This window comes from Strongylocentrotus purpuratus, unplaced genomic scaffold (assembly GCF_000002235.5).
Source record: "Strongylocentrotus purpuratus isolate Spur 01 unplaced genomic scaffold, Spur_5.0 spur5_scaffold_13, whole genome shotgun sequence".
NCBI classification, from domain to species: Eukaryota; Metazoa; Echinodermata; class Echinoidea; order Camarodonta; family Strongylocentrotidae; genus Strongylocentrotus; species Strongylocentrotus purpuratus.
The window spans coordinates 15,586,719-15,871,027 of NW_022145598.1; the positions used below are offsets into that span (position 1 = coordinate 15,586,719).

The window sequence follows — 284,309 nt, forward strand, 5'->3', positions numbered from 1 at the left end:
AAATGCAAGTTTCAATCGAATTTATTGATAGACATCTAAACATACAAGATAGTTCTCCTTTATTTCTATCTACATTGGGGTAGCATGGTGTGGCCTTGAGGAAGGGGGGGGGGGGGAGGGGTTGAAAATATTTTGTTACGGTATAACTAAATAAATTGAATTAAATCTATTTAATTCAAACCATTGAAACCTTTGAAAGAAAATATATATATAATTGCACAACGACAATGTCAATGTAACATGAATATAAACATGATATAAATTAAAATACATGTTCTACAGCAATATAAATGATTACAAAAACAAAGTTATAAGTAAATTTTGCGTCAAGATTAAAACAATAAATGACTATTTACAATGAGTTTGTGATCGTTGGTCAAAAAGAGTCAGAAATAGCACATGTGCTAGTCGAGACTGACTCTCGTTATCTAAAGCCTAAAATAAAGTGAAATGAGATTTGTGTATAATATTACAATCCAAACAACCAGACTTGTTGCTTTATACAACTATGTAATTACAAAGTTATAATTCGTGGTGTTCAGCTAAGAGTAATTTTTGTGAGCTTTTTACGAAAGGAAGTTCTTGATCTCACCATTCGTAGATTAATAGGAAGCATATTCCAAAAATTACTTCCAACAAAAGAAACAGAAAACTTTCCTTGGTATGTTTTGAATAACGAGACGTAATTGTTTACCCGATTTTTGTTTAGTGGAATATTCATGTTGTATACTATTACAATAATGTTTTCAGGAATGAGGTACTACGTATTGAATAATTTATCAAACGTAATCGTTCATTTATCAAATCAAACACGTAAGTACAAATAGATAATACATGCAATTGTAAAACATTCAGAAATTGGAGGTCATGAAAAAGTGTATTAGTGTGGGTACGATGGATTTTGAAAGTTATACCACGTACATCCATCTTTTGAGTATAAAATATATAATTCAAGTGTGATTTAAAAATACTACCCCAAACCTCGATGCCATATATAACATTTGGCTGTATTATAGCTTTATACAACAGTGTCAATATATATTTAGGGACAAAGTGCCATATTTTAAAGAGGATATCGACTTTTCTCCACATATACAGTCATTAACAGATTTGATATGTGAATTCCATGTTAAATGTCTGCCAGTGGTATTGCCAAGAAATGTCGCTTCCTCCACTTTTCTTAATTCTGCCCCAGATATTTTCAATATCCCTCTAAGCACGGCCTTTCTTCTACGACTACTAAATAACATGATATTGTTTTTGTTGACGCATTGATAGTAAGCTTTCTTGTATCGATTTAAATTTGCATTTACTTCACACTCATCTATATCCAGTAAATGATAGAGCCAACAATAAGGCGAAGGGCACAGGAGAAAGAACAATTATATTTACCCCCCCCCCCCCTCAATTCCCCCCTCTATATATTTCCTATTCTTGATTTCTCTCACTTTTTTGTATCCAATCAGAAGGGAACGTTTCCAAAGCGACGGCGCTGGTCATTTCACATTTATACATTCATCCTATCCCCTCAATTTCCTTTTCATCACCCTTTTTTAAATTTCCTTTCCTATATTTTCTAAAACTGTTTTCCTATTTCCCCACTTTTGTTTCTCCAAATAGAGGGGCACGTGTTCCCCATCCCCATAGCTTCGCTGCTGGTCATTACATATTTAGACATATACATCATTATTAGATTCAAATGGAGTACTGAAAAGTTGTTTGTTTAATCCTATTGTTCAACCAGAAGCACGATATGAAATTGCATACAACATAAATGTATATATTATCTTTTGTACATTCTGATTTGAGATAAGAAAAGGCAAATTGCATAGCCTATTTACAAAAATGAAATATGCATCGTCTCCAGCGTGAAGACAAAGCTAAGCAATTATTTACTGCTTTATTTTTAATTTTATTCATAAAAGTCAAATTTTAATTAGCTTCTAAGAGATTTAAAAGGGAAAAGTATATTCAAGAAATGGTAGATATAATTGAAAAATGAAGCTAATTTTCAAAATGATAGACGGCACTTCGTTAATTTTCACCACTTTCAGGTTAACACTCTGGAATATGCGATCTCTTCAAAGTACAACTAACCCGTCTAAAACATATTTGAGACAAGCACAATGATATATACAAAATATAATTAACGGATACCCCCATTAATATCCTGCTTATAAGCAGGCCAAAGTCGTATGGAAACATTAAATAACTTGTTGAACTACACGGTACAAATCGAATTTCACTAGTGATAATAGAAATACTAACTATAATAAATGATAATTATAATGTTGATTATAATAATAATGATAAGAAGAAGAATAGAAGAAATAATAATAACCAGGGTATGGTCATCATTATGTTCTCTCATCAACAACAATAACAGCAATGATGGTGATGATGCTGCTGAAAATAATAATGAAAATAATGATAATAATAAAAGTAATAACAATTTTAAATAACATCTCCTATTTACTCAGGGACTGTTCCCCCTTAGGAGCTGGCAATTATATGTATGTAGTATGTTCGGCTACGGATAGCATATCAAATGGTAGTATAATTTATGAAGCAAGACATTTTTTTAACTAAAAACGCATAAAGCATCGTCCGCTTTGTCTTGGAATAAACTGTTCCAGTCTGAGCGGGCGTCATCACGAAGCAACACCGAATTTCAATTGAACGTGTCCAAAAACGCGCTTGCCAGATTATCGTGGGTCGTTATCGATCGGTTTAATACCATATCTATTAAATCGTATGCATTATTGTTAAACAAAGTGTTGTTTTCACAACCTGAAATCTTGTCTGAGGCTTGCTCAACATAGCAACAGTGCAGACTGAATTCCACGAATGTTGGTTCATTCATTAATAAAAGGATAATGAGTAAAAAAAAAAAAGAAAGAAAAAAAAAGAGACATACATACATTTGGAATTGTTATTTAACCGGTCTATGACATGCGTTACTCAAAATCCCATGCTGCATATCAATATTATACAGCTACCCAACCCTTGGTAACAGGAGGAACAGTAGTCTCTGTGTCTCATTCGCCAAATCTATGCTTGGCACTTCGTCAAAGCTCCACCTCTTATTGCTCCCGCGTAAAACACACGAGTACAACGCTAGGAACACTGACGAATTTGTGAACCTGTCGTATGGGACTGAAAGACACAGAGATAGTCATATTTCCTTACTCGCCTGTTGTGAACTAAACTTAAATCTGAAAGTCAAACGGGATATTGGACAGTAGGTCGATACATCTGGCAATTGTTTTTATTTCCTTCTTTTTATGAATCTTAACTATTTCAATAACTATGTATTTACCCGTCCTCTATACATTGAATCAATATTACCCCAGAAACAGCATAAGATAAAATAAAAAAACAGTTCCGAAAAATTATTCGTTTTCATTTCGTATGCTATGTATACATACTTGCGGTTCCAAAATCAATATATCATATATTTTCATATGATGTCTTCTATTCAAATTATATTCATTATACTCCCCCTCCTTTTCCAAAATACAAAATTCAATCAATCAATCAATCAATCAATCAATTAATTACGTGTAATTATGTTAAATAGGAAAGTTTCCATGTATTTACTATATAGACCGATGAGGGTTTCTTGCCTCGTCTCTGAACCTTGGGAGACATCCAATAGCATATCACGAGACGGTTTAATGTCCTATGTAATCAGACGGGTGCACGGCCGTCACTGAACTAAAGCAGGAATGTTGTACCAATTATTTAGTATTCTAGATGGCCCCCAGTAATGGCGGCCGACATGTCCATGTTGAGCTCTCTGAATACACCAGTTTACGGTTTTATTAGTGCGCATGCGCAGACAGTTGACCTCGGGTCATTGGCTTTGAAACAGAGCCAATGACCGGAGGTCAGTGGTATTTATGCGTAAATTAAGATTGCGCTCATGCAAATGATGTGCGCGCACAACGCAGCGCGTAGGCAGTGATATCATCATAATTTGCATGGGCGCAATCTTAATTTACGCATAAATACATGACCTCTAGGTCATTGGCTTTGTTTAATCGCCAATTAAAATGGCGCCCCTAACCGTAAACTGGTGTATTAGTTGTATACGAAGAGGGTCCCTCAAATCAGTTCTCCACCCCGAGTATCTCTAATCGCAGTCCACCACCTCGAATCCGATACATGGGATGCACTCGGATGTAACGTGCTCTTACTGGTTTAGGAAAAAGTGTCGTCAATAAAGAAGTCTTATCGAAGTTCCCTGGATATGTCTGCAAACAAGTCAAAACGAGGACACATTCCTTTAAATAGCAACTAAAGGTGAACTCCAAAGAGTCCAGGTGACTAGCAGGTATTTCATAGCTACTGTTCATACCAGAAACATATTTTTTGAAATGTTTTGAAAGAAGAGAATAGAATTAAACATGTTCATGTCAAAAATCGCCGTAGAACAGGGAATATCAGGTGCCGGAATATCATGTTTTTTCTTTAGAAAAACTATTTTTCTGGAGAATATTTCGTATGAGTTTGAAATCATTACAAATACAGTCATACACAAAATCGGAAAACAGAATACAGGCAAATATTTGGAAAATAGGGGAAAACGCACATTAAATATAGTGCCCTCGTCGTTTATTACGAAGCACGTTGCACAGAAGCCATGAGGAAAATATGTCAACATCAACCTGTTGTTGATAACAATTTTGAATAAATATATGGATATACTTGTTTCATACGTCTGCCATTTGGAAGGTTCCTAACATGACTAACCCTTCATGGGAGTTGAACCACAGCAATATTTTACAAAAATCTATATCGTCAATATGTTGAATTGACTGTAAAAGATTTCCCCCATGCACGCTGCCTCGCATCAAACTTGTGAGGGTGCTATTTTTACTGAACGTAATTAGCTGTTTTCCAAGTACATGTAATTTGCCTGTATTCGCTTTTCGGAATTTGTGTCTGACTGGTATAACTCGCGCTGTAGCCATAAATGCCACCATACTCGGGTATCAATTTACTCCTCCGTTTCGGAACTATATAGGTTTTTAGAACAAGTGCAAACTTTGATTTTCTACACTCAGATTGAAGAAAAAGAATAGAGAGACGCACTCCTTTCTCCTTCTTCTGCTGCTTCTTCTTTTCACGGGGTGTTTTTGCAAAAAAAAAAGAAAAATGGAATGTAGTGGATTTGGAAATGGTATATTCTTATTTTATCTTCTTCTTCTAGACAGGTCAATATACGATAAAAAACACCCCAACCCCAAAAAATTGCAACAAAAGGTTTTTTAACGGTTTCTACTTTCTAGTAGAATCCGACCTCAGGAATAACATACTAAAAGTATACCCAAATCGGAGGTTGAGAAAGCTGTCATTTTCAAGATGGCGTCCAAGATGGCCTCCGATACCTAGAAATGGCCATAAATCATTTATTATCCATCGTAGAGACATAATTTTTGGTGTCTATCCCATGGTTCCGGGGGTCAGAGAATCCATTGAGAAAGGTAAGAATGGTTTGTGATGGTCTAGGAAACCCCAATATCCAAGATGGCGTCCAAAATGGCCGCAATCACATGAAAATGGCCATAAGTCACATATTACCAATCCGAGGGACATAATTGGGGTGTCTATGCTATGGATTTCGGGGTCATAGAATCCATTAGGATAAGTTAGAACGTTAAGCAGTGGTTCAGAAAACGAGGAAATCCAATATGGCGTCCATAGGGCCACAAAACCACTAAGATTTCTCAATAGAGGGCGCACTTTATAAACAGGAAATGAACTTATAATGTTTCTCTCTCACCCTTATGGTGTCGTCAATTCAACTATTGACAGGTCATTGTTAACACTGAGGGAGTGGCCGAGGGGGGGGGGGGGTGACAAAGACAAAGTAACAACTTAATAATAATATCTAGACACACATTCATAATACCTACCATACAATTAAAATTGTTGAAAACCTTGTGTTGTTCACGTCATCTTACAGCGAATACATATGCAGATCTTCGTGTTCCTTCATTTTGATGAGTAATGTACTTTAGTTAGGAAAAATCATCTTCTGCTTGACTATCAAGTGACTCGTTATATGGATTGTGGCATACATCAAGTTGGCAAGGTCGACACACACACTGTTACATGGTAGTCCGTAACATCTGCAGGTATAGCGAGGTGTGCTACAAGCAGTACAGAAGTCGCAATGAATCATCTTAAGAAGAATACTAGGTACAGCCTCCGTATTTGATATTAGTAGAACAAGATGATTATCCTCTAATTTCCAGCCCCAGTATGCGACGTCCATGCCTTTTCACTCTTCACCCATGCCATGACTTGGTAGCCCGGGAGGGGGGGGGGGTACTCACAAATTAAGACATACAGGCGTGTGCCGCTCTAATGAGTCGCTCTTTCACCAAGAACCCTAAACATGGGTCCCATTTTTAACAAAAATATCGCTAAAGATGGGTTCGTGTTTTCAAAATTTTCCAAAAATGGGGATTTACTTCGAGAAAAATGACCCTTAAAAATAGATTGGGGTTTCTAATCTAATCCCCCTCCCCCCACCGGGCTTGTTAGTATGTTCTGAGGGAGTGCATTTGGTGGAGGCTGACGAAGGAGGGAGTTGCATTGGCAATTTTCTTGACGAACAAGTTGTATCGTAATGATGCAACTGAGTCATTAAAGGTAATACAAAGTTTTGGGAAATTTTGAAAATTCGGTGGACAGCCATTTTTTTTACAAGTTTGATATAATAAGATGCCCATGTGGATGTATTATAAGCACTAGTAAATTCGGTCCCTAAGACACTTCTGCTTTCGAGAAAAATTGAATATAATAATTTACCGGTGCTCCCGGAAAATTCTGATAAATTTCAAATAGCGCCTACGTCCGTACAATGGTAGCTTCGACCCTGAAAATCTCAGAATATGTAGTAGTGGTATATAATTTCCAAACGGAAATAGCTAATCGGTCGATTTTAGTCAAGAAACATTGTTTTATAGCTTAATTAATATCTTGACCTTGAGAGAGAGAGCTATACAACATGAAGAGGTTATTAGTTACAATTTCATAACTTTAGACTAGATTTCAACCACGACAACGATCACTGAATATTGTAGGATCGCATATGCTTCCAGCCTTCCAATTATGTTCAGTTGAACCAAATTCATGATCCCATACCAAAACTTTGTATTACCTTTAAGCGGCCACCAAACATGACAGACATTGCTTTGATACTAAGTTCCTCTAAGTTTTGGCTGACTCGGTAGAAGGAAAGTACTAGCACAGGATTCCAAAGTGAGATTGCATTTTACAAGCTTCTGGAAGACTGCTTTCTTTCCTATTCCGAATATCCGAGAAGTCAAATCGCAATCGGTGTAGGCATCCAGAAAAAGTAGTTTTGAGCACAGATCCCGTACCCAGGTCCACTTTCAACTGCTTACAGTTGTACACCTTCGGAGCCTTGTAAGAGTGGAAGTATAGTTCCCTGCTATCTGTTCTAAGGATTTCGCGAAGTCCAGTTCCTTTCATCAGGGTACCGATTGCTTCCAGCAAAATCTTGAAGATCCGGAAGCAACCTTATTGCAAGTCAATTCCTTTCAGTGGGCTATTCTGGGGTACATCGATGATTATAGCTCAGCGGCCTTCCAATATGCTGTTTTAATAGTCTCATTTAAAAGATGAGACAAAGCTACGACTCTGGGAGAGATTTCAAAAGTACAAATTGTACCTGAACAAACCAAAAATGCTGTTTTGCTTTGCTGTTTAAACAGTTCCTGGTAGTTTAAAAAAACAGGGGAACTTGAGGTAGCAGAGGTGATGAGATTTAAGCTCAGTCCGTTCCTACCTGCACTTTTCGAGGGTAGGAATGTCTTTCGGAAGGCTGAGAAGCCTCAGCTAGCTCATGTTATAACCGATCATGCAAGTAAAGTGTCGGGTGAAGCCATGAAAGAACACAGACCAGTATGTCCTTGATGGTAGTTCCTTGGTGCAACGGATACCATGGAAGACAGGAGACAGCTTTGGCAGAATAACACGATCATATCCTGATTTCACAACCCCCCCCCCCCCCTCCCCCACTATATGGTTCTGCAAATGTAGTTTTTGATAGCTATGGTGGAGGGCCGTCAATATGCACACCAGCGATATAGGCAGAATGCCCATCCAGTTGTCAGATTCAAAGCAGACATAGTATTCTCAGGCAAGAAGGATGAGTTTTTATCAAGAGACTGCAATAAGCAGGGACTCATGAATCTCATTAGTGAGGAACGGAGGAAGAGTAGTTGCACCGTCATCAATGTATCCGGGGATGCAGATGTACATATTGCTAAAGCTGCAGTGAATTCTTCTCGTCGTCAGTCTACTACTCTGATTTGAGAAGGCACTGACCTATTGGTGTTACTCTTGCATTACGCGGATGAAGATAGCAGGGAACTAAAATTCCACTCTTACAATGCAGCCAAGGCTCCGAAGGTGTATTGGACCTGGGTAAAGATCTATGCTCACAACTACTTTTCCGACATGCCTACACTAGTTGCGGTTCGACTTCCAGGATAGTTGGAATCGGAAAAAGAGCAGTCTTCCAAAAACTTTTAAAATGCAGCCCCACTTAAGGATCCAGTGCTAGTACTTTCCTTCCTTCCTCAGAACATACTACCAATTAAGTCATAGCATGGATGGAGAGTAAATTATAAGACATGGACGTCACAGACTGGGGCTGGAAATTAGAGGACAATGATGTTGAATACGGAGGCTGTACCTAGTAATCTTCTTAATATTATTTATTGCAACTGCTGTACTGCTTGCAGCACACCTTACTGTACCTGCAGATGTTACAGACTACCATGTAACAGTGTGTGTGTGCACCTTGTCAACTTCATGTATGCCACAATCCATAGAACGAGTCACTTGATAGTGAAGCAGGTAGACGATTTTTCCTTACTAAAGTACATTCCTCATCAAAATGAAGGAACATGCAGATCTGCATGTGTATTTGCTATATGATGACATGAACAACGCGAGGTTTTAAACAGTTCTAATTGTATGGTAGGTACTATGAATGTGTGTCTATATATTATTATTAAGTTGTTACTATGTCTTTGTCACTCCCCCCTCCCCCTCGGCCACTCCCTCAGTGTTAACAATGACCTGTCAATAGTTGAATTGACTCTTTTTCTGGGGGGGGGGGGGGGGGTCGGTGACACCATGAGGGTGAGAGAGAAACATAATTTCATCTCCTGTTTATAAAGTGCGCCCTCTATTGAGAAATCTTAGTGGTTTTGTGGCCCTTTGGACGCCATATTGGATTTCCTCGTTTTCTGAACCACTGCTTAACGTTCTAACTTATCCTAAGGGATTCTATGACCCCGAAAACCATAGCATAAACACCTCAATTATGTCTCTCGGATTGATAATATGTGACTTATGGCCATTTTTATGTTATGGCGGCCATTTTGGACGCCATCTTGGATTTTGGGGTTTCCTAGACCATCACAAACCATTCTTACCTGTCACAATGGATTCTCTGACCCCTGAAACCATGGGATAGACACCAAAATTATGTCTCTATGATGGATAATAAGTGATTTATGGCCATTTCTAGGTATCGGCGGCCATCTTGGACGCCATCTTGAAAAAAACAGCTTTCTGAACATTCGATTTTGGTATACTTTTAGTATGTTATATCTGAGGTCAAATACTACTAAAAACCGTTGAAAAACCTTTTGTTGCAATTTTCTTGGGGTCAAACCATATCTTGACCTGACTATTTTTCTTCTTCAGCTATGCGATGCAAATAATTTATTTTTAAAATTCAATGCATATTAACTCATTTCTATGAGCATAGATGGATTCACATATCAGACAAAAACTAATAGCGACCGCCCCACCCTGTACTGCTATAACAAAAAAATAACCTGCTAATTTTCTGAAAGTCTGCATTCACCAAATCAATCATTTAAAAACATCATTACCGTGGTTATGAATACTTACTCTGCGCGATCCACATTCTCTTTCCAATGCAAAGGTCCATACATTGTTGTCTAATGAATAGGAAATCAGGAAAGTCGTATACCGTCGGTGGCTGTTAGGACTGGCTTGAGTTATGACACCGGTAACATTGGAATCCTTTCCTAAGTCGACCTGGGATAATAAACAGAGTAGACTTTGACTAAATTTGACTAATCCCATAAACAATTTTGGAAAAGATCGACAATCTCACTATTGTACGCAAATGTTAATGAAGTGTCACTGTATACATGTACATTATGTATATTTATTTATATATATATATATATATATATATATATATATATATATATTGCATGAAAGTACAACGTACAATCGATCAAACATTTTTCAGTCAAGTTCTTAAACTGTTGTCAAATGTCTCTCCAGTGAAAACTTTCTCTAAAGCCCATTATTTTACGTTCAAGATCACTTGCGTATTGGATTTTAACACACTTTGACCATGTTGAAGGGGGGAGGGGTGGGTAAGAGCACCTTTTTTTTTTTGGGGGGGGGGGGGTTCCAGTTTTGAGATTTTTTTTTTGCAACGACTCACCTAGCCGCTGAAAAGGCGGGGGGGGGGGTTAAGAGCACCTTTTTTTTGCCCCGGAAATTTGAAAATTACGTCGTCAAATATTTCGTTCAGTGCCTTGGGTGGGGAAGGGGGGGGCGGAGGTGAGAGAAGAACACTTTTTTTACAATTAAAAACAAATTGAGGGGGGTTAACCCCCAAACTCCCCTCCCTTCGTCTGCGTACGTGCTTGACTACTAATACCGCTCTCCTACTGGATCTCTGATTTGCCCAGCTTCAGCCGATGATATAAATGCAATTATTGTTAATTGTACAAATGGTACAAATTAAAATAAATGTATGGAAACTGATATATTTATTCGAAATAACACGAAATAGAGTTCTTATTTTAGGATTGAGATGCACTTTAATTTGTACTTTCTTGGTTAACCAATGTCATCTTGTTTTGGGTAAATACGACCTAACCATTCTCCAGGATTTGGCATAGTCTTCATCCATACCAATTCAGATCAAGCATTGAGCGTGTTTTACAACAGACTCCTCGGTTTCGTGTGGTTTCAAACATGTTTGAGGCCGCAGCTACTTTCGTGCAGTTTTTTTTTTTTTAATCCTGATTTTGGTAAAACCGTCAAACATTATATTACCCGTGAGCCTGATGTCTAATCGACGGAGATTTCAAACATTTCCAACAGATACATACCCCAGTTACCATGGTTAGGCAAGCCTGTTTCAAAGCTGAGACTGCAAACTGAAAAACTATGGAGAGTCAAAGCCGTTGACTTAGGCCGGGCGCTAACAACAAGATCTGACTAACATCCGATTTTGGAAGAGTTTCCAATACCATCTGATGTGATCATTCAAACGTTTACATTCTTACAGGGATAGTTGAGTTCTGTTGCAGAGGGCGCTACACAAAACAATTTGTTTGTGAGATAATGAAAAACTGAGTGTCAAATTTGAAAGAACATACAATTTAAATGACAAACTCATCTTTTGTAATCAAAATCGGTTCAGAGACGGCTGAAATATCTATAAATATAACGATTTCTAATACTTGTGTACTACCACAAATATTAGATAATTTGAAAAAAGCCGTTGAAAAAAACGAAATAGCGCCTTTTATGATTGGGGCTCTCAATAGTCACATGATTAATACAGATTCTAACTTTCAATCAACTTCAAGTTTTCTTCGAGGAAGAAAAGCTAAATCGGTTCAAAATCGTATTGACGTCAGATCAGAAGTGCGATCGTTTACGATTTCATGCCGGCTCGGCTTTTACTCTGAATAAAACGCTAACATTAATTCCGGTTGTTGGTATCCTTATCATTGTTTGGAACATAAATAAGGAAAAAGATTCACATTGTAAACATTTCCATATCTAATATAATCAAGATTTCTTCCCAAAGTTTATGGCAGGAGGATGTGGGCATAATACTGTAGTATAGGATTTCCCGGCGAAATTCGCTAGTTTGTCATTTAAATTCATTTACTTTGCATTTAAGTTAGCGCAGATCGGCTTTGCCATGCAAATTATCATTCAATTTTCCCGTTTTGGTATTCAATCTAGAATTTTGGTCGAAAGGTTTCATAGATCTGTCATTTGATTTAGAAACTGCTCAACTAGCATTCAAATTAATCGTCACTTGTCGATTTGGAGGCGTCATTTTTATCATTCAAATTAACACCTGTCATTCGTATTCGAATTATGTTTATTCAAGTTAGGAATGTTAGGGGGAAGAAATACAACCCACGTTTACAGTTTAAAAATGCAATTAAATGCATGATTTGCCTTTAGGGTCTTTTCTGTTATTCCATTTATTAATTTTGAGGAAAATGCATATGGGTGTAGTCAGACATTAGGTAAAGAAGGGGCGAAATCAAGGGATATGGCAGTTCTGCACGGACATGTTCATATACCCCGGAAAAGTGTGGACACAAAAATACCTACCCCAGTCACAATAATGTACCATTCCTCCATAATGAAATTATGATGAATTTATGATGAAACACAAGACAAACAACTTTCTTACATGAACATTTACAAAATATTGAGACCATCAAGTCCCTAGATGTAAGTCGTTTTTTTTCCTCTTAACAATCAAACTTAAAGGATGATGAATATCAGATAAATCTGAAAGTATATAAAGTGTATAAATGCAAGAAAATTAAATATGGTGAAATACACATGAAAAAAACAATCTTGAAAGAAAAAGAATAAACGATAACAAGTGTGTAAAACGAGAAATGTATATTGACCATCAATTTAAGTGCACAAAGTGCTAATTTGAATGCTACAAATGAATTCGAATGCTAAAAGTACACCTTCGCGATGTCAGAAATCGTGTTGCGCCAAATCGAATGACCAATATTAATAGCGAAAGAAGCACATTATTCATTAATTTGAATGAAACATACATGAATTCTAACGAAAACTTCATAGATTTGAAAACTAATGATTCCGGAAATCACCTTAATAACAATGATTATACCAAATTCTTGCTGCAGAAATGTTCTAAATCATTGTTTTTTAAACCTGTTACTGAAAATGAAATAATTGAAGTTACTAAAAAAATCAAATGTAGCAGTAGTTGTGGTATTGACAATTTGAGTCCGGTAGTTATTAAGAAAATAATAGTACTTATTTTGCAACCATTATGCCATATTTTAAACTTATCCTTGTCTTCTGGTATTGTTCCTTCTAAGCTTAAAATTTCTAAAGTGATCCCTATATACAAAAAAGATAACCTACATAATGTTTCTAACTATCGCCCCATTTCACTACTCCCATTCTTTTCAAAGATCTTAGAAAGAATTGTGTATAATCGATTATACGATTTCCTTTTTAGTAATCATCTTTTAAATGATTATCAGTTTGGCTTTTTAAAAAATGTATCTACCGAAATGGCTTTGATTAACCTGCATGATTATATAATTAATGCATTGAATAAGAAACTTCATACTGTTGGAATATTTTTAGACTTAAGTAAGGCGTTTGATTGCATCGACTATACCATATTATTACATAAACTGCAATTTTATGGAATAAGGGGTCTTCCTCTACTCTGGTTTAAAAACTACTTATCTAGCCGTGTGCAATATGTTTCTTACAATAATGTTTTATCCGAGCCTTTAAATGTTATATGCGGTGTGCCCCAGGGATCTATACTTGGCCCACTTTTATTCTTGATATTTGTTAATGATCTTCCAAACTGTTCAAATAAGTTGAGATTTGTACTCTTTGCGGATGACACCAACATTTTAGTTTCTCATGATTCTTTACAATCTTTGAATAATATTCTCAACTTTGAATTGCAGAAGGTATCTGAATGGTTTTATTATAACAAATTATCCTTAAATACGGACAAATCAAATTATATATATTTTTATGTTAAAAATACTAAAAAAAATAACATAGAATTATTGGATATAAAAATGAATAATCAAGTTATAAAGCGTGTAAGTCACACAAAATTCTTAGGCGTCTTGATTGATGAAAAACTTACATGGAATAACCATATAACAGATGTAACAAAGTATCCAGAAATGTTGGTGTCATCCGCAAACTTAGCAATTTCTTCCCTCAACGTATTCTTTTAACTTTGTATAATACCTTAGTCTTGCCTTATTTATCTTATTGTAATGTAGTGTGGGTGAACACATATCCAACAAAATTACAACCATTGTATTTATTACAGAAAAGAGCTCTTCGTATATGTTCATTTTCTTGGAGACAAGCCCATACTAAAGAATTATTTGTTAAATTTAATGTTCTCACTGTGTTTCAACTCAACTCTTACTACTGTTCAATATTACTTTTTAAACATAAGCAGAATATGCTCCATAAATCATTATCATCAATGCTCACTTCTAATACAACTGTTCATGACCATAATACAAGAAGCAGAAATAAATATCATCTATGGACTGTTAATAAAAATTACTCACTATTCTCTTTTAGACATCATGCTCCTGTTATCTGGAATAATCTACCACTTGAAATAAAATCACTTAACTCAATGAATACCTTTAAAAGAAAACTCAAATCGTACTTAATCACAAGTGTGTGAAATTTTAAAGCCTTGTATTGTCCTGTGGTGGGTTTGTGCGGTTATGTATTTTTTAAATAAATTTTGTCATATTTTCATAATTGTTTATTCCTTTATAGTACTTTATTATCTTTTATTTTTTTAAATATTATATTGAATGTTCAATGAAACGTATTTTACCTTCATCAAGGGTGGTCGTCTCGACAAATCCACATGGTTTTTTATGGCCACCCAATTCCAATAATCTTATGTTGTTATCTGATGTATCACTTTATAGTTTTATAATTTTACCGTATTTTGTATTATTGATCGACTTATACTCTTATTCTGTCATGATTGTATTCTGTTTTGTATATTTTATTGGAATTGAATAAACTGAACTTGAACTTGAACTTGAAGATATATCTGACAGCACTAAAACCGTCGAATTTGAACGCAAGACAAATTAATTTAAATGACAAACTCGCGAATTTGGCCGGAAAATCCTATACATTAATTTTATTATCACAAAGCGGTACATCACCTTAACCCATTTATTTGGATCACTTGTGATCGCATACCACACGCCACCGGTAACACCATCTAGTCCGAGGGCATTCAGCCTCCCGCCATACGGATTGGATGAATAGGTGAGACTACTGTCTGGTATTCTACCATCTTCGACCCCAAGCCCCTCTCCGAAGACAGGAGGGGTGCAGCCCAGCTGAACATCGTGGTTCATAGATGCTGTCAATACAAAATATATGATAAAATAATTATAAAAATAATAATTATCATTATTACTATTATTACTATAATGACTGATGCTACTACTACTGGGCCTACCTCCTCTTCTTCTTCTTCTTCTTCTAGTGCTACTACTACTACTGCTACTACTACTACTATTACTACAAACTACTACATGTACTACTACCATTATTGTTATTGGATGTTCTGCTGCGAAGCATGGCAGACCATCTAATGATTTCGTCAGATTCTTTCTTTTCTCCTATTCCTTCTGTATAAATGGCCAAGCGCATGACGAAAGTCATGAAAATGTCAGACGCCGATCTGATTCCTTCTACCATCCCCGGCATCAGTGCCTTAAAAGGACGTCACACGTAGCAGGCCACTATGTCGACGTGCACGTCTAAAAGTCCCTAGTATCCCACTTCAGAGGACCAGGAACAAAACAGTTTCAGATTCAGATTCAATGGCGCATTGTAAATCACTTGAAACATCAACACTTTTTTAAACTTACCTATGATTTCATTGAGAGGTCCGTACCCGTAGAGCTCCAGCCGAAGAGCGATCCCTACGTAGCTGTATGGTGTGATCCGAACTGAGCTTGCCAACATTGGTACCACGAAGGCATTGGTCACTGCGGTTTCTTGATCATGACTTCCTGGAAACATCTATTGATATTTTATTTATCTCACGTATCAAGTGTCTACATTATACATAAGCCTTTAATTGATTTGATTTAATAATAATAATAATAATACTAATGATGATAGTAATGATAATGACAATTACAATGAAGAATAAAATTGATGATAATATTGATAGTAATAACAATAGAAACAAAATGAAGAAGAATTTCGATTTTCCAAGGAAAGCTCCATAAAACACCAACGCTGTTCCTTCTTAGGACCCCGCATTTGATTTGATTTATTCCGGTATGATTATAGGCCTAATCACAATTTAGTGACATATTCATTCCATAATTAACATGCAACAAGAAAGTAATATGTTCGTTGTCACACGAAAATAAGATAACTGAGGAAAATAACGAATCATTGTTAACCAAAATGTATAAATTGAAACGGAGGGGCGTGATGTAACAAGACAAATGCGACTGCGTCTCCTATATTTCTCCGCCCTTTGAAATATAAGGAATTATTCTTGACATATCATGATGAAAACAAAACAATTATAATAAAATGTCAATCGACGGCTATATGATCTTGACCTATTAGCCCCAAAATGTATTTGGATCATCTTTTCTATATAGTAATACAGTCACCATGTTTAGATTTTGCGATACCAAGGCTAAAAAAAAGTAATTTCAGAAATGTACCTATGTGACCTTTGACCTATTTACCTTAAATCTTATGTTTGAGGCTAATATCACTAACGGTTTTTAAGATATCGCGATAACAAGGATACAACCTGTAATCTATATGACCTTTGAACATTGACCTACCTACTGGTTTTAGCCGACCAACAAATGAGCATTCAAGGAATTGCTTCCGACCGGGTAACCATTTACTGCACCTGGGTTGAGAGCGGCAAATGTAGATTGATATCTTGCCAGAGGATATAAGTGCCGCAGAGGGACTCGAACCGCAAACCAAGTGATTCACAGTCCAGCGACGTACCAACTAGACCATGAGACCTCTGCCAAATCTGTTTTGTGATTGTTTGTATCCCCTCTCTGTACGACATATTCATGTATGAGTAGTTGGAATGTATAATAAATGCAAATTAAATAAGAAAACAAAAGACTTTGTATAACCGATTCAAATTCATTTCATTAAAGTCTGATCAATGTAATTGAAACATGCATTAATTCAAACGGGTTGGTTGTTCTATACTTATTTTTCAACAAGAGATTGTTTACAAGAAGACAATCGAAGATGTAGCCTACCTTGATTTCTCGGGAATACACGTCGACATAGTCATACCGATCCCCACTGCTTGTGCCAAATGAAATAGTGTATGACGTAGTCCAAAAATAAGGCGATGGGCCCCCTTGGGTGGCGATGCCCGTTACTACACAGCTTGATTCAAACTGGACGTCGACCCACTTCGGGTTTGCCGCATTCGGGACCCAAGCAGACGGGCCGTTAAGACGGGCATGCTGAGTGCAATAAGATGTCGAATTAATACAACCAGAAGAGGTAATAGCAGCGTCAGGAATAGTGCCTCTTTCAAGTCCAAGTGGATCACCGAGTGGATTACACATGAGTTCTGAACGTAAAATATAAAGGACAATAACATCGAGTTTAAAGCCCCAGTCCCATATAAAGCCGGACCAGCACGGACGAGCACGGACCACTCCGGACCATCCCGGACCATGGTCTGGGGTGATCCGGGATGGTCCGGGATGTTTTGTTCAAAAAATCGCAACCGCCGACCGTCTCCCCGGACCCAACACGGTACCACTACGGACCGCTCCGGACCGTCCGGGCATAGCCCCGGCAGCAGTACAGATCATTCCAGACCCAGCACGGAGCCGCCACGGACCGTCCCGGACCACCCCGGTGCCAACACGGTGCCAACACGGATGACACCGGACCATCCCGGTGCCAACACGGATCATCCCGGAACGCCCCGGTGCTGGTCCAGGGTGATCCGTGTCGCCACCGTGCTGGGTCCGGGATCATCCGTAGGGGCGCCGGGGTGATCCGGGGTCAATAACTCACTCCCGGACTGCCACGGATCAACACGGACCGCCCCGGCGCCACTACGGATGACCCCGGACCCAGCACGGTGGCTACACGGATCACCCCGGATCAAACTATTGTCCCGGACCGTCCCGGACCACCCCGGCAGTTTTTGACCGTCAAAAACATCCGGGGTCGACTCCCGGACCACCCAGGACCATCCAGGACCATCCAGGACCATCCAGGACCACCCCGGTTCCAACACGGTGTCAACACGGACCGAATCCCGGATCACCCCGGATGGGGTCCGGGATGGTCCGGGACGGTCCGGGACGTATATGGGACTGTAGCTTTAGCCTCGAAGGATGGGTATTATTACAGATATCGTTACCACTTTTTTTTTTTGAAGTTGTTTTTTCTTTATTCAGATTCTTATGTACAAAATGATAAAGAGGTACATAATTGTTCTTACAGTATAAACATAGTACATTTTCACATACATTATAAACACAGACATATTTTCAAAATATTTTTCATGAGTTTCCAAACTAATGTTGTACATATTCAATAAAGTATACAAATTGTAATACAATACATCACTGCTGTGATGTATTTTTCAATCGCGTCATCTTTCGGTGACGGCGTATACAGGGCTACATAATCATGGAGCGATTTCTTCTTCCTGTACCCAAGCATCATCACGCGCCCGTCACGCAGTTGGTGAAGCATTGTGGGACATGGCTGTCGACACATGGGGATATTGTGAGCAGCAGATGGCAGTATACGTAAATCTGAAGCACTGTCAGCAAAATATATCATTATTGTCCCGGTCATCGGATTCATGTTTGCACTCCCACAATGTATGCATAATACCCACTCCCTAGGGATTATTCCAACAAGGCAGCATGTTAAAGACGCTTTAACGATGTTCAGCAAACTACAATGACTTTCGTATCCTATCCTACCTGGTACAAATTTAACACTAGAGTGGCGAGAAGCAATGTAGATTTTTTAAATTCTTGCTTTAGGACTTCAGGACCGCCATGCCGGGGATCGAACCCGCGGCCATGCATTTCCAGTCAAGTGTTTAAACCACTCGACCACTATGAGGCTTACTCACCCGGACAGCAGACGACTGCTATGTTCTCCTCATTCACAGTCTCCATCGTCTCATTGTGCCAGCAGTTGGTAATATTTGTGGTATTCGGTGGACATATCACTGCTGCAGCTTCGACATTGGCGTCTATGGACGAGGCATTGTATTGCACTCCGCTTACAGTGGCAAACACGCCTTATGAAACCAAGTATAAAATAGAAATTCATAAATATACATCGCTGAATTGTCATATATGGTTTAACTTTTCATCCAAAATAATGCGATAGATATCATTATGGCCACGTATCCGCAATAACTTGTCATTACTTAGCACAGCAACTTAGTTCAAGGCATTGAGCCAAGAGATACCTTCAATAAAAAATTATTAAACGATATTCTGCGGGTTATCATCAAGTTTTAAAAACCTACAACATACACAAGAGAGGAAGAAAAGAGCCGTTATGTTCAGTTAAACATGCCACCCAGAAAATACTGTGCCAGATTGTATTTACCATGGGATAGATCAGACTGTCCGTAGTGCAACATTAATCTGTACCAGTGTTAAAATAGTTTTCATTGAGCTACTGACGACTTGAAAATTCATAATTTTGCAAAGCCATACTAATGTTCCACAAAGCAATCATTATGGCAAAGGGTGCATTAGTGTGGCAAATGGGAGATCGTGCATTGAGGTTAACAAAGAAATCGAAGTTGTCTCTGAATGTAGAGCAATCCAGCCGTATCTCGAAAGTATTGGTTTATGTTTTTTAATGGTTATGTCTATGGTTATTCATCCAAACAAGCAAATTGTACAATTCGCCATTTGCTGTGATTTTTTTCTAACAGGCATACCTTCGAACCCGAGATATCGACAGATCAGGTCAGATGAGTTTTTGTTCCAGTGCTCTTGGTGAATCCGCATGAACTTGGTAGGATTGGAGCGAGTTGTGAAAACGATTCGTCCTTCGTTTTGGTTTCCTCCAACGAGTTTTAAGGTGTGGATGAATGCATCTGGAAAGGCAATTACATTTTTGTGTTAATCAATCTAAGACAATCTCAATAGCATATGCGATCCTACAATATTCAGTGATCGTTGTCGCGGTTGAAATCGAGTATAAAGTTATGAAATTGTAAATAATAAACTCTTTATCTTGTATAGGTCCCTCTCAAGTTCTAATTAAGCTATAAAACAATGTAGTCTTGACTAAAATCGACCGATTAGCTATTCCCGTTGGGAAATTCTATATCACAAATGCATATTCTGAGACTTTCATCGTCGCAGCTACCATTGTACGGCTCTAAGTGCTATTTGAAATGTACCAAAATTTAACGGGAGCACCGGTACATTTTTATATTCAATTTTTTTGAAAGCAAAAGTGTTTTAGGGGCTAAATTTTCTACTGCTTATAATAAATCCACAGGGGCATCCAAATATATCAAAATTGTAAAGAATCACCATCCACCAAATTTTCAAAATTTACCAAAATTTAGTATTACCTTTATTACTACAATGGCGTATTCCACTAATGATGTCTGTGAGATATACGAAAAATGTTTGGAAAAATGTCCTTGCTTTGATTTATCTAAAGTCTTTGCGATCGTGTCAGAAAAACAAAAGTTACACATTAAAGAAGAACCAGACAAATGGGTTCTGGGGGGTGTTTCACAAAGATCCTTAGTAGAACTTAAATCTAAGTTGGACTTAAAAATTATGGACAGTCATTGGAGTCTTAAAATGAAATATATTCAAAAGCAGAAATTCAAGTATTTTCGACTTTTTATAAATTCCACATCAAGAACATGAAATCTCCTTGATGATAGAAAATATGAATGGTTTGAATAAACAATTAATACCTTCCAAAATAACTTTTACAAAATATTTTCAAAGATGCTAATGGCTTTTCCATAATTTTGAAGTCCAACTTAGAGATAAGTTTAACTTAGGATCTTTGTGAAACACTCCCCAGGAATGTCACAAAACGAAAAATTCTTTCTCCAAAAGTTGAAAACGAGGCGTCATTTATGACTGACGTAGGACTGAGTCAGCGACTGATGTGATCTTTGACGGACCCCGTCAAGAAGGAAGGAACTTGCTAACTGCAAGATCAATATTTAGACTTCAGACCTTAGAAATAATCAGAATAGAATCACTACCAAAAGAGCGTCAAGGGATATAACATTTTTGTAGAAAGGAACCGTTTTCCTTAGCATATTTTTTTAAATTTCCCCTTGTTGTTCTTTTATTTTATCCCAATTTTTCATTGTGAAACAATGGGGGCGGCATCCCCAGAACCCCCCCCCCCCCCCTCCGCGAAGATTACACTTACCATACTCGCACCTGTCACCACGGTAGCCATCTAAGCAGGAGGTGCAGTTAAATCCTGTATCGGTCTCCTCACAAGTTCCTCCGTGAAGACAAGGACCAGAGAGACAAGCTCAAATCGAAATGAATGCGAGAAGGGAACAAAAGTTAATCGGCTAGGAAGGGCCCCTGTTTCATATTAATTTAATCTATAATAAGTGTCACATTTCTATAACAAATTACCCCACAGCCAATCAGGTGCATTGATTTCAGTAGCGTATAACAGTCACCAGGGGCGGCGATTTCTTTTCATGACCGGGGGACGAAATGCGAGGAACGGGGGAGCAGTGGCGTAAAATGGGGGGGGGGGGGAGAAAAAGCACTCCTTTGTTTTCATAGATCGTTAATGGATGAGGGTGTTTTTGCTGCATTAAAGTTAATACAAAGTTTGGGGAATATTTCAACAGGATCGGATCGTGAAATTAAAATTTGCATTACCATTGTGAAACCTAGTGTAAGAACACTCAACTCTAAACAAAAAATGTGCTCTAAACCGCTTTGGATTTGGAAAAATAAAATAGAAATAGAAATTTGAATTTACCGGTGCTCCCGGTTAATTTGATTTCGCTCCCTCTCAGTTCAAAAATGTTGTCCATATTTACTTGAATCTCTCTCTCTCTCTAACAATTTGTGTATAAGGGAGTTTACAGATAGCACATGGTACAAATGACCCCAAATATCCACAGATCTTTTACACATGGAGAAGTTCCACTTTGAGCATATTAGAATAATAATTGCCGAAGTCCTAGATGTGCTTCATGAATACCTTTTGTTTGCCCTCTTGAAAAGAATACTTCCACCTGCGTATCATAGAATGTCCCGTTGGTGCATAAATGAATAATGTTACATAACTTTCATGAGCGCATAACCAGTATTAATCTCTCTGGGTTTTACCTTTTTGGTACAAATGACCTTTATCTGCCCATGCGCAGATTTTATCTGTAAACTCCCTTATTGGATAAAATATAGCTCATGAACCCATTCAGGAATGCTCTTTCCTATCGTTCTCTAATAAAATCTAGATTGTGATTATGTTACACCTTACTATAGCGAGCGAGCATGCAGCATGGTCGAGTGGATACGTCAATATTCAATATACTTGGTCATAACTGTTACTAATTGTGGAAATCTGGAAGGGATATAGTCAAATACTTCAAATCCCCTTCCTCACGTTGATTCGCCTGTGTCTGCCATTTGAGGATCTGGCCATTTGAGGAAACATTTATCTACATTTGCCACACTCTATCCTTGTGAAAGAAATATGAACCTGTCGTAGGATAAATTCCTTAGAATGCCAGCCGCGGTAATTCCAGCTCCAGTAGCGTATATTAAAGCTGTTGCAGTTAAAAAGCTCGTAGTTGGATCTTGGGCCCAGGCCTGCGGTCCGCCGTGAGGCGTGTACTGCAGTCCTGGCCTTCCTCTCATGGCAGTGGTGCTAAAGTAACGTGTCAGACATGAACGCTATACAAGACCCCACTGTTATTATTATTATAAATATTATAATCATTATATATATATATATATATATATATATATATATATATATATAGGTTCTTGTTCATTCTCGCCCTCTGTCTCTCTCTCTCTTGTCAATCTTTCCCCATTCTCTCTCTTTCTCACTTTCTTGCTCTCTGTCTCTCTCCAATTCCTCTCACTCAACTTTTCAACCCTTTTTTCTCTTACCAGCCCCCCCCCCCTAAATGTTACCTCGCGTTAGCTCGTGTTCGTGCTTTGTTCCGCGGGCGTTTAGATCTACATGTACAGTGAACACAGGACGACACGAGGTAACCTCCGAATGTTACCTCGCGTTTTTCATAGATCTAAACGTGGTATTATTTAACATTTGAATTACCCGATTTAAAAATTTATTGCACGGATAGTGAATTTGAATGAACGGATTTTTAATTTTGAAAGCTGATTCAACACTACGAGTGCAACTTGCACGAATTTGAATGCTCGATATATGAAGTTGAATTGAAAAAAATTGTGAAATCGGCCGCAAAACCTTTATTATTGTTATTATCATTTTTATTTTTATTATCATTATCATTATTTGCTGTTTGGCAATTCTCTTGTAGATGAGTAATACAAAGAAACTATAAAGAATCATAGCACAAATTAAACAATAGTCGTCGGTTATACGTGAATATTGACACTATTTAAAACGGAAGATAGCATAAAAAGTATCTTACAGCAATAACCTATCGGCGAACATTTGATTAGAAAATAGCCTGCATGCATGGCAGCATTCGCACTTCTTATATCCCTCTCTTAAAGAGATTCAATTTGGGTAACTTTGCATCAGATTCTTTAAAAAAAATCCTTGATTTAGCCCATGCTGCAATCTTAAGTATAAACCTTTAGGTCATACACGAATCCCATGATTTTTACAAGCCGATCGCCTGTATGATTATCAAGATATCTATGATTGGAATTGAAATTGAAAGAATCGTTTTCCTAACGGTTTTTATGACACTACAGTCTATTGGGAAAATGAGTATGGTAAAACCGGTCACTCAAAGAATGTTTTACTCTTTTGGGGCACTTTATGATCATTTTGAAGCGCAATTTTATTAGGGCTTCAATATAACACCATATCACAAACTGATAACACGTAGGGCCATGCACCTCAGATTTAACATTGTTAAACGATGCCTTCAAATAATACACCCCCTCCATTTTTTTTCTGTTATCCAAGTAATTATTTATTCGTCATGTTTGTTTTCATCTTATTATGTTGTTATGATCATTTTTGTGATTTCTTTTGTATAAAATTGTCGTTTACTTGTTGAGTTCAATTTTTGTTCACGACCTTGCTAAAAAGCAGCTTCTAGCTGATAGCAGGCTTTTTAACCGTGGTTACATGTACATAAATAAAATGCAAAAATACACACAAAGTCGTTCCTCATAGCGTAGCTGTATTCAGAACAATAATAATTTATCCTTATCCTTTATTAATTGAAAATAAAGCACGCATCGCCAAACATTTTCATCAATTCTGTTAGCTTACTGAAGCAATTCTCTATGTGAAGTTGAGATGACAATCCGCCCAACCCCGACCTTTCATAGTGATAAGCTTAAAAAGCCGCTGGCAGGTAATTAATCACGATATTGTTAAGGTATACTCAACAAATTACTTTGAAAATTAAAATGCAGTTTCTTTTGTCATGTGCACACAAAAGATAACGATTTTCTATTATGTCTTTTTAAATTCGATTACTTCGATTATCCTGATGCATGTTTTGATAAATTGTCTGCTACATGGTTATCTTCTCGTTGATATTTACTTTTAATTTAAAGAGAAGGTCGAGTTCTGGGAAGAGATAAACGATAGTTTGTGCGCATTATCATTGTTATTATGCAAGTGTGGAAGAACACCAGAAATAAAATTTTCCCTGAAAAGCATGGCTCTTCAATCGCCTTTAATATTCTAAATATGGCATGTAACAGTATACAAATCGGGACGGATTTTCATGCCACATGTTCGTCTAGTCCCATAAACATCTTTCTGTGTACAGCGCTTGTAACTTTACCAAGACTGTGCCAAATTTTCTTATCATTTTGATGACTCCATAATCTTGCAGTACACACCAATACTTATATGCTAGATGATCAACCTTTTCTGATCGATCCCACACGGTTTCTTACACAATGCAATCGCATGACCAGAACTCAACTTTATCTTTAAAGAAAGAGTTTTTTTGGGGGAAATGTGAACAATTCAGCTGTGAGTTTTGTTATCCTTTTCATGTTGGTGTGGACGAGTATCCAAGAACAAACATGACAAAAGTCTCTTGAAAATGCTATCATATTAAAAATACGATTATTAACAGCTGAAGGCTGTTGACCATACTTTTTCATGTCACATGTTTATGTTGCCCCATACATTCATTTATGTGAACAGTGCATGTAAGGTTTAGCAAGACTGAGCCAATTTCTTATAATTTTGATGGTTCCAAAACCACACAGTATACACCAATACTTATGTGCCACAAGATTAGCCTTTCCCAATCGCTTCCACATAGTTTCTTTCAAAATGAAATCGCATGGCCAGAACTCAACTTTATTTTTAAGATGCAGCGGTCTATCTAAAATAATCTTCATTAATTAACTACGGGGCACTACACTTTCAATATCATTTTCTGATTGGAAGCTTCCCAATAATCTCCGGGTTCAATACATTCTATATTAAAGGCAATATTAAAGCGAAATCCAACCACATGGACAACTTCTCTCAAAATCAGAGAAACAGACTGATGAGAGTTTTAATTAAATCTAACTAAATATGAAAAAAGTTATGAATTGTTGTAATCACTATACGTACGGGCACTTCAAATTGGCTGAAGCGGTAATGTCAATGTAATGTAGTGCCGGACTATCTTCCCTCTGTTCCAACATATACAATGACTACAATTTAAATTTCTCAACAAAAATCATCGCTCAGGAGGGTCTATTCTTTTTAGAAGACCTATAATAATGTGATATCTATAATATATTTTGAGTAGAGCCCCAAGGGAGAAGGAACTTAAGAGAAAAACATAAATTAGTGATATTTTCGTACACGGCAAATGGGAGAGCTATCCACGTCCAACGTCACAGTCCACTAACCAATCTACATGTACCAATTTGAGATTCGCAAAGACCTTATAGTGATCTCATATTTCAAACATTTATAACATCCTTACCTTCAGTCCGATTAATTTCAAACGTTTTCCATTCTGTTTCCGTTATTGTTCTGCTTTCACACAAATCAACGTATTACGAGAGTTAGATTACCCTTAAATCCGGACTAAAATAGACTGGAAAGGAGTTAGAGTATTTGCATCAGTAGCACCTTCATTGTGGTGTAAGTTAACCTTTTCTCTGCGAACAATCAATACACCTTGACTTTCCGTCATCTGTTTTTTTCTTCAGGGCTGTCAATTTTGGGGAACTGCTTCGAGGGAGATCGTATGCAATTTTGTTTTGGCTCAACAGGGAAGGGGGGTGGGTGTTGACTGTTGAGTAAGAAAAATAATCGAAGTGCTCACTACCCCACTTGACAACCCTGGTTTCTTGTCATAATATTGTTCTTGATAATATTTTTCCCTCTCTTTTCATAGTCATGTTAATGATGTTACTTATGTATCATTATTTCTTTTATATAGTTTTGTATTCATGTATGTTCATGTTTGAACTTCTTTTCACGTCTTTACTTAAAAGCAGCATCTAGCTGAAATCAGGTTTTACCTTGAATAAATGTGATACAATACAATTATATTATAGAATAATAACAATATTGAACATAATAGGAAGCGCACAAATCTATCTCTATAGATGCTGAAGGCAAAATAATTCCAATTCACAAGCTCCAAGTGAAATCAATACAACTATATGAAGTCCATTAACAATAAGTTGAACTTTGAGAAGGAGAAATATTTGTTACCAGCAAACATAAGGGGTGTCTTAAGTAAGGCTTAGAAAGCTAGGAAGGTATTGATAGAGAGAAGGGTATTTTATACCACTTTAGAGGTGCTAGTGAACGAATGCTCTACCCCCTCCCCCTCCTTTCCAGTCTATTTAGTCCGGATTTCCTTAAGCCTATTATTACTTCATAGACGTAAACCAGAACGATCGCATCCGGACACCTACCCCCTGAACACACACACCCCCGGATAAACACCCCCAGTCAACTACCCCCCCCCCCCTCCCGGGGACAACTACCCCCGTTGACAACTACCCCCGTTGACAACTACCCCCCAACCCCCCCCCCCCCGGGCACATACACCTGTATCCCCAGACAACTACCCCCTATGACAACTACCCCCTAAGACAACTCCCCCCGGACAACTACATGTACCCCCAGTAATAGTCTGTCCGGGGGGTAGTTGTCCTATAAGATTTCTGCAGGTCTGTGGTATTCTTCCAATCTCACATACAAATAATGGTAAACTTTAACCTGAGCTCCATTTCATTTTTTAAAGGTAAAGACCAGTTTTTGAAACGCCCCCCTCTCAAAAATGAAATGGAAGCTCTTATTACCAATCGTGTGAAAGAATATGCTTTGAGTGAAACGTGATTTTTGCCGGGAAACCGCCTACTAATTGATATATTTGGGAAATGATTATATCTATTCCTTCACGATCTTTACTTTACCAAGACTAGGCCAAATTTCTTATCATTTTGATGATTCCAAAACCTTGCAGTACACACCAATACTAATATATGCTAGATAATCAACCTTTTCTGATCGATTTCACAACGTTTCTTTCACAATGCAATCGCATGACCAGAACTGGTCTTTCCCTTTAAGTTGTCAAGTATAACATGAAGTAAATCATGAAGGATGTAACGCTAACGGTAATCAATCGTCAACCCTTCATATCTATATGACACACTGTATTACTAAATTGAGATTATTTATTTTCACGGAAACATTGATCAATTTGGTAGTGTCCTCGGCGTCATTCTTACCTGGCTTGGCACAATAGAAATGTGTAAGGCCTTCAACAGCATCGGTACCTGGTAGATGGTTCGACAACCAAGTAAGATCCGGTGGTACAAGTTTGGGAAGGTACTGTACTACCTCACCGTCATCTAATGTGACCGTTGGGCACGAATTAATAGTCGTGTGCGGACAATGGTTGTTAATTTCCAACGATGCGACAATAGCTGGGAAAATGAAGGGGAAGAGTGAGAAATGTTGTATTTCATCAGCTCGACGTTACCAAAATACAAACCTTAACTGACACAACAGGTTAGATAACTAGTACACCGCGTATAGGTTAGATATTGCTTCGTCTTGGATCGTCTGTTTTTAGTATGTATCAATTTACTTTTTCATCCATCCGCTATGGGAACAATTGAATCAAAGTAAATATATAGCGCATCTTCTTTATGAATATGCTCTTCTGCGCTGTGATGAAGACAAAACTCCCAACAATGTTACTTTACCGACACACATTTATAAAAAAAAAAGCTATTCAAAAGCTCCTGAAACAAATCCGTTTTGACAAAACTTTGAAGACAGCAACAAATGAGGCTTTACTGATGTCTGTCTAGTAGTAGGTTATTCTAGAGCTTCGGAGCGGCACAGCCGAAAGCACAATCTCCAAGAGTTACTTTTGTTTTTGCGTCAGTAAAGTAACTTTTGAAGCATCTTGTCTTGTGTACTTCGCAAGTTACGTGCATATTAATGAGATTCGAAAGATGATGTTCCATACAAATAATTTGGGGCTTGACCATTCAACACTTTGTAAACAACTAAAAGTAGTTTGAATGCTTTTCTTTGCCTTATTGGCAACCAATATAACTTGATTAAAACACGTGTAATATGGGAACATTTTGAGGAATTAAACCCAAGTCTTTCACATTAATCACTCTGCAACTTGATTATTTGTGAATCTGCCAAGCCATAAATATACAAATTGATTTGATATAGAGTCATAAATATGATCAAAAGGAAATATATTTTTCTGAAGAAATATTATAAAGAACGAAGGTGTGAGAAGTATCAATAGGCTGGCTAACTTTATTCCATCGGGTCTTCGCGTCGGGTCGGGTTGTCGTTTCGGGTTTACACGAACTTTTGTCAATATCCACGCCCTACTTGCCGGACAGAAGTAACCCACTAAACTAATGAACCTAGAATTATCTCAAATTTTACCTGATGTTTGCAGTAGAAGGGAAAGAAAAAAGAGATTCCATCGTCCGCGGTAAGACTGTTGAAAAGGAAAATTATGCAAATGAATACTTTATTGTAAATGATATTGTAAATATACAGTAGGCTTGCGGGTGCACCATGTGAGAGAGAGGGAGGATTAAGGAGTCCTGAAAAGGACTCTTGCCAAGATATTGAAAATATTTCCAAAGTTTGTTGGTTCATATGATTATTCTTACGTTACACTCGTGCAATGTTCATTAATAATAATGTTCGAATATCATTTACTTAATTCATCACGTTATAATTCATGAGTTAATTTGTGCAGGGCCATAGAGGATAACAGTGTCAATGTCACTGGCAAGGCTACGCGGGGTAAACAAAAGTAAAAACAAAAGCATACAAAAGTGGAGAGGGGCAAATATAAAAGTTAAGAGATGAATAATTCGATCAATCAAATACTTGATAACTTCTCAATAAGCACTGTGGCAAAGAATACACGTACATACATACACAACACATGTCCAATCATTTCAGTTGTCTGTACCTTAATACTTTCCTTCTTTTTACCCAAAATACAGCTATGAAGTTCCGGATTATATCACATTAAATTTTTCAAATGTTTATACAGGGGGCCGATAATGCCCTAACCTTCTAAAGACTTGTTATTGCATTACTAAAATTGTAATAAATTGCCCTTAAATCCCTACGAATAGGAATTTTGAAATCAGGGCCCCGTTTCATTAAGTTATTATCAATAACACGTGCTAAATTTCTATGACACATTTGCTCTCAGCCTATTAAATGCCACGATGTCAGTAGCTTATATCAGTTATTGTTACTTATTATTGATAACAAATTCATATAACCGGGCCAAGATATTATTCTTACTAACATCAGTGGTATAATAAAACCAGTGGTCTCGTAACCGGGAGTTCCCGGATTCGAAACCATAGCCAATGCGCCCGTGCCTTTCGGTAAAGCATCAACCCTCATTACAGATTCCCTGAAGGGAGTTCAAGTCGTCGGTCCCCTTTTTTGCTCACCTACAAGCATGAACATGCCTTTTTAGAGGCCAGTTAAAACTTTCATCTAACATTGAGAGTAATATCGTATTACGAAAAAGGTAGACAATAACTTTGACACTAGATAAAAATCTAAAAATCATGAATTTCGTTCGTGATTCTTACCTTTGCATTCATCTGACGACATGTAGATAGAGCGGACATTGTGAAAGTCGATAAACGAGAAATATGACTTCGACTTCGACCTCGAACTGCAATAGCTTCCTGTGCGACAGAGAATAAGTTTTGTCAGTCAACAAGTCTTTTAACCATCGACGTCCAGAGTTAAACCCTTGCCTGGTTCGTTGTCCTCAGGTCCCTCGTACACGCTTATATCTTTGTCTGTTTCACTTTATACTTAACGTCTCTCTCTCTCTCTCTGTCCACCAAAACAGAAATAAACAAAAAATGCAAGAGAAACGTCTTTCACACCGGTTGCAGCAAAGTTGTGGAACGACCTAGCTAATAACGTAAAAACAACTTCGTCTGTTGGCCGTCTGTTGGCAAGATCAAGAAAATTCCGAAGTCAACTTCTTTTTGCCTCAAAGCAATGGACTGCAAAAACTCAACTGGTGCTGGTTTTGAAAAAGTTATTTTGATGTGACGCGACGTGAAGCAAAAAGGAGTAACGGTGGATGTAGTACTTTGTCATTGCATCATGGAGGCACTGCATCAAATGCATATTGCATTAGATTTGATTGGATGTTGAGTTGGCCAATGCTACATGTACGTAACAATGAGTTATGACTGCGCAGATAGCGTGTGCGCAAAGCATTATGTGAGCGCGTAAGAGCGAGCTCTCGTTGGGGTGCAGGGTCATAGCACCCGATACCAATACAGTTACAGTAAAGTATCGAAGCAGATTACCCAAAGTTGCTCAGTAATATCAGAGCAGAATATGTAATCTGAAACCCAGGTGACAAAGTTGCTCTGGTAATGAACTGGAACTATTGTCACCTAGGTTAGATTTATAGAACAGTAGTGAACTGTAGGATTGAGTAATTTGTGCGCCCTGATAGTACACTGGTCTGATGAGTTTTCTTTACTCCAGACTTGACCTATTTTTAATCGCATGGGCAATGAAAATATAAATGATATAAAATAAAACGCGTGCATGCTCCTCTGTGTAAGTTGTTCATGTTGTTTAATGTTCACTTATTGATTTAGATTTTGTTGGCACTGACATAACTTTTTTTAATTCACTTTTTTAAATATTTTTAGGGGGGTAGGGGCAATGCTTCATGCATGGATAAACAACGAATTAAGCAAGATCATAGCTTTAAAAGAACCTAGCGGTAAAGAGTACCAATTGATCACCAAAACAAAGGTTGTAGTGAAGTTAGGAGTTTCATTTGTTCATAGGCCGATTGTATAACATTTTAAAAGAGCTATACATTGATATTACCCCTATTTATAAACCCTCGATTAACATAAAATCGTCTTGTGAGTAGACTATTACCTCTTACTTAAATGTTATCCAGATTACGGTAGCCACAGTAACGCACTGTTCCTCTTTATCACCTGTGAGTATTATAGTGTCTCTCCTTCTTTCCTCGTCCCCTTCTATTCTCTCGATCCCTCATCCCCATTCTCCTTTGATTTTCCCCTGCCCCCCCCCCCCCACCCCCCATGCACCCCTTCAGCCATTTCCCTCTCTTCGCCGTAAACCCAATCATCTTTCCCCCATCCTCTCTAAACTCGGTCTTCCGCCGGTTTGCTTGCTCATCCCTCCCCTCCTCCCCTTGCCTTACCGCTTCCCTTCTCTAGCTCTCTGTTTACCACTCTCTCCTTCTTTCTTCTCTCCCCTTTCATTCTCTCCTTCCTCATTCTCCTCCAACTTTCGTCTTCTACCTTTAATTCGCTCTTATCCGTTAATCCCAGTTTATCCAATCCTTTCCCCTAGTTCCTTCACTCCCTTTTCCCAAACCTTCATCAACTCATTCTCCAGTCGGCCTGCTTATTCCGCCACCCGCCCCCCCCCACTCCTCAATCTTCCTTCCCTCCACCCCGCACGCGCTCCTTCTCCCTCTCTCTTTCCCTTCACTATCCTGCGCTAGCTCTTCTTATTTCCCCTCATTTCCTAAACGCTCCACGGAGTATACGCCCTTATTCCCTTACCCGGCCGGCCGCCCTCTTAAATCCAAAAGAATGCCCCCTTTCGCCTTCTCCCCACCTCCGCTCCCTTTTCTCCGCGTCTTATTAATGTTGGTCCCTCTCTCGATCCCCCTTTCTCCCTGCTTCCCCTCTCAAGGCGCGGATCCAGGATTTCTTAGGGGTGGGGGCCCATTTTTTTTTCTTTTTGCTCCCGGAAATTTGAAAATCGCGCCAGCCGAAAATGCGCTCAGTGGGGGGTTGGGGGGGGGGGGGGGTGGCGGGTAGTAGTGAGCACATTTTTTTGAGGGGAAGCCCTCTAAAATTTGCATCCCCCCCCCTCCCCCTTGAGCGCCAGGGGGGGGGGAATCTCCCCAAAAAGGTAAAATTAACGTGTTTTTACACGTTTTATTTTTGAAGGGGGGGGGGACGGCCCCCCCCCCCCCGATCCGCCACTGCCCCTCTCTTACATCGCTCTCTCAGCTCCACCGTTCCTCTCTGTTTCCTCTACTTTTTGTTCCCCCTTTAACCTCCCCTTAGTGGGGTAGTGAGCACATTTTTTGGGGGGGGAGGGCCCTCTAAATTTTGCCCCCCCCCTTGAGCGGCAGGGGGGGGGGGGGCGTGGGGGGGGGGTAGGGTAAAATTAACGTGTTTTTACATTTTTATTTTCGAAGGGGGCCCCCCCCCACCCAGATCCGCCACTGCCCCTCTCTTACCTCGCTCTCTCAGCTCCACCGTTCCTCTCGCTTTCCTCTACTTATTGTTCCCCCTTTAACCTCCCCTTAGTGGGGTAGTGAGCACATTTTTTTTTTTGGGGGGGGCCCTCTAAATTTCCCCCCCCCCTTGAGCGGCAGGGGGGGGGGGGGTAGGGTAAAATTAACGTGTTTTTACATTTTTATTTTCGAAGGGGGCCCCCCCCCCCCCACCCCCCCACCCAGATCCGCCACTGCCCCTCTCTTACCTCGCTCTCTCAGCTCCACCGTTCCTCTCGCTTTCCTCTATTTTTTGTTTCCCCTTTAACCTCCCCTTAGTGGGGTAGTGAGCACATTTTTTTTTTTGGGGGGGGGGGCCCTCTTAATTCCGCCCCCCCCCCCCTTGGTGCTCAAGGGGGGGGGGCGGGGCATCTCCCCCAAAAGGTTAAATCGACGTGTTTTTACACGTTTTATTTTTGAAGGGACGGCCCCCCCCCCCCCTCCTCCCCGGATCCGCCACTGCCCCTCTCTCACCTCGCTCTCTCAGCTCCACCATTCCTCTCTGTAGAGGAAAGCGAGAGGAACGGTGGAGCTGAGAGAGCGAGTTAAGAGAGGGGCAGTGGCGGATCTGGGTGGGGGGGGGGCCCCTTCGAAAATAAAAATGTAAAACACGTTAATTTTACCCCACCCCCCCACGCCCCCCCCCCCTGCCGCTCAAGGGGGGGGGGGCAAAATTTAGAGGGCCCCCTCCCAAAAAAAAAATGTGCTCACTACCCCACTAAGGGGAGGTTAAAGGGGGAACAATAAGTAGAGGAAAGCGAGAGGAACGGTGGAGCTGAGAGAGCGAGGTAAGAGAGGGGCAGTGGCGGATCGGGGGGGGGGGGCCGTCCCCCCCCCCCCCACCTTCAAAAATAAAACGTGTAAAAACACGTTAATTTTACCTTTTTGCGCTCAGTGGGGGGTTGGGGGGGGGGGTGGCGGGTAGTAGTGAGCACATTTTTTTGAGGGAAGCCCTCTAAAATTTGCATCCCCCCCCCTCCCCCTTGAGCTCAAGGGGGGGGGGGGGCGGGGCATCTCCCCCAAAAGGTTAAATCGACGTGTTTTTACACGTTTTATTTTTGAAGGGACGGCCCCCCCCCCCCCTCCTCCCCGGATCCGCCACTGCCCCTCTCTCACCTCGCTCTCTCAGCTTCACCATTCCTCTCAGTTTCCTCTACTTTCTGTTCTCCCTTTAACCCCCCCCCCCCCCATTAATTCCTCTTTTTCCCCCTGCTTTCAGAGTCTCCTCATTGTATATTATATCAACTCCCATTTCTTGGCCTTCCTCCTCTTTCAGCCTAACATCATATATCGGGCATATATCATTATTATTGTCCCACTCATTTCTAGCCCTTCCTCCATTTTCTTCCCCATTTCATCCTCTTTTTCCTCACTCAATCCATCTCCTCCCTTCTTCCCTATTCTACTCTATATACCTCTCTCTTCTACCTCCTGCTCCCGCCCTCCTTTACCCCTCCAATTCTGTTTTCCACACTCAGTCTCCTTCTCACCTCGTCCCCTTCTATTCTCTCGATCCTCCTTCCCCACCCTCTCTAAACTCATTCTATCGCCTCATTCGCCGTCTTGCTCATCGTGTTGATATAGGTGATATATTACTATATTATCCTTGTCTCCTTATGTAGAAAACAAAACCTGTTACAATACAAAATATGGGGCACCTATCCCTCTTCACCAACCTCTCCCCGAATCAAAGAATATGTACAACTCATGGTTGGGAGGAACAAAAATTTAAAGGAATCAATGTTACTGATCATGCTGAGCTTATAATGCAGTCGCTTGTCTTCACACATTCTTTATATATGAAACAGCCCGGCAACTGAGTGGCCGGTGGCCGCCTATCACACTGCCCAAATCGCGTTCCAGAGAAGAACAAAGTCCACACAAAGAAATAAAATTCTCGACAAGAGTCAAGTGTTGAAGTGGATAGTAACTTTATTACAATTTATTACATATAATCATGAAAAGTCACATCTATGGGCTGGAAGCCCCCAACTCTGCTAAAACTTTAGCACCTCATGGCGGCAAAGGAAATGAGGTATGAAACAAAATGAGGAAGTCATCCGAAAAGTAAAAGCTCGTGCCAAAACCCATTTTATACCTTCTGACACGTGTGTCGCCCCTTAATAGGGCGTGTCACTACGAGGCATTGCGTCAAATTAATCCCTGGAACCATATACACCCATATTAAAAGGAAATTTAATAATTTTGCGAACTTAACCTCCAGAGTTGAGCTCACCGGACCCACCATTACTCCTCTACAATCCATTGATGTGTATTGCATGTAGTCCACAGTCAGGAGGGTCACAAACCCCTCTACATGTACATCCACTGTCACATCTTGATTCTTGAGATGAACTCGGTAGAAGTATCCACATTGTTTTGGAGTTGCATGCTCCTTCTGGTGACTGTTCCCCCCTTCAGCTACTAGTACAGAAAAGTCCAATGGCATCCTTGTACGCAATTCCGACAAGCCGGCTGTTCATGAATAAAATATAAACTATTTTCAAATAGTATACAACTTTAGGAAGTCAAGCTGACATCATCAGTGTATTTCTTCTTCTTTTTCTTCTTGTTCTACTTCTTCTAGTAAGTAATCTTCAAAGAGTTATTCGTTTTATAAAAACATATTGTTCGTTCGACAGGAGTACATTCCTTATTTTCCATGCTTATCAGCCCAACGACAGATCCCAGATAATTATAATAATACATGGTCTTCATGGTCTGAAATGAAATTACTGTATTACCAAACATGCCTTTCATTACTAATATACTACGTTTGCGTAAAAGATCTAATTAAACATTCAGACCATTGTTTTTATGTTTAAAATCACCAATCCAAACGTTGAACTTGGGTTACTGTTGTTAAGAAAATATATTGTGAAAGTGGGATGGGTTGCATGTGGTAAGGATGTGTTGCATGTTAACAATTGCAACAGAAAGTTCTCGCTCTTCTATGGGGCGACTTACTTCAGACACTGTCATCTGGCCTCCGAGCTTTAGACAGCAAGGTCCTTGTCTACCATATCATTGTGAGCTTCTCATTCTACCCTTCATTTGCGTGAAATACATTACATGTACAGGCACCTGTTTGTATAGAGACATAAAATAAATTCACTTTTACGGCATGTTCATGAAAGCAATGTGAAGTACTAATTATAAAGTGAACAGCAGGGTAGGGTTCTTGCAGAATTTCTAGAACTCGCAGTAAGGGTGTAATAAATATAAACTTTGAACAATACTGGTATGTAGAAAGGGATTTAGGGTAGCCCGAAATTGGGTCTGGCAATGTTTAATACATTTAGGGTTGACATTATGTTTAGCAATGGATCCAGGATTAAAGTTAAGAATTCATTTTGTGTTACAACATAACCAGTACATAAATGCCAATAGAGCACGTTGTAAAAATCGCTGAATTCTTTTAATTGGTAATACAGTGCTACATGTTTCACAAACTGCAGGCCAGTGTGTTTTTACTTTATAAAATCTATTTTAAATGATACTGTGTTACATACTTTTTTTTCTTCCACTCTACATCATGTTTCTGCTTTCACAATACAGAGGAAGATTTTAAAACTACCATTGATGAGTAAAAGATACATGCTGCTCCACCAGCACCTGGAAAATCAAGTTGTACAACACCTTCTCCTGAGACAATTGCTTCACATAATTTTTCTACACTATTAAACTTCATCCCTAGGCCTAACCCTAAACCTAAACCACCTTAATCACAATTCCAACCCTCAGTCTAACCCTACACCTTTGACAAAATAAAGCCTAGAGTAGTCGTTGCAGGAGCAAATGTTGAGTTACTAAGAATGCCATGACAGACTCATATGCTATGAATTTATCTCTGTTTCTTTCCCTGATTTGTTAAAAAAACATTGTAATATGCATTATGAATTACCAGTCCATTGTGCTTCGCTCATATATTGCCAGGCACAAGAGGCCATCGCTTAGAGGTAAGGGGCAGAACATCAAGACTGGAAGTGGAACCTCAAGGCACCCCATGATCTCTCAACAGCAAGCCCTTCCTCTCCATCTCTGGAACAGAATTATAAAAATATTCAATAAATATTAACCAAATATGTAAGAATACACAAAAATTGCATTATTTTTTTCTTCTTCAATTGTCTTCAATGTTTACTTTCTTTTTCAGCAAAATATGAAGGTCAATTATTTTCTTTTTGCTTGTCATTCTGTTTCGTGTATAGGACTCCCCCCCCCCCCCCCCTCCCCCATCCCTTCTTCAAGGCCTTCAAATGTTAATTATAAAAAAAATATATATTGGAAGTTAAAATACACTATAAATAAACACTACAGCAACTTGTTAGTAGACATCTTGTTGCACACATACCATGTAGCCACCCCTGAATCGATACTTCTCATACCAGCCCTTTGCATACCCCTCCAACTTGGCCTTATTTAATGCCCTCACCCATTTAAAAATTTCCTTTTACTTGACTAACTAAACAGGTGAAGTTTTAAAAAGTCCAAGTTAAAAAAAAAATTAAAAAAAATTACCTTTTCTTGTTGTGGTCCGTTTTCTCCAGGACATTCTTGTTTCAGGCACATACTCAAAGAAGCAAGCATATGGTAATACACTCTGTATATTTCCTGTAAAAGAGAGGGGGAAAATTTATTCTTAAAATAGCTAGGTTCACATTCAGACTCAGTGACTGAAAACAACAGTCACTGCTACAATGTTTGCAGTCTAAAGACTGAGAGTAGAGACAGAGTCTTGACGTAAACTAAGAGACATAGAGTCAAGACTGCGCCAAAAAAAGATCAATACTCTAGAGTAAATTTAGAAACCACTAGCATGGCTAGGCACTAGACTACACTACACTGCAGAGTGCAGTATACTTCTTCTCCTTCTTGAAGATAATCTGCCTCCTATCCTTCAATACCGGTACTGAAGATTCTTGCAGATATTCATGTATATATATATATATATATATATATTCCGCCTGAGTGGGGTGTGCAGGTAGACCACTACATCAGGTTTTTCCCCTATTCTTATACGAATAGTGCCGTGGGTTCTTAACGTGCAAGGGTAGTGATTATCCTGTACACGGGGTCTCCTTTTAACATCCTATCCGAGACGGATTGTTTTCCATGTAACATAGCCTGCGTCTATGAAACAACAAGGGGAGGGGCACGTTAACACACAACGCTTGCTTCAGTCATCCGCTTGGGTGCGATTCGAACCCAAGATCTTTGGGCCGACAGGCAGACGCTTTACCGACTGAGCCAATTTGCCTCCTAGTCCTCCTACTGTCTACCGACTAGACTCTAGATTATTTACATTTCTATTTTAATTCTAACTTAACTAAAGTCTAGTGAAATCTTTACTCCAGGGAGCTCCGTCACCGAAGCCCTTCGGAGGCCGTAGGCGGAGTTCTCTGAAGCATGTACATGTATAGCATGGAGTTAGTGAAATCTAAACACTGTTTGGGGGTTTGCAGTTTATTGCAGGAGTTGTTGTTTTGGCTGCTTACAGCTTAGCCTGCCCTTGAAATAAAAATGGAATTTTCAATTCTAAATTTATTAAATCCGACAGCCAAGTCCGGATAACAGCAATGGATGACAGTAGATCTACTACTACAGTATACCACTCCAGCAAAGTATAGACTGATATAGACCGAAAGCTTCAGTCTCTGATATCGACGGTTGTTCTGCTGAAATTGCATCTGGCTCATCTGACCGCCTCTATACATAGACTGAAGTACGTCCTATGGTGACTGAGTGGAACAAATGGTTTGGTTCGGCAGGACCGCGATGAATGAGATATGCAACAAGATTTTACTCTTTACATCCTCATATATTCACTTTGGCTGTAAAATTACATTTGACTATATTAACAAATAAAAAATAACAAAGAAATATCTACTTTGACTTACGATAGCTTGCTCATTTAGATCCTACATTAACAAGTCAACGCAAAGCGTAGCATCCCCTCGCAGGGTACAAATGGCCTATATACATGTACATCAGAACAAGTTAACTCCATTGGACTATACTATTATATTACTAGGCAAGGAAGTTAACCACATTTTCACATATATGACCTTTCACCTTTCACCTACATACTCGGAAATTAAACTTAGCCTGTATTTTGATATCATGTACCTTCATATCAAATTTCATTAAAATCCGTCAAACATTACCGAAGTTATTGATCGGAATCCAAAATTGTTACGGACGCACGCACGGACGCACGGAAGGGCGGACGGCAGTGTTTCTATATCCCCTCCGACTTCGTTGCTAGGGGATAATGATTAATCCGAGAAAGTCTTGTAGTCAACATGATTCGTTGTCAGCCACCTGGTTTTTAGATGATGAATATTCATTTTTTCTAGACTAGTACTAGCCTAGATCTAGTAGTAGTAGTAGACCTCTAGGTGTCATCAATTGTCACTAGATCTAAGTAAAGTACACATTTTGAGTGAAATCAGCTGAGTTTTGTACAGTGCTGTGTGAAATGTTGAGAATCAATAGCACAGCTTTTAATACACAGCCAGGACGCAGGAGGCGAGTTTGCTCAGTTAGTAAAGCGTCTGCCTGTCGAAGCAAACATGGAGATATAGATCTAGGTCACGTCTACTAGAATAGCGCTTAATACACATGTCTCTCAGCGCCTTTACTTTAGGCCTAAGCGCTTTACAACAAGTATATAGACCCTAAATATTATTAGATCAATATAATAATATTATTATGATGAGATCTACTATCCTTCTTCTTCAAGATAATCTGCCTCCGGCCTCCTTCAATACTGAAGATTCTTCAAGATGCCTGCCCTAGAATCTATACCATTGCCATATACTTTAGTAGTACTACTAGGCCTGATTGGGGTGTGCATGTGGACCATTACACTAGGGTCTAGATTTCACTACTTACTAGACCTCTAGCTATAATTTATAGCTACGAATAGTGCAATGAAATGGTTCTTTGCAAGGGTGACTCTCCTGTACACGGGGCCTCCATTTAACGTCCTAGTCAGTAGTCTATCCTGTTTTCCACTTGACATAACCTGCGCCTATGAACAAGGGAAGGGGAACGTTAACACACTTCAGTCATCCGCCTGGGTTCGGGTCAAACCCGGGATCTCCCTTCTTAGATCTAGACTAGACCTATATAAAAATTAAATATTATTTATTATTATTATTATGCAGCTAGGCTATGTATGTTCAGTAGACAGTAGGCCGTAGGGTCTGTTGCGAAAATGCCCGGGAGTTCTAGGGCGGGCACTACATGCAGCTTCCGCTCTCAGGTCGCGCCTGAAATTGGGCAATTTAATTAGATCCGTCTAACTTAGGCCTACCCATGCACTCGCCCCGGCACACGAGCTCTAACTCTCAGGATCAATCTTTGTTTAACCTCCGGAAAGTATTCAAATATCAAAAAACACATAAATATCACCTTATGAATACGAAATTACGGAATAAATATGACATGTACTTACAGGATTTCTACAGAAAACCGTGTCCAGCACCGAAGTTGCCTAGCTGTTACTGTTGTCACAGATAAGGTCGTTGTTTTAGTAGTTGGATATAGGCGCGCGCTAGATCTTTAGAGCGAGCGCGACAGTGCAATTAGACTCGTTCGCGAACTATCAATACATATTATTGACTATATAAACTTGTTATTTGTTTTATGAAACGGATTTTTACTTCTATCGCAGATTGAATTCTTAATTAGATGTGTTATAAATAACAAATTTGTTATATTTATTCGATTCTGAGTTCAATGCTGCGGATATATTCGAGTCTCTTAAGACTTCTGGTGCATTTGAGTCTTGAACAAGACTATTCAGTCGCTACCCTTGGTAGGCTGTTCTTAAAGAAAAGATCCGCAATTGTCAATGACTGCTAATTTGTGTCGATCACGTTGTCATTTAAGTTGTAGGCAGTTTTGTTTGTTAAAGTTCTGTTTCAAAGGGAAACAATTATCTTCATAAGCCAATTAAGTCGAATTCAGAAGAATGTTAGATGGTGCAGAGGTACAGCTCAATTAGACTATACTGTGAAGTGTGAAACTAAGGTCAGTATAGCTAGAGAAACACTGATAATGAATATATGATGATGACGATAATAATAATAATAGTAATAATAATGATAATAATAACAACAATAAAAACTTACAATAATGATAATAAACCATATGTTTGAGGCTTGGAGCTTTTATGTCACTGAGTCAATTCAGTTCGCACCATTTGACAGTTTTGGTTAAATTATGCTCTCGCCAGATCAGACATTGAATATATATTTTTCAAATTAAAACTTTGTATGTATTTAAAAACAAAATTGAATAGCGGAACTACAATTCATCGCCCCAGATTTAATACCGCTTGAACACTCATGCTGAGGATCAATTTACAAGAAACATAATAGCATATATACCTCAAAGTTAATTGTGCTGAAAATAAAGTTTATTGAGGGGGTGCATTAAAAGAAAACATATGGAGATAATGAATAATAACATATGCAAGGTAAACCAAAAAAGCCCAAATCTATACCATATAGATGAATACCAAGGTTTGATTGTTCTAAAACGACTGCAGGATTAAATAAATTCCTATTATGCGAATGATTTATTTAACATGAAATGGGTATACATAAACATTGTTAATATCGTGATATCCAATAATCATACAACTTAAATAGTTTCATACACACTAAGCAGTGGCAAACCCTACACACACAACAGCTCTTACATCTATTTGTCACATATTGCAGCTATAATCTTCTATAGATTTCTTGTGTTAGAATATTCACCACATAATGTGTATAATTTTGTTAGTTTTACACTAAGTATTATGGAAAGACATAAGAACGTATTAGGTTCAACTTTGCATATGAACTGCATAATAAATAAATGGCAGGAAAAAAAAAATCTGAATTCGTCTAATTGCTACGCAAATTCTACCTTTAATTAAACGTAATTAAACGGCGTGATACACCCTTTCCTGCATGTAAAATACACGACGTGTAAATCGATTTCCACACAATCTGTCACGAATGGGATCCATCCTGAATGGAAAAATGTGTATGTACGAAGGTTTACAGTTCGAGATGGTGTTATTGTCCTGTTTAGGTACTTTGTTCAACTTTTTGTCTTGCGCTTTAAATTGATGATTCAAACTTTGTAGAGTGATAGTTCATGCCATTACATATTTTTAGAATCAATTTTTGAAACACGGTTACATTAAAAACATATTTTAAAAATTAATTAACCTAATCTATTTTGAAGAGCGCCCTCGCTTTTATCCTCGTATCGACGTACCTAATAATATTGCACTTTACTTTTATGTCAGCTTTTTTTCTGGTCAATATAGAGGTTTCTTTCAGCTAGATTCCTTTCGTGTGCATTCAACCTTCTTTCAAATTGGTCTTACAACTGATTGGATTCAAATGTTTGTCCCTAAACGGAAAATGTGCTTAAATAGCGCATTGTTCTTAATATGTGTGCCATGTTTTGTCAATGGAGGCTTCTAATTGTAGCCACTGCCCCCTTTTAAATATAAGACGGATTATCTACAAACTATATTAAAACCGTGTAACAATTTAGGAAATTTATCAAGGAGAATTACAAAAAATGATTATAGATTATTGAAAATAAAATTTAGCCATGCCCATACATTCAGTAGAATTGCCTTAGTAAGATATATTGAATGTCTTAAATCATAGATGTAATTTTAATTTTAACGGGGCATTGCAGGAAAATGTGAAAAATAGTATTTGACAAAATATTGTGCATCAGTTTATAAAATGTACATTGTATGAGTGATGAGGGGCAGCATTGTAATGAAAAGCTTGACAATTTTGGCCCTAGAATATAGTTTTTTGATTTTGTTGTTACATAAGAGGGTTTTCATGACATGCAGTGAAATCACAGGGTTATATCAATGCCCTTCTAGTTCCCAATTTGCGACATAGAGTAGAGAACACCGATGTGTTTTGAACAGCTATCATGTTTCTGTGGAGATCCAGAATATAATCTAGCTCTGAGCAGATGTTTTACTTTTCTCGGAATCTCACAGCCCTTAGTCCAAATATTTTTACTTTACTTTAGCGGCGTCCTACCGGTTTCTCGTAATATGATGGACCAGGACTCCCCTCTCCAAATCTCAACAACCCATTTCACATCAAGTCTCTCTTAATCACACCAAGGCACAGCTGGCAGCCATTATACTTAAAGTATGTGGCGTCTACACTCAGGGGCGGATCCAGCCGGCGAAAAGAGGGGGGGGGGGCAAATCTTGAGAAAACAATTTAGCGCCGACTAAGCCGGCCGGTGAAAAATGAAAAAACGCGGGGGGGGGGGGGGGGGCTGGGTGTAGAAGCACATTTTTTTTGGGGGGTACAGTTTTAGAGGAAAAATTTAGCGCCGACTCAGCCGGCTGTGAATAAGCCGGGGGGGGGGGGGGGGTAAGAGCACATATATATTTTTTTAATATATTGGGCCCACTTCGTGAGAAAATATTTAGCAGCGATTCATCCAGTCGGTGAATACGCAGGGGGGGGGGGGTGTAATATTTTGTTTTGGTGTGGGCGAAATTTTTTAAACAAATTTTGGGCGCCGCTTTTGTTTTTGTTTAAAAAAAGGTTAAATTTACGTTATTATCCTATTTTTTTAAACATTTTTTTTTAGACTCGAGGGTGGGGGGGAGCAGGGCCGGAAAAATCGCCACGTGGATCCGCGTCTGTCTACACTGACTTAATGGCACAAACGAACAATTCAAAGACATGAAATTGCAAAAGAATAAATCTCATCCAGTTTGAAGTACATGTAGTACAATACTGATAAAATCGTTTATTAAAGATATAATTCTTCTGTCAATATTGTTAGAAGAAACACATTCTTGGTAATAATATAACGTCGGGTATTTAGGGTAGCTGAACAACAACAAATGTAAAAACACATAGATGTTTATACAGGCAAATAAAGTACAAATTGCATTCAGAGAAAGGATCCATCACCAAAGAAAAAAACAAATTATAATAGAACCTACAAATGTACTCGTTATTACACATCTCATGATTGCAATTAATATAAAGATGTCAATACAAGTTGATACTATGAAAGAGAGAAAAGACTAATGCACATGCCTCTCAAAAAAGACATACAAAAGACATAACCTCGCACTCATCAGAGCGAAACTGGAGAACATAGAGCCAAAATAACTACACTACTTTAAGATCCTTTCCTATCCAATCCAACAAGTCTGAAAATTTGAGACAAAAGGCATCATTATGTAATTGCTGAACTAACCCAATTACACATTCCTCTATCGATTGATTTGCTTGAGAGGAATACCTATATGGGGGGGGGGGAGGGGTATCTGAAATGATATGTGACATCCCATCAAGGAGTGAAAAGAAAAGTAAAGGAATGCAACATGATCGACCCCTCCCACATATGCTCCAACTTGAGATTCCAGTTATCTGTCTAAACAATTAATTCAATTAATAAGAGCAGCAGCCCCCCCCCCCCCATGACATCAGTGCCCTCTCAGTAACTCAACCCATGCTAAACTATTAACACTACCGATTAATTATCAAAAACCAAGATCATGACAAGATATCAGTTGAAAAGTCTTAAACTGCCTATAACAGGAATATCAATTATTTAAGTTAAACTTACACTGTACATGCACTATGTATTTTCTGAGAAGACTGTAGGTATTTGTTTAACCTTTTCCCTCATAAAAGATAGAGAGATTATATAAAACTTGCACACCAGAGAATTCGAAAATTTACCAGCAATTACCCTTAGCTTAATTACCTAATGTGATGGGTGTATTTTTGCTACCAAAGAATACATGCCAAAATAAAATCAATATGATTTTAAAGAATTGTATACATTTGAATGTGGGCAATTCAACTAAAATTGACCATGAGCCGAACTCATGAAAATTGGCAATGACTTCAAAAATATATATTTCCTGTAATGACAAATTTAGTACCAAACACAGGAAAAAAGGTATACAAATAGGAAAAAAATCACCCCGTTCTTTTCTTTGAGTAGAATAATAATATTGAAAATTGTTTACGCATGGCTTAATTGGGTTAACATCTAGCAAGAACTTTAGTACCCAAAAAATGCTCCAAAAAGAAATTGTATAGCAATTGTAAATAGTATAACCTTATATTTAAACAATTATGTTCAGAGTATAAGCTTTTGTTGATACCTAAATAAGACTTATTACTTATTGAGCTCTAAAACTCATACAGTTTTGAATTAAACCGACAATGGGTAATGAAAGAAATGAAATCCCATCGCAAACACAAATAAAAGCAGTCACAAAAAGTCAACACCACCCTCTCCTCAGAAAATACATGCCTATAATTGTGATTTCAAAATTCTGTAATAACCGATACATTGGTTAATTGGTGTGAAAAACCTAAATACAAGCTAAACATAATGAATAAAAAGATTGATTAAAAAGATACTTCATTCTGAGATGACTCTTTTGTAATTAATCAAAATTGTAATAATAATCATAAATATGCATGTAAGTACTTTAATTGCTGATTTAGAGAGAAGGAGAAAAAGTACATGAGAGGGGAGGATAAAAGAATGAAGAATGGAAAAGAGAAGAATGAAAAACAATAATATGGTAAGCAAAAATAAATAAATACAAACATGACAAAGATAATTAAAATCACAGTTGGTTGTTAAGGAGTTGTACGATATAGGGAATAATTGAAGTGCGGTGTCTCTCAGTTCTACAATAGGGTATAGTTATGTGTAGAGAGTTTCATAGTTCATGGCAAGAGGTTTGGCGACGAGTTGGCGATAGAACATAATTCGATCTCGTGATGACTTAAACAGTTTGAGAGAAAAGGATTCAAGAAGGACAAGACGGCAAGAAGTTAGACTCTGGAGAGAAACGAGTGGTTTCATACAACTGTTCTTATCCAAGGATAATACAGCAGACACGTTTCTGCACTTTCTTCAGACTGCAAGATAACTGTTCGGGAAATTGATGTGGACCAAACTGGAGAAGCGTATTCTAGCGAAGATCGGATATATGTCGAGAAGATGTCTGCTAGATCTTCACATGATACTCTGAGATGTCGTAAATGTATAGTCGCTTGCCGGCACTTGATATCATATCAAACACTTGGAAATTCCATTTGAGATCTGACTGTAACTCCCAGAATTGTCGGAGTGGTGCAGTTTTGGATGGCCTTGTGGTCTAGGTGCAGCATTTGAAGGGCTGGTTGGATACACTTGAGGAAAACTTACTTGGATTTGGTTTTGAACTGCTCACGTGAGTAAAATTCCTTGTCCATTACTAGCTAGTACTTCTGTACTTGTCATGTCTAGTATAGTTACATAGAGTCCAGTTTCTCTGCAACTATTCAGTTACATACTGTGCAATGCAGTGAATGCTCCTGATGGTAAAATGTATCTAAATCACTGACTGTTCTTGCCCCTTTTAATTCTCCCGCAAGATGTCTGAAATGACCATGGTTATTTCAAAATCGCATGTCTTTTCAACTGGAGTTCACCATTCTTTGGGATGTGCTGTTTTGTTTTGGGGAAACCAGGTGAATATTGCTCCACTGATAACTTTGGTCGAGCCATTTGATGCAGTGTTGAAGTTGTTCCTTTGCTAGTAGCTCTATCAAATAAAAGAAACAAAAGAGAAAAGAAAAAATTCATTAAATTTTGATAAAAAGTGAAGGAATAATGTAATAACGGATGCTGAGCTTGAGCAAAGCTGCAAAGGAGATAAAAAAAGGGACACCAATCAGACTACTGTAAGATAATTTTTCATTTCAACACTTCGACACAAATTTCCTTACGTGCTTGAGGCTCTATTTTGTTTCCTTTGCAGGACTTTATCTGTTTCAAAGTATTGCAGACTGCTGGCCTCAACTTATCTTCACATTACTGATTTTTTTTAAAATAAATAGTGTATAATATAGGCTTAAACACTATCATTTTAATCTTGAATAAATACCCTTTTTACTTTGTACAGATTAATGTGGCACATTTAAACATTAATATGAATATCATAAGTAGGTGTTTCTTCTAAATGATCCAACAGATGCAATACTAATTGGTAAAGATCGAAAATTACATATCTTGAAAACAGTCCAACATGAAGAAAACTGCACGTTCTCGCAAAACAGTTTATGTTATGCCTCAACAATAACGTTTGCTGTAAAAAGTGTGTGACTATTTCAACACTCTATGCTAGTGGGAGGCGGGTCCGCCAAAACATATATCTTGAGATCAAAGTATCATTAGATTAAATTTTCATTCCTGGATTTTGTACAGTTTGGGGTTTCAGAGATTAAAAAATAAAAAATAAAATCCCTCCATTGTGTAAATTCTATAACGTTATCTGTATTAAACAATGTGAGAGTTTTTTTCTATTGGCATAAAGAGAAATCCTTATGTGACCTTTGACCTACTTACCCCAAAATATAATCAGATTGTCTTCCTAAAGTGATACATACATGTACTATTAGCAGGTTTGAAGTTCATACCTCAAATGATTACTAAGATATCGCAATTACAAGGCTTAAAACGCATTCATTAAAAAAAAAGTGGCAACAACCAAAGGAAATTGGAAATGCCCTTTAGGCTCCCTGCACCAAAAGCAGGCATGGTGTTAGGACTTGTATGTGACAGAAGTAATTGTGAGGCAAAAGAAGCTGTGAAGGTGGAAGGATAGTGAGGATATCGTACATGATCAAGAATGTCAAATGCAATCAGATCTATAAACGAAACTTAAAACAGAATTGGGTGTACAGAATCATGCTACTTGTATGACATCAAAGTATGCCCCCCCCCCATGCCCCATGCTAAAACAAAATTCACTCAAATGTGAAGATGCAAGGAAATTTATAAAATTGACTTAATCTCTGGGACAATCACAAATGATGGGAACACTGGATGTAGCATTAGGTGTATAGGATCATGCTACTTGTATAGCATCAACGTATGACCCCCGCCCATGATGATTATACGACTGAGAGTACGTCAACCATGATCACTGCTGTTAGTGAGACAGCCCCACATCCATTGCTGCTTCGATGTACTTACCACAATATGTAATTTCTTTCATAGCAGGTAATTAACAGGCAAGTGGTTGTGTCTAAGGGTTGAATAACAGCTTCAATTGAGGCAAAGTGTCCCCAGTGCTGTCAGCTGCACCATAATCAGGCACGGTGTTTGATAGGGCTTGTGACAGAGGTAATTGTGAGGCAAAAGAAGCTGCGAAGGTGGATGGATAGCGAGGATCTTCTACATCTTCAAGCATGTTAGGTTTTCTGTTTGTATTAAAAAGATGCAATATGAAAATAAAATTAAAAAATTGCTCAAACGGCATTCGATCACTCCAATTTGAAGATGCAAGCAAATTTATAAAATTGACTTAAATAATGTTTGGAAAAATCACAAATGATAGGAACCACTGGATGCTGAATTGGGTGTATAGGACCACCCTACTTGTATGGTGCAAAGTATAACCCCCCCCCCTATGGCTTATATTCATGACTGAGAGGTCAACCTTGATCACTGCTGTCAGTGTAAGGGTTGAATAACAGCTTCAATTGAGGCTTAGGGGGGGGGGGGGCTAAGTTTTCAGAGGGGGGGGGGGGGTAAAATGTCCTTTTGCGGTAATTGTCAGGGGTGATTGTCCAGGGGGGGGGGGGTAATAGTCTATAGAACCCTATAACAACACGTACTACACCGATGCAGAATTAGGTGCATAGGATCATTACCCCCCCCCCCCTCCCTCCACTATAAATAGCTTTCCCTGAATTGTTCAAGTCAGTGCTTATTGTGTACTACTGTATATGCCCTTTGCTTGTTCGTATACAACAGTAATTACCAAAACAATAACATTTTTTTCTTCAAAAATAGAGTTGGGCCAGTGTATGATCCTAAGAAACAATTTTACCCCAAAAAAATTACATTGATAACTCATTTCAATGAAAACATATAAAATCTGATTGATTAAAATATAATGAAATTATAACATAAAGAACAATTAATATACTCCATCTACAAAATATTCAGTGAAAAATCCTGGTTATTATGTGTTAATGGCCAATAACATGCTGTCTGCTCCATAATGCATCATCATTCCATTTTGCCATTTAATGGTCCCAAATACAAAAATAGATAGTTTTTTTTTTTTTTTTTCAAATCTTGTGATGTGTATTTCTAACAATGAGTTATTCCTATCATTCTCTATCTTTATGAAAAAGAAAAATAATAATTGCAAATTACAATTATGGATGTGGCTCTTTTACTTGTCCTTGCATGGCCCTAGCTTGACTTCCTGCAGGGTACTTTGTGCCAAGTTATTTCTCTAAGAGTGGAATTGATGTGAGGAATATTGCCATTTTCAGTAGGGGCACTGGTCTGAGAATGAAGATTGTCCGCATAAACAAGAATATCCTGGTAAACGCGGACAAGTCTCGACCTAAAAAAATAAGGATAGTCTGCAATTTTCACAGACGTTTTTTCTTCTTCGGTGCTCTGCGGGTACAGGGTTCCTGATCCGCGTGCTGGCAATTAATGCGAAAAAACGGATTCCGCGTAATAAAATACCCCCAGTTCACCGTCTACTTTCTATGGGTTGTCCGTCTTCCCTAGGATTTATTGTTCATAAAAGTGAAAGTCTCTGCGTAAGTGTAAAATGCATTATGGAGCATCATCGCGGAATTCGTTTTTCGCATCACCAACGCGCGGATCAGGAATCCGGATCCTTCACAAAAATGTGGATGATCCTTATTTTTCTGGATGCGAATGGTCTTCGTTTACGAGGGTATTGTCGTTTATGCGGACGATGCTTATTCACGTACCAGCACCCCTACTGATTTTGTGAATAAACCATTGTTGTTGTTTTTTATCGTGTAGGCCTATATAATCTACAGACATGTGCAAGCATTGCGCACAATGAACCGTTAGGCTATACTGTGCAGAGTCCTTGAATGAGTGGTGGAATATTTCACAAGCATGTCAAGAATTTGTAGACAATATGGTCATCTTGACTATAAAATAATTATTTAAAATGAAATACCTACATAGTACATTGGCTATATAGCGCCAAACATGCCAAATGAGGAGAGTGAGCAGCACAAATAGCCGCAGTATTATCAGGGTTTGCCCAAAATTTCATTGAATTATCTGTTGATCTAGACAGAGTCTATCATAAAGTCTATCGATGCGCAAACGCTAGTGAAACAAAGTGCAATGGAATAAAATCAAGCTTTCAAGGGGCATTTTTTGCAGTTTTTCAACGCGATTTTGAGCTGTGACTGTGAGTGTGAATCAGATGAAATTAAATAAGAGAACTGATTTTTTAAGGTTATTTAAACTGCAGTATGATTTTGAAGCATCATAATGATTTAGATCTATATTCAATATTCAATTGAACAATAATCTACATTTTCTCCTATTTATAATTTAGTAGGCCTAGACACCTAACGTTAGATCTAGATCTAGGCTACCGGTATTTGTTTTGTAGACCTAGAAATCTACATGCATGTGTGGAAAAGTACTAATAGGAAATGAGTTTTATGACGTCGATACCGGTTAATTAATGGCTAGACCTTATGCATTGAAATTATAGGAGTGTGAAGTGGAATTTGGTATGCTCAAGTTGGATGAATTTTGATTGTACAACACTTTTTCGTAGAAAAATTGCCAACACACACACACAAATAACGATAGAATCACACACAGAAAAGTTTATATTTGGGACTAGATCTAGATAGGTCTCATGAAATACAAAGGCAAATGGTTTTCAAACAATATTAGTCCTTATAATTAGACTCTATCGATTATTCCTCTGACTTAGATGAATATCTAGATCTATATATTTAAAACTTACGGTATACATTGTAGATATTTTTGGAGTGAAGACAAGGAACCACCAGCAGGGCAAGGCTAGCTGCGCCGACCAGCTGAAACTGTATCTGATGCTAGCTAGCCGCAGGTATGCGAGCTCTGCGGGTCTAGTCTAGCGGGGACGCCGGCGGTCGACGCCAGTCCTGGGCGTACTACAGAGAGCTAGCCTTGCCGGGTCGCGCTAGCTAGCCCTGCCAGCTAGGCCGGACCCATGGGGAGCGTCGGGGATTTAATGCCCCCTTTTCCTTCCAAAAAAAGCCAAGAATTTTCAAATAAATGTTCAGTTTACGCATTCAGAAATGCCTCAGAATGTACCATAAAGCATCTTATAGTTCAATTTTTTTTCCGGGGCCCTTTGGTCCCGGACCCCACGCCGATTTAACACTTCACGCCCCTCCTTTAAAAAAAAACTCTTGGATCCGCCGCTACAGCGGGCGGTCGAGCATGATGTATTTCGCATAGGCTGCACTCCCTGATAATACGCACGCGTATTCCGCACAAGCATTCCCAGCAACTTACTGTTACAGAATATAATCTAAAGGCGACGATCTACAGAAGCTGAGTAGCGCGCGCGCGCTGGAAGACTTGTTTCCTCAGTATCTTACTGGGTCATCACTATACTCTAGGAGACAATATAGTTCCGGTACCTTACTATTGCAACTATATCACCTAGGTTATCAGATTATATTCTGCTCTGATATTAACCGACCACATTGGGTAATCCACTACGGTACTTTGCTGACTCGATTATTGGTATCAGGTGGTCATAGCCACTGAGTGATTTCAAGTTGGGTGTTTAAGGCTGGTGTTAGTGTTTAATAAACACTAACACCAGCCTAAACACCGAAATGGAAATCAGCTGGTGTTAAGGCTTTGACCTCTGAATACCGTCAACTTCCGGTAGCTAGTGTTATCGATTTTGCAAAATTGTCGTCTGCTGAACTGACCTTTGTGGCTGGTGTTAATATTTTACATACAAATGTCCTATTCACTAACACTAGCCCCTAGGGATTAAGCAAATGTTGATTTCCAGTTCGGTGTTAGTGTTGTACCCGCGCACATTCAACGCACGAACGACGCCAATTTATTGTCTGACGACCAAATAAAAATATGTGAAACACGTAATCCTATATTCTTTCGTGTAAAATTAGTTATTTTCTAAGACCAGAGAAATAGGTGTAAATTTATTCTGTACTTTTCATGATATCTTTAGTTTTGATGTACTATTTTTAAATCATCGTCGTAAAATCAAGTATGTGGTGACGTCACGGCTGGTGTTAAGCTATCGATTTTGATATCGGTATCGGGCTCTTAATTTCATCAGCAAATTCTCCGCTCGATTTAAGAGCTCTTGACTGCTCTAAACACTAACACTAACACTAACACCAAACTTGAAATCACTCACTGGCGTACCTATGGGGGGGGGCAGGGGGGGGCAGAGTGCCCCCCTGACGGGCTCCAGGGGAAAAAAAGAAAAAGGGGAAAGAAAAGAAAAGAAAGGAAAGGAAAGAAAAAGAAAAAAGGAAAAGGAAAGAAAAAAGGAAGAAGAGAAAAGGAAGAAAAAGGGAAAAGAAAAGGAAAGGAAAACAAATGGGGAAATTAAAAAAAAAAGACCATGGCCGTACGCACCAGGCGGGGGGGGGGGGGCAGTTGACCCCAGATATTTTGAAAACGTACAGTTTTTTTCCTGAAAATGTAGTGTAGGCCTATACCAAATCCTTCTATTCTACTTTTGAAAATGCAAAAGTACCCTCATGACTAGTTCGGTCGCTCGAACTCCCTTCACTCCTTTTGCTTTTGAGATTCTTCGAAAACTTTTAACGCATCTTTCCCCCTCCCCCACCAGAAAAATATTCCGCATACGGCCCTGAAAAATTAAGACAAATGAAAATAGGAAAATAAAAGTGATATAACAAATTCAAAACTCTTCGCTGGCGCGAACTGCTTGCTAGCCTATTTTGTATTAAATGTTTTCACTTGCTCTTCCCCCTGAAAAAAGAAAAGGATTAGCATTGTCTAGAATACAATTGTGCCTGCCCCGACGGGCCCCGACCTGCAACCATGGCAACAATAACACACAATGTATGTACCAAATGTTACTAAAAGAGACTAATTCATTTTTCTCGCTCGCTACACTCGCTCGCGAATAAAATGAATAGACATTGCTTTTGAAACAATTGTGCCCACCCTTGACCTGCAACAATATAGTCAAAAATGGAAGAGTTTTTTCGCCCTCTCGCCAAAAAGGAATACACCAGTTTACAGTTGTATCAGTGCGCATGCGCAGACATGGGCGCCATTTTAAATGGTGAGTAAACAAAGCCAATGACCTAGAGGTCATGTATTTATGCGTAAGTTAAGATTGCGCCCATGCAAATGATGATGATATCACTGACTGCGCGCTGCGTTGTGCGCGCATATCATCATTTGCATGGGCGCAATCTTAATTTACGCATAAATACCACTGACCTCTGGGTCATTGGCTTTGTTTACTCACCATTTAAAATGGCGCACACAACTGTAAACTGGTGTATTGAATCGCGTTGAACGCGATTGCGTCCATCCTGACCTGCACCAATAAAAACAAGTTTATTTATTAATTTCTATTAAAAGAGATTTTTTTTTTTTGCTTGCTCGCTATGCTCGCTCGCCAAAATGGAATTGACACCGCTAACGTGCCCGCCCCAACCTGCAACAACCAGTTAATAATTATGTACCAAACGTTATTCAAAGAAGTTTTGGTGTGCTCGTGCTCGCCAAAACGGAATTAACATCACCTTAGACATGATTGTGTAAGCCCTGCCCTGCAACAAAAAAATCTGAAATTTATGAACCAACTATCATTACAAAAATTTTGCTCGCTCGCTACGCTAGCTCGCCAAATAGAAATAACACCGCTTTTAATAATCACGTCCCTGACATGGAACAATGAACCCAAGTTTATGTACTACATTTTCCCTATAAAAGAGAAGTGATTTTTTTTTTCGCTCGCTCGCTACGCTCGCTCGCCAAAATAGAAATAACACCGCTTTTAATAATCACGTCCCTGGCATGGAACAATGAACCCAAGTTTTATGTACCATATGTTCCCTACAAAAGAGAAGTGATTTTTTCGCTCGCTCGCTACGCTCGCTAGCTCGTGGAATTATGTGCCCACCACTAACCTGCTACAATATCATTAAAAAGAGAAATGTAGGGGGTTGCCTGCCCGCCAAAATGGGATTGACATTGCCTTAAACACGATTGTGCCCGCCCCCGACCTGCAACAATGAAACAAATTTTATATAGCAATTCATTGAGAGAAAGATGTATTTTCGCTCGCCAGCTAAAATGGGTATAAAATTAGCCTAAACACAATATTGTTCCCGCGCCCTGCATGGGACAATTGAACCAAGTTTACTCTCTTAATTTCTAGGACTTATTTTAAATCCAAGGGGACTTGATTTAGAATAAATTCTTTGGACTTTAAAATAAGTCCTAGAAATAAAGAGAGTTAAGTGGCAATTATTAAAAAAGAAGTGATTTTTTTTCTTGCTCGCTACGCTCGTTTGCAAAAAAATGAAATTAACGTCGCTAACAAGTGAATGTTCCCACCCCCAACTTGCAACAATACCAGTTTATATACCAAACGTTACTTAAAGATTTTTTTTGCTCGCTCGCTCGCCAGAAGTGAAAATTAGCATCGCTTTTTTTTGGTTTTGTTTCGGTCGCTTGCCCCCCCCCCCCCCCCCCCCCCTGACGGAGTACCCCAGGTACGCCACTGGTCATAGCCCCTGTCGGGGGCCTGGCTGGGCTAGACGCTCTTGAATGTTAGAACTTCAGCATTGTCAGAACCATCGAAAAGCCGTCTTGATCGATAGAAACACACTCTTCTAAGGACAATTTTATACACAAATTTGTTGTCTTGCTATCTATTTCTGTTTTTACGGATGGGGTCCAGGGAGTCCCAAGGAACGATGGGTATAATATGCAGGTCATGGCTACCATACAAACGAATTACTTTAGCTTGAAGTTATGTGATTGTAAAGATCCTATTGAAGGGCAGATTACTTGACAAATTAATGTGAAGGAGTCCTAACTGTTTAATAATATGGCGCAGTTTTTCTTACCGAAATAGAAACAAAATTAGATGTAATCTTCTCCCAAAATGGTCAATTTTTCTCGTGCAACAAAGCACAAACGCAAAAGACTGACTAAGACTAATGGACTATAGAAAATAGCCCTAATTAGTGAATCTACACTGCTAACACTACTATTTTGCAAGGTTTTCAAGAGTTTTGTTCAAATAAATAAAATGGTTGCCTGATCCGTACATGCATATCAAGGAAGCTTCTAATTCAGGGTACAGTCGAATAAGGATGTCTAATTTAGGGCAGCTTTACACATGAAAGGCAGTTCCCTTCCATAGTGAAGGTCGTTCCAAGGCTGGAGGATATCATCTCCTGCGTTCCTACGCCGGAAAGGGGCGCAGTCCTCGTTTTTACCGGGGTTGTCCGGCTGAAACGTCAGCCAGGCATCGCTCAAAGTTTAGACTGGATCCATCATACCAAATGAAAGGTCCGGTTGAGCCTGGTGTTGTCTGGTAGGCACCATTCCAAGCCTCATAGACTGGCGGCCCACCCTCTCGAGGACACTTATAAAGAAATCAGTTTGTTTTTTAATCAATAAAATCAGATCGGAAGAAAAGTGAATTAATCATTGTTTATGAACTGCATGTATATGTTCCTATTAGTGCCAACATCGAATTCTGTAGAACTTATTTGCAGGAATTATGAATATGTCATGTATGTCATATCTGTGTAATTTTAACATTAGCAGTGTCCTAGTATTAAAATTATGCAAGGAAACCCGTTTACCTTCTAGACTTCACTGTCAGACACTATTAAGTGACTGACTGACTGACATCTTTTTATCTTTGGTAATAACATACTTAAAATGAGCTGTAACAGGTACATGAGCATTTTGTCTACATCAATAACCCACTACTTGTAATGGCCAAAATTAAACTGATTGAATCTTAATGCAGAACAAGAAGTACGACCACTCGGCAAAAGGGTCTTAAAATCAGACTATTACTTAGGTGATTGAAATCATTCAAATCGATTCGAGAACTGATAGTCTTTATTTTCTCACTAAAAGCCATTTTCAAGCCCTTTCGTTTTGAGGGAAGTTCCAAATTAGTACTGTTTTTCAATGCCGTTGGAATTTAACCTTTTCAATTTTTTGACCCGCAAAGTACGTTTATTTAAGCGCTCGTATCCGTAACGCTGTGATGCTCATGGCACTTGATTATACATTAGCTGGGCAGCCAACGTAACCTTGACTCACTACCATTAATAATTTGATGGAGAGTGGCAAATATAGATAAATATCTTGTCAAAGGACATTAATGCAGGGCTGGCTTCCGAACCCCGTCCTCGTAATCCACAAAATAATCCGTGGTAGAAAAAAAAAAATACCTTTGACAGTTCACATGAATAGAAAAATATGCCGTTGCATTTTCACGAATTTTCACAAATCCTAAGGGCAATTTAAAATCGTTATTTCATCCTGCCATCTACTCTCCCATCCATATACAACCTGTTTTCTCTCTTCCTCTTTTCTTCCCTCCCCCCCCCCCTCCTCGGATCTCTCTCTCTCTCTCTCTCTCTTCATTTCTTTCTCTTTTTCTCTCTCCTGCTCTCTTTCTCCCTCCTCGGGTAACTTCTCTTTCTTTCTCCCCTCATTTCTTTCTCTTTCGCTCTCTCCCACTCTCTTCACCCCTCACTCTCTCTTTCTCTCTCCCTCTCACACTTATACCATGGAGTTGTAATGCACCGTTAATATACTCTGTATCTCTCTTTCTTCTACGGTAATGAATCTAATATATTTTTTCCACTTAGTGCATAATACATCTCCACTATTATGTATAAATTTAATTTGTCCTTAAGTTATTGCTCGGAGCCGTGTAAACAATGATTGCGTATTGTTGGACCACGGCGAATATTGTTTTTAGAGTGTCTCCAACTGAAGCGGAGTTGCCTAATCTACGTGCATGATTAATTGGCTTGATCAATCTAAAGGGCCCCTGCCAGCCAAATGCAAGCTTATCATGTTGGTGTGTGTAGTCCTGCATACATCTCTTAATTTTATATGTAAACTTCTGAATGTGTTTCATAGATTTTTATCTTATTTTATTTTCAAACTAGCTATTAAAGCTCCACCATAAAATATCCTCTAGATTTTATTCTCCTTGTGACATCATCTGTCAGTCATCAATGAGCTAACTTGAAAAAGAGGTATGTAACTTTGCCAAAGTTGACCACCTGCTACAACACGTAATACAAATTAGCAACATAAAAGTTGCTACGTCAGACAAGTTGAAGCATCAACAAGATGTCAAAGACAATGATGATGTATTTTACATGTATGAAAGCATTCAATTCTATTATGATCGTGTGTTGAGCTGGGGGACATTAGTACATACAATTGTATATTTTAGATTATACAACACCTACGTGGATCCCTGTCATTTGATTGGAGGATTGTTGGTCACATGATATTCAATAGATGGTATATTGCACGGTCGTGCATTTTTGGTTATATGCAGACTGCGTACCTCTCTGCCGTGCGCGCGCGTACCCCTGCGTGTATCTGACGCGAAGGCAATCTGAATGTAATCGAGAAGGCTTGAATTCAACTTGAATTTATCTTTAATATAAGGAGTAAAGCATAATTTGTTGATTAACGTTCTATTAGATCTTCTTCGATGTTGTATGAAACAAATAATGAATGTTTTTCATTCGTTCAATGGTGCGAATATTTTCATGAGTTGAAAGATTAACATTAATTCTATTCAACTCGGCTGACGCCTCGTTGAATAGAATGTTAATCTTTCAACTCATGAAAATATTCGCACTATTGAACTCATAACCATTCATTTTGTATAATATTAGTTTAGCCAACTGTTTAGTCTGAATTGTCTGACATAAGTCTTGTTCAGACGGAGGCAAGTTACCCTGGGGTAAAGGTCTTGTTAAGAGCTAGTCGGGGGCAAATATGGTGAGGTCAGTGTAAAGGTCAGTGTAAAGTAGTGACCGTCTGAACGATGATTGTGTTCGCTACGCCTACCTTTACCCCGACCTATTTACTCCTGGAAAAATCCAGGAGTAACTCGCTATTATAAACACGACTAGAGGGTAGCGTAAGTTGACCGTGTGGATGCTCTCACTTATACCCGGGAGTATCTGTGACCTTTCACTAGCCATCTATTCACAGAGTTTGGCCAACATGGTTTCACTGGGTCAAAACATGGTGTATATTCTTTTGTTATATTGTGTCCAACTCGAACCGGGTCGGCCAAACTCTGTGTATAGATGGCATAGATGGCTCTGCGTAAGTTACGCTGGTCGGTGGAAGGTCATGTTAACAGTGCAAGTTGGTCCGAGTAAGAGCGTGTGGACAACTAATGGTGTAAGTGAAGTATACACGAGGTATTTACTGCTGCAGGGATTAACTTACGCCGACTAGCAAAACCCCGTCTGAACAAGACTAGTATAGCAACTTATATGTTGCGATTGTTTGTTGTATTGTAGTAGGAGGTAAAATTTAGCAAAGTTACATACCACTATCCCAAGTTAGCTCATTGATGAATGACAGATAATGTCACAGGGGGAGTGAGGTCGGAAGATTTTTAGGGTGGAGCTTAGCAAGTTTGAAACAAATATTTCAAAGAATATAAAAATCTATGATATAGATTCAGCATATGAGATGTATGCAGGATTACACACCAACATAAATAAACATATGTGGATGGCAGGGGCCCTTTAAGATCTATGACTAACTGAAGACAGATACGAGCAGAAAATCTTTCTTTACTCTTCTCAAAACTCTTTTCAAACTGTTCTTAGTTTGCAGGTACAGATTATTATTTGACACTATACCACGATTCCTAATGCCTTGTGTAGAGCCTAGATCTGCCAGTCCCTGGCTGTGTTAGCGGTTAAAGGTACTATGTCCCATTTGCAGGCCAAAAAAATGAAAAAGTTAAATTCCAACTGCATTTGAAAGATAATACTAATTTAGAACTTCCCTAAAAAAGTTGGGGTTTGAAAATGTCTTCAAGTGGGAAAATAACGACTATTAGTTGTCAAATCGACTTAGGGGCTATAGAACCAATAAGTAATAGTCTTGATTTTCAGACAATTGTACCGAATGGTCATACGTCTTATGCTGCGCAAAAATTCAATCAGTTTAATTTTGGACATCACAAGAAGTGGGTTATTGATGTAGACAAATGCTCATATAGCCTTTACAACTCTTTTCATGTATGTTATACCAAAGAAGAAAAAAAGCCAGTCAGTCACTCAATAGTGTCTGACAGTGAAGTCTAGTAAGTAAACGGGTTTCCTTGCATAATTTGAATATAAGGACACTGCTAACGTTTAAATTTCATAGATAGGACATACATGACATATTCATAATTCCGGCAAAGTTCTACAGAATGTGAGGTTGGCTGAAAAAGGGACATAGTATCTTTAAAGTACAGAGGCAATGCAGTGCGGCATCTGCATAGTTTATGAGATAAGGTGAGTGCAGACATTGTTACGCACAGTGACTGACAAGGGTTTGTTCGTGCAACATAGTACGTCTTTTAAAGCCCCACTGTCCTACTTGTAGCTACTTGCTCCCTCTATATAGAAAACTTCCCAAATCGGTGCTCCCCCCCCCCCCCCCCGCTTATTCAGCGCCTGGCTGAGTCGTTGCGATTTTGGGGGACCAAAACAAAAAAATGTCTTCTTACCACCCCCCCCCCCCCCCCTCCCCCCGCTTATTCAGCGGTTGGCTGAGTTGTTGCGAAATATTGGGACCAAATTTCAAAATGTTAAAACCCCCCCTTGAAAAAATCCTGCGTACGCCACTGATGTCGCATATTGCGTTGGTGTGGTGGAGATCAAAATCAAATAGCCAGATTCTGGACTAGTTTAGTTATAACAGTGTACTTTTAGGCAATAGTATTTCGGATTTAGATTTCTGTTGATGTTATTAGATCTCAGTTGCAGTGAAAGTTGATTGATAGTAATTACTCTGGTCGCCCAAGTCGTGAAATACCAGTTAGAATAAACAAAAGATATTTTTACCCTTCGAAGTCCAAGGGAAAGACTGTTGCACTGGAGGTTTCACGAATGCAACGTTGTATCTACCTAAATTGGATAGCGCCATCTCGTCGTCAAATCATGTTATGATTTTAAAAAGCAAGATGAAAACTACCGGATAAATGGAGCATTTAGTCAGTATTAGCTTCATATTTCTATTTAAAAAAATAGCCACTAGCGTAATGTAGTTAGTGTAGCTAGTTTTCATCCGATGCTTTGCATACACTACCATGTGCATCAAGTAGGGTTAGCGTTAGGGTTGTGGCTATTCGTTTAGAAATATGCCTCCACTACTGATAAAGTGATGCCTACCGAATGAAATACCGTCACTGAATGATGCAATATTAGTCAGGAATCTGATCGTTTTAATATTAAATAATCTCAACCACCACAAGCCCGATCTCACCGTACTTGATGCAAGCATTAAGATTGCTTCCCCACCCCAAAAAATGAAGAAAAAAATGAAGAAAAAAAATTAAAAAAAAAAAAAAAAAAAAAAAAGGGCGTCCCGAAAATGACGAGCGGGCGGTCGAGGACAACCAAATGATTTTTTTTTTTTTTTTTTTTTTTTTTTGGGGGGGGGGGCCTCAGCCTATGAAAGTTCTTGAGTGTCAGCATTTCGGCATTATCAGAACTTTCAAGAAACAGTCTTGATCAATAAAACACACACACACACACACACACACGCACTCTCACTATTTTCTCTCTCTTTCTCCTAAAGATAACGTTAGACAACAAATTGTTGTATTGGGATCCACTTCTGTCCTCACGGCTGGGGTCCAGGGCAGAGCCCTGCCGGGGGGTACCAGGGAACGATGGGTTTAATATGCAGGTCATGGCTCCCATAACAACAAATCATTTTCGCTTGAAGTACTTATTTGTTTGGTTTGTTTTATTTCCACTTTTTCATATCAATACAAAGAAACATACAAATAAATAAAATGAATAACATGTAAGATTGACAAAATTTGTTTCTACTTAAAATAAAAGTTTCATACAAAAGGAAAGAGCAGGAGACCACATGTCGTAAGCGTAATGATAGTCAATATCTAGTTTAAAGAAGGTCTTTAGTCCTAAACGCATGAAATCAAGTCCGAAATAAGTGAATCATGCAGGGAAAATCAACCCATAGATTACTGGACAAATGGTCTCATACATAGACGAAATAAATGTATCCGATCCACTTTAGTATATCGCTCTCTTCATACTCAGTCCTCATCACTATCCTCACTCATAAATAACCTTGAACGCAATCGTAAATAAAAACAACCAAGCAAACAAACAAGAAATGTTGTTATGTATGGACAGTAATTAATTTACTCCAGCTATAAGACAAATAAAATAATGTTGGCGAACAGTAGATAGGAAATTTGTTGCAGTAAGTGCGATAAGAAAAAGAATGCAAACACTAACAAACAAAGAAAAGATAATGAAACATATATTCAGTGGTACGTTACAATAATTCACTTTTTCATTAAATATTTCTTTAATGTCAAGAAGCATAATCTATCCCATCACATTTTCTTGATTTCCATGGTAAATATATTTTTTTAAAACTGTGAGCTTAAATTTCACTCTTATCTACAGACCATATGAGGAACGATAGGTATAACTTGTAGGTCATGGCTTCCATAACGAATTGATTAAGCTTGAAGTTCCAAGATTGCCAAGATCATATTCAAGGGCAGTATTTAGTCCTATGCGCATGGTATGTAGTCCCAAAAAAGGTTCATACAGGGAACATCGAACTTATTATGACCCATAGATTAATTGACAAATGCTCTCATACACAAGAGAAATACATGTATCCAATCCACTTTTTACATCCCTGTCTTTATACTTAGTCCTCATGGCTAGCCTCACTCATGTTAAACTTGCACATAATCTCAAATTAAAACAAACAAGCAAACACACAAAAACACCCAAACAAATATTGTGAGATATGGCATGTAATTCATTCACTCCAGCTATAAAAGCATAAAATAAAGTTGGCTTAGTCGAACTGTAGAAAGGATTTATGTAGCAGGAAATGTGATAAGGAAAAAGGAAGGAAACACTAAAAAAAACATAGAAAGAGATGATGAAATATATGTTGAGTGGTATTTTACAGTAATTCGACTTTTCAAGTAACAGATCCTCAAATTCAAGGAGCAAAATTGATCTGATCATATTATGTAGATTTCCACAGCAAATATATTTCAATTTAAAAAACGGCGAGTCTAAATTTCACTCTTATCTCCATACGCTAAGGTAAATGTCAAAACATGACAAAAGTCTAAAACCAATAAAAGTATCCTTCTTAAAATTGACACTCACTCGTGGCGAGAAGGCTGAGAGCTGGTACAGGGATGAGAATTTTGTGTTTTTCTCTTTCTTTTAAATGTGTTACTTTTTGTTTAGTTTGAATAATATTACGGCAAAAATGTCCTCTGAAATGAATTGCTCTGCAATTGCCTTCAAATCTGAAATAAAACGAGCAATAGCTAAAAGTGTTGGAATAAACTGTCAAGCCACATGTGTGTGTTCCATATACTCAATACTGTAATCCCTGAACGTGACTAAAATTGAATATCTTTTCCCCTCATTTTGATGATTCTATAACCTCAGCGTATACAGCGATTCTCAAAAACTTTGTAATAAACCTTTCCTATACACCCCCCCCCCCCACAAAAAAAAAAAAACGGTTGGTTAATATAGCGGGATCTGTGAAGGAGCCTTTAAACCGTTAAACAATATGACGGATTTTGTATACTAAACTAGAAAGAAAACTAAATGTAAAATTCTCCCAAACTGTCAATTTGTCTCTTGCAATAAAACAAAAACACAAAAGACTGACTAATGGACTGTGGAAAATAGAATTGGTCATGCATGTCACACCCTCTGAACGTTATAATAGCCCCACTTAGTCAAGCTATGATACTAGCACTACTAGTTTCCAAGGTTTTCAAAAAAGAATTCAAAGAATTCAAATTGTAGGCTTAACCATACAGATATATCAAGGAAGCTTCGAATTCAGGGTACAGCCGAATTAGGAATTCTAATTTGGCACCACCTTACAAATGAAAGGCGCGTCCCTTTCACAGACATTGTCGTTCCAACCCTGGAGGATATCATCTCCTGCGTTCCTACGCCACAAATGGACGCATCCCTCGTTGTTACCGGCGTTGGACGGCTCACCAGTCAACCATTGCTCGAAGTCTAGACCGGATCCATCAGTCCAAATGAAAGGTGCGGTTGAGCCTGATGTTGTCTGGTAGGCACCGATCCAAGCCCCATAGAATGTCGGCCCAGCCTGTCCAAGAAACAGCAAAGAAATCCGTAAAACAAAATCAGCCAAATCAGATCAGAAGAAAAGTGAATTCATCATTGTTTACTTAGATAGTGCTCATATCAGTGACGCCGTGATACCCAATATAGATCTTGCATTATGGCTCACGGCATGGGCACACAGAAGATTTTATTAGGTTGGGGACCTTGGGGGGGGGGGGGGAGGGGAATTCAATGAATTATTTAAAATTTATTGCATTTTTTAATTATGTTTTATTTGTGAGAACTTCTCCCTACCCTAGCCCCCGCTGCGTTCAGTCATGGTTCAGTGGCAAAGCAATGGCCTCGCAACTGTGAGGCCCCAGGATTAAAAACGTGTCGATGTGCTATATTAGTGCCCTTTTGTGGGGCATTAATCCTCATCACTGTCATTTATGACTTAAGGGCGTAGGTTCCTAGTTGTAGCATAGTAGCATACACATGCTTTAGCAGTCACGCAAAACAAACACTGGCAAATTATTATTCAATAAAATCTGAGAATGTATACTATTATCTAGATCTATTAGGAATAAATCATTATCAAAATAATTCCATAAATTGAGGTTAAAAAAATATTCCAACTATATGAGCGACAGTGTACGTAACTTTAGCCAAGGAAGGGGAGGGGTGGGGGAGCAGGAGAGTCAGAGAAACTATATTGCTCCGATTGTCTCATTTTCGCTCGCTCGATCACTGCAGCACAAACATAGCTCGTTCGACGTCACTACCAAACTAGCCAATCAGCTGTCAATGACGTCATATTGAATGCGGCGGCAAATATATTTTGTGAAATTATCGAGAAATTGACTATTTCTAATTGCAAACTAGTTTTATTTTTGGATGGAAAAGCAGCCATTGTTATCTTGACATTCATTGAAGTAATCAGAATAGGGTAAGTTACTTCTCAGATGATTCGAATTCAAGAGGTCCATTTTGTAGATAATGTTTTAATTTCTTAGAATGTTCCACTGTGTTGCAGGGTACCGGGTGTATGCCATTGGGTGTGATGTGTTCGCGCGCTATGAGTACAGGCCTCCGAGCAGTCGGGTGTATTCTCGTACTGATGTAAGTGCAAAGCTGGAATGGCTACCACGCCCACTTCCCTCTCTATGCCTTTCTGAACATTCCTTTCCTTCTCAATACAATAACTTTCACCTGCCTAAGTTATTCAAACCATACCGCCTCGCCACTTCCATTACGTAATCATTAAAAGGATCCGCATATACAACATTTTCCTGCTATACGTTGTACTGCAGGAAAATACAAATCTCCCTGGTATACCTTAAGGCCCGGTCACACAGAGAGGACGCATGGGGAACGCACGGCCAGCGCATGGGAAATTTGCAATTTTGGCCAGTGCGTTGTCGTGCGCCCAACTTTTGTCGAAGCCACAGCGAGCTGTAACCAAATGCATAGCGTGTTGCTAGCGCGCTGAGCGCATACAGGGCGCATACAGTGCGCATACAGACCGTACACAGAGCGCACATGATAACAACTTACACGAATGCACAGCGTGTTGCTAGCGCGCTGGACGAATGGTCCACGCATACACCGCGTTCTTCAACGCACGGCCCGCGCATTGGAAATCGGAAAAGGCCGTGTGCCTAACTTTTGTCATGATTTTGGAAAAGCTAGCGAGCTGACAAAAAAGTGCACAGCGTGTAGCTAGCGCGCTGTGCGTATACAGGGCGTGTGCTCCGCGTATGTCTGGCGCTGGTCTAGCGCGCTCCACGCATGTCTGGCGTGCCTTTGGCGTGTACATTAGTGCGTCGAGCTCCGCGCACACTTTTGAACATGCTCAAAAAAAACCCAACGCACACAGCGAATAACGACGAATGCATAGCGCTGGTCCAGCGTTGGTCCAGCGCGCTCGACGAACAAGTAACGAATGATGGCGCACGCCTAGCGAACGACAACGCACTGGCCCAAATTGCAAATTTCCAATGCGCTGGCCGTGCGTTCCCCATGCGTCCCCTCTGTGTGACCGGGCCTTTACAGTCCAAACGATGAATATGTGCCTTTAACGAAGCAGGCGACAATCGGCGTAGCAGACGACACTTGATAGTAATTTTGTATGTGAGATTGCTTTGCTAAATATAAATTACTTTGTTAATAAATATCAACTAAAATTTTCTTTTACATTTCTTTAAACCATCATTGATATTTAATAATTCATGAGTGAGTAAAAGAAACATACCAAACTATATAATTATATGAAATACTTGGTGGCAATTAGGGGAGTTTGACGTGATGACCGATTGCACCCCTCTGTTAATAACCGAATAGTCCATGGTGTGTCATGAATATTCATGTTTTTGCTTACCTCGGCTAAATGTTTGCTTTTACTAAATTGAAAAATTACGGTTGGGGGTTGGATGAAATGGACATAATGAAATAGGCAGAAGTGATCTATGATAATTCATGCTTTTTATGTTTCGTGTGCTCGACCTATAATCTTCAAATCGCTTTGCAAACTGAGTCCAAAGTTTCACATGTGTATTATAGGCAATGACGAGCTTGCAACCTATTTTGAAAAATTACGGTGGGTGATCTTTCAAAAGTCAATGAGACATGAGGGCTCCAATGAAAGAGCTATTGATAACGTACGTCGGGGTGGATGTGCTTTTCGTTTATTAATTGGACCAATATAACTAAAGTTATGATTGTTTTGAAATGAGGTCGCTATATACACCTATGCGGATCTGAAATTGGGAATTTTTTCAGTGGATTGTGACGTATGACCGATAACTCTCTCATTTGTCCTGTACTAAAACATCACTAATTTATGTTGCCCTCACCCTTGGGGCACTTCTCACATATGTTATGGAGAGTGCATTATCTACAGGTCCTATACAAAGAAAATACCATGCCAATTGACATTTTAGTCCAAAAAAGAAATTTAAACAAACGATAAAGCTGTCCGCCACTAAATCGCGAAGACGTAGCGGATTCAACCAACTTGAAGAACGCATACCAAGACTGTTGCTCTCAAAAATTCATAATTTTCGTAATTTCTGTCCGATTTTATGCTTTTCTGATTTTGCTGCTTCCTTGTATAGTAGTTTGCTATTTTGGCAGGATTTCCCTTTAATTAACAGTCTTAGCTAAGGCACACATATTTACCGCCTCTGATGTGATGCTGGCAGAAGAGCGGAAAAGGTCGTAAGCGAAGGCGTTTTCCTGTTCCGTGTGAATGGATACTAAATCAGCCCGTCCGTTGAGGGAGTAGTGATCCCTGCAGCGACCCCGAGCCGCTTCCCAAGTGACCCGCTCCCCGAAGTAACGGTAGCAGTTCCCGTTGAATAAATGCCAGAACTGGGGGCATGGATGACACGCATTGATTTCTAAGCCGTAAACTGCCACGGCTAGAACGGCCATTGATACGAGTAGAAGCTTCATGCTGACTACTGGAGTGTCAAAGAAGAACAATGGGAAACTATTTCAAAATAACGACTTCAATTTACAACCAAGAGTTAGCAATCATATATGTACGATCAATCTAGAGAACCTTTATATTTAACTTAAAGGACACTACCCCCTCATCGCCATGAATTTTGTACCCAGACTTCAATGGACCTAGCAATGCAAAAGCCAATCATTTTATGTATGGAGACGCATACTGCAAAGGAGTAAGAGCGCTGTTTTATTGTCGAAAATGTTTAATTCTAAATCTTTATAAAGAAATGCTTCTTTTCTTATGTTCGTAAGAGATTTGAGGAGTTCTTCCCCGGCAAGAAAATTCCCAGACAGTTCTAGACAAGTTAAGATTCTGTGCAAGAAAATAGAATGCCACAATAGTGTAACCCAGGTCATGACCAATGATGATCAAACGTAGAGATCTTGTTCAGATTAGCTTGTCATGAATTTGTATATTTTCTTAAAATGTTAGTGCTGTGAAATTGTCTGAGCTTGATTTGTTAAAACCCTCTACGATCTTGTTATTAAATGTAATGATACTCTCGATTACATGTACCTTTACAGGGGCGGATCCAGGAATTTCTTCCCGGGGGGGGGGGGGGGGCACACGGGGGATAAGAGGGCATATATATATATATATATATATTTTTGTTGTTGTTGGTCCCCCCCCCCCCCAAAACCGCAACGACTCAGCCAGCCGCTGAATAAAGCGCGGGGGGGGGGGGGGGGGGGGGGGGGGGGGGGGTTAGAGCACATATTTAAAAAAAAAAATTTTGCTCCCGAATTTTTAAAAATCGTGCCGGCCGCAAATTCGCTCAGTTGAGGGGGGGAGGGGGGTAGTGCGCACCAATTTTATTTTTTTTTGACCGGGGGGGGGGGGGGGTTACGTCCCTGTGTTTCAGTACATTTTGGGAGAATTTAGGGCTGATTCTTTAAGGGGTCCCAACAAAATCCCAACGACTCAGCCAGCCGCAAAATAAGCGGGGGGGGGGGGGGCATGTGTTATGGCTCAAGGCATGGGCACAGAGAGGATATTTGTATGTTGGGAACCGGGGTAAAATGCAATTAATTATTGGAAAATTATTGTATTTTCTGTTTTTTATTTTATTTATGGAAACTGTCCCCTACCCTTGCCCCCGCTGCGTACAGTCATGGTTCAGTGACAAAGCAATGGCCTCGTAACTGTGAGGCTCCAGGATCAAACCGTGTCGATGTGCTATATAAGTGCCCTTTTGTGGGGCATTAATCCTCTTTACTGTCATTTATGACTTTAGGGCGTAGGTCCCCTTTTTGATAAGCATAGAAGCATACACATGCTTTAGCAGTCACGCAAGACACACGTTTGCAAATTATTATTCAATACAATCTGAGAATGTATACTTTTATCTAGATCTATTATTTTTAAATTATTTTTGAAATAATTTCATGAATTGAGGTAAAACAAAAATATTCCACCTATATGAGCGACAGTGTATGTTAAATTGCTTGATTGATCAGAAATACATGTATACACACGAGGGGGAACAGAGAGCAAAACAAATAGAGATATAAAGCAGAGGGGAGAGAAAGAGGGGATCTACTACACACTTAGCTTTAAAGGCTCATTTCATATAGGACAATATAGAACTAAAATATACCGCTTTATTCCGCTTCATACATCATGAAATTGATTACCAGTCTCTTAATCATGTTAAAGGCTGTATCATGTTATGTGTGGTTTTGAATTGAAAACATGAATGTTTGAATTAATGCATGAATGAATATCACATTCTTTTCTCCTGTGATTGTTAGTATAACACCTCATCTCACAAACTTAGAAATGCACCCCAAACTACATAGTCTACCAACACTTACTCGTTTCTTCTATTTTACATGTTTATCTCACTTCCGTGTTTAACATCACAAATTGTTCACACTCCAACAAAGCAATACACAATACAATCTCACCCAATCTAAACGTCAGGTGCTATTCTTATCTCTGTAATATAATTTCCAAAGGAACGATGACAACGTAGAGACTCCTTCGATAATGAAAACTTTGTCGGAGGAAGATCATATCATCAATATCTAATTTGAGCTTCAGACGATCAAGATTTCGCCGAGTCGCATATCGTCCAACGTTGAACTAATGCGCATTTGGCAGTGTTATGCATGCACAGCAGGCGCAGATTCAGGCGGGGGCACAGCCGTCCCGTGCCCCCTTTTCTTGGCGGCAAAAAAAAAGAGAAATAAAGAAAAGGAAAGAAGAAGGGTAAAAAAATTATCATGCAAATGGCACATGCCATGAAAATGTCCTTGACATTGTCATAAACCATGTCATTTATGAGATATGAAGCGAACAAAATCCATACAGAAATAAATGGAACTAAATAAATGGAAATAAAATGCTGTGCGAGTGGTTCAGATGCAACAAGCTATTATTGAATTTTAAGAAACAAATTAGGTATTATGCCATTCTAAAACGAAAAAGATTCCATCAAACACTGACCCGATAATTTATTGAAAATACTGTTATTGAGAGAACCTAGTCATTAATTTTCTTTGGAATTCTCATTCATGAATAACTTGACAGGAAGTATCACATAGCTAATATACACTGTCGCTCATATAGTTGGAATATTTTTTTTAACCTCAATTTATGGAATTATTTTGATAATGATTAATTCCTAATAGATCTAAATAATAGTATACATTCTCAGATTTAATTGAATAATAATTTGCCAGTGTTTGTTTTGCATGACTGCTAAAGCATGTGTATGCTACTATGCTTATCAACTATGGGACCTACGCCCTTAAGTCATAAATGACAATAATGAGGATTAATGCCCCCAAAAAGGGCACTAATATAGCACTCTAACACGGTTTTGATCCTGGGGGCCTCGCATCTACGAGGACATTGCTTTGCTACTGAACCATGACTGTACGCCGCGGGGGCTAGGGTAGGGGGCAGTTCCCACATATGTAAAAAAAAAAAAAAAAAAAAAAAAAAAAGAAGAAAATGCAATAAATTATCAACAATTCATTGAATTTCCCCCCGGTCCCCAACTCAAAAAAAAAAATTCTATGTGGCCATGCCTTAATGCATGGCCGTACAGAGGATTTTGTTATGTTAGGGGGAATTCAATGAATTATTGAACATTTATTGAATTTTTTTTTAATGTGTGGGAACTGCTCCCTACCCTAGCCCCCGCTGCGTACAGTCATGGTTCAGTGGCCAAGCAATGGGCTCGTAATATGAGGCCCCGGATCCAAACCGTGTCGATGTGCCATGTTAGTGTCCTTTTGTGGGGTATTAATTCTCATTACTGTCATTTTATGACTTAATTTGATACGCCTAGTTGATAAGCATAGTAGGAAACACATGCTTTAGCAGTTTCGCAAAACGAACACTGGCAAATTAATTTTTGATAAAATCTGAGAATATATACTATTATCTAGATCTATTAGGAATAAATCATTGTCAAAATAATTCCATGAATTGGGGTAAAAAAATATATTCCAATTATATGAGCGACGTGTATATTCTAAGATTTCAGGAAGCATAGGTGTTTCATCCAAACTCCGAAACATTTTACAGACCAGTCAATATTGATAAACTATATATTTTACAAAAACGTGCAATGCCACTGATAAAAAAGAGTGACTTTCGCAATCCCAGTCTACCACTATTTGTTAAATAAATAATTTTTCAAGAGTTTGAACTATCAGAACTATTGTTTAAGTGTCACAAAGGGATTTTCCCAGTATTTTTCCATAATATGGTTAGAACAAATTCTTCATTCAATCTTATCACACTCGTATCCTAGAAAATATCTGTGTTTGTATTGCTTATGTGTGTTTACGTGTGCTTTGTAAAGTCTGTTGATCCGTAGGTCATCTGAGGTGACATCTGCTTCCGGAAGAGGAAAGAAAAGATCATGAGAGTTCAAAGTAACAGAAAAAAGCACACATCGCGTAGCCCTACTTTGTGACAGTATGTGGCAAGTCCCCAAACATGATCTCGAAAACTAATCATACTATCTTTGCTTCAGGCTTTATGATTTGTGGTAAAGTTTCAAATCGGAGTCTGTTCGAGCAGACAGGTTTCAGACACAGGAGTGCATATTGATCCGGTTGTCTCATGTTCGCTCGCTGGACATATGTAGCAGACGGCAATCGGCGGAGTAGACGACACTTGGTAGTGAATTTGTATGTGAGATTGGTTTGCTAAATATAAAATACAAGAACATTTTCCATATCTTTAAACTATCATTGATATCTGATAATTAAACAGTGAAATAAACCTACCAAACTACATAATACAATGGAATACTTTACTTAAAGTAGGGGAGTTTGATGTGGAGCACAATTGCACCCCTCTGTAATTAATCGAATAGTCCATGGTGATCATGAATATTCAGGTTTTTGCTTGCCTCGGCAAAATGCTTACCAAAACTAAATGGAAAAATTACGGTGGGGGTTGGCTAAAATGGACATAATGAACCGATCCGAACTGATCAATGATAATTCATGATTGTTATGCTTCGTGTGCTTGAGCTTTAACCTTACAATCCCGTGGCAAATTGCGTCCAAAGTTCGACTTGTTTCACATGTGTTATATAGGCAAAGGCGAGCTAGCGACCTATTTTGACCAAATTACGGTGGGTGAACTTTCAAAAGTCAATGGGACATGAGGGTTCCAATGAAAGAGCTAGTGTCAACGTACGTCGGGGTGGATGTGCTTTTCGCTTAAACAAAAAATGAATTGTTAACGATTTTTATTTATTTTTATTATTATTATTTTTTTTTTTTTATTTATTTATTTATTTATTTATTTATTTATTTATTTTTTTTTTTTTTGGGGGGGGGGGGGCAAAAATCAATAGGGGGCGATGTCAAATGAGACTAAACGGAGCTATATGGGATTCATTGACCATGACGGGAGTAAGAAGGGTATTAATACTCCGTTTTAGTAGGCCTGTGTATAACAAAATTCCTCTGGTTCAATTTTTATTTTAATATCCACATCGTCATGAATAACGATAGATCCATGTTTTTAAGCAATTTACCTTCTCCTTTTTTTTATTCTTTTTTCCTGTGCCAAGAGACTGTGGCTCGCAGTCGTGTAGTGACCAAAGTAACAGCCGGGGTCTTACAAAGTTCTATCGTCCCCCTTTTTCCCGTGGGCCTGCGAGCCTGAGGTGAAGGTGTTTTTTTTAAGGTGCTACACAGCAACCCCACCCCCCAACAAAAACCAAAAAAAATCCAACACTGGGTAAATCGTGCGAAATCTTGAATGTACCCAACAGTTGGTCGGACACATAATCTCCCTCATGTTTGGGAAAATTGGGCAATTTTTGGCCCAATATTTTTAAGAATGTTCCACTACTGATTAAATAATGCTTACCAAAGAAGTATTGTCACTAATGCCATATTAGTCAAGAATCTAGCCGATTCAGTATTCAATAATCTCTGCTACCCCGATCTCCCCTTTCTTGCTTTTAATTATAAGTACCGGCTAGTTTCTGGACTAATGCCTATATAATCGATAAACGCTTGCAAATGTTTTTAAAACGTTTTGCTTGCATGTTCAGATATTCCAATCAAGTAATTGGTCGCAGGAAGGAGCAAAAACTTGCTTTCTTGCTAGCAGTCGCTCAAGAAGACTAGGAATAGTTTATTATTCCAAAAGAATATTATCCAAAATAAAAAGGAAAAACGCTTGCCAGATTGGTAAATGGTCATTTGTTAAAAGGATGAATTTTCCTTCCTTCTTTTTTTTTTGGTAAGTGCAATTTCCTGTTTTACTAACTTATGTAATGGTCAAAATTTAATGGCTATTCACCTCTGCAGTGCCGGATCCAGGATTTCCAAAAAGGGGTGGGGAGGGCACGAAGCAAACGTATACGGAAAGCGCACTTTGACTGCGTATTAAAGAGAGAGCCCTTTTCCTTAGGGTGCAGGGACAGAGCCCCTTGCCTTGGACCTGATAGCTCTCGAGTTTTAGCATTTCGGAATTATCAGAACCTTCAAGAAGCCGGCCTCATCGATATAAACACCAAACTCACTCTCTCTCTCTCTCTCTCTCTCTCTCTCTTTTCTCTTTCTCTTAAGGATAATGTTATACATCAAATTTGTGTCTTGGGATCCACATGGGTATAATATACAGATCATGGCTTCCGTAACTTAAAATTACTTTCGCATGAAGTTCTAAAGATTGTCAAGATCATATTTAATGGAAGCCTTTAGTCCTAAATGCATGAAATCAAGTCCGAAATGAATGATTTGTGCAGGAAACATCGAATTTAAGTTGACCCATAGATAACTTGACTTGTCGTCGTACCCAGACGAAATACATGTATCCAATCCACCTTATACATCCCTCTCTTTATACTCAGTCCTCATGGCTAGACTAACTCATGTTAACCTTCAACATAGTCGAAAATAAAAATAAACAAACAATCAAACAAATATTATTAGATATGGCATCAGTGGTTTTCATTTACTCCAGCTATAAAAGCATGAAGTAAAGTTGACAAGTCGAACAGTATAGAAGGAAATATGCTGCAGTAAATGCTACAAGAAAAAGAAAGAAAACACACACACACACAAAGATAGAGATGATGAAAAATATATTCAGTGGCATATTACTGTATTTCGCCATTTCAAATAACATATCTTTAATTTCAAGGAGCATAATATATCTGATCATATTTTGTAGATTTCAAAAGCAAAGATATTTTATTTGAAAAAACGGCGGGTTTAAATTTCAGTCTTATCTCCATACGCTGAAGTAAATATCAGAACATGACAACATTCTAAAACCAATTAAAAGTATCCTTCTAAATTATATGTCAAATCACATTATACAGATCTAACATCTTATTAACATTGCACTCACTCGTGGAGGGAAGGCTGAGAGCTGGTACAGGGATGCGATGAGAATTTTAAGTTTTTCTCTTTCTTTTGAATATGTTACTTTTTTTTAGTTTGAAAAATATTACGGCAAAGATATCCTCTGAAATGATTTGCTCTGCAATTGCCTTCAAATCTGAAATAAAACAAGAAATAGCTAAAAGTGTTGGAATAAACTTTCAAGCCACACGTGTGTGTTCCATATACTCAATACTGTAATCACTGAACGTGACTAAAATTGAATATCCTTTTCCATCATTTTGATGATTCTATAACATCAGCGTATACAGCAATTCTCAAATACTTTGTAATCAACCTTTCCCGATTGCCTCCAGAAATGTACTTTCAACATGTATTTTAAAGGGCCTGAAGAGCCTTTATACCCCCCTCCCCCCCCAAAAAAAAAAAAATATATATATATATAATAATAATTATAATAATAATAATAATAACACAGCTTGTCTCTTGCAATAAAGCGAAAACACAAAAGACTGACTAACGGACTGTGGACAAAAGAATTGGTCATGCATGCCACACCTTCTGAACGTTATGATAGCCCCACTTAGTCAATATATGATACTAGCACTACTAGTTTCCAAGGTTTTCAAAAAAAAAATTCAAAGAATTCAAATTGTAGGCTTAACCATACAGATATATCAAGGAAGCTTCAAATTCAGAGTACAACCAAATAAGGATTTCTAGTTTGGGGCCACCTTACAAATGAAAGGCAGGTCCCTTTCACAGGAAAGGTCGTTCCAAGACTGGAGGATATCATCTCCTGCGTTCCTACGCCACAAATGGACGCAGTCCTCGTTGTTACCACCGTTGGACGGCTGACCAGACACCCATCGCACGAAGTTTAGACCGGATCCATCTGACCAAATGAAAGGTCCGCTTGAGCCTAGTGTTGTCTGGTAGGCACCAATCCAAACCGCATACTCACCCTGTCCAAGACAACAACAAAGAAATCGGTAAAAAAGAAAATCAGTAAAATCAGATCAGAAGAAAAGTGAATATATCATTGCTTATCAACTGAATGTAATATGGCTTCTTATATAGGGCTCATATCCGTGACGCTGTGATGCTCATGCAGGCGCGGATCCAGGATTTCTAAGGGGGGGGGGGGAGGGGCCCAATTATTTTAATTTTTGCTTCTGAAAATTAGAAAATCGGGCCGGCCAAAAGTTCGCTCAGTGTATTTACCCCATTTAACCGAAACAAATATGTATGTGTTTATATGTTGCCAGAGAACCCTCGTACCAAAATATGATGTATTTCAACATATGGAAACGTTGTATCATCCGCTCAATCTGACTTGCGTGCATAGAACAAATAAGCATTTTTCGATGAAAAAGTGAAGTTTTCTAAAAATGTGCGTTTCTTTCCAGCATCGGGGCGCCCGGAAGTCACTCGGGTAACATTTCATAAATTATAATATAAAAAGACCATATGCAAATTGTCTGTACTTTTGTGGTAAAAAAAACATTTATCAAGCACAATGTCGTCTCTTTTTGCGTTGGAGAAGAGCAAATAGCGAGTTTCAATCACACTTTGGCCGCTCTTGCAAGCTCTCACTCGTTTCACTGTGGTCAAGAGACTTTTGGGCAAGCGGTTAATGAAAATACTAATCGTTAGCTTTCTTCTGGTATCAAACTTGTTTTGATTGATTGTATAATTTTGTCGAAATAAAGGAAACATAAAGGCTCGACCAATAACTTATCAGCGTCTGAATTGACCTTTTGACCTTAAATTCCCTTGTACTTCATTCCAAACTGACATAAAAAAAAGTTCACAAATCTTACACCGTAACCGGACCTAAACCATGCCAAGGAAACTTTTCTTAAAGGGCAAAAAAGAGCAATCCAAACTTTTTAATACGTTCATTTGAATGAAAGCAGAAAAGCCAGAGCAGCAGAATGGTGAAAGTTCGAAACATATCGGTCCAATGATAAAAATAAAAATTTATAAATGACACCTATGCGAATCTCAAATTGTCAACTTTGTCAGTAGAGTGTAATGTAGTGACGGATAAGTCATTTCTGTTTTTATCCCAAGTGCCTTCACCCTTTGGGCACTACTCAAAATATATTTATGGAGAGTATATTATTTACAGGTCCTCAAAAAATAAAAGACCATCCAAAGTCATACATTTTTCGAAAATTAAAATTTCAGTCATTTGTTGTGTTGGCACAAGCAGGAAAGTTGTCCGCTTCTACGTCACATAGACACTATATATCGTTTCAGCCAACTTGAAGAACCCATACCGATAAAGATTGTAGCTTACAAAAATTCATAACTTTCTCAATTTTAGTCCGATTTCTTTAACACTGTCACTAGTGTCCTTCTCTATTTTTCCTGATTTCTTCTAGAGTTGTTTGCTATCAAGGTCGGATTTCCTTTTCACTTACAGTGATGCTTGCAGAAGAGCGGGAAAGGTCGTAAGCGAAGGCGTTCTCCTGTTCCGTGTGGATGGATACTAAATCAGCCCGTCCATTCAAGGAATAGTGATCCCTGCAGCGATTCCGAGCCTCTAGCCAAGTGGCCGGCCCCCCGAAGTAACGGTAGCAGTTCCCGCTAAATAAAAGCCACAACGGGGGGCATGGATGACACGCATGTGCATCTAAGCCGTAAGCTGCCACGGCTAGAACGGCCATTGATGCGAGCAGAAGCTTCATGTTGATTACTAGAGTGTCAAAGAAGAAAAGTTAAAAAAAACTATTACAAATTAACGACTTAAATGTACACCCACAAATTACCAATCATATATGTTTAATCTAGCGTACCATAATTTTATTTAAAGGACGTTGCCCAAACCTCCTCGCTAGGAATTTTTGACCCAAACATCAAAGCATCTAGCAATGTAATAGCCAATCGTTTAATGTCTGCAGACATCATACTGAAAAGGAGTAAGGGTGTCGGTTTACTTCAGAAACAACAACAAATCTTAATTAACAAAGGCATCTTTTCTTCTGTTCGTAAGAGATTTGAGGACTTCTTCCTCGTCCCTGGCAATAAAATTCTCTAACATCCGCTGAATATTCTAGACAAGTTAAGATTCTTTGCATGAGATAGAAATGCCACAGTAGTGTAAACCAGGTCATGACCAATGATAATCAAGCGTAGAAATCTTGTTCAGATTAGCTTGTCATGAGGTGCAATTTGTTGGTACCACCTCCTCGCCAGGAATGTTGAACCCAGACATCAAAGTACCTAGCAATGTAATAGCAAATCCTTTAACGTCTGCAGACGTATACTGAGAAGGGGAAAGCTTCATTGTGCCGTATCACTCCCCCCACCCAAGGTAAAGTTTGTATTGGTTTCCCTTTGCCAACCAGAGCAGTATTTTATTAATCAGAGGTTTATTAGTTGAAACTGTGTGATTCTGGCCGCATTATGTACAGCCGCTAAAGGCAGAGCAGAGGGGAGGGAGCCGGGTGCTCCATGCCCGCCAAGCCGGCGGTGAGGAAGCTCATTACGACGATAAGTCAATAGTCAGCTAGTAGCTGATGTCGGGCCGATGTCGGCAGTCATCAGCCAATATCGCTGTCGCCAAACTGACGTCGAGCCGACATCGGACGAATTTTAGAAAACGGCTCGCCAGGGGCTCTAAAGTACTAGGCCCCTGGATGCTCATCTGTCCTTAATCAAATGCCTAAACCCCCTGATTATAGACCTGCCAGTGTCACAAATAAGGTATCTAAATACGCTTAACTGACCATAACTAAATGCCTAAAACACTTGAGCTTCCGGGGGCTGCGCCCCTTGAGCCCCGCCGAGGCAAAGCCCCTGGACCCCATGCCAATCTACGCTCCACTCCCTTGGCTCGCTACGCTCTACCTGATCCACTTTGCAAAACGTTCCGCGGGGCCTGCATGTAACATATAAAGGCGGTGGCGACGCAGATGTTTCTTCTGCAACACCTCCCCAAACAACAAAACAAGTGTTTTGCTCGTTACGTCACTGCCCCCTAAAAAATGAACCCCCTGGAATATTTGCCCGCAAATCCTAAACTGCTTTCGGTACGCCTGGGCACCTGCACGTGCATGTCTCTATTATGTTTATATCGTTTGTCGAATTTATTTCCCCCTTTATTGTATTTCTAACATTAAGTTTATCAAGGGTATCAATGTTGTAATGAAGCTTGTAAAAAGTAACTTTCAAGTATAACAAATATAATTTGAGATGTGTTTAATTCCAAATTAGGACATATTATGCACACAGTTTGATGAATATTTGAATACCTTTGAGTTTTCATTCTCTAGCTTTCTATCGAACATGGATACATGAAAATACTTCATTATTGTTAGAGAAACAAGGTTACACTTTTATCTAATCCGAACGTACCGGTGGAAGGGATGGTGGTGATGCTATGTTAATTTAGGATTATCTTGACATTACTGTTAGAGATGACACCAGGACTCATTCAGATGATCTTGAATCTTTTTTCACTGAAATAATTGATAAAATTGACAAACCGATGGTAGTTAAAATGATATAAAAAAAAAAGAATCAAACATTTAAATGTTTACTTTAATATCGACTAGATTAATATGATTGGTTTTAACATTGACCATGTGAAGATTATGCAAAATAATGGTAATGATTTTGTTAGTATGATTTATTCACATTTTGTTCTGCCTCGTACCATGATAACTAAGAAGTCTGCATCTCTGATTGACAAAGGTTTTTCCTATAAATATAATGTGTGTGCCAGTTTAACTCCTAGTATTCTGTATTGTGATGCAACTGATCATTAATATATAAAACCTATTGAAATCGAGATGATCAGAAATTCATGAATACACACGAGGGGGAACAAAGCAAAGAGCAAAACAAAGAGAGATATAAAGCAGAGGGGAAGAGAAAGAGGGGATCTACTACATACATATCTTTAAAGCCTCAGCTAATATATAGAAGAAAATAGAAGTAAAATATACTGCTTCATTTCGCTTCAGTCACGTCATGAAATTAAATCACCTTCTTTTCTCCTCCTGTTTGCCTCAAACACTTCTCTCACAAAATACACTTCAAACTACATAGTCTACCCACATACACTCGTTTCTTCTATGTTACATTTTTATCTCACTTCCGTGTTTAAAATCCCAAATTGCTCATACTACATCAAAGCGATACACAATACAATCTCACCCAATCTAGATGTCAGCTGCTATTCTTACCTTCGTAATATAAATTCAAAAAGAACGTTGACAACGTACAGGCTCCTCCGATGATGAAAACTTTGTCGAAAGAAGATTAATTCAGCTATATCTACTCCTAATTAGAATTTCAGACGGGTCAAGAAGGCGCTGAGTCGCATAACATCCAACTTGAAACTACTGCGCATTTGGCGATGATATAAATGTACAGCAGGCGCGGATTTGGGCGCCTGCATAGCCGGACACCCCCCCCCCCTTTTGAAGCTTAAAAAACGTGAGAAAGAAAGAAAAAAGAAAGAGAAAAGGGTAATAATAATCATGCATATGGCACATGCCATGAAAATGTCATTGACATTGTCATTAACCATGTCATTAATGAGATATGAAGCGAACAAAAGCCATACATAAAAAAGGGGAACAAAAATTTAGATTCTGACGAAATTAATAGGTGCTCTGCTACGCTATGCGGCAGATAACATAATTCAAAATGTTATGCGACTGGTTCAGATGTCACAAGCTATTATTTAATTTGAGGAAAACAATGTATTTATTATTCCATTCTAAAAGGGAAAAAATATCCATCAAACACTGACCCGATAAGAATTGAAAATACTGTTATCGAGAGACCTGAGTCATTAATTTGTTTTGGAATTCTCATTCATAAATAACTTGACAGGAAGTTTCACATGGTTAATATACACTGTCGCTCATATAGCTGGAATATTTTTTTGATTTATTCCTAATAGATCTAGTTAATAGTAAACATTCTCAGATTTTATTATATAATGTGTCAGTGTTTGTTTTGCGTGACTGCTAAAGCATGTGTATGCTTCTATGCTTATCAACTATTGGACCTACGCCCTTAAGTCATAAATGACAGTGATGAGGATTAGTACCCCACAAAAGGGCACTAATATAGCACATCGACACGGTTTTGATCCTGGGGCCTCACAGCTACGAGGCCATTGCTTTGCCACTGAACCATGACTGTACGCATTGGGGGCTAGGGTAGGGGGCAGTTTCCACAAATAAAAAACAACAAAGAAAATGCAATTAATTATCAATAATTCATTGAATTCCCCCCCCCGGTCCCCTACAGAAAAAAAACTTCTATGTGCCTATGCCGTGGGCTATAATGCATGGCCGTACAGAGGATTTTTTGTTGTGTTAGTGATCGGAGGGGGGGGGGGGAGCGGGGGAATCAACGAATTATTGAAAATTTATTGCAATTTTGTATTTTTTGTATTTTTTGGAACTGCCCCCTACCCTAGCCCCCGCTGCTTACAGTCATGGTTCAGTGTCCAAGCTATGGCCTCGTAACTGTGAGGCCCCAAGGATCAAAACCGCGTCGATGTGCCATATTAGTGTCCTTACGTGGGGCATTAGTCCTTATTTCTGTAAATTATGGCTTAAGGGCGTAGGTTCCCTAGTTGATAAGCGTAGTAGCATACACATGCTTTAGCAGTTTCGCATAACAAACACTGGCAAATTATTATTTAATAAAATCTGAGAATGTATATTATTATCTATAAATTCCATGAATTGGGGTAAAACAAAAATATTCCAACTATATGAGCGACAGTGTATATTCTAAGATTTCAGGAAGCATAGGTGTTTCATCCAAACTCCGAAATTTGTTACCTTCCAATCTATATTGATAAACTATATATTTTTCAAAAACGTGCAATGTGACCGATAAAACATAGTGACTTTCGCAATCCCAGTCTACCACTATTTGTTAAATAAAGAATTCTTCCAGAGTTTGAACTATCAGTTTTAATGTTTAAGTATCACAAAGGAATTTTCCCAGTATTTTTAATAATATGTTTAGATCTAATTCTTCATTCAATCTTAGCCCACTCGTATTCGGGAAAACTCTGTGTTTGTAATGCTTATATGTGTGTTTGCGTGTGCTTTGTAAAGTCTGTTGATCCGTAGTTCATCTGAGGTGACATCTGCTTCCGGAAGAGGAAAGAAAGGATCATGAGAGTTCAAAGTAACAGGAAATAACACACATCGCTTAGTCATACTTTGTGACAATATGTGGAAAGTCCCAAAACATGATCTCGAAAACTTTGCTTCAGGCCTTGTCAGTTTACTAGGCAGATATCCTGATAGTTTGCAGACACAAAGCCTAGCCAGTCGCTGTGCGTAACAGTGTCTGTACAGTGAGTTTCAAATCAAAGTCTGTTCGAGCAGACAGGTTTCAGACACAGGAGTGGATTCATTGACCATGACGAGAGTAAGAAGGGTATTAATATTCCGTTCTAGTAGGCCTATGAATAACAAAATCCCTCTGGTTCAAGCTTTATTTTAATATCCATATCGTCAGGAAAAACGATAGATCCATGTTTTTAAGCAATTTACCTTCTCTTTTTTTCCCTTCTTTTTTCTTGTGCCAAAAGACTGTGGCTCGCAGTCGTGTAGTGACCAAGATAACAGCTGGGGTCTCACAAAGTCCTATCTTCCCCCTTCTTCTCGTGGGCCTACGAGCCTGAGGTGAAGGTGTATTTTTTAAAGGTGCTACACAGCGATCCCCCTCCCCCAAAAAAACAAAACAACAACAACAACAAACAAACAAACAATAAAAGTGATATTTAATTGTGTTTTGGTTACATTTTTGTGTTCTAATTTATTTTAATTTTCACATTTTGTTTGGTTAATTTGGGTTTTGGTTGTTCTGTTTTCGCTTGACCAGGATTCTTTGGACGTCAGTTGTGCTCCTCAGGTTATTACCGAATACCCTCAACTCCACTAGTGACCCAACAAAATCATTCCAACAGGGCCCTGCCCTTCCCCTCTTTCTGTTACTGGTTAGATAATATTTACTAGAGAATATGAACAAGTAAACCCTTTCCTTTTCACGTGATAATGTACGTACTTGTTCCGATACACATTTCTTTTTATTAATTCCTTGTTGTTTTAGGTGAAAATCATCAGAAGGTTTCTGGAGCCAGGATATCGCATGTTTTCTTTTTATCTTATGAAGCATCGCAGAGCAACGTCAGCATAGTCTTACAGTGCAGACATTTTTACGCACAGTGACTGATAAGAGTATCTTCGTGCAAACTAAACTCTTCTTTGCTTGTGCGTGTTTTAAGTTTAGTGCCAGTTTAGTTGTAGCAGTGTACTTTTACTAAATAGTATTTCGAGCTTAGATTTCTGTTCGTTTTATTATACCTTGACTGTAGTCAAATGTGATTGATAACAAATATTTGTGAAATACTCATCAGGTTAAATACACGAAATATTTGCCCTTCGAAAAACTGTTTCACTGGAGATTTCACGAATGCAACCTTGTATCTCCCTAAATTTGATAGTGTTGTAAAAAAAAATCAAATTAAGGATCTTGCTTCCTTTTTTTAATCGTAAACTGCCAAGATTGAAACCGCCGGATAAATAGTTCATTCAGTCGATATTAGCTGCATGTTTCTACTTTCTTTGAATAGCCTTAAGCGTAATTTAAATTAGTAGCTATTTGTAACTCCATGCTTTGCATACACTACTATGTGCATCAAGCAGGATTATCGTTAGGGCTGTGGCTATTTTTAGAAACTTGCCTTCACTGTAAAAAATCAAAAAATTGGGAAGACGTTACTGGGTAAATCGAATTTTTGCAAATTGTGTCCAATATTTGGGTTATTTTTCCCCAAGCATTTACTATATGAAGTTACCTAATGAAAGGTATAAATAGGTTGGGTAGGTGTTACTCGGCAAATCGATGTTTGGCAAATGTTGTCCAATAGTTGGGTCATTTTCTACCAACCATGAATTTACCGATGAAATAATTGGGTAATGTTATTGGCCAAATTAAAGTTGGGCCATTTTGTCCGCCATTTGGGTGATTTTCTCCAAACCATTTACTACATGTATAGTTACCCAATTAAATGTTCAAAAGTAGATGTGCAGATGTTACCGGGCAAACGTAAGTCGGGCAACAATTATGCAACAAATAGGGTTCTGTTCATACACTGTCGCTCATATAGTTGGAATATTTTTGTTTTACCCCAATTTATGGAATTATTAAAATAAAAAAAATCCTAATATATCTAGATAATGGTATACATTCTCAGATGTATTGAATAATACTTTGCCAATGTGTGTTTTGCGTGCATGCTAAAGCATGTGTATGCTACTATGCTTATCATCTAGGGGACCTACGCCCTTAAGTCATAAATGACAGTAAAGAAGATTAATGCCCCAAAAAAGGGCACTAATATAGCACGTCGACGCAGTTTTGATCCTTGGACCTCACAGTTACGAGGCCATTGCTTTGTCACTGAACCATGACTGTACGCAGCGGGGACTAGGGTAAGGGCAGCTTCCATAAATAAAAAACAAAAAAGAAAATGCAATAAATTTTCAATAATTAATTGTATTTTACCCCGGTACCCAACATAAAAAATCCTCTGGACGGCCATGCATTATGGCTCAAGGCATGGGCACACAGAGGATTTTGTTTATGTTGGAGACCTGGGTAAAATGCAATAAATTATTGAAAATGTATTGCATTTTCTGTGTTTTTTTAATATTTACGGAAACTGCCCCCTACCCTAGTCGCCGCTACGTACAGTCATGGTTCAGTGACAAAGCAATAGCCTCGTAACTGTGAGGCCCCTGGGTCAAAACCGTGTCGATGTGCTACATGTATATTAGTGCCCTTTTGTGGGGCATTATTCCTCATTACTGTCATTTATGACTTAAGGGCGTAGGTCCCCTATTTGATAAGCATAGTAGCAGACACATGCTTTAGCTGTCACGCAAAACAAACATTGGCAAATTATTATTCAATAAAATCTGAGAATGTATACTATCATCTAGATTCTTTTTAAAATAATTCCATAAATTGGGGTGAAACAAAAATATTCCAACTATATGAGCAACAGTGTATGTTAGAGGTGTTGTGGTCGAGTGGATATGTCACAGGACTATGAATCAAGGTCCGCCGTTCGAGTCCCGCCGCGGCACTATTGTCCTTTTATATATAATATGTTATCCAACCTATTTGCCCAACTAGTGTCTAATATGCTACACATTATGGTGAGAATTGGGTGAATTTTCGATTGGGTACTCTGATTGGGTAATCTTTTGTTGATTGAAAGTTGGGTATTTTCTTTTTATCTAACACTGGGTAAATCATGCGAAATCTTTAATTTACCCAACAGTTGGTCGGACACATAATCTCCCTCATGTTGGGGAAAAATTGGGCAATTTTTGGCCCAATATTTTTGAGAATGTTCCACTACTGATAAAATAATGCCTACCAAAGAAATATCGTCACTAATGCCATATTACTTAAAGATCTGGCCGATTCAATATTCAATAATCTCCACTACCCCAATCTCCCATTTCCTGCTTATATTTATATGTACAGGCTAGTTTCTGGACTAATGCCTATATAATCGATAAACGCTTGCAAAGGTAAAACGTTTTGCTCGCATGTTCAAATATTCCAACCAAGTAATTGCTCGCAAGAAGACTAGGAATAGCTTGTATTCCTTTTAAATTTTACCCAAAATCAAAGATAAAAGTGTCGTTATTGTTCACAAAAGCTTACCAGATTGTTAAACGCTTATTTTTAAAAGATATCTTGTGATCCACTTCTTTCGTTACGGATAGGGTCCAGGGGTAGTCCATGATAGGATCCAAAGGTACGATGGGTATAATGTGCAGGCAGGGGCAGCGATTTTTTTTTCATGACCAGGGGGGACGACTTCGAGGGACGAGGTAGCAGTGGCGTACTGAGCAAAACAAAATCCGCATCACCACCACTCTTACATGTTACGCAGGCCCTGGCAACGTTTTTCAAAATGGGGAGGTGGGGCTAAATTATTTACGATCAGGTAGAGCAAAGCGAGCGAAGCAAGTGGAGCGTAAATTGGTGGGGTCCAGGGGCAGAGCCCCATGAGACTCAAGGGGTTTAGGCATTTAATTAAGTCAGATGAGCATATTTTGATACCTTATTTACATGCATGTCACTTATTTGAGTGGGGTCCAGGGGTCGGAGCCCCCAGAAGCTCAGAGGTTTTAGGCATTACATTACGATTAAATGAGCATCGAGTTGCCCAATATGCAATACTAGCAATATACTTTTTTCACACTTCACTTCTCTCAGTATTTACTTGTACATTTTGAAGGAAATTATGCGAGGGAGCGTAGCTTCCGAGTGAGAAGATTTTAGCATTTTCATTCGTCTAAACGCTGCACTCTTGGGCCCTTCAGAGTCTAAAAGTATGTTGCAGACTTTAGTCAGTATTTGCTGTACATTTTTGTGCACTTTTTCAAATTTTGAGGGGGGACGATCCCCCCTAAAAAAATTGAGGGGGACGTGTCCCCCCGTCCCCCCCCCCCGGGATCGCCGCCCCTGTATGCAGGCCATGGCTCCTATAGCAACGAATTATTTTCGCTTCAATTTCTCATGATTGTCAAGATCATATTTAAAGGCAGTTTTATTCTTAAGCTCATGATATCAAGTCCAAAATAAATGAATCATGCAGGGAACATCGAACTTATGATGACCCATATATTACTTGACAAATGCTCTCGTACACAGACGAAATACATGTATCCAATCCACCTTATACATCACTCTCTTTATACTCAGTTCTTATGACTAGCCTCAATCATGTTAACCTTGAACATAATCGTAAATAAAAACAAGCGAGCAAACACACAAACAAACTTACATATATTGTTAGATATGACCTGTAATTCATTTTCTCCAAATATAAAAGCTTAAAATACAGTAAAAAGGAAATATGTTGCAGTAAATGTGATTAGAAAAAAAAAGAAACACTATAAAACTAAGGAAGACATTATGAAACATATTATGTTCAGTGGAATGTTACAAACTTACAATAATTCGTCTTTTCAAATAACATATCTTTAATTTCAAGAAGCATAATTTATCTGATGATATTTGGTTGATTTTCATAGCAAAGATTTTTTTTTAAAGTTTGAAGTTTTATTTATTCCACATTTTACTTAAAAAAACAGTTTATATTCTGTATTTGATTTTTTTTTTTTTTTACAGGCGTATATCATTATAAAAGTAGATTTCACACAAGAAAAAAAATGAAGATTTCAAATCAAATATAATGCATGGAAAAGAAGTACGAAATTTCGAAATATGTAGATATAATAGGCAAGACAGAATAATGTAAAATGTGGGGAACCTAAGTAAAAAGCATAGCTTGCATGTGAATGGGCTCCCGTGTATTTAAAATTTAGAATAGAAAGTCTGAGGGCTGGTACAGGTATTGAGTTTTTCTTATTCCTTTTAATGTCTTACTGATTTTTTGTTTGAAGAATATCATGGCAAAATTGTCCTCTAGAATGAACTGCTCTGCAAATGCCTTCAAATCTAAACAAATCACGAGGGAATGCTGAAAATATTGAACCTAACATTCAAGTCACGGGTGTGTAAGCACTCAACGTGACGAAAATCGAGTCTCCTTTTCCATCATTTTGATGATTCCATAACCTCAGCGTATACTTCAATTCTCAAATACTTTGCAATCACCCTTTCCTGATTGCCTCCAGACGTCTTCTTTAAAAATGTTTTTTAAAGGGCTTGAAGTACCTATACACAAAAAAATACGATTGGATTTATACGGCGGGATCTGTGAAGGAGCCTTAACCGTTATTTGTGTGGCCAATTTTGTATACCAAACTAGAAAAAAAATCTAAATGTAAACTTTTCCAATACTGTCAATTTGTCTCTTGCAATAGGGACTTTTAGATTGAGTGGACGAGAACACGACGAACGCCGACTGATCATGCGTGTCAACGTACTTAACTGCCCATGTTGACTACATGATTAGAAATCTTTTGGATTACACTCGAAGATGTACATGCATGCAGGAAGTAACACTATGAACATCACGGACAAAGAAAGAGGACAAAATATACAGTCCTTCATTCTACCCTCAACAAAATAACACCTGTTATACACATTCTTACATAATAGCAGGAAAGGGATGTTCCTTTGTCTACCTGCGGAACTGTATATTTTATGCGCACGCGGCATACTAGTACCTTGAGCATGTAAAGGCGCTATATAAATATCAATATTTATGTATGTATGTACTGGATTTAGGAAAATCAAGGTTGATGCATTCTCGATCGCCGACTGAGACGACGTAACGCATGCGCAGTGCCTTAAAATGACGTCACACGTTGCAGTCGAAGCTGTCGACGTGCAAATCTAAAAGTCCCTATTAAAGCGAAAAAACACACGACTGACTAGGACTGTGGACAACAGAGTCGGTCATGCATGCAACACCCTCTGAACGTTATAATAGTCCTAATTATTCAATCTATATTGCTAGAAGTAACGATCTCTAAGGTTCTCAAGATTTGTTCAAAGGATTCTAATTATAGCCTTTAATATCAATACAGATGTATATCAAGAAAGCATCAATTCAGGCTACATTTCTAATTTGGTGCCACCTTACAAATGAAAGGCAGGTCCCTTTCACAGAAAAGGTCGTTCCAAGATTGGAGGATATCATCTTCTGCGTTCTTACGCCACAAATGGACGCAGTCCTCATTTCCTTCCCAATTGGACGGCTGACCCTCAAACCATTGCTCGAAGTTTAGACCGGATCCATCAGACCAAATGAAAGGTCCGGTTGAGCCTGGGGTTGTCTTGTAGGCACCAATCCAAGCTCCATAGTATGGCGGCCCAGCCTGTCCAGGACAACAACAAACAAATCAGTAAAAAAATAAATCAGTAAAATCAAATTAGAAAAATGTAGAGTAATCGTTGTTTATGAACTGCATGTATTAATGGCTTATGATACACTGCTAATATCCCTGACGCTGTGTTGCTCGTGGCACTTATACATTATTACCCTGGTTTTAGCCAAGCCGCCAACGTAACCAGGGCTCACTACCCATTAATAACTGAATGGAGAGTGGCAAATATAGATTAATGTCTTGTCAAAGAACATTAGTGCAGGGCTGGCTTCCGAACCCCGTTCCTTACAATCCACACAATTTGAAAGTTCACATGAATAGAAAAATATGCCGTTGCATTTTCACGAATTGTCATAAATCCTAACGAAAATTTATAATCGCTATTTCACCCTTCCATCTACTTTCCCTCCTCAAAAACCCTTTTCTCTCTTTCTCTTTCTTTCTTTCTTTCTCTTTCCTCAAACCGAACCCCCCTCCCACGTCTTTTTCTCCGTCTTCCTCTTTCTTTCTTTCTCTCCCCTTCCCCCTCTCCCTCTATCCCCTCCCTTTGCTCATTTCTTTTGTTTCCCCTATTTCCGCCACTCAATAAGGGGATAACGTGCCCCTGAGCTACGCCATTGCCATGTGTTGTCATAATTATTGTACTTTTAGTGTTACACTTGTAGTTACCGTTAAAATCATATTTAAAAACACATAAAAGTATTTTCTGCTTTGTCGCCAAAGAGCCTTTAACTAGAGAGCTTTTATTTTACTTTGACCCATTTTATTTATGTCATATATATATATATACACTGTTGGTCATAATGGTGGAATAATTATTTTTACCCAAGTTTATTGAATGATTTTGACAATGATTTATTCCTAATAGATCTATATAATAGTATACATTCTCAGATTTTATTGAATGACAATTGGGGAGTGTTTGTTTTGTGTGACTGCTAAAGCATGTGTTTGCTACTATGCTAATCAACTACGGGACCTACGTCCTTAAGTCATAACTGACAGTAATGGGGATTAATGCCTCATAAAAGGGCACTAATATAGCAAATCGACACCGGTTTTGATCCTGGGGGCTCACAGTAACGAGGCCATTTCTTAGCCAATAAATCATGACTGTACGCAGCGGGCGCTAGCCCCCACAAAAAAAAACTAAGACGATGCAATACATTTTCAATAATTCATTGCATTCTCCCCCAGTCCCCAACAGGAAAAAAAATACTCTGTAAGGCCATGCATTATGGTTCAAGGCATGCCCACATAGAAGATTGTTTTATGTGTGGGGTCGGGGCAAAATGTAATGAATTATTGAACATTTATTGCATTTCGACGTAACCTGGCGCCCGCTGCGTACAGTCATGATTCATTGGCTAAGCAATGGCCTCGTTACTGTAAGCCCCCAGGATCAAAACCGGGTACTTCACAAAATATGTTATGTAGAGTATATTATTTTTAAAAGAAGAAGCATTCCCAAGTCATATATTTTTCGAAAAATGAAACTCTGTCATTTTGTGTTTTGGTAAAAGTGGGAAAGTTGTCTGCCTCTACATCAAAGAAAACTAACGATAGGGACTATTTGAAAAACCCATACCTATAGTGATTGTAGCCTCTCAGAATTTCTTAAATTTCTCAATTTTTGTCTGAAAATATTCAAACTTTCACCAGTATGCTTCTCTGATTATCCCGCTTCTTCTAGAGTACTTTGCTATCAAGACAGGATTTCTCTTTAATTGAGAGTCTAAGCTTGGTTATCCATACTTACCGTGACATGATCCGGTGTGATGCCTGCAGGAGAGCGAAAAAGGTTGTAAGCGAAAGCGTTCTCCTTTTCCGTGTGGATGGATACTAAATCAGCCCGTCCATTCAAGGAATAGTGATCCCTGCACTGATCCCGAGCCTCTCCCCAAGTGACCCGCTCCCCGAAGTAACGGTAGCAGCTCCCGTTAAATGGAAGCCAGAATTGGGGGCACGGATGACACACATTGGCATCCAAGCCGTAAACTGTCACGGCTAGAACGGCCATTGATGCGAGCAGAAGCTTCATGTTGATTACTGCAGAGTCAAAAAAGAAGAGGGAGAAGAAAATAAACTATTACAGATTAACGACTTCAATTCACACCAAAGAATTACTTATCATGTATTTTCCAATCTGGCGTACGATAAGTGCAGTAATGATATGTTTCGCCCCCCCCCCCCCCACAAAAAGTGTAAATTATTTTTGTACCATCTCCTCGCCAGGAATTGTGGGCCCAGAACTCAAAGCACCTAGCATTGTGATAGCCAATCCTTAAATGTAATGTCTGCAAACTCATACTGAAAAGGAGAAAGGGTTTCCGTTTTACTTTACCCCCCCCCCCCAAAAAAAAGTGTTAAGTCATACCATGAAAATCAACCAGCCCTTTAAACACAATAATATCATTTTCGTAATCACGCTGACTTAGCCTTTTGTTGTTTGATACTTTTGCTACTTGATTATGTTTCCAGTCATACCATGAGAATTCTTATGCACTCGTTACCATTATACTTGTTGCAGTACGTTTTTAACAACTTTACTCGTACTCCCTATATCTCTTATATTCTTTTCATTAATTCTTCTATTCTTCTTTTTGTTCTTATATATTTACATTGCATTGAGTGTATCTAGCCTATCAATAGAAGTTGTATGCTTTTAGAAAGTACGCCGTTTTCCCTGTAATTATTTGTTTTCTATGTTAAATTGCTTGATTGAAGAGAAACACATGTATACACACGAGGGAAAAGAGAGAGAGCGAAAAAAGAGGGAAAAAAGCAGAGGTGGAAGAGAAAAAGGGGATGTACATATTTAGCTTTAAAGCCTCAGTTTATATTGAAGAAAATAGAGGTAAAATACACTGCTTCATTCCGCTTTACCTGCATCCTAACATTATAACCTTCGTTTCTCCTCCTGATTGCCTCTAACACTTCTTTTCACAAACTTAGAAATGCACCCCAAACTACATAGTCTACCCACATACACTCGTTTCTTCTATTTTACATTTTTATCTCACTTCCGTGTTTAAAATCCCAAATTGCTCATACTACATCAAAGCGATACACAATACAATCTCACCCAATCTAGACGTCAGGTGCTATTCAAATCTATGTAATTTCCAAAAGAACGTTGATAATGTAGAGACTCCTTCGATAATGAAAACTTTGTCGGAGGAAGATTATATCATTAATATCTAATTTGAGCTTCAGACAAGTCAAGATGGCGCAGAGTCGCATATCGTCCAACGTTAACTACTGCGCATTTTGCAGTGATATGCATGCACAGCAGGCGCAGATTCAAGCGGGGGCATAGCCGTCCCGTACCCCCTTGTTTTGGCGGTTAAAAAAAGAGAAAGAAAGGAAAAGAAAGAAGATGGGTAAAACAAAATTCATGCCCCCTAGGAGGTGGGTGCAGGGAGGGGGGAAACTTTGAATGAAGCGCGGAAGCTTTGAAAGAAGACGATTCGTTGAACCTTTCTCGACTCATAATCCTTGTCTGATTTCAGTCCGCCCCTCCTTCGCGAAGCGCGGGAAGTTTTGACGTATTCTTAGACAAAGAAGACGATTCGATGTACCATTCTCGACTCTTAATCCTTATCTAATTCAGTTATTTCCCTTCCGAGCAAAGCGCGGAGATTTTGAAGTTTCATTAAATTATTAGAGAAAGAAGACGACTCAAAGTACCGTTCTCGACTCTTAATCCTTGTCTGAACCCCCCCCCCCTTTCGCGAGGATAGGAGTTATGTATGCTGAAGAAGACTATTGGTTGTACCTTTCTCGACTCGAATCTTTCTTTGAATTCAGTTCCCTCCCCCTCCTCCTGCGTGAAGCTTTGACGTATTATTAGACAAAGAAGACAATTCGTTGTACCTTTCCCGACTCTTAATCCTTATCTGTATTCAGTTTCCCCCTTTCCGCGCAAAGCGCGGAAGCTTTGACGTTTCATTAAATTATAAGGGAGAAAGAAGACGATTCGTTGTACTGTTCTCGAATTCTTTTCTCTTTTTCTTCCTATACGTCCTTTTACTTCTTTCCATCTCTTTCTCTCTTTCTTTCTTTTTTTTGGCCGCGGTTTTTTTTTTTTTTTTTTTGGGGGGGGGCGACCCAAGACTCGTTTAACTATAAGAACCATTCTATCCGTTTTACAGGAGAACATGAATGAAATTCAATTTGTAGTCCAGCTCCACACTTTCTCATTTTAAAACTCTATTTAAACGTTACATTTTTAAACAATGTCTTCCTTGATTGAGTAGACCCTTTCTAATCTTTCTGAATCTCACCTCTTCCCTTTTTTCTATTTCTCATTTTGAACTTTTGAACTTTTTTGCTCCTGTATGTTTGCGTGTGATTGTTGGTGTGTATATACATGGATGATACCTAGCTAGTAGTTAATGGACAGTCCTGTTTTCTCTTTCTTCTTCTGAATGTACGTATATATTTTAAGTTTTATTTACTTCGCTATTTAATTTAATATTGTGTTTACCATGATGTACAAGTACAAGTTCCTTTCAATAGACCCCGGCCTATCATTTATTCGGTATTTATGATTTTTATTGTTTGTTATGATGCCAAATAAAACTGAATTATAATAACATTTAATTTAGAGGAATACGCCCGATATTAATTTGTTCTGACTACGTAGACTTTATCGCGGGTGATTTCTCTCTACCCCCCCCCCCCCACCTCACTCTCTCTCTCTTTTTCTCCCTCTCTCTCCCTCTCAGTCTCTCCTTATCCCTCTCCCCTCTCTCCCCATTCTCTCTCCTCTCTTTCTCTCTCTCTCATTCTCTCTCTCCCTCCTCCTCCCCTTCTCAATCTCTCTCTTTCTCTCTTGTTTTATATTTACATTTATTGATAGTTCTCTAGGATTTGTGTTAAGTCTGTTGATCCGTAGATCATCTGAGGTGGCATCTGCTTCCGGATGAGGAAAGAAAAGATCATGAGAGTTGAAAATAACAGGAAATAACACACATCGCATAGCACTACTTTGTGAAAATATGTTCATATAGCTCCGTTCAGTCTCATTTGGAACGCCCCCTATCGGCAGAGTGCAACTGCCTAACATAAACGTTAGCCTATGGATTTTTACACAAAAAAAATCGTTAAAAATTCATTATTTTTTTTGTTTAAACGAAAAGCACATCCATCCCGACGTACGTTATCACTAGCTCTTTCATTGGAACCCTCATGTCCCATTGACTTTTGAAAGTTCACCCACCGTAATTTGATCAAAATAGGTTGCAAGCTCGCCATTGCCTATATAACATATGTACAACAAGTCGAACTTTGGAGTCAATTTACCACGCGATTGTAAGGTTATAAGTCAAGCACACGAAGGATAAGAAGCATGAATTATCATAGATCAGTTCTGATTTGTTCATTATGTCCATTTTATCCACCCCCACCGTAATTTGTCCATTTAGTATAGGCAAGCATTTTGCCGAGGTGAGCAAAACATGAATATTCATGAAAAACATGGACTATTCGATTATTAATAGAGGGAGGCAATTGTGCACCACATCAAACTCCCCTACTTTCAGTCAAGTATTTCATTGAATTATGTAGTTTGGTAGGTTTATTTTACTAACTGTTTAATTATCAGATATCACTGATAGTTTAAAGATATGGAAAAGATTACTGTATTTTATATTAAGCAAAGCAATCTCACATACAAAATCACTATCAAGTGTCGTCTGATCCGCCGATTTCCGTCTGCTATATACGCGAACTAGCATACGTTTGTTCTGGCGAAAATGAGACAACCGGAGCAATATGGAAAGTCTCCAAACATGATCTCGAATACAAAGTATACTATCTTTGCTTCAGGCCTACTTTTACTAGGCAGATGTCCTGATAGTTTGCAGACACAAAGCCTAGCAAGTCGCTGTGAGTAACAGTGTATGCATAGTGAAACTAGACTGAGGGCATACTACAGAGGCTCTACTTAGCTGATTTGATGTAGCCAGAGGCTGGCAGAGCTAGACTCTTATCTATGCTTTATGATTTGTGATAAGTGTCAAGTCGGAGTCTGTTCAAGTAGACAGCTTTCCTTGAGTAGATTCTTTGACCATGACGATAGTTAGAAGTGCATTAATATCCGTTTTAGTAGGCCTATAAAAACCGAAATCCCTCTGGTCCCAGTTTTATTTTAATATACATATCGTTAGGAATTACGATATATTAGTGTTTCTAAGCGATTTACCTTCTTTTTTTTTTCCTGTGCAAAATGACTGTGGCTCGTAGTCTTGTAGTAACAAAGATAACAGCTTTGGTCTCACAGAGTTCTATATTCCTCCTTCTTCTCGTGGGCCTGCTAGCCAGAGGGAAAGGTTCGTTGTTTTCAAGGTGCCACACAGGCCATCCGCCCTCTAAGATCAAGGTGATATTTCAGTGTGTGTTTGTTTATTTTGTTTTGTTTCGTTAACTTTTGTTTGGGTTTGTTCTGTTTTCGCTTGACCTGGAATTTGTGGACGTCATTTGTGCTAATCAGGTCATTACCGAATACCCTCAGCTCCATTAAGAACCCAAGAAATAATTCCCACTGGGCCCTACACTTCCCCTCCTCCTGTCACTGGTAAGATGCTATTTACTACGGAATATGAACGATTTAAACCCTTTCTATTTCACGTAAGAATGTACTTACTTGTTTCGTTACACAATTCTTTTTTTAAATTAATTCCTTGTTGCTTTGAAGACCGTCAATACTACTGGGCCAGAAGGGACTAGACCACACACCGAGGTCACTGACAGGTTGCTATCTCATTAGCTCAGCTCTCAACTAACATAAGACAAAGAGGATCATGGGGGACCAACAGGCACCGATTGGGGAAGTTTTCTATATAGAGGGAGCAAGTAGCTACAAGAAGGACAGTGGGGCTTAAACAAAAATCATCAGGAGGTTTGTGGAGCCAGGATATTGCATGATTTCCTCTTATATTATGACTTAGGAGGTCATAACCTATTCTGTAGCGAATCTGTGTTTATTTTTTTTTTAAATCTATTATATTCCGCTTATGGGAATGAAAAAATAAACATTACGATAGTTCACCGGAAACTTTGGGTGCAAAATAAAGTGAATCCCTCAATGTGATCTTACTGAGCGTTTAAATTAATTTAAAATGAACAAAAGAGAAAGGAAAGGAAAAAAGAAAGGACAAATTATGAAAATAGGCAAGAAAGATAGAAAAAGAAAATGAAAACTGTTATATTATTAGAAAGGACAAAAGAAATAAACAAGGAAAGAATTGAAATTAAAAGAAGAACAAAAATTAACTTAATAATAAAGAAAGAGAGAAAAAAATAGGGATTCGCTTTTTTCACGTGCCCCAAAAATACCCAGAAGGGAAAAATGATCCATTTTCTTCCTAATAAGTGCCTCTTTCTCTTTATACCCTTTCCCCCAGTCCCTTTTCACCTCTCAGTGATAAGTGTCCCTATCCAAATCTGAAGGTGCCTTTGTACTTTGACAAGTGTCCCTTTTCCTTTGTAGTAAGGTGCCCGTTTTCATCTCTGATGATAGCCCATGTTTTGGTATGATAAGTGCCCATTTCCTTTCAAATAAGTGATTTTTGCCTTCTGAATAGTGCCCCTTTTTTCTTTATAATAATTGCCCCTTTACCTTCCTAAGAGTACCCCATTTTAATATACCCATACAGGTTTAAAGACGAGATTTTGTTGCCCTTCAAATTATCTCCCAAATTGAGTTGTAAAATCAATTTACGACAAAAAAAAAAGCACGAGTGAAACCACCGGATAAATCAGATCATTCAGCAGTGCATGTTTCTCTTTTTTTAAAGCCTGTAGCGTAATGGTACATGTAGATATTTGTCACCTCATGCTTTGCCTACACTACCATGTGCATCAAGTAGGGTTAGTGTTAGGGTTGTGGCTATTTTTAGAAACATGCCTCCACTACTAATCAAATCATGCCTACCGAAATAATTACCGTCACATATAAGACAAGAATCTGGCCAATTTAATATTGAATAATCTCTACCACTCCGATCTCCTCGTACTAGCTGCAAGCAGAAGATGACGTGACGCGGGCGTACGAATTCGTTGATGTTGAAGGAAGTGTAGATAATGTCACAGAGATAAAATATAAAATCTGGCTAGTTCCTGGACTAATGCCATATTAACCCATTATCTGGGGCAATTGATAAACGCGAGCAAAAGTTTAGTTTTAACGTTTTAAACGCCTATTTTTTTTTTAAATGAGGAATTTCCCTTGCTTCTTTTCCTTGGTATGTTGCAAGTTCCTCTCCTACTAACTTATGCCATAGTCACAAGTTACTGGCTATTCACCTCTGCATTGCCGGATCCGGAATTTTCCAAAAAAAAGGGGGGGCGAAGCAAACGTGAGAGATTCCTTCTTGGGGATGTGGTGACTCGTGAGCTTGTGAAAGCTCTCGAATTAGAGCACTTCGGCATTGTCAGAAATTTCAAGATAGCCGTCTTGATCGATAGAAACACACACACGCACTCTTTCTCTCATAAGGATAACTTTGTACATCAAATTGTTGTCATGGGGATTCACTTCTGTCCTTACGACTGAGGTCCAGGGCAGAGCCCTGCCGGGGGTACCAGGGAACGATGGGTATAATATGCAGGACATGGCTCCCATAAAATATAATTCTTTTCTCTTGAAGTTCTTATGATAGTGAAGATCTAGTTTAAAGAAAGTCTTTAGTCCTAAACGCGTGAAATCAAGTCCAAAATAAGTGTATCATCAGGGAACATCGAACTAACGATGACCCATGATTACTTGACAAGTTCTCTCGTACACAAACGAAATACATTTATCTAATCCACTTTTTATATCCCTCTCTTCATACTCGGTCCTCATGACTAGACTAACTCATGTTAACCTTGAACATAGTTGAACATAAGAACAAATAAACAATCAAAATTGTTAGATATGACCTGTAATTCATTTATTCCAGCTATAAAAGCATGGAATAAAGTTGGCTTAGTCGAACAGTAGAAAGGAAACATGTTGCAATAAATGCGAAAAAAAGAAAGGAAGCACTACAAAACAAAAAAAGAGATGATGAAACATATATTCAGTGGTACGTTACAATAATTCACCTTTTCAAATAACATTTCTTTAATTTCAAGAAGCATAATCTATCCGATCACATTTTGTAGATTTCGATGGCAAAGATATTTTTTAAAAACTGTGAGTTTAAATTTCACTCTTATCTTCAGACGCTAAGCTAAATTACTAGATTTCCAGAACAACAGTTACACAATGACAGAAGTCTATAACCAATTAAAAGTATCCTTCTTAATTATATGTCAAATTACTTTATACAGATCTAACATCTTATTAACATTGCACTCACTCGTGAAGAGAAGGCTGAGAGCTGGTACAGGGATAAGAATTTTGGTTTTTTTTTTCTCTTTCTTTTGAATTTCTTACTTTTTTTTAGTTTGAATAATATTACGGCAAAAATGTCCTCTGAAATGAAGTGCTCTTGAATTGCCTTCAAATCTGAAATAAAACGAGAAATAGCTTAAAGTGTTGGAATAAACTTTTAAGCCACACGTGTGTGTTCCATATACTCGATACTGTAATCACTGAACGTGACTAAAATTGAATATCCTTTTCCCTCATGTTGATGATTCTATAACCTCAGCGTATACAGCAATTCTCAAATACTTTGTTATCAACCTTTCCCAATTGCCTCCAGAAATGTACTTTAAACATGTATTTTAAAGGGCTTGAAGAGCCTATACACCCCACCCCCCCCCCCACACACACAAAAAAAAAAGGTTGGTTAATACAGCGTGATCTGTAAAGGAGCCTTTAAACCGTTTAACAATGTGACGGATTTTGTATACTAAACTAAAAAGAAAAATAAATGTAAACTTCTCCCAAACTGTCAATTTGTCTCTTGCAATATAAAAGCAAAAACACAAGAGACTGACTAATGGACTGTAGAAAATAGAATCGATAAAGCATGCATCACCCCCTGAACGTTATGATAGCCCTACTTAGTCAATCTATGCTGCTAGCGCTACTAGTTTACAAGGTTTTTAAGAATGTTGTCAAAGAATTCAAATTGTAGTCTTAACCATACAGATATATCAAGGAAGCTTCGAATTTAGGGTACAGCCGAATTGGGAATTCTAATTTGGCACCACCTTACAAATGAAAGGCGTGTCAAATCCACAAGAACGGTCGTTCCAAGGCTGGAGGATATCATCCCCTGCGTTCCCACGATGCAAATGGACGCAGTCCTCAATGTTACCACTGTTGGACGGCTCACCCGGCAACCACCGCTCGAAGTTTAGATCAGATCCATCAGACCAAATGAAGGGTCCGCCTTGTATTGTCTGGTAGGCACCAATCCAAGCACTCTGTCCAGGACAACAGCACCAAAATCAGTAATAAAACAAATCATTACAATCAGATTAGAAGAAAGGTTTAGATCAGAAGAAAAGTGAATGTATCATTGTTTATGAACCGCATGTAATAGTGGCTTATTATACAGTGCGACCCAGAAAAAACGAAACCGAGAATTATCGATGTTTTATCATAACTTAATCACAATTATAATTAATAAATGACACATATGTATAAAGCTTAGATCCTCTTCTTTCATTTAATGCAACTCATATGATGCATATTTCACGCATGAGTGATTAAAAACAATTTGAAGGAAGGGAACCAAGAAATCATTTGGCGGGCTGTATCTGAATTTCGAAGAAAAATTCACACTTCTAGAAAGTTCATTTTCTGCTCTATATAACACCTCAATCAGGAAAAAATGAGCCAGGAATAACAAAGTTCTGTTTGTTTAAAGTGATCCTTGCATTTTCATAATTTGATTAAACGAATTCGTTTTCACTGGCTGCCGGCCGTAGCAACAAACAAAATTGACAAAAGACTTAAAGGTGAAATTCAAAGAACATCACAAATATGTCAACTAATGTATCACTAGAAACTGGTAAGCTAACAAATGGCCATCGTACAAGTTTTAGGTCAACTACATAACGGGTGATTTATAAAAATACAAATACAACCACCTCCATAGCAGTTGGGATATACGAGAGATTCGCCAGAAAAATAACGATGTGTTAATGACGTCACAATATGGACCAATACTGCCCAAGCAGACGACATCCCATAAAGAATGAACGTAATTGCTAAGCTATTATTTGTCAAATTATGATGAGTTTAGTGCATATAAATGAAATGGCATGTCAAACCATTCAAAAAGGGATGTGACCCGATTCCGATAACTAAAATCTTTTGCTTGTAAATAAGCAGGATAGGGGTTAATTAACAATCAAAGAAACCAGACTTTCAAATTGAAAAAAACCCGGAATGATATTAAGGACGGCATTTGTTCTCTCTTGAAACGACGAATATACAATGGCTTCTTATTTTGTTTACAAGCGATAGATTCCTTTTTTTTTCGTATCGCTGCATTTTTCATCAAAATAAAACCATGCGCGGGGTTTAGAGTGAGGCAATAGATTATACATTTAGCCTGACGGTAGAGAAGTAAGAGAAAGAACTCGAGAGAAGATGAAAACACAGGCACTGAAAATGTGTGAGATGTCATGGGACATCGTCTGCTTGTGCAAATCATGTCCATACTGTGATCTCATACATCTCAGCAGCGTTCGGAGAGCTCTTCATGTGCTATGCCGGGGCTGTATTTATTAACGTTTTGTAATTTATAATAATCATTACATAATGTTTCCAAGCATTGAATTTTGATAACCTTGTCGAATCAAAGTTTCAACTTTGCAATAATGAAAATAAACATAGTTTTTAAAATCAATGAATATCTACTTTAACTCCGTCTCGTTGACGATGAGACATAGAGGAAAGGCTTCATGCATGTCTGATTGTCAATGAAACGGGGTTAAGTCTGTTGTCAATTCTGCTTGTTGCTACGGCAGGCAGCCAATGAAAACGAACTTGTTAAATCAAATTATGGAAATTCAAGCATTACTTTAAACAAACAGAACTTTGTTATTCCTTGCTCATTTTTCCCAATTCAGGTTTCATATGAAAGGGAAGAAACTGAACTTTCTAGAAATGTGAATTTTTCTTCGAAATTCAGATACCGGTCGCCGAATGACTTTTTTGTTTCCTTCCTTCAAATTGCTTTTAATCACTCATGCGTGAAATATGCATCATATGAATTGCATTAAATGAAAGAAGAGGATCTAAGCTTTATAAATATGTGTCATTTTTGTATTATAATTTTGATTAAGTTATGATAAAACATCGATAATTCTCGGTTTTGTTTTTAGGGGGTCGCACTGTATAACGCTCATATCCGTGGCGCCTTGTTATTTGTGACACTTATACATTATTACCCTGGTTATAGCCCAGCCGCCAACGTAACCAGGGCTTACTACCCATTAATAACTGAATGGAGAGAGGCAAATATACACTGTCGCTCATAAAGGTGGAATATTTTTTTGTTATCCCAATATATGGAATTATTTTTTAAATAATTTAAAAATAATAGATCTAGATAATAGTATACATTCTCAGATTTTATTGAACAATAATTTGCCAATGTGTGCTTTGCGTGACTTCCAAAGCATATGTATGCTACTATGCTTATCAACTAGGGGACCTATGCCCTTAAGTCATAAATGATAGTAATGAGGATTAATGCCCCACAAAAGGGCACTCATATAGCACATCGACACGGTTTTGATCCTGGGGCCTCTCAGTTACGAGGCCATTGTTTTGTCACTGAACCATGACTGTACGCAACGGGGGCTAGGGTAGGGGGCAGTTTCCATAAATTTAAAAAAAACACACAGAAAATGCAATAAATTTTCAATAATTTATTGCATTTTACCCCGGTTCCCAAAATAAAAAAATCTTCTGTGTGCCCATGCCTTGAGCCATAATACATGGCCGTCCAGAGAATTTGTTTATGTCAGGGACCGGGGTAAAATGCAATAAATTATTGAAAATTTATTGCATTTTCTGTTTTTTTTTTAATTTATGGAAACTGCCCCCTACCCTAGCCCCCGCTGCGTACAGTCATGGTTCAGTGACAAAACAATGGCCTCGTAACTGTGAGGCCCCAGGATCAAAACCGTATCGATGTGCTATATGAGTGCCCTTTTGTGGGGCATTAATCCTCATTACTGTCATTTATTACTTGAGGGAGTAAGTCCCCTAGTTTATAAGCATAGTAGCATACACATGCATTAGCAGTCCCGCAAAACACACATTAGCAAATTATTATTCAATAAAATCTGAGAATGTATACTGTTATCTAGATCTATTATTTTTAAACAATTTTTTTTAATAATTCCATACATTGGGGTAAAACTAAAATATTCCACCTTTATGAGCGACAGTGTAGATTAATGTCTTGTCAAAGAACATTAGCGCAGGGCTAGCTTCGGAATGCCGTTCCCCGTAATCTATAACATTAGCATGGTGGGACATTGGAAAAGAAAACAATACTCTTGACTGTTCAAATGAATAGAACAATATGCCGTTGTATTGTCACGAATTTTAATAAATCCTGAGGAAGATTTATATTCGCCATTTCACCCTTTCATCTACCCTCCCTTCCCTGCAACCTGTTTCTCTCTTTACCTCTTTCTTTCTTTCTCTCTCTCTTCCTCTTTCTCTCTTTCTCTCCCCCTCCCCCTATCCCCTTCCACCTCTCTCTATTTACTCTTTCTTTCTTTTTTCCCCCTAATTCGATAAGGGGGGGGTACGTGCCCCCTTTCCTTCTTACGTTTCATGTGTTCAAATACTACTTGCAAGTTCTTTTTCACTGGAATTATCCGTCATTATTAAGTAATCATATTAAAAGGCACATCAAAGTGTTTTCTGCTCTGTCGAAATAAAAGAGCCTTTACTTGAAGTGATTTTATGTTATTTATCCCATTACAAAAAAAAATTACATAATACAGTGTGTATGTAATATATTGCCAGAGAACCCTCGTACTAAAAACTTATATATTCTACATGTACTAAGTCAGCCCATATCTGTTTTTCTCACTCCCCTCTTTCTCTCTGCATTTGTTTCTCTTTCTTTCTCTCTCATTATCTCTCTATACCGCTCTCTTTACACCCTCTCCCCTCTATCTCTCTCTCTCTCTCTCTTACTTAAACTCTGTATCACTATATAGCTAATAAACCTAATGTATGTTTCCCCTTTACATGTTACATCGCTACTATATTTGTTTGCATTCATCAGAGGGCGTCCTTGTAAGTTATTGCTCGGAGCCGTGTAAACAAAGATTCTGTATTGTTTTGTTGGGAAAACACAAAGAATGTGCATTAGAGTATCTCCAACTGAAGCCGAACGGCCAATTTGTGTGCTGTACTATCAGGGGACATTTGTACTTGCGCAAGCCGACGTCCTCTTCAAAAGTTAGGCATAGGTTAGGCATACGTTACACATGAGCTAGACCATAGTATTACGTCTATGGCTAGACACACCTTAAAGATAAAGGTGAGTTCCGGTAATGCGATTGCATTGTGAAAGAAAGGTGTGGAATGGATCAGAAAAAAAATGATCATATAGCATGTAAGTATTGGTATGTACTGCAAGGTTCTGGAGTCATCAAAATCATCATAGATTTGGCCCAGTCTTGGTTAAATAACAATCACTATACACAGAAAGATGTATATGGGACAACACAAATGGTGTCGGGGCTAGTACTACCTTGATTTCCTTATATTTCTATGCCCATCACTCAGCCAGTATACATTTTCTTCCAAAATTGTTTGGCACATGACATTTATTTGTAATCTTGAACATTCAGTGTAAGTTTCGTTAGATTCTGTGAGAATTCATTTTCTTCTTTTTTTTCCAGAGCTGAAGTTTATCTTTAAACGGAACTAGCCCTTCTATCTAAGCCATGCCCAGGAAACTTTTTTTTTTGTTAAAGGCAATCCAACCCTTGTAATACGTTCATTTGAATGAAAGCAGAAAAGCCAGAGAAGCAGAATGGCGAAAGTTGGAAATATATCGGTCCAATAATAACAAAGTTATGAATATATGAACATATGAGATCACTACAGCTTTCCGAATCTCAATTGTCAATTGTGTCAATGGATTGTGATATACCGTATGAGTCAATACACAAATTTACACCTAGAAAATTGCTAATTATTTTAAAATCATCTATGAACAGTATATTACTAAAGTATATTACTATACATCCTATGAAAGAGCGTTCTATCCCAAATCATTTGGTATCATTTTTTGTGTGGTATGTGTTCACGCTTGGATAAACAGAAGGCATTGTTTGCAAGAGCAACTTTGGCGCAAGTCGATTTTCGCACTCTCGCAAACAATGTCTCCTGTTCATCCAAGCGTGAACACATACCACACAAAAATGATACCAAAATGATTCGGGATAAAACACTCTTTCATTAGGTGAATAATAATTTACTGTTCATAGATAATTTTTTTAATAATTAGCAATTTTATAGGTGTAGGCCTAGACTTTTTTTTACTCAGACGCTAGTGACGGATAAGTCTTTCATTTGTTGTGTACAAACGTATCACTGATTTCTGTTTTTCACCCATGTGCCTTCACCCTTTGGGCACTAGTCAAAATATATTATGGAGAGTACACTATTTAAAGGTCCTCTAAAAAGAAAAGATCATCCCAAGTCATACATTTTTCAGAAATTGAAATTTCAGTCATTTTGTATGTTGGCACAAGAGGGAAAGTTGTCCGCTACTACATCACATAGACACTCAATACCGATTCAGCCAATTTGTATAACCCATACCGATAGTGATTGCAAATTTTAAATTCATAACTGTCTCAATTTTTGTCCAATTTCTTTCAAACTTCCACCAGTGTGCTTCTCTGATTATCGTGATTTCTTCTAGACCAGTTTGCTACCAAGGTTTGATTTCCTTTTAATTAACAGTCTAAGCTAAAGTAGGTCATCCATATTTACAGTATCCGTTGTAAAGTCTGCAGAAGAGCGGAGAAGTTCGTAAGCGAAGGCATTCTCCTGTTCCGTGTGGATGGATACTAAGTCAGCCCGTCCGTTGAAGGAGTAGTGATCCCTGCAGCGATCCCGAGCCTCTCCCCAAGGGACCCGCTCCCCGAAGTAACGGTAGCAGTTCCCGTTAAATGAAAGCCAGAACTGAGGGCATGGACGATACACTTGTTCACTGAAGCCGCGAAATGCCACGGCTAGAAGGACCATTGATGCAAGCTTCATGTTGATTACTGGAGAGTCAAAGAAGAAGAGTGAGAAACTATTCCAAATTAGCGACTCTAATTTTCACCCAAAAACCACTAAATCATGTATGTTCTATCTGGCGTACAATAAGTGTACTTATAGTACGTTAGCCCCCTCCCACCCCCCCCCCCCCCCCAGAAAAAAAGGGTTTAATTTGTTTGGTACCACCTCTTCGTAAGGAATTTTGGACCCAAACCTTTAAGCTCTTAGTAATGTAATAGCAAATCCTTCAATGTCCGCAGACTCATAATGAGAAGGAGAAAGCTTAAGGGTGCCGTATCACCTTACAACCCCCCCCCCCCCCGAAAAAAGGGTTAGTCACACCAATACAATCAACCACCCCAATCAACACGCTGTTATCGTTTTTAGTAACCCACTGACTGGGACTTAGCCTTGTGCTCTTTGATACTTTTGCTAGTTGATTATATTTCCAGTATTATCATGGGAATACTTATACGCTCGCCACAGGCGCGTACACAAGGGGGGGGGGGGTTAAACCCCCCTTTGGTATTTTGTATGTGTGTAACCCCCCCCCCCCCCCTTTGGATTTTTTTTTAATTATTATTTAAAAAAAAAATATTCCCATGGCTGACCTAAAAAAGGATACCTTAACAACCACCCCCCCCCCTCAACGGAGCAAAATGTCAATTTTTCAAATTTCGAGACCCCCCCCCCCCCCCAAAGAAAAAAAAAAAGAAAAAAAAAGGGTCCTCTTACGTTATCGAATAGAGGGGGGGCCGGGCCGGCCGCATAAAATATTGAGCCGCGGATTCAAAGTTAAACGTTAAGAACAGCCCCTGCGGTAATCACTCTTTAGTGAGAAATTTGAAAAGGGCACAATATTTTGGATGTCTTTTAAATAGAAGTTATATACTCAACCGTCAAATTTTTAATTAACGGTAGAGCCGCTTCACAACTCTTATTTTGCCCTTCATTTAGATTCAGCTCATACCAACTGGCTTGTGCTTGTATTTGAACTCATGTTGGTAGTAATCATGGCGGCAATCCTGGGCCCGATAGAGGGACACGTCCCCCAGGAAATTTAGAAAAATAGCTAGAAAGAAATATAGCGGAAAGAACGTACATATTGGGCTTAGGGATTTTCTAGAATGCATAATTTCAGCATTCAACATTGCAAAATCTCGCTTGGTCGCTACGCCTCGGCCCTCGCCCGATAACACAAAACTATGACGCTCCCGGCCGTTATTTTTCTATGGTTGGTGTAATAGATCTTTTTTCCCTTTTATTTCAACTAACCTAATTTGTGTGCTATCACAATCATGATTGTTTTATTTTCCTTTAAAGCAGGCGCGTAGCCAGGGGCGGTAGGGGCAGTAAGAGGACATTGGACAAAAAGGAGCAGACAAAGAAATATTTTTGAAAATTCTGACAAGTCGAGAACGGTACAACGAATCGTCTTCTTTCTCTAATAATTTAATGAAACGTCATAGCTTCCGCGCAAAGCGCAGGAGGGGAAACTGAATTCAGAGAAGGATTAAGAGTCGAGAATGGAACAACGAATCATCTTCTTTCTCTAATAATTTCATTAAACTATGAAAGCTTCGCGCGGGCGAGGGGGGGGGGGCTGAATTCAGTCAAGTCATAAGAGTCGAGAATGGTACAACAAATCTTCTTTCTCTAATAATTAATGAAAGGGCAAAGCTTCCGCGCTTCGCGAGGGCGGGAGGAAACTGAATTCAGACAAGGGTTAAGAGTCGAAAATGGTACAACGAATCGTCTTCTTTCTCTAATTATTTAAGAAAACGTCAAGCTTCCGCGCTTCGCGCGTGATGAGGGGGGGGGGGACAGTTTTTGATATCTTTTCTCGTGTATTTTGGTGATAATTATTAACACTTTCACAAAATACATACTTGCTCAAATTGTGGCTCGCTCGTTTCGCTCACTAGCCGAATTGTGAAACCAGAAAAAAAAAATCGGGCTAGAGGCTATAGCCCCCCCCCCCCCCGATGAAAATGTCAAAAATTGCACAGCAAAGATATTTCATTTAAAAAACGGCGAATTTAAATTTCACTCTTATCTACAGACGCTAAAATAAATGACTAGAATTTCAGAACAACAGTTAAACACCACGATTAAAGTCTTAAACCAATTAAAAGTAGCCTTCTTAATTATATCTGAATGTACTTGTTACGGATCTAGCATCTTTAATTGACAGTTTTGAGTTTGTCTCATTCTTTTTAATGTGTTACTTTTGTTTAAATAATATCATGGCAAAATGTTCATCTGATATGAGTTGCTCTGCAAATGCCTTTAGATCTGAAATATTACGAGAAATAGCTAAAATATTGAACCAAACTTACAGGCACATGTATATGTCCCATATCCCCATTTATGTGAGCACTGAACGTGACTAAAATCGAATCTCTTTTTCCATCATTTTGATGATTCTATAACCTCAGTGTATACATCAATTAACAAATACTTTGTAATTAACCTTTCCCAATAGCCTCCCGACATTTTCTTTAAACATGTATTTTAAAGGGCTTGACGTGCTTATACACCCCCCCCCCCCTCAAACCAAAATACGGCGGGATCTATGACGGAGCCTTCACCGTTTAAAAATGGGACGGATTTCGTATACTAAACTAGAAAGAAAATCTGAATGTGAACTTCTCCCAGACTGTCAATTTGTCTCTTGTAATGAAGCAAAAACACAAAACACTGACAAATGGACTGTGGAAAATAGAATCGGTCAACCATGCATCACCCCCATGCACGTTATGATAGCCCTACTTAGTCAATCTATGCTGCTAGCGCTACTAGTTTACAAGGCTTTCAGAATGTTGTCAAAGAATTCAAATTGTAGTCTTAACCATACAGATATATCAAGGAACCATCGAATTCAGGGTACAGCCGTATTGGAAATTCTAATTTGGCACCACCTTACAAGGGAAAGCAAACAATCTTGAAGAACAAGGCTCATTTATACGTAAAACCATTGACATCGAGATGATCAGAAATACATGTATACACACGAGGGGGGAGAGAGAGAGAGAGAGAGAGAGAGAGAGAGAGAGAAGCAAAGATAGATATCAAGCAAAGGGAGGAGAGAACAGGGGACCTGCTACAAACTTAGCTTTAAAGCCTCAGATTATATAGACAAAATAGAACTAAAATATACTGCTTCATTCCGTTTCATCCACACCATAAACTAATATTACCTACTTGTGTCCATCTGTTTGCCTCTAACACGTTTTCACACAAACTTGGAAAAATACACTTCCAAACTACATAGTCTACCCACATACATTCGTTTTTTCTCTTTTACATTTTTATCTCACTTCCGTGTTTAAAATCCCAAATTTGTCATACTCTATCAAAGCGATACACAATACAATCTCACCCTATCTAGGCCTCATCTGCTATTCTTACCTTCGTAATAATTGTATTGCATTCCAAGAGAACGTTGACAATGTAGAAACTCCTTCGATAATGAAAACCTTGTCGGAAGAAAATTAATTCATCAATATCTACAGCTAATTTGAGCTTCAGACGAGTCAAGATGGCGACGAGTCGCATTAGGTCCAACTTCAAATGACTGCGCATTTGGCAGTGGTATGCATGAACAGTTTCAATTGTAACTCACATTATGCAGGCACACATGTGCAACAGAATGGCAAGCAAGATGAAAAGAATTATGGCAATCGATAGGCCCTGTTGCACTTTGTAAATAAAATGATTTGAATTTGGTCCCTGTTCCATCAAAAGTATTATCAATATGTGACAAAACAGAATATCTGATAATAGTATATGCTACTGAAATCCTTGCATTTGTCAATTGGATCCGAACATTTTGTTACAGCATTGTGGCACTTGTGATTGATAAAAGGATGAAGATGCTCAACCACCCCTGAGACAAATTTCTTTTTACCAGTGTTTCCATTTTATATATCTTTCGGAAAATTTCTGTATTGATAAAAAAATGATAATAACCATCCATTTTTCACAGTTCTCACGCTTGCTGGGTTACGCCCTTCGAAAAAGGTAATACGGTCACGTGGTCTTGATGACGCATTCGACGTTATTGCGGGCATATCCGAGTGGTCCTACAACTAAGGATCTTACAATCTCATTGTAATCCATAAATGAAACGTACTGGGATTATCAAGTGCATATAATGTTTGGGATAAATGTCTTGTTTTTCCCAATTAATATCATAGTTTGCCTTTTTAAAGACCTTTAATATCTAAGTCACCGGCCCTCCTTTTCACCGGAGAGACTACTGCAGTGAGGTTATAAACAGTTGCACAGTACAGCTCCGAAACTGGGCTTTTTTTCTGAGCGTTCTGAGCCGACATTTTTAAGGCTAGAATCCAGAATTATTGATGATTTCTAAGAAAAATTATTGTCATGTCCGGAATCTCCGTCAAAAATTATTCTACATGTCTTTTATTTTCTTCATTTTTTAGCCGTTCCGGTTAGAGTGGCCCTTTAAATTCCTGTACACAGAACAGGGGCGGTGGATGGCTTTTTCAAAGTGGGGGGATGAACTAAAAGGTCACTTTCTGGAAGAAAAAAAGGGGTAGGCCTACCTACGAATGAAAATCTCAAAGCAAAAATAGACGAGTCACTTTCTGGAAGAAAAAAAAGGGGTAGGCCTACCTACAAAGGAAATTATTAAACGCTCACCAGCCCTATTTTTTTTTTCGCTGGGAGTCCTAATTTAATGATCACTCATCCTTCGGCTAACAGCAACCCAATAAACAAAATCACGTGAAAATCACGTCAATATCAAGGTATCGACTTGAGGAGAGTTACGTTCTTCAAACACCGGACATTTACGTAAATGTGTTAATACGTTTATTGCACTAGGTCACTAAAACACACGTACACTAAATCACGCAATTGTCACTGCAATATCACCATTATAATAACGTGATTATCCCTTCCTTGGAGACCATGGTTTGTAAACCTAATACTCCCGTGTTTGTTTGGTTATGAAATTACATTTTCATAAACGAAATTATCGCGTCACAGAAACACGTGAAGCGTTAGTGATAGTTTTAGTCAAAATATCTGCGTGAAATTCACGTGAATATTACGAGGCTGACTTGAGATGAATCATGTTCTTCATTCACGTGAAATTTACGTCGAAGAGGAAATATGTTACTGTAACCCGCGTTCTACCCAATAATTACGCAAATGTTACACAATAAATGAACTAAAATAATGACCTTCTCATCCCGTTTCTAAACATCGTGTTTTGGATCTTCCATGCGCCGGAAGCAGTTTGGGATTAGAGGGGGTGGGGGTGGGGTGGGTGCAAACATCCCAGAAGAGAAAGCTAGTTGCAACTGGTCCAGTTGATGAACCAGTTAATGCCAAATGGTAACACCGGAAATTTAAATGGGCTAAATGGTCCAGTTGATCCAGGCCAATTAGAATTCAATTGGTCTAGCTGAGCCATTAGAACCATATGGTAAAACTTCCAACCAGTTGAACGGCAACAACACTTCAATATTGGTAGGCCTACGTCTGTATTTCCAATGTAAAGGCATTGGTAATAAGTAGACTTACATAATTTAATTAATCTAATTTTGTTCATATACTTGTATTTTATTGAAATTATTTTAGTTCACAGTTAATGTTTGCCTTATTCACGTTTAATTAAATGTAATTTATACGAAGTAGCCAAATGTCCTAATAACTGGTAATTTATATTTGTAGTATTTTCGAAATGAATTGCATAAAACTAAATCATCAGTAATTAAGAAATATGCTGTAAATTCAGATAAATTGTTTAAAAAACATAGATCTGCACGCACCCCATATTCAATATGCAAATTAATTGGTGTCAACTGGAAATATGCCAACAGTCAGTCATCAACGGGTGCAACCGGAAATATGCACACAAACCAGTTATCAACTGGCGCAATGAAAATGTGCTGACAGTCAGTTATCAACTGGTGAAAATAGAAATATGCCAACAGTCACGGGATTATCACCACGGAACTTAAATGGTAACTGTGAAACCATCAAGACACCCAAATATAACTCATTTTCACACCTAGAAATCACGGAATACCCAGCTTATATTAATAATCCGTTTGAGTCACGAGAACATCACCGCGGAACTGCTGGCAACTTTGACTACCATTTAAATAGGTGTTTTAAGACACCTAATAATGACTAATTTTTCACACCTAAAAATCACCGATGCCCAGCTTAGATTAATAATCCGTTTGAGTCACGAGATCATCACCGCGGAACTGCTGGCAACTTTGAATACCATTCAAATAGGTGTTTTAAGACACCTAATAATTACTTATTTTTCACACCTAAATATCACGGATTCAAAGCTTAGATTAGTAATCAGATTTAGCTACGTGATTATCACCAAGAAAGTTATGGTAACTTTGAAACCATTTAAATAGGTGTTTTAAGACACCTAATAATTACTTATTTTTCACACCTTAATATCACGGTTCACAGCTTAGATTAGTAATCAGTTTTAGCTACGTGATCATCACCAAGAAAGTTATGGTAACTTTGAAACCATTTAAAAAGGTGTTTTAAGACACCTAATAATTACTAATTTTTCACACCTAAAAGTCACGTATGCCCAGCTTAGATTAATAATCCGTTTGAGTCACGAGATCATCACCGCGGAACTGCTGGCAACTTTGACTACCATTTAAATAGGTATTTTAAGACACCTAATAATTACTAATTTTTCACACCTAAATATCACGGATTCACAGCTTAGATTAGTAATCAGTTTTAGCTACGTGATCATAACCAAGAAAGTTATAGTAACTTTGAAACCATTTAAAGAGGTGTGTAAGACACCTCAGAATTACTAATTTAATATAACCAGAGGATCACGGACAGAACAATAAGACGATTAGCCGGTGTAAGTAACGTGATTATTACCATCAACCTTGGATAACCTGTGAAACCATCGATAAAGGTGCTTACAAGACCAAATAATTACTTATTTATCACCACCATCGGTTAACGGACAAAAAACTCGTTGCTTGGTCAAGTGGTTATTTGGTCATAAACACTTGATTTACAGAGGTAAGTGGAATCACGTTACTCCAGTCGCGTGATAAATTGGTGGTTTTTAGGTTAGATGAAAACGTGAACAGGAGTACCTTTTTTGTTTAAATGAAGGCACGTGTCGATAACGTTTAAATCTAGTTCAAAAGGCACCATACTTTAAAATCACTTAAAATACACATCCAAAAGAGGTTACTTTTTAGTGTTTTGCTTATTGGGAAGTATGTAGGCGGATGTCGCATAATGCGTTGGTGTGGTGGAGATCAAAATTAAATATGCCAGGTTCTGGACTAGTTTAGTTATAGCAGTGTATTTTAGGCAATATAATTTAGAATTAAGTTTTTTTTATTGATGTTATTATACCTTAGTTGTAGTGAAAGTTGATTGATAATAGTTAGTCTGGTCGCCCAAGTCGTGAAATGCCCATTAGGTAAAAAAAAAAGACAAGATTTATTTGCCCTTCAAAGTCCAAGAAAAGACTGTTTCACGGGAGGTTTTACAACTGCAACATTGAAGCTCCCTAAATTGGATAGCGCCTTCCTATTGTAAATTCAATGCTTGACTTATGAATGGAAGATAGAGACTGCTGGATAGATAGATTATTCAGTCAGTATTAGCTGCATGTTTCTACTTTTAAAAAGATATCCACTGTCTAGCGTAATGTAGTTAGGGTAGCAATTTTACATCAAATGCTTTGCATTCACTACCACGTGCAACAAGTAGGGTTAGCATTAGGGTTGTGGCTATTTTTAGAAATATGCCTCCACTACTGATAAAGTGATGCCTACCGAAAGAAAAACCGTCACTGTTGCAATATTAGTAAAGAATCTGGCCGATTCGATATTAAATAATCTCCACCAACCCAACCCCGATCTCACCGTACTTACTGCAGGCAGAACATGACGTGATCTCCGAATTTCTACGCCCGGCGTAAAGGACTAAGGTCGTTGATAGTGCCATCTGCGGCGGCTTGAAGGAAGTGTAGGAAATATCGCAGATATCAAATATAAGAACCGGCTAGTTTCTGGACTAATGCCATATAAACCCATAATCTGGAACTATCGCTAAACCAGGTAATTACTAGCAGAAAGAAGCAACAACTTGTTTTCTTGCTAACAGTTGCTCAAACCAGACTAGGAATAGCTTTTTATTCAAAAGGGATATTTTCATTATTGTTCACAAACGCTTGCCAGATTGATAAACGCTCATTTTTTAAAAGGAGGACTTTTCCTTGCTTTTTTTCTTTCGTATGTTACAAGTTCCTGTCCTACTTACTAATGCCATGGCACAAGTTTATGGCCATTCATCTCTGCAGTGCCGGATCCAGGATTTTCAAGGGGGTGACGAAGCAAAATTTAACGCAAAGCGCATTGCAGGCGTAGAGTGAGCCCTTCCCATTGTGCAGTGACAGAGTCCCCACGTGGACCTGGTAGGAGGAGGGGTGGTTAGTCTCTGAAAGCTCTCGAGTTGTAGCACTTCGGCATTATCAGAACCTTCAAGAAGCCGTCTTGATTAATAAAACACGAACACGCACTCTCTCTCTCTCTCTCTCTCTCTCTCTCTCCTAAAGATAACTTTATACATCATTTGTTTATCTTGTGATCTACTTCTGTTTTTACGGATGGGGTCCAGGGGCAGAGCCCTGCCGGGGGGTACTAGGGAACGATGGGTATAATATGCAGGTCATGGCTCCCATAAAAAAAAAAGTTCGCTTGAAGTTTTTATGATAGTGAAGATCTAGTTTAAAGTAAGTCTTTAGTCCTAAACGCATGAAATCAAGTCCGAAATAAGTGAATCATGCAGGGAACATCGACCCATAGATTACTGGACAAATGCTCTCATACATAGACGAAATAAATGTATCCGATCCACTTTATACATCCCTCTCTTTTTACTCAGTCCTCATTACTCACCTCACTCATAACTAACCTTGAACGCAATCGTAAATAAAAACAAACAAGCATACAAACAAGAAATGTTGTTAGTTATGACCTGTAATTCGTTTACTCCAGCTATAAAAGCATGAAATAAAGTTGGCTTAGTCGAACAGTAGAAAGGAAACATGTTGCAGTAAATGCGAAAAAAAGAAAGGAAACACTAACAAACACAAAAAAGATAATTAAACATATATTCAGTGGTACGTTACAATAATTCACTTTTTCATAAAACATGTTTTTAATGTCAAGAAGCATAATCTATCCGATCACATTTTCTTGAATTCCATGGCAAAGATATTTTTTAAAAACTGTGAGTTTAAATTTCACTCTTATCTACAGACCATATGAGGAACGATAGGTATAACTTGTAGGTCACTGCTTCCATCACGAATTGATTAAGCTTGAAGTTCCAAGATTGCCAAAATCATATTCAAGGGCAGTATTTAGTCCTATGCGCATGGTATGTAGTCCAAAAAAGGTTCATACAGGGAACATCGAACTTATTATGACCCATAGATTAATTGACAAATGCTCTCATACACAAGAGAAATACAAGTATCCAATCCACTTTTTACATCCCTGTCTTTATACTTAGTCCTCATGGCTAGCCTCACTCATGTTAAACTTGCACATAATCTCAAATTAAAATAAACAAGCAAACACACAACTACCCAAACAAATATTGTGAGATATGGCATGTAATTCATTCACTCCAGCTGTAAAAGCATAAAATAAAGTTGGCTCAGTCGAACTGTAGAAAGGATATATGTAGCAGGAAATGTGATAAGGAAAAAGGAAGGAAACACTAAAAAAAACATAGAAAGAGATGATGAAATATATGTTGAGTGGTATTTTACAGTAATTCGACTTTTCAAGTAACAGATCCTCAAATTCAAGAAGCAAAATTGATCTGATCATATTATGTAGATTTCCACAGCAAAGTTATTTCATTTAAAAAACGGCGAGTTAAAAAAAAATTTCACTCTTATCTACAGACGCTAAGGTAAATGATTAGAATTTCAGAACAACAGTTAAACACCATGATAAAAGTCTAAGACCAATTTAAAGTAGCCTTCTTAATTATAACTGAAGGTACTCATTACGGATCTAGCATCTTTAATTGACATTTTTGAGTTTGTCTCATTCTTTTTAATGTGTTAATTTTGTTTAAACAATATCATGTCAACATTTTCATCTGATATGAGTCGCTCTGCAAATGCCTTTAAATCTGAAATATTACAAGAAATAGCTGAAATATTGAACCAAACTTGCTGGCACATGTGTATGTCCCATACCCCCATTTATGTGAGCACTGAACGTGACTAAAATCGAATCTCTTTTCCCATCATTTTGATGATTCTATAACCTCAGCGTATAACAAATACTTTGTAAGTAACCTTTTCCAATTACCTCCCGACATTTTCTTTAAACATGTATTTTAAAGGGCGTGAAGTGCCTATACACACATTTATGTGAGCACTAACGTGACTAAAATCGAATATCTTATTCCATCATGTTAATGATTCTATAACCTCAGCGTATACAGCAATTAACAAAACTTTGTACATAATCTATCCCAATTGCCTCCCGACATTTTCTTTAAACATGTATTTTAAGGGCTTTACGTGCCTATACACTTCTCCCCAACAAAAAAACGGTTGGCTATTTAAAATACGGCGGGATCTATGACGGAGGCCTAACCGTTTAAAAATGGGACGGATTTCGTATACTAAACTAGAAAGAAAATCTGAATGTAAAGTTCTCCCAGACTGTCAATTTGTCTCTTGTAATGAAGCAAAAACACAAAATACTGACTAATGGACTGTGGAAAATAGAATCGATCAAGCATGCATCACCCCCTGAACGTTATGATAGCCCTACTAGTTTCCAAGGTTTTCAGAATGTTGTCAAAGAATTCAAATTGTAGTCTTAACCATACAAATATATCAAGGAAGCTTCGAATTCAGGGTACAGCCAACTGGGAATTCTAATTTGACACCACCTTACAAATGAAAGGCGTGTCCCTTTCACAGGGACGGTCGTTCCAAGGCCGGAGGATTTCATCCCCTGCGTTCCTACGCCACAAATGGACGCAATCCTCAATGTTACCACCGTTGGACGGCTCACCCGGCAACCACCGCTCGAAGTTTAGACCAGATCCATCAGACCAAATGAAAGGTCCGTCTTGTATTGTCTGGTAGGCACCAATCCAAGCACTCTGTCCAGGACAACAACACCAAAATCAGTAATAAAAAAAATCATTACCATCAGATCAGAAGAAAGGTTTAGATCAGAAGAAGAGTGAATGTACTATTTTTTATGAACTGCAAGTAATAATGGCTTCTTATACAGTGCGACCCAGCAAAAACGAAACCGAGAATTATCGATGTTTTATCATAACCTAATCACAATTATAATTAATAAATGACACATATTTCTAAAGCTTAGATCCTCTTCTTTCATTTTATGCAACTCGTATGATGCATATTTCATGCATGAGTGATTAAAAGCAATTTGAAGGAAGGAAACCAACAAATCAATTGGCGGGCTGTATCTGAATTTCGAAGAAAAATTCACATTTCTAGAAAGTTCATTTTCTGCTCTGTCATATGACACCTCAATCAGAAAAAAATAAGCCAGGAATAACAAAGTTCTGTTTGTTTAAAGTGATGCTTGCATTTCCATAATTTGATCAAACGAATTCGTTTTCACTGGCTGCCGGCCGTAGCAACAAACAAAATTGACAAAAGACTTAAAGGTGAAATTCAAAGAAAATCACAAATATATCAACTAATGTATCACTAGAAACTGGTAAGCTAACAGTTGGCCATCGTACAAGTTTTAGGTCAACTACATAACGGATGGTTTTTTAAAACTACAAATACAACCACCCCCATAGCAGCTGTGATATACGAGAGATTCGCCAGAAAAATAACGATGTGTTAATGACGTTACAATATGGATCAATACTGCCCAAGCAGACGACATCCCATAAAGAATGAACATAATTGCTAAGCTATTATTTGTCAAAGTATGATGAGTTTAGTGCATATAAATGAAATGGCATGTCAAACCATTCAAAAAGGGATATGACCCCATTCCGATAACTAAAATCTTTTGCTTGTAAATACACAGGATAGGGGTTAATTAACAATCGAAGAAACCAGACTTTCAAATTTAAAAAAAACCCGTAATGATATTAAGGACGGCATTTGTTCCCTCTTGACGAACATACCGCGGTGTGTGCAGTTGAATATACAATGGCTTGTTATTTTGTTTACGAGCGATATATTCCTTTATTTTTGTATAGCTGCATTTGTCATCAAAATAAAACCATGCGCGGGGTTTAGAGTGAGGCAATATATTATATATTTAGCCTGACGGTAGTGAAGTAAGAGAAAGAACTCAAGAGAAGATGAAAACACAGGCACTGAAAATGTGTGAGATGTCATGGGACATCGTCTGCTTGTGCAAATCATGTCCATACTGTGATCTCACACATCTCAGCAGCGTTCGGAGAGCTCTTCATGTGCTATGCCGGGGTTGTATTTAAGCGTTTTGTAATTTATAATAATCATTAATTACAGAATGTTTCCAAGCATTGAATTTTGATAACCTTGTCGAATCAAAGTTTCAACTTGGCAATAATGAAAATAAAGTTAGTTTTTAAAATCAATGAATACCTACTAACTCCGTCTCGTTGTCGATGAGACATAGACGAAAGGCTTCATGCATGGCTGATTGTCAATGAAACAGGGTTAAGTCTTTTGTCGATTCTCCTTGTTGCTACGGCAGGCAGCCAGTGAAAACGAACTTGTTAAATCAAATAATGGAAATGCAAGCATCACTTTAAACAAACAGAACTTTGACATTCCTGGCTATTTTTTTCCTGATTGAGGTGTCATATGAAAGAGCAGAAAATGAACTTTCTGGAAATGTGAATTTTTCTTCGAAATTCAGATACCGCCCGCTAGATGACTGTTTGGTTTCCTTCCTTCAAATTGCTTTTAAAGGCAGGCTTTACTACTTCAGCCAGAAGAGATTAGGCCGCCCAGCGAGCCAGCGAGGTCACTGTGACAGGTGGCTATCTCATTAACTCAGCTCTCATTTAACATAAGAAAAAGAGGATCACGGGGGGCCAACAGGCACCGATTGGGGAAGTTTTCTATATAGAGGGAGCAAGAAGCTACAAGTATGGCAGTGTGCCTTTAATCACTCATGCGTGAAATATGCATCATATGAGTTGCATTAAATGAAAGAAGAGGATCTAAGCTTTATAAATATGTGTCATTTTTTAAATTATAATTGTGAGTAAGTTATGAAAAAACAGATAATTCTCGGTTTCGTTTTTTCTGGGTCGCACTGTATAGCGCTCATATCCGTGGCGCCTTGTTACTCGTGGCACTTATACATTATTACCCTAGTTATAGCCAGGGCTTCCTACCCATTGATTACTGGGTGAAGATTGGCAACTATAGATTAATGTCTTGCCAAAGAACATTAGTGCAGGGCTGGATTCCGAACGAACGCCATTCCCCGTAATCTATAACATTAGCATGGTGGGACATTGGAAAAGAAAACAATACTCTTGACGGTTCAAATGAATAGAACAATATGCCGTTGTAGTGTCACGAATTTTAATAAATTCTGAGGACGATTTATATTCGCCATTTCACCCTTTCATCTACTCTCCCTTCCCTGCAACCTGTTTCTCTCTTTACCTCTTTCTTTCTCTCTCTTCCTCTTTCTCTCTTTCTCCCCCCTCCCCTATCCCCTTCCCCCTCTCTCTATTTGCTCTTTCTTTCTTCCCCCCTAATTCATTGGGGGGGGGGGGGTTATGTGCCCCCTTTCCTTCTTACGTTTCATGTGTTCAAATACTACTTGCAAGTTATTTTTCACTGGAATTATCCGTCATTATTAATTAATCATATTAAAAGGCACATCAAAGTGTTTACTGCTTTGTCACTATAAAAGAGCCTTTACTTAAAGTGATTTTATGTTATTTATCCCATTAAAAAAAATCACACATATACAGTGTGTGTAATTATGTATATATATTGCCAGAGAACCCTCGTACTAAAATCTTAAATATTCTACATGTACTAAGTCAGCCCCTATCTGTTTTTCTCTCTCCCCTCTTTCTCTCTGCATTTGTTTCTCTTTCTTTCTCTCTCATTATCTCTCTATACCGCTCTCTTTACACCATGTCCCCTCTATCCCTCTCTATCTCACTCTCTCTCTCTCTCTTACTTAAACTGTGTATCACTATATAGCTAATAAACCTAATGTATTTTTACCCTTTACATGTTACATCGCTACTATAGGATTTCCTGGTCAAATTCGCGAGTTTGTCATTCAAATGAATTTGTCTTGCGTTCAAATTCGACGGTATCAGTGCAGTCAGGTATATCTCGGGTTTATATTCCCTTTTCTAGTTTTCAAATCTATGGATTTTTCGTTAGAATCTACGTATGTTTCATTCAAGTTAATGAACAAGGTGCTTCTTTCGCTATTTGGTCATTCGATTTAGCGCAACACGATTTTCTGACAACGCGACGGTGTACTTTTAGCATTCTAATTCATTTGTAGCATTCAAATAAGCACTTTGTGCACTTAAATTGATGGTCAATATACATTTCTCGTTTATTACACACTTTTTATAGCTCATTCTTTTTCTTTCAAGATTGTTTTTTCATGTGTATTTTATCATATTTCATTTTCTTGCATTTATACACTTATATTTATTAGATTTATCTGATATCCATCAGCATTTAAGTTTGATTGTTAAGAAGAAAAAAATGACTTGCATCTACGGACCTGATGGTCTCAGTATATTTGTAAATGTTCATGTAAGGAAGTTGTTTGTCTTACTGATGTTTTATCATAAATTTATCATAATTTCATCATAATTTCATTATGGAAGAAGGGTACAATATTTTGACTGGGGTAGGGACTAGAGTTAACAATTTGAACATGATTCATTATTTAGCCATGTCGTTAGCCATCGATCTGCTGGCGGGCAAGTAAACTATGAAACTCTCTAAGAAAAATAGAGGGGTGTGCTGGGTATAAGAGACGATGTGAATTACTTTTGTAAAATTCCGAGTCTGTAGTAAAAAAAAAAAAAAAAGAAGGTGATTGAGGGTACCCCCACCTTTCCCGGGTATATGAACATGTCCGTGCAGAAATGCCATATCCCTTCTTTACCTTATGTCTGACTTCACCCATCTGCATTGTCCTGAAAATATATAAATGGAACAACAGCTTAGACCCCAATGGTAAATCATGCATTTTAACTGTATTATTTAAAAACTGTAACAATTTGTTGCAATTCTTCCCCCTAACATTCCTTACTTTAATAAAAATCTTACGAATATGAATGACAGGTGTTAATTTGAATGATAAAACTTACGCTTCGACAAGTGAATATTAATTTGAATGCTAGTTGAGCAGTTTCTAAATTGAATGACAGATCTATGAAACCCTTCGACCAAAATCCTAAATTAAATACAAAAACTGGAAAATTGAATGATAATTGGCATGGCAAAGCCGATCTGCGCTAACTTAAATGCAAAGTAAAGGAATTCGAATGACAAACACGCGAATTTGGCCGGAAATCCCAGATTATGTTTTTTTTTTTTTTTTTTTTTTTGCATTCATCAAAGGGCGTCCTTGTAAGTTATTGCTCGGAGCCGTGTAAACAAAGATTCTGTATTGTTTTGTTGGGAAAACACAAAGAATGTGCATTAGAGTATCTCCAACTGAAGCCGAGTTGGCCAATTTGTGTGCTGTACTATCAGAGGACATTCGTACTTGCGCATGCCGACGTCCTCTTCATAAGTTAGGCATACGTTACACATAAGCTAGACACACCTTAAAGATAAAGGTGAGTTCCGGTAATGCGATGGCATTGTGAAAGAAAAGGTGTGGAATGGATCAGAAAAAATTGATCATATAGCATGTAAGTATTGGTGTGTACTGCAAGGTTCTGGAGTCATCAAAATCATCATAAATTTGGCCCAGTCTTGGTAACGTAACAATCACTATACACAGAAAGATGTATATGGGAAAACACAAATGGTGTCGGGGCTAGTACTACCTTGATTTCCTTATCTTTCTCATCACTCAGCCAGTATACATTTTCTTCCAAAAATTTTTGGCACTTGACATTTATTTGTAATCTTGAACATTCAGTGTAAGTTTCGTTAGATTCTGTGAGAATTCATTTTTTTAAACCAGAACTCAAGTTTATCTTTAAACGGAACTAACCCTTCTAACTAAGCCATGCCCAGGAAACTTTTTTTGTTAAAGGCAATCCAACCATTGTAATACGTTCATTTGAATGAAAGCAGAAAAGCCAGATAAGCAGAATGGCGAAAGTTGGAAATACATCGGTCCAATAATAACAAAGTTATGAATATATGAAAATATGAGATCACTACACCTATCCGAATCTCAAATTGTCAATTTTGTCAGTGGATTGTGATGTACCGTGTGAGTCAATACACAAATTTACATCTAGAAAATTGTTTATTATTTTAAAAATCATCTATGAACAGTATATTGTTATACATGTTATGAAAGAGCGTTCTATCCGAAATCATTTGGCATCATTTTTGTGTGGTATGGGCATTGTTTGCGAGAGTGCAAAAATCGACTTGCGCCAAAGTGATGCCTACAGTATGTGATATGTTGGGATTAAAGTGAGAGAATGAATTTAATGTATCAAATGAGATTAATTGCATATGCTTTTTGCAGAAGCAAAGTCACACACACACACATACACACGCACCCACGCGCGCACACATGTTCGTTGATATGTGATATTCGATATTTGATATGTGTGGCATGATTAATTTTGTTTGGGATGTTATTTGGATCTGCAATGACCGATTTAATACCCAAATCCCATTTTTTTTTATTCAAACATCACATGAGCAACTTTGGCGCAAGTCGATTTTCGCACTCTCGTGAACAATGTCTCCTGTTCATACAAGCGTGAACACATACCACACAAAAATGATACCAAAATGATTCGGGATAAAAAACACTCTTTCATAAGGTGAATAATAGTTTACTGTTCATAGATGATTTTTAAAAAATTAGCAATTTCATAGGTGTAGGCTTAAACTTTGTTTGACTAACACGGTAGTGACGGATAAGTCTTTCATTTGTTGTGTACAAACGTATCGCTAATTTCTGTTTTTCACCCATGTGCCTTCACCCTTTGGGCACTAGTCAAAATGTATTATGGAGAGTACATTATTTAAAGGTCCTCTAAAAAGAAAAGATCATCCCAAGTCATACATTTTTCAAAAATTGAAATTTCAGTCATTTTGTGTTTTGGCACAAGAGGGAAAGTTTTCCGCTACTACATCACATAGACACTAAATACCGATTCAGCCAATTTGTATAACCCATATCGATAGTGATTGTAAATTTTTAAATTCATAACTGTCTCAATTTTGCCCGATTTCTTTCAAACTTCCACCAGTGTGCTTCTCTGATTATCGTGATTTCTTGTAGAGCAGTTTGCTACCAAGGTTAGATTTCCTTTTAATTAACAGTCTAAGCTAAAGTAGGTCATCCATATTTACATGATCCCTTGTAAAGTCTGCAGAAGAGCGGAAAAGTTCGTAAGCGAAGGCGTTCTCCTGTTCCGTGTGGATGGATACTAAGTCAGCCCGTCCGTTGAAGGAGTAGTGATCCCTGCAGCGATCCCGAGCCTCTGCCCAAGGGACCCGCTCCCCGAAGTAACGGTAGCAGTTCCCGTTAAATGGAAGCCAGAACTGAGGGCATGGAAGATACACATTGGCATCTAAGCCGCGAAATGCCACGGCTAGAAGGACCATTGATGCAAGCAGAAGCTTCATGTTGATTACTGGAGAGTCAAAGAAGAAGAGTGAGAAACTATTCCAAATTAACGACTCTAATTTTCACCCAAGAGCCACTAAATCATGTATGTTCTATCTGGCGTACAATAAGTGTATTTATAGTACGTTAGCCCCCTCCCACCCCCCCCCCCAGAAAAAAGGGTTTAATTTGTTTGGTACCACCTCTTCACAAGGAATTTAGGACCTAAACCTTTAAGCTCCTAGCAATGTAATAGCAAATCCCTCAATGTCCGCAGACTCATACTGAGAAGGAGAAAGCTTAAGGGTGCCGTAACACATTACAACAACCCCCCCCCCGAAAAAAAGGTTAGTCATACCAATACAATCAACCACCCCGATCAACACACTGTTATCGTTTGACCGCTGACTGGGACTTAGCCTTGTGCTCTTTGATACTTTTGCTAGTTGATTATATTTCCAGTAATATCATGGGAATACTTATACGCTAGCCTCAGGCACGTAAACAGGGGGGGGGGGGGGGGGGGGGGGGGGGTTGGGGGGTTAAACCCCTCCCTTTGGTATTTTTATGTGTGTAAACCCCCCCCCCCCCCCATAACGCCCATACCCCCCCCCCCCTTTGGATTTTTTTTTTTTTTTTTTTTTTAATTATTTTTAAAAAAAAATTAAAAAATATTCCCATGGCTGACCTAAAAAAGGATACCTTACCCCCCCCCCCCCCCAACGGAGCAAAATGTCAAATGTTCAAATTTCGAGACCAAATGGAAACGTTGTATCATCCGCTCAATCTGACTTGCGTGTATAGAACAAATAAGCATTTTTCCATGAAAAAGTGAAGTTTTCTAAAATATGCGTTTCTTTCCAGCATTGGGGCGCCCGCAAATCACTCGGGTAACATTTCATAAAGTATAATATAAAAGGCCATATGCAAATTTTTGTACTTTTGTCGGAAAAAATACATTTATCCAGCACAATGTCGTCTCTTTTTGCGTTGGAGAAGAGCAAATAGCGAGTTTCAATCACACTTTGGCCGCTCTCGCAAGCTCTCACTCGTTTCACTGTGGTCAAGCGACTTTGGGGCAAGCGGTTAATGAAAATGCTAATCGTTAGCTTTCTTTTGGTATTAAACTTGTTTTGATTGATTGTATAATTTTGTCGGAATAAAGGTAACAAAAAGGCTCGACCAATCACTTATCAGCGTCTGAATTGACCTTTTGACCTTGAATTCCAAGGGATGCAAGCGCACTAATGACGTCATGTTCGCTAAATCGGTGTATTTTATCGTGAAATGCGACACTTTCACAATGTTTATATATCTTTTAGATTTATTAGTAAGATATAAGATATTTTTTCTGATATCACTGAAGTTTTGGGTTTTATTTAATGAGTAATTTTACTGTTTTAATTTACTGGATCGTACCATTAAAGTCGCAGGGTAGAATTAAGATGCATTTTCCAACCGCCCCAAAATTTAATTTACGTTCCGACATTCTGTTAAATGGGTTCGTGTTGTTAAGAATCCACTGCTTTCTGCTCCAACAAACGTCCACATGCGGATTCGTTTATCAACTAAATTATTCAAATTTATGGATGCTTCCTAGCTTCCTAGGTGTTTGTGTTGCTGTTGAAGCATTTCATTTACATGCTATCATTCTGTGTAGTCCAATTGCCAGAACGCAAAATTCATTTTGGTTTTATAGTTTCATCGGAGTCGTTTATCAACTATATGTATTCAAATTTATGAATGCTTCCTCCCCAGGAGTTTGTGGTGTTTATGCATTTCATTCACCTGCTATCATTCTTTGTACTCCAATTGTTAGAATACAAAATGCATTTTGGTTTTATAGTTTCATGCAATAAGTAAGTCAATATTAAGAGTATGTTCTGCACAATAAAAACAATGTGTGTCCCTATTGTACAATGTAATGTGTCCCCTCATTTTGTAATAGTTAATTTACCCATTCACATAATGGAACTACCTGCCCGATGATGCCAGTGGTCTGTGACCCCTGAGCACTCAACACCGTGTGGGAGTCAGTTTGTGTTCAACTTCTTTTATGAGACAAATACAAGCAAACGTTTCCATATGCACCCCCCAAACCCCCACCCCCCCCCCCCTTGAAAAAATCTTGCGTACGCGCCTGGCTAGCCATAACTTTACTAGATCTTATTCCTTTTCCCTTCATATTCTTTTCCTTTCTTCTTCTTCTATTCTTCTGTTTCGTCTTATATGTTTATATTGTATTGATGTAGGGCGTATCAAACCCATACATAAAAGTTACATGCTTTAAATAAAGAAGTACGCCATCTTCCCTCTATTAAAAACTATTTTTATGTTGAATTTCTTGATTGATCAGAAATACATTTAATAATAATAATAATAATACGAAAAATTTAAATAGCGCTTGTGACATAAAAGTTTCAAAACGCTGTACACAAATCAAAATTACTTTTAAAAAAAATCAATATTACTAATGGAATAGTTAGTCCTTTGTTGTGTTTGCCGTTTCTTTTCTCAATGACAGGCCAGGTTGGAATTTGTGAGCTGAACAGATTGAGGACTAAGCGTATCTCTCAATACGCTCAACCAGGGGCGTACGCAGGGGGGGGGGGGGGTTTGGGGGTTCAAACCCCCCCTTTGATATTTTTATGTACGTAAACCCCCCCTAAAAAAACCTAAACCCCCCCCCCCCCCTGCGTACGCCCCTGGTTGAGCGTATTGAGAGATACCCTTTGGTTTTTTTTTTTTATTATTGGTTTTTTTATTATTTAAAAAAAAAAAAAATAAAAAAATAAATTATACCCACGGCTAACCTAAATAAGGTGACCTTACCCCCCCCCCCCCCCCCCAACGACAAAAAATGTCAAATTAAGAAATTTCGAGACCAAAAAAAAAAAAAAATGTGTCCGCTTACCCCCATCCCCCCCCCCCCCCCCCCCCCCCCCCCCCCCCCCCCCCCCCCCCCCCCCACTGAGCGACTTTTCGGCTGGCTGAGTCGTTGCGATTTTTTTTTACCTCCAAAAAAAAAAAAAAAAAAGTGTCCGCTTAGTGGCTCAGTCGAACTGTAGAAAGGAAACATGTAGCAGAAAATGTGATAAGAAAAAGGAAGGAAACACTAAAAAAAACATAGAAAGAGGTGATGAAATATATGTTGAGTGGTATTTTACAGTAATTCGACTTTTCAAGTAACAGATCCTCAAATTCAAGGAGCAAAATTAATCTGATAATATTTTGTAGATTTCCACAGCAGTAGCGGATCCAGGAGGGCCGAAACGGCCGCGGCCCCCCCCCCCCCCTATTGGCGGCGCAAAAAAAAGAAGAAAAAAAGAGAAAGAAAAGAAGAGAAAAAAGAAAGGAGAAGAGGGAGAAAGAAGGAGAAGAGAAAAAAGGAGAAGAGAAAGGAAAAAAGAAGAGAAAAGAAATAGAAGAGAAAAGGTAAAAAAAAGGCCTAGAGGCTATAGCCCCCCCCCCCCCCCCCCCCGATGAAAATGTCAAAAATTGTACCGGTATAGTGCTTCTAATATGACCTTGAAAAAACTGTCTGCGCAATTTTCAAATTTTCTCGTCTGATATGAGTTGCTCTGCAAATGCCTTTAGATCTAAAATATTACGAGAAATAGCTGAAATATTGAACCAAACTTGCAGGCACATGTATATGTCCTATATCCCCATTTATGTGAGCACTGAACGTGACTAAAATCGAATCTCTTTTTCCATTATTTTGATGATTTTATAACCTCAGCGTATACATCAATTAACAAATACTTTGTAATTAACCTTTCCCAATAGCCTCCCGACATTTTCTTTAAACATGTATTTTAAAGGGCTTGACGTGCCTATACACCTCCCCCCCCCCCCTCAAAAGAAAAATACGGCGGGATCTATGACGGAGGCCTAACCGTTTAAAAATGGGACGGATTTCGTATACTTAACTAGAAAGAAAATCTGAATGTGAACTTCTCCCAGACTGTCAGTTTGTCTCTTGTAATGAAGCAAAAACACAAAATACTGACATGGTATGTAGTCCAAAAAAAAAGGTTCATACAGGGAACATCGAACTTATTATGACCCATAGATTAATTGACAAATGCTCTCGTACAGGCGCGTAGCCAGGGGGGCACGAGGGGGCGCGTGCCCCCTATTATTTCCAGGATCGGTTGAAATTTTGTAGACCCCTTTTTTGACCTCGATCGATTACATGTATGTGCCCCCCCCCCCCAAATATCAAACTCTGGCTACGTGCCTGCTCTCGTACACAAGAGAAATGCATGTATCCAATCCACTTTTTACATCCCTGTCTTTATACTTAGTGCTCATGGATAGCCTCACTCATGTTAAACTTGCAGATAATCTCAAATTAAAACAAACAAACACCCAAACAAATATTGTGAGATATGGCATGTAATTCATTCACTCCAGCTATAAAAGCATAACATAAAGTTGGCTAAGTCGAACTGTAGAAAGGAAACATATAGCAGGAAATGTGATAAGAAAAAGGAAGGAAACACTAAAAAAAACATAGAAAGAGGTGATGAAATATATGTTGAGTGGTATTTTACAGTAATTCGACTTTACAAGTAACAGATCCTCAAATTCAAGGAGCAAAATTAATCTGATCATATTTTGTAGATTTCCACAGCAGTGGCGGATCCAGGGGGCCGAAACGGCCGCGGCCCCCCCCCCCCCCTATTGGCGGCGCAAAAAAAAGGAAGAAAAAAAAGAGAAAGAAAAGAAGAGAAACAAAGAAAGGAGAAGAGGAAGAAAGAAGGAGAAGAGAAAAATGGAGAAGAAAAAGGAAAAAAAGAAGAGAAAGGAAAATAGAAGAGAAAAGATAAAGAAAAAAGCCCCCCCCCCCCTCCCTCCCACTCCGGGGTCGGAGGGACCGAATTTGTGTTCCCAAAATGGACTGTGGAAAATAGAATCGGTCAACCATGCATCACCCCCTGCACGTTATGATAGCCCTACTTAGTCAATCTATGCTGCTAGCGCTACTAGTTTACAAGGCTTTCAGAATGTTGTCAAAGAATTCAAATGGTAGTCTTAACCATACAGATATAACAAGGAAGCATCGAATTCAGGGTACAGCCTTATTGGGAATTCTACTTTGGCACCACCTTACAAGGGAAAGCAAACAATCTTGAAGAACAAGGCTCATTAATACGTAAAACCATTGACATCGAGATGATCAGAAATACATGTATACACACGAAAGGGAGAGAGAGAGAGAGAAGCAAAGATAGATATCAAGCAAAGGGAGGAGAGAACAGGGAATCTGCTACAAACTTAGCTTTAAAGCCTCAGATTATATAGACAAAATAGAACTAAAATATACTGCTTCATTCCGTTTGATCCACACCATAAACTAATATTACCTACTTTTGTCAATCTGTTTGCCTCTAACACGTTTTCACACAAACTTGGAAAAATACACTTCCAAACTACATAGTCTACCCACATACATTCGTTTTTTTCTATTTTACATTTTTATCCCACTTTCGTGTTTAAAATCCCGCATTTGTCATACTCTATCAAAGCGATACACAATACAATCTCGCCCAATCTAGGCCTCATCTGCTATTCTTACCTTCGTAATAATTGTATTGAATTCCAAAAGAACGTTGACAATGTAGAAAACCCTTCGATAGTGAAAACTTTGTCGGAAGAAAATTAATTCATCAATATCTACTGCTAATTTGAGCCTCAGACGAGTCAAGATGGCGCCGAGTCGCATAGCGTTCAAATTCAAATGACTGCGCATTTGGCAGTGATATGCATGTACAGTTTCAAATATAACTCACATTCAGTATGAACACGACATATTATGCAGGCATACAGTGCAACAGAATGGCAAGCAAGAAGAAAAGAATATGACAATCGATAGGCACCGTTTCACTTTGTAAATAAAATGATTTGAATTGGGTCCCTGTTCCATCAAAAGTATTACCAGTGACAAAACAGAATATCTGATAATAGTATATGATACTGAAATCCTTGCATTTGTCAATTGGATCCGAACATTTTGTTACAGCATTGTGGCACTTGTGATTGATAAAAGGATGAAGATGCTCAACCACCCCTGAGATAAAAAATGTTTACCAGTGTTTCCATTTTATATATCTTTCAGAAAATTTCTGTATTGACAAAAATATGATAATAACCATCCATTTTTCACAGTTCTCACGCTTGCTGGGCTACGCCCTTCGAAAAAGGTAATACGGTCACGTGGTCTTGATGACGCATTTGACGTTATTGCGGGCATATCCGAGTGGTCCCGCAACTAAAGATCTTACAATCTCATTGTAATCCATAAATGAAACGTACTGGGATTATAAAGTGCATATAATTTTTCGGATAAATGTCTTGTTTTTCCCAATTAATATCATAGTTTGCCTTTTTGAAGACCTTTAATATCTAAGTCACCCTCCTTTTCACCGGAGAGACTATTGCAGTGACGTTATAAACAGTTGCACAGTACAGCTCCGAAACTGAGCTTTTTTCTGAGCGTTCTGAGCCGTCATTTTTAAGGCTAGATTCCAGAATTATTGATGATTTCTAAGAAAAATCATTGTCATGTCCGGAATCTCCATCAAAAATTATTCTACATGTCTTTTGTTACTTCATATTTTAGCCGTTTCGGTTAGCTTGGCCATTTAAAATCCTGTACACAGAACGGGGGCGGTGGATGGCTTTTTCAAAGTGGGGGGATGAACTAAAAGGTCACTTTCTGGAAGAAAAAAAGGGGTAGGCCTACCTACCAATGAAAATCTCAAAGCAAAAATAGACGAGTCACTTTCTGGAAGAAAAAAAGGGGTAGGCCTACCTTCCAATGAAAATCTCAAAGCAAAAATAGACGAGTCACTTTCTGGAAGAAAAAAAAAGGGGTAGGCCTACCTACAAAGAAAAATCTCAATGCAAAAATAGACATGGGTATATACGTGACAGTCACGTAGAGAAGTGTCTTAGTTTTGTCCCGTGATAAGCTTATATTGTAAAAGAAAGCCGCTCTTTTAAAAGCGAATAGAAGAAAAAAACGAAAGAAAAAAGAAAAAACGGGAACCGTCCTGTAACTACAGTAAGAAATTTTAATTATTCAAATAGCGGGAAATTCTAAATAAGAAAAGAAATTATTTTTTTTAGAGACATCAAGTGCGTGATTAACAATTTAAATATAGGCAAATTCTAAAGTTCTTTTAAAAAAGCGATGAAAAAAGAAAGGAACTTTAAAGAGAGATCAATTGAGTGACTACACTGTTAGAAAAAACTTAAACAAGTTGTTTAAAATTTTAAACAACCCCGAGTTAACCGGTGAATCGCTCAACGTTGTTTAAAAATTAAACAAATTAAGGTTGTTTACATTTTGAACACTTAGTTGTTTAAAAATTAGGAAACCTTTTAAACAACAGTTGTTTAGTAATAAAATTGCACAACTCGGTTGTTTAACGCAAGTTGTTTAAATTTTAAACAATAATGTTTAAATTACTAAGCAACTGTTGTTTATTCAGTATTACTGCACAACTGGGTTGTTTAAAAGGAGTTGCTTAACTTTTAAACAGAACTGTTTAATGGTTATTATCTGGTTGTTTGAATTTGTGAAATGACCTACTGGAACCACTCCTGCAATAATCACAACGATTTATACACTGTAACATGCAGAGCTTGTTGCCAATTTACTTCAACATTTGTTCATCATTTTCATGGCCGTGACAGACAACATTATTATTTGTCTAAACTTCACCTAAACCCCATCGGCGAAGCCGAGAAGAACCAAGTTGTCGCCTTGCCCTTGTTCCGCCATTTTCGTATGCACTTGCACTGCACACTAGCACTGCATGCTTGCATGCATGTATTATGTACGTACTTTGTGCATATCGCATGTGTGAGCGCAAATTGGAATCGCGTATCGAGAAAATATCAACGACGCCCCCGGGACTTTTTAAACAACTCTGTTTAATTAAATATTTTTGTCTTTTAATACATAGTTGTTTAAGTCAATCGAGCACTGATTTTTCGATTTTGAACAACGTTGTTTACTTTTTTAAACAACATTCTTTTAAACAGTGATATTTTAAACACCGGAAGAAGAAAAAAACAATGTCAATAATAGCCTGGGCTGCATGTGCATGTCTTAATTAGTATTCTTCTCAAGGGGATTTATAAATCCTACTCTTAATGTACGGGGATTTATTTAGCTATTTTTAAAAAGTAGAAGGAAAAATGAAAAAGATAGACTGAAAGAAACTGATTCGAGACCATGAAACAGGTGTTTTTTTAATGGAGAAAATAACGATTGAAGACACGTAAAGTCATTGTGAGATTTTTTTTCTTCTGAAGACCGAATCAGTAGGGCGGAGAGGAGATGAGCGTTGAACAAAAGATCTGTTCATGATGAGGTGCTTTTCGTTTGGTAAAAGATCGAATTCCAAAGACAGTTCACTTATAAACGAGAGAACAGAGACTGTGTCGAGAATGTATGTTTTAGAAGGAAAGAACATCAACATATCTGATCGGTGTGGGTTTTCATTTTTAATCTTAAAATGCGGGAAATTCTATAGCTCTTTTAAAAAGCGAAATGTAAAGAAAGCCAACTTTTACAAGAAAGAAAACAGGAAATGCCTCGAGATTATGACACAAGTGCTCTTTTCCTTTCTATAGGAGGCATTAATCTAAGGGGCGTTTACATATTACACAAAAAGATCAGTTGACAGAGAGACAGAAAATGACTGCATCAAAATAAGATATCGATGCTTGATTCTAGAAGGAGCGCAAAAAACAAACAAACAATCAAAAAGAAGAATGTCAATAATGGTTTGATAAACAAGTGAAAAGTTGTCTATCTTTGTAATCATAATCATACGAGCAACAAAAATACTACTTTACTCTTCTAAAAAACTTTTTCAAACTAGTCTTAGTTTACAGGCACATATTCTATTTTGCTATAGCTCACAGTGAATGACAAGGGTTTGTTCGTGCAAATAGTACGTCTTTCAATATCAATGGGCAAAATATATTACAGCTTCCAAAGCTCTTCTTTAGTGTACGCCAGGTTAGTTATAGCCCAGAATCTGACCGGTTCTTCATATTATTTTCAAGATATTTCATTCAAGCCTCCGAAGATGGTGTTATCACTATACGCTCACCAGCCCTATTTTTTTTTTCGCTGGGAGTCCTAATTTAATGATCACGCATCCTTCGGCTAACAGCAAGTATGTAGGCGGATGTCGCGGCGTTGGTGTGGTGGAGATCAAAATTAAATATGCCAAATTCTGGACTAGTTTAGTTATAGCAGTGTATTTTTAGGCAATATAATTTAGAATTTAGATTTCTGTTGATGTTATTAGACCTTAGTTGTAGTGAAAGTTGATTGACAATAGTTAGCCTGGTCGCCCAAGTCGTGAAATACCAATAGACCAGTTCACGGTTAGCACCTTACTGCAATGACCCCGATTATCCACAGATTTTCAAAACATGAAGAGGTCCCACTTTGTACATTTTGAAATAATCACTCCTACAGCGATGGAGATGCTATATAAATAGCCTTTGTTCCCCCTTTTCAAAGAATACTTCCACCTGTGTACCATGGAGTGCACTGAATTTGCATGAATGAATAATGTTACATAACTTTCATGAGCATGTATCCAGTATTTCGTCTCCGTGTATTTTAAAATTTGTTCTGCAATGACCTTTATCTGCTCATGCTCAGACTGCAACCGTGAACTCGCTTATTGGGATAAACAAAAGATATTTTTGCCCCGTTTCACTGGAGGTTTCACGAATGCAACGTTGAAGCTCCTTAAATTGAATAGCGCAATCTCGACGTAAAATAATTTTATGATTTTAAAAAGCAAGATGAAAACCACCGGATAAATGGATCATTTACTCAATATTAGCTGCATATTTATATTAAAAAATAGCCACTAGTGTAATTTACTTAGGGTAGCTATTTGCCACCACATTCCGTGCAAACACTTCCATGTGCAACAAGTAGGGTTAGCATTAGGGTTGTGGATACTTTTTAGAAATATGCCTCCACTACAAAGTGATTAAGTAATGCCTTCCGAAAGAAATACCGTCACTGATGCTATATTACTCAGGAATCTGATCGATTTAATATTTAATAATCTCCACCACCCCAACCCCGATCTCACCGTACTTACTGCAGGCAGAACAGGACGTGATCCCCGAATTTCTACGCCCAGCGGTTTAGTTGATCTCCACCACACCAACGCTACCTCTCCCTACCTACTTGCTACCAGCCGATGATGGCGTGATCATTAAATTAGGACACGCGGCTGGCGTCTTATTTTTTCGTACCACGGCGAACCCGGATTGAGCTCGCGAGGGAAACCTGCGCATGCGCACTCGCGAAGGAAACCAGCGCATGCGCACGTGGAATCCGGTAGGGTGGTCAATAGGGTGATGGTAATTATACAAATCAATCTTTCATCAACTCATCGTTAGCTCAAACGGTAAGGACACTGTCTTTCTAATAGAATCTTGGAGTTGCCGTGAGGGTTCAAATCTCAGTTTATTTACTTTGTTTACCTTTATAAATAGTGAGGCAAAGCAATAAATAATATAATAAAATAAAATAAGTCTAATTGTTTGTGACCTCTTTGCAAGCTTACGTAGTTTGTTATGTATGAAAATGAATTCATACTGGAATCTGGGCTCGCCGTGGTACGAAAAAATAAGACGCGCCCGGCTGGCTGGTGAGCATAATTATGAGTTTGTTGATAACGCCATCTTCGACGGCTTGAATCAAGTGTGTAGGGAAATTATAAAGGACCGTGCAGATTCTGGACTACCAGCGGATAGGCTGGTGTACGAGTTCGTTGGTAGTGCCATCTTCGGCGGCTTGAAGGAAGTGTAGGGAGTATCGCAGAGATGAAATATAAGAACCGGCTAGTTTCTGGACTAATGCCATATAAAAACTAGCCGGTTCTTATATTGTAAGTCTGCGATATGCCCTACACTTCCTTCAAGCCGCCGAAGATGGAACTATCAACGAACACGTACGTCCAGCCTCTCCGCCAGACGTAGAAATCCGGTGATCCCGTCATATTCTGCTTGCAACAAGTTGATCAGTGTGGTGAAGATTATAATCTGGGACAACCGCTAAACACTTTCCAAGTTTTTAAAAGTTTTTCTTGCATGTTCAGATATTCCATCCAAGTAATTGCTCGCAGGAAGACGTAAAAACGTGCTTTCTTGCTAGCAGTCACTTAACCAGACTAGGAATAGCTTTTTAATCCTATTGAATTATACTCCCGATCAAAAGGAAAATGTCATTATTGTTTACAATCGCTTGCCAGATTGATAAACGCCCATTATTTCAAAAAAGGAGGAATTTTCCTTGGTATGTTGCAAGTTTTTCTCCTACTAACTTATGTCATGGCATAAGTTTATGTCCATTCACCTCTGCAGTGCAGGATCCAGAACTTTCAACAACAACAAAAAGGCGGGGGGGGGGGTGACGAAGCAAACGTATACGCAAAGCGCACTGTGAACGCGTAAGAGTTAGCCCTTCTCATTGTGCAGTGACAGAGTCCCCGCGTGGACCTGGAGGGGGGGAGGGGTGCTTAGCCTCTTACAGCTCTCGAGTTTTAGCACTTCGGCATTATCAGAACCTTCAAGAAGCCGTCTTGATCAATAAAACACACACACGCACTCTCACTCTCCCTCTCTCTCTCTCTCTCTCTCTTTCTCTCTCTCTCATAAAGATAACTTTATACATCAAAATGTTGTCTTGTGATCTACTTCTGTTTTTACAGATGGGGTCCAGGGTGCAGAGCCCTGCCGGGGGTACTAGGGAACGATGGGTATAATATGCAGGACATGGCTCCCATAACAACAAATTATTTTCGCTTGAAGTTCTTATGATAGTCAAGATCTAGTGTAAAGGAAGCGTTTGGTCCTAAACGCATGAAATCAAGTCCAAAATAAGTGTATCATCAGGGAACATCGAACTAACGATGACCCATAGATTACTTGACAAATGTTCTGGTACACAAACGAAATACATGTATCCAATCCACTTTTTATATCCCTCTCTTCATACTCAGTCCCCATGACTAGACTAACTCATGTTAACATTGAACATAGTCGAAAATAAAAACAAAAAAACAAACAATCAAAATTGTTAGATATGACTGTAATTTATTTATTCCAACTATAAAAGCATTAAATAAAGTTGACTTAGTCGAACAGTAGAAAGAAAACATGTTGCAGTAAATGCGAAAAAAAGAAAGGAAGCACTACAAAACAAAGAAAGAGATGATAAAAGATATGTTAAGTGGCATCTTACAATGATTTCTAAATATCATATCTTTTATTTCAAGGAACTTAATTTATCTGATCATATTTTTGTAGATTTCTACAGCAAAGATATTCTATCTTTATAAAAAAAAAACAGTTAACACCATAACAAAAGTCGAAAACCAATTAAAAGTATCTTTTGTAATTATATTTGAAAGTACTTAATATAAATCTAGCACCTTATTGACATTGCACTCGCTCGCAAAGAGAAGGCTGAGTGCTAGCTGGTACAGGGATTAGAATTTTGAGTTTGTCTCATTCTCTTTAATGCATTACTTTTCATTTAATTTGAATAATATCATGGCAAAAATTTCCTCTAAAATGAAGTGCTCTGCGAATGCCTTCAAATATGACAAAAATCAGGAGAAATAGTATAGTATTAATGACTGCTTTGAGATAAGTAGTTGTTTTTATACGCTCAAGGGAAGATTAGAATTGTGCTATTGCCCGAGGCGTGCCGGGGGCAATAGCCCAATTGTAACCTTCCCGAGAGCGTATAAAAACTACTATTTCTCGAATATTAAAGCAGTCATTAATACTTTTATATGCCGAAAAAAAAGAGTCAACTTATGACACCACCTTGGCCTTTATCTAGTTTATCTGCACGGTTGTTTTTTTATGAGTGTATCTTTCAGAGTAGACTAAAAAATAAAAAATGATCAATATTTTTTAAGTCGAAGATGGGATTCGATCTCTTGCGTACGAACGATAGTATGACTAAAATCACAGCCTTAGACCGCTTGGCCATCGCGCACTGATAACATATGTAGCAGTTTTCTCTAATGTATACATTAAAATGGATTGAAAACGGCTTCGCGTGCTGGATGCTTCGCGGCAGCTCCATTAAACGGGCCCTTCTTTTACTTTTGCAATGCATTGGCACGAACTTAGATCAAGATCTATCGGCATATGTTGTTTTTCGAGATTCAATTGTATAGAAATTACCGACCAATTCATCGCACACGTACGGTATCCTCGATCGCTCAGACCATTTTTTAACATGTGAACCTACGGGTTTTTCAGCACGACTGAACTATTTTCCCAGTAACCATGGTAACTGGGATTTTAGAACTATTTTTTTGAACTATCACATGGGTTTGGAATTTTACCGGGAATTTTACAGGAATAGTTTATGAATGCAATTTCGACCAATCAGATGGCTGGATTTCTTAAGTGAGGTATATAACTAACAATATTGAACCAAACTTTCAAGCCAAACGTGCGTGTCCCATATACACATTTATGTGAGCACTCAACGTGACTAAAATCGAGTCTCTTTTTCCATCATTTTGATGATTCCATAACCTAAACGTATGCAGTAATTCTGAAATACTTTGTAATCAACATTTCCCAATTGCCTCCAGAAACGTACTTTAAACATGTATTTTAAAGGGCTTTAAGTGCCTATACACATCCCCAAAACCGCGGTTGGTTAATACGGAGGAAACTTTGAAGGAGCCCTTATCGTTTAATATTGTGGTGCAGTTTGTATACCAAAATAAATAGAAAATTATATGTAAAATTTTCCACACCGTCAATTTTTCTCGTGCAATTAAACAAAGACGAAAAAGACCGACTTTATGCAATATGGAAAATAGCCCAAGTTTGTTAATCTACACTGCTATCACTACTAGTTTCCAAGGTTTTCAAGAAATTTGTCAAAGGATTCAAAATTGAAATTACAGATATATCAAGGAAGCTTCGAATTCAGGGTATAGCCGAATCGGGATTTCTAATTTGGGGCCACCTTACAAATAAAAGGCAAGTCCACTCCACAGACAATGTCGTTCCAAGACTGGAGGATATCATCTCCTGCGTTCCTACGCCAGAAATGGGCGCAGTCCTCTCTGTTACCATTGTTATCGGGCTGACGAGTCAACCATTGCTCGAAGTCTAGACCGGATCCATCAGTCCAAATGAAAGGTCCGGTTGAGCCTGATGTTGTTTGGTAGGCACCTATCCAAGCCCCATAGTACGGTGGCCGAGTCTGTCCAAGAAACAACAAAGAAATCAGTAAAACAAAATCAGCAAAATCAGATCAGAAGAAAAGTGAATTCATTATTGTTTACTTAGATAGTGCTCATATCAGTGACGCCGTGATACCCATGATACTTATACGTTACTTTAGCCGAGGAGAGGAAGGGGCGGGGGAGCAGGAGAGTCAGAGAAACAGCTTGGCGAAAGTTAGAAATAAATCGGACCAATAATTCTAAAGTTATGATTGTTTTTAAATGAGGTCGCTATACATATGCGGATCTGAAATTGGTAATTTAGTCAGTGGATTGTGACGTAATGACCGATAACTCTCTCATTTGTCCTGTACAAAAACATCACTAATAAGCGAGTTCGTAATTAGGATTTGCGCATGGGCAGAAAAGGGTCATTCGTACCCAAATTGTAAAACCATTGAGACGAATACTCGGATCTTGCTCATGAAAGTTATGTAATCAGTATTCATTTATGCACCAACAGTACATTTATCTGATACACAGGTGGAAGTATTCTTCTCAAGAGGCAAACAAAAGGTATTCACGAAGCACCTCCATCCCTTTGGCAGTGATTATTCTAAAATGCACATGTGGGACGTATCCATCGTGTAAAAGATCTGTGGATATTTTGGGGTCATGCGTTCCACAGCTATTTACGAACTCGTTGCCTTCACCCTTGGGGCACTTCTCACATTATGTTATGGAGAGTGCATTATTTACAGGTCATATAAAAAGAAAAGACCCGGCCCCCCACTCAGTGTTATTTAGGGTACGCATATGCGTGTTCCAACCGACCCCCCCCCCCCCTTTTTCAGCAAAAGTCCGGTGTGTAAAGTCAATACGGCTCGACCTTTTTCTTTTGTATACGAGCCTTTTTCAGCACCCCCCCCCCCCCCCTTTCAGCAAAAGTCCGGTGTGTAAAGTCAATACGGGTCGACCTTTTTCTTTTGTTACGAAAAGGACATTTTGGCAACACGCATGCGGTCATTTCGAAACCTGAGTGGGGGGGCCGGGAGAAAAGACCATCCCAATTGACATTTTAGTAAAAGAAAAATTTAAACAAACGGTAATGTTGTCCGCCACTAAATCGCGAAGACGAAGCGGATTCAGCCAATTTGAAGAACGCATACCTAAAGTGAGTGCTGGTTTCAAAAAATCATAATTTTCTTGATTTCTGTCCGATTGTATGCTTTTCTGATTTTCCTGCTTTCTTGTATAGTAGTTTGCTATTTTGGCAGGATATCCCTTTAATTAACAGTCTAAGCTAGGTCACACATATTTACCGACGGTGTGTTGCCTGCAGAAGAGCGGAAAAGGTCGTAAGCGAAGGCGTTCTCCTGTTCCGTGTGGATGGATACTAAATCAGCCCGTCCATTCAAGGAGTAGTGATCCCTGCAGCGATCACGAGCCGCTACCCAAGTGACCCGCTCCCCGAAGTAACGGTAGCAGTTCCCGTTAAATGGAAGCCAGAACTGAGGGCATGGACAACACACATTTTCATCTAAGCCGTGAACTACCACGGCTAGAACGGCAATGGATGCGAGCAGAAGCTTCATGTTGATTACTGGAGAGTCAAAGAAGAAGAGTGAAAATCTATTACAAATTAGCGACTTCAATTTTCACCCAAGAATTACCAATCGTGTATGTTCAATCTGGTGTACCAAAAGTTTACTAAAAGAGAGTCGCCCCAACCCCCGAAAAAGGGGTGTTTTGGGGGGTACCACCTCCTCGCCGGGAATTTTGGACCCAGACCTCAAAGCACCTAGCAATGTAATTTCCAATCCTTTAATGTCTGCAGACTCACACTGTAAATGAGAAGTGCCGTTTTTATTCAGAGAAAAAATATCTTAATTACCAAAGGCATCTTTTCTTCTTTTCCGCGTAAGAAATTTGGGGACTTCTTCCTAGTCCCCGGCAAGAACATTCCTTGTCCACCGCAGAATATTCTAGACAAGCTAATTTTATTTACAAGAGATAGAAATGCCACAATAGTGTAACCCAGGTTATGACCAATGATGATCAAACGTAGAAATCTAGTTCAGATTAGCTTGTCATGATTTGGATATTTTCTTGTCATGTTCGCGCGGTGTAATTGCCCGAGCTTGTTTTGTTGAAAGCCTCTGCGATCGTGTCAATAAATGCAAAGATACTTTCGATTAGTACCTTTAATCTATTAATCATCTTTTCTGCTCTCCCCAAGCCGAGACAGAGTAAAAGCAAAAGGGAAAAAAGAATCCAATTACCTATTTTTACTGGTTTTTATTAATACCCCCTTCCACTTTCCATTATTTTCCTTTCCTATTCTATTCTTCTTGTTGTTCTTATATATTGTATTAATAATATGAGGCGTATCCAACCATGGTATATGCTTTTAAGAAGTCCGCCGTCTTCCCTGTATTAGAACTGATACCATGTTAAATTGCTTATGCGAATGGGTATGGTGATAAACTTATTCATTTTGTTGATATGGAAACAGAAAAGGGAGAAAATAAATGTTACTTTGAATTGAATTGAATTGAATTGAATAATTAAAGAATCGTATTAGTACTTATAAATTAGTCAATACTTACGTTTAGTTTGCCTTTGTGAACTTGATTTCGGCTGCTGAAAGAACTGATGAACGTCAGTGATTATCGATGTGATGCAGTCCTCCTCATCACAGCCATATTTATTGACAAACTCATCCGGACCTAGCTGACATGATCTACTCCTTAGATCCCTCAAGATTTGAAAAATACCAGCAAAAGGCTGCTTATTTTCCTCTTAAATAAGGACAGGAGGCTACCAATGACCGCGAATATCCGTGAATTACGAGAAACACAGAGAATTTCTGATTATCAACCTCTTATTTTGTTGAAAGTTGTGTTGGTATTGGGCGTCAATCTAGACAGTATTATACTAGAGATCTACTCAACGATGCCATCGCGTCTAGGTCTAGTCATCAATACATCTCTTAAGAGTTGAAAATATACCAGTAAAAGACGTGGTGTGTCCGTGAATGATCATGTACTATGTTCTTTCAAGGCTGCCATGAAGCATAAATTATTATCAGCATACAAATCATAATCTAATAAGCGCTCCAAAGCCGGCACTAGCACACACACTTGCACATACATGTACATAAACAAGAACATAAATAACACGTTCCCCAAAAGAAATACGCTTATAATATAAACATTTAAACTTAATGGAATTTATTTTATACCTTTTTGAAAGATTGAATATCTTCATTATGTGGCCGTTATGATTAATTAATTTCTGATTATAAGATTGGTCGTCCTGTTTGGCCCATGTATAGGTACATTTTCTGGGGCCGCTATCACGTTCAAGCTCTCGCTTTTATAAACTATATAATTTTTAAAAGTATGATTATCTAATTGATTAATATTATGATATGATTATAATGGTTTTTGTATCTTTTGTTAATAATGTATGTAACTAGTTTGTTTATGATTCTTATTAGGCCTATGTTGAACAAAACAGAAATAACATCAAACAAACAAACAAACTGCTCAATGGGGACATTTTGATCACCAACGTATGTATGGTTGAAAGTTAGAAGCTGAAAAAAGGCGCCAAGATTGACATACTTCGTCGAGGGGCTTTCGTTTTAGGGAGCATTTTTGTGACGAAAGGTAGGAGTTCAAATTTGTATAGTAGGTTTAAGCTATTCTTATATTTTCCTGTGGGTGTTTAACAGTTTTCTTTACAAACAGTACAAACATATTTCCCATGCGTGTTTTCTCCAATCATTCCACCAAGACAGCATTCCTTTAACATCTATTTATTAACCAAAGCAAACAAAGCTTGATCATTTTAAGATCTCAGACGAACGCTGCTCAAAACTCTTCTCAAATTATTTTTAGTTTGCAGACACAGATTCTTACTAGTTGAACACTTAAACACAAATTCTCAAGCCTTGTGCAGAGCGTAGCTCTGCCAGTCCCTGGCTGTGTCAAATGTAAAGTACAAAGGCAATACAGTGCAACGTCAGTATAGTGTCACAGTGAATTAGTGAATTGAGCGGAAAAGTCAGAGAAACAAAATGGCGAAACTTTGAACTAAATCAGACCAGTGCTGTTATGATATTTTGAAAAAAGAGATCGTTACACATTATGTGGATCTCAAATTGGCAATTTTGTCAGCGGATAACAGATAACTCTTTCATTTGTCGTGTACAAAAATATCACTAATTTATGTTTCTTCTCTCAAGTGCCTTCACCCTGGGGGCACTTCTCAAATATGTGATGGAGATTATTGTACAGGTCCTATAAAAATGAAAGATCATCCCAAGTTATACATTTTTCGAAAATTTGCGTTTTAGTCATTTTGTGTGTTGGAACAAACGGTAAAGTTGTCCGCCAGCAAATCACAAAGACCAATCGGCCAAAATACCTACATTTGTCATCTTTATCTTTTCTTGAAGGTTTAATTATTTAAATCATTAATATTATAATACGATTACATGTCTTCTTTTTTTGGTTAAACCGTTTCTTACGGTTTGACCTAACGCCTGACTACTCTTTGATACGGTTTGGAATGGCGAATGGACACCCAGTTGCAATGAAGGCGTTGCTTTCGCATGCATATGTATAGGCCTAGAAATGCCCCATTGGACGAGACGCATCCTGTGTATGCATATTTATGAGCATTATATATTCTTCGTTCCGGGAAGCGTGATTTTTTCCCACTTGAACTCCGGACCCCAGTATGAACTCATGTTCATACAGCCAATCAGAGCTCATCTTGTCAATAACAAGCTGTATGCGTGCTAAAGATGCGAAATTCGAAACGGTGCAAAGCTTCACACACGTACACACAGCGCCTTGCCTATATCAGCATGCATAGGCATAGGCTTGCAAATGTTTCATTTCTGCTCTAGCATCTCTACCTTTAGCAAATTCATTACAGATCCACGAATATCAGCTTATCAAATTGCTGTGAAAAACTGTTACTAATAACTAAGTTGAAAGTACTCTAGCAATCAAGGATAGGCATTTCTCGTCATCGAAGCCACTATATATTTATAAAGACTCATTTCTAAAGATTTTACAGTTGAGAACTTATTATAGATCAAGACTATATACACCTCTAAAAGGCTCTAATAATATCAGCTTTATTGTTTACTCCTTTTATTGCAGGAATTCTTACCTGAGAACATCACAGCAGTTTCTTAAGGTGATATTATTAGAGCCTTTTAGAGGTGTAGATCTATAATAAATTTCTCAACCATAATTTTTTTAGAAATTAGTCCCTATATATAGTGGCTTCGGAGACGATAGGCCTATCATTAATTGCTAGAATAATTTAAATTTTGATCTAGCGCTAAGTAATAATCTTACACGGCCTTTTAGAGGTGTATAGATCTATGATAAATTCTCAACCGTGGAATTCCCTTCCCAATTGTGTACAGGAAATAGAAAACTATGCTCATTTTAAGAGGAAATTAAAGGAATACCTCATACTTGCCAGTCAAAGAAGAGAAGTGAATGACATGTTATATGATTGAAATTTGTATTGTTCTGCCGGTTCATACTTTTTCATTTTGTATATATTATGTTTTCGTACGTTATAGAACTTCTACAAATTCATCATTATTTTCCTCTTCTTCCTCCTCCTCTTTCTTCTTCTCCTTCTTCTTTTTCTTCTTGTACTTATTATCGTTTCTATCATCAGTTCAATGTTCTTATTATTATTATCTTTAATAAGTAATTCTTTTATTTTCTTATCTGTCTGTAAATATTACTATTTTAACTTATTAATTTATACATGTCTGTAAGGGATCCCACTGGAAATAAGCTCTCGAGCTTTCGTGGGTTATCCTGTTTAAGCTGACTTATTTCTGATCTGTTATTTTTGTATATTGTTGTATGTTGGAAACTTGTCGAATAAAATTCAATCAATTAGACGGGAGTTACTGTTACCTTGTTAGGCGTTCAACAATAAGGGATAGAGCAACGTCGATCTGGCGCTGCTCAGTGGCTGCCGGGTTCACCATCAATTGGGGCAAAAAGAATTTCCATTTTTGGTTTAACTTAATCAAATTTGGAGTGGACTTTAAAAGATTAGTATTATTATTATTATTATGCACGCACACCTTGCATGCTGATATAGGCAAGGCGCTGCGTGTACGTGTGTGAAGCCTCTGATTGGCTGTATGCAAATGAGTTCATACTGGGGTCGGAAGCTCAAGTGGGGAAAAAAATACGCTTCCGGGAAGCAAAAGGCGGCTTGTTGTGCATATTTTTGATTCCCGCGCTGTGTTGCGTAAAAAACAAAATTCTCAGCTATTATCATTGGTTTGCGACAACGCAACAATCGACAGAGTCATGCATATTCATACGGTTGCAGTACGAGGCTGCATGCGTGCCAAACAATGTTGTCTACATGGTAGTAGAAAATTCATTTTGAGGTAGAAGCAACGCCGAATGAATGCTTTCCCTCTCTTCCGTATAATACATTGTTCACCATTATTAGATTATGAACATGAAAATAACATATCGAACATGTCAAAGAAATCAAACTGAACAAAATCAGTATAAGTGTCTAGTGTTCCTCTATCTGCCAATATCTACTTATCATGTCTATAAATTATCTATTGATATATTTTAATGATTTTTCAAGAAAAGAAAGAGTATCCAATATCGAGCGTGTGTTTCCTAGGCTGTAGATTTCATGCATCTTATCGAAGCGAAAATATATTCGAAAGATCACAAAAAATTGATGTTGGAAAAATTCTGATAATAAAATCATTCAACAAGAATGAAAATAAAGCTAGCTAGGAAAATAACTTATCATGCAATGAGGGATATACTCGATAATGTTCTTTCAAAATATCCAAAAGAATTTCATACTATTTTGTTTTCTAAAATCCATCTTTACATGCTAGACTTCCTCATCCAAAGGAACTTTGTTATCATCATTACTATTCATTTTTTTTTTCATTACTATATCTGAACAAATTTGCCTATGAATGAAAGCAACTCCCAATAATAAAATAATACTATATCTCAATTTTTTTAATTATTCGGCGAATATTATTGTGCTGTCATAGTTTTAAACTGATCGTTAAGTGAAACATGTGGAAGAAGATTCTTGAACAAAACAAAATTGAGCAGTGCGGCGTCTTGTTACCTCTTCATAATGGTCGTATAAATTGTATTTTTAAACGGATGCGTTTTAAAGAATTCTTTCTGATGACATTTACATGGATTTATATCATGATTATTTATATGTTTTCATGTATACATTGGTCAGAGTATGCCATAGGCAAGAAACATCTAAAGAGTTTCGTCGCAAAATGCAATACATTGTATCTCCATTTTTGCGCTTAACTCGTTTTGTGATGAAACTCTTCATTTCTTCTTTTAGTTTTAATTTACAACATTATGTTTCAATAATAATTTCCCGATGCGCACGCGCTTGGAATTACAAGTCAAGTTGCTGAACATCATGAAATAATACCTACTTGAGGGTTAAACATCCTGGTAATTGATACTCTCAGATAGCTCCCAATTATCTTGATCTTTGCGATGCTGGTATAAACTAGATTGATGTTCGACTACACGCAGTCGATAATGATGCCTCCGTCATAGAGCGATTTTAGAAACCTTAACAGAAGCTACTTTAAAAATTCAAGTTTGATTGTAGTCCATTTGATACAGGTTCTAAGAATATCGTGATAAAAGTTATTTTTTATATTTAATTTCATTTATTTCCATTTCCATATCTAACATAATAAAAAAAGAAAATGGAATTGCATTGTACATAGTAAACAGTGTACAACAGGCATATAAAACAGGTTGGTCGTGGAGGGGCCTGCTGAAAAGCTGGGCTTGCAGATTGCAGCCCCCTTTAACTTATAATTGCAAAAATAGTATATCAATAATAAGGGAACGCACGAATACATAAACCAAATAGACATGACATAGAAGGAGTGAAAGTGACAGGGAAAGAAGAGAGACAAGGAACGAGAGAGGGCAGGACTCTTTCCTATAACACACACAACACAAGACGGACCGACTGGAATACGGGTGGCCAGTACAAAATGAATAAAAATATAAAAAAGTATTTTATTGAGTGAAATATATTTAATGAGGGAGAGCTGACGCTTTATAATCACGCAGAAAATATTTTTTTAAATTTGGATTTAAAAGAATTTAAACTGGGGGCGTTCTTGATGCTAACATCGAGAACGATCCATGGCTTTGGGTCTGCGTAAGTGAATATGGATTTAGCAAGTACAGTTCTAGTTAATGGCAGATATAATTCGTCAGATTGGCGCGTGGGGTATTGTGTATAGTTTTATTTTGATGAATATTAAATTGAAGACTGAGGGTAGCGTATTATTTTTTATCTGGTACATAAACTGACCGAGGCTATAACGATATAAATCATTTATCTTCAACACATTATTTTCAACAAACAAAACATCAGTATGGGATCTCCAGGAAGTGTTGTAAATAACACGCATAGCTTTTTTTGTAGAAGTAGTATTCTATGAAGATAAGTATCGTGTGTATTACCCCAAACAATAATACCATAATTTAAGTAAGGCAAAATTAATGTCGAGTAAAGCATTAGCAGGGAGGAGGTTGGCAGAAAAAACTTAACCTTATTTACAATCCCTATATTGCGAGAAATTGTTCAGCAAATGCTATCAATATGAAATTTCGATGAGAGTTTATCGTCTATTATCAGACCTAAAAATGTAATTGAAGTGATGGCTTCTATGTCAGTATTATCTAGTTTATCATTATGTGGTAAGTTACCTATAGAATTGCTGAAGAGCATACATTTGGTTTTTTGTAAATTTAATAAGTTCTTAGCTCTTATCCATTGTAACAATTTATCTAATTCATTATTTAGTGCATTGACCACAATATCAAGATCTGCATGTGAGAGGAGCACATTCGAATCATCTGCAATATAAGAGGAAGGAAAGGATATTAGAGGAATTTGGATATCATTTATATAGGTAATAATTAAAAGTGGGCCCAGTAGACTGCCCTGTGGAACACCACAATCTACATCTTGCATAGAAGAACATTGGTCGTTCATATTGCTCCGGTTGTCTCATTTTCTGATTAGTATTCATATTTCATGCTAAAAATATGAAATTTGATTTTTTTTTTTGAATATTTTTTCTTTTCATCGCCAGGTGCTGATGACCAACTTGTTTCATTTCATTCATTTCATTTTAGATGTGATGACACATTCAATAACACATTACTTTATTATAAGTATAACATTACTAAAGCATCAAATTTGTAGAAAAATACGTTCCCCACAATTAAACACTGATGACCTGCTGTTGCAAATTTAGAAGGACCTTGAAAAAATTCCCTTTTTGTTTTCAGCACTGAGACATTTCATTTTCAAATTGACACAAATGTCTATTATCAAGAAATAATCATATCTAATTCCGAATCAGTTTATTGTACAACTGCTGTGCTATGAAATATGCGTTATTAATTAAGTTGACTTTCCCTAAATTTGTTTACTTGTATTGCAATTTGAGTCATACTTTAAAAAATTATTACTGCATACCTGTAACATATGAGGGGCTCATTTTAAGATTTCCTATAGGAAAATAATGTTTACTATGATGCAAAAAAATAGCTCAAATTCCTTAATACTCTTGTTTGAAGTAGGCATACTATGAAATATTAATTATTATTTTACATGACAATTTTGTCAAAAGATACTTTAAACTTGTTAAAACATTTATGACATTTGATAGTACAGGTGTAATCGAAGTAAACATGTTTTTCCCAACTGGCAACTACAAATATGCTATCTGTGGAAAACAAAATTATTTCAAACACTTGAACGATGCATATTTATATCATAATCATGCAGAAATACGAAAAATGGAAATGTAACTGTATACAAAGAAGTTGTTTCTATTACAGAAGGCTGCCGCTCATTACATTTATAACTCGCTAACGCTTGTAAGCGTCCGTTATGTAAGGAAACAACAATGCATCTATCACAGTAATAGAAATCAAAATTTCAACAATACAAATAAGGGGTAGCACTGTTTCTAAAGCAAAGGCTGCCGCTCGTCACATAACTAACTCGCGAATGATTGTAAACGTCCGTTATGTAAGGAAACAACAATGAATCTATCACAGTTATAGAAATCAACATTTCAAAAATACAAATAAGGGGTTGGAATGTTTCCACATTACATGTAGGTTAAAGACAAGATTTATTTGCCCTTCGAAGTCCAAGGGAAAGACTGGAGGTTTCACAACTGCGACGTTGTATCTCCCTAAGTTTGAATGGCGCCATCTCGTGGTAGAATCAATTTATAATTAAAAAAAGCAAGATGGAAACCACCGGATAAATAGATCTTTAATTCCAGAGGCGGTGCTCCGGGGGAGGAAGAGGGGGGGGGGGGCACAATACCCCTGCCTATTACTTTGTAAATGTGCCCCCTTTCCTTTGACAAGTTTCCTTTTCCCTCTGCAATAAGTGTCCATATTCTATTCTTATAAGTGCCCTTTTTAATCTCTAGTAAGTGCCCCTTTTCAGGTACGAGAGGTGGCCTTGTTCACCCCTGATTATTGCCTTATTCAAATCTCAGAGGTGCCTCTGTTACTTTGAAAAATGTCCCTTTTCATTCTCATAAATACCCATTTTCATCTCTGGTAAAAGACCGTTTTCAGGTACAAGAAGTTACTCCTTTTCACTTTAGATAAGTGCCCCCTTCACCTTCGATGATTGTCCCAATATAAATCTGAAAAATGCTCGTTTTTCTTTGAAAAGTGCCCCTTTCCCTCCTGATAAGTGCTCTTTTCATCTTTGATGAGTATCCCTTTTCAACTCTAATAAATGCCCCTTTTATTTTGACACGTGCCCCTTTCCATTCTAATGAATGCTCTTTTCCCTTTATTATAAGAGCCGCTTCCCCCTTTTTCGTAAAAGCCCCTTTTCACCTCTGATAAATGCCCCTATCGAAATCTGATCGATGCACATTTTCCTTCATTATAGGTGCCCCTTTTTCATTCTCATAAGTGCCCCTTTTCATATCTGGTCAGTGCCCCTATTTTGAGGTGCGATATGTACTCCTTTTTACCTTTGATAATTTCCCTTTTAACAATGATACGTGCTACTTTTCCTTTCTAATAAGGGACCTATACCCTTTTCACAATTGCCCCTTTTCACCTCTGATAAATGCCCATATCAAACTCTGATAGGTGCCTTTTTCCGTCGACAAATGCCCATTTGCCTTTCTCATGGTGCCCTTTTTCATCTCTGGTCAGTGCCTCTTTTCGGGTGTAAGAAGTGCCACATTTGCACCTCTAAAAATTTCCCTTTCTATTTTAACACGTGCACCTTCTAATAATTGTCTCCATCCCTTTCGATACGTGTCTCCTTTTCCTTTCATCACTACACGTGCCCCTAATTTAAAGCAACCAAGAACAATTTCCACCAAATGTCGCTCGCTATGCTCGCTCGCATTTATAGATGATATGATTATGTTACTTATCAAAGGTTTTTTCAGTCGTCCGTTATGACAATTTGCTGATAACCCAATCAGGATTGGGGTTTTTTCCTGTACATAAGATGTAAGTCGCTCCGCCGCCCTTGATTCAGTCAGTATTAGCTGCATGTATCTATTTTTTTTTAAATAGCCACTAGCGTAATGCAGTTACGGCAGCTATTTGTCAACTCATGCTTTGCATACACTACCGCATCAGGTAGGGCGAGTGCTAGGGTTGTTGCTATTTTTAGATACATGCCTCAACTACTGATTAAATAATGCCTACCGAAAAAAATACTGTCACCGATGCCATATTAGTCAAGAATCTCATCGATTTAATATTGAATAATCTCCACCCCGTATTTGATGCTGCAAGCGTACGAGTTTGTTGATAATGCCATCTTCGGCGGCTTGAAGGAAGTGTAGGGAAAATTGTAGATATAAAATATAAAAATCGGCGAGTTTCTGGACTAATGCCAGGCGCGTACGCAGGGGGGGGGGGGGGGGGGGGGGGGGGGGGGGGGGTTTGGGGGGTCGAACCACCCCCCCCCCCCCCTTTGGTATTTTTATGTGTGTATTTTTCCGGAAAACCCCCCTAAACCCCCCCCCCCCTTTGGGTATTTTTTCTTCTTTTTTTAATTATTAAAAAAAGACAAACAAAAATCATGCCCATGGTTGACCTAAAAAAGGTGACCTTACCCCCCCCCCCCCCCCCAACGAAGAAAAATGTCAATTTTAAAATTTCGAGACCAAAAAAAAAGAAAAGTGTACACCCCCCCCCCCCCCCCCCCCCCCCCCCCCCCCCCCCCTCTTTAAGCGGCTGGCTGAGTCGTTGCGAAATTTTCGGCCCGATTTCAAAATGTTAAACCCCCCCCCCCCCCCTCTTTAAAAAAATCCTGCGTACGCCACTGACTAATGCCATATTAATCCATTATCTGGGGCAATCATTAAAGGTACTATGTCCCATTTGCAGGCCAAAAAAATGAAAAAGTTAAATTCCAACTGCATTTGAAAGATAATACTAATTTAGAACTTCCCTAAATAGGGTGGGGCTTGAAAACATCTTCAAGTGGGAAAATAACGACAATTAGTTGTCAAATCGACATTAGGGCTATAGAGCCAAAAAGTAATAGTCTTGATTTTCAGACAATTGTATCGAATGGTCATATGTTTTATGCTACACAAAGATTCAATCAGTTTAATCTTGGACATCACAAGAGGTGGGTTATTGATGTAGACAAATGCTCATGTACCCTTTACAACTCTTTTCATGTATGTTATTACCAAAGAAGAAAAAAGCCAGTCAGTCACTCAATAGTGTCTGACAGTGAAGTCTAGCAAAACGGGTTTCCTTGCATAATTTGAATATGAGGACACTGCTAACGTTTAAATTTCACAGATAGGACATAGATGACCTATTCATAATTCCTGCAAAGTTCTACAGCATTTGAGGTTGGCTGCAAAAGGGACATAGTACCTTTAATAAGGGGTATCTCACGAACGCTTACGAACGTTACGAATGGGGTTTAAGATTTTAAAAACTTCAACGACACCGTCTTACAACGGCTTGAAAAGGCCTACGACTGTTTTGCGACAATGAAAACTTTTTGCGAACCCTGGCGGAAACCTCAAATTCGGTACGTTTGCAAGCATTCGCCGCTTAGTGAGATACCTCCTGTACGCCTGCAAAGTTTTTTGTAATGTTTATCTGGCATGTTTAGATTTGCCAACCAAGTAATTTAATACTCGCAGGAATAAGCACAAACGTGCTTTCTTGCTAGCAGTCGCTCAACAAGACTAGGAATAGCTTATTATTCCTATTGAATTCCCCCCCCCCCAAAAAAAGGAACAAATTCACTATTTTTAACAAACGCTTGCCAGATTGGTAGACGGTCATTTTTTTTAAAGGATGAATTTTCCTTCCTACTTTTCTTTCGTAAGTGCAATTTCCTATTTTACTAACTTATGTTATGGTCAAAAGATAATGGCTATTTACCTCTGCAGTGCTGGATCCAGGATTTTCAAAAGTGGTGGGGAGGGGACGAAGAACGTATACGGAAAGCGCACTGCGACTGCATAAGAGAGAGCCTTTTTTCCTTGGGGTGCAGGGACAGAGCCCCTGTCATGGACCTGATAGCTCTCGAGTTTTAGCACTTCAGAATTATCAGAACCTTCAAGAAGCCGTCTTGATCGATATAAACACCAAACTCCCTCTCTCTCTCTCTCTCTCTCTGTCCCTCTCTTAAGGATAATGTTATACATCAAATTGATGTCTTGGGATCCACTCCTACATGTATGTGTACGGAGGTGTGACTCCAGGGGCAGAGCCCTGCTGGGGGTCACAAGGAACGATGGGTATAATATACAGATCATGGCTCCCATAACAACAAATTACTTTCGCTTGAAGTTCTAATGATTGTCAAGATCTTATATAAAGGAAGTCATTAGTCCTAAACGCATGAAATCAAGTCCGAAATAAGTGAATCATGCAGGGAACATCGCATTTAATTTGACCCATAGATTACTTGACAAATGCTCTCGTACACAGACGAAATAAATGTATCCGATCAACTTTATACATCCCTCTCTTTATACTCAGTCCTCATAAATAGCCTCACCTTTGTTGACCTTAATAGTAACCGTAAATAACAAGCAAGCAAACACAAGCAAATATTGTTAGATATGTCCTGTAATTTATTTACTCCAGTTATAAGACAATAAAATAAAGTCGGCTTTAGTCGAACAGTAGAAAGGAAAAATGTTGGAGTAAATGCGAAAAAGGAAAAGGAAGCACTACAAAACAAAGAAGGAGATGATGAAAGAAATGTTAAGTGGCATCTTAAAATAATTTCTAAATAACATATCTTTCATTTTAAGGAGTCTTATTTATCTGATCATATTTTTGTAGATTTCTACTTATCTTCAAAAAAAAAACGACGGTGAGTTTTCACTCTTATCTACAGACGCTAAGGTAAATGTTTAGAATCCCAGAACAGTCGAAAACCAATTAAAAGTATCTCTTTTAATTATATTTGAAAGTACTTAATATAAATCTAGCACCTTATTGACATTGCACTCGCTCGCAAAGAGAAGACCGAGTACTAGCTGGTACAGGGATTAGAATTTGACTTTTTCTCATTCTCTTTAATGCATTACTTTTCATTTAATTTGAATAATATCATGGCAAAAATGTCCTCTAAAATGAAGTGCTCTGCGAATGCCTTCAAATATGACAAAAATCAGGAGAAATAGCTGACAATATTGAACCAAACTTGTATGCCAAACGTGCTTGTCCCATATACACATTTATGTGAGCACTCAACGTGACTAAAATCGAGTCTCTTTTTCCATCATTTTGATGATTCCATATTAAAAAACCTCAACGTATGCAGTAATTCTGAAATACTTTGTAATCAACATTTCTCAATTGCATACAGAAACGTACTTTAAACATGTATTTTAAAGGGCTTTAAGTGCATATACAAACCCCAAAACTGCAGTTGGTTAATGCGGAGGTATCTTTGAAGGAGCCCTTATGTGGTGCAGTTTGTATACCAAAATAAATACAAAATTATATGTAAAATTCACCCACACTGTCATTTTTTTTCTTGTGCAATTAAGCAAAGACGAACAAGACTGACTTGATGGAATATGGAGAATATCCCCCAAGTTTGTTAATCTACACTGCTAGCCCTACTAGTGTCCAAGGTTTTCAAAAAAATTGTCAAAGAATTCAAAATTGAAATAAAAAATATATCAGGGAAGCTTTGAATTTAGGGTACAACCGAATAAGGATTTCTAGTTTGGGGCCACCTTACAAATGAAAGGCATGTCCCTTCCACACTGATTGTCGTTCCAAGACTGGAGGATATCATCTCCTGCGTTCCTACGCCACAAATGGACGCAGTCCTCGTTGTTACCGGCGTTGTCGGGCTGACCAGTCAACCATTTCTCGAAGTCTAGACCGGATCCATCAGTCCAAATGAAAGGTCCGGTTGAGCCTGATGTTGTTTGGTAGGCACCGATCCAAGCCCCATAGTATGGTGGCCGAGTCTGTCCAAGAAACAACAAAGAAATCAGTAAAACAAAATCAGCAAAATCAGATCAGAACAGAAGTGAATTCATCATTGTTTATTAACTGCATGCAATATGACTTCTTAGAAAGTGCTCATATCAGTGACGCAGTGATACCCATGGCACGAATACGTTACTTTACACAGTTCATTTTTTTGTGAACAAGTTGTTTAAAAGTTTAAACAACCTCGGATTAACGGGTGACCTGATCTGAGAGTTGTTTAAAATGTTAAGCATCTCGAGTTGTTTAAAGTTTAAATACTTAGTTGATCAACATTTTGAACAACTAATTGTTTAAAATCACAATTTAAACAACCGGTGTTGTTTAAAGACGGTTAAAGGAGCTGTTGTTTAGTGGGGGTTGTTTACACCAACTGGGTTGTTTAAAAAGGAGCTGTTGTTCAGTGGGGGTTGTTTACCACAAAAGGGTTGTATAATGGGGTATAATTTGGGTTTGATACTCTGAACAAGTGCACCTCTACTTCTGGGTCTCTATATAGGTATATGAAGACTAACAATATGGTAGGGTAATTCTACAATTTATGAATTAGCGCCAAAACAGTGCCCATTTTGCATGAGCGCGCATGCACGCACGTATAAACTGCGTATATAGGGATGCATGCAATCTCTATGGCAAGGAATTTAGCACACGGTATAACCGAGTGCGCGATCAGTGCCGCAGTGCATGACACGATGATTTTAAGTCTACCTATATTCTGACATTTGCGTACAGATACTGAAAAATTTAACTGTGAGCTTACGCTATAAGTTAAAAACTTCAAATTGGTTAATAGAAAAGTGATTTCAATTAGGCCATTGAATCCCCAGTCACTTAGAAGTGCGTCGGTAACTTGAATTGGTCGGCCATGATGTGAAATAAGGCTTCAGCCAACGCACACTTTATGACGTCATATGTAAACAACACTGTCTAAAAGCTCTCGTATAGTAAATATAGCAGTCATTAGATTATAAACAGCGAATGTTTAACAAAATAACTTTCGTTTCGAGCAATATTGTTTTCAATTTGTTCAACTGTTGTTTAAGATAGTGTACAACTGTTAGTGAACATCACTTTTTTTAAGCAGCGTTTTTACTGTGTAGCCCAGGAGAGGGAGGGTTGGGGGAGCAGGAGAGTCAGAGAAACAGCTTGGCGAAAGTTATAAATTAATTGGACCAATATTACTAAAGTTATGATTATGTTTAAATGAGGTCGCTATATACACCTTTATGCGGATCTGAAATTGGTGATTTTGTCAGTGGATTGTGACGTAATGACCGATAACTCTCTCATTTGTCCTGCACAAAAACATCGCTTATTTCTGTTGCCTTCGCCCTTGGGGCACTTCTCAAATATGTCATGGAGAGTGCATTTTGTACCGGTGCTATACAAAGGAAAGACCATCCCAACAAACGGTAAAGTTGTCCGCCACTAAATTAAGAAGACGTAGCGGATTCAGCCAATCTGAAGAACGCATACCTATAGTGAGTGTTGCTTTCAGAAAAATTATAATTTTTATAATTTCTGACCGATTGTCTATGCTTTTCTGATTTTCCTGCTTTCTTGTATAGTAGTTTGCTATTAAGGCGGGATTTCCCTTTAATTAACAGTCTAAGCTAGTAACACATATTTACCGACGGTGTGATGCCTGCAGAAGAGCGGAAAAGGTCGTAAGCGAAGGCGTTCTCCTGTTCCGTGTGGATGGATACCAGATCAGCCCGTCCGTTGAAGGAGTAGTGATCCCTGCAGCGATCCCGAGCCTCTCCCCAAGTGACCCGCTCCCCGAAGTAACGGTAGCAGTTCCCGTGAAATGAAAGCCAGAACTGAGGGCATGGACGATACACATTGGCACCTAAGCCGTGAACTACCACGGCTAGAAGGACCATTGATGCGAGCAGAAGCTTCATGTTGATTACTGGAGAGTCAAAGAAGAAGAGTGAGAAACTATTCCAAATTAACGACTTTAATATACATCAAAGAATGACTGATCATGTATGTTTAATCTTATGTGCACTTATAATACGTTTGCCCCCCCCCCCCAAAAAAAAAGGGTTAAATTCTTGTTTGTACCACCTCCTCGACATGAATTTTGGACCCAGACAAAACTTTGTCGGATGAAGATTAATTCATCGACAATTACTCCTAATTCGAGCTTCAGATGAGTCAAGATTACACTGAGTAAAATAACGTCCAATTTAAAACTGCTTCACATTTGGCATTGATATGCATGTACAGTTTAAAATACAACTAACATTATGCAGGCATACATGTGCAAAAGAAGTTTTTTTTCGCATGTAGTCAAGAAGTGCGACTGATCTACTTGTTAACACAGTTTAAGCATACATTTTTTAAACAAAGTTTCTCATGATAACTGAAAAGCTCACCAGAGGGTTGCCCCACATGATAATGTATCGTAAGAACATTACACATACATCTTACCTACATCCAAATTCATGTCAAGATAGTAACGACGACGATGCCTAAAACCCCTGATTATAGACCTGCCAGTGTCACAAATAAGGTATCTAAATACGCTTTACTGACTATAACTAAATGCCTAAAACACTTGAGCTTCCGGGGGCTCGGCCCCTTGACCCCCGCCGAGGCAAATCCCCTGGACCCCACGACAATCTACGATCCACTTTCTTCGCTCGCTACATTCTACCTGATCCACTTTGCAAAACGTTCCGCGGGGCCTGCATATAACATATAAAAGCGGTGGTGATGTAGATGTTTCTTCTGCGCCCCCCCCCCCCCTCCCAAACAACAAAACAAGTTTTTGCTCGTTGCGCCACTGTCCCCTAAAAAGTGAGCCCCTTGGAATGTTTGCTCGCAAATCCCAAACTGCTTTCGGTACGCCTTACTACCTGCAAATGCATGTCTCAATTATGTTTGTATCGTTTGTCGAATTTATTTCCCCTTAAATATATTGCTAACATTAAGTTTATTAAGGGTATCAATATTGTAATGAAGCTTGTAAAAAGGAACTTTCAAGAGTATAACAAATATAATTTGAGATGAGTTTAATTCCAAATTAGGACATATTATGCACACAGTTTGATGAATATTTCCATGGAACATGGATACATGAAATTACTTCATTAATGTTTAAGAGACAAGGTTACACTTGTATCCAATCCGAACGTACCGGTGGAAGGGATGGTTGTGTTGCTATGTTAATTTTGGATTATCATGACATTACTGTTAGAGATGACACCAGGACTCATTCACATGATCTTGAATCTGGTTTAACTGAAGTAATTGATAAAATTGGCAACCAATAGTAAACATTATATTAAAAAACCCAAATCAAACATTAAAATATTTACTTTAATATAGACTACATTAATATGATTGGTTTTAACATTGACCACGTGAAGATTATGCAAAATAATGGTAATGATTTTGTTAATATAATTTATTTACATTTTGTTCTGCCTCGTACCATGGTAACTAAGAAGTCTGCATATCTGATTGACAACAGTTTTCCCATACACATACTGTATGTGCCAGTTTAACTCCTAGTATTCTGTATTGTGATGCAACTGATCACTTTCCAATTTTCAAGTAACGAATGACCACAGAATAACTCCTCCATCTGAATCCTTAACATACCGTCAAATCAATATATGACATTCAAATGGCTCTAAAGGTTGATGAACATTTACATATAACAAATACTAAAGGACTTATGTTCCAATAAATGATAATGTTTATAATGCATAAGATATTTTTTAAAGCAATTATGACAAAAATCTCCTGAAAATGAATTGGAATAAACTATAAAGAGCTGTACAAATATCAACAACAACATCAACCTTGGATGGAATTTAAGGTAATAAACGAGATTGTCTGAATACTAACGAGATTAATAAGAAGGTGTATATATGCGTACTTTACTTGATAAATTATCATCCAAAAACAAAATAATAAGAGAAATCTTATATTAAACTACTTGGAATATTATGAAAGGCTTGCTGGGTAGCAACATTAAAGCCATACTATCATCAATAACACTTGATGGTCAAGTGTAACGCCAAAAGCGTATCGCATGTTACAACGTTAATGTTCATTTTGTGACCCTTTTTATCTAATTAGTAAACATCTCAGAGGTTGAGAGCAAGTAGTAAGTATTGATAGTATATAGGTATCTTTTAGGGAAATGTATCCCTAATAGTAAGTTGCTCTGAGGGAATGCAAAAAGTCTTGAAGAACAAGGCTCATTAATATGTAAAACCATTGACATCGAGATGATCAGAAATACATGTATACACACGAGGGGGAGAGAGAGAGAGAGAGAGAAGCAAAGATAGATATCAAGCAAAGGGAGGAGAGAACAGGGAATCTGCTACAAACTTAGCTTTAAAGCCTCAGATTATATAGACAAAATAGAACTAAAATATACTGCTTCATTCCGTTAATCCGTTTCATCCACACCATAAACTAATATTACCTACTTGTGTCCATCTGTTTGCCTCTAACACGTTTTCACACAAACTTGGAAAAATACACTTCCAAACTACATAGTCTACCCACATACATTCGTTTTTTCTCTTTTACATTTTTATCTCACTTCCGTGTTTAAAATCCCAAATTTGTCATACTCTATCAAAGCGATACACAATACAATCTCACCCTATCTAGGCCTCATCTGCTATTCTTACCTTCGTAATAATTGTATTGCATTCCAAGAGAACGTTGACAATGTAGAAACTCCTTCGATAATGAAAACTTTGTCGGAAGAAAATTAATTCATCAATATCTACAGCTAATTTGAGCTTCAGATGAGTCAAGATGGCGACGAGTCGCATAGAGTCCAACTTCAAATGACTGCGCATTTGGCAGTGGTATGCATGAACAGTTTCAATTGTAACTCACATTATGCAGACACACATGTGCAACAGAATGGCAAGCAAGATGAAAAGAATATGGCAATCGATAGGCACTGTTGCACTTTGTAAATAAGATGATTTGAATTTGGTCCCTGTTCCATCAAAAGTATTATCAGTATGTGACAAAACAGAATATCTGATAAAAGTATATGCTACTAAAATCCTTGCATTTGTCAATTGGATCCGAACATTTTGTTACAGCATTGTGGCACTTGTGATTGATAAAAGGATGAAGATGCTCAACAACGACCTGAGACAAATTTCTTTTTACCAGTGTTTCCATTTTATATATCTTTCGGAAAATGTCTGTATTGACAAAAAAATGATAATAACCATCCATTTTTCACAGTTCTCACGCTTGCTGGGTTACGCCCTTCGAAAAAGATAATACGGTCACGTGGTCTTGATGACGCATTCGACGTTATTGCGGGCATATCCGAGTGGTCCTACAACTAAGGATCTTACAATCTCATTGTAATCCATAAATGAAACGTACTGGGATTATCAAGTGCATATAATGTTTGGGATAAATGTCTTGTTTTTCCCAATTAATATCATAGTTTGCCTTTTTGAAGACCTTTAATATCTAAGTCACCGGCCCTCCTTTTCACCGGAGAGACTACTGCAGTGAGGTTATAAACAGTTGCACAGTACAGCTCCGAAACTGGGCTTTTTTCTGAGCGTTCTGAGCCGACATTTTTAAGGCTAGATTCCAGAATTATTGATGATTTCTAAGAAAAATTATTGTCATGTCCGGAATCTCCGTCAAAAATTATTCTACATGTCTTTTATTTTCTTCATTTTTTAGCCGTTTCGGTTAGAGTGGCCCTTTAAATTCCTGTACACAGAACAGGGGCGGTGGATGGCTTTTTCAAAGTGGGGAGATGAACTAAAAGGTCACTTTCTGGAAGAAAAAAAGGGGTAGGCCTACCAACGAATGAAAATCTCAAAGCAAAAATAGACGAGTCACTTTCTGGAAGAAAAAAAAAGGGTAGGCCTACCTACAAAGGAAATTATTAAACGCTCACCAGCCCTATTTTTTTTTCGCTGGGAGTCCTAATTTAATGATCACGCATCCTTCGGCTAACAGCAAGTATGTAGGCGGATGTCGCATAATGCGTTGGTGTGGTGGAGATCAAAATTAAATATGCCAGGTTCTGGACTAGTTTAGTTATAGCAGTGTATTTTAGGCAATATAATTTAGAATTAAGTTTTTTTATTGATGTTATTATACCTTAGTTGTAGTGAAAGTTGATTGATAATAGTTAGTCTGGTCGCCCAAGTCGTGAAATGCCCATTAGGTAAAAAAAAAAGACAAGATTTATTTGCCCTTCGAAGTCCAAGAAAAGACTGTTTCACGGGAGGTTTTACAACTGCAACATTGAAGCTCCCTAAATTGGATAGCGCCTTCCTATTGTAAATTCAATGCTTGACTTATGAATGGAAGATAGAGACTGCTGGATAGATAGATTATTCAGTCAGTATTAGCTGCATGTTTCTACTTTTAAAAAGATATCCACTGTCTAGCGTAATGTAGTTAGGGTAGCAATTTTACATCAAATGCTTTGCATTCACTACCACGTGCAACAAGTAGGGTTAGCATTAGGGTTGTGGCTATTTTTAGAAATATGCCTCCACTACTGATAAAGTGATGCCTACCGAAAGAAAAACCGTCACTGATGCAATATTAGTAAAGAATCTGGCCGATTCGATATTAAATAATCTCCACCAACCCAACCCCGATCTCACCGTACTTACTGCAGGCAGAACATGACGTGATCTCCGAATTTCTACGCCCGGCGTAAAGGACTAAGGTCGTTGATAGTGCCATCTGCGGCGGCTTGAAGGAAGTGTAGGAAATATCGCAGATATCAAATATAAGAACCGGCTAGTTTCTGGACTAATGCCATATAAACCCATAATCTGGAACTATCGCTAAACCAGGTAATTACTAGCAGAAAGAAGCAACAACTTGTTTTCTTGCTAACAGTTGCTCAAACCAGACTAGGAATAGCTTTTTATTCAAAAGGGATATTTTCATTATTGTTCACAAACGCTTGCCAGATTGATAAACGCTCATTTTTTAAAAGGAGGACTTTTCCTTGCTTTTTTTCTTTCGTATGTTACAAGTTCCTCTCCTACTTACTAATGCCATGGCACAAGTTTATGGCCATTCATCTCTGCAGTGCCGGATCCAGGATTTTCAAGGGGGTGACGAAGCAAAATTTAACGCAAAGCGCATTGCAGGCGTAGAGTGAGCCCTTCCCATTGTGCAGTGACAGAGTCCCCACGTGAACCTGGTAGGAGGAGGGGTGGTTAGTCTCTGAAAGCTCTCGAGTTGTAGCACTTCGGCATTATCAGAACCTTCAAGAAGCCGTCTTGATCAATAAAACACGAACACGCACTCTCACTCTCTCTCTCTCTCTCTCTCTCTCTCTCTCCTAAAGATAACTTTATACATCATTTGTTTATCTTGTGATCTACTTCTGTTTTTACGGATGGGGTCCAGGGGCAGAGCCCTGCCGGGGGGTACTAGGGAACGATGGGTATAATATGCAGGTCATGGCTCCCATAAAAAAAAAAGTTCGCTTGAAGTTTTTATGATAGTGAAGATCTAGTTTAAAGTAAGTCTTTAGTCCTAAACGCATGAAATCAAGTCCGAAATAAGTGAATCATGCAGGGAACATCGACCCATAGATTACTGGACAAATGCTCTCATACATAGACGAAATAAATGTATCCGATCCACTTTATACATCCCTCTCTTTTTACTCAGTCCTCATTACTCACCTCACTCATAACTAACCTTGAACGCAATCGTAAATAAAAACAAACAAGCATACAAACAAGAAATGTTGTTAGTTATGACCTGTAATTCGTTTACTCCAGCTATAAAAGCATGAAATAAAGTTGGCTTAGTCGAACAGTAGAAAGGAAACATGTTGCAGTAAATGCGAAAAAAAGAAAGGAAACACTAACAAACACAGAAAAGATAATTAAACATATATTCAGTGGTACGTTACAATAATTCACTTTTTCATAAAACATTTTTTTAATGTCAAGAAGCATAATCTATCCGATCACATTTTCTTGAATTCCATGGCAAAGATATTTTTTAAAAACTGTGAGTTTAAATTTCACTCTTATCTACAGACCATATGAGGAACGATAGGTATAATTTGTAGGTCACTGCTTCCATCACGAATTGATTAAGCTTGAAGTTCCAAGATTGCCAAAATCATATTCAAGGGCAGTATTTAGTCCTATGCGCATGGTATGTAGTCCATAAAAAGGTTCATACAGGGAACATCGAACTTATTATGACCCATAGATTAATTGACAAATGCTCTCATACACAAGAGAAATACAAGTATCCAATCCACTTTTTACATCCCTGTCTTTATACTTAGTCCTCATGGCTAGCCTCACTCATGTTAAACTTGCACATAATCTCAAATTAAAATAAACAAGCAAACACACAACTACCCAAACAAATATTGTGAGATATGGCATGTAATTCATTCACTCCAGCTGTAAAAGCATAAAATAAAGTTGGCTCGGTCGAACTGTAGAAAGGATATATGTAGCAGGAAATGTGATAAGGAAAAAGGAAGGAAACACTAAAAAAAACATAGAAAGAGATGATGAAATATATGTTGAGTGGTATTTTACAGTAATTCGACTTTTCAAGTAACAGATCCTCAAATTCAAGAAGCAAAATTGATCTGATCATATTATGTAGATTTCCACAGCAAAGTTATTTCATTTAAAAAACGGCGAGTTAAAAAAAAATTTCACTCTTATCTACAGACGCTAAGGTAAATGATTAGAATTTCAGAACAACAGTTAAACACCATGATAAAAGTCTAAGACCAATTTAAAGTAGCCTTCTTAATTATAACTGAAGGTACTCATTACGGATCTAGCATCTTTAATTGACATTTTTGAGTTTGTCTCATTCTTTTTAATGTGTTAATTTTGTTTAAACAATATCATGTCAACATTTTCATCTGATATGAGTCGCTCTGCAAATGCCTTTAAATCTGAAATATTACAAGAAATAGCTGAAATATTGAACCAAACTTGCTGGCACATGTGTATGTCCCATACCCCCATTTATGTGAGCACTGAACGTGACTAAAATCGAATCTCTTTTCCCATCATTTTGATGATTCTATAACCTCAGCGTATAACAAATACTTTGTAAGTAACCTTTTCCAATTACCTCCCGACATTTTCTTTAAACATGTATTTTAAAGGGCGTGAAGTGCCTATACACACATTTATGTGAGCACTAACGTGACTAAAATCGAATATCTTATTCCATCATGTTGATGATTCTATAACCTCAGCGTATACAGCAATTAACAAAACTTTGTACATAATCTATCCCAATTGCCTCCCGACATTTTCTTTAAACATGTATTTTAAGGGCTTTACGTGCCTATACACTTCTCCCCAACAAAAAAACGGTTGGCTATTTAAAATACGGCGGGATCTATGACGGAGGCCTAACCGTTTAAAAATGGGACGGATTTCGTATACTAAACTAGAAAGAAAATCTGAATGTAAAGTTCTCCCAGGTCAATTTGTCTCTTGTAATGAAGCAAAAACACAAAATACTGACTAATGGACTGTGGAAAATAGAATCGATCAAGCATGCATCACCCCCTGAACGTTATGATAGCCCTACTAGTTTCCAAGGTTTTCAGAATGTTGTCAAAGAATTCAAATTGTAGTCTTAACCATACAGATATATCAAGGAAGCTTTGAATTCAGGGTACAGCCAACTGGGAATTCTAATTTGACACCACCTTACAAATGAAAGGCGTGTCCCTTTCACAGGGACGATCGTTCCAAGGCCGGAGGATTTCATCCCCTGCGTTCCTACGCCACAAATGGACGCAATCCTCAATGTTACCACCGTTGGACGGCTCACCCGGCAACCACCGCTCGAAGTTTAGACCAGATCCATCAGACCAAATGAAAGGTCCGTCTTGTATTGTCTGGTAGGCACCAATCCAAGCACTCTGTCCAGGACAACAACACCAAAATCAGTAATAAAAAAAATCATTACCATCAGATCAGAAGAAAGGTTTAGATCAGAAGAAGAGTGAATGTACTATTTTTTATGAACTGCAAGTAATAATGGCTTCTTATACAGTGCGACCCAGCAAAAACGAAACCGAGAATTATCGATGTTTTATCATAACCTAATCACAATTATAATTAATAAATGACACATATTTCTAAAGCTTAGATCCTCTTCTTTCATTTTATGCAACTCATATGATGCATATTTCATGCATGAGTGATTAAAAGCAATTTGAAGGAAGGAAACCAACAAATCAATTGGCGGGCTGTATCTGAATTTCGAAGAAAAATTCACATTTCTAGAAAGTTCATTTTCTGCTCTGTCATATGACACCTCAATCAGAAAAAAATAAGCCAGGAATAACAAAGTTCTGTTTGTTTAAAGTGATGCTTGCATTTCCATAATTTGATCAAACGAATTCGTTTTCACTGGCTGCCGGCCGTAGCAACAAACAAAATTGACAAAAGACTTAAAGGTGAAATTCAAAGAAAATCACAAATATATCAACTAATGTATCACTAGAAACTGGTAAGCTAACAGTTGGCCATCGTACAAGTTTTAGGTCAACTACATAACGGATGGTTTATAAAACTACAAATACAACCACCCCCATAGCAGCTGGGATATACGAGAGATTCGCCAGAAAAATAACGATGTGTTAATGACGTTACAATATGGATCAATACTGCCCAAGCAGACGACATCCCATAAAGAATGAACATAATTGCTAAGCTATTATTTGTCAAATTATGATGAGTTTAGTGCATATAAATGAAATGGCATGTCAAACCATTCAAAAAGGGATATGACCCCATTCCGATAACTAAAATCTTTTGCTTGTAAATACACAGGATAGGGGTTAATTAACAATCGAAGAAACCAGACTTTCAAATTTAAAAAAAACCCGTAATGATATTAAGGACGGCATTTGTTCCCTCTTGACGAACATACCGCGGTGTGTGCAGCTGAATATACAATGGCTTGTTATTTTGTTTACGAGCGATATATTCCTTTATTTTTGTATAGCTGCATTTGTCATCAAAATAAAACCATGCGCGGGGTTTAGAGTGAGGCAATATATTATATATTTAGCCTGACGGTAGTGAAGTAAGAGAAAGAACTCAAGAGAAGATGAAAACACAGGCACTGAAAATGTGTGAGATGTCATGGGACATCGTCTGCTTGTGCAAATCATGTCCATACTGTGATCTCACACATCTCAGCAGCGTTCGGAGAGCTCTTCATGTGCTATGCCGGGGTTGTATTTAAGCGTTTTGTAATTTATAATAATCATTAATTACAGAATGTTTCCAAGCATTGAATTTTGATAACCTTGTCGAATCAAAGTTTCAACTTGGCAATAATGAAAATAAAGTTAGTTTTTAAAATCAATGAATACCTACTAACTCCGTCTCGTTGTCGATGAGACATAGACGAAAGGCTTCATGCATGGCTGATTGTCAATGAAACAGGGTTAAGTCTTTTGGCGATTCTCCTTGTTGCTACGGCAGGCAGCCAGTGAAAACGAACTTGTTAAATCAAATAATGGAAATGCAAGCATCACTTTAAACAAACAGAACTTTGACATTCCTGGCTATTTTTTTCCTGATTGAGGTGTCATATGAAAGAGCAGAAAATGAACTTTCTGGAAATGTGAATTTTTCTTCGAAATTCAGATACCGCCCGCTAGATGACTGTTTGGTTTCCTTCCTTCAAATTGCTTTTAAAGGCAGGCTTTACTACTTCAGCCAGAAGGGATTAGGCCGCCCAGCGAGCCAGCGAGGTCACTGTGACAGGTGGCTATCTCATTAACTCAGCTCTCATTTAACATAAGAAAAAGAGGATCACGGGGGGCCAACAGGCACCGATTGGGGAAGTTTTCTGTATAGAGGGAGCAAGAAGCTACAAGTATGGCAATGTGCCTTTAATCACTCATGCGTGAAATATGCATCATATGAGTTGCATTAAATGAAAGAAGAGGATCTAAGCTTTATAAATATGTGTCATTTTTTAAATTATAATTGTGAGTAAGTTATGAAAAAACAGATAATTCTCGGTTTCGTTTTTTCTGGGTCGCACTGTATAGCGCTCATATCCGTGGCGCCTTGTTACTCGTGGCACTTATACATTATTACCCTAGTTATAGCCAGGGCTTCCTACCCATTGATTACTGGGTGAAGATTGGCAACTATAGATTAATGTCTTGCCAAAGAACATTAGTGCAGGGCTGGATTCCGAACGAACGCCGTTCCCCGTAATCTATAACATTAGCATGGTGGGACATTGGAAAAGAAAACAATACTCTTGACGGTTCAAATGAATAGAACAATATGCCGTTGTAGTGTCACGAATTTTAATAAATTCTGAGGACGATTTATATTCGCCATTTCACCCTTTCATCTACTCTCCCTTCCCTGCAACCTGTTTCTCTCTTTACCTCTTTCTTTCTCTCTCTTCCTCTTTCTCTCTTTCTCCCCCCTCCCCTATCCCCTTCCCCCTCTCTCTATTTGCTCTTTCTTTCTTCCCCCCTAATTCATTGGGGGGGGGGGGGTTATGTGCCCCCTTTCCTTCTTACGTTTCATGTGTTCAAATACTACTTGCAAGTTATTTTTCACTGGAATTATCCGTCATTATTAATTAATCATATTAAAAGGCGCATCAAAGTGTTTACTGCTTTGTCACTATAAAAGAGCCTTTACTTAAAGTGATTTTATGTTATTTATCCCATTAAAAAAATCACACATATACAGTGTGTGTAATTATGTATATATATTGCCAGAGAACCCTCGTACTAAAATCTTAAATATTCTACATGTACTAAGTCAGCCCCTATCTGTTTTTCTCTCTCCCCTCTTTCTCTCTGCATTTGTTTCTCTTTCTTTCTCTCTCATTATCTCTCTATACCGCTCTCTTTACACCATGTCCCCTCTATCCCTTTCTATCTCACTCTCTCTCTCTCTCTCTTACTTAAACTGTGTATCACTATATAGCTAATAAACCTAATGTATTTTTACCCTTTACATGTTACATCGCTACTATAGGATTTCCTGGTCAAATTCGCGAGTTTGTCATTCAAATGAATTTGTCTTGCGTTCAAATTCGACGGTATCAGTGCAGTCAGGTATATCTCGGGTTTATATTCCCTTTTCTAGTTTTCAAATCTATGGATTTTTCGTTAGAATCTACGTATGTTTCATTCAAGTTAATGAACAAGGTGCTTCTTTCGCTATTTGGTCATTCGATTTTAATAGCGCAACACGATTTTCTGACAACGCGACGGTGTACTTTTAGCATTCTAATTCATTTGTAGCATTCAAATAAGCACTTTGTGCACTTAAATTGATGGTCAATATACATTTCTCGTTTATTACACACTTTTTATAGCTCATTCTTTTTCTTTCAAGATTGTTTTTTCATGTGTATTTTATCATATTTCATTTTCTTGCATTTATACACTTATATTTATTAGATTTATCTGATATCCATCAGCATTTAAGTTTGATTGTTAAGAAGAAAAAAATGACTTGCATCTACGGACCTGATGGTCTCAGTATATTTGTAAATGTTCATGTAAGGAAGTTGTTTGTCTTACTGATGTTTTATCATAAATTTATCATAATTTCATCATAATTTCATTATGGAAGAAGGGTACAATATTTTGACTGGGGTAGGGACTAGAGTTAACAATTTGAACATGATTCATTATTTAGCCATGTCGTTAGCCATCGATCTGCTGGCGGGCAAGTAAACTATGAAACTCTCTAAGAAAAATAGAGGGGTGTGCTGGGTATAAGAGACGATGTGAATTACTTTTGTAAAATTCCGAGTCTGTAGTAAAAAAAAAAAAAAAAAAAAAGGTGATTGAGGGTACCCCCACCTTTCCCGGGTATATGAACATGTCCGTGCAGAAATGCCATATCCCTTCTTTACCTTATGTCTGACTACACCCATCTGCATTGTCCTGAAAATATATAAATGGAACAACAGCTTAGACCCCAATGGTAAATCATGCATTTTAACTGTATTATTTAAAAACTGTAACAATTTGTTGCAATTCTTCCCCCTAACATTCCTTACTTTAATAAAAATCTTACGAATATGAATGACAGGTGTTAATTTGAATGATAAAACTTACGCTTCGACAAGTGAATATTAATTTGAATGCTAGTTGAGCAGTTTCTAAATTGAATGACAGATCTATGAAACCCTTCGACCAAAATCCTAAATTAAATACAAAAACTGGAAAATTGAATGATAATTGGCATGGCAAAGCCGATCTGCGCTAACTTAAATGCAAAGTAAAGGAATTCGAATGACAAACACGCGAATTTGGCCGGAAATCCCAGATTATGTTGTTTTTTTGTTGTTTTTTTTGCATTCATCAAAGGGCGTCCTTGTAAGTTATTGCTCGGAGCCGTGTAAACAAAGATTCTGTATTGTTTTGTTGGGAAAACACAAAGAATGTGCATTAGAGTATCTCCAACTGAAGCCGAGTTGGCCAATTTGTGTGCTGTACTATCAGAGGACATTCGTACTTGCGCATGCCGACGTCCTCTTCATAAGTTAGGCATACGTTACACATAAGCTAGACACACTTTAAAGATAAAGGTGAGTTCCGGTAATGCGATTGCATTGTGAAAGAAAAGGTGTGGAATGGATCAGAAAAAATTGATCATATAGCATGTAAGTATTGGTGTGTACTGCAAGGTTCTGGAGTCATCAAAATCATCATAAATTTGGCCCAGTCTTGGTAACGTAACAATCACTATACACAGAAAGATGTATATGGGAAAAAACAAATGGTGTCGGGGCTAGTACTACCTTGATTTCCTTATCTTTCTCATCACTCAGCCAGTATACATTTTCTTCCAAAAATTTTGGCACTTGACATTTATTTGTAATCTTGAACATTCAGTGTAAGTTTCGTTAGATTCTGTGAGAATTCATTTTTTTAAACCAGAACTCAAGTTTATCTTTAAACGGAACTAACCCTTCTAACTAAGCCATGCCCAGGAAACTTTTTTTGTTAAAGGCAATCCAACCATTGTAATACGTTCATTTGAATGAAAGCAGAAAAGCCAGATAAGCAGAATGGCGAAAGTTGGAAATACATCGGTCCAATAATAACAAAGTTATGAATATATGAAAATATGAGATCACTACACCTATCCGAATCTCAAATTGTCAATTTTGTCAGTGGATTGTGATGTACCGTGTGAGTCAATACACAAATTTACATCTAGAAAATTGCTAATTATTTTAAAAATCATCTATGAACAGTATATTGTTATACATGTTATGAAAGAGCGTTCTATCCGAAATCATTTGGCATCATTTTTGTGTGGTATGGGCATTGTTTGCGAGAGTGCAAAAATCGACTTGCGCCAAAGTGATGCCTACAGTATGTGATATGTTGGGATTAAAGTGAGAGAATGAATTTAATGTATCAAATGAGATTAATTGCATATGCTTTTTGCAGAAGCAAAGTCACACACACACACATACACACGCACCCACGCGCGCACACATGTTCGTTGATATGTGATATTCGATATTTGATATGTGTGGCATGATTAATTTTGTTTGGGATGTTATTTGGATCTGCAATGACCGATTTAATACCCAAATCCCATTTTTTTTTATTCAAACATCACATGAGCAACTTTGGCGCAAGTCGATTTTCGCACTCTCGTAAACAATGTCTCCTGTTCATACAAGCGTGAACACATACCACACAAAAATGATACCAAAATGATTCGGGATAAAAAACACTCTTTCATAAGGTGAATAATAGTTTACTGTTCATAGATGATTTTTAAAAAAATAGCAATTTCATAGGTGTAGGCTTAAACTTTGTTTGACTAACACGGTAGTGACGGATAAGTCTTTCATTTGTTGTGTACAAACGTATCGCTAATTTCTGTTTTTCACCCATGTGCCTTCACCCTTTGGGCACTAGTCAAAATGTATTATGGAGAGTACATTATTTAAAGGTCCTCTAAAAAGAAAAGATCATCCCAAGTCATACATTTTTCAAAAATTGAAATTTCAGTCATTTTGTGTTTTGGCACAAGAGGGAAAGTTGTCCGCTACTACATCACATAGACACTAAAAACCGATTCAGCCAATTTGTATAACCCATATCGATAGTGATTGTAAATTTTTAAATTCATAACTGTCTCAATTTTGTCCGATTTCTTTCAAACTTCCACCAGTGTGCTTCTCTGATTATCGTGATTTCTTGTAGAGCAGTTTGCTACCAAGGTTAGATTTCCTTTTAATTAACAGTCTAAGCTAAAGTAGGTCATCCATATTTACATGATCCCTTGTAAAGTCTGCAGAAGAGCGGAAAAGTTCGTAAGCGAAGGCGTTCTCCTGTTCCGTGTGGATGGATACTAAGTCAGCCCGTCCGTTGAAGGAGTAGTGATCCCTGCAGCGATCCCGAGCCTCTGCCCAAGGGACCCGCTCCCCGAAGTAACGGTAGCAGTTCCCGTTAAATGGAAGCCAGAACTGAGGGCATGGAAGATACACATTGGCATCTAAGCCGCGAAATGCCACGGCTAGAAGGACCATTGATGCAAGCAGAAGCTTCATGTTGATTACTGGAGAGTCAAAGAAGAAGAGTGAGAAACTATTCCAAATTAACGACTCTAATTTTCACCCAAGAACCACTAAATCATGTATGTTCTATCTGGCGTACAATAAGTGTATTTATAGTACGTTAGCCCCCTCCCACCCCCCCCCCCCCCAGAAAAAAGGGTTTAATTTGTTTGGTACCACCTCTTCACAAGGAATTTAGGACCTAAACCTTTAAGCTCCTAGCAATGTAATAGCAAATCCCTCAATGTCCGCAGACTCATACTGAGAAGGAGAAAGCTTAAGGGTGCCGTAACACATTACAACAACCCCCCCCCCCCCGAAAAAAAGGTTAGTCATACCAATACAATCAACCACCCCGATCAACACACTGTTATCGTTTGACCGCTGACTGGGACTTAGCCTTGTGCTCTTTGATACTTTTGCTAGTTGATTATATTTCCAGTAATATCATGGGAATACTTATACGCTAGCCTCAGGCACGTAAACAGGGGGGGGGGGGGGGGGGGGGTTGGGGGGTTAAACCCCTCCCTTTGGTATTTTTATGTGTGTAAACCCCCCCCCCCCCCCATAACGCCCATACCCCCCCCCCCCCCCCTTTGGATTTTTTTTTTTTTTTTTTTTTAATTATTTAAAAAAAAAAATTAAAAAAATATTCCCATGGCTGACCTAAAAAAGGATACCTTACCCCCCCCCCCAACGGAGCAAAATGTCAAATGTTCAAATTTCGAGACCAAATGGAAACGTTGTATCATCCGCTCAATCTGACTTGCGTGTATAAAACAAATAAGCATTTTTCCATGAAAAAGTGAAGTTTTCTAAAATATGCGTTTCTTTCCAGCATTGGGGCGCCCGCAAATCACTCGGGTAACATTTCATAAAGTATAATATAAAAAGGCCATATGCAAATTTTTGTACTTTTGTCGGAAAAATACATTTATCCAGCACAATGTCGTCTCTTTTTGCGTTGGAGAAGAGCAAATAGCGAGTTTCAATCACACTTTGGCCGCTCACGCAAGCTCTCACTCGTTTCACTGTGGTCAAGCGACTTTGGGGCAAGCGGTTAATGAAAATGCTAATCGTTAGCTTTCTTTTGGTATTAAACTTGTTTTGATTGATTGTATAATTTTGTCGGAATAAAGGTAACAAAAAGGCTCGACCAATCACTTATCAGCGTCTGAATTGACCTTTTGACCTTGAATTCCAAGGGATGCAAGCGCACTAATGACGTCATGTTCGCTAAATCGGTGTATTTTATCGTGAAATGCGACACTTTCACAATGTTTATATATCTTTTAGATTTATTAGTAAGATATAAGATATTTTTTCTGATATCACTGAAGTTTTGGGTTTTATTTAATGAGTAATTTTACTGTTTTAATTTACTGGATCGTACCATTAAAGTCGCAGGGTAGAATTAAGATGCATTTTCCAACCGCCCCAAAATTTAATTTACGTTCCGACATTCTGTTAAATGGGTTCGTGTTGTTAAGAATCCACTGCTTTCTGCTCCAACAAACGTCCACATGCGGATTCGTTTATCAACTAAATTATTCAAATTTATGGATGCTTCCTAGCTTCCTAGGTGTTTGTGTTGCTGTTGAAGCATTTCATTTACATGCTATCATTCTGTGTACTCCAATTGCCAGAACGCAAAATTCATTTTGGTTTTATAGTTTCATCGGAGTCGTTTATCAACTATATGTATTCAAATTTATGAATGCTTCCTCCCCAGGAGTTTGTGGTGTTTATGCATTTCATTCACCTGCTATCATTCTTTGTACTCCAATTGTTAGAATACAAAATGCATTTTGGTTTTATAGTTTCATGCAATAAGTAAGTCAATAAAAGAGTATGTTCTGCACAATAAAAACAATGTGTGTCCCTATTGTACAATGTAATGTGTCCCCTCATTTTGTAATAGTTAATTTACCCATTCACATAATGGAACTACCTGCCCGATGATGCCAGTGGTCTGTGACCCCTGAGCACTCAACACCGTGTGGGAGTCAGTTTGTGTTCAACTTCTTTTATGAGACAAATACAAGCAAACGTTTCCATATGCACCCCCCAAACCCCCCACCCCCCCCCCCCCCCCCTTGAAAAAATCTTGCGTACGCGCCTGGCTAGCCATAACTTTACTAGATCTTATTCCTTTTCCCTTCATATTCTTTTCCTTTCTTCTTCTTCTATTCTTCTGTTTCGTCTTATATGTTTATATTGTATTGATGTAGGGCGTATCAAACCCATGCATAAAAGTTACATGCTTTAAATAAAGAAGTACGCCATCTTCCCTCTATTAAAAACTATTTTTATGTTGAATTTCTTGATTGATCAGAAATACATTTAATAATAATAATAATAATACGAAAAATTTAAATAGCGCTTGTGACATAAAAGTTTCAAAACGCTGTACACAAATCAAAATTACTTTTAAAAAAAATCAATATTACTAATGGAATAGTTAGTCCTTTGTTGTGTTTGCCGTTTCTTTTCTCAATGACAGGCCAGGTTGGAATTTGTGAGCTGAACAGATTGAGGACTAAGCGTATCTCTCAATACGCTCAACCAGGGGCGTACGCAGGGGGGGGGGGGGTTTGGGGGTTCAAACCCCCCCCTTTGGTATTTTTATGTACGTAAACCCCCCCTAAAAAAACCTAAAACCCCCCCCCCCCCTTTGGGTTTTTTTTTTTTTTTTTTTTATTATTATTATTTAAAAATAAATAAATAAAAAAAAAAAATTATACCCACGGCTAACCTAAATAAGGTGACCTTACCCCCCCCCCCCCCAACGACCAAAAATGTCAAATTATGAAATTTCGAGACCAAAAAAAAAAAAAAATGTGTCCGCGTACAACGAATCGTCTTCTTTCTCTAATAATTTAATGAAACGTCAAAGCTTCCGCGCAAAGCGCAGGAGGGGGAACTGAATTCAGAGAAGGATTAAGAGTCGAGAATGGAACAACGAATCATCTTCTTTCTCTAATAATTTCATTAAAATATGAAAGATTCTCGCGGGAGGGGTGGGGCTGAATTCAGTCAAGTCATGAGAGTCGATTATGGTACAACAAATCTTCTTTCTCTAATAATTAATGAAGGGGCAAAGCTTCCGCGCTTCGCGAGGGCGGGAGGAAACTGAATTCAAACAAGGATTAAGAGTCGAAAATGGTACAACGAATCGTCTTCTTTCTCTTAAAATTTAAAGAAAGGTCAAAGCTTCCACGCTTCGCGCAAGAGGGGAAAACTGCATTCAAACGAGGATTAAGAGTCGAGAATGTTACAACGAATCGTCTTCTTTCTCTAATTATTTAAGGAAACGTCAAAGCTTCCGCGCCTCGCGCGGGAGGAGGAAAACTTAATTCAGACAAGGAATACGAGTCTAGAATGGTACAACAAATCGTCTTCTTTCTCTAATAATTAAAGAAAGGTCAAAGCTTCCACGCTTCGCGCGTAATGGGGGGGGGACAGTTTTTGATATCTTTTCTCGTTTATTTTGGTGATAAATAACACTTTCACAAAATACATACTTGCTCAAATTGTTGCTCGCTCGCTTCGCTCACTAACTGAATTGTGAAACCAGAAAATTATTTTTTTCGGGCTAGAGGCTATAGCCCCCCCCCCCCCCCCCCCGATGAAAATGTCAAAAATTGTACCGGTATAGTGCTTCTAATATGACCTTGAAAAAACTGTCTGCGCAATTTTCAAATTTTCTCGTCTGATATGAGTTGCTCTGCAAATGCCTTTAGATCTAAAATATTACGAGAAATAGCTGAAATATTGAACCAAACTTCCAGGCACATGTATATGTCCTATATCCCCATTTATGTGAGCACTGAACGTGACTAAAATCGAATCTCTTTTTCCATTATTTTGATGATTTTATAACCTCAGCGTATACATCAATTAACAAATACTTTGTAATTAACCTTTCCCAATAGCCTCCCGACATTTTCTTTAAACATGTATTTTAAAGGGCTTGACGTGCCTATACACCTCCCCTCCCCCCCCCCCCCCCCCCTCAAAAGAAAAATACGGCGGGATCTATTACGGAGGCCTAACCGTTTAAAAATGGGACGGATTTCGTATACTTAACTAGAAAGAAAATCTGAATGTGAACTTCTCCCAGACTGTCAGTTTGTCTCTTGTAATGAAGCAAAAACACAAAATACTGACATGGTATGTAGTCCAAAAAAAAAGTTCATACAGGGAACATCGAACTTATTATGACCCATAGATTAATTGACAAATGCTCTCGTACAGGCGCGTAGCCAGGGGGGCACGAGGGGGCACGTGCCCCCTATAATTTCCAGGATCGGTTGAAATTTTGTAGACCCCTTTTTTGACCTCGATCGATTACATGTATGTGCCCCCCCCCCAAATATCAAACTCTGGCTACGTGCCTGCTCTCGTACACAAGAGAAATGCATGTATCCAATCCACTTTTTACATCCCTGTCTTTATACTTAGTGCTCATGGACAGCATCACTCATGTTAAACTTGCAGATAATCTCAAATTAAAACAAACAAACACCTAAACAAATATTGTGAGATATGGCATGTAATTCATTCACTCCAGCTATAAAAGCATAAAATAAAGTTGGCTAAGTCGAACTGTAGAAAGGAAACATATAGCAGGAAATGTGATAAGAAAAAGGAAGGAAACACTAAAAAAAACATAGAAAGAGGTGATGAAATATATGTTGAGTGGTATTTTACAGTAATTCGACTTTACAAGTAACAGATCCTCAAATTCAAGGAGCAAAATTAATCTGATCATATTTTGTAGATTTCCACAGAAGTGGCGGATCCAGGGGGCCGAAACGGCCGCGGCCCCCCCCCCCCTATTGGCGGCGCAAAAAAAAGGAAGAAAAAAAAGAGAAAGAAAAGAAGAGAAAAAAAGAAAGGAGAAGAGGAAGAAAGAAGGAGAAGAGAAAAATGGAGAAGAAAAAGGAAAAAAAGAAGAGAAAGGAAAATAGAAGAGAAAAGATAAAGAAAAAGCCCCCCCCCCCCCTCCCTCCCACTCCGGGGTCGGAGGGACCGAATTTGTGTTCCCAAAATGGACTGTGGAAAATAGAATCGGTCAACCATGCATCACCCCCTGCACGTTATGATAGCCCTACTTAGTCAATCTATGCTGCTAGCGCTACTAGTTTACAAGGCTTTCAGAATGTTGTCAAATAATTCAAATGGTAGTCTTAACCATACAGATATAACAAGGAAGCATCGAATTCAGGGTACAGCCTTATTGGGAATTCTACTTTGGCACCACCTTACAAGGGAAAGCAAACAATCTTGAAGAACAAGGCTCATAAATACGTAAAACCATTGACACCGAGATGATCAGAAATACATGTATACACACGAGAGGGAGAGAGAGAGAGAGAAGCAAAGATAGATATCAAGCAAAGGGAGGAGAGAACAGGGAATCTGCTACAAACTTAGCTTTAAAGCCTCAGATTATATAGACAAAATAGAACTAAAATATACTGCTTCATTCCGTTTGATCCACACCATAAACTAGTATTACCTACTTTTGTCCATCTGTTTGCCTCTAACACGTTTTCACACAAACTTGGAAAAATACACTTCCAAACTACATAGTCTACCCACATACATTCGTTTTTTTTTTCTTTTTTACATTTTTATCCCACTTTCGTGTTTAAAATCCCGCATTTGTCATACTCTATCAAAGCGATACACAATACAATCTCGCCCAATCTAGGCCTCATCTGCTATTCTTACCTTCGTAATAATTGTATTGAATTCAAGAGAACGTTGACAATGTAGAAACCCCTTCGATGATGAAAACTTTGTCGGAAGAATAATTTGAGCTTCAGACGAGTCAAGATGGCGAGGAGTCGCATAGAGTCCAACTTCAAATGACTGCGCATTTGGCAGTGGTATGCATGAACTGTTTCAAATGTAACTCACATTATGCAGGCATACATGTGCAACAGAATGGCAAGCAAGATGAAAAGAATATGACAATCGATAGGCACTGTTGCACTTTGCAAATAAAATGATTTGAATTTGGTCCCTGTTCCATCAAAAGTATTATCAGTCTGTGACAAAACAGAATATCTGATAATAGTATATGCTACTGATATCCTTGGATTTGTCAATTGGATCCGAACATTTTGTTACAGCATTGTGGCACTTGTGATTGATAAAAGGATGAAGATGCTCAACCACCCCTGAGACAAATTTCTTTTTACCAGTGTTTCCATTTTGTATTTCTTTCAGAAAATTTCTGTATTGACAAAAAAAATGATAATAACCATCCATTTTTCACAGTTCTCACGCTTGCTGGGTTACGCCCTTCGAAAAAGGTAATACGGTCACGTGGTCTTGATGACGCATTCGACGTTATTGCGGGCATATCCGAGTGGTCCTACAACTAAGGATCTTACAATCTCATTGTAATCCATAAATGAAACGTACTGGGATTATCAAGTGCATATAATGTTTGGGATAAATGTCTTGTTTTTCCCAATTAATATCATAGTTTGCCTTTTTGAAGACCTTTAATATCTAAGTCATCCTCCTTTTCACCGGAGAGACTCCTGCAGTGACGTTGTAAACAGTTGCACAGTACATCTTCGAAACTGGGCTTTTTTTCTGAGCGTTCTGAGCCGTCATTTTTAAGGCTAGATTCCAGAATTATTGATGATTTCTAAGAAAAATCATTGTCATGTCCGGGATCTCCATCAAAAATTATTCTACATGTCTTTTGTTACTTCATTTTTTTAGCCGTTTCGGTTAGATAGGCCATTTAAATTCCTGTACACAGAACAGGGGCGGTGGATGGCTTTTTCAAAGTGGGGGGATGAACTAAAAGGTCACTTTCTGGAAGAAAAAAGGGGTAGCCCTACCTACCAATGAAAATCTCAAAGCAAAAATAGACGAGTCACTTTCTGGAAGAAAAAAAAGGGGTAGGCCTACCTACAAAGGAAATTATTAAACGCTCACCAGCCCTGTTTTTTTTTTCGCTGGGAGTCCTAATTTAATGATCACTCATCCTTCGGCTAACAGCAAGTATGTAGGCGGATGTCGCGGCGTTGGTGTGGTGGAGATCAAAATTAAATATGCCAAATTGTGGACTAGTTTAGTTATAGCAGTGTATTTTTAGGCAATATAATTTAGAATTTAGATTTCTGTTGATGTTATTAGACCTTAGTTGTAGTGAAAGTTGATTGACAATAGTTAGCCTGGTCGCCCAAGTCGTGAAATGCCCATTAGGTAAAAAAAAGACAAGATTTATTTGCCCTTCGAAGTCCAAGGAAAGACTGTTTGTTTGTTTTTTATCTAAAAATTTGAAAATTGACATTTTTCTTTGTTGGGAGGGGGGGGGGTAAGGTCACCTTTTTAAGGTCAGCCATGGGCATAATTTTTGTTATTCTATTTTTTTTTTTTATTATTAAAAAAAAAAAAAAAAATCCAAAGGGGGGGGGGGGGGTTTACACACATAAAAATACCAAAGGGGGGTTCAACCCCCAAACCCCAGCCCCCCCCCCCCCCTGCGTACGCGCCTGCTCCCAGTCAAAAGGGAAAATGTCATTATTGTTCACAAATGCTTGCCAGATTGATAAACGCCCATTATTTCAAAATGGAGGAATTTTCCTTGGTATGTTGCAAGTTCTTCTCCTACTTACTTATGTCATGGCATACGTGTATGTCTATTCACCTCTGCAGTGCCGGATCCAGGACTTTCAACAAAAAAGGGGGAGGGGTGACGAAGCAAACGTATACGCAAAGCGCACTGTGAACGAGTAAGAGTGAGCCCTTCTCATTGTGCAGTGACAGAGTCCCCGTGTGGACCTGGAGGGGGGGGGGGGGAGGGGTGGTTAGCCCCTGAAAACTCTCGAGTTGTATCACTTCGGCATTATCAGAACCTTCAAGAAGCCGTCTTGATAAAAAAAACACACACACGCACTCTCTCTCACTCTCTCTCTCTCTCTCTCTCTCTCTAAAGATAACTTTATACATCAATTTTTTGTCTTGTGATCCACTTCTGTTTTTACGGATGGGGTCCAGGGGCAGAGCCCTTCCGGGGTACTAGGGAACGATGGGTATAATATGCAGGTCTTGGCTCCCATAACAAACAAAAAAATTTCGCTTGAAGTTTTTATGATAGTAAATATCTAGTTTAAAGGAAGTCTTTAGTCGCATGAAATCGCATGAAATCAAGTCCGAAATAAGTGAATCATGCAGGGAACATCGAATTTAAGTTGACCCATAGATTACTTGACAAATGCTCTCGTACACAGACGAAATAAATGTATCCGATCGATTTTATACATCCCTCTCTTGCAGGCGCGTACGCAGGGGGGGGGGGGGGGGGGGGGGGGGTGGGGAGGGGGTTGAACCCCCCTCCTTTGGTATTTTTATGTGTGTAAACCCCCCTAAAACCCACCTAACCCCCCCTTTGGTTTCCCCCCCCCCCCGCTTATTCAGCTGCTGGCTGAGTCGTTGCGAAATTTTCAACCCGATTTCAAAATTGTAAACCCCCCCCCCTTGAAAAAATCCTGCGTACGCCACTGCTCTCTTTATACTTAGTCCTCATGACTAGACTAACTCATGTTAACCTTGAACAAGGTCGAAAATAAAAACAAACAAACAAACAAACAAATATTGTTAGATATGGCCTGTAATTCATTTACTCCAGCTATAACAGCATAAAATGAAGTTAGCTTAGTCGAACAGTATAAAAAGGAAATACGTTGCAGTAAATGCTAGAAGAAAAGGAAAGAAAACACACAAAAGGAAGATAGAGATGATGAAACAAATATTCAGTGGCATATAATAATAGTTCGCCTTTTTAAATAACATATCTTCAATTTAAAAGAGCAAAATTTATCTGATCATATTTTGTAGATTTCCACATCAAATTTATTTTATTTCAAAAACCGGCGAGTCTAAATTTCACTAGCATCTCCATATGCTAAGGTAAATGTCAAAACATGACAAAAGTCTAAAACCAATTAAAAGTATCCTTCTTAAAATTGACATTGCGCTCACTCGTGGCGAGAAGGCTGAGAGCTGGTACAGGGATGAGAATTTTGTGTTTTTCTCTTTCTTTTAAATGTGTTACTTTTGGTTTAGTTTAAATAATATTACGGCAAAAATGTCCTCTGAAATGAATTGCTCTGCAATTGCCTTCAAATCTGAAATAAAAAGAGAAATAGCTAAAAGTGTTGGAATAAACTTTCAAGCCACACGTGTGTGTTCCATATACTCAATACTGTAAACACTGAACGTGACTAAGATTGCATATCCTTTTCCATCATTTTGATGATTATACACTGTTGGTCATAATGGTGGAATATTTATTTTTACCCCAGTTTAGGGAAGGATTTTTAAAAATTATTTATTTCTAATAGATCTAAATAATGGCATACATTCTCAGATTTTATTGAATATTAATTTGCGAGTGTTTGTTTTGCGTGACTGCTTAATCATATGTGTGCTACTATGCTAATCAGCTAAGGGACCTACGTCCTTAAGTCATAATTGACAGTAATGAGGATTAATGCCTCACAAAAGGGCACTAATATATAGCTGATCGATACGATTTTTATCCTGGGGCCTCACAGTAACGAGGCCACTGCTTAGCCCCTGAATCATGACTGTACGCAGTGTTTGCTAGGGTACGCGGCCCCTTCCACAAATCCCCCAAAACGAAGAAAATGCAATAAATTGTCAAAAATTCATTGCATTTTCCCCCGGCCCCCTACAGGAAAAATTCCTCTGTAGGGCCATGCATTATGGTTCAAGGCATGGCCACACAGAGGAATTTTTCCTGTAGGGGGCCGGGGGAAAATGCAATGAATTTTTGACAATTTATTGCATTTTCTTCGTTTTGGGGGATTTGTGGAAGGGGCCGCGTACCCTAGCAAACACTGCGTACAGTCATGATTCAGGGGCTAAGCAATAGCCTCGTTACTGTGAGGCCCCAGGATAAAAATCGTGCTGATCAGCTATATTAGTGCCCTTTTGTGAGGCATTAATCCTCATTACTGTCAATTATGATTTAAGGACGTAGGTTCCCTAGCTGATTAGCATAGTAGCACACATATGATATAGCAGTCACGCAAAACAAACACTCGCAATTTAATATTCAATAAAATCTGAGAATGTATGCCATTATTTAGATCTATTAGAAATAAATAATTTTTAAAAATCCTTCCCTAAACTGGGGTAAAAAATAAATATTCCACCATTATGACCAACAGTGTATAACCTCAGCGTATACAGCAATTCTTAAATACTTTGTAATCAACCTATCCAATTGCCTCCAGAAATGTACTTTAAACATGTATTTTAAAGGGCTTGAAGAGCCTATACACCCCACCCCCCCCCCCCCCCAAAAAAAAAAACAAAAACAAAAAAACAAAAAAAAAAACGGTTGGTTAATACAGCGTGATCTGTAAAGGAGAATTTAAACAGTTTAACAATGTGACGGATTTTGTATACTAAACTAGAAAGAAAACTAAATGTAAACTTCTCCCAAACTGTCAATTTTTCTCTTACAATAAAGCGAAAACACAAAAGAATGACTAATGGACTGTAAAAAAAAGAATTGGTAATGCATGCCGCACCCTCTGAACGTTATAATAGCCCTAATTAGTCAATCTATGCTGCTAGCACTACGAGTTTCCAAGGTTTTCAAGAATTTTTTCAAAGAATTCAAATTATGGTATAATCCATACAGATATATCAAGGAATCTTCGAATTCAGGATACAGCCGAATTCGGATTTCTAATTTGGGGCCACCTTACAAATGAAAGGCTTGTCACTTCCACAGGGCGTGTCGTTCCAGGACTGGAGGATATCATCTCCTGCGTTCCTCCGCCACAAATGGACGCAGTCCTCAATGTTACCACTGTTGGAAGGCTCACCCGGGAACCACCGCTCGAAGTTTAGACCAGATCCATCAGACCAAATGAAAGGTCCGTCTTGTATTGACTGGTAGGCACCAATCCAAGCAATCTGTCCAGGACAACAACACCAAAATCAGTAATAAAAAAAATCATTACAATCAGATCAGAAGAAAGGTTTAGATCAGAAGAAAAGTGAATGAACTATTGTTTATGAACTGCAAGTAATAATGGTTTCTTATACAGTGCGACCCAGAAAAAAACGAAACCGAGAATTATCGATGTTTTATCATAACTTAATCACAATTATAATTAATAAATGACACACATTTCTGAAGCTTACATCCTCTTCTTTCATTTTATGCAACTCATATGTTGTATATTTCACGCATGAGTGATTAAAAGCAATTTGAAGGAAGGAAACCAACAAATCATTTGGCGGACTGTATTTGAATTTCGAAGAAAAATTCACATTTCTCGAAAGTTCATTTTCTGTTCTTTCATATGACACCTCAATCAGGAGAAAATTAGCCAGGAATAACAAAGTTCTGTTTGTTTAAAGTGATGCTTCAATTTCCATAATTTGATCAAACGAATTCGTTTTCATTGGCTGCCGGCCGTAGCAACAAACACCATTGACAAAAGACTTACAGGTGAAATTCAAAGAAAATCACAAATATATCAACTAATGTATCACTAGAAACTGGTAAGCTAATAGTTGGCCATCGTACAAGTTTTAGGTCAACTACATAACGGATGATTTATAAAAATACAAATACAACCACCACCATAGCAGCTGGGATATACGAGAGATTCGCCAGAAAAATAACGATGTGTTAATGACGTCACAATATGGATCAATACTGCCCAAGCAGACGACATCCCATAAACAATGAACATAATTGCTAAGCTATTATTTGTCAAATTATGATGAGTTTAGTGCATATAAATTAAAAAGGCATGTCAAACCATTCAAAAAGAGATATGACCCGATTCCGATAACTAAAATCTTTTGCTTGTAAATACACAGGATAGGTGGTAATAAATAATCAAAGAAACCAGACTTTCAAATTGAAAACAAAAAAAACGGAATGATATTAAGGACGGCATTTGTTCCCTCTTGAAACGACGAACATACCGCGGTGTGTGCAGCTGAATATACAATGGCTTTTTATTTTGTTTACAAGCGATATATTCCCTTATTTTTGTATCGCTACATTTGTCATCAAAATAAAACCATGCGCGGTGTTTAGAGTGAGGCAATATATTATATATTTAGCCTGACGGTAGTGAAGTAAGAGAAAGAACTCAAGAGAAGATGAAAACACAGGAACTGAAAATGTGTGAGATGTCATGGGACATCGTCTGGTTGTGGAAATCATGTCCATACTGTGATCTCACACATCTCAGCAGCGTTCGGAGAGCTCTTCATGTGCTATGCCGGGGCTGTATTTAAGCGTTTTGTAATTTATAATAATCATTACAGAATGTTTCCAAGCATTGAATTTTGATAACCTTGTCGAATCAAAGTTTCAACTTTGCAATAATGAAAATAAAGTTAGTTTTTAAAATCAAAGAATATCTACTTTAACTCCGTCTCGTTGTCGGTGAGACATAGACGAAGGCTTCATGCATGGCTGATTGTCAATGAAACGGGGTTAAGTCTTTTGTCGATTCTGCTTGTTGCTACGGCAGGCAGCCAGTGAAAAAGAACTTGTAAAACCAAATTATAGAAATGCAAGCATCACTTTAAACAAACAGAACTTTGTTATTCCTGGCTTATTTTTTCCTGATTGAGGTATCATATGAAAGAGCAGAAAATGAACTTTCTGGAAATGTGACTTTTTGGTTTCCTTCCTTCAAATTGCTTTTAAAGGCAGGTTTACTACTTCAGCCAGAAGGGATTAGACCGCCCAGCGAGCCAGCGAGGACACTGTGACAGGTGGCTATCTCATTAACTCAGCTCTCATTTAACATAAGAAAAAGAGGATCATGGGGACCAACAGGCACCGATTGGGGCAAGAAGCTACAAGTATGATAGTGTGCCTTTAAACACTCATGCGTGAAATATGCATCATATGATTTGTATTAAATGAAAGAAGAGGATCTAAGCTTTATAAAGATGTGTCATTTTTTTTTATTATAATTGTGATTAAGTTATGAAAAAACATAGATAATTCTCGGTTTCGTTTTTTCGGGGTCGCACTGTATAGCGCTCATATCCGTGGCGCCTTGTTACTCATGGCACTTATACATTATTACCCTGGTCAGTGGCGTAATGAGCAAAAACGTTGGGGGGGGGGGGCTGAACGTTTGTCAAAGTGAGGTCTAGGGGTAAAGCCCCGGCGGGGATCAAGGGGCGGAGCCCCGAAGCTCAAGGGGTATGGGAAAACAGTGGCGGTTCCAGGAATTTCTTACCGGGGGGGGCACAAAATGGCAAGGGGTTAAATATATATAAAACGATAAAGCGACAGAGCGAGGCTTTAGCGGCGAGGGAGCGGAGCGACCAAGCGGGGGTGGGTCTGGGAGGGGGTTCTGACCCCCTCCCTTAGTAGGAATCATTTGCAATTTTAGAACCACTTTAGACGCATTTTCAGGCACTTCCTGGAGTAATATGACGTAAAATTGCTTTCTCCTACCCCCTCCAAGAGATCTTTTGCAATTTGAGAACCATATTTCGCGCATTAATGTCCACCGGCACTTCCTGGAAAAAAGAAGCCTTCTGATTGGTTAGACGTTCAGGGGGGGGGGGGAAGGGTTGTAGAGGCCACCGCTATACTGACAAAACTAGCCACCAATTACCGACAAATATATTAACACCAATGCCCCAATGTCTACTAATTTAAGCCTATAAACCCGGGGCCAGGAACTAAGTTATTTTTCAGTTCCCCCCCCCCCCGCGCGAAGCGCGGAAGCTGTGACACTTCATCAAATTATTAGAGTAAGGAGACGATTCATTGTACCGTTCTCGACTCTTAATCCTTGCCTGAATTCAGTTCGCCCCCTCCCGCGCGATCCGTGGAAGCTTTGACGTTTCAATAAATTATTACTCTTAATCCTTGTCTGAATTCAATTTCGCTCATCCCGCGGGAAGCGCGGAAGCTTTCACGTTTCATCAAATTATTAGAGAAAGATGACGATTCGTTGTATCGTCCCCTTGTCTGAATTCAGTTCTCCCACCCCCCCCCCCCCCCTCCCGCGCGAAGCGCGGAAGCTTTGACGTTATTCTTAATCCTTGTCTGAATTCATTTTCGCCCATCCCGCGCGAAGCGCAGAAGCTATCACGTTTCATTAAATTATTAGAGAAAGAAGATGGTTCATTGTATCGTGTCCTAATTGTGTGAATTCAGTTCCCCCCCTCCCGCGGGAAGCGCGGAAGCTTTCACGTTTATTAGAGAAAGATGGCGATTCGTTGTACCGTGTCCTTGTCTGAATGCAGTCCCCCCCCCCCCCCCCCTCCTGATCAAAGCGCGGAAGCTATCACGTTTCATTCAATTATTAGAGAAAATAGACGATTGATTTTAGCATTTCCTTGTCTGAATTCAGTCCCCCCCCCCCCGTCCCCCTTTGACGTTTCATTTAATTATTACTCTTAATCCTTGTCTAAAATCATTTTCGCTCATATCGCGCGTAGTGCGGAAGCTTTTACGTTTCATTTAATTATTACTCTTTATCCTTGTCTAAAATCATTTTCGCTCATACAGCGCGTAGTATCGTTGTATCGTGTCCTTGTCTGAAGTCAGTCCCCCCCCCCCCCCGACTTTCCGCGCAAAGCGCGGAAGCTTTGACGTTTCATTTAATTATTACTAAAATCATTTTCGCTCATACGGAAGCTTTCACGTTTAATTAAATTATTAGAGAAAAAAGGCGATTCGTTATACCGTTAAGCCTTGTCTGGATTCAGTTTCCCCACTGAGCCTGACGATGTACATGTACGTATATGGAATCTGTGCATGCACAGCCCGAGTGGTGGGTAGCATGTTATCTCCCGGCAGTGCTTGTCGCAGTATAGCTTCTGAAAAGGTTTCTACTACTGTTACTATTAGTGGCCACTAATGCCCATTAGTAACTATTAAAAACATTGCGAATGTGTCAGTTTGCAACAGAAATGGAAAAACGCACATTTTGTTGAAAATCATGTTATTATCACGAACATTTATAAATCACCTGTATAGAATTAAAAATAAGTCATGGTTTCATTTTATTTGGGGGGCTGGCGCCCCCCCCCCCCCTAGCCCCCCCCCCCCCCCCCCACCAGTACGCCAGTGACCCTGGTTATAGCCTAGCCGCCAACGTAACCAGGGCTCACTACCCATTAATAACCGAATGGAGAGTGGCAACTATAGATTAATGTCTTGCCAAAGAACATCAGTGCAGGGCTGGCTTCCGAACGCCGTTCCCCGTAATCTATAACATTAGCATGGTGGGACATTGGAAAAGAAAACAACACTCTTGACGGTTCAAATGAATAGAACAATATGCCGTTGTAGTGTCACGAATTTTAATAAATTCTGAGGACGATTTATATTCGCCATTTCACCCTTTCATCTACTCTCCCTTCCCTGCAACCTGTTTCTCTCTTTACCTCTTTCTTTCTATCTCTCTCTTCTTCTTTCTCTCTTTCTCTCCCCCTCCCCCTATCCCCTTCCCCCTCTCTCTATTTGCTCTTTCTTTCTTTTCCCCCCTAATTCGATGGGGGAGGGGGGGGGTTACGTGCCCCTTCTCCTTCTTACGTTTCATGTGTTGAAATACTACTTGTAAGTTATTTTTCACTGGAATTATCCGTCATTATTAACTAATCATATTAAAAGGCACATCAAAGTGTTTACTGCTTTGTCACTATAAAAGAGCCTTTACTTGAAGTGATTTTATGTTATTTATCCAATTAAAAAGAAATCACATATACACAGTGTGTATATGTATATATATTGCCAGAGAACCCTCGTACTAAAATCTTAAATATTCTACATGTACTAAGTCAGCCCCTGTTTTTCTCTCTCCCCTCTTTCTCTCTGCATTTGTTTCTCTTTCTTTCTCTCTCATTATCTCTCTATACCGCTCTCTTTACACCCTCTCCCCTCTATCTCTCTATCTCTCTCACTCTCTCTCTCTCTCTTACTCAGATATGCTCCTACTTAAACTGTGTATCACTATATAGCTAATAAACCTAATGTATTTTTACCCTTTACATGTTACATCGCTACTATAAGATTTCCTGGTCAAATTCGCGAGTTTGTCATTCAAATGAATTTGTCGTGCGTTCAAATTCGACGGTATAAGTGCAGTCAGGTATATCTCGGGTTTATATTCCCTTTTCTAGTTTTCAAATCTATGGAATTTTCGTTAGAATCTACGTATGTTTCATTCAAATTAATGAACAATGTGTGCTTCTTTCGCTATTTGGTCATTCGATTTGGCGCAACACGATTTTCTGACAACGCGACGGTGTACTTCTAGCATTATAATTCATTTGTAGCATTCAAATTAGCACTTTGTGCACTAAAATTGATGGTCAATATACATTTCTCGTTTATTACACACTTGTTATAGCTCATTCTTTTTCTTTCAAGATTGTTTTTCCATGTGTATTTCATCATATTCTATTTTCTTGCATTTATACACTTTATATACTTTTAGATTTATCTGATATTCATCATCCTTTAAGTTAAATTGTTAAGAAAGAAAAAAAAACGACTTACATCTACGGACTTGATGGTCTTAATATTTTTGTAAATTTTCATGTAAGGAAGTTGTTTGTCTTTTGTTTCATCATAAATTTATCACAATTTCATTATGGAGAAAGGGTACAATATTGTGACTGGGATAGGTATTGTTGTATTCCCACTTTTCCGGGGTATATGAACATGTCCGTGCAGAAATGCCATATCCCATATCCCTTGATTTCGCACCTTCTTAACCAAATGTCTGACAACACCCATATGCATTGTCCTCAAAATTAATAAATGGAATAACAGAAAAGACCCTAATGGCAAATCATTCATTTAATTGCATTTAAAAAAAAAATGTAAACGAGTGTTGCATTTCTTCCCCTAACATTCCTAACTTGAATACACATAATTCAAATACGAATGACAGATGCGAATTTGAATGATAATATTGACGCCTCGACAAGTGACGATTAATTTGAATGCTAGTTAAGCAGTTTCTAAATTGAATGACAGATCTATGAAATCCTTCATTAAAAATCCTAAAATTCCAAAATCCTAAATTAAATACAAAATCGGGAAAATTGAATGATAATTGGCATGGCAAAGCTGATCTGCGCTAACTTAAATGCAAAGTAAATGAATTCGAATGAAAAACTCGCGAATTTGGCCGGGAAATCCTTTACTACCTTGATTTCCCTATCTTTCTATGCTCATCACTCAGCCAGTATACATTTTCTTCCAAAATTTTTAGGCACATGACATTTGTTTGTAATCTTGAACATTCAGTGTAAGTTTCGTTAGATTCTGTGAGAATTCATTTTCTTTTTTTTACCAGAGCTCAAGTTTATCTTTAAACGGAACTAACCCTTCTATCTAAGCCATGCCAAGGAAACTTTTTTTGTTAAAGGCAATCCAACCCTTGTAATACGTTAATTTGAATGAAAGCAGAAAAGCCAGAGAAGCAGAATGGCGAAAGTTGGAAATATATCGGTCCAATAATAACAAAGTTATGAATATATGAACATATGAGATCACTACAGCTATCCGAATCTCAATTGTCAATTGTGTCAGTGGATTGTGATGTACCGTGTGAGTCAATACACAAATTTACACCTAGAAAATTGCTAATTATTTAAAAAAAAATCATCTATGAACAGTATATTACTATACTATATTACTATACATCTTATGAAAGAGCATTCTATCAAAAAAATCGACTTGCGCCAAAGTGATGCCTACAGTATGTGATATGTTGGGATTAAAGTGAGAGAGTGAATTTAATGGGTATCAAATCAGATTAATTGCATATGCTTTTTGCAGAAGCAAAGTCACACACACACACACACACACACGCATCCGCGCGCGCACAAATGTTCGTTGATATGTGATATTCGATATTCGATATGTGTGGCATGATTAATTTTGTTAGGGATGTAATTTGGATCTGCAATGACCGATTTAATACCCAAATCCCAATTTTTTTATTCAAACATCACATAAGCAACTTTGGCGCAAGTCGATTTTCGCACTCTCGCAAACAATGTCTCCTGTTCATCCAAGCGTGAACACATATCACACAAAAATGATACCAAAATGATTCGGGATAAAACACTCTTTCATAAGGTGAATAATAATTTACTGTTCATAGATGATTTCTAAAATAATTAGCAATATTATAGGTGTAGGCCTAGACTTTTTTTTACTCACACGGTAGTGACGGATAAGTCTTTCATTTGTTGTGTACAAACGTATCACTGATTTCTGTTTTTCACCCATGTGCCTTCACCCTTTGGGCACCAGTCAAAATATATTATGGAGAGAACAGTATTTAAAGGTCCTCTAAAAAGAGAAGATCATCCCAAGTCATTTATTTTTCAAAAATTGAAATTTCAGTTATTTTGTATGTTGGCACAAGAGGGAAAGTTGTCCGTTACTGCATCACATAGACACTAAATACCGATTCAGCCAATTTGTATAACCCATGCCGATAGTACCGATAATGTAAATTTTAAAATTCATAACTGTCTCAATTTTTGTCCGATTTCTTTCAAACTTCCACCAGTGTGCTTCTCTGATTATCGTGATTTCTTGTAGAGCAGTTTGCTACCAAGGTTAGATTTCCTTTTAATTAACAGTCTAAGCTAAAGTAGGTCATCCATATTTACAGTATCCGTTGTAAAGTCTGCAGAAGAGCGGAGAAGTTCGTAAGCGAAGGCATTCTCCTGTTCCGTGTGGATGGATACTAAGTCAGCCCGTCCGTTGAAGGAGTAGTGATCCCTGCAGCGATCCCGAGCCGCTTCCCAAGTGACCCGCTCCCCGAAGTAACGGTAGCAGTTCCCGTTAAATGAAAGCCAGAACTGAGGGCATGGACGATACACATTGGCATCTAAGCCGCGAAATGCCACGGCTAGAAAGACCATTGATGCGAGCAGAAGCTTCATGTTGATTACTGGAGAATCAAAGAAGAAGAGTGAGAAACTATTCCAAATTAGCGACTCTAATTTTCATCCAAGAACCACTAAATCATGTATGTTCTATCTGGCGTGCAATAAGTGCGTTATAATACGTTAGCCCCCTCCCACCCCCCCCCCCCGAAAAAAGGGTTAAATTTGTTTGGTACCACCTCTTCGCAAGGAATTTTGGACCCAAACCTTTAAGCACCTAGCAATGTAAAAGCAAATCCCTCAACGTCCGCAGAGTCATACTGAGAAGGAGAAAGCTTAAGGGTACCGTATCACCTTACAAGTTACTATTACCCAGTTAATACAGTGTGTCCCGAAAAAAACTATACACTTTTGAAATGGCTGCCGAATAACAAATATATGATTCTAGGGGGGGAAGTTATATATGTATGGAAAGCTCATATACTCAGCTTTCATATGACACCAAAAAGTTGCGAAAATAATTCATGCTCGGGTGAGCACTGCTCACTTTTGTAAAGGGTATGAAAATTTGGTTGCGCAGGAATTAGCCTTCCAATTTGTGAGAGGTAAATCCTTTGGAGCTTACGGAATTGAGGATGATATGACCAATTTATGATCAATTGTGATAAGTTTGGGTTTGCTGAGTGAAATGTTTGGTTTATGGGATTAACATTTTATGCATGACTTAACAGGAATTGCATTTTTTATTGTAGCACTGTAACTTCACTGGTAGACTCAGGTGTGTTTATGGGAGTCAGGATGGGGTGATGGTACATGTTGTAATTTCCATGTTACAAACTGTTATTCTCTTACATCTGTGACTTTGAATAAAAAATTTAATTCCTGTTCCGTGCATAAAAGTTTGGTTTAATAAACCATGAAATTCACTCAGCAAATCATGAATGTATCATATCACCCTCAATGTTGTAAGCTCCAAAGGATTTACCTCTCACAAATTGGAAGGCTAATTCCTGCGCAACCTAATTTCCATACCCTTTACAAAAGAGAGCAGTGCTCACCCAAGCATGAATTATTTTCAAACTTTTTGGTGTCATATGAAAGTTGAGTATATGAGCTTTCCATACGTATATAACTTTTCCCCCTAGAATCATATATTTGTTATTCGGCAGCCATTTCAAAAGTGTATAGTTTTTTTCGGGACACACTGTATATTCACATATAGTCTACACCCAGCCTGTCTACTATCCACATGTTCTAATAACCATGTTGTCTTTTTATCATTTGGTGTAATGACCAATTAGGCTAATAGTCATTCCGTCTAATTCCCAGTTTATCTAATGCACATTTTTTCTATAGTCTTACCTAGTATTAAGGGGCAAACTAGGTTTTTTAGACATGTACTGTTGTAAAATGTCGTTGGTATCAGGTGGACTGTCTTGAAATTATTCCGCTGTAAAAAGGGCGGCCTGCTACATTATAATTAATGTTGGGAATTAATTTTTAAGGTAACCTCATGTGTGAGGTGTCATGTATAAGAAAATTAAATTTTCCACAAAATCATATTACATTCAACACGTATAAGCATAAATTGCAGAACAACTTCGAGCCATGAATGTGAATTTTTTTTACAAAATAAGGAATTTCCCCCAAAACACATGTTTCCCCATATTTAAAGAATAATGATGTTCGACTACTGACTTGGAACTTTTTGAAGAATTGTCCGTATAAAGTATGGTTCATATTTGAATCTATCCAAATTCCAGGTTTATTGCTCTAAAGTTGACACTTTGATATTAGCTAACACAGCAATTTGGGTTGCTAAGAGTGGTCTTCTCCTTAGCAACGCTAACATAGTGAGATGAAAAATAGAATATATCCGAAGTAGATGCTTTCATCAGGCAGATGAATATTTTGATAGGTAGTGTAATGTCAGATAATGCAATTTCATCATATTTTAATTATATTTCTCTCTTAGTTACCGTTGCTATGGTAATAATACACCTGAACACGAGTATATTGTGTTCTCAGAAACCAAATTAGGCTTTCTCCCGCTCCTGAAATATCTGCCAATCGCTGACTCGGACAGGATAATATTGTTAGTTACAATATACCAATTACAATATTTAAGATTACTGTTTTGTTTTAATTATGTAAATTTGAAATAAAATTACATCGAATGAGGGAGAAGGGGTGCAAATACTTACTTGTAACTGCATACTAATTTTTTCACCTCTATTTGGAGGGAGCCCCTTCCATTTACACCTTTATATCGATACCACGGTACAACCTATAACTTAAAAAATCCGTCTACATCTCCATCTTTGGAAAACCGAGTACAGGCAAATACTAAGAAAACAGCAAACAACGGTGAGTAAAAAGAGCGTGTTCAACGTTTAAATAGTGCGACTCAGTGTGCACAAGAGGAAGGGGAAATATCTTTTGAAGTAAACCTATTGTCGAAATAGACTTTTGGAAAATAATGTTATCTTTAAAAGACATTTAGGATTGGTCAGTTAAAGATCAAATAAACATATTAACAGCATTATTTAAAAAGGTATACATATATCATCAGCATGTTGACTTTGGAAGATTTACCTAGTTCCTTTTGTACACACTGCCACGCAATGAACGATGAGGTCATTATAGTTACTCTGCGTTATTCGTTGTTTTCAGAGTATTTGCCTGTAATCGGTTTTCCTCCGTCAGATTGGCCTTTTAATCATTTTCATCTCATTACAGAAAACAAATCATTTGTGCATATACATACCTTCCTCTAGGTTACCCAAATGTTTGCCTTGCATTCACTTGTTGGCTTTACTGCCTATGAATTAATCAAAAATTGATTATTGTCCCGTGACTAATCCACAGGGCAGGGGACTTGTCCGTACTCCTTGTCGTTAGACAATTTCGGAACATAACAAACGTTTCAGATAGTGACGGCCTACGTGCATGAGGTGTCTGGGTGATAAACATCAAACGGGTTTCAGTGCCACAAGTTACATATTTTACATCATGAACCCCGCGCAACCAATCACTGTAAGATGTAGTTGTTTGCAGAGTGATTATTACTGGATATCACTTAACTTATTATATGGCCAAAGTTTTGTTTTTATGGTTAAATATTGACATTGACAGCGTCACATGACTTTAAATCATGACGCTGTTTACCTATGTGTTGAGTAGGCCACATATCAGCTGACTCACCCATATCACCTATACCTTGAAAAATCTGTCTACACCTCCAATCAGACGCAACTTTGGAAAACCGAGTGCAGGCAAATACTTTAATATAAAACAGGAAATAACGGTGACTGAATAGGGGTGTTCAACGTTTAATGTAGCCTTCAGACAAGGCATCGCGTCTGATAGACACCGAGCGACTAAAAAGAGACTAATCGCGAAAACCAAAGTGAACGCCGGAGCGAGTGGCCAAACCAAGTGGCCTTTAGTAACCTGGTTTGGATTTCTTATGTTAACCCTTTTTTCGGCTGGAATTCTTTACCGAAATGGTAGCGTCAATCACCGATTGTATCATCGCAAGAGATTCTCTTTGGTAGTACGAATACCTATAACATTGAACGAAACGAGTTGGACTGGTTCATTTTATATACAAGGAAAGTCCAATAATCTCACCTACAATTGTTAGCTCAAGTCATTAAATGCTTCCTATTTTATTGTAATTTTGCATGTAGAAAAGATGTGGATGTGATATTTTGTATCAATCATTATTACGTTCATCTCATGAGCCAAACTAGATTACGTCTTTTACCTTTTGTTACATGTTTTGATATTGAATGAATCAAGACTGAAATTAACTGGGAGATGGCCATTCTGATTGGTCAATATTAAAAGTCCAAAGTCATGAATAATTCATGCAAGCAGTAAAAGCCAGAATCCAAAAGGCCTCGCGGCAAAAGCCACACAATCGCGCGGTCACCCCGTGTCTCTAGATTCATGTCAGTCGCTGATTGGGGTGGAAAATAGCCAGAGTCACGAGGCCTTGTCAAAAGGCTACGTTTAATGGCACCCAGTGTGCACAAGAGGAAAGTGTAATATCCTTTGAAGTCAACCTCTTGTCGACATGGACTTTGGAAAATAATGTTATGGTAAAATTTTCTTCAAAAGCCAAAAAAGGATTTGTCTAGTAAAGATCCTTCCAAATGACAAAATTATGAAATAAATATATTAACAGCATTATTATTTTCATTGTACTTTGTTAATACACTACAACGCACTGAACGATGAGGTCCATATATATATATAGTTTGCGTTATACCCCCTTCACATACACGGATTTTTCTTACGAGTCCTTACGGATCGCCAACTCGTAGTCAATCGCAAGCATCCGTTAATAACTCGCTGGTATCCGTAAATAACTCGTCACAACTCGCAACAACACCTAACCATCCGTAAACTGCTCGCAAGAATCCGTAAATGACTCGTAACAGATTTTTGTAACGATTTGTTACGGTTAGTTTACGATTTGTTTACGGATTATTTACGGATGATTGCGAGTAGTTTACGGATGGTTGCGGGTGCTTACGTGTTGTTTACGATTTTATTAGGGCCATTTTACGATGGCTTTACGGATTGATACAGGGTATTACGAGCATTTTACGTGTAGTTACGAGTACTCTACGAATGGATACGTATACTTTACGTATGCTTATGAACTGTTTACGATTTGGGGAAGGTATAAAAGCTGCAAATTCGAACACTTCATTTTCAGTTCTTATTTTTTGGCTCAAAATCGTAAGGACTCGTAAATAATCGTAACTTACTCGTAACTATTCGTAACAACACGTTAACAGGACGTAACTAACACGTTAGTTGCATGAGTCATCCGTGACAACTCGTAACAAATCGTGGACTGTTACCGTAAATACATCGTAATAACTCGTAATGATCCGTAATAAACCGCAAACAGCTCGTAATAACTCTTAAACCGGTCGTAAAAGTGGTCAAATCGTAAGGATCCATGAAAGATCCGTGAATTTGTGTGATCCGTAAGGACTCGTAAGAAAAATCCGTGTATGTGAAGGGGGTATTATTCGTTGTTTTCCGAGTATTTGCCTGTAATCGGTTTTCCTCCGTCAGATTGGCCTTTTAATCATTTTCATCTCATTACAGAAAAAAGATCATTTGTGCACATACATACCTTCGTCTAGGCAACCTACAGGTTTGCCTTGCATTCACTTGTTGGCTTTACTGCCTATGAAATAATCAAAAATTGACTATTGTCCCGTGACTAATCCCCAGGGCAGGGGACTTGTCCGTACTCCTTGTCGTAAAACAATTTCGGAAAATAACAACACGTTTCAGATAGTTACGGCCTACGTGCATGACGTGTCTGGGTATGATAAACATCAGTGCCACTATTTACATATTTCACATCATGAACCCCGCGCAACCAATCAATGTAAGGTGTACTTGTATTTAGATTAATTATTACCGGATATCACTTAAATGGCCAAAGTTTCGTTTTTATGGTTAAATATTGATATTAACAACGTCACATGTACATTTTAAATCATTACCGTTGTGCTGAGTTGGCCACATATCAGCTAGATACTTACGCCCCGGAAAATTACCACACAAGGAAAATAACCCCATGGAATATTACCCCCAAAGGTAAAATGTTATCACCAAAGGACAACCATCCCCGAGGACATTTACCCCTTGGAAGATTACCTCCTCTAGGACAATTACCCCTCGAGGCCTATTACCCCATCCCCAAATAAACCAAGGACAACCATCCCGAAGACAATTACCCCCAGGAAGATTACTCCCTCGAGGACAATTACCCCTCGAGGACAATTAACCCCCCCCCCCCCCCAAAAAAAAAAAAAAAAAAAAAAAATCAACCAAGGACAACCATCCCGAGGACAATTACCCCCCTGAAGATTATCTCCTCTACGACAATTATTACCATGGACAATAATCCCCCTCCCCCCTCCCCCTTTCCCCCCTATTCAATAATGGGGAAGTCTACCCTGATAATAATTTGGTTTGTATAAAAGCATTATGTTTTTCGGCGGTAATCGTCGTCGTAGGGGTGTGGGACTGTCCAAGGAGGTAATTTTCAGGGGGATAATTTGTCCTCGGGGGTGATTGTCCATGGGGGGTAATCGTCCATGGGGGTTCTTTGATATTGGTAGCCATCTCAAGCATTTAGATACCCATCGAGCGATCCCTTCCCGCTTTTCTCTACAGTTTGGCAGAGGTTCTAAATAAAGTGTCCGTGCAAATAAGATTATTACATTTTAAATGAATGGAAAAGACGCCTTAGAAAAATGCAATTTTTCGATTGCAATGTTCTTTATTAATATTCCTTTGCCCAAATTTTGTTTTGAGAGAAAGAGAGAGAGCGAGGGGGTCACAGACAGGGCCAGGGGCAGGGCCGAACTCCACATTATATTATCTTCATGATTCAGGCTAAGAATCATGATTATAACGTGGATAAAAATCCTGTATGCGGGCATGCCTTGAACCATAATGCATGGCCCTAGAGAGGAATTTTTCCTGTGGGGGACCGGGGGAAATGCAATGAATTATTGATAATTTATTGCATTTTCTTCGTTTTTTTTGTATTTGTGGGGCGGCGACGGACCCTAGCCCCCGCTGCGTACAGTCATGATTCATTGGCTAAGCAATGGCTTCGTTACTGTGAGGCCCCAGAATAAAAATCGTATTAGTTAGTTATAACTATATTAGTGCCCTTTTGTGAGGCATTAATCCTCATTACTGTCAGTTATGACTTAAGGACGTAGGTCCCCTAGTTAGGTAGCATAGTAGCACACACATATTTTAGCAGTCACGCAAAACAAACACTCTCAAATTATTATTCAATAAAATCTGAGAATTAATAATTTAGATCTATTAGAAATAAACAATTGTCAAAATCATTCCATAAATTGGGGTAAAAATAACTATTCCACCATTATGACCAACAGTGTAGTTGGAATATTTTTGTTTTACCCCAATTTATGGAATTATTTTTAAAATAATTTAAAAATAATAGATCTAGATAATAGTATACATTCTCAGATTTTATTGAATAAAAATTTGCCGTTGTGTGTTTTGCGTGACTGCTAAAGCATGTGTATGCTACTATGCTTATCAACTAGGGGACCTTCGCCCTTAAGTCATAAATGACAGTAATGAGGATTAATGCCCCATAAAAGGGCACTAAAATAGCACATGGACACCGTTTTGATCCTGGGGCCTCACAGTTACGAGGCCATTGCTTTGTCACTGAGCCATGCCTGTACGCAAGCGGGGGCTAGGATAGGTGGCAGTTTCCATAAATAAAATAAAAAACAGAAAATGCAATAAATTTCATGTATTGCATTTTACCCCGGTCCCCAACATAACAAAATCCTCTGGGCAGCCATGCATTATGGCTCAAGGCATGGGTATCTGGAGACGGCCTTCGTATTCTAGGTATTTAAGGTAACTTATCCAGACTAATAAAAGCTTTTATTCCTATTGAATTTTACTCATAGTCAAAGAGGGAAAATTTCGTTTAATATTGTTCACACACGCTTGCCAGATTGGTAAACGCCCATTACAACAAAGCGGGTTCCACTTCTGTCTTTACGGATTCGGTATAAGAGCAGGGCCCTGCACGGGGTCCCTAGGAACGATGGGTATAGTATGCATGTCATGGCTCCCATAACAACGAATTACTTTAGCTTGAAATTCATATGATTGTCAAGATTATATTCAAAAGCAGTCTTTAGTCCTAAACGCATTATATCAGGTCCGAAAAAGGTGAATCGTGCAGGGAACATGAAACTTATGATGACCGAAAGATTACTTGACAAAGTACACAAGCAAAATACATGTATCCAATTCATTTTTTACATCTCTTTCTTTATACTCAGTCCTCATAAATAGCCTCACTCTTGTTAACCTTAATATTAACCGTAAATAAGAACAAGCAAGCAAACACAAGCAAATATTGCTAGATATGTCCTGTAATTTATTTACTCCAGATATAAGACAATAAGATAAAGTTGGCTTAAGTCGAACAGTAGAAAGGAAACAAGTTGCAGTAAATGCGAAAAAAAGAAAGGAAGCACTACAAAACAAAGAAAGAGATGATGAAAGATATATTAAGTGGCATCTTATTTCTAGATAACATATCTTTTATTCAAAGGAGCTCAATTTATCTGATCATATTTTTGTAGATTTCTACAGCAAAGATATTCTATCTTGTAAAAACAAACGACGGTGAGTTTTCACTCTTATCTACAGACGCTAAGGTAAATGTCTAGAATACCAGAACCATAACAAAAGTCGAAAAACAATTAAAAGTATCTTAACCTAGCACCTTATTGACATTGCACTCGCTCGCAAAGAGAAGGCTGAGTGCTAGCTGGTACAGGGATCAGAATTTGACTTTGTCTCATTCTCTTTAATGCATTACTTTTCATTTAATTTGAATAATATCATGGCAAAAAAGTCCTCTAAAATGAAGTGCTTTGCGAATACCTTCAAATATTACAACAATCAGGAGAAATAGCTGACAATATTGAACCAAACTTTCTTGCCAAACGTGCGTGTCCCATATACACATTTATGTGAGCACTCAACGTGACCAAAATCGAGTCTCTTTTTCCATCATTTTGACGATTCCATAACTTCAACGTATGCAGTAATTCTCAAATACTTTGTAATCAACATTTCCCAATTGCCTCCAGAAACGTACTTTAAACATGTATTTTAAAGGGCTTTAAGTGCCTATACACACCCCCGAAGCCGCGGTTGGTTAATACGGAGGTATTTTTGAAAGAGCCCTCATCGCTTAATATTGTGGTGCAGTTCGTATACCAAAATAAATAGAAAATTATATGTAAAATTCTCCCACACTGTCAATTTTTCTCGTGCAATTAAGCAAAGACGAAAAAGACTGACTTTATGGAGTATGGAAAAAAAACCAAGTTTGTTAAATCTACACTGCTAGCACTACTAGTTTACAAGGTTTTCAAGAAATTTGTCAATGAATTTAAAATTGAAATTAGAGATATAACAAGGAAGCTTCGAATTCAGAGTACAACCGAATAAGGATATCTAGTTTGGGGCCACCTTACAAATGAAAGGCATGTTCAATTCACAGGGAAGGTCGTTCCAACCCTGGAGGATATCATCTCCTGCGTTCCTACGCCACAAATGGCCGCAGTCCTCGTTGTTACCGGCGTTGTCGGGCTGACCAGTCACCCATTGCTCGAAGTCTAGACGGGATCCATCGGACCAAATGAAACGTCCGGTTGAACCTGGTGTTGTTTGGTAGGCACCGATCCAAGCCCCATAGTATGGTGGCCGAGTCTATCCAAGAAACAACAAAGAAATCAGTAAAACAAAATCAGCAAAATCAGATCAGAACAGAAGTGAATTCATCATTGTTTACTTAGATAGTGCTCATATCAGTGACGCTGTGATACCCATGGCACCTTGCATTATGGCTCAAAGCATGGTGGGCACACAGAAGATTTTGTTATGTTGGGGACCGGGGGGGGGGATTCAATGAATATGAAAAATCATTGCATTTTCTTTGTTTTTTTATTTGTGGGAACTGCCCCCTACCCCATGGTTCAGTGGCAAAGCAATGGCCTCGCAACTGTGAGGCCCCAGGATAAAAAACGTGTCGATGTGCTATGTTAGTGCCCTTTTGTGGAGTATTAATCCTCATTACTATCATTTATGACCTAAGGGCGTACGTCCCCTAGTTGTATCATAGTAGCATACACATGCTTTAGCAGTCACGCAAAACAAACATTGGCAAATTACTATTCAATAAAATGTATACTATTATCTAGATCTTTTAGGAATAAATCATGTCAAAATAATTCCATAAATTTAGGTTAAAACAAATATTCCAACTATATGAGCAACAGTTTACGTTACTTTAGCTTGGAGATGGAGATGGGGGGGGGCAGCAGGAGAGTCAGAGAAACAGCTTGGCGAAAGTTAGAAATAAATCGGACCAATATTACTAAAGTCATAATTGATTTGAAATGAGGTCGCTATATACACCTCTGCGGATCTGAAATTGGTAATTTTGTCAGTGGATTGTGACTTAATATTCGATAACTCTCTCATTTGTCCTGTACAAAAACATCACTAATTTCTGTTGCCTTCACCCTTGGGGCATTTCTCACATATGTTATGGAGAGTTCTTTATTTACAGGTCCTATAAAAAGAAAAGGCCATCCCAATTGACATTTTGGTCCAAAATTTTTTTTTTAAACAAACGGTAAAGTTGTCCGCCACTAAATCGCGAAGACGTTGCGAATTCAGCAAATTTGAAGAACGCATACCTATAGTGATTGTTGCTTTCAAAAAATCATAATTTTCATAATTTCAGTCCGATTGTATGCTTTTCTGATTTTCCTGCTTTCTTGTATAGTAGTTTACTATTAAGGCAGGATTTTCCTTTAATTAACAGTCTAAGCTAGGTCACACATATTTACCGACGGTGTGTTGCCTGCAGAAGAGCGGAAAAGGTCGTATGCGAAGCCGTTCTCCTGTTCCGTGTGAATGGATAGCAGATCAGCCCGACCGTTGAAGGAGTAGTGATCCCTGCAGCGATCCCGAGCCGCTTCCCAAGTGACCCGCTCCCCGAAGTAACGGTAGCAGTTCCCGTTAAATGAAAGCCAGAACTGAGGGCATGGACGATACACATTGGCATCTAAGCCGCGAAATGCCACGGCTAGAAGGACCATTGATGCGAGCAGAAGCTTCATGTTGATTTATACTGGAGAGTCAAAGAAGAACAGTGAAAAACTATTCCAAATTAGCGACTCTAATTTTCACCCAAGAACCACTAAATCATGTATGTTCTATCTGGCGTACAATAAGTGTACTTATAGTACGTTAGCCCCCTCCCACCCCTGCTCCCCCCCCCCCCCCCCTTCGCAAGGAATTTTGGACCCAAATCTTAAAGCACCTAGCAATGTAATAGCAAATCCTTCAATGTCCACAGACTCATACTGATTAGTTAGGTTAGTCACACCAATACAATCAACCACCCCATTCAACACACTGTTATCGTTTTTAGTAACCCGCTGACTGGGACTGAGTCTTTTGCTCTTTGATACTTTTGCTAGTTGATTATATTTCCAGTAATATTATGGGAATACTTATACGCTCGCTATCATGTAATTTGTTGCAGTACGTTTTCAACAACTTTACTAGATCTTATTCCTTTTCCCTTTATATTATTTTCCTTTCTTCTTCTATTCTTCTTTTTGGTCTTATATGTTTATATTGTATTGATGTAGGGCGTATCAAACCCATGCATACAGGTTACATGCTTTTAAGAAGCACGCCATCTTCCCTGTATTAAAAACTATTGTTATGTTAAATTGCTTGATTGATCAGAAATAAATGTAATAATAATAATAATAATAATAATAATACGAACAATTTATATAGTGCTTGTGACATAAACGTTTCAAAACGCTGTACACAAATCAAGATTACTTCAAGAAAATCAATATTACTAATGGAATTAATACACAAGAGGGTGAAGAGAGAGCGAAACAAAGATATATATAAAGTAGAGGAAGAAAGAGAGAGAGAGAGAGAGAGGGGGGGGGGTCTACTACATATTTAGCTTTAAATCCTCCGTTTATAATTTATAGGAAAAGATAGAAGTAAATATAGTACTTCATTCCGCTTCATCCACATCATAACATTATATTAACTTCTTTATTCCTCCTGTTTACCTGTAAAACTTCTTCTCACAAACTTAGAAATACACCTCAAACTACATAATCTACCCACGTACACTTGTTTTTTTTTTAAAACATTTTCATCTCACTTCTGTGTTTAAAATCCCAAATTGTTCATACTACAATCTAACCCAAGCTTAACGTCAGCTGCTATTCTAACCTTTTGTAATATATTATTCCAAAAGGGCGTTGACAACGTAGAGACTCGTTAGTCATTGGGTGCGAATGATTTTGCTTTTTAATTGACATGTTAACACATTTCTATGCATGCTTTTTAAGAATAAATCTTTCTTCTGACGACTGAAAAGCTCTCCAGAGGGTTGCCTGACATGCTAATGAATCGAGAAAACATTACACATAACGACAAAGTATGATGGGGAAGCAGAACCTGTATCTAGATTCATGTACAGAGATAGAAACGATGACGAAGGTGATCCTTGATAACGTATTGACTAGAATGTGGGGGTTTCATTGTCTCGAAATGTAGTTTTTCCTCCTTTGAGATCACTCTTTGTGGGGATTTCTCCCCAATTCGTGGTCCCTGTGACACATTGAAATATCTTAACAAAATGGTACAACGTGTATTTGTCAACTTTTACCTAATCTCCAAGGTGTTTTAGAAAGCGTCTCATTACCATTTAGACGTATATTACTACGCACCCGAGCATGGCAAATGTGGCCGATTCGACGTATGTTTTACGTATACAAATCAGTGCACATTTTGAATGTTGGACTTTTAAAAAGTACTGAAATAAGTACTCCTCACAAATATATATTAGTTTCAGAAAACAACACAATGACTTAAAACAAAATATTTTTATTCTTCTCATTTTCTTTGTGCGAGTGCTTTTTGTCTGCGGATCCAAATGAGTGTAAGATTCAGTCATCTTTATAGCGAAGATTAACAGTCAGTGTCTCAGATTTTCTGTGATGTTTTAACCAATCTCTACTCATGAAAAGGATAAGATAAGAATTCTTGGTAGATTTTTGTTTCAATTCGATATATAAAAGATATAATGACTGCTTTATTTATCGAGGAATAGTTGTTTTTATAGGCTCTCGAGGACGTTACATCCTTGAGCATATAAAAACAACTTTCCCTCTCATAGCAGTCATTACAACTATAATACAAACTAGGATAACGAAAGCCTATTATTATCCTGGTGTAATTATTTGCTTTTTGTTTTAAAACGCTAGACTCTAATTAAAATTAAAAGTTGGACAGGAGTATTGTATGATGAAAATCTTATGGTGAAGAAAGATGCCGATGACATCATAAATATAATGATAGAGCGTGCTGTTGGTGTAAAGACTAGTATCCTTTGGCAAAGGCATAAATCTACATTTGCCACTCAATAACCAAGAGAGAAATGAGGACCCGATAGGACGACGAAGGCATTTGTGTTAGTATATCGTATATACCTCACGTTGGCCATATTAACTCAGAAGTACCTAAAGTGGATTTAGCTCCTTTTGGAATGAAACTCTTCATATACCAATAGCAGGTTGACTTTGGAAGATTTTCCTTGTTCTTTTTGTATACACTACAACGCACTGAACGATGAGGTTCATATAGTTTGCGTTATTCGTTGTTTTCCACGTTTTTGCCTGCAATCGGTTTTCCTCCGTCAGATTGGCCTTTTAATCATTTTCATCTCATTACAGAAAAAAAATCATTTGTGCACATACATACCTTCGTTAAGGCAACCTACATGTTTGCCTTGCATTCACTTGTTGGCTTTACTGCCTATGAAATAATCAAAAATTGACTATTGCCCCGTGACTAATCCACAGGGCAGGAGACTTGTCCGTACTCCTTGTCGTAAAACAATTTCGGAAAATAACAACACGTTTCAGATAGTGACGGCATACGTGCATGAGGTGTCTGGATGATAAACATCAAAGGGGTGTCAATGCCACTAGTTACATATTTCACATCATGAACCCCGCGCAACCAATCACTGTAAGATGTAGTTGTTTGCAGAGTGATTATTACCGGATATCACTTAACTTATTATATGGCCAAAGTTTTGTTTTTATGGTTAAATATTGACATTGACAGCGTCACATGACTGACTTTAAATCATGACGCTGTTAACCTTTGTGTTGAGTAGGCCACATATCAGCTGACTCACCCATATCACCTATACCTTGAAAAATCTGTCTACACCTCCAATCAGACGCAACTTTGGAAAACCGAGTGCAGGCAAATACTTCAATATAAAACAGGAAATAACGGTGACTGAATAGGGGTGTTCAACGTTTAATGTAGCCTTCAGACAAGGCATCGCGTCTGATAGACACCGAGCGACTAAAAAGAGACTAATCGCGAAAACCAAAGTGAACGCCGGAGCGAGTGGCCCAACGAAGTGGCCTTTAGTAGTCTGGTTTGGATTTCTGATGTTAATTCTTTTTCCAACTGGAATTCTTTACCGAAATGGTAGTGTCAATCACCGATTGTATCATCGCAAGAGATTCTCTTTGGTAGTACGAATACCTATAACATTGAACGAAACGAGTTGGACTGGTTCATTTTATATACAAGGAAAGTCCAATAATCTCACTAATAATTGTTAGCTCAAGTCATTAAATGCTTCCTATTTTATTGTAATTTTGCATGTAGAAAAGATGTGGATGTGATATTTTGTATCAATCATTATTACGTTCATCTCATGAGCAAAACTAGAATTCGTCTTTTACGTTTTCTTACATGTTTTGATAATGAACGAATCAAGACCGAAATTAACTGGGAGATGGCCGTTCTGATTAGTCAATAAGTCCAAAGTCATGAATAATTCATGTAAGCAGTAGAAGCCAGAATCTAAAAGGCCCCGCGGCTATAAAGCCACTCAATCGCGCGGCCACCCCGGGTCTCTAGACTCACGTCAGTCGCTGATAAGGGTGGAAAATAGCCAGAGTCACGAGGCCTTGTCAAAAGGCTTCGTTTAATGCCACTCAGTGTGCACAAGAGGAAAGTGTAATATCCTTTGAAGTCAACCTCTTGTCGACATAGACTTTGGAAAATAATGTTATGGTTAAATTATCTTCAAAAGCCATAAAGGATTAGTCAAGTAATGATCCTTCCAAATGACAAAATTATAAAATAAATATATTAACAGCATTATTATTACAAAATATAATATATATATATATACCAACAGCAGGTTGACTTTGGAAGATCTTCCTTGTTCTTTTTGTATACACTACAACGCACTGAACGATGAGGTCCATATAGTTTGCGTTATTCGTTGTTTTCCGCGTTTTTGCCTGTAATCGGTTTTCCTCCAGTTAGATTGGCCTTTTAATCATTTTTATCTCATTACGTGACCTTGTAACCGTAGGTCCGATTATTTTAAAAGTGGCGTAAGACTCGAAGGAAAAAGTCAACGAGCGGCAGGGCGCCATCCATATGCGTTCCCGAGCAATCGGAAAAATCACGGAGGGGGGGGGGCATAATGCCCCCCCCCCCCGGCCTTATTAGGGTTAAATGACAACATCATCTTTGTTTGATCAAAATCGGTTCAGAGACGGCTGAAATATCCATAAATACAACGATTTTTGTAACAAAATAGCGCCTTTTACATTGTATTTCGGCCAATGCCGATGTTGGCTTTCTTGTGTTGTTTTTATTACGCACAACCAGCCGGCCCATGTATTGTTATTTTTAATTCATTAATTAATTAACGGTCATCGTATATTTTTGAAAGTGGAGCTGAATGGTATGACCCTCATTTATGAATAGCGACCCTCTTCTCCTATTATGAATAGCGACCCTCATTTCGTATTATGAATAGCGACCCTCTTCTCCTATTATGAATAGCGACCCTCAATTCGTATTATGAATAGCGACCCTATGCTCCTATATGAATAGCGACCCTCATCTCACATTTTGAATAGCGGTCCTTATGAGTAACAAACCTTATTTTGTTATGAATAGTGACCCCTTTTTACCATTATGAATAGCGGACCAGCAGGTATAGGAAGTTCCTCGTTATGAATAGCGACCCTTACGAATAGCGGTCCTTATGAATAACGGTCCTTATGAATAGACATGGGTATATACGTGACAGTCACGTAGAGAAGTCTCTTAGTTTTGTCCCGTGATAAACTTATATTGTAAAAGAAAGCCGCTCTTTTAAAAGCGAATAGAAAGAGAAAAAAAAACGAAAGAAAAAAGAAAAAACGGGAACCTTCCTGTAACTACAGTAAGAAATTTTAAGTCTTCAAATAGCGGGAAATTCTAAATGAGAAAAGAAAGTAACTTTAAAGAGAGATCAAGTGAGTGATGAGGAAGAAGAAAGAAAGAAAAAAATGTCAATAATAGCCTGGGTTTTATAAATCCTACTCTTAATGTACGGGTAATTTTTTTTTTTTTTTTTTTAAGTAGAAGGAAAAATGAAAAAGATAGACCAGGAACTGATTCGAGATCATGAAACAGGTGTTTTTTTAATGGAGAAAATAACGATTGAAGACACGAAAAGTCATTGCGAGATTTGTTTTCTCTGAAGATCGAATCAGTAGGGCGGAGAGGAGATGAGCGTTGAACAAAAGATATGTTCATGATGAGGTGCTTTTCGTATGGTAAATGTTGAGATCGAATACAAAAGACAGTTCACTTATAACCGAGAGAACAGAGACTGTGTCGAGATTGTATGTTTTAGAAGGAAAGAACAACAACATATCTGATCGGTGTGGGTTTTCATTTTTAATCTTAAAATCCTGGAAATTCTATAGCTCTTTAAAAAAGCGAAATGTAAAGAGAGCCAACTTGTACAAGAAAGAAAACAGGAAATGCCTCGAGATTATGACACAAGTGCTCTTTTCCTTTCTATAGGAGGCAATAATGTAAGAGGCGTTTACATATTATACAAAAAGATCGGTGGATAGAGAGACAAAAAATTACTGTATCAAAATAATATATAGATGCGTGATTCTAGAAGGAGCGCAAAAAACAAACAAACAATCAAAACGAAGAATGTCAATAATCGTTTGCTTAACAAGTGAAAAGTTGTTTATCTTTGTAATCATAATCATACGAGCAAAACAAAAAATGCACATACCGTTATACGCACAGTGACTGACAATGGTTTGTTCGTGCAAAACGGTACGTCTTTTAAAATCAATTGACAACAAATATTACAGCTCCCAAAGCTCTTCTTTAGTGTACGCCAGGTTAGTTATAGTCCAGAATCTGGCCGGTTCTTCATATTATATTTCCTATAATTGATTCAAGCCGCCGAAGATGGCGTTATCACTATACACTCACCATCCCTATTTTCTTCGCTGGGAGTCCTAATTTAATGATCACGTCACCTTCGGCTGAAAGCAAGTATGTAGGAGGATGTCGCATATTGCGTAGTTGTGGTGGAGATCAAAATTAAATATGCCAGATTCTGGACTAGTTTAGTAATAGCAGTGTACTTTTAGGCAATGGTATTTAGAATTTAGATTTCTGTTGATGTTAGTAGACCTTAGATGTAGTGAGAGTTGATTGATAATAGTTAGTCTGGTCGCCGAAGTCGTGAAATGCCCATTAGGTAAAAAAAAAAGAAGAAAAAAAGAAGAGATTTATTTGCCCTTCGAAGTCCAAGGAAAGACTGTTTCACGGGAGGTTTTACAACTGCAACGTTGAAGCTCCCTAAATTGGATTGCGCCTTCCTGTTGTTAATTCAAATCATGACTTATGAATGGAAGATAGAGACTACTGGATAAATGGATCATTTAGTCAGTTTAAGTTGCATGTTTTTATATTATTAAAAAAGCCACTAGCGTAATGTAGTTAGGGTAGCTATTTTTTATCTAATGCTTTGCATACACTACCATGTGCATCAGGTAGGGTTAGCGTTAGGGTTGTGGCTATTTTTTTTTAGAAACATGGTAATGGTAATGGTAATGGTTTTATTAAAAATTCATTTGCAGCCAGATGGTTGAATTGCAGAACTTTGTACATTGTAAAAACATAAATATTTATACAAACATAAAACGTATTAAGACATATCACGCAGTGAATGAATTAAAAAATCAGTGTACACATATATATATATACAAATTAATACAATTAATAAAATTCGCTTAACTTCTATTCCACAATCATCATAGGGCTGGAGGGAAATAAAGAAGAGAGGTAGGGAGGATAATAGTGCAGACAGCACGGGAGACCGAGGAAAAGTGTGAGATAGAGACAGACAGAGAGGGAGAGAAAGAGAGAAAGGGAGAGAGGGAGAGAGAACGAGAAACAAAGCGATATATATATATATATATATATATATATATATAAGATAATGCTGAGGATGAGAGTGTATATCAGACATATCGAAAATAAGGTGAAAAGTACAATTTCGACAGAGAGAATACTGGTTGTAAAAAATAATGATTAACATTTTACATTTTCATTGGTGAGTTATGGATAACATATATTGTAAATTAATCGGTAGGTATGCAATCAGATGAGAGACATGAAATATGGTAATTTTGAGATTTTTTTTGTAATAAATATGTGGCAAGTATGTTTCAATCATTACATAAGTTAACAATGGCAATCTTGATTTACCGTATTATATTATCATTTTCATTAATCAATTATTAAGGTTGTACAATCGTCTTAGTTACAAAATTATATACTATTTCACATAAAATAAAATAATTATACAGCACCTCTACCTCATCACTATGGGGATAAGTTTACATGTTATACAAAATAATGTGGACAAAGTGCACGATCACTACTGTGATTTAGCAAGTCAATAAGGTAGGGAACTGGACTGTTACGAAATCGTTTGGTTTTACATTTTAACTATTCTCTGGTATTTGATTTGCGTAGGCTTCTAATGCTCTTACGAGGAGGTATGAGGTAAGATACCTTCTCGTTTGATATCAGTTTCTCTGCAAAACTCAAACACAGTTCCTTCCTTCTGTCAGCCAAAGAAGACAGATTCGTTAGATTCAGTGCTGTCTCATATGACTGGTAATTAGGTCCCGCGATTATTTTCAGAGTTCTTTTCTGCACCCTTTCTAGTCGATTTACTTGTTTTTTAGTTAGGCCTCCATTCCACACCGGCGAGGCATACTCTACGATGGGTCTGAGGAAACCAGTGTAGATGGTACAGAGGTCTTCGATCGGCAGTCCGTGACCTTTCAGGATCCTAATGAGGTGTATTCTTCCATTTGCACGTTTTATCATGAAATCCACATGATCACTCCATTTTAAATCACAGCGGATATGGACTCCTAACAATTTGACAGACGTGGATTGCTTTAGAAAATGCTGATCAATTTCCAGTGACAGTGGTGTTGGAGGCTTTTTCATAAAACACACCTGCATACTTTCACTACTGATTAAGTGATGCCTACCGAAAGAAATACCATCACTGATGCCATATCAGTGAAGAATCTGGCCGATTCAATATTAAATAATCTCCACCACACCGATTTCCCCGGACTTGCTGCAAGCAGAAGATGACGAGATCCCCGAATTTCTACGTCCGGCGAAGAGGCTGGCGTACGAGTTCGTTGGTAGTGCCATCTTCGGTGGCTTGAAGGAAGTGTAGGGAATATCGCTGAGATGAAATATAAGAGCCGGCTAGTTTTTGGACTAATGCCATATCAAAACTAGCCGTTTCTTATATTGTAAGTCTGCGATATGCCCTACACTTTCTTCAAGCCGCCGAAGATGGCACTATCAACGAACACGTACGCCCAGCCTCTCCGCCGGACGTAGAAATTCGGGGATCTCGTCATCTTCTGCTTACAGCAAGTACGGTGAGATCGGTGTGGTGAAGATTATAATCTGGTACAACTGCTTACAGCTTACAGCAAGTACGGTGAGATCGGTGTTGTGAAGATTATAATCTGGGACAACCGCTAAACACTTTCCAAGTTTTAAAAGTTTTTCTTGCATGTTCAGATATTCCATCCAAGTAATTGCTCGCAGGAAGAAGCAAAAACGTGCTTTCTTGCTAGCAGTCGCTTAACCAGACTAGGAATATCTTTTTAATCCTATTGAATTATAATCCCGATCAAAAGTAAAAATTTCATTATTGTTCACAATCGCTTGCCAGAATGATAAACGCCCATTATTTAAAAAAGGAGGAATTTTCCTTGGTATGTTGCAAGTTCTTCTCCTACTAACTTATGTCATGGCATAGGTTTATGTCCATTCACCTCTGCAGTGCCGGATCCAGGACTTTCAACAACAAAAAAAAGGGGGGTGACGAAGCAAACGTATACGCAAAGCGCACTATGAACGCGTAAGAGTGAGCCCTTCTCATTGTGCAGTGACAGAGTTCCCGCGTGGACCTGGAGGGGGAGGGGTGGTTAGCCTCTTACAGCTGTCGGGTTTTAGCACTTCGGCATTAGGGACTTTTAGATTTGCACAACGACAACGTGGATTGCTACGATCGACGTCCTTTTAATGCACTGCCTTGAATGGACGTCACACGTATCAGTCCACGCAAATCTAAAAGTCCCTATTATCAGAACCTTCAAGAAGCCGTCTTGATCAATAAAACACACACACGCACTCTCACTCTCCCTTCCTCTCTCTCTCTCTCTCTCATGACATTGCACTCGCTAGCAAAGAGAAGGCTGAGTGCTAGCTGGTACAGGGATTAGAATTTTGAGTTTGTCTCATTCTCTTTAATGCATTACTTTTCATTTAATTTGAATAATATCATGGCAAAAATTTCCTCTTAAATGAAGTGCTCTGCGAATGCCTTCAAATATGACAAAAATCAGGAGAAATAGTATAGTATTAATGACTGCTTTGAGATAAGTAGTTGTTTTTATACGCTCAAGGGAAGATTAGAATTGTGCTATTGCCCGAGGCGTGCCGGGGGCAATAGCCCAATTGTAACCTTCCCGAGAGCGTATAAAAACTACTATTTCTCGAATATTAAAGCAGTCATTAATACTTTTATATGCCGAAAAAAAAAGAGTCAACTTATGACACCACCTTGGCCTTTATCTAGTTTATCTGCACGGTTGTTTTTTTATGAGTGTATCTTTCAGAGTAGACTAAAAAATAAAAAATGAACAATATTTTTTAAGTCGAAGATGGGATTCGATCTCTTGCGTACGAACGATAGTATGACTAAAATCACAGCCTTAGACCGCTCGGCCATCGCGCACTGATAACATATGTAGCAGTTTTCTCTAATGTATACATTAAAATGGATTGAAAACGGCTTCGCGTGCTGGATGCTTCGCGGCAGCTCCATTAAACGGGCCCTTCTTTTACTTTTGCAATGCATTGGCACGAACTTAGATCAAGATCTATCGGCATATGTTGTTTTTAGAAGTTTATTTTCGGCTTCATGTCAACAATGCAAAATAAAATTGTCGGTAAGATCGATCGAGATTCAATTGTATAGAAATTACCGACCAATTCATCGCACACGTACGGTATCCTCGATCGCTCAGACCATTTGTTAACATGTGAACCTACGGGTTTTTCAGCACGACTGAACTATTTTCCCAGTAACCATGGTAACTGGGATTTTAGAACTATTTTTTTGAACTATCACATGGGTTTGGAATTTTACCGGGAATTTTACAGGAATAGTTTATGAATGCAATTTCGACCAAACAGATGGCTGGATTTCTTAAGTGAGGTATATAACTAACAATATTGAACCAAACTTTCAAGCCAAACGTGCGTGTCCCATATACACATTTATGTGAGCACTCAACGTGACTAAAATCGAGTCTCTTTTTCCATCATTTTGATGATTCCATAACCTAAACGTATGCAGTAATTCTGAAATACTTTGTAATCAACATTTCCCAATTGCCTCCAGAAACGTACTTTAAACATGTATTTTAAAGGGCTTTAAGTGCCTATACACATCCCCAAAACCGCGGTTGGTTAATACGGAGGAAACTTTGAAGGAGCCCTTATCGTTTAATATTGTAGTGCAGTTTGTATACCAAAATAAATAGAAAATTATATGTAAAATTTTCCACACTGTCAATTTTTCTCGTGCAATTAAACAAAGACGAAAAAGACCGACTTTATGCAATATGGAAAATAGCCCAAGTTTGTTAATCTACACTGCTATCACTACTAGTTTCCAAGGTTTTCAAGAAATTTGTCAAAGGATTCAAAATTGAAATTACAGATATATCAAGGAAGCTTCGAATTCAGGGTATAGCCGAATCGGGATTTCTAATTTGGGGCCACCTTACAAATAAAAGGCAAGTCCACTCCACAGACAATGTCGTTCCAAGACTGGAGGATATCATCTCCTGCGTTCCTACGCCAGAAATGGGCGCAGTCCTCTCTGTTACCATGGTTATCGGGCTGACGAGTCAACCATTGCTCGAAGTCTAGACCGGATCCATCAGTCCAAATGAAAGGTCCAGTTGAGCCTGATGTTGACTGATAGGCACCGATCCAAGCCCCATAGTATGGCGGCCCACCCTGTCCAAGAAACAACAAAGAAATCAGTGAAACAAAATCAGCAAAATCAGATCAGAAGAAAAGTGAATTCATTATTGTTTACTTAGATAGTGCTCATATCAGTGACGCCGTGATACCCATGATACTTATACGTTACTTTAGCCGAGGAGAGGAAGGGGTGGGGGAGCAGGAGAGTCAGAGAAACAGCTTGGCGAAAGTTAGAAATAAATCGGACCAATAATTCTAAAGTTATGATTGTTTTTAAATGAGGTCGCTATACATATGCGGATCTGAAATTGGTAATTTAGTCAGTGGATTGTGACGTAATGACCGATAACTCTCTCATTTGTCCTGTACAAAAACATCACTAATAAGCGAGTTCGTAATTAGGATTTGCGCATGGGCAGAAAAGGGTCATTCGTACCCAAATTGTAAAACCATTGAGACGAATACTCGGATCTTGCTCATGAAAGTTATGTAATCAGTATTCATTTATGCACCAACAGTACATTTATCTGATACACAGGTGGAAGTATTCTTCTCAAGAGGCAAACAAAAGGTATTCACGAAGCACCTCCATCCCTTTGGCAGTGATTATTCTAAAATGCACATGTGGGACGTATCCATCGTGTAAAAGATCTGTGGATATTTTGGGGTCATGCGTTCCACAGCTATTTACGAACTCGTTGCCTTCACCCTTGGGGCACTTCTCACATTATTTTATGGAGAGTGCATTATTTACAGGTCATATAAAAAGAAAAGACCATCCCAATTGACATTTTAGTAAAAGAAAAATTTAAACAAACGGTAATGTTGTCCGCCACTAAATCGCGAAGACGAAGCGGATTCAGCCAATTTGAAGAACGCATACCTAAAGTGAGTGCTGGTTTCAAAAAATCATAATTTTCTTGATTTCTGTCCGATTTTATGCTTTTCTGATTTTCCTGCTTTCTTGTATAGTAGTTTGCTATTTTGGCAGGATATCCCTTTAATTAACAGTCTAAGCTAGGTCACACATATTTACCGACGGTGTGTTGCCTGCAGAAGAGCGGAAAAGGTCGTAAGCGAAGGCGTTCTCCTGTTCCGTGTGGATGGATACTAAATCAGCCCGTCCATTCAAGGAGTAGTGATCCCTGCAGCGATCACGAGCCGCTACCCAAGTGACCCGCTCCCCGAAGTAACGGTAGCAGTTCCCGTTAAATGGAAGCCAGAACTGAGGGCATGGACAACACACATTTTCATCTAAGCCGTGAACTACCACGGCTAGAACGGCAATGGATGCGAGCAGAAGCTTCATGTTGATTACTGGAGAGTCAAAGAAGAAGAGTGAAAATCTATTACAAATTAGCGACTTCAATTTTCACCCAAGAATTACCAATCGTGTATGTTCAATCTGGTAAACCAAAAGTTTACTAAAAGAGAGTCGCCCCAACCCCCGAAAAAGGGGTGTTTTGGGGGGTACCACCTCCTCGCCGGGAATTTTGGACCCAGACCTCAAAGCACCTAGCAATGTAATTTCCAATCCTTTAATGTCTGCAGACTCACACTGTAAATGAGAAGTGCCGTTTTTATTCAGAGAAAAAATATCTTAATTACCAAAGGCATCTTTTCTTCTTTTCCGCGTAAGAAATTTGGGGACTTCCTAGTCCCCGGCAAGAACATTCCTTGTCCACCGCTGAATATTCTAGACAACTTAAGATTTCTTGCAAGAGATAGAAATGCCACAATAGTGTAACCCAGGTTATGACCAATGATGATCAAAAGTAGAAATCTTGTTCAGATAAGCCTGTCATGATTTGGATATTTTCTTGTCATGTTCGTGCGGTGTAATTGCCCGAGCTTGTTTTGTTGAAAGCCTCTGCGATCGTGTTAATAAATGCAAAGATACTTTCGATTAGTACCTTTAATCTATTAATCATCTTTTCTGCTCTCCCCAAGCCGAGACAGAGTAGAAGCAAAAGGGAAAAAAGAATCTAACTACTTATTTTTACTGGTTTTATTGATACCCCCTTGCACTTTCCATTCTTTTCCTTTCTTATTCTGTTCTTCTTGTTGTTCTTATATATTGTATTAATATGAGGCGTATCCAACCATGGTATATGCTTTTAAAAAGTCCGCCGTCTTCCCTGTATTAAAACTGATACCATGTTAAATTGCTTATGCGAATGGGAATTGGTGATAAACTTATTCATTTTGTTGATATGGAAACAGAAAAGGGAGAAAATAAATGTTACTTTGAATTGAATTGAATTGAATTGAATAATTAAAGAATCGTATTAGTACTTATAAATTAGTCAATACTTACGTTTAGTTTGCCTTTGTGAACTTGATTTCGGCTGCTGAAAGAACTGATGAACGTCAGTGATTATCGATGTGATGCAGTCCTTCTCATCACAGCCATATTTATTGACAAACTCATCCGGACCTAGCTGACATGATCTACTCCTTAGATCCCTCAAGATTTGAAAAATACCAGCAAAAGGCTGCTTATTTTCCTCTTAAATAAGGACAGGAGGCTACCAATGACCGCGAATATCCGTGAATTACGAGAAACACAGAGAATTTCTGATTATCAACCTCTTATTTTGTTGAAAGTTGTGTTGGTATTGGGCGTCAATCTAGACAGTATTATACTAGAGATCTACTCAACGATGCCATCGCGTCTAGGTCTAGTCATCAATACATCTCTTAAGAGTTGAAAATATACCAGTAAAAGACGTGGTGTGTCCGTGAATGATCATGTACTATGTTCTTTCAAGGCTGCCATGAAGCATAAATTATTATCAGCATACAAATCATAATCTAATAAGCGCTCCAAAGCCGGCACTAGCACACACACTTGCACATACATGTACATAAACAAGAACATAAATAACACGTTCCCCAAAAGAAATACGCTTATAATATAAACATTTAAACTTAATGGAATTTATTTTATACCTTTTTGAAAGATTGAATATCTTCATTATGTGGCCGTTATGATTAATTAATTTCTGATTATAAGATTGGTCGTCCTGTTTGGCCCATGTATAGGTACATTTTCTGGGGCCGCTATCACGTTCAAGCTCTCGCTTTTATAAACTATATAATTTTTAAAAGTATGATTATCTAATTGATTAATATTATGATATGATTATAATGGTTTTTGTATCTTTTGTTAATAATGTATGTAACTAGTTTGTTTATGATTCTTATTAGGCCTATGTTGAACAAAACAGAAATAACATCAAACAAACAAACAAACTGCTCAATGGGGACATTTTGATCACCAACGTATGTATGGTTGAAAGTTAGAAGCTGAAAAAAGGCGCCAAGATTGACATACTTCGTCGAGGGGCTTTCGTTTTAGGGAGCATTTTTGTGACGAAAGGTAGGAGTTCAAATTTGTATAGTAGGTTTAAGCTATTCTTATATTTTCCTGTGGGTGTTTAACAGTTTTCTTTACAAACAGTACAAACATATTTCCCATGCCTGTTTTCTCCAATCATTCCACCAAGACAGCATTCCTTTAACATCTATTTATTAACCAAAGCAAACAAAGCTTGATCATTTTAAGATCTCAGACGAACGCTGCTCAAAACTCTTCTCAAATTATTTTTAGTTTGCAGACACAGATTCTTACTAGTTGAACACTTAAACACAAATTCTCAAGCCTTGTGCAGAGCGTAGCTCTGCCAGTCCCTGGCTGTGTCAAATGTAAAGTACAAAGGCAATACAGTGCAACGTCAGTATAGTGTCACAGTGAATTAGTGAATTGAGCGGAAAAGTCAGAGAAACAAAATGGCGAAACTTTGAACTAAATCAGACCAGTGCTGTTATGATATTTTGAAAAAAGAGATCGTTACACATTATGTGGATCTCAAATTGGCAATTTTGTCAGCGGATAACAGATAACTCTTTCATTTGTCGTGTACAAAAATATCACTAATTTATGTTTCTTCTCTCAAGTGCCTTCACCCTGGGGGCACTTCTCAAATATGTGATGGAGATTATTGTACAGGTCCTACAAAAATGAAAGATCATCCCAAGTTATACATTTTTCGAAAATTTGCGTTTTAGTCATTTTGTGTGTTGGAACAAATGGTAAAGTTGTCCGCCAGCAAATCACAAAGACCAATCGGCCAAAATACCTACATTTGTCATCTTTATCTTTTCTTGAAGGTTTAATTATTTAAATCATTAATATTATAATACGATTACATGTCTTCTTTTTTTGGTTAAACCGTTTCTTACGGTTTGACCTAACGCCTGACTACTCTTTGATACGGTTTGGAATGGCGAATGGACACCCAGTTGCAATGAAGGCGTTGCTTTCGCATGCATATGTATAGGCCTAGAAATGCCCCATTGGACGAGACGCATCCTGTGTATGCATATTTATGAGCATTATATATTCTTCGTTCCGGGAAGCGTGATTTTTTCCCACTTGAACTCCGGACCCCAGTATGAACTCATGTTCATACAGCCAATCAGAGCTCATCTTGTCAATAACAAGCTGTATGCGTGCTAAAGATGCGAAATTCGAAACGGTGCAAAGCTTCACACACGTACACACAGCGCCTTGCCTATATCAGCATGCATAGGCATAGGCTTGCAAATGTTTCATTTCTGCTCTAGCATCTCTACCTTTAGCAAATTCATTACAGATCCACGAATATCAGCTTATCAAATTGCTGTGAAAAACTGTTACTAATAACTAAGTTGAAATTACTCTAGCAATCAAGGATAGGCATTTCTCGTCATCGAAGCCACTATATATTTATAAAGACTCATTTCTAAAGATTTTACGGTTGAAAATTTATAATAGATCAAGACTATATACACCTCTAAAAGGCTCTAATAATATCAGCTTTATTTTGTACTCCTTTTATTGCAGGAATTCTTACCTGAGAACATCACAGCAGTTTCTTAAGGTGATATTATTAGAGCCTTTTAGAGGTGTAGATCTATAATAAATTTCTCAACCATAACTTTTTTAGAAATTAGTCCCTATATATAGTGGCTTCGGAGACGATAGGCCTATCATTAATTGCTAGAATAATTTAAATTTTGATCTAGCGCTAAGTAATAATCTTACACGGCCTTTTAGAGGTGTATAGATCTATGATAAATTCTCAACCGTGGAATTCCCTTCCCAATTGTGTACAGGAAATAGAAAACTATGCTCATTTTAAGAGGAAATTAAAGGAATACCTCATACTTGCCAGTCAAAGAAGAGAAGTGAATGACATGTTATATGATTGAAATTTGTATTGTTCTGCCGGTTCATACTTTTTCATTTTGTATATATTATGTTTTCGTACGTTATAGAACTTCTACAAATTCATCATTATTTTCCTCTTCTTCCTCCTCCTCTTTCTTCTTCTCCTTCTTCTTTTTCTTCTTGTACTTATTATCGTTTCTATCATCAGTTCAATGTTCTTATTATTATTATCTTTAATAAGTAATTCTTTTATTTTCTTATCTGTCTGTAAATATTACTATTTTAACTTATTAATTTATACATGTCTGTAAGGGATCCCACTGGAAATAAGCTCTCGAGCTTTCGTGGGTTATCCTGTTTAAGCTGACTTATTTCTGATCTGTTATTTTTGTATATTGTTGTATGTTGGAAACTTGTCGAATAAAAGTCAATCAATTAGACGGGAGTTACTGTTACCTTGTTAGGCGTTCAACAATAAGGGATAGAGCAACGTCGATCTGGCGCTGCTCAGTGGCTGCCGGGTTCACCATCAATTGGGGCAAAAAGAATTTCCATTTTTGGTTTAACTTAATCAAATTTGGAGTGGACTTTAAAAGATTAGTATTATTATTATTATTATGCACGCACACCTTGCATGCTGATATAGGCAAGGCGCTGCGTGTACGTGTGTGAAGCCTCTGATTGGCTGTATGCAAATGAGTTCATACTGGGGTCGGAAGCTCAAGTGGGGAAAAAAATACGCTTCCGGGAAGCAAAAGGCGGCTTGTTGTGCATATTTTTGATTCCCGCGTTGTGTTGCGTAAAAAACAAAATTCTCAGCTATTATCATTGGTTTGCGACAACGCAACAATCGACAGAGTCATGCATATTCATACGGTTGCAGTACGAGGCTGCATGCGTGCCAAACAATGTTGTCTACATGGTAGTAGAAAATTCATTTTGAGGTAGAAGCAACGCCGAATGAATGCTTTCCCTCTCTTCCGTATAATACATTGTTCACCATTATTAGATTATGAACATGAAAATAACATATCGAACATGTCAAAGAAATCAAACTGAACAAAATCAGTATAAGTGTCTAGTGTTCCTCTATCTGCCAATATCTACTTATCATGTCTATAAATTATCTATTGATATATTTTAATGATTTTTCAAGAAAAGAAAGAGTATCCAATATCGAGCGTGTGTTTCCTAGGCTGTAGATTTCATGCATCTTATCGAAGCGAAAATATATTCGAAAGATCACAAAAAATTGATGTTGGAAAAATTCTGATAATAAAATCATTCAACAAGAATGAAAATAAAGCTAGCTAGGAAAATAACTTATCATGCAATGAGGGATATACTCGATAATGTTCTTTCAAAATATCCAAAAGAATTTCATACTATTTTGTTTTCTAAAATCCATCTTTACATGCTAGACTTCCTCATCCAAAGGAACTTTGTTATCATTATTACTATTCATTTTTTTTTTCATTACTATATCTGAACAAATTTGCCTATGAATGAAAGCAACTCCAAATAATAAAATAATACTATATCTCAATTTTTTTAATTATTCGGCGAATATTATTGTGCTGTCATAGTTTTAAACTGATCGTTAAGTGAAACATGTGGAAGAAGATTCTTGAACAAAACAAAATTGAGCAGTGCGGCGTCTTGTTACCTCTTCATAATGGTCGTATAAATTGTATTTTTAAACGGATGCGTTTTAAAGAATTCTTTCTGATGACATTTACATGGATTTATATCATGATTATTTATATGTTTTCATGTATACATTGGTCAGAGTATGCCATAGGCAAGAAACATCTAAAGAGTTTCGTCGCAAAATGCAATACATTGTATCTCCATTTTTGCGCTTAACTCGTTTTGTGATGAAACTCTTCATTTCTTCTTTTAGTTTTAATTTACAACATTATGTTTCAATAATAATTTCCCGATGCGCACGCGCTTGGAATTACAAGTCAAGTTGCTGAACATCATGAAATAATACCTACTTGAGGGTTAAACATCCTGGTAATTGATACTCTCAGATAGCTCCCAATTATCTTGATCTTTGCGATGCTGGTATAAACTAGATTGATGTTCGACTACACGCAGTCGATAATGATGCCTCCGTCATAGAGCGATTTTAGAAACCAAAACAGAAGCTACTTTAAAAATTCAAGTTTGATTGTAGTCCATTTGATACAGGTTCTAAGAATATCGTGATAAAAGTTATTTTTTATATTTAATTTCATTTATTTCCATTTCCATATCTAACATAATAAAAAAAGAAAATGGAATTGCATTGTACATAGTAAACAGTGTACAACAGGCATATAAAACAGGTTGGTCGTGGAGGGGCCTGCTGAAAAGCTGGGCTTGCAGATTGCAGCCCCCTTTAACTTATAATTGCAAAAATAGTATATCAATAATAAGGGAACGCACGAATACATAAACCAAATAGACATGACATAGAAGGAGTGAAAGTGACAGGGAAAGAAGAGAGACAAGGAACGAGAGAGGGCAGGACTCTTTCATATAACACACACAACACAAGACGGACCGACTGGAATACGGGTGGCCAGTACAAAATGAATAAAAATATAAAAAAGTATTTTATTGAGTGAAATATATTTAATGAGGGAGAGCTGACGCTTTATAATCACGCAGAAAATATTTTTTTAAATTTGGATTTAAAAGAATTTAAACTGGGGGCGTTCTTGATGCTAACATCGAGAACGATCCATGGCTTTGGGTCTGCGTAAGTGAATATGGATTTAGCAAGTACAGTTCTAGTTAATGGCAGATATAATTCGTCAGATTGGCGCGTGGGGTATTGTGTATAGTTTTATTTTGATGAATATTAAATTGAAGACTGAGGGTAGCGTATTATTTTTTATCTGGTACATAAACTGACCGAGGCTATAACGATATAAATCATTTATCTTCAACACATTATTTTCAACAAACAAAACATCAGTATGGGATCTCCAGGAAGTGTTGTAAATAACACGCATAGCTTTTTTTGTAGAAGTAGTATTCTATGAAGATAAGTATCGTGTGTATTACCCCAAACAATAATACCATAATTTAAGTAAGGCAAAATTAATGTCGAGTAAAGCATTAGCAGGGAGGAGGTTGGCAGAAAAAACTTAACCTTATTTACAATCCCTATATTGCGAGAAATTGTTCAGCAAATGCTATCAATATGAAATTTCGATGAGAGTTTATCGTCTATTATCAGACCTAAAAATGTAATTGAAGTGATGGCTTCTATGTCAGTATTATCTAGTTTATCATTATGTGGTAAGTTACCTATAGAATTGCTGAAGAGCATACATTTGGTTTTTTGTAAATTTAATAAGTTCTTAGCTCTTATCCATTGTAACAATTTATCTAATTCATTATTTAGTGCATTGACCACAATATCAAGATCTGCATGTGAGAGGAGCACATTCGAATCATCTGCAATATAAGAGGAAGGAAAGGATATTAGAGGAATTTGGATATCATTTATATAGGTAATAATTAAAAGTGGGCCCAGTAGACTGCCCTGTGGAACACCACAATCTACATCTTGCATAGAAGAACATTGGTCGTTCATATTGCTCCGGTTGTCTCATTTTCTGATTAGTATTCATATTTCATGCTAAAAATATGAAATTTGATTTTTTTTTTTGAATATTTTTTCTTTTCATCGCCAGGTGCTGATGACCAACTTGTTTCATTTCATTCATTTCATTTTAGATGTGATGACACATTCAATAACACATTACTTTATTATAAGTATAACATTACTAAAGCATCAAATTTGTAGAAAAATACGTTCCCCACAATTAAACACTGATGACCTGCTGTTGCAAATTTAGAAGGACCTTGAAAAAATTCCCTTTTTGTTTTCAGCACTGAGACATTTCATTTTCAAATTGACACAAATGTCTATTATCAAGAAATAATCATATCTAATTCCGAATCAGTTTATTGTACAACTGCTGTGCTATGAAATATGCGTTATTAATTAAGTTGACTTTCCCTAAATTTGTTTACTTGTATTGCAATTTGAGTCATACTTTAAAAAATTATTACTGCATACCTGTAACATATGAGGGGCTCATTTTAAGATTTCCTATAGGAAAATAATGTTTACTATGATGCAAAAAAATAGCTCAAATTCCTTAATACTCTTGTTTGAAGTAGGCATACTATGAAATATTAATTATTATTTTACATGACAATTTTGTCAAAAGATACTTTAAACTTGTTAAAACATTTATGACATTTGATAGTACAGGTGTAATCGAAGTAAACATGTTTTTCCCAACTGGCAACTACAAATATGCTATCTGTGGAAAACAAAATTATTTCAAACACTTGAACGATGCATATTTATATCATAATCATGCAGAAATACGAAAAATGGAAATGTAACTGTATACAAAGAAGTTGTTTCTATTACAGAAGGCTGCCGCTCATTACATTTATAACTCGCTAACGCTTGTAAGCGTCCGTTATGTAAGGAAACAACAATGCATCTATCACAGTAATAGAAATCAAAATTTCAACAATACAAATAAGGGGTAGCACTGTTTCTAAAGCAAAGGCTGCCGCTCGTCACATAACTAACTCGCGAATGATTGTAAACGTCCGTTATGTAAGGAAACAACAATGAATCTATCACAGTTATAGAAATCAACATTTCAAAAATACAAATAAGGGGTTGGAATGTTTCCACATTACATGTAGGTTAAAGACAAGATTTATTTGCCCTTCGAAGTCCAAGGGAAAGACTGGAGGTTTCACAACTGCGACGTTGTATCTCCCTAAGTTTGAATGGCGCCATCTCGTGGTAGAATCAATTTATAATTAAAAAAAGCAAGATGGAAACCACCGGATAAATAGATCTTTAATTCCAGAGGCGGTGCTCCGGGGGAGGAAGAGGGGGGGGCACAATACCCCTGCCTATTACTTTGTAAATGTACCCCCTTTCCTTTGACAAGTTTCCTTTTCCCTCTGCAATAAGTGTCCATATTCTATTCTTATAAGTGCCCTTTTTAATCTCTAGTAAGTGCCCCTTTTCAGGTACGAGAGGTGGCCTTGTTCACCCCTGATTATTGCCTTATTCAAATCTCAGAGGTGCCTCTGTTACTTTGAAAAATGTCCCTTTTCATTCTCATAAATACCCATTTTCATCTCTGGTAAAAGACCGTTTTCAGGTACAAGAAGTTACTCCTTTTCACTTTAGATAAGTGCCCCCTTCACCTTCGATGATTGTCCCAATATAAATCTGAAAAATGCTCGTTTTTCTTTGAAAAGTGCCCCTTTCCCTCCTGATAAGTGCTCTTTTCATCTTTGATGAGTATCCCTTTTCAACTCTAATAAATGCCCCTTTTATTTTGACACGTGCCCCTTTCCATTCTAATGAATGCTCTTTTCCCTTTATTATAAGAGCCGCTTCCCCCTTTTTCGTAAAAGCCCCTTTTCACCTCTGATAAATGCCCCTATCGAAATCTGATCGATGCACATTTTCCTTCATTATAGGTGCCCCTTTTTCATTCTCATAAGTGCCCCTTTTCATATCTGGTCAGTGCCCCTATTTTGAGGTGCGATATGTACTCCTTTTTACCTTTGATAATTTCCCTTTTAACAATGATACGTGCTACTTTTCCTTTCTAATAAGGGACCTATACCCTTTTCACAATTGCCCCTTTTCACCTCTGATAAATGCCCATATCAAACTCTGATAGGTGCCTTTTTCCGTCGACAAATGCCCATTTGCCTTTCTCATGGTGCCCTTTTTCATCTCTGGTCAGTGCCTCTTTTCGGGTGTAAGAAGTGCCACATTTGCACCTCTAAAAATTTCCCTTTCTATTTTAACACGTGCACCTTCTAATAATTGTCTCCATCCCTTTCGATACGTGTCTCCTTTTCCTTTCATCACTACACGTGCCCCTAATTTAAAGCAACCAAGAACAATTTCCACCAAATGTCGCTCGCTATGCTCGCTCGCATTTATAGATGATATGATTATGTTACTTATCAAAGGTTTTTTCAGTCGTCCGTTATGACAATTTGCTGATAACCCAATCAGGATTGGGGTTTTTTCCTGTACATAAGATGTAAGTCGCTCCGCCGCCCTTGATTCAGTCAGTATTAGCTGCATGTATCTATTTTTTTTTAAATAGCCACTAGCGTAATGCAGTTACGGCAGCTATTTGTCAACTCATGCTTTGCATACACTACCGCATCAGGTAGGGCGAGTGCTAGGGTTGTTGCTATTTTTAGATACATGCCTCAACTACTGATTAAATAATGCCTACCGAAAAAAATACTGTCACCGATGCCATATTAGTCAAGAATCTCATGGATTTAATATTGAATAATCTCCACCCCGTATTTGATGCTGCAAGCGTACGAGTTTGTTGATAATGCCATCTTCGGCGGCTTGAAGGAAGTGTAGGGAATATTGTAGATATAAAATATAAAAATCGGCGAGTTTCTGGACTAATGCCAGGCGCGTACGCAGGGGGGGGGGGGCTTTGGGGGTCGAACCACCCCCCCCCCCCCTTTGGTATTTTTATGTGTGTATTTTTCCGGAAAACCCCCCTAAACCCCCCCCCCCCCCCCCCCCTCCCAACGAAGAAAAATGTCAATTTTAAAATTTCGAGACCAAGACCCCTCTTTAAGCGGCTGGCTGAGTCGTTGCGAAATTTTCGGCCCGATTTCAAAATGTTAAACCCCCCCCCCCCCCCTCTTTAAAAAAATCCTGCGTACGCCACTGACTAATGCCATATTAATCCATTATCTGGGGCAATCATTAAAGGTACTATGTCCCATTTGCAGGCCAAAAAAATGAAAAAGTTAAATTCCAACTGCATTTGAAAGATAATACTAATTTAGAACTTCCCTAAATAGGGTGGGGCTTGAAAACATCTTCAAGTGGGAAAATAACGACAATTAGTTGTCAAATCGACTTTAGGGCTATAGAGCCAAAAAGTAATAGTCTTGATTTTCAGACAATTGTATCGAATGGTCATATGTTTTATGCTACACAAAGATTCAATCAGTTTAATCTTGGACATCACAAGAGGTGGGTTATTGATGTAGACAAATGCTCATGTACCCTTTACAACTCTTTTCATGTATGTTATTACCAAAGAAGAAAAAAGCCAGTCAGTCACTCAATAGTGTCTGACAGTGAAGTCTAGCAAGTAAACGGGTTTCCTTGCATAATTTGAATATGAGGACACTGCTAACGTTTAAATTTCACAGATAGGACATAGATGACCTATTCATAATTCCTGCAAAGTTCTACAGCATTTGAGGTTGGCTGCAAAAGGGACATAGTACCTTTAATAAGGGGTATCTCACGAACGCTTACGAACGTTACGAATTATGGGGTTTAAGATTTTAAAAACTTCAGCGACACCGTCTTACAACGGCTTGAAAAGGCCTACGACTGTTTTGCGACAATGAAAACTTTTTGCGAACCCTGGCGGAAACCTCAAATTCGGTACGTTTGCAAGCATTCGCCGCTTAGTGAGATACCTCCTGTACGCCTGCAAAGTTTTTTGTAATGTTTATCTGGCATGTTCAGATTTGCCAACCAAGTAATTTAATACTCGCAGGAATAAGCACAAACGTGCTTTCTTGCTAGCAGTCGCTCAACAAGACTAGGAATAGCTTATTATTCCTATTGAATTTTACCCCCCCCCCCCAAAAAAAAGGAACAAATTCACTATTTTTAACAAACGCTTGCCAGATTGGTAAACGGTCATTTTTTTTAAAGGATGAATTTTCCTTCCTACTTTTCTTTCGTAAGTGCAATTTCCTATTTTACTAACTTTATATGTTATGGTCAAAAGATAATGGCTATTTACCTCTGCAGTGCTGGATCCAGGATTTTCAAAAGTGGTGGGGAGGGGACGAAGCAAACGTATACGGAAAGCGCACTGCGACTGCATAAGAGAGAGCCTTTTTTCCTTGGGGTGCAGGGACAGAGCCCCTGTCATGGACCTGATAGCTCTCGAGTTTTAGCACTTCAGAATTATCAGAACCTTCAAGAAGCCGTCTTGATCGATATAAACACCAAACTCCCCTTCTCTCTCTCTCTCTCTCTGTCCCTCTCTTAAGGATAATGTTATACATCAAATTGATGTCTTGGGATCCACTCCTACATGTATGTGTACGGAGGTGGTCCAGGGGCAGAGCCCTGCTGGGGGTCACAAGGAACAATGGGTATAATATACAGATCATGGCTCCCATAACAACAAATTACTTTCGCTTGAAGTTCTAATGATTGTCAAGATCTTATTTAAAGGAAGTCATTAGTCCTAAACGCATGAAATCAAGTCCGAAATAAGTGAATCATGCAGGGAACATCGCATTTAATTTGACCCATAGATTACTTGACAAATGCTCTCGTACACAGACGAAATAAATGTATCCGATCAACTTTATACATCCCTCTCTTTATACTCAGTCCTCATAAATAGCCTCACCTTTGTTGACCTTAATAGTAACCGTAAATAACAAGCAAGCAAACACAAGCAAATATTGTTAGATATGTCCTGTAATTTATTTACTCCAGTTATAAGACAATAAAATAAAGTCGGCTTTAGTCGAACAGTAGAAAGGTAACATGTTGCAGTAAATGCGAAAAAGGAAAAGGAAGCACTACAAAACAAAGAAAGAGATGATGAAAGAAATGTTAAGTGGCATCTTAAAATAATTTCTAAATATCATATCTTTCATTTTAAGGAGTCTTATTTATCTGATCATATTTTTGTAGATTTCTACTTATCTTTAAAAAAAAAACGACGGTGAGTTTTCACTCTTATCTACAGACGCTAAGGTAAATGTTTAGAATCCCAGAACAGTCGAAAACCAATTAAAAGTATCTCTTTTAATTATATTTGAAAGTACTTAATATAAATCTAGCACCTTATTGACATTGCACTCGCTCGCAAAGAGAAGGCTGAGTACTAGCTGGTACAGGGATTAGAATTTGACTTTTTCTCATTCTCTTTAATGCATTACTTTTCATTTATTTTGAATAATATCATGGCAAAAATGTCCTCTAAAATGAAGTGCTCTGCGAATGCCTTCAAATATGACAAAAATCAGGAGAAATAGCTGACAATATTGAACCAAACTTTCATGCCAAACGTGCGTGTCCCATATACACATTTATGTGAGCACTCAACGTGACTAAAATCGAGTCTCTTTTTCCATCATTTTGATGATTCCATAACCTCAACGTATGCAGTAATTCTGAAATACTTTGTAATCAACATTTCCCAATTGCCTCCAGAAACGTACTTTAAACATGTATTTTAAAGGGCTTTAAGTGCATATACACACCCCAAAACTGCAGTTGGTTAATGCGGAGGTATCTTTGAAGGAGCCCTTATGTGGTGCAGTTTGTATACCAAAATAAATACAAAATTATATGTGAAATTCACCCACACTGTCATTTTTTCTCGTGCAATTAAGCAGAAACGAAAAAGACTGACCTTATGGAATATGAAAAACAGCCCAAGTTTGTTAATTTACACTGCTAGCACTACTTGTTTCCAAGGTTTTCAAGAAATTTGTCAAAGAATTCAAAATTGAAATTACAGATATATCAAGGAAGCTTCGAATTCAGAGTACAACCGAATAAGGATATCTAGTTTGGGGCCACCTTACAAATGAAAGGCAGGTCTTCTTCACAGGGAAGGTCGTTCCAACCCTGGAAGATATCATCTCCTGCGTTCCTACGCCACAAATGGGCGCAGTCCTCGTTGTTACCGTGGTTGTCCGGCTGACCGGGTACCCATCGCTCGAAGTTTAGACCGGATCTATCAGTCCAAATGAAACGTCCGGTCGAGCCTGATGTTGTCTGATAGGCACCGATCCAAGCCCCGTAGTATGGTGGCCGAGTCTGTCCAAGAAACAACAAAGAAATCAGTAAAACAAAATCAGCAAAATCAGATCAGAACAGAAGTGAATTCATCATTGTTTATTAACTGCATGAAATATGACTTCTTAGAAAGTGCTCATATCAGTGACGCAGTGATACCCATGGCACGAATACGTTACTTTACACAGTTAATTTTTTTGTGAACAAGTTGTTTAAAAGTTTAAACAACCTCGGATTAACGGGTGACCTGAACTGAGAGTTGCTTAAAATTTTAAGCATCTCGAGTTGTTTAAAGTTTAAATACTTAGTTGCTCAACATTTTGAACAACTACTTGTTTAAAATCACAATTTAAACAACCGGTGTTGTTTAAAGACGGTTAAAGGAGCTGTTGTTCGGGGGGGGGGGGTTGTTTACACCAACTGGGTTGTTTAAAGAAAGTTGTTTAAAAAGGAACTGTTGTTCAGTGGGGGTTGTTTACCACAAAAGGGTTGTATAATGGGGTATAATTTGGGTTTGATACTCTGAATAAGTGCACCTCTACTTCTGGGTCTCTATATAGGTATATGAAGACTAACAATATGGTAGGGTAATTCTACAATTCATGAATTAGCGCCAAAACAGTGCCTATTTTGCATGAGCGCGCATGCACGCACGTATCAACTGCATAATGGGATGCATGCAATCTCTATGGCAAGGAATTTAGCACACGTTATAACCGAGTGCGCGATCAGTGCCGCACTGCATGACACGATGATTTTAAGTCTGCCTATGTTCTGGCATTGCGTACAGATACTAAAAATTTAACTGTGAACTTACGCTATAAGTTCAAAACTTCAAATTGGTTAATAGAAAAGTGATTTCAATTAGGCCATTGAATCCCCAGTCACTTAGAAGTGCTTCGTTAGCTTGAATTGGTCGGCCATGATGTGAAATAAAGCTTTCAGCCAACGCGCACTTTATGACGTCATATGTAAACAACACTGTCTAAAAGCTCTCGTATAGTAAATATAGCAGTCATTAGATTATAAACAGCGAATGTTTAACAAAATAACTTTCGTTTCGAGCAACATTGTTTTCAATTTGTTCAATTGTTGTTTAAGATACAACTGTAAGTGAACATCACTTTTTTAAGGAGCGTTTTTACTGTGTAGCCGAGGAGAGGGAGGGTTGGGGGAGCAGGAGAGTCAGAGAAACAGCTTTGCGAAAGTTATAAATTAATTGTACCAATATTACTAAAGTTATGATTATTTTTAAATGATGTCGCTATATACACCTTTATGCGGATCTGAAATTGGTAATTTTGTCAGTGGATTGTGACGATAACTCTCTCATTTGTCCTGCACAAAAACATCACTAATATCAGTTGCCTTCGCCCTTGGGGCACTTCTCAAATATGTCATGGAAAGTGCATTTTGTACAGGTGCTATACAAAGGAAAGACCATCCCAACTCATACATTTTCTGAAAATTGACATCTTATTTTTTTTTTTTTTTTTTTTAAACAAACGGTAAAATTGTCCGCCACTAAATCAAGAAGACGCAGCAGATTCAGCCAATTTGAAGAACACATACCTATAGTGAGTGTTGCTTTCAAAAAATTATAATTTTCATAATTTCTGTCCGATTGTCTATACTTTTCTGATTTTCCTGCTTCTTGTATAGTAGTTAGCTATTAAGGCGGAATTTCCCTTTAATTAACAGTCTAAGCTAGTATTTACCGACGGTGTGATGCCTGCAGAAGAGCGAAAAAGGTCGTAAGCGAAGCCGTTCTCCTGTTCCGTGTGGATGGATACCAGATCAGCCCGTCCATTGAAGGAGTAGTGATCCCTGCAGCGATCCCGAGCCGCTTCCCAAGTGACCCGCTCGCCGAAGTAACGGTAGCAGTTCCCGTTAAATGAAAGCCAGAACTGAGGGCATGGACGATATACATTTTCATTTAAGCCGTGAACTACCACGGCTAGAACAGCAATGGATGCGAGCAGAAGCTTCATGTTGATTACTGGAGAGTCGATGGAGAAGAGTGAGAAACAATTCCAAATTAAGGGCTTTAATATACACCCAAGAATGACTAGTCATGTATGTTTAATGTTATGTGCACTTAGAGTACGTTTGCGCCCCCCCCCCCCCCCCCCTAAAAAAAAAAAAAAAAAAAAAATGTAATTCTTGTCTGTACCACCTCCTCGCCAAGAATTTTAGACCCAACCAAAACTTTGTTGGAAGAAGATTAATTCATCAACATTTACTCTTAATTGGAGCTTCAGACGAGTCAATATGGCACCGAGTCGCATAACGTCCAATTTAAAACTGCTTCACATTTGGCAGTGATACGCATGTACAGTTTAAAATACAACTAACATTATGCACGCATACATGTGCAAAAGAAGTTTCTTTTCGCATTTAGTCATAAAGTGCGACTGATCTAGCTTTTCAATGGACTTGTTAACACATTGTATGCATACATTTCGTCCTTGTTTTCACGAAGTGACGGTAGTGAGGAAAATCGTAACGCAATGTGAATGCAATTTTTTTTCACTACCATCACTTCGTGAAAACAGCGACGATTTGTTAAACAAAAGTTTCTCGTGACAACTGAAAAGCTCACCAGAGGGTTGATAATGAATCGTTCGAACATTACACATAACGACAAAGTATGATGTGGAAGCAGTACCTAAACAATGATCCAGATTCGTGTAAAGATAGCAACATTGACGAAGATGATCCTTGATAACGTATTCAAGGGATAGTTGAGTTCTGTTGCAGAGGGCGATACACACAAAACGAAATTGTGAGATAATGAAAAACTGAGTGTCAAATTTGAAAGAAAATACAATTTAAATGACAAAATCAACTATCCCTTTAATTAGAATGTGGGGATTTCGATGTCTTAAAAAGTAATTTTCCCTGCTTTGTGTTGACTCTTTGTGAGTCTTTTCACCCTGCTTTTTTCTCGCAGTGTCCTTAATGCTGGTGCAGGCAATTCAATCCGCGGTCCTAATGACAAATTGAAATATTTTAAGAAAATGGTATTTGCATTGGTCTGCTTTTACCTAATCTCCAAAGTATGTCAGATAGCGTTTTAATACTATAGGGACGTATTGTATTACTCTCTTAATTTCTAGGACTTAAATTTTAAATCCATTTTGAGACTTAAAATATTTCAAGTCTTTAAGACTTAATAAATTGGGAATTCGACTAAAAGTTTTATCGAAACCAGCTTCTAGATATAAATCTTGGAAAGACTTAAACTTCTCGCCAATAAGATGTGCATATTTCCAGTTGCACCTGTTGATGACTGACTGTTGGCATATTTCCAGTTGAACCAGCTGACACCAATTCATTTGCATATTGAATATGGGGTGCGTGCAGATCTATGTTTTTTTAACAATTTTTCTGAATTTACAGCATATTTCTTAATTACTGATGATTTAGGTATATGCAATTCATTTCGAAAATACTACAAATATAAATTACAAGTTATTAGGACATTTCGCTACTTCGTATGAATTCCATTTAATTAAACATGAATAAGGGAAACATTAACTATGAACTAAAATAATTTCAATAAAATACAAGTATATGAAAAAAAATTCGATTAATTAAATTATGTATAAGTCTACTTATTACCGATGCCTTTACATTGATAATACAGACGTACCAGTATTGAAGTGTTGTTGCCGTTCAATTGGTTGGAAGTTTTACCAAATGGTTTTAATGGCTTAGCTAGACCAGTAAATCTAAAAGACTTGAAATATAAATACAATTGACTTAAACTTTAAATCTTTCAGGGACTTAAAATTTCAAGTCTTAGCTTAGACTTATTTTAAATCCCAAAGGGTTCGTCACTAATATCAGTCTCTGTTAGATTTAAAAGTAAGACTTTAAGATTTAAAAATAAGACTTTCAAATTTAGAGAGTACGTTCCCGAGCGTGTCAAATGTAGCCAATTTGACGTAAATCTCGTATTTACGCTTAAATATCGGTATGAAGTTAATCTCCAGGAGTAAATGTAATTTTAGGAGTAATTTTGGTAATGTAATAATTTGTTTCTCTTCAATTATTTATTCTTAAATGATTATCATTGCTATCTAAACAGAAAGTAAATCCTTGTGAAGTGGCCTCCGTTATTAATTAGAGTTACTGGTTTTGACCTGCATTAAATTTTTAATTGAGTCTTATAATTTTGTATTGGATTGGCCTTTACGACTTCCGTGTTCACACACAAACAATTCATCGTATGACTTTACTGTTTCGGGATAGCCATACGATGAAATTATGTGTGTACGCCTACTAACGACACGTCGTATAAAGAAACGTATAACGAAACGCGGGTCTGGCATCGCTTCAAACTAGAACTCGAAAAAGAATCATGGAATGTTTCGTGTGTGGACGTATGGTCGAACTACATGTAGAAAGGTATAACTTGGCGGCGCTTAACTTTTTACCAGTGTTTCCATATTATATATTTTTCAGAAAATCTCTGAATTGACCAAAACATGATAATAACCATCCATTTTTCACAGTTCTCACGCTTGCTGGGCTATGCCCCTCGAAAAAAGGTTATGCGATCACGTGGCCTTGATGACGCATTTGACGTCATTGCGGGCAGTGTCCGATTTGTCCTACAACTAAGGATCTTACAATCTCATTGTAATCCATAAATGAAACGTACTGGGATTATCAAGTGCATATAATTTTTCGGATAAATGTCTTGTTTCACCCAAGAATTAAATCATGTATGTTCAATATGGCGTATAATAAGTGCACGTAAAGTACGTTAGCCCCCTTTTATCCCCCCCCCCCCCAAACAAACAAAAAGTGAGTTTGTTGGTACCACCTCCTCGCAAGGAATGTTGAACCAAAACCTCAAAGCACCTAGCAATGTAATTATAAATCCTTTACCGTCTGCAGACTTATACTGAGAAGGAGAAAGCTTCATTGTGCCGTATCACCCCCCCCCCCCCCCAGGTAAGGTTTGTATTGGTTTTCCTTTGCAAACCAGAGCAGTATTTTTATTTTTTTTATCAGAGGTTCATTAGTTGAAACTGTGTGATTCTGGCCGCAGTATGTACAGCCGCTAAAGGCAGAGCAGAGGGAAGGGAGCCGGGTGCTCCATGCCCGACAAGCCGGCGATGAGGAAGCTCACTACGACGATAAGTCAACAGTCAGTTTTTTACCAGCTAATAAGCTAATGTCGGGACGATGTCGGCAGTCATCGGCAAATATCGCTGTCGGCAGTCATCGGAAATATCGCTATCGCCAAACTGACATCGGGCCGACATCGGACCAATTTTAGAAAACGGTTCGCCAGGGGCTCTAAAGCAGTAAGCCCCTGGATGATCGAATGCCTAAAACCCCTGATTATAGACCTGCCTGTGTCACAAATAAGGTATCTAAATACACTTAACTGACTATAACTATAAATGCTTAAAACACTTGACCTTCCGGGGACTCCGCCCCTTGGCTCCCACCAAGGCAAAGCCCCTGGACCCCACGCCAATCTACGCTCCACTCCCTTCGCTCGTTACGCTCTACCTGATCCACTTTGCAAAACGTTCCGCGGGGCCTGCACGTAACATATAAAAGCGGTGGTGATGCAGATATTTCTTCTGCATCCCCTCCCCAAACAACAAAACAAGTTTTTTGCTCGTTACGCCACTGCCCCCTAAAAAGTGAGCCCCCTGGAATGTTTGCCCGCAAATCCTATACTGCTTCCGGTACGCCTGAGTACCTGCACAGGCATGTCTCTATTAAGTTTATATCGTTTGTCGAATTTATTTTCCCTTAAATATATTTCTAACATTAAGTTTATCAAGGGTATCAATGTTGTAATGAAGTTTGTAAAAAGTAACTTTCAAGAGTATAACAAATATAATTTGAGATGAGTTTAATTCCAAATTAGGACATACTATGCACACAGTTTGATGAATATGTGTATACCTTTGAGTTTTCATTCTCTAGCTTTCTATGGAACATGGATACATGAAAATACTTCTTCATTGTTCATGAAACAAGGTTAAACTTTTATCTAATCCGAACGTACCGGTGGAAGGGATGGTGGTGTTGCTATGTTAATTATAGATTATCATGACATTACTGTTAAAGATGACACCAGGACTCATTTACATGATCTTGAATCTGGTTTAACTGAAATAATTGATAAAATTGGCAAACCAATAGTAAACATGATATTAAAAAACCCAAATCAAACACTAAAATATTTACTTTAATATAGACTAGATTAATACGATTGGTTTTAACATTGACCATGTGAAGATTATGCAAAATAATGGTAATGATTTTGTTAGTATAATTTATTCACATTTTGTTCTGCCTCGTACCATGGTAACTAAGAAGTCTGCATCTCTGATTGACAAAAGTTTTTCCTATAAATATAATGTGTGTGCCAGTTTAACTCCTATTACTCTGTATTGTGATGCAACTGATTAATTTCCAATTTTCCAAGTAACAAATGACCACAGAATAACTCCTCCATCTGAATCCTTTACATACCGTCAATTTAATGATGACATTCAAATGGCCCTAAAGGTTGATGAATATTTACATATAACAAATACTAAAGGACTAATGTTCCAATAAATGATAATGTTTATAATGCATAAGATATATTTTTTTAAGCAATTATGACAAAAAATCTCCTGAAAATGAATAGGAATAAACTATAAAGAGCTGTACAGATATCAACAGCAACATCAACCTTGGATGGAATTTAAGGTAACAAACGAGATTGTCTGAATGCTAACGAGATTAATAAGAAGGTGTATATATGCGTACTTTACTTGATAAATTATCATCCAAAAACGAATTAATAAGAGAAATCTTATATTAAAATAATTGGAATATTATGAAAGGCTTGCTGGGTAGCAACATTAAAGCCCTACTATCATCAATGACACCTGATGGTCAAGTGTCACGCCAAAAGAGTATCGCATGTTACAACGTTAATGTTTATTTTGTGACCCTTTTTATCTAATTAGTAAACATCTCAGAGGTTGAGAGCAAGTAGTACGTATTAATAGTTATAGGTATCTTTTAGGGAAATGTTTCCCTAATAGTAAGTTGCTCTGAGGGAAAGCAAAGAATCTTGAAGAACAAGGCTCATTAATATGTAAAACCATTGACATCGAGATGATCAGAAATACATATATACACACGAGGGGGAAGAGAGAGAGAGAAGCAAAGATAGATATAAAGCAAAGGGAGGAGAGAACAGGGAATCTGCTACAAACTTAGCTTTAAAGCCTCAGATTATATAGACAAAATAGAAATAAAATATACTGCTTCATTCCGTTAATCCGTTTCATCCACACCATAAACTAATATTACCCACTTGTGTCCATCTGTTTGCCTCTAACACGTTTTCATACAAACTTGGAAAAATACACTTCCAAACTACATAGTCTACCCACATACATTCGTTTTTCCTCTTTTACATTTTTATCTCACTTCCGTGTTTAAAATCCCAAATTTGTCATAATCTATCAAAGCGATACACAATACAATCTCACCCAATCTAGGCCTCATCTGCTATTCTTACCTTCGTAATAATTGTATTGCATTCCAAGAGAACGTTGACAATGTAGAAACTCCTTCGATAATGAAAACCTTGTCGGAAGAAAATTAATTCATCAATATCTACAGCTAATTTGAGCTTCAGACGAGTCAAGATGGCGACGAGTCGCATAGAGTCCAACTTCAAATGACTGCGCATTTGGCAGTGGTATGCATGAACAGTTTCAATTGTAACTCACATTATGCAGGCACACATGTGCAACAGAATGGCAAGCAAGATGAAAAGAATATGGCAATCGATAGGCACTGTTGCACTTTGCAAATAAAATGATTTGAATTTGGTCCCTGTTCCATCAAAAGTATTATCAATATGTGACAAAACAGAATATCTGATAATAGTATATGCTACTGAAATCCTTGCATTTGTCAATTGGATCCGAACATTTTGTTACAGCATTGTGGCACTTGTGATTGATAAAAGGATGAAGATGCTCAACCACCCCTGAGACAAATTTCTTTTTACCAGTGTTTCCATTTTATATATCTTTCGGAAAATTTCTGTATTGACAAAAAAATGATAATAACCATCCATTTTTCACAGTTCTCACGCTTGCTGGGTTACGCCCTTCGAAAAAGGTAATACGGTCACGTGGTCTTGATGACGCATTCGACGTTATTGCGGGCATATCCGAGTGGTCCTACAACTAAGGATCTTACAATCTCATTGTAATCCATAAATGAAACGTACTGGGATTATCAAGTGCATATAATGTTTGGGATAAATGTCTTGTTTTTCCCAATTAATATCATAGTTTGCCTTTTTGAAGACCTTTAATATCTAAGTCACCGGCCCTCCTTTTCACCGGAAAGACTACTGCAGTGAGGTTATAAACAGTTGCACAGTACAGCTCCGAAACTGGGCTTTTTTCTGAGCGTTCTGAGCCGACATTTTTAAGGCTAGAATCCAGAATTATTGATGATTTCTAAGAAAAATTATTGTCATGTCCGGAATCTCCGTCAAAAATTATTCTACATGTCTTTTATTTTCTTCATTTTTTAGCCGTTCCGGTTAGAGTGGCCCTTTAAATTCCTGTACACAGAACAGGGGCGGTGGATGGCTTTTTCAAAGTGGGGGGATGAACTAAAAGGTCACTTTCTGGAAGAAAAAAAGGGGTAGGCCTACCTACGAATGAAAATCTCAAAGCAAAAATAGACGAGTCACTTTCTGGAAGAAAAAAAAAGGGGTAGGCCTACCTACAAAGGAAATTATTAAACGCTCACCAGCCCTATTTTTTTTTCGCTGGGAGTCCTAATTTAATGATCACTCATCCTTCGGCTAACAGCAAGTATGTAGGCGGATGTCGCATAATGCGTTGGTGTGGTGGAGATCAAAATTAAATATGCCAGGTTCTGGACTAGTTTAGTTATAGCAGTGTATTTTAGGCAATATAATTTAGAATTAAGTTTTTTTTATTGATGTTATTATACCTTAGTTGTAGTGAAAGTTGATTGATAATAGTTAGTCTGGTCGCCCAAGTCGTGAAATGCCCATTAGGTAAAAAAAAAAAGACAAGATTTATTTGCCCTTCAAAGTCCAAGAAAAGACTGTTTCACGGGAGGTTTTACAACTGCAACATTGAAGCTCCCTAAATTGGATAGCGCCTTCCTATTGTAAATTCAATGCTTGACTTATGAATGGAAGATAGAGACTGCTGGATAGATAGATTATTCAGTCAGTATTAGCTGCATGTTTCTACTTTTAAAAAGATATCCACTGTCTAGCGTAATGTAGTTAGGGTAGCAATTTTACATCAAATGCTTTGCATTCACTACCACGTGCAACAAGTAGGGTTAGCATTAGGGTTGTGGCTATTTTTAGAAATATGCCTCCACTACTGATAAAGTGATGCCTACCGAAAGAAAAACCGTCACTGATGCAATATTAGTAAAGAATCTGGCCGATTCGATATTAAATAATCTCCACCAACCCAACCCCGATCTCACCGTACTTACTGCAGGCAGAACATGACGTGATCTCCGAATTTCTACGCCCGGCGTAAAGGACTAAGGTCGTTGATAGTGCCATCTGCGGCGGCTTGAAGGAAGTGTAGGAAATATCGCAGATATCAAATATAAGAACCGGCTAGTTTCTGGACTAATGCCATATAAACCCATAATCTGGAACTATCGCTAAACCAGGTAATTACTAGCAGAAAGAAGCAACAACTTGTTTTCTTGCTAACAGTTGCTCAAACCAGACTAGGAATAGCTTTTTATTCAAAAGGGATATTTTCATTATTGTTCACAAACGCTTGCCAGATTGATAAACGCTCATTTTTTAAAAGGAGGACTTTTCCTTGCTTTTTTTCTTTCGTATGTTACAAGTTCCTCTCCTACTTACTAATGCCATGGCACAAGTTTATGGCCATTCATCTCTGCAGTGCCGGATCCAGGATTTTCAAGGGGGTGACGAAGCAAAATTTAACGCAAAGCGCATTGCAGGCGTAGAGTGAGCCCTTCCCATTGTGCAGTGACAGAGTCCCCACGTGGACCTGGTAGGAGGAGGGGTGGTTAGTCTCTGAAAGCTCTCGAGTTGTAGCACTTCGGCATTATCAGAACCTTCAAGAAGCCGTCTTGATCAATAAAATACGAACACGCACTCTCACTCTCTCTCTCTCTCTCTCTCTCTCTCTCCTAAAGATAACTTTATACATCATTTGTTTATCTTGTGATCTACTTCTGTTTTTACGGATGGGGTCCAGGGGCAGAGCCCTGCCGGGGGGTACTAGGGAACGATGGGTATAATATGCAGGTCATGGCTCCCATAAAAAAAAAAGTTCGCTTGAAGTTTTTATGATAGTGAAGATCTAGTTTAAAGTAAGTCTTTAGTCCTAAACGCATGAAATCAAGTCCGAAATAAGTGAATCATGCAGGGAACATCGACCCATAGATTACTGGACAAATGCTCTCATACATAGACGAAATAAATGTATCCGATCCACTTTATACATCCCTCTCTTTTTACTCAGTCCTCATTACTCACCTCACTCATAACTAACCTTGAACGCAATCGTAAATAAAAACAAACAAGCATACAAACAAGAAATGTTGTTAGTTATGACCTGTAATTCGTTTACTCCAGCTATAAAAGCATGAAATAAAGTTGGCTTAGTCGAACAGTAGAAAGGAAACATGTTGCAGTAAATGCGAAAAAAAGAAAGGAAACACTAACAAACACAAAAAAGATAATTAAACATATATTCAGTGGTACGTTACAATAATTCACTTTTTCATAAAACATTTTTTTAATGTCAAGAAGCATAATCTATCCGATCACATTTTCTTGAATTCCATGGCAAAGATATTTTTTAAAAACTGTGAGTTTAAATTTCACTCTTATCTACAGACCATATGAGGAACGATAGGTATAACTTGTAGGTCACTGCTTCCATCACGAATTGATTAAGCTTGAAGTTCCAAGATTGCCAAAATCATATTCAAGGGCAGTATTTAGTCCTATGCGCATGGTATGTAGTCCAAAAAAAGGTTCATACAGGGAACATCGAACTTATTATGACCCATAGATTAATTGACAAATGCTCTCATACACAAGAGAAATACAAGTATCCAATCCACTTTTTACATCCCTGTCTTTATACTTAGTCCTCATGGCTAGCCTCACTCATGTTAAACTTGCACATAATCTCAAATTAAAATAAACAAGCAAACACACAACTACCCAAACAAATATTGTGAGATATGGCATGTAATTCATTCACTCCAGCTGTAAAAGCATAAAATAAAGTTGGCTCAGTCGAACTGTAGAAAGGATATATGTAGCAGGAAATGTGATAAGGAAAAAGGAAGGAAACACTAAAAAAAACATAGAAAGAGATGATGAAATATATGTTGAGTGGTATTTTACAGTAATTCGACTTTTCAAGTAACAGATCCTCAAATTCAAGAAGCAAAATTGATCTGATCATATTATGTAGATTTCCACAGCAAAGTTATTTCATTTAAAAAACGGCGAGTTAAAAAAAAATTTCACTCTTATCTACAGACGCTAAGGTAAATGATTAGAATTTCAGAACAACAGTTAAACACCATGATAAAAGTCTAAGACCAATTTAAAGTAGCCTTCTTAATTATAACTGAAGGTACTCATTACGGATCTAGCATCTTTAATTGACATTTTTGAGTTTGTCTCATTCTTTTTAATGTGTTAATTTTTTTTAAACAATATCATGTCAACATTTTCATCTGATATGAGTCGCTCTGCAAATGCCTTTAGATCTGAAATATTACGAGAAATAGCTAAAATATTGGACCAAACTTTCAAGCACATGTGTATGTCCCGTCCCCATTTATGTGAGCACTGAACGTGACTAAAATCGAATCTCTTTTTCCATCATTTTTATGATTCTATAACCTCAGCGTATAACACATACTTTGTAATTAACCTTTTTTCCAATTGCCTCCGGACATTTTCTTTAAACATGTATTTCAAAGGGCTTAAAGTGCCTAAACACTCCCCCCCCCCCAAACAGAAAACGGTTGGCTATTTAAAATACGGCGGGATCTATGACAGATCCTTAATCGTTTAAAAATGGGACGGATTTCGTATACTAAACTATAGAAAGAAAATTTGAATGTAGACTTCTCACAGACTGTCAATATGTCTCTTGTAATGAAGCAAAAACACAAAAGACTGACTAATGGACTGTGGAAAATAGAATTGGTCATGCATGCCACACCTTTTGAACGTTATAATAGCCCCACTTAGTCAATCTATGCTGCTAGCACTACTAGTTTCCAAGGTTTTCAGAATGTTGTCAAAGAATTCAAATTGTAGTCTTAACCATACAGATATATCAAGGAATTTCGAATTCAGGGTACAGCCGAATTGGGATTTCTAATTTGGCACCACCTTACAAGGGAAAGCAAACAATCTTGAAGAACGAGGCTCATTAATACGTAACACCATTGACATCGAGATGATCAGAAATACATGTATACACACGAGGGGGAAGAGAGAGAGAGAAGCAAAGATAGATATCAAGCAAAGGGAGGAGAGAACAGGGGATCTGCTACAAACTTAGCTTTAAAGCCCCAGATTATATAGACAAAATGGAACTAAATATACTGCTTCATTCCGTTTCATCCACACCATAAACTAATTTTTGTCCATCTGTTTGCCTCTAACACTTTTTCACACAAACTTAGAAATACACTTCCAAACTACATAGTCTACCCACATACATTCGTTTTTTTCTCTTTTACACTTTTATCTCACTTCCGTGTTTAAAACCACAAATTTGTCACACTCTATCAAAGCGATACACAATATAATCTCACCAAATCTAGGCCTCATCTGCTATTCTTACCTTCGTAATAATTGTATTGAATTCCAAAAGAACGTTGACAATGTAGAACCTCCTTCGATAATGCAAACTTTGTCGAATGAAGATTAATTCATCAATATCTACTCCTAATTTGAATTTCAGACGGGTCAAGATTACGCTGAGTCGCATATCATCCAACTTGAAACTACTGCGCATTTGGAGATGATATAAATGTGCAGCAGGCGCGGATTCAGGCGCCTGCACAGCCGGCCCCGTGCAGCCCCCTCCCCCCTTTTTGGCGGTTAAAAAAAACATGAGAAAGAAAGAAAAAGAAAGAGAAAAGGGTAACAATAATCATGCACATGGCACATGCCATAAAAATGTCATTGACATTGTCATTAACCATGTCATTAATGAGATATGAAGCGAACAAAATCCATACATAAAAAAGGGGAACAAAAATTTAGATTCTGACGAAATTATTAGGTGCTCTGCTACGCTATGCGGCAGATAACATAATTCCAAATGTTATGCGACTATTATAGACGTAACAAGCCATTATTGAATATGAAGAAATCAAATAATGTATTATTCCATTCTAGTAGGAGAAAAAATCCGTCAAACACTGACCCGATAAGAATTGAAAATACTACATACCACATACATGGCATGTGCAGTGCACAAAACGCAGGAATAATTTCACCCAAAAAAAAAACCCAGATGGGGAAACAAAGTTTTTCATTTGATGGTGCGGCTTTCTGGAATACTTTACCTAATTAAAAAATAATGCGCCATCAAACTCTTAATTTACTCTTTTGTTTTGGCGCTATGATAATTTAAATCATTGAACTGGTCCATTGTGTTGTTTTGGTTTCTTTTCTTTTGTTCGAAAATGTTGTAACTTAATTCATTTTGTTTCGATTTGGATTGTTTGTTTTCAATATGTTTGTTAATTAGGTGATACGTATGAAATATACGTATCACCTTTTGATTTCGTCAAGATTTTTATTATTAGGTGATACGTACGTAGACGTATCACCTTTTGATTTCGTCAAGATTTTTATTATTTATTTATTTATTATTATTCTTCCTCGAATTTGTTCGCAGGATATCTCAAGACTGAATAAAGCCATTATCATGAAACTTACCATGATGATAGATCTTAGTCTAACTTAGAACTGCGTGACTTTTTAGAGAGTCAAAATTATCGTGACGTCATCCAGGCGCCATTTTGTGAAAATCAACTAATGATCATATCTTCATAACGGAAAAATATTTCTCATTCATAATTATCACGATTAAGATAAATATCCGTCCGGTCAAGTTGAGGTCAATAAAAGTGCGCAAATGCGCGCGTGCGCGTTCGTCCGCGCGTTTACGCGCGCGCAAAAATTTAAAATGCTCCAAATCATCCCAAATTTTTTTTGCATACGTTTCAGGCCATATGGAGCATTTGATAAAAAAATTACGCACACGCGCATGCGCGCGCGTTTTCGCGCGTACTGGCATTTTGCAACATAGAATCGCCCATTTTTTTCTGTCATCATATTCGGTACATTTTTCCAAGCATTTTGATAATTTGTTCACCTTTTATTAACGCAATGAGCGTCCGTCAAAGTTGACAGCACGCGCGGATTTGCGTTATCTTTATCCACAATACATGGGCAAAAACATGCCTATATAAAATTCATTGTAACTCTTTAGAATAGATAGAAACTCCTAATATTTTTTCATATTTGGATAGATTATGAGTCGGAGATATGATTTCATGACTCATTTTATCCTCAATTAACTCATGACGTCATCATAATGGCCTCCAAACTCAAAATTTTAATTTGCATATTATGACGTCAGCATATTTTTGGAAAATTGATTGTATCTCTGTAAATATGGATCAATTTTCTTTTTAATTTTGATATGTTCTAGCTGAGACAATTTTCTACAAATGTAGTATTCACAATTTTTATTTTTGACAAAAGTATCATCGTGTGTTTTTGCGATTAAAGGAGGCATGTCAATTTTTCGCATTTTGCGTGTATTCTCTATGGGACATGACTTTTTCTCAAAACTGGATTCTACGCTCCTGTCTTTCGCGAGCAAAATCTCCGTTGTTTTAGCTTTGTTTTCGCTGAGCTTTGGATATGTTGTAGCTGAGACAATGAGCTATCAAAAGTGTGACTATTATTCTTCGATTAGATGCCGGGATCATGCTCATATTTCACTTGCAAAGTAGGATTTCTGAATTCCATTTCCCGTTTACGTGTAATCGCTATGGGAGATGTTTTGGTATATCGGTAACGCACTTGACTTCCAACCTCGAGATCCCTGGTTTGAGTCCGGGTGTCTCCAACACTTTTTTTTCTGACTTTTTTTTCCTTTTGACCTTCACTGTACCATCTCCTTTGAATATTTAAACACGTAGATTCGCAAATAATGTCATAAATAACCCTTTTTACTTTATTATTACCCTATTTTCACTTAATCCATTACTTTTTGCGTGTAATCCCTATGGGAGATGACTTTTTCTAAAATCTGGAGTCTACATTCCTGTCTTTTGCGAGCAATATCACCGTTATTTCGGCTTGGATTTTGTTGATTTTTGAGTATGTTGTAGCTGAGACTATATGCTATCTAAATCAATCCTCATTTTTTCAATAAGATGTCATGATCGCGCTCATGATCATGATCATCATTATCTTAATGATGATAATCATTTATCAATTACATTTTCATTTCTTTGAATAAGATAAAAATCGTCAAAAGGTGTTCTTCATGATGTAAATTAGAGTCAAATGTGTAACTGGTTACTGCACAGGGTCAAAGGTCATATATTGTTTCAATCTATCTTCCCTAGATCCATGATGATCAAGGAGACACAATTTAATCTTGACATATGAATAGATCATAATGGGAGAAGCATATGAATGGGAGAAGCATTTTACAAAATAATATATCGTGTAATGCATTATTCGTTATGTAGACCATTATCATACGTATCACCTAATTCGTCTAAGTGACGAATTAAAGTCTAGTTATTTATTTATTTATTTATTATTATTCTTCCTCGAATTTGTTCGCAGGATATCTCAAGACTGAATAAAGCCATTGTCATGAAACTTTCAATGATGATAGATCTTAGTCTAACTTAGAACTGCGTGAATTTTCAAAGACTCAAAATTATCGTGACGTCATCCAGGCGCCATTTTGTGAAAATCAACTAATGATCATATCTTCATAACGGAAAAGTATTTTTCATCCATAATTATCACGATTAAGATTAATATCCGTCCGGTCAATTTCAGGTAAAAAAAACGTGCGCAAATGCGCGCGTGCGCGCTCGTCCGCGTGTTTACGCGCGCGCAAAAATTTAAAATGCTCTAAATCATCCCAATTTTTTTTTGCATACGTTTCAGGCCATATAGAGCATTTGATAAAAAATCGCGCGCGCACGCATTTTCGCGCGTTTTTGGCGCGTACTAGCATTTTGCAACATAGAATCGCGGAATTTTCTTTATCATCATATTTGGCACATTTTTCCAAGCATTTAGATAACTTGTTCATCTTTTAATAACGCAATGAGCGTCCGCCAATGTTGACAGCGCGCGCGGATCTGCGTTATCTTTATCCACAATATATGGGCAAAATCATGCCTATACAAAATTCATTGTAACTCTTTAGAATAAATAGGAACTCCCAATATTTTTATCATATTTAGATAGATTATGAGTCGGAGATATGATTTCATGTCTCATTTTACCATCAATTAACTCATGATGTCATCATAATGGCCTCCGAACTCAAAATTTAAATTTGCATATTATGACGTTTGCATATTTTTTAAAAATTGATTGTATCTCTGTAAATATTGATTAATTTTCTTTCAAATTTCGATATGTTCTTGCTGAAACAATTTTCTACAAATCAGTGCCCACAATTTTTCATTTTGACAAAGGCATCATGGCGTATTTTTTCGATTAAAGGAGGCATGTCAATTTTTCACATTTTGCGTGTATTCTCTATGGGACATGACTTTTTCTCAAAACTGGATTCTACCTTCCTGTCTTTCACGAGCAAAATCTCCGTTGTCTTAGCTTAGTTTTTGCTGAGCTTCGAATATGTTGTAGCTGAGACAATAATCTATCACACGTGTGCCTTTCATTTTTCGATCAGATGCCGGGATTATGCTCATATTTCACTTGCAAAGTAGGATTTGAGAATTCCATTTCCCATTTACGTGTAATCGCTATGGGAAATGTTTTGGTATATCGGTAACGCACTTGACTTCCATCCTCGAGATCCATGGTTTGAGTCTGAGTGTCTCCAACAATATTTGTCTTCATTTTATTTTTTGACCTTTCACTGTACCATCTCCTTTGAGTATTAAAACACGTAGAATCGCAAATAATGTAATAAATAACCCTATTTTCTTTATTATTACCCTATTTTCACTTAATCCATTACTTTTTGGTTTTAATCCCTATGGGAGATGACTTTTTCTCAAATCTGGATTCTACATTCCTGTGTTTTGAGCAATATCGCCGATATTTCTGCTTGGATTTTGTTGATTTTTGAGTATGTTGTAGCTGAGACAAGTTTCCACGAGATTTATGTAGACTATCTAACATTATCATGACGTTATCATAGTCAAAAATTCAATCATAGGTGACATGTCAATTATCAAATATAACAATCCTCAATCGGATACCTGAAGGGGGCGCTATACCACTTTCAATCATGGTCATCTGGAAGGCATTGTTCTCAATTGCATCTCTCTCTCTCCTCTCTCTTGCTCTTTTACTTCTCCTCTCATGTTCTGCCCCTCTCCTTTTTTGGTCTGTCTCTGCATCTATCTATCTCTCTTCTCTTTCACCCTCTCCCTCTCTCTCTCTCTTGCCTTGCGTCCCTCTTATTCTCTTGGTCTGTCTCCCTCTGCCCTACAGTTGAAACTTGACTCATGGATAGACCATAATGGAAGTAGTAAACGAAATATGAAATCGTAAAAATGCGTTCTTTATTATGTTACACATGAGCATACGTATCACCTAATTCGTCAAAGTGACGAATTAAAGTCTAGTTTTGTTTTGATGTTGTAGGGCCTCCACGAAAAACAATATTTAACTACTGATGGAGCCACCTTATTAAAAAAAGACTAATAAATAAATAAATAAATAAATAAACTATTATTGAGAGAACTGAGTCATTAATTTTCAATGCATTCATATTTATTAGTCACTTGACTGGAAATATCTTCTAAGCTTTCAGGAAGCATGGGTGTTTTATTCAAACTCAGATATTTTAAACCCACCAATCTATATTGATAAACTATATATTTTAGAAAAAACGTGCAATACGACTGAAAAAGATGGACTTTCGCAATACCAGTCTAACACTTTTTGTTAAATTAAAAATTCTCCCAGAGTTTGAACTATCAGTTTTAATGTTTAAGTATCACAAAGGGATTCTCCCAGTACTTTCCGATAATATGTTTAGGACTATAAATTCTTCATTCAATACGTATCACACTCGTAAACGGGATAATCTTTGTGTTAACACTGCTCGTTCAATCGCTTTACAGAAGTACATGCATGGAATTCAATTTGTAATAACTTTAGATCCAGCTCTACACTTTCTCGTTTCAGAACGTTTTTAGAACTCTATTAAAACGTTACCTTTTTTAGACAATGTCATCCTTGACTCAGTAGGCCCTTTATTATCTTTTTCATTCTCACTTCTTCACTTTCTTCTCTTTCTCATTCTCACCTCTTCCCTTTCTTCTCTTTTTCATTCTCACTTCTTCCCTTTCTTCTCTTTCTCATTCTCATGGATGATGCCTGCTGATAGTAAATGGTCGGTCCCTTTTTCATTTTTTCTTTCTAAAGTATATATAATAAGTTTTTATTTATTTCGCTATTTAATTTGATATTGTATTTACCTTGATAGGAGCCGTATGTATAAGGTGCTTCTTAGAGGTCCTGGCCTATTATTTATTTTGTATTTATGATTTGTAAAATTTTTATGATGCCAAATAAACTGAATTATCATAACATCTAATTTAGAGGAATACGCCCAATATTAATTTGTTCTGACTACGTAGACTTTGTCAGAGGAGATATTTCCTTACTCTCTCTCTCTCTCTCTCTCTCTCTATCTCCCCCTCTTTCACCCACACACACTCTCTCTCTGTCGTTTCTCTCCCCCTCCCCCACCTTTCTCAATCTCTCTCTTTTTTCCTTTTTATATATATACATTTTTAATAGTTCTTTAGGTCTTTTGTAGACTCTGTTGATCAGTAACCTCTGCTTCTGGATGAGGAAAGAAAAGGTAATGAGAGTTCAAATAACAGGAAATAACACTCATCTCGTATTCGGCCTAGGCCTACTTTTCGAAAATATCTTCTAAGCTTTCAGGAAGCATAGGTGTTTTATTCAAACTCAGATATTTTAAACCCACCAATCTATATATATATTAAAACAAAAAATATATTTTTTCCCCTTCCACAGGGTTCTTTATTTTCAAAACATATTTCATCATATACAGAACATCCATATATCATATACAAATAATTAAATAAGTAATTTCCATACATAATGGCTTGACACATACATAATGGCTTGACACCAATCTATATTGATAAACTATATATTTTAGAAAAAATGTGCAATACGACTGAAAAAGATTGACTTTCGCAATCCCAGTCTACCACTTTTTGTTAAATTAAATTTTTTCCCAGAGTTTGAACTATCAGTTTTAATGTTTAAGTATCACAAAAGGATTCTCCCAGTATTTTCCGATAATTTTGTTTGGGACTATAAATTCTTCATTCAATACGTATCACACTCGTAGACGGGATAATCTTTGTGTTAACATTACTCGTTCAATCGCTTTACAGAAGTACATGCATGGAATTTAATTTGTAATAACTTTAGATCCAGTTCTACAATTTCTCGTTTCAGAACGTTTTTAGAACTCTATTAAAACGTTAAATTTTTTAGACAATGTCATCCTTGACTCAGTAGGCCCTTTATTATCTTTTTTCATTCTCACTTCTTCACTTTCTTCTCTTTCTCATTCTCACCTCTTCCCTTTTTTCTCTTTTTCATTCTCACTTCTTCCCTTTCTTCTCTTTCTCATTCTCATGGATGATGCCTGCTGATAGTAAATTGGTCGGTCCCTTTTTCATTTTTTCTTTCTAAAGTACGTATATATAATAAGTTTTTATTTATTTCGCTATTTAATTTGATATTGTGTTTACCTTAATAGAAGCCGTATGTATAAGGTGCTTCTTAGAGGTCCTGGCCTATTATTTATTTTGTATTTATGATTTGTAATATTTTTATGATGCCAAATAAACTGAATTATCATAACATCTAATTTAGAGGAATACGCCCAATATTAATTTGTTCTGACTACGTAGACTTTGTCAGAGGAGATATTTCCTTACTCTCTCTCTCTCTCTCTCTCTATCTCCCCCTCTTTCACCCACACACACTCTCTCTGTCGTTTTCTCTCTCCCCCTCCCTCACCTTTCTCAATCTCTCTCTTTTTTCCTTTTTATATATATATACATTTTTAATAGTTCTTTAGGTCTTTTGTAGACTCTGTTGATCAGTAACCTCTGCTTCTGGATGAGGAAAGAAAAGGTAATGAGAGTTCAAAATAACAGGAAATAACACTCATCTCGTATTCGGCCTAGGCCTAATTTTTGAAAATATCTTCTAAGCTTTCAGGAAGCATAGGTGTTTTATTCAAACTCAGATATTTTAAACCCACCAATCTATATATATATTAAAACAAAAAATATATTTTTTCCCCTTCCACAGGGTTCTTTATTTTCAAAACAAATTTCATCATATAAAGAACATCCATATATCATATACAAATAATTAAATAAGTAATTTCCATACATAATGGCTTGACACATACATAATGGCTTGACACCAATCTATATTGATAAACTATATATTTTAGAAAAAACGTGCAATACGACTGAAAAAGATTGACTTTCGCAATCCCAGTCTACCACTTTTTGTTAAATTAAATTTTTTCCCAGAGTTTGAACTATCAGTTTTAATGTTTAAGTATCACAAAAGGATTCTCCCAGTATTTTCCGATAATTTTGTTTGGGACTATAAATTCTTCATTCAATACGTATCACACTCGTAGACGGGATAATATTTGTGTTAACATTACTCGTTCAATCGCTTTACAGAAGTACATGCATGGAATTTAATTTGTAATAACTTTAGATCCAGTTCTACAATTTCTCGTTTCAGAACGTTTTTAGAACTCTATTAAAACGTTACATTTTTTAGACAATGTCATCCTTGACTCAGTAGGCCCTTTATTATCTTTTTCATTCTCACTTCTTCACTTTCTTCTCTTTCTCATTCTCACCTCTTCCCTTTTTTCTTTTTTTCATTCTCACTTCTTCCCTTTCTTCTCTTTCTCATTCTCATGGATGATGCCTGCTGATAGTAAATTGGTCGGTCCCTTTTTCATTTTTTCTTTCTAAAGTACGTATATATAATAAGTTTTTATTTATTTCGCTATTTAATTTGATATTGTGTTTACCTTAGTAGAAGCCGTATGTATAATGTGCTTCTTAGAGGTCCTGGCCTATTATTTATTTTGTATTTATGATTTGTAATATTTTTATGATGCCAAATAAACTGCATTATCATAACATCTAATTTAGAGGAATACGCCCAATATTAATTTGTTCTGACTACGTAGACTTTGTCAGAGGAGATATTTCCTTACTCTCTCTCTCTCTGTCTCTCTCTCTCTATCTCCCCCTCTTTCACCCACACACACTCTCTCTCTGTCGTTCTCTCTCTCCCCCTCCCCCACCTTTCTCAATCTCTCTCTTTTTTCCTTTTTATATATATATACATTTTTAATAGTTCTTTAGGTCTTTTGTAGACTCTGTTGATCAGTAACCTCTGCTTCTGGATGAGGAAAGAAAAGGTAATGAGAGTTCAAAATAACAGGAAATAACACTCATCTCGTATTCGGCCTAGGCCTAATTTTTGAAAATATCTTCTAAGCTTTCAGGAAGCATAGGTGTTTTATTCAAACTCAGATATTTTAAACCCACCAATCTATATATATATTTAAAAAAAAAAAAAATCCCCCTTCCACAGGGTTCTTTATTTTCAAAACAAATTTCATCATATACAGAACATCCATATATCATATACAAATAATTAAATAAGTAATTTCCAAACATAATGGCTTGACACATACATAATGGCTTGACACCAATCTATATTGATAAACTATATATTTTAGAAAAAACGTGCAATACGACTGAAAAAGATTGTCTTTCGCAATCCCAGTCTACCACTTTTTGTTAAATTAAATTTTTCCCAGAGTTTGAACTATCAGTTTTAATGTTTAAGTATCACAAAAGGATTCTCCCAGTATTTTCCGATAATTTTGTTTAGGACTATAAATTCTTCATTCAATACGTATCACACTCGTAGACGGGATAATCTTTATGTTAACATTACTCGTTCAATCGCTTTACAGAAGTACATGCATGGAATTTAATTTGTAATAACTTTAGATCCAGTTCTACAATTTCTCGTTTCAGAACGTTTTTAGAACTCTATTAAAACGTTAAATTTTTTAGACAATGTCATCCTTGACTCAGTAGGCCCTTTATTATCTTTTTCATTCTCACTTCTTCACTTTCTTCTCTTTCTCATTCTCACCTCTTCCTTTTCCTCTTATTATCATTTTGAACTCTTTTTGTTTGTATTGCTCTTGTGTGTTTGTGGGTGTGTGCATATACATGGATGATGCCTGCTGATAGTAAATGGACGGTCCCTTTTTCATTTTTCTTTCTAAAGTACGTATATATAATAAGTTTTTATTTATTTCGCTATTTAAGTTAATATTTATGATGCCAAATAAACTGAATTATCATAACATCTAATTTAGAGGAATACGCCCAATATTAATTTGTTCTAACTACGTAGACGTTGTCAGAGGAGATATTTCCTTACTCTCTCTCTCTCTCTCTCTATCTATCTCCCCCTTCCAATATCACTCTCTCTGTGTCTTTTTCTCTCTCCCCCTCCCCTCCCTTTCTCAATCTCTCTCTTTTTTTCTTTTTTTCTATATACATCTTTAATAGTTCTCTAGGTCTTTTGTAGACTCTGTTGATCAGTAGATCATCTGAGGTGGCCTCTGCTTCCGGATGAGGAAAGAAAGGGTAATGAAAGATCAAAATAACAGGAAATAACACTCCTCTCGTATTCGGCCTAGGCCTACTTTGTGAAAATATGGGGAAAATCCCCAAACATGATCTCGCAAACAAAGTATACTATATGTGTTGCAGGCCTACTCGTACTAGGCAGATGTCCTGACAGTTTGCAGACACAAAGCCTTGCCGGTCGCTGTGCGTAAAAGTGTCTGCACAGTGAGAATAGGTTGAAGGCATACTGCAAAGGCTCAACTTAGCTGATTTCCTGCCGCCAGAGACTGGCAGAGCTAGACTCTGCTCAATGCTTTAGGATTTGCGGTAAAGGGTAAAATCGGAGTCTGTTCGAGCAGACAGGTTTTCTTGGGTGGATTATTTGACCATGACGAAGAAGGGCATTAATAATCCGTTTAAGTAGGCCTATATAAGTCAAAATACCTCTGGTTCAAGTTTTTTGTCTAAATAATATCCATATCGTTAGGAATAACGATAGATTCATGTGTTTAAGCAATTTACCTGTTTTTGTTTCTTTTCTTTTTCTTGTGCAAAAAGACTGTGACTCGCAGTCGTGTAGTGACCAAGACAAGAGCTGGGGTCTCACAGAGTCCTATCTTCCCCCTTGTGAAAGTTGTAAATTTGTATTTGTCAGTTAAAGTCATTTTATTTAGTATTCATTGATTTAGCTTGACATTGCAATAATAGAACTACAGAGGGCGTTTGGTCAAAGATTACTTTGACAGTTCTTAAGTTTTTCTAGTTTGAAGGTCAGAAACTTGTTTGGCGCCACCTGTTGTTGGCTGATTTGGAATGATCATGTTTGCAACATGATTTCTGTTTTGTGAGGAAAATCTGTGGTTTTCTGGAGCATCCTTTATTCATGAGAGCTGTTTCTACAGTACTATGGAGGCACAGAGGTTAGTTAAACCACATATTTGAACATTATGAAAATGAATGTAAAAAAGGTAGTTTTTAAGATGTTTACATTGTATGAAACTTACAGTAGCAGCAGTAATTTGTATTGCAAATGTAGAACATGTGTAAACTGTGTACCCACACATAGGATAGTACAATTACCTTACCAGAGATATCTATTGAACATTTAATATGTCATTACATCTATAATTGATGTTTTGGTTCTGCTTAAAGTTGAAAGAAATAGTCAAGTTAAACGTATGATGCAAAAGAAGACATTCTATGATGAGGAATGTGAGAATATTTGTGTGAATGACAGGTCAAGGTCATGACTTTGTTATTGTGTTCCTTGACTATGATAAAGTCATTTAAGATCGTTAAATATGGTCATATTTTGAGTTGAAACCGTGTTAAATCTGATTAGATATGATAAAGGTGATATAAGTTTAATTGTGTGTTACTTAGCTATGACATTCTATATGAAATTCAAAGAGGTTTGTCAAGTGTCTGACTTATAATTATAAGCTTTACAAGCAAACATGGAAAGGAGTAAGACACTGAATTCAGACAATGCCTTTGATTTAATAGAATGCTATAGCTGCTTTAATATTGTGAAACTTATATTCATGAACACATACTTATTATGCATTCCTGTTATGCTAATTATCATGTACAGTTTTCACGGGGTGAAGGGAAGAAGAACGGAATAAAGCAGTGGAAGGAGTGAAGATAAAAGATTCGTTCATCAAAGACAGAGTGCATTCCCCTTGATGGTTATGACTCTAAAATAAACTGACACTCCCGTAAAAACCTGAGTCGTTGTAATTATTCATCGTTTCGCCTCACAGACAGTCACACCCCTTCTTCTCGTAGGCCTGCGAGCCGGAAGTGAAGGCCCTTTTTCAGGTGCTACACAGCCCCCCCCCCCCCCCCCCCCCCCCAAGATCGAGGTGACATTTCATTGTGTGTTAGTTTGATTTCGTGTTCTCATTTGTTTTAATTTTCACATTTTGTTTGGTTAATTTTTTTGTTTTTGTTTGTTCTGTTTTTGCCTGGCCTTGAATTTTCGGACGTCAGTTGTGCTCCTCAGCTTCCCTAGTTAACAACAAAAAATCATTCCCACAGGGCCCTGTCGTAATTCCCCTCCTCCTGTCATTGGTTATATAGTATTCACTAGGGAATATATCCCATTGAAACCCTTTCTTTTTCACGTGAAAATGCAAATACTTGTTCCGTGAAACAATTCGTTTTAGCGTAGTAGGTCCATGGTTTTATTCATTCCTTGTTGCTTTAGAAGAAAATCATCAGGAGGTTTGAAGAGCCAGGATATTGCATGTTTTCCTTTTATCTTATGACCCAGGAGGTCATGACCTGTTCTGTACCGATGTTGTGTTTAATATTATTTTTAAGCTATTAGATTCCGCTTTGGGGCAAGAAAAAAAAAACACTACGATAGTCCGCCGGAAAACTTTGGGTGCAAAAAAGTTGAATCCCTCTATGCCACACATGATTTTACTGGGCGTTTCAATTAATTAAAAATGAACAAAACAGATGAAAAAAAGACGAAGAACATGAAAGTAAGCCAGAAAGAAAATTAAATAAGTTAAATAATTTGAAAGATAGAAAGAAAGGATTGGAAGTAAAAATGAAAGAGAAAAAAGTTAAGTAATAATAAAGAAAGAGAGAAAAAATAGAGCTTCACTTTTTCAAGTACCCCAACGGTGCCCATTTTACGTATGGAAATCGTTCCATTTTCTTCATAATAAGCGCCTCTTTCCCTTTGTCCCCTTTGTCCCCAGTGTCCCTTTTCACCTAAGATCAGTGTCCCTATCCAAATCTGATAGGTGCCTTGTACTTTGACAAGTGTTCATTTTCCTTTGTAGTAAAGTGCCCCTTTTCATCTCTGATGATAGCCCATGTTTTTGGTATGATAAGTGCCCATTTCCTTTCAAATAAGTGACTTTTGCCTTCTGAATTGTGCCACTTTTTTCTTTATAATAATTGCCCCTTTACCTTCCTAAAAGTACCCCATTTTAATACACCCCTGTTACTTTAATTAACGTCCCTTTTTATTATTAATAATTGCCATATGAAAAGTACAACTTTTTACCGACAATTTCCACTGTTCCTTACCAAGTGTGCCCTTTTGCGGTAATGAATGAAATTAAGATATTGATGCGTGATTTTAGAAGGAGCGAAAAAAAAAACAAATATACAATCAAACAGAAGAATGTCAATAATTGTTTGATTAAATTAAAGGTAAAAGATGGCTCTTTATAATCATAATCATACGAGCAAAAACAAAAACAAAACTTCTTTACTCTTTTAAAAACCTTTCTCAAACTATTCTCAGTTTGCAGGCACAGATTCTAATTTGACATAGCTCTGCCAGTCCCTGCCTGTGTCACATGTAAACGTAATGAAGCAACGCAGAAAGTCATCAGCATAGTCTCACAGTACAGACACTGTTACGCACAGTGACTGACAAGGCTTTGTTCCTGCAAACTTAACTCTTCTTTGCTTGTACGTGTTTCAAGTTCAATGACAAAATAATTTATTACAGCTCCCAAAGCTCTCCTTTAGTGTACGCCAGTTTTATAGCATTGTACTTTTATGCAATAGTATTTCGAATTTAGATTTCTGTTCATTTTATTAGACTTTGATTGTAGTAAAAATGGATCGATAATAATTATTTGTTCACCAAAGTCGTGAAATACCCGTAAGGTTTAAAGACGAGATTTATTTGCCCTTCAAATTATCTCCCCAAATTAAATAGAGTTGTAAAATCAATTTACGACAAAAAAAAGCAAGATGGAAACCACCGGATAAATCAGATCATTCAGTCAGTGCATGTTTCTCTTTAAAAAAAAACATGTAGCGAAATGGTTCATGTAGCTATTTGTCACCTCATGCTTTGCCTACACTACCATGTGCATCAAGTAGGGTTAATGTTAGGGTTGTGGCTATTTTTAGAAACATGCCTCCACTACTGATTAAATAATGCCTACCGAAATAAATACCGTCACTGATGCAGAATCTGATCGATTTAATATTGAATAATCTCCACCACTCCGATCTCCCCGTACTTGCTGCAATCAGAAGATGACGTGACGTGGGCGTACGAATTCGTTGATGTTGAAGGAAGTGTAGATAATGTCGCAGAGAGAAAATATAAAAACCGGCTAGTTTCTGGACTAATGCCATATTAATCCATTATCTGGGGCAATCGATAAACGCGAGCAAAAGTTTATTTTTAACGTTTTAAACGCCCATTTTTTTTTTTTAATGATGAATTTCCCTTACTTCTTTTCCTTGGTATGTTACAAGTTCCTCTTCTACTAACTTATGCCATGGTCACAAGTTAATGGCTATTCATCTCTGCATTGCCGGATCCGGAATTTTCCCCCAAAGGGGGGGGGGGGGTACGAAGCAAACGTTTGCGCAAAACGCATTGCGAGCGCGTAAGAGAGGTCCTTCCTTGGGGATGTGGTGACTCGTGAGCTTGTGAAAGCTCTCGAATTAGAGCACTTCGGCATTGTCAGAACTTTAAAGATAGCCGTCTTGATCGATAGAAACACACACACGCACTCTTTCTCTCATAAGGATAACTTTGTACATCAAATTGTTGTCATGGGGATTCACTTCTGTCCGTACGGCTTGTGTCCAGGGCAGAGCCCTGCCGGGGGGTACCAGGGAACGATGGGTATAATATGCAGTACATGGCTCCCATAACAACAAATTATTTTCGCTTGAACTTCTTATGATAGTCAAGATCTAGTTTGAAGAAAGTCTTTAGTCCTAAACGCATGAAATCAAGTCCGAAATGAGTGAATCATGCAGGGAACATCTAACCCATAGATTACTTGACAAATGCTCTCGTACATAGACGAAATAAATGTATCTGATCGACTTTATACATCCCTCTCTTCATACTCAGTCCTCATCACTATCCTCACTCATAAATAACCTTGAAAGCAATCGTAAATAAAAATAACCAAACAAACAAACAAGAAATAATGTTAGATATGGCCTGTAATTCATTTACTCCAGCTATCAGACAATGAAATAATGTTGGCTTAGTCGAACAGTAGAAAGGAAATATGTTGCAGTAAGTGCGATAAGAAAAAGAAAGGAAACACTAACAAACAAAGAAAAGATAATGAAACATATAATCAGTGGTACGTTACAATAATTCACCTTTTCATAAAATATTTCTTTAATGTCAAGAAGCATAATCTATCCGATCACATTTTATAGATTTCCATGGCAAAGATATTAAAAAAAACTGTGAGATTAAATTTCACTCTTATCTACAGACGCTAAGTTACATGACTAGAATTCCAGAACAACAGTTAAACACAATGACAAAAGTCTGAAACCAATTAAAAGTATCCTTCTTAATTATATCCGAAGTACTCAATAGGGGTCTAGCATCTTATTGACATTGCATTCGCTCGTGGAGAGAAGGCTGAGTTCTGGTAATACAGGGGTAAGACTTTTGGGGTTTTCTCATTCGTTTTAATGTGTTAATTTTGTTTAGCTTTAATAATATCATGGCAACAATTTCATCTGATATGAATCGCTCTGCAAATGCCTTTAATTCTGAAATATTACGAGCAATAGCTGAAAATATTAAACCAAACTTACATGCCACAGTACACGTGAGTGTCCCATATACCCATTTCCGTGAGCACTGAACGTGACTAAAATCGAATCTCTTTTTCCATCATTTTGATGACTCCATTAACCTCAGCGTATACAGCAATTCTCAAATACTTTGTAATCAACCTTTCCAAATTGACTCCAGAAATGTACTTTGAACATGTATTTTAAAGGGCTTGAAGTGCCATACACCCCCCCCCCCAAAAAAAAAAATATATATAATAATAATAATAAAAATGGTTGATTAATATGGCGGGATCTGTGAAGGAGCCTTAACCGTTTAACAATGTGACGGATTTTGTATACTAAACTAGAAAGAGAATCTGAATGTAAACTTCTCCCAAACTGTCAATTTGTCTCTTGCAATAAAGCAAAAACACAAAAGACTGACTAATGGACTGTGGAAAATAGAATTGGTCAAGCATGCTTTACCCCCTGAACGTTACAATAGCCCTACTAGTTTCCAAGGTTTTCAGAATGTTGTCAAAGAATTCAAATTGTAGTCTTAACCATACAGATATATCAAGGAAGCTTCGAATTCAGGGTACAGCCAACTGGGAATTCTAATTTGGCACCACCTTACAAATGAAAGGCGTGTCCCTTCCACAGGGACGGTCGTTCCAAGCCCGGGGGATTTCATCCCCTGCGTTCCTACGCCACAAATGGACGCAGTCCTCAATGTTACCACTGTTGGACGGCTCACCCGGCAACCACCGCTCGAAGTTTAGACCAGATCCATCAGACCAAATGAAAGGTCCGTCTTGTATTGTCTGGTAGGCACCAATCCAAGCACCCTGTCCAGGACAACAACACCAAAGTAATAAAAAAAAAATCATTACAATCAGATCAGAAGAAAGGTTTAGATCAGAAGAAAAGTGAATGTACTATTGTTTATGAACTGCAAGTAATAATGGCTTCTTATACAGTGCGACCCAGAAAAAACGAAACCGAGAATTATCGATGTTTTATCATAACTTAATCACAATTATAATTAATAAATGACACATATTTCTAAAGCTTAGATCCTCTTCTTTCATTTTATGCAACTCATATGATGCATATTTCACGCATGAGTGATTAAAAGCAATTTGAAGGAAGGAAACCAACAAATCATTTGGCGGGCTGTATCTGAATTTCGAAGAAAAATTCACATTTATAGAAAGTTCATTTTCTGCTCTGTCATATGACACCTCAATCAGGAAAAAATAAGCCAGGAAAAAACAAAGGTCTGTTTGTTTAAAGTGATGCTTGCATTTCCATAATTTGATCAAACAAATTCGTTTTCACTGGCTGCCAGCCGTAGCAACAAACAAAAGACTTAAAGGTGAAATTCAAAGAAAATCACAAATATATGAACTAATGCATCACTAGAAACTGGTAAGCTTGGCCATCGTACAAGTTTTAGGTCAACTACATAACGGATGATTTATAAAAATACAAATACAACCACCTCCATAGCAGCTGGGATATACGAGAGATTCGCCAGAAAAATAACGATGTGTTAATTACGTCACAATATGGATCAATACTGCCCAAGCAGACGACATCCCATAAAGAATGAACATAATTGCTAAGCTATTATTTGTCAAATTATGATGAGTTTAGTGCATATAAATGAAATGGCATGTCAAACCATTCAAAAAGGGATATGACCCGATTCCGATAACTTAAATATTTTGCTTGTAAATACACAGGATAGGGGTTAATTAACAATCAAAGAAACCAGACTTTCAAATTTAATTATAACCTTGTCGAATCAAAGTTTCAACTTTGCAATAATGAAAATAAAGTTAGTTTTTAAAATCAATGAATATCTACTTTAACTCCGTCTCGTTGTCGATGAGACATAGACGAAAGGCTTCATGCATGGCTGATTGTCAATGAAACGGAGTTAAGTCTTTTGTCGAATCTGCTTGTTGCTACGGCAGGTAGCCAGTGAAAACGAACTTGTTAAATCAAATTATGGAAATGCAAGCATCACTTTAAACAAACAGAACTTTGTTATTCCTGGCTTATATTTTCCTGATTGAGGTGTCATATGAAAGAGCAGAAAATGTACTTTCTGGAAATGTGAATTTTTCTTCGAAATTCAGATACCGCCCGCTAAATGACTTTTTGGTTTCCTTCCTTCCTTCAAATTGCTTTTAAAGGCAGACTTTACTACTTCAGCCAGAAGGGATTAGACCGCCCAGCGAGCCAGCGAGGTCACTGTGACAGGTGGCTATCTCATTAACTCAGCTCTCATGTAACATAAGAACAAGAGGATCATGGGGGACCAACAGGCACCGATTGGGGAAGTTTTCTATATAGAGGGAGCAAGAAGCTACAAGTATGACAGTGTGCCTTTAATCACTCATGCGTGAAATATGCATCATATGAGTTGCATCAAATGAAAGAAGAGGATCTAAGCTTTATAAATATGTGTCATTTTTTAATTATAATTGTGATTAAGTTATGAAAAAACATAGATAATTCTCGGTGTCGTTTTTTCTGGGTCGCACTGTATAGCGCTCATATCCGTGGCGCCTTGTTACTCGTTGCACTTATACATTATTACCCTGGTTATAGCCAAACCGCCAACGGATGGGTGGAGAGTGGCAAATATAGATTAATTTCTTGTCAAGGACATTAGTGCAGGGCTGGCTGGCTTTAGAACCACTTTCCTTAAAAACTACCTTAGGAACAAAAGATACTGTGATGCTCATGGCACTTATACATTATTACCCTGGTTATAGCCAAGCCGCCAACGTAACCAGGGCTTACTACCCATTGATTACTGGGTGGAGAGTGGCAAATATAGATTAATGACTTGCCAAAGAACATTAGTGCAGGGCTGGCTTTCAAACGCCGTTCCCCGTAATCTATAACATTAGCATGGTGGGACATTGGAAAAGAAAACAATACTCTTGACGGTTCAAATGAATAGAACAATATGCCGTTGTAGTGTCACGAATTTTAATAAATTCTGAGGACGATTTATATTCGCCATTTCACCCTTTCATCTACTCTCCCTTCCCTGCAACTTGTTTCTCTCTTTACCCCTTTCTTTCTTTCTCTCTCTTCTTCTGTCTCTCTTTCTCTCCCCCTCCCCTATCCCCTTCCCCCTTTCCCCTCTCTCTATTTGCTCTTTCTTTCTTTTCCCCCCTAATTCGATGGGGGGGGGGTTACGTGCCCCTTTCCTTCTTACGTTTCATGTGTTCAAATACTACTTGCAAGTTATTTTTCACTGGAATTATCCGTCATTATTAATTAATCATATTAAAAGGCACGTCAAAGTGTTTTCTGCTTTGTCGCTATAAAACAGCCTTTACTTAAAGTGATTTTATGTTATTTATCCCATAAAAAAAAAAATCACATATATACAGTGTGTATATGTATATATATTGCCAGAGAACCCTCGTACTAAAATCTTAAATATTCTACATGTACTAAGTCAGCTCCTATTTGTTTTTCTCTCTCCCCTCTTTCTCTCTGCATTTGTTTCTCTTTCTTTCTCTCTCATTATTTCTCTATACCGCTCTCTTTACACCCTCTCCCCTCTCTCTCTCCCCTCTCTCTCTCTTACTTAAACTCTGTATCATTATATAGCTAATAAACCTAATGTATTTTTCCCCTTTACATGTTACATCGCTACTATATATTATGTTGTTGTTGTTTTGTTTTTTTTTGCATTCATCAGAGGGCGTCCTTGTAAGTTATTGCTCGGAGCCGTGTAAACAAAGATTCTGTATTGTTTTGTTGGGAAAACACAAATAATGTGCATTAGAGTATCACCAAATGAAGCCGAGTTGGCCAATTTGGGTGCTGTACTATCAGGGGACATTTGTACTTGCGCATGCCGACGTCCTCTTCATAAGTTAGGCATACGTTAGGCATACGTTACACATAAGCTAGACACACCTTAAAGATAAAGGTGAGTTCCGGTAATGCGATTGCATTGTGAAAGAAAAGGTGTGGAATGGATCAGAAAAAAATGATCATATAGCATGTAAGTATTGGTGTGTACTGCAAGGTTCTGGAGTAATCAAAATCATCATAAATTTGGCCCAGTCTTGGTAACGTAACAATCACTATACACATAAAGATGTATATGGGACAACACAAATGGTGTCGGGACTAGTACTACCTTGATTTCCTTATCTTTCTATGCTCATCACTCAGCCAGTATACATTTTCTTCCAAAATTGTTTGGCACATGACATTTATTTGTAATCTTTAACATTCAGTGTAAGTTTCGTTAGATTCTGTGAGAATTCAATTTTTTTTTTTTACCAGAACTCAAGTTTATCTTTAAACGGAACTAACCCTTCTATCTAAGCCATACCCAGGAAACATTTTTTGTTAAAAGCAATCCAACCCATGTAATACGTTCATTTGAATGAAAGCATAAAAGCCAGAGAAGCAGAATGGCGAAAGTTGGAAATATATCGGTCCAATAATAACAAAGTTATGAATATATGAAAATATGAGATCACTACAGCTATCCGAATCTCAAATTGTCAATTTTGTCAGTGGATTGTGATGTACCGTGTGAGTCAGTACACAAATTTACATCTAGAAAATTGCTAATTATTTTAAAAATCATCTATGAACAGTATATTGTTATACATCTTATGAAAGAGCGTTCTACCCCAAATCATTTGGTATCATTTTGGTGTGGTATGGGCATTGTTTGCGAGAGTGCAAAAATCGACTGGCGCCAAAGTGATGCCTACAGTATGTGATATGTTGAGATTAAAGTGAGAGAATGAATTTAATGTATCAAATGAGATTAATTGCATATGCTTTTTGCAGAAGCAAAGTCACACACACACACACACGCACGCACCCACGCGCGCACAAATGTTCGTTGATATGTGATATTCGATATTTGATATGTGTGGCATGATTAATTTTGTTTGGGATGTTATTTGGATCTGCAATGACCGATTAAATACCCAAATCCCATTTTTTAATTCAAACATCACATAAGCAACTTTAGCGCAAGTCGATTTTCGCACTCTCGCAAACAATGTCTCCTGTTCATCCAAGCGTGAACACATACCACACAAAAATGATACCAAAATGATTCGGGATAAAACACTCTTTCATAAGGTGAATAATAATTTACTGTTCATAGATGATTTTTAAAATAATTAGCAATTTTATAGGTGTAGGCTTAAACTTTGTTTGACTCACACGGTAGTGACGGATAAGTCTTTCATTTGTTGTGTACAAACGTATCACTGATTTCTGTTTTTCACCCAAGTGCCTTCACCCTTTGGGCACTAGTCAAAATATATTATGGAGAGTACATTATTTAAAGGTCCTCTAAAAAGAAAAGATCATCCCAAGTCATACATTTTTCAAAAATTGAAATTTCAGTCATTTTGTATGTTTGCACAAGAGGGAAAGTTGTCCGCTAGTACATCACATAGACACTAAATACCGATTCAGCCAATTTGTATAACCCACTCCGATAGTGATTGTAAATTTTAAAATTCATAACTGTCTCAAGTTTTGTCCGATTTCTTTCAAACTTCAACCAGTGTGCTTCTCTGATTATCGTGATTTCTTCTAGAGCAGTTTGCTACCAAGGTTAGATTTCCTATTAATTAACAGTCTAAGCTAAAGTAGGTCATCCATATTTACATAATCCGTTGTAAAGTCTGCAGAAGAGCGGAAAAGTTCGTAAGCGAAGGCGTTCTCCTGTTCCGTGTGGATGGATACTAAATCAGCCCGTCCGTTGAAGGAGAAGTGATCCCTGCAGCGATCCCGAGCCTCTTCCCAAGTGACCCGCTCCCCGAAGTAACGGTAGCAGTTCCCGTTAAATGAAAGCCAGAACTGGGGGCATGGACGATACACATCTGCACCTAAGCCGTGAAATGCCACGGCTAGAAGGACCATTGATGCGAGCAGAAGCTTCATGTTGATTACTGGAGAGTCAAAGAAGAAGAGTGAGAAACTATTACAAATTAGCGACTTCAATATCGTATCAGGACAATTACCCCCTGGGCAATCACCCCCCGGAGAATTACCCCCCGGAAAACTACCCCCGTAGGATGATTACCCCCCGGAAAATTACCCCCCGGAGAATTACCCCCCGAGGACAATTACCCCCCAAGGACAATTACCCCCCGGAAAACTACCCCCCGGAGAATTACCCCCCGAGGACAACTACCCCCCCCCCCCGTGGACAATTACCCCCCGAGGACAATTACCCCCCGAGGACAACTACCCCCGAGGACAATTACCCCCCGAGGACAACTACCCCCGAGGACAATTACCCCCCATGGACACTTCTGGGTATGGTTGATCAGTGGTTAGAGCGCCCGCCTCATGAACGGGAGGTCGTGGGTTCGAACCCCGGCCGAGTCATACCAAAGACTTATAACAATGGGTCCTTCTGCCTTCTAGCTAGGCGCTCTGCATATTTGATTGGAGAAGGGTAGTATAATAACATATTATATTATGCAGGGCCCGCTGGAAGAGCAGTTTCATAACTGAAGTGGCTACCCTGGGTCAATAAAACGTTATTATTATTATTATTATTACCCTCGAGGACAACTATCCCCCAGGAACCCTACCCTCGAGGACAACTACCCCCCCCCCCCCCCGAGGACAATAACCCCCGGAGGACAACTACCCCCCCCCCCCCCATGACAATCACACTCGAGGAATTTATAACACTGTGACGTATAACGCAAGCTTCTCTCCAAATTGCTATTTACAGAAAATTGCATAAACCTTCATTTTCTTGGTTATTCAGTCTTTTCAAATTATTCAATTCGATATGGGGGGTGGAGGTTGCCCAATTCCCCTGTAGTTTTGCTACCGAGTCAAGAACAGAAATTACATTTCTTAGAAACTGAACAATACATTGCGAACAGATGAGTACGCGTTACAGCCTCTCTCACCATCTATGGCACAACTAAGAAATTAGGATGTAAGATTTCCTTCATGCATCCTCTGTAACTTTTTCATCAGCTGATCGTGTATTTGTCTTTGTATGTATAATGGGCCCTCATCCATGCCATGATCCATAATTAAGGTTTTCTTCACGTTATCTATTTATTTCTGTTGTCATGCTGAACTTGCTGAAGTATAATATGTTTTCGTGTACGTTGAATTATTTTGAAATAGAAATTGCCTTCAAGTTATATGTACGGTGCCATGTCAAAAGAAAATAAATATCCGCTCTCTGGTAATTCATCTCATTCGATTTTGTAACTCAGCACAGCGTTTTTCAACCGGGGTGCCGCAAGAGAACGATTTGGAAAACGTTGATTTTGTATAAAAAAAATCAAATACCAGAAACGGTTAAAATATATAATTACATGAGTAAATAACATTTTGAAGATACTAAAGTGTCTTCCTTCCTCGCTCGCTGACAATATTTTGACAGAAAGGCAAATAAGGGCAACGAGAGGCCCGAATATCCTCATAGTCGTGTATCAAGGTCATGACCGAATATATCACTTTTTATTTATGTACATTCGGCGGCAAGGTGTTAGTACTTTAAATAGTTTCTAGTGTGTGGATTACAAACTACTTTTTTACCAGTTTGAAAATGTCTTCTCCTTTTTATTCTTAAATGTGCCCATAGCACTTGACGAGAACCAGAGCAAAATTAATAGTCTGTAAAGACTTTGGGATTTGGGAGAAAATTTTCATTTCTTAAGAGGGTACCGTGACTAACAAAAAGTTAAAATAACGCTGCTCCAGAGAAATGTATTTCTATGCATTTTGAAAAGCGCTGGATAATTACCTAAAACTTACATCCTCGTGGAAATTAGCAACCGCACTGGTGTTGCATAAATTATAATAAAAGGGAAATGTGTAGTAATGAGGAAGAATATGGGTTCATGCAGGGGATCTTATGGGCTCGTAGCCATCTCTTAATGTGTCAGATCGTCTTTTGCTATTGAATCCTGATTGTCCACGGGGGTAGTTGTCCTCGGGGGGTAATTGTCATCGGGGGGAATTGTCCTCGGGGGTAATTATTTTCGAGGGGGTAATTGTCCTCGGAGGGTAATTGTCCTCGGTGGTAATTGTCATCGGGGGTAGTTGTCATCGGGGGGTAATTGTCCTAGGGGGTAATTGTCCTCGGGGGGTAATTGTCCTCGGGGGGGTAATTGTCCTCGGGGGGTAGTTGTCCTCGGGGGGTAATTGTCCTAGGGGGGTAATTGTCCGGGGGGTAATTTTCCGGGGGGTAATTGTCCTTTGGGGGTAGTTGTCCTCGGGGGGTGATTCTCCGGGGGGTAATTTTCCAGGGGGTAATTGTCCTTTGGGGGTAGTTTTCCGGGGGGTAATTTTCCGGGGGGTTATTGCCCAGGGGGTGATTGTCCTAGAACCCTTCAATATACACCCAAGAATTACTAATCATGTATGTTTAATCTTAAGTGCACTCAAAGTACGCCCCCCCCCCCCCCCCGCCAAAAAAAAAAGGTGTAATTCTTGTTTGTACAACCTCCTCACCATGAATTTTGAACCCAAACAAAACTTTGTCGGATGAAGATTAATTCATCAATATGTAATTGGAGATTCAGACGAGTTAAGATGTCGCCGAGTCGCATTTCGTCCAACTTAAAACTGCTTCACATTTGGCAGTGATACGCATGTACAGTTTAAAAAAGAAGATTCCTTTCGGATTTAGTCATAAAGTGCGACTGATGCAGCTTTTCAATGGACTTGTTAACACATTTATGCATACATTTGTTAAACAAAAGTTTATCTTAAAAACTGAAAAGCAGTTCCCGTTAAATGAAAGCCAGAACTGGGGGCATGAACGATACACATTGGCATCTAAGCCGTGAAATGCTACGGCTAGAAGGACCATTGATGCGAGCAGAAGCTTCATGTTGATAACTGACGAGTCAAAGAAGAAGAGTGAGAAACGATTCCAAATTAACGACTTTAAGTTTTACCCAAGAACCACTAATCATTTATGTTCTATCTGGCAAACAATAAGTGTACTTATAGAACGTTAGCCCCTCCCACCCCTACGGAGGTATTGCATTTGCAATGCCATTAGGCAATTTTCGTAATGTAACCAAATTTAATGCAAACGTCTTTGTGAAGTGCCTCGATACAAAATATTTCTTTCACCTGATAAGGATAATAGTATTTCAATAGACAGAATCCAAACTGCATACATTAGTTGTTGCCAGTTCGACAAACATTTCGCAAGCTCATTGCGGACAGAGAATCTGCGGCTCGTGTGCAAAATTGAGAAGCTACTATAGTAACAGCAGGGTGATCGCTGAGGTACTGAAATCCATAACGGGTTTTGGCCAAATCTACGGGCGTTCTCAATGACGCCCCAAGTGAATAAACAGCCAATCAGCGTTGACATCTGAAAAATCGCGCCGACCAATATTTCGCTTAGTGGGGGGTAGGGAGCGCTAAAATTTGTTTTCAATTTGAAAAAAGTGCCAACTAATATTTCGGGGGGGGGGGTAGAAAGCACCTTGGCCAGCGCAAGGGGGGATTTAAACCTCCTAACCCCCTAGATCCGCCCCTGACACAAATGACTCTTCGGTGAGTTTTGTTTCTTCCGATAATTGTTTCTGAACAATAACAACATGAATATGGATATAACATGAATTATTTTAAAACTTGATGATAAATTATTGTTGAAATTTGATAAAAAGCCGTTTTGTGGCTTGGTCGAGACAAGTACGTTGTGCTAGTCGTGTAGTCCCGTCTGTACTGTATTGCGTGGAAGGGAACAGGCCATTTTCGTAATGTAATCAAATTTAATACATACGTCTTTGTGAAGTTCCTCAATACAAATTATTTCATTCACCTGTCTAGGATTCGCAATAGTCAGAATGCAAACTGCATGTATTAAGTGTGGCAACAACTAATGTATGCAGAATGGATTCTGTCTATTTAAATACTATTATTATTATCAGGTGAATGAAATAGTTTGTATCGAGGCACTTGATTCACTTGGGGCGTCATTGAGAACGCCCGTGGATTTGGCCAAAACCCGTTCTAGATTTCAGGGCCTCAGCGGTCATCCAACTGTTACTATAGTATCTTCTCGATTTTGCACACGAACCGCAGATTCTAATTCCGCAATGAGTTTGCAAAAATTGCCTATTGTTGGGGGTACCACCTCCTCGCCGGGAATTTTGGACCCAGACCTCAAACCACCTAGCAATGTAATAGCCAATCCTTTAATATCTGCAGACTCATAATGAAAAAGAGAAGTGTCGTTTTTCTCAGATAAATAACATCTTAATTACCAAAGGCATTTTTCTTCTTTTCCGCGAAAGAAATTCGGGGACTTCTTCCTAGTCCCCGGCAAGAACATTCCTTGTCCACCGCTGAATATTCTAGACAAGTTAAGATTCTTTGCAAGAGATTGAAATGCCACAATAGTGTAACCCAGGTTATGACCAATGATGATCAAACATAGAAATCTTGTTCAGATTAGCTTGTCATGATTTGGATATTTTCTTGTCATGTTCGCGCAGTGTAATTGCCCGAGCTTGTTTTGTTGAAAGCCTCTGCGATCGTGTTAATAAATGCAAAGATACTTTCGATTAGTACCTTTAATCTATTAATCATCTCTTCTGCTCTCCCCAAGCCGAGAGAGAGTAAAAGCAAAAGGGAAAAAAGAATCCAATTACTTATTTTTACTGGTTTTATTGATACCCCCTTCCACTTTCCATTCTTTTCCTTTCTTATTCTATTCTTCTTGTTGTTCTTATATATTGTATTAATATGAGCGTATCCAACCATGGTATATACTTTTAAAAAGTCCGCCGTCTTCCCTGTATTAAAACTGATACCATGTTAAATTGCTTATGCGAATGGGTATGGTGATAAACTTATTCATTTTGTTGATATGGAAACAGAAAAGGGAGAAAATAAATTTTACTTTGAATTGAATTGAATTGAATTGAATTGAATAATTAAAGAATCGTATTAGTACTTACAAATTAGTCAATACTTACGTTTAGTTTGCCTTTGTGGACTTAATTTCGGCTGCTGAAAGAACTGATGAACGTCAGTGATTATCGATGTGATGCAGTCCTCCTCATTACAGCCATATTTATTGACAAACTCATCCGGACCTAGCTGACATGATCTACTCCTTAGATCCCTCAAGATTTGAAAAATACCAGCAAAAGGCTGCTTATTTTCCTCTCAAATAAGGACAGGAGGCTACCAATGACCGCGAATATCCGTGAATTACGAGAAACACAGAGAATTTCTGATTATCAACCTCTTATTTTGTTGAAAGTTGTGTTGGTATTGGGCGTCAATCTAGACAGTATTATACTAGAGATCTACTCAACGATGCCATCGCGTCTAGGTCTAGTCATCAATACATCTCTTAAGAGTTGAAAATATACCAGTAAAAGACGTGGTGTGTCCGTGAATGATCATGTACTATGTTCTTTCAAGGCTGCCATGAAGCATAAATTATTATCAGCATACAAATCATAATCTAATAAGCGCTCCAAAGCCGGCACTAGCACACACACTTGCACATACATGTACATAAACAAGAACATAAATAACACTTTTCCTTTTAAAAGAAATACGCTTATAATATAAACATTTAAACTTAATGGAATTTATTTTATACCTTCTGAAAGATTGAATATCTTCATTATGCGGCCGTTATGATTAATCAATTTCTGATTATAAGATTGGTCGCCCTGTTTGGCCCGTGTATAGGTACCTTTTCTGAGGCCGCTATCACGTTCAAGCTCTCGCTTTTATAAACTATATAATTTTTAAAGTATGATTATCTAATTGATTAATATTATGATATGATTATAATGGTTTTTGTATCTTTTGTTAATAATGTATGTAACTAGTTTGTATAAATAATTCTTATTAGGCCTATGTTGAACAAAACAGAAATAACATCAAACAAACAAATAAACTGCACAATGGGGACATTTTGATCACCAACGTATGTATGGTTGAAAGTTGGAAGCTGAAAAAAGACGGCAAGATTGACATACATGATAGAGGGGTTTTCGTTTTATGGAGCATTTTTGTGGCGAAAGGTAGGAGTTCAAATTTGTATAGTAGGTTTAAGCTATTCTTATATGTTCCTGTCGGTGTTAAACATTTTTCATTACAAACAGTACAAACATATTTCCCATGTGTGTTTTCTTCAATCATTCCGCCGAGACAGCATTCCTTGAACATCTATTTATTAACCAAAGCAAACAAAGCTTGATCATTTTAAGATCTCAGACGAACGCTTCTCAAAACTCTTCTCATATTATCTTTAGTTTGCAGGCACAGATTCTAGTTTAACACTTAAACACAAATTATCAAGCCTTGTACAGAGCCTAGCTCTGCCAGTCCCTGGCTGTGCCATATGTAAAGTACAGAGGCAATGCAGTGCAACGTCAGCATAGTGTCACAGTGAATTAGTGAATTGAGCGGAAAAGTCAGAGAAACAAAATGGCGAAACTTTGAACTAAATCAGACCAGTGCTGTTATGATATTTTGAAAAAAGAGATCGTTACACATTATGTGGATCTCAAATTGGCAATTTTGTCAGCGGATAACAGATAACTCTTTCATTTGTCGTGTACAAAAATATCACTAATTTATGTTTCTTCTCTCAAGTGCCTTCACCCTGGGGGCACTTCTCAAATATGTGATGGAGATTATTGTACAGGTCCTATAAAAATGAAAGATCATCCCAAGTTATACATTTTTCGAAAATTTGCGTTTTAGTCATTTTGTGTGTTGGAACAAATGGTAAAGTTGTCCGCCAGCAAATCACAAAGACCAATCGGCCAAAATACCTACATTTGTCATCTTTATCTTTTCTTGAAGGTTTAATTATTTAAATCATTAATATTATAATACGATTACATGTCTTCTTTTTTTGGTGAAACCGTTTCTTACGGTTTGACCTAACGCCTGACTACTCTTTGATACGGTTTGGAATGGCGAATGGACACCCAGTTGCCATGAAGGCGTTGCTTTCGCATGCATATGGTTAGGCCTAGAAATGCCCAATTGGATGAGACGCATCCTGTGTATGCATATTTATGAGCATTATATATTCTCCGTTCCGGGAAGCGTGATTTTTTCCCACTTGAGCTCCGGAACCCAGTATGAACTCATGTGCATAACGCCAATCAGAGCTCATCTTGTCAATAACAAGCTTAATGCGTGCTAAAGATGTGAAATTCGAAACGGTGCAAAGCTTCACACACGTACACACAGCGCCTTGCCTGTATCAGCATGCATAGGCATAGACTTGCAAATGTTTCATTTCTGCTCTAGCATCTCTACCTTTAGCAAATTGATTACAGATCCACAAATATCAGCTTATCAAATTGCTGTGAAAAACTGTTACTAAGAACTAAGTTGAAATTACTCTAGCAATCAAGGATGGACCTTTCTCGTCATCGAAGCCACTATATATTTATAGGGACTCATTTCTAAAGATTTTATGGTTGAGAATTTATTATAGATCAAGACTATATACACCTCTAAAAGGCTCTAATAATATCAGCTTTATTTTTTACTTCTTTTTTTTTTGCAGGAATTCTTACCTGAGAACATCACAGCAGTTTCTTAAGGTGATATTATTAGAGCCTTTTAGAGTTGTAGATCTATAATAAATTTCTCAACCATAATTTTTTTAGAAATTAGTCCCTATATATGGTGGCTTCGATTACGATAGGCCTATCATTAATTGCTAGAATAATTTAAATTTTGATCTAGCGCTAAGTAATAATTTTACACGGCCTTTTAGAGGTGTATAGATCTATGATAAATTCTCAACCGTAAAATCTTTAGAAATGGTAGAGATGGTAGAGCAGAAATGAAACATTTGCAAGCAAAACAACTCGTATTGCATCACGTGCATAAAATATATCATACTAGATCGAATCTTTATATTCGATCCAACTTGGATCTTGTTACCTGACGTACATGATTATAATAATACAAGAAATAGCCCATTCAACTTTAACTTACCAGAAGGAGTAGGAAGTATTGGAAATTCGTTTTATTACAATGCCATAAAACATTGGAATTCCCTTCCCAATTGTGTACAGGAAATAGAAAACTACGCTCATTTTAAGAGGAAATTAAAGGAATACCTCATACTTGCCAGTCAAAGAAGAGAAGTGAATGACATGTTATATGATTGAAATTTGTATTGTTCTGCCGGTTCATACTTTTTCATTTTGTATATATTATGTTTTCGTACGTTATAGAACTTCTACAAATTCATCATTATTTTCCTCTTCTTCCTCCTCCTCTTTCTTCTTCTCCTTCTTCTTTTTCTTCTTGTACTTATTATCGTTTCTATCATCAGTTCAATGTTCTTATTATTATTATCTTTAATAAGTAATTCTTTTATTTTCTTATCTGTCTGTAAATATTACTATTTTAACTTATTAATTTATACATGTCTGTAAGGGATCCCACTGGAAATAAGCTCTCGAGCTTTCGTGGGTTATCCTGTTTAAGCTGACTTATTTCTGATCTGTTATTTTTGTATATTGTTGTATGTTGGAAACTTGTCGAATAAAAGTCAATCAATTAGACGGGAGTTACTGTTACCTTGTTAGGCGTTCAACAATAAGGGATAGAGCAACGTCGATCTGGCGCTGCTCAGTGGCTGCCGGGCTCACCATCAATTGGGCAAAAAGAATTTCCATTTTTGGTTTAACTTAATCAAATTTGGAGTGGACTTTAAAAGATTAGTAGTGTTATTATTATTATGCACGCACACCTTGCATGCTGATATAGGCAAGGCGCTGCGTGGACGTGTGTGAAGCCTCTGATTGGCTGTATGCAAATGAGTTCATACTGGGGTCGGAAGCTCAAGTGGGGAAAAAAATACGCTTCCGGGAAGCAAAAGGCGGCTTGTTGTGCATATTTTTGATTCCCGCGCTGTGTTGCGTAAAAACAAAATTCTCAGCTATTATCATTGGTTTGCGACAACGCAACAATCGACAGAGTCATGCATATTCATACGGTTGCAGTACGAGGCTGCATGCGTGCCAAACAATGTTGTCTACAAGGTAGTAGAAAATTCCTTTTGAGGTAGAAGCAACGCCGAATGCTTTCCCTCTCTTCCGTAAAATACATTGTTCACCATTATTAGATTATGAACATGAAAATAACATATCGAACATGTCAAAGAAATCAAACTGAACAAAATAAATAACCGTAATATGATGTTGTCATTATTTTATGTAATTTCACATTTTTCTCAATTTTCCCCTTTTTGAATGAAATAAAACAACAATAAATAGTCTCTAATATAACTTTACTGGTATTGTAGTTGTAAACTTGAATGTGTTGAAATCAGTATCAGTGTCTAGTGTTCCTCTATCTGCCAATATCTACTTATCATGTCTATAAATTATCTATTGATATATTTTAATGATTTTTCAAGAAAACAAAGAGTATCCAATATCGAGCGTGTGTTTCCTAGGCTGTAGATTTCATGCATCTTATCGAAGTGAAAATATATTCGAAAGATCACAAAAAATTGATGTTGGAAAAATTCTGATAATAAAATCATTCAACAAGAATGAAAATAAAGCTAGCTAGGAAAATAACTTATCATGCAATGAGGGATATACTCGATAATGTTCTTTCAAAATATCCAAAAGAATTTCATACTATTTTGTTTTCTAAAATCCATCTTTACATGCTAGACTTCCTCATCCAAAGGAACTTTGTTATCATTATTACTATTCATTTTTTTCCATTACTATATCTGAACAAATTTGCCTATGAATGAAAGCAACTCCCAATAATAAAATAATACTATATCTCAATTTTTTTTAATTATTCGTCGAATATTATTGTGCTGTTATAGTTTTAAACTGATCGTTAAGTGAAACATGTGGAAGAAGATTCTTGAACAAAACAAAATTGAGCAGTGCGGCGTCTTGTTACCTCTTCATAATGGTCGTATTAATTGTATTTTTAAATGGATGCGTTTTAAAGAATTCTTTCTGATGACATTTACATGGATTTATATCATGATTATTTATATGTTTTCATGTATACATTGGTAAGAGTATGCCATAGGCAAGAAACATCTAAAGAGTTTCGTCGCAAAATGCAATACATTGTATCTCCATTTTTGCGCTTAACTCGTTTTGTGATGAAACTCTTCATTTCTTCTTTTAGTTTTAATTTACAACATTATGTTTCAATAATACTTTCCCGATGCGCACGCGCTTGGAATTACAAGTCAAGTTGCTGAACATCATGAAATAATACCTACTTGAGGGTTAAACATCCTGGTAATTGATACTCTCTGATAGCTCCCAATTATCTTGATCTTTGCGATGCTGGTATAAACTAGATGGATGTTCGACTACACGCAGTTGATAATGATGCCTCCGCCATAGAGCGATTTTAGAAACCAAAACAGAAGCTACTTTAAAAATTCAAGTTTGATTGTAGTCCATTTGATACAGGTTCTAAGAATATCGTGATAAAAGTTATTTTTTATATTTAATTTCATTTATTTCCATTTCCATATCTAACATAATAAAAAAGAACATGGAATTGCATTGTACATAGTAAACAGTGTACAACGGGCATATAAAATAGGTTGGTCGTGGAGGGGACTGCTGAAAAGCTGGGCTTGCAGATTGCAGTCCCCTATATCTTATAATTGCAAAAATAGTATATCAATAATAAGGGAACACACAAATACATAAACACAATAGACATAACATAGAAGGAGTGAAAGGGACAGGGAAAGAAGGGAGACAAGGAACGAGAGAGGGCAGGACTCTTTCCTATAACACACACAACACAACACGGACCGACTGGAATACGGGTGGCCAGTACAAAATGAATAAAAATATTAAAAAAGTATTTTATTGAGTGAAATGTATTTAATGAGGGAGAGCTGACGCTTTATAATCACGCAGAAAAGATTTTTTTTTTAATTTGGATTTAAAAGAATTTAAACTGGGGACGTTCTTGATGCTTACATCGAGAACGATCCATGGCTTTGGGTCTGCGTAAGTGAATATGGATTTAGCAAGTACAGCTCTAGTTAATGGCAGATATAATTCGTCAGATTGGCGCGTGGGGTATTGTGTATAGTTTTATTTTGATGAATATTAAATTGAAGACTGAGGGTAGCGTATTATTTTTTATCTGGTACATAAACTGACCGAGGCTATAACGATATAAATCATTTATCTTCAACACATTATTTTTAACAAACAAAACATCAGTATGGGATCTCCAGGAAGTGTTACAAATAACACGCATAGCTTTTTTTTTTTTGTAGAAGTAGTATTCTATGAAGATAGGTATCGTGTGTATTACCTCAAACAATAATACCATAATTTAATAATAATAATAATACCAAAATTATTGTCGAGTAAAGCATTAGCAGGGAGGAGGTTGGCAGAAAAAACTTAACCTTATTTACAATCCCTATATTGCGAGAAATTGTTCAGCAAATGCTATCAATATGAAATTTCGATGAGAGTTTATCGTCTATTATCAGACCTAAAAATGTAATTGAAGTGACGGCTTCTATGTCAGTATTATCTAGTTTATCATTATGTGGTAAGTTACCTATAGAATTGCTGAAGAGCATACATTTGATTTTTTGTAAATTTAATAAGTTCTTAGCTCTTATCCATTGTAACAGTTTATCTAATTCATTATTTAGTGCATTGACCATAATATCAAGATCTGCATGTGAGAGGAGCACATTCGAATCATCTGCAATATAAGAGGAAGGAAAGGATATTAGAGGAATTTGGATATCATTTATATAGGTAATAATTAAAAGTGGGCCCAGTAGACTGCCCTGTGGAACACCACAATCTACATCTTGCATAGAAGAACATTGGTCGTTCATATTGCTCCGGTTGTCTCATTTTCTGATTAGTATTCATATTTCATGCTAAAAATATGAAATTTGATTTTTTTGATTATTTTTTTTTTCATCGCCAGGTGCTGATGACCAACTTGTTTCATGCTAATTTTAGATTTGCTGACACATTGAATAACACATTACTTTATTATAAGTATAACATTACTAAAGCATCAAATTTGTAGAAAAAATACGTTCCCCACAATTAAACACTGATGACCTGCTGTTGCAAATTTAGAAGGACCTTGAAAAAAAAAATCCCTTTTTGTTTTCAGCACTGAGACATTTCATTTTCAAATTGACACAAATGTCTATTATCAAGAAATAATCATATCTGATTCCAAATCAGTTTATTGTACAACTGCTGTGCTATGAAATATGACTTTCCCTAAATTTGTTTACTTGTATTGCAATTTGAGTCATACTTTAAAAAATCATTACTGCATACCTGTAACATATGAGGGGCTCATTTTAAGATTTCCTATAGGAAAATAATGTTTACTATGATGCAAAAAATAGATCGAATTCCTTAATACTCTTGTTTGAAGTAGGCATACTATGAAATATTAATTATTATTTCACATGACAATTTTGTCAAAAGATACTTTAAACTTGTTAAAACATTTATGACATTTGATAGTACAGGTGTAATCGAAGTATACATGTTTTTCCCAACTGGCAACTACAAATATGCTATCTGTGGAAAACAAAATTATTTCAAACACTTGAACGATGCATATTTATATCATAATCATGCAGAAATACGAAAAATGGAAATGTAACTGTATACAAAGAAGTTGTTTCTATTACAGAAGGCTGCCGCTCATTACATTTATAACTCGCTAACGCTTGTAAGCGTCCGTTATGTAAGGAAACAACAATGCATCTATCACAGTAATAGAAATCAAAATTTCAACAATACAAATAAGGGGTAGCACTGTTTCTAAAGCAAAGGCTGCCGCTCGTCACATAACTAACTCGCGAATGATTGTAAACGTCCGTTATGTAAGGAAACAACAATGAATCTATCACAGTTATAGAAATCAACATTTCAAAAATACAAATAAGGGGTTGGGATGTTTCCACATTACATGTAGGTTAAAGACAAGATTTATTTGCCCTTCGAAGTCCAAGGGAAAGACTGGAGGTTTCACAACTGCGACGTTGTATCTCCCTAAGTTTATATGGCGCCATCTCGTGGTAGAATCAATTTATAATTAAAAAAAGCAAGATGGAAACCACCGGATAAATAGATCTTTAATTCCAGAGGCGGTGCTCCGGGGGAGGAAGAGGGGGGGGGGCACAATACCCCTGCCTATTACTTTGTAAATGTGCCCCCTTTCCTTTGACAAGTTTCCTTTTCCCTCTGCAATAAGTGTCCATATTCTATTCTTATAAGTGCCCTTTTTAATCTCTAGTAAGTGCCCCTTTTCAGGTACGAGAGGTGGCCCTGTTCACCCCTGATTATTGCCTTATTCAAATCTCAGAGGTGCCTCTGTTACTTTGAAAAATGTCCCTTTTCATTCTCATAAATACCCATTTTCATCTCTGGTAAAAGACCGTTTTCAGGTACAAGAAGTTACTCCTTTTCACTTTAGATAAGTGCCCCCTTCACCTTCGATGATTGTCCCAATATAAATCTGAAAAATGCTCGTTTTTCTTTAAAAAGTGCCCCTTTCCCTCCTGATAAGTGCTCTTTTCATCTTTGATGAGTTTCCCTTTTCAACTCTAATAAATGCCCCTTTTGTTTTGACACGTGACCCTTTCCATTCTAATGAATGCTCTTTTCCCTTTATTATAAGAGCCGCTTCCCCCTTTTTCATAAAAGCCCCTTTTCACCTCTGATAAATGCCCCTATCGAAATCTGATCGATGCACATTTTCCTTCATTATAGGTGCCCCTTTTTCATTCTCATAAGTGCCCCTTTTCATATCTGGTCAGTGCCCCTATTTTGAGGTGCGATATGTACTCCTTTTTACCTTTGATAATTTCCCTTTTAACAATGATACGTGCCTCTTTTCCTTTCTAATAAGGGACCTATACCCTTTTCACAATTGCCCCTTTTCACCTCTGATAAATGCCCATATCAAACTCTGACAGGTGCCTTTTTCCGTCGACAAATGCCCATTTGCCTTTCTCATGGTGCCCTTTTTCATCTCTGGTCAGTGCCTCTTTTCGGGTGTAAGAAGTGCCACATTGTCACCTCTAAAAATTTCCCTTTCTATTTTGACACGTGCACCTTCTAATAATTGTCTCCATCCCTTTCGATACGTGTCTCCTTTTCCTTTCATCACTACACGTGCCCCTAATTTAAAGCAACCAAGAACAATTTCCACCAAATGTCGCTCGCTATGCTCGCTCGCATTTATAGATGATATGATTATGTTACTTATCAAAGGTTTTTTCAGTCGTCCGTTATGACAATTTGCTGATAACCCAATCAGGATTGGGGTTTTTCCTGTACATAAGATGTAGGTCGCTCCGCCGCCCTTGATTCAGTCAGTATTAGCTGCATGTATCTATTTTTTTTTAAATAGCCACTAGCGTAATGCAGTTACGGCAGCTATTTGTCAACTCATGCTTTGCATACACTACCGAGTGCTAGGGTTGTTGCTATTTTTAGATACATGCCTCAACTACTGATTAAATAATACCTACCGAAAAAAATACTGTCACCGATGCCATATTAGTCAAGTATCTCATCGATTTAATATTGAATAATCTCCACCCCGTATTTGATGCTGCAAGCGTACGAGTTTGTTGATAATGCCATCTTCGGCGGCTTGAAGGAAGTGTAGGGAATATTGTAGATATAAAATATAAAAATCGGCGAGTTTCTGGACTAATGCCAGGCGCGTACGCAGGGGGGGGGGGGGGGGGGGGGGGGGGGGGGGGGGGCTTTGGGGGGTCGAACCACCCCCCCCCCCCCTTTGGTATTTTTATGTGTGTATTTTTCCGGAAAACCCCCCTAAACCCCCCCCCCTCCCCTTTGGGTATTTTTTTTTTTTTTTTAATTATTAAAAAAAGACAAACAAAAATCATGCCCATGGTTGACCTAAAAAAGGTGACCTTACCCCCCCCCCCCCTCCCAACGAAGAAAAATGTCAATTTTAAAATTTCGAGACCAAAAAAAAAAGAAAAGTGTACACCCCCCCCCCCCCCCCCCCCCCCTCTTTTTAAGCGGCTGGCTGAGTCGTTGCGAAATTTTCGGCCCGATTTCAAAATGTTAAACCCCCCCCCCCCCCTCTTTAAAAAAATCCTGCGTACGCCACTGACTAATGCCATATTAATCCATTATCTGGGGCAATCATTAAAGGTACTATGTCCCATTTGCAGGCAAAAAAAATGAAAAAGTTAAATTCCAACTGCATTTGAAAGATAATACTAATTTAGAACTTCCCTAAATAGGGTGGGGCTTGAAAACATCTTCAAGTGGGAAAATTACGACAATTAGTTGTCAAATCGACTTTAGGGCTATAGAGCCAAAAAGTAATAGTCTTGATTTTCAGACAATTGTATCGAATGGTCATATGTTTTATGCTACACAAAGATTCAATCAGTTTAATCTTGGACATCACAAGAGGTGGGTTATTGATGTAGACAAATGCTCATGTACCCTTTACAACTCTTTTCATGTATGTTATTACCAAAGAAGAAAAAAGCCAGTCAGTCACTCAATAGTGTCTGACAGTGAAGTCTAGCAAGTAAACGGGTTTCCTTGCATAATTTGAATATGAGGACACTGCTAACGTTTAAATTTCACAGATAGGACATAGATGACCTATTCATAATTCCTGCAAAGTTCTACAGCATTTGAGGTTGGCTGCAAAAGGGACATAGTACCTTTAATAAGGGGTATCTCACGAACGCTTACAAACGTTACGATTTATGGGGTTTAAGATTTTAAAAACTTCAGCGACACCGTCTTACAACGGCTTGAAAAGGCCTACGACTGTTTTGCGACAATGAAAACTTTTTGCGAACCCTGGCGGAAACCTCAAATTCGGTACGTTTGCAAGCATTCGCCGCTTAGTGAGATACCTCCTGTACGCCTGCAAAGTTTTTTGTAATGTTTATCTGGCATGTTCAGATTTGCCAACCAAGTAATTTAATACTCGCAGGAATAAGCACAAACGTGCTTTCTTGCTAGCAGTCGCTCAACAAGACTAGGAATAGCTTATTATTCCTATTGAATTTTACCCCCCCCCCCCCCCAAAAAAGGAACAAATTCACTATTTTTAACAAACGCTTGCCAGATTGGTAAACGGTCATTTTTTTTAAAGGATGAATTTTCCTTCCTACTTTTCTTTCGTAAGTGCAATTTCCTATTTTACTAACTTATGTTATGGTCAAAAGATAATGGCTATTTACCTCTGCAGTGCTGGATCCAGGATTTTCAAAAGTGGTGGGGAGGGGACGAAGCAAACGTATACGGAAAGCGCACTGCGACTGCATAAGAGAGAGCCTTTTTTCCTTGGGGTGCAGGGACAGAGCCCCTGTCATGGACCTGATAGCTCTCGAGTTTTAGCACTTCAGAATTATCAGAACCTTCAAGAAGCCGTCTTGATCGATATAAACACCAAACTCCCTCTCTCTCTCTCTCTCTCTCTGTCCCTCTCTTAAGGATAATGTTATACATCAAATTGATGTCTTGGGATCCACTCCTACATGTATGTGTACGGAGGTGGTCCAGGGGCAGAGCCCTGCTGGGGGTCACAAGGAACGATGGGTATAATATACAGATCATTGCTCTCATAACAACAAATTACTTTCGCTTGAAGTTCTGATTGTCAAGATCTTATTTAAAGGAAGTCATTAGTCCTAAACGCATGAAATCAAGTCCGAAATAGGTGAATCATGCAGGGAACATCGCATTTAATTTGACCCATAGATTACTTGACAAATGCTCTCGTACACAGACGAAATAAATGTATCCGATCAACTTTATACATCCCTCTCTTTATACTCAGTCCTCATAAATAGCCTCACCTTTGTTGACCTTAATAGTAACCGTAAATAACAAGCAAGCAAACACAAGCAAATATTGTTAGATATGTCCTGTAATTTATTTACTCCAGTTATAAGACAATAAAATAAAGTCGGCTTTAGTCGAACAGTAGAAAGGAAAAATGTTGCAGTAAATGCGAAAAAGGAAAAGGAAGCACTACAAAACAAAGAAAGAGATGATGAAAGATATGTTAAGTGGCATCTTAAAATAATTTCTAAATAACATATATTTCATTTTAAGGAGTCTAATTTATCTGATCATATTTTTGTAGATTTCTACTTATCTTTAAAAACAAAACGACGGTGAGTTTTCACTCTTATCTACAGACGCTAAGGTAAATGTTTAGAATCCCAGAACAGTCGAAAACCAATTAAAAGTATCTCTTTTAATTATATTTGAAAGTACTCGATATAAATCTAGCACCGTATTGACATTGCACTCGCTTGCAAAGAGAAGGCTGAGTACTAGCTGGTACAGGGATTAGAATTTGACTTTTTCTCATTCTCTTTAATGCATTACTTTTCATTTAATTTGAATAATATCATGGCAAAAATGTCCTCTAAAATGAAGTGCTCTGCGAATGCCTTCAAATATGACAAAAATCAGGAGAAATAGCTGACAATATTGAACCAAACTTTCATGCCAAACGTGCGTGTCCCATATACACATTTATGTGAGCACTCAACGTGACTAAAATCGAGTCTCTTTTTCCATCATTTTGATGATTCCATAACCTCAACGTATGCAGTAATTCTGAAATACTTTGTAATCAACATTTCCCAATTGCCTCCAGAAACGTACTTTAAACATGTATTTTAAAGGGCTTTAAGTGCATATACAAACCCCAAAACTGCAGTTGGTTAATGCGGAGGTATCTTTGAAGGAGCCCTTATGTGGTGCAGTTTGTATACCAAAATAAATACAAAATGATATGTAAAATTCACCTACACTGTCATTTTTTTCTTGTGCAATTAAGCAAAGACGAACAAGACTGACTTGATGGAATATGGAGAATATCCCCCAAGTTTGTTAATCTACACTGCTAGCCCTACTAGTGTCCAAGGTTTTCAAAAAAATTGTCAGAGAATTCAAAATTGAAATAGAATAAATTCAAAGCTTCCAGATATATCAAGGAAGCTTTGAATTTAGGGTACAACCGAATAAGGATTTCTAGTTTGGGGCCACCTTACAAATGAAAGGCATGTCCCTTCCACACTGATTGTCGTTCCAAGACTGGAGGATATCATCTCCTGCGTTCCTACGCCACAAATGGACGCAGTCTTCGTTGTTACCGGCGTTGTCGGGCTGACCAGTCAACCATTTCTCGAAGTCTAGACCGGATCCATCAGTCCAAATGAAAGGTTCGGTTGAGCCTGATGTTGTTTGGTAGGCACCGATCCAAGCCCCATAGTATGGTGGCCGAGTCTGTCCAAGAAACAACAAAGAAATCAGTAAAACAAAATCAGCAAAATCAGATCAGAACAGAAGTGAATTCATCATTGTTTATTAACTGCATGCAATATGACTTTTTAGAAAGTGCTCATATCAGTGACGCAGTGATACCCATGGCACGAATACGTTACTTTACACAGTTAACTTTTTTGTGAACAAGTTGTTTAAAAGTTTAAACAACCTCGGATTAACGGGTGACCTGATCTGAGAGTTGTTTAAAATGTTAAGCATCTCGAGTTGTTTAAAGTTTAAATACTTAGTTGATCAACATTTTGAACAACTAATTGTTTAAAATCACAATTTAAACAACCGGTGTTGTTTAAAGACGGTTAAAGGAGCTGTTGTTCAGTGGGGGTTGTTTACACCAACTGGGTTGTTTAAAAAGGAGCTGTTGTTCAGTGGGGGTTGTTTACCACAAAAGGGTTGTATAATGGGTTATAATTTGGGTTTGATACTCTGAACAAGTGCACCTCTACTTCTGGGTCTATATATATAGGTATATGAAGACTAACAATATGGTAGGGTAATTCTACAATTTATGAATTAGCGCCAAAACAGTGCCCATTTTGCATGAGCGCGCATGCACGCACGTATAAACTGCATATATAGGGATGCATGCAATCTCTATGGCAAGGAATTTAGCACACGTTATAACCGAGTGCGCGATCAGTGCCGCACTGCATGACACGATGATTTTAAGTCTACCTATATTCTGACATTTGCGTACAGATACTGAAAATTTTAACTGTGAACTTACGCTATAAGTTAAAAACTTCAAATTGGTTAATAGAAAAGTGATTTCAATTAGGCCATTGAATCCCCAGTCACTTAGAAGTGCGTCGGTAACTTGAATTGGTCGGCCATGATGTGAAATAAAGCTTCAGCCAACGCGCACTTTATGACGTCATATGTAAACAACACTGTCTAAAAGCTCTCGTATAGTACATATAGCAGTCATTGGATTATAAACAGCGAATGTTTAACAAAATAACTTTCGTTTCGAGCAACATTGTTTTCAATTTGTTCAACTGTTGTTTAAGATAGTGTACAACTGTAAGTGAACATCACTTGCAGCGTTTTTACTGTGTAGCCGAGGAGAGGGAGGGTTGGGGGAGCAGGAGAGTCAGAGAAACAGCTTGGCGAAAGTTATAAATTAATTGGACCAATAAAACTTAAGTTATGATTATTTTTAAATGAGGTCGCTATATACACCTTTATGCGAATCTGAAATTGGTAATTTTGTCAGTGGATTGTGACGTAATGACCGATAACTCTCTCATTTGTCCTGCCCAAAACATCACTAATTTCTGTTGCCTTCGCCCTTGGGGCACTTCTCAAATATGTCATGGAGAGTGCATTTTGTACAGGTGCTATACAAAGGAAAAACCATCCCAACTCATACATTTTCTGAAAATTGACATTTTAACTTTTTTTTTTTTTTTTCTTCAAACAAACGGTAAAGTTGTCCGCCACTAAATCAAGAAGACGTAGCGGATTCAGCCGATTTGAAGAACGCATACCTATAGTGAGTGTTGCTTTCAAAAAATTATAATTTTCATAATTTCTGTCCGATTGTCTATGCTTTTCTGATTTTCCTGCTTTCTTGTATAGTAGTTTGCTATTAAGGCGGGATTTCCCTTTAATTAACAGTCTAAGCTAGTAACACATATTTACCGACGGTGTGATGCCTGCAGAAGAGCGGAAAAGGTCGTAAGCGAAGGCGTTCTCTTGTTCCGTGTGGATGGAAACCAGATCAGCCCGTCCGTTGGAGGAGTAGTGATCCCTGCAGCGATCCCGAGCCGCTTCCCAAGTGACCCGCTCGCCGAAGTAACGGTAGCAGTTCCCGTTAAATGAAAGCCAGAACTGAGGGCATGGACGATACACATTTCCATCTAAGCCGTGAACTACCACGGCTAGAACAGCAATGGATGCGAGCAGAAGCTTCATGTTGATTACTGGAGAGTCGATGGAGAAGAGTGAGAAACAATTCCAAATTAACGGCTTTAATTTACACCCCCCCCCCCCTCCCAAAAAAAAAAGGTGGGGGGAACAAAGGTGTGTTTATTGGTACCACCTCCTCGCCAGGATTTTTGGCCCAGACCTCTAAGCACCTAGAAATGTACATACTAGCCAACCCTTTAGTGTTTGCAGACTCATACTGAAAAGGAGAAAGGGTGCCGTTTTACTTCAGAATCAATAAATATCTTAATTAACAAAGGAAACTTTTTTTTTGGGGGGGGGGGGGACTTCTTCCTCGTCCCCGGTAAGAAAATTCTTTGTTCACTGCTGAATATTCTACACAAGTTAAGATTCTTTGCAAGAGAAAGAATTGCCACGATAGTGTAAACCCAGGTCATGGCCATTATGTTAACGGATATAAATTGCTCTTCCCCCAGAATAAAAAGGGGAAACAAATCTCCAAGTTTGTATTCATACTGGTTGTATTAATGCCCCCCCCCCAACAAAAATAAAAAGTTTAATCGTACGAATAGAATCAACCGACCCAATCAAAACATGTACGCGTTTTTGTAACATGCTGACTAGGACTTCGCTTTTTGTTGCTTAATTATGCGCTAGCTATCATGTTATTTGTTACAGTACGTTTTCAAGAACTTTAATAGATCTTACTCCCTTTCCCTTCATATTCTTTTTAATTCTTCTTCTATTTTTCTTTTTGTTCTTATATATTTATATTATATTGGCATAAGGCGTATCCAACCCATGAATTATGATTTTAAGAAGTACGCCGTCTTCCCTACATAAAAACTGTTTATATTTTAAATTGCCCATGCCAAACTATAAGTATGAACGTATAACTATTTTTGATATGGAGAAAGGAAAGGAAGTAAATAAATTTTCTTTGAATTAAATTGAATAATTTAAGAAACCTATCACTAATAAATTAGTCAATACTCACGCTTAATTTGCCTTTGTGGACTCGATTTCGGCTTCTGAAGGAACTGATGAATGTTGGTGATTATCGATGTGATGCACTTCTCCATATCCCAGCCTTATATAAGGACGAACGCAAGAGATCCCTCAAGATTTAAACAGATACCAGCAAGCTTTTAATCTAAAGTCAATTCAAGAGGCTAACCATGACCCCTTATATCCATGAACTATAAGAACAACAGAGAGTTTAAACAGATACCAGCAAGCTTTTAATCTAAAGTCAATTCAAGAGGCTAACCATGACCCCTTATATCCATGAACTATAAGAACAACAGAGAGTTTCTGATTTATATAAGGACAAACGCAAGAGATCCCTCAAGATTTAAACAGATACCAGCAAACTTTTAATCTAAAGTCAAGTCAAGAGGCTAACCATGACCCCTTATATCCATGAACTATAAGAACAACAGAGAGTTTCTGATTTATATAAAGACAAACGCAAGAGATCCCTCAAGATTTAAACAGATACCAGCAAACTTTTAATCTAAAGTCAAGTCAAGAGGCTAACCATGACCCCTTATATCCATGAACTATAAGAACAACAGAGAGTTTCTGATTGTCAAGGACTTATTTTGTTGAAAGTGTAAATGGTATTGCACGAAAGAATATATAGATATGAGGTGGGGGTTTCTTTTTTTATTTCTTTTTTTTAATTTCTTTTTACACCTGATATGCAGTTTCCCATAAATCCTGGTTTCGTTCCTTTTTAAAGGCATGGTATTTTACCGACACCCCACTGCTTTTTCTTTTCTTCAATTGCCACATCTTTCGGAGAAGGCGAACATAGAGCGAGCGATTTATATATCCGTGCGGTTACCATATGTTATGAATACACCCCAGGAAGTGGAGATGGTGCATACTGTGCGTGAATGTAACAGATGACCAGGGTAATAATGATATATTTAAAAGAGCTGAGAGACGATTTTCCGTATTAAGCGCGATTTAAAGCCTAATTTATTGTTATTATTATTGCATTATGAATTATGTTTCCAATATATCCTGTTTGTTTGTTTTTGTATCTTTTTTTTTCCTTTTTCGGTAAGTCAATCTAGACAGTATTATATTCGAGATCTACTCAGCGTTGCCAACGCGTCTAGGTATAGTCATCAATACATCTCTTGAGAATTGAAAAGATACCAGTAAAAGACGTGGTGTGTTCATGAACTAAAATTTACTACGAAATATTAGTTCAAGGCTGCCATGAAGGGTGAATTATCATCAGCCTACAAGTCACGAAATGAAGAAGTACTCCAAAACAAGCACTAGCACACACACTTGCACGTACACATACACAAACAAAAGCATAAATGATACGTTTCCCACAAGACACATGCTTGCATAATATATACCTTTACACTTAACGCATTTCATTTGTATGCCTTGACAAAAAAGAACATTTCCTTCATTATGTGGCTGTTGTAATAAGGAATAGTTGAGTTATGTTTTCAGACCGCAAAATGCCTTCAAAGTACATGGTTCTTGCTTTCATCCTTATCTTTGACATTTAGTGCCCTTTTAGTAGAAATAGCACACCCAAAATAAGTACAACAAACACATGTTATTTGCTGATTGCAAATGATCAAGCTTTATGAAAGCTTTAAAAAAAAAAACAGAATTGAAATCGGTCAATGCGTTGTGATTTTATACCATTTTTGTGATATCGCAAAATTACTGAAAAACCTGGCAGATATTGTCAAATTGGCAAAATTTGCAAAATTCGACAAAGTTGACAACCTAATTTATCACTTTCTCGGACACAAATAATAAATTAAGTTATCAGACACTAAAATATCATCTTTGTGGTAAAAGATACAAAAAAGAATATTCATATATCTATTACCGTTTTGAAAACAGAGGCCAACAAAATAAGTCATTTTTGCCATTTTTGCGAATCTGCAGATATGAAAAAGTTGTGTAAATAACCAAGTCCGCCTAATTAATATGCGCATATTTAATCAAATCAAAACCGAACATGATACATCAGTGAAACCTATGTATATCAGACAGGTATGGAAATATATTTTATTTGAAATTTAAAAAAAAAATCATGAATATTCATAAAATATGCAAATTAGGTCATTTCAGCTAATTATATATTCGCGCACTCATTATGTTCATTTCTGGGGCATTTTTAAAATCATATATTTATAGATCATATTTAATTTCCAAATTGGCCCAATGCAGTGGCGTGCAGCGGTGGCGATGGAAATTACTTGGATCACTGTCATAGCTATTTCCTCATGTGTTTCACAAAATATTCAGAAAAGCTAATCAAATGATAAGAATTTGCAGACTTTCAGCTACATCACAGTATTTTTGTATTTTTAAAATATGTCAGATTTGAGGATTTATGACGAGTTTCCGAGGAACTATTCAACAGGCCATAACATTCCACAGGGACTGAATTTTAGAGTAACAAAACGTTTGGCGACCTTAGCACAGTTGTGGCTACCTTGAGTGTAAACAATAAATTGATTCAATGAGTGAAACACATGAGGATATTGCATTTTTTGTAGGGGAATTTTATACATTGAGGTGCATTTTCACCACGCAGAATAACAGTGCAAGTCAATGGGCGATCAGTGGGCCATGTCACACATGGCTGAAAAGACAATATTCTAATTAAATAATTAAACATATTTCCCACATGCCTATAACAATACAACTACAGAGAATTGTAGTTAAAGGTATGCTTGAAATATATGTGAAATAAAAAATCAAAAATATTGTTTCGTTTTTTTTTTAATGATTTAAAAAAAAATTCTATTTCTACCAACTGACTGCTGTTGTGTGTGTGTGTGCGTGGGGCAGACTGTGTGCACAGGCAGTGTGATCACCCTACTTTTAGGACCTACAGTGTTGGCTTCGCGCGGGAGTCGGGGGGGGGGAAACTGAATTTAGACAAGGATTAAGAGTCGAGAACGGTACAACGAATCGTCTTCTTTCTCTAATGATTAAATGAAACGTAAAAGCTTGGGGGAAACTGAATTAAGACGAAGATTAAGAGTCGATAACGACACAACAAATCGTCTTCTTTCTCTAATAATTTAATGAAACGTCTAAGCTTCCGCGCTTCGCGCGGTAAGTGGGGGGAGGGGGATGGAGAGGGGGGAACTGAATTTAGACAAGGATTAAGAGACGAGAACGGTACGACGAATCGTCTTCTTTCTCTAATGATTTAATGAAACGTAAAAGCTTTCGCGCTTCTCGCGGGATGGGGGGAAACATAATTCAGACGACGATTATTTTTGGGAATGGTACAACGAATCGTCTTCTTTCTCTAATAATTTATTGAAATGTCAAAGCTTCCTCGCTTCGCGGAGGAGGGAGGGGGAAAACCCCTCCCTGCACCCACCCACCCCTAATTACGTCACTGCTGGCCACCATTACGTAACAATATTTGACTCGCATTATTTCAAATTTGGGCCTCTCCCCTAAGAAATCCTGGATCCGCGCCTGAATGAAGGGTGAATTATCATCAGCCTACAAGTCATGATGAATAAGTACTCCGAAACAAGCACTTGCATTCGCACTTGCACGTACACATACATAAACAAAAACTTAAATTACACGTTTCCCAAAAGACATACGCTTGCATAATATATACCTTTACACTTAATGCATAACATTTGTATGCCTTGAACAAAAAGAGCATTTCCTTCATTATGCGGCTGTTGTAATTAATTTCTATCTGATTTTATATTTTTGTATTTTCGCCCATAATGGTTTCTTTCCTGAGGCCACCAGCACGGTCAAGTTCTAGCTTACATTGTGGTCTCCTGCTATTTTTCAATTTTTGAAATGATTTGTCATCTATGTGGGTTTTAAGTATAATTATTCAATTGATTCATATTATGATATGCATTTGTATGTAATTTGAATGTTTGTAATAATATAATTACCTAGTTTGTATATAATTCTTATTTCGTAGAGGGCATTTCGTTTTAGGGAGCATTTTTGTGACGAAAGGTAGGAGTTCAAATTTGTTTAGTGCGGTTAAAATTTTCGTATATTTTCCTATCGATGTTTAACATGTAGTATTATCCATTACAAACAGTATGCATTTTCCCATACCTGTTCTAATTTGACACTTTACCTCAAGCCCTACACCTTGTGCAGAGCCTAACTCCGCCAGTCCCTGGCTGTGTCATTATGTTAAAGCACAGAGGCAGTACAGTGAAACGTCAGCATAGTCTTACATTGCAGACACACTTACGCACAGTGACTGACAAAATTGTACGTATTTTAGGTTCAATGAAATAATCATTTATTACAGCTCCCAAAGCTCTACATTATTTTGTGTACGCCAGTTTTGTTATAGCAG

At 37.8% G+C, this 284,309-nt stretch overlaps 11 protein-coding genes and 2 long non-coding RNA genes across 22 annotated transcripts; all 13 read right to left on the minus strand.

The window, feature by feature from the left end:
• Positions 1-34,847: 34,847 nt before the first annotated feature.
• LOC115923011 lies at positions 34,848-40,468 on the minus strand. Of its 4 annotated transcripts, none has more exons than XR_004063722.1 (4): positions 40,398-40,468; positions 37,457-37,549; positions 36,840-36,976; positions 34,848-35,410 (listed from the first exon to the last, which is right to left on the minus strand). It is a non-coding gene; the product is annotated as an uncharacterized LOC115923011 (long non-coding RNA). The 4 variants fall into 4 exon arrangements; XR_004063720.1 differs by lacking the exon at positions 34,848-35,410 and adding an exon at positions 35,995-36,019; XR_004063721.1 differs by lacking the exon at positions 34,848-35,410 and adding an exon at positions 36,534-36,550.
• Positions 40,469-45,715: 5,247 nt separating this feature from the next.
• LOC115923012 lies at positions 45,716-50,917 on the minus strand. The gene is made up of 3 exons (XR_004063723.1): positions 50,799-50,917; positions 47,999-48,225; positions 45,716-46,565 (listed from the first exon to the last, which is right to left on the minus strand). It is a non-coding gene; the product is annotated as an uncharacterized LOC115923012 (long non-coding RNA).
• Positions 50,918-62,635: 11,718 nt separating this feature from the next.
• Positions 62,636-68,779, minus strand: LOC115923013 (alpha-N-acetylgalactosamine-specific lectin-like). Its single transcript, XM_030982994.1, has 3 exons — positions 68,620-68,779; positions 66,379-66,662; positions 62,636-63,241 (listed from the first exon to the last, which is right to left on the minus strand). Exons 2-3 carry the CDS (start codon positions 66,652-66,654, stop codon positions 62,987-62,989), a joined length of 531 nt encoding a protein of 176 aa, XP_030838854.1. The 5' UTR covers positions 66,655-66,662; positions 68,620-68,779; the 3' UTR covers positions 62,636-62,986.
• A 4,507-nt stretch (positions 68,780-73,286) lies between these two features.
• LOC115923014 (alpha-N-acetylgalactosamine-specific lectin-like) lies at positions 73,287-78,887 on the minus strand. The gene is made up of 3 exons (XM_030982995.1): positions 78,744-78,887; positions 75,975-76,249; positions 73,287-74,510 (listed from the first exon to the last, which is right to left on the minus strand). Exons 2-3 carry the CDS (start codon positions 76,239-76,241, stop codon positions 74,265-74,267), a joined length of 513 nt encoding a protein of 170 aa, XP_030838855.1. The 5' UTR covers positions 76,242-76,249; positions 78,744-78,887; the 3' UTR covers positions 73,287-74,264.
• An 8,014-nt stretch (positions 78,888-86,901) lies between these two features.
• LOC100891471 (echinoidin) lies at positions 86,902-107,176 on the minus strand. 3 transcript variants are annotated; one of them, XM_030982996.1, is made up of 3 exons: positions 107,038-107,176; positions 89,182-89,471; positions 86,902-87,413 (listed from the first exon to the last, which is right to left on the minus strand). In XM_030982996.1, the coding sequence occupies exons 1-3, from the start codon at positions 107,057-107,059 to the stop codon at positions 87,159-87,161; spliced, it is 567 nt and encodes a 188-aa protein (XP_030838856.1). In that variant the 5' UTR covers positions 107,060-107,176; the 3' UTR covers positions 86,902-87,158. The 3 variants fall into 3 exon arrangements, with proteins under 3 accessions (XP_030838856.1, XP_783001.3, XP_030838857.1); XM_777908.5 differs by lacking the exon at positions 107,038-107,176 and adding an exon at positions 90,508-90,666; XM_030982997.1 differs by lacking the exons at positions 86,902-87,413; positions 89,182-89,471 and adding exons at positions 97,471-97,790; positions 103,354-103,631.
• A 5,669-nt stretch (positions 107,177-112,845) lies between these two features.
• On the minus strand, positions 112,846-127,157 carry LOC754967 (C-type lectin mannose-binding isoform). The gene is made up of 3 exons (XM_030983769.1): positions 127,042-127,157; positions 121,202-121,485; positions 112,846-114,822 (listed from the first exon to the last, which is right to left on the minus strand). Exons 2-3 carry the CDS (start codon positions 121,475-121,477, stop codon positions 114,592-114,594), a joined length of 507 nt encoding a protein of 168 aa, XP_030839629.1. The 5' UTR covers positions 121,478-121,485; positions 127,042-127,157; the 3' UTR covers positions 112,846-114,591.
• Positions 127,158-134,906: 7,749 nt separating this feature from the next.
• On the minus strand, positions 134,907-156,146 carry LOC592036 (alpha-N-acetylgalactosamine-specific lectin). Of its 2 annotated transcripts, none has more exons than XM_030982999.1 (3): positions 155,988-156,146; positions 137,044-137,324; positions 134,907-135,759 (listed from the first exon to the last, which is right to left on the minus strand). In XM_030982999.1, exons 1-3 carry the CDS (start codon positions 156,007-156,009, stop codon positions 135,505-135,507), a joined length of 558 nt encoding a protein of 185 aa, XP_030838859.1. In that variant the 5' UTR covers positions 156,010-156,146; the 3' UTR covers positions 134,907-135,504. The 2 variants fall into 2 exon arrangements, with proteins under 2 accessions (XP_030838859.1, XP_030838858.1); XM_030982998.1 differs by lacking the exons at positions 134,907-135,759; positions 137,044-137,324 and adding exons at positions 149,923-151,304; positions 152,958-153,238 and having other exon boundaries at positions 155,988-156,139.
• Positions 156,147-161,014: 4,868 nt separating this feature from the next.
• Positions 161,015-173,728, minus strand: LOC115923202 (C-type lectin mannose-binding isoform-like). The gene is made up of 3 exons (XM_030983559.1): positions 173,650-173,728; positions 167,629-167,912; positions 161,015-161,245 (listed from the first exon to the last, which is right to left on the minus strand). Exons 2-3 carry the CDS (start codon positions 167,902-167,904, stop codon positions 161,015-161,017), a joined length of 507 nt encoding a protein of 168 aa, XP_030839419.1. The 5' UTR covers positions 167,905-167,912; positions 173,650-173,728.
• Positions 173,729-178,665: 4,937 nt separating this feature from the next.
• Positions 178,666-197,585, minus strand: LOC115923203 (C-type mannose receptor 2-like). Its single transcript, XM_030983560.1, has 4 exons — positions 197,313-197,585; positions 195,933-196,167; positions 186,619-186,902; positions 178,666-178,896 (listed from the first exon to the last, which is right to left on the minus strand). Exons 1-4 carry the CDS (start codon positions 197,583-197,585, stop codon positions 178,666-178,668), a joined length of 1,023 nt encoding a protein of 340 aa, XP_030839420.1.
• Positions 197,586-208,164: 10,579 nt separating this feature from the next.
• Positions 208,165-211,451, minus strand: LOC592056 (alpha-N-acetylgalactosamine-specific lectin-like). Its single transcript, XM_791598.3, has 3 exons — positions 211,277-211,451; positions 209,996-210,276; positions 208,165-208,992 (listed from the first exon to the last, which is right to left on the minus strand). The coding sequence occupies exons 2-3, from the start codon at positions 210,266-210,268 to the stop codon at positions 208,738-208,740; spliced, it is 528 nt and encodes a 175-aa protein (XP_796691.1). The 5' UTR covers positions 210,269-210,276; positions 211,277-211,451; the 3' UTR covers positions 208,165-208,737.
• Positions 211,452-222,713: 11,262 nt separating this feature from the next.
• Positions 222,714-237,157, minus strand: LOC115918561 (echinoidin-like). 4 transcript variants are annotated; one of them, XM_030983002.1, is made up of 4 exons: positions 236,981-237,157; positions 226,732-226,814; positions 225,782-226,062; positions 222,714-224,084 (listed from the first exon to the last, which is right to left on the minus strand). In XM_030983002.1, the coding sequence occupies exons 3-4, from the start codon at positions 226,052-226,054 to the stop codon at positions 223,830-223,832; spliced, it is 528 nt and encodes a 175-aa protein (XP_030838862.1). In that variant the 5' UTR covers positions 226,055-226,062; positions 226,732-226,814; positions 236,981-237,157; the 3' UTR covers positions 222,714-223,829. The 4 variants fall into 4 exon arrangements, with proteins under 4 accessions (XP_030838862.1, XP_030838864.1, XP_030838861.1 ...); XM_030983004.1 differs by lacking the exon at positions 236,981-237,157 and adding an exon at positions 231,619-231,805; XM_030983001.1 differs by lacking the exon at positions 226,732-226,814.
• A 16,017-nt stretch (positions 237,158-253,174) lies between these two features.
• Positions 253,175-264,188, minus strand: LOC115923016 (alpha-N-acetylgalactosamine-specific lectin-like). Its single transcript, XM_030983005.1, has 3 exons — positions 263,666-264,188; positions 258,351-258,634; positions 253,175-253,513 (listed from the first exon to the last, which is right to left on the minus strand). The coding sequence occupies exons 2-3, from the start codon at positions 258,624-258,626 to the stop codon at positions 253,283-253,285; spliced, it is 507 nt and encodes a 168-aa protein (XP_030838865.1). The 5' UTR covers positions 258,627-258,634; positions 263,666-264,188; the 3' UTR covers positions 253,175-253,282.
• An 11,427-nt stretch (positions 264,189-275,615) lies between these two features.
• On the minus strand, positions 275,616-280,106 carry LOC585907 (alpha-N-acetylgalactosamine-specific lectin). Its single transcript, XM_785712.5, has 3 exons — positions 279,951-280,106; positions 278,708-278,988; positions 275,616-277,006 (listed from the first exon to the last, which is right to left on the minus strand). Exons 1-3 carry the CDS (start codon positions 280,033-280,035, stop codon positions 276,752-276,754), a joined length of 621 nt encoding a protein of 206 aa, XP_790805.4. The 5' UTR covers positions 280,036-280,106; the 3' UTR covers positions 275,616-276,751.
• Positions 280,107-284,309: the final 4,203 nt, after the last annotated feature.

Excerpts from the sequence above, each read along its gene's own strand:
- LOC115923013 (XM_030982994.1), bottom strand. The coding sequence starts at position 66,654 with ATGAAGCTTCTACTCGTATCAATGGCCGTTCTAGCCGTGGCAGTTTAC. Across the intron at positions 63,242-66,378 it reads CCAGCATCACATCAGAGGCG|GCTGGGCCGACATTCTATGG; the intron begins GTAAATATGTGT and ends TTTCTTGGACAG.
- LOC115923014 (XM_030982995.1), bottom strand. The coding sequence starts at position 76,241 with ATGAAGCTTCTGCTCGCATCAATGGCCGTTCTAGCCGTGGCAGCTTAC. Across the intron at positions 74,511-75,974 it reads GCTCTTCTGCAAGCATCACT|GGTGAGTATGCGGTTTGGAT; the intron begins GTAAGTGAAAAG and ends TGTCTTGGACAG.
- LOC100891471 (XM_030982996.1), bottom strand. The coding sequence starts at position 107,059 with ATGCAATACAATTATTACGAAG. Across the intron at positions 89,472-107,037 it reads GCAATACAATTATTACGAAG|TAATCAACATGAAGCTTCTG; the intron begins GTAAGAATAGCA and ends TTGACTCTGCAG. Across the intron at positions 87,414-89,181 it reads TCACACCGGATCATGTCACG|GCTGGGCCGCCATACTATGG; the intron begins GTAAGTATGGAT and ends TGTCCTGGACAG.
- LOC754967 (XM_030983769.1), bottom strand. The coding sequence starts at position 121,477 with ATGAAGCTTCTGCTTGCATCAATGGTCCTTCTAGCCGTGGCATTTCGC. Across the intron at positions 114,823-121,201 it reads CAGACTTTACAAGGGATCAT|AGTGCTTGGATTGGTGCCTA; the intron begins GTAAATATGGAT and ends TGTCCTGGACAG.
- LOC592036 (XM_030982999.1), bottom strand. The coding sequence starts at position 156,009 with ATGCAATACAATTATTACGAAG. Across the intron at positions 137,325-155,987 it reads GCAATACAATTATTACGAAG|TAATCAACATGAAGCTTCTG; the intron begins GTAAGAATAGCA and ends TTGACTCTCCAG. Across the intron at positions 135,760-137,043 it reads CTGCAGGCAACACACCGTCG|ACTCGGCCACCGTACTATGG; the intron begins GTAAATATGTGT and ends TTTCTTGGACAG.
- LOC115923202 (XM_030983559.1), bottom strand. The coding sequence starts at position 167,904 with ATGAAGCTTCTGCTTGCATCAATGGTCCTTCTAGCCGTGGCATTTCGC. Across the intron at positions 161,246-167,628 it reads CAGACTTTACAAGGGATCAT|AGTGCTTGGATTGGTGCCTA; the intron begins GTAAATATGGAT and ends TGTCCTGGACAG.
- LOC115923203 (XM_030983560.1), bottom strand. The coding sequence starts at position 197,585 with ATGAAGCTTCTGCTCGCATCAATGGTCCTTCTAGCCGTGGCATTTCGC. Across the intron at positions 196,168-197,312 it reads CTGCAGGCAACACACCGTCG|ACTCGGCCACCATACTATGG; the intron begins GTAAATATGTGT and ends TTTCTTGGATAG. Across the intron at positions 178,897-186,618 it reads CAGACTTTACAACGGATACT|ATTGCTTGGATTGGTGCCTA; the intron begins GTAAATATGGAT and ends TGTCCTGGACAG.
- LOC592056 (XM_791598.3), bottom strand. The coding sequence starts at position 210,268 with ATGAAGCTTCTGCTCGCATCCATTGCCGTTCTAGCCGTGGTAGTTCAC. Across the intron at positions 208,993-209,995 it reads CTGCAGGCAACACACCGTCG|GGTGGGCCGCCATACTATGG; the intron begins GTAAATATGTGT and ends TTTCTTGGACAG.
- LOC115918561 (XM_030983000.1), bottom strand. The coding sequence starts at position 231,640 with ATGCAATACAATTATTACGAAG. Across the intron at positions 226,063-231,618 it reads GCAATACAATTATTACGAAG|TAATCAACATGAAGCTTCTG; the intron begins GTAAGAATAGCA and ends TCGACTCTCCAG. Across the intron at positions 224,085-225,781 it reads CTGCAGGCATCACACCGTCG|ACTCGGCCACCATACTACGG; the intron begins GTAAATACTAGC and ends TTTCTTGGACAG.
- LOC115923016 (XM_030983005.1), bottom strand. The coding sequence starts at position 258,626 with ATGAAGCTTCTGCTCGCATCAATGGTCCTTCTAGCCGTGGCATTTCAC. Across the intron at positions 253,514-258,350 it reads CAGACTTTACAACGGATTAT|GGTGCTTGGATTGGTGCCTA; the intron begins GTAAATATGGAT and ends TGTCCTGGACAG.
- LOC585907 (XM_785712.5), bottom strand. The coding sequence starts at position 280,035 with ATGGAGAAGTGCATCACATCGATAATCACCAACATTCATCAGTTCCTT. Across the intron at positions 278,989-279,950 it reads TCCACAAAGGCAAATTAAGC|TAATCAACATGAAGCTTCTG; the intron begins GTGAGTATTGAC and ends TCGACTCTCCAG. Across the intron at positions 277,007-278,707 it reads CTGCAGGCATCACACCGTCG|ACTCGGCCACCATACTATGG; the intron begins GTAAATATGTGT and ends TTTCTTGGACAG.